The following is a 246572-nucleotide window of genomic DNA, read 5'->3' as shown; positions in this document are numbered from 1 at the left end:
TAACTGACCCAGAATCCTCTGCTATCTTAGCCTTTTTTGGCTATATGAACTTCAAATGCCTTACTGAGCCTCACTTGCAGGAATTCCAAGGACACCTGGACAGCAATTTAAGCTGGCGACACTCTGGGATGCCTAATTATAGGGTCACAAAAGCAGAAGGCAATGGTTGGAGCTTCAGGCTATACTGACACTATAGAGGCACCGTTTTCAGGGGCATATGTAAACACAGCCATATGATAATTGCCCTGACCAACAAGATTCTAACAGAACAAAGGACTACCTAAAGAGTGAGGGTAAATGGGCCCCACCTTGGAGAAATAATCAAGGTAGCTTAGGGCTAATCTTATCATGCTGTTGACATGACAACCTATGTAAATTATTCTCTGGGTAGTCATGTACTTCTAGAATTTCTAACCTAGTATAATGTTGTATTTTACCTATAAAAGAAGGGTCAATTCATGTATACAATGAGATGCTGGTGGTCTGTCAGAGAAATGGCATCCAGCATCTCCCAAGAATACTTATATTGCTCAATAAAAAATTATACTTTCTACAAAATCTAAGTGTTCTTGTATCCCTGGATATAAGCGTCATAAAGAATGGCCTGGCGCTTAACACTACTCATCTAACCTGGAACGATTAGAATCCAACATAAGACCCAGGTCACGAATGGTGGAAGAGACGAATAGTATCAACCAGAATTTGAATAGAATCAGGAATAGTGACTTGAGGGTGGCGGCTCAGAATGAGGATATTGGTTTTACTGAACATTAAAGAGACCTCAGGAGCAGAGATTTCAATATTAAGGACACAAGCTTAAACTGGATCATTTGGTTAATGGGGAGCCAATGGCGTTGCTGGAGCACCGGGATGATGTGATCTCATAATAAACAAGGAACCAATAACCGTGCTGCTGCATGCTGTAGTAAGTAGTAAAGAATGTAACACATACTTTGGCAAGCCTATGTATAATTGATTGCAATAACCCACATTCATTAAGACAGCGCTTCTCAACCGGTGTGTGCGCAACGCACCAATGTGTCGTCAAGCACCAGCTGGTGTGTCGCGGCTCCTGGTGTCCCACAGCCCCACTTATACTTCCCTTTACCTTTTTCCTGTCCCCGCAGGCCAATGGGAAGCCTCCTCCGTTCTTCCTGCCCCCGCGGGCAGAGACTGGGCAGGGAGGTGACTGGGGGTGTGTGTGTGAGACAGAGACTGGTCATAGGGTTTAATTGGTGTGTGTGTGTGTGTGTGTGAGTGATCTGTGGACCCTAAAGAAGAGGACTGTGAGGACAGAGCTTCAGCAGCCGCTGCTGCTGCTCCTGGTCTGTGCTTTCAAGGGAAAGGAGTAGGAGAGTTGCTGGAGAGAGTAAGTAAAGGTGGCTTTTTAAATTTATTTTTCTTGATTGACTGCCATTTTAATTATTGAGTATTATGCAATGTCTGCTGTTTTGAAATATTTTATTGCTATATGGACAATTTTTAATAATTTTAATGAGTTTTTAATTGTTGGATATTATTCTGTTCATCAGCTGTTTTGTAACATTTATTAGTATAGTTTTACATTTATTTCTATGTGGGGATCTATAGCAGCTTGGCTTGTTCTGTTTTCCTAAGAGGAGGTGAATTAGTGTTTAGGACCTGATTTAATATTTGTAGTGTTGCCTTTTCATAGATAAGGTTATCTGTTCCATAATGCAGGTGTAACTTTGTGCAGATTAGTTTGTGTGCATTATTGCAGATCCTGGACCTGTGTTAGGTGCTATATTCCTCTTTCCATTTCTCCAGGTTCGCACTGCATGCAGAGTGGCTTTTTTGGTTTTCCATTCCAGTTTCTGTCTCCATATTTATAATTTGTGGTCTTTCTGTACTTGGTGAAGGTCAGTTCTGGGTGTGTGACCGAGGTGAGGTATTTTACTAGCATGTAGGCATTTGTATCAATCTTATTTGTTGTGTTTTCTCAATAGGACATGCATTAGTGGTAAATTACTGTCTTTTCATAAGGAAGGCTATTGCACCTGGTAGCAGAGGGAGTTTGTTTTGCTTTTACTGAGATGTCATCAGAACCAGAATATCTTATTTTTGCATGGTGAGTTCTATGGGTAATGCCCTAGATCTGCTCTGCATCCATTGTTAGGGGTCAAGGGGGTTCCTGTGGATACAGAGTGCATCTTTACATTTAGCCCCGTGATGGTCACATGTTCAGTGTGTCACGCATGTGAGAACCATCTATCAGGTGTGTCCCGGCCAAAAAAGGTTGAGAACCACTGCATTAAGATAAAGGCTTGAATAACTGTTCTACACTCAGGAGCCAGTAGCAAAAACTTTAAAGAGCGAATCATTTAAAAAATGCCAATTTAACATTAACTAAGGCTTAAGCTCTGGAGTTTGTTGCCAGAGGATGTGGTTAGTGCAGTTAGTGTAGCTGGGTTCAGAAAAGGATTGGATAAGTTCTTGAGGAGAAGTCCATTACCTGCTATTAATCAAGTTTACTTAGGGAATAGCCACTGCTATTAATTGCATCAGTAGCATGGGATCTTCTTAGTTTTTGGGTACTTGCCAGGTTCTTGTGGCCTGGTTTGGCCTCTGTTGGAAACAGGATGCTGGGCTTGATGGACCCTTGGTCTGACCCAGTACCGCAGTTTCTTACTAAAAACCAAGATCTCGCACTACCTTAGAAATGGTGAGCGCTGGCTCTCTGTTCCTAGTGCAGGGAGGGGGCAAGATGGCCACCAAATGAGAAGCACGCCATGAGGCTCTCTGTTCCTAGTGCAGGGAGGGGGCAAGATGGCCACCAAATGAGAAGCACGCCATGAGGCTCTCTGTTCCTAGTGCCTTTTTTCCTCTTTCTCTTGCGTCTGCCATGCCGCATACCAGGCGGAAAGCTAAAGTGCGGGAGAACTTTGTTAGTTCTCCATTACCTGGATTGGAGCGGCCTAAAATCGACGAGTTCTTCAGTGTGACACCAGTACGATTGCCCAGAGCCGGGGCCACTGTGGAGGAGGCCGGCGGGTGGAGCCCCAATCCACTGGCCGATGAAATCTCTTTGAGCCCGGGTGCACCGGAGACGCCATCCCCCCCGGAGGCTGGAAGCGTCTGCTTCAGGAGGGTCCTCGAGTGAATTCCAGGGGGTATCGACTGGTGTCAAACCACAGCAGGAGGCCGCGGGGAGTGTGAAGATTTCAAATACTGCGAGGCAGAGGAACAGGCAGTGGAGAAGCCGTCAACGACACAGGGCCCTGCCCATTCCATTTTCAAGCCTGCAGGAGTGGAACAAAATCTGGCCTCGAAGCAAGACAGGACAGACCCTTGGATGGCTGGAGAGGGAACAAGCGTACAGGTCGGCATTCTAAATATATCTAAACCTAGTACCATTACTGTAGAATCCCTCTGGAATATTTTGGTTAATTTAGATTCTTCTATATCGTTAATAGCTTCTCTTGTTAAGGAAACAAATAATACTGTGAAGCAGAATTCAGCAGCACTACCACAACAAGGAAATAAGATTGGGAAAATAGAGTTCCAAGTGGAAAAAAATGGAAAAGATTCAACATCAGCTTGTCCAATCCGAGTTAGTAAACTCAAAGAAGATAAAAAATATTGAAAATAGTTTACGCTCTCTAATCTGAGGATTATAAACTTTCCCAATACGAAAGAACTTTCTCCGTTAGAACTGTTCAGGAATTATCTATCTTAGGCCTGCATTCACTAATGCCGCTAGGCTTAGTGAATCCCGGCAATAACGGGGGGGGGGGGGGGGGACGGTCCTGCGCTAGCCGCCAGCGATCGCACCTCCGCGGCGCGATCCCTGCTTTCGTCGCGCCAAATAACTACACCATAAAAGGTATAGTTATTTGGGGCAAAATAGGCAACAAAAAGGCTCCTTACCTTTTCGCTGTCTGCGCCGTCTTCGCAGAGTCTGCCCCGGTGACGCCCCGACTCCTCCTCTTCCGGGGCCAACTCTGCCCCCATGTCCCCTTCGCAGGCGTGCACTATGATTTCTAGCTATCGCACGCTTGCGCTGGTAGCACAAGCGTGCGATAGGCTTAGAAAATAAGGCCCTTAGGTTCTGAAGGTTTCTGAAACCGCGATGCTGGTAATACATTATCTTTACACGGACGTCGTACAGATTCTGATGGGCACTGCAGGGTGGAAGATCGTAGCATTTCCAGTATCAGGGATAGGGCACTGCGTGCAGGAAGATCACAACACTCCCGGTATCAGGGATAGGGCACTGCGTGCAGGAAGATCACAACACTCCCGGTATTAGGGTTAGGGCACTGCGTGCAGGAAGATCACAACACTCCCGGTATCAGGGTTAGGGCACTGCGTGCAGGAAGATCACAACACTCCCGGTATCAGGGATAGGGCACTGCATCCAGATATCAGGGATAGGGCACTGTGTGCAGGAAGATCACAACACTCCCGGTATCAGGGTTAGGGCACTGCGTGCAGGAAGATCACAACACTCCCGGTATCAGGGATAGGGCACTGCGTGCAGGAAGATCACAACACTCCCGGTATTAGGGTTAGGGCACTGTGTGCAGGAAGATCACAACACTCCCGGTATCAGGGTTAGGGCACTGCGTGCAGGAAGATCACAACACTCCCGGTATCAGGGATAGGGCACTGCATCCAGGTATCAGGGATAGGGCACTGCGTGCAGGAAGATCACAACACTCCCGGTATTAGGGTTAGGGCACTACGTGCAGGAAGATCACAACACTCCCGGTATCAGGGTTAGGGCACTGCGTGCAGGAAGATCACAACACTCCCGGTATTAGGGTTAGGGCACTACGTGCAGGAAGATCACAACACTCCCGGTATCAGGGTTAGGGCACTACGTGCAGGAAGATCACAACACTCCCGGTATCAGGGTTAGGGCACTGCGTGCAGGAAGATCACAACACTCCCGGTATCAGGGTTAGGGCACTGCGTGCAGGAAGATCACAACACTCCCGGTATTAGGGTTAGGGCACTGCGTGCAGGAAGATCACAACACTCCCGGTATTAGGGTTAGGGCACTATGTGCAGGAAGATCACAACACTCCCGGTATCAGGGATAGGGCACTGCGTGCAGGAAGATCACAACACTCCCGGTATTAGGGTTAGGGCACTGCGTGCAGGAAGATCACAACACTCCCGGTATCAGGGATAGGGCACTGCGTGCAGGAAGATCACAACACTCCCGGTATCAGGGTTAGGGCACTGCGTGCAGGAAGATCACAACACTCCCGGTATCAGGGATAGGGCACTGCGTGCAGGAAGATCACAACATCCCCGGTATCAGGGTTAGGGCACTGCGTGCAGGAAGATCACAACACTCCCGGTATCAGGGATAGGGCACTGCGTGCAGGAAGATCACAACACTCCCGGTATCAGGGATAGGGCACTGCGTGCAGGAAGATCACAACACTCCCGGTATCAGGGATAGGGCACTGCGTGCAGGAAGATCACAACACTCCCGGTATCAGGGATAGGGCACTGCATCCAGGTATCAGGGATAGGGCACTGCGTGCAGGAAGATCACAACACTCCCGGTATCAGGGATAGGGCACTGCGTGCAGGAAGATCACAACACTCCCGGTATCAGGGATAGGGCACTGCATCCAGGTATCAGGGATAGGGCACTGCGTGCAGGAAGATCACAACACTCCAGGTATCAGGGATAGGGCACTGCGCGCAGGAAGATCACAACACTCCCGGTATCAGGGATAGGGCACTGCGTGCAGGAAGATCACAACACTCCCGGTATCAGGATAGGGCACTGCATCCAGGTATCAGGGATAGGGCACTGCGTGCAGGAAGATCACAACACTCCCGGTATCAGGGATAGGGCACTGCGTGCAGAAGATCACAACACTCCCGGTATCAGGGTTAGGGCACTGCGTGCAGGAAGATCACAACACTACCGGTATCAGGGATAGGGCACTGCGTGCAGGAAGATCACAACACTCCCGGTATCAGGGATAGGGCACTGCGTGCAGGAAGATCACAACACTACCGGTATCAGGGATAGGGCACTGCGTGCAGGAAGATCACAACACTCCCGGTATCAGGGATCGGGCACTGCGTGCAGGAAGATCACAACACTCCCGGTATCAGGGTTAGGGCACTGCGTGCAGGAAGATCACAACACTACCGGTATCAGGGATAGGGCACTGCGTGCAGGAAGATCACAACACTCCCGGTATCAGGGATAGGGCACTGCGTGCAGGAGATCACAACACTACCGGTATCAGGGATAGGGCACTGCGTGCAGGAAGATCACAACACTCCCGGTATCAGGGTTAGGGCACTGCGTGCAGGAAGATCACAACACTCCCGGTATCAGGGATAGGGCACTGCGTGCAGGAAGATCACAACACTCCCGGTATCAGGGATAGGGCACTGCGTGCAGGAAGATCACAACACTCCCGGTATCAGGGTTAGGGCACTGCGTGCAGGAAGATCACAACACTCCCGGTATCAGGGATAGGGCACTGCGTGCAGGAAGATCACAACACTCCCGGTATCAGGGATAGGGCACTGCGTGCAGGAAGATCACAACACTCCCGGTATCAGGGATAGGGCACTGCGTGCAGGAAGATCACAACACTCCCGGTATCAGGGTTAGGGCACTGCGTGCAGGAAGATCACAACACTCCCGGTATCAGGGTTAGGGCACTGCGTGCAGGAAGATCACAACACTCCCGGTATCAGGGATAGGGCACTGCGTGCAGGAAGATCACAACACTCCCGGTATCAGGGTTAGGGCACTGCGTGCAGGAAGATCACAACACTCCCGGTATCAGGGATAGGGCACTGCGTGCAGGAAGATCACAACACTCCCGGTATCAGGGATAGGGCACTGCGTGCAGGAAGATCACAACACTACCGGTATCAGGGATAGGGCACTGCGTGCAGGAAGATCACAACACTCCCGGTATCAGGGATAGGGCACTGCGTGCAGGAAGATCACAACACTCCCGGTATCAGGGTTAGGGCACTGCGTGCAGGAAGATCACAACACTCCCGGTATCAGGGATAGGGCACTGCGTGCAGGAAGATCACAACACTCCCGGTATCAGGGATAGGGCACTGCGTGCAGGAAGATCACAACACTCCCGGTATCAGGGATAGGGCACTGCGTGCAGGAAGATCACAACACTCCCGGTATCAGGGATAGGGCACTGCATCCAGGTATCAGGGATAGGGCACTGCGTGCAGGAAGATCACAACACTCCAGGTATCAGGGATAGGGCACTGCGTGCAGGAAGATCACAACACTCCCGGTATCAGGGATAGGGCACTGCGTGCAGGAAGATCACAACACTCCCGGTATCAGGGATAGGGCACTGCATCCAGGTATCAGGGATAGGGCACTGCGTGCAGGAAGATCACAACACTCCCGGTATCAGGGTTAGGGCACTGCGTGCAGGAAGATCACAACACTACCGGTATCAGGGATAGGGCACTTGCTGCAGGAAGATCACAACACTCCCGGTATCAGGGTTAGGGCACTGCGTGCAGGAAGATCACAACACTACTGGTATCAGGGATAGGGCACTGCGTGCAGGAAGATCACAACACTCCCGGTATCAGGGATCGGGCACTGCGTGCAGGAAGATCACAACACTCCCGGTATCAGGGTTAGGGCACTGCGTGCAGGAAGATCACAACACTCCCGGTATCAGGGTTAGGGCACTGCGTGCAGGAAGATCACAACACTACCGGTATCAGGGATAGGGCACTGCGTGCAGGAAGATCACAACACTCCCGGTATCAGGGTTAGGGCACTGCGTGCAGGAAGATCACAACACTACCGGTATCAGGGATAGGGCACTGCGTGCAGGAAGATCACAACACTCCCGGTATCAGGGATAGGGCACTGCGTGCAGGAAGATCACAACACTCCCGGTATCAGGGATAGGGCACTGCGTGCAGGAAGATCACAACACTCCCGGTATCAGGGATAGGGCACTTTGTGCAGGAAGATCACAACACTCCCGGTATCAGGGTAGGGCACTGCGTGCAGGAAGATCACAACACTCCCGGTATCAGGGTTAGGGCACTGCGTGCAGGAAGATCACAACACTCCCGGTATCAGGGATAGGGCACTGCGTGCAGGAAGATCACAACACTCCCGGTATCAGGGTTAGGGCACTGCGTGCAGGAAGATCACAACACTACTGGTATCAGGGATAGGGCACTGCGTGCAGGAAGATCACAACACTCCCGGTATCAGGGATCGGGCACTGCGTGCAGGAAGATCACAACACTCCCGGTATCAGGGTTAGGGCACTGCGTGCAGGAAGATCACAACACTACCGGTATCAGGGATAGGGCACTGCGTGCAGGAAGATCACAACACTCCCGGTATCAGGGATAGGGCACTGCGTGCAGGAAGATCACAACACTCCCGGTATCAGGGTTAGGGCACTGCTTGCAGGAAGATCACAACACTCCCGGTATCAGGGTTAGGGCACTGCGTGCAGGAAGATCACAACACTACTGGTATCAGGGATAGGGCACTGCGTGCAGGAAGATCACAACACTCCCGGTATCAGGGTTAGGGCACTGCGTGCAGGAAGATCACAACACTCCCGGTATCAGGGTTAGGGCACTGCGTGCAGGAAGATCACAACACTCCTGGTATCAGGGATAGGGCACTGCGTGCAGGAAGATCACAACACTCCCGGTATCAGGGTTAGGGCACTGCGTGCAGGAAGATCACAACACTACTGGTATCAGGGATAGGGCACTGCGTGCAGGAAGATCACAACACTCCCGGTATCAGGGTTAGGGCACTGCGTGCAGGAAGATCACAACACTCCCGGTATCAGGGATCGGGCACTGCGTGCAGGAAGATCACAACACTCCCGGTATCAGGGTTAGGGCACTGCGTGCAGGAAGATCACAACACTTCCGGTATCAGGGATAGGGCACTGCGTGCAGGAAGATCACAACACTCCCGGTATCAGGGATAGGGCACTGCGTGCAGGAAGATCACAACACTCCCGGTATCAGGGATAGGGCACTGCGTGCAGGAAGATCACAACACTCCCGGTATCAGGGTTAGGGCACTGCTTGCAGGAAGATCACAACACTCCCGGTATCAGGGATAGGGCACTGCGTGCAGGAAGATCACAACACTCCCGGTATCAGGGATAGGGCACTGCATCCAGGTATCAGGGATAGGGCACTGCGTGCAGGAAGATCACAACACTCCCGGTATCAGGGTTAGGGCACTGCGTGCAGGAAGATCACAACACTACCGGTATCAGGGATAGGGCACTTGCTGCAGGAAGATCACAACACTCCCGGTATCAGGGTTAGGGCACTGCGTGCAGGAAGATCACAACACTACTGGTATCAGGGATAGGGCACTGCGTGCAGGAAGATCACAACACTCCCGGTATCAGGGATCGGGCACTGCGTGCAGGAAGATCACAACACTCCCGGTATCAGGGTTAGGGCACTGCGTGCAGGAAGATCACAACACTCCCGGTATCAGGGTTAGGGCACTGCGTGCAGGAAGATCACAACACTACCGGTATCAGGGATAGGGCACTGCGTGCAGGAAGATCACAACACTCCCGGTATCAGGGTTAGGGCACTGCGTGCAGGAAGATCACAACACTACCGGTATCAGGGATAGGGCACTGCGTGCAGGAAGATCACAACACTACCGGTATCAGGGATAGGGCACTGCGTGCAGGAAGATCACAACACTCCCGGTATCAGGGATAGGGCACTGCGTGCAGGAAGATCACAACACTCCCGGTATCAGGGATAGGGCACTGCGTGCAGGAAGATCACAACACTCCCGGTATCAGGGATAGGGCACTTTGTGCAGGAAGATCACAACACTCCCGGTATCAGGGTAGGGCACTGCGTGCAGGAAGATCACAACACTCCCGGTATCAGGGTTAGGGCACTGCGTGCAGGAAGATCACAACACTCCCGGTATCAGGGATAGGGCACTGCGTGCAGGAAGATCACAACACTCCCGGTATCAGGGTTAGGGCACTGCGTGCAGGAAGATCACAACACTACTGGTATCAGGGATAGGGCACTGCGTGCAGGAAGATCACAACACTCCCGGTATCAGGGATCGGGCACTGCGTGCAGGAAGATCACAACACTCCCGGTATCAGGGTTAGGGCACTGCGTGCAGGAAGATCACAACACTACCGGTATCAGGGATAGGGCACTGCGTGCAGGAAGATCACAACACTCCCGGTATCAGGGATAGGGCACTGCGTGCAGGAAGATCACAACACTCCCGGTATCAGGGTTAGGGCACTGCTTGCAGGAAGATCACAACACTCCCGGTATCAGGGATAGGGCACTGCGTGCAGGAAGATCACAACACTCCCGGTATCAGGGTTAGGGCACTGCGTGCAGGAAGATCACAACACTACTGGTATCAGGGATAGGGCACTGCGTGCAGGAAGATCACAACACTCCCGGTATCAGGGTTAGGGCACTGCGTGCAGGAAGATCACAACACTCCCGGTATCAGGGTTAGGGCACTGCGTGCAGGAAGATCACAACACTACTGGTATCAGGGATAGGGCACTGCGTGCAGGAAGATCACAACACTCCCGGTATCAGGGTTAGGGCACTGCGTGCAGGAAGATCACAACACTACTGGTATCAGGGATAGGGCACTGCGTGCAGGAAGATCACAACACTCCCGGTATCAGGGATAGGGCACTGCGTGCAGGAAGATCACAACACTCCCGGTATCAGGGATAGGGCACTGCGTGCAGGAAGATCACAACACTCCCGGTATCAGGGTTAGGGCACTGCTTGCAGGAAGATCACAACACTCCCGGTATCAGGGATAGGGCACTGCGTGCAGGAAGATCACAACACTCCCGGTATCAGGGTTAGGGCACTGCGTGCAGGAAGATCACAACACTCCCGGTATCAGGGATAGGGCACTGCGTGCAGGAAGATCACAACACTCCCGGTATCAGGGATAGGGCACTGCGTGCAGGAAGATCACAACACTCCCGGTATCAGGGATAGGGCACTGCGTGCAGGAAGATCACAGCTCTGGAGATCCTGCACAGGGCAGTGCAGAGAGGAAGATCACGGCAGCCCCAGCATCAGAACTAAAGGCAGAGGCGTTGCCCCCCCCCCGGAATTCCCTCCTCCTCTCCGTGACTGGCTGGGTGCTGCACATCTGAAGTCAGGAGGGGGCGGGGCGCCGCTGGAGCTCTCCTCCCACTCCTGCTCCGCCTGAGTTTTGTGAAATCTCCACTGGGGGGTGGCGGAGTTCGGACTCAGGAAATCAGCAACTTTCTGTCCAGGTGCCTCGCGGGCGGGAACTCTGTGCCGACCAAACTGCTCCGAGCCCCGCCCTTGCGCAGTAACGTTCCTCATGGCCCCGCTGGAGTTGTACGCGCTTTGGTCTTTACGGGACCCACCCCGGCAGCTCATCAGGTGCGTGCCCTATTCCCGCTACCCTCCAGCTCTGGGGGTCCCTCTAACTCCTGTCCTGTAAATCCCCTGTTTCTGGGGATGTTTCTAATCTCTCCCTCCTGTAACACCCCCTCCCCCCCTAGTTTTGGGAGTCTCTCTAACCTTGCCCTGCCTAATATCTCCCCTCCTGGTTCTCTCCCAGTCCCGGGGGCCCCTCTAACCTCTCCCCTCCTGTATCTCTTCCAGTTCCTGGGGGCCTCTCTAACCTCTCCCCTCCTGGTTCTCTCCCAGTTCCTGGGGGCCTCTCTAACCTCTCCCTTCCTGTACCTCTCCCAGTTTCTGGCGGCCCCTCTAACCTCTCCCCTCCTGTACCTCTCCCAGTTCCTGGGGGCCCCTCTAACCTCTTCCCTCCTGTACCTCTCCCAGTTCCTGGGGGCCCCTCTAACCTCTTCCCTCCTGTACCTCTCCCAGTTCCTGGGGGCCCCTCTAACCTCTTCCCTCCTGTACCTCTCCCAGTTCCTGGGAGCCCCTCTAACCTCTTCCCTCCTGTACCTCTCCCAGTTCCGGGGGGCCCCTCTAACCTCTCCCCTCCTGTACCTCTCCCAGTTCCTGGGGGCCCCTCTAACCTCTCCCCTCCTGTATCTCTCCCAGTTCCTGGGGGCCCCTCTAACCTCTCCCCTCCTGGTTCTCTCCCAGTCCCGGGGGCCCTTCTAACCTCTCCCCTCCTGGTTCTCTCCCAGTTCCTGGGGGCCCCTCTAACCTCTCCCTTCCTGTACCTCTCCCAGTTCCTGGGGGCCCCTCTAACCTCTCCCCTCCTGTGCCTCTCCCAGTTCCTGGGGGCCCCTCTAACCTCTCCCCTCCTGTACCTCTCCCAGTTCCTGGGGGCCTCTCTAACCTCTCCCCTCCTGTACCTCTCCTAGTTCCTGGGGGCCCCTTTAACCTCTCCCCTCCTGTACCTCTCCCAGTTCCTGGGGGCCCCTCTAACCTCTTCCCTCCTGGTTCTCTCCCAGTTCCTGGGGGCCCCTCTAACCTCTCCCCTCCTGTACCTCTCCCAGTTCCTGGGGGCCCCTCTAACCTCTCCCCTCCTGTACCTCTCCCAGTTCCTGGGGGCCCCTCTAACCTCTTCCCTCCTGGTTCTCTCCCAGTTCCTGGGGGCCCCTCTAACCTCTCCCCTCCTGTACCTCTCCCAGTTCCTGGGGGCCCCTCTAACCCCTTCCCTCCTGTACCTCTCCCAGTTCCTGGGGGCCCCTCTAACCCCTTCCCTCCTGTACCTCTCCCAGTTCCTGGGGGCCCCTCTAACCTCTCCCCTCCTGTACCTCTCCCAGTTCCTGGGGGCCCCTCTAACCTCTCCCCTCCTGTACCTCTCCCAGTTCCTGGGGGCCCCTCTAACCTCTCCCCTCCTGTGCCTCTCCCAGTTCCTGGGGGCCCCTCTAACCCCTCCCCTCCTGTATCTCTCCCAGTTCCTGGGGGCCCCTCTAACCCCTCCCCTCCTGTATCTCTCCCAGTTCCTGGGGGCCCCTCTAACCTCTTCTCTTCTGTAACCCCTACCCCTTAGCCAGGAGTGGGGGGGCTCTAACATCTCCTGTAACCCCTTAGTCCTGGGGGTCCCTCTGTGTACGTCTGCTTGGGGGTTACATTATATAAAACTCCCTGTACGGGGGAGCCCACTGCAGCCTCCTGGTCCCAGTGACCACATGCCAGAAGGGCTTCTGGGCCGCGATCCTTCACCTCTAAGCCACAGGGTTTTTTTGATGCCCTATGTGAACAATTACAATGCTGCTCCCCCCCCTGATTCATTCAGTTTCTTTCCCGGCCCAGCCCCCTCCTGCAATCTATATTTTTAAAAACCGTGCACCTCCCCGCCTCACCTCGGTCACACGTGCAGAGCACAGAGAGACCCTGACCAAATACAGAGACCAGAAAGTATAAACAGAAAGGTGCGTAGAAGAACTGGACTGGAACCCACAACAAGCAGAGCAACCATGGGAAAATAGACAGTACCATTCTTCATAAAACATTAAATAATAACATCACGAAATGTACAATCATAGTAGTAAAATCATATTCATAAACAAAATAAAAAAAGTTCATTTCATACCACATGATTCAATAATTCAATAGCCAGTGGCTGTGGTGGTGTTCAATATTCAACAATACTATATTACTGTGGCTGTGGTGTTGTTCAGGGTTCAATAATACTACAGCCAATGGCTTATCCATCTAGAGAAGTTACAAATACTAGATACTCGATTAACTCATTCTAATTGCCTGTCTATAAGATTGTTGTTATTCATTTGTTGTATTATTATGCCTTATTTGTTGGATTATTATCCCTTATTTTAATTCATTTTTTTCCAAGTTCACTCTCCTGTTCTATGTAAGACTCGCATGTTTAGTCATCCTAATGTTATATGTAAACCCAGGTGATTGGTAACACTGTTACCAGAACCTCTGTATATAAAAAATGTTAAATAAATAAATAAATAAAATAAGTATTTCAAGCCAGTTAACAAATAGAATATCCCAAATTTTCCAAACATCAATGAAATATTTCAAAACATCTGATGAATAAAAAAATCCAATAATTAAAAAAAAAGTTCTACTCCACCCCTCCAAAAAAAATAAATTAAATATTTCAAAAGAGCAGAAACATCAAATTATGCCCAATAATTAAAAATGAGGACTTAAAAATCTCCTGCTCTCCATACCTGATATCTGATTTCCAGTCACCCTGAGATCCTCGTGGAGTGGGAGACATAGGGCCCTACAAATTTTTGTCTTCCCTTTCTCTCACACACAATAACACATTCATTCTCTCGCACACAGACACTCTCTCTCTCACATAGGCTCTCACAGGCACACGCAGACGCACATACATAATGTATCTGAGTGGCAGAAGGAGCCTGTGTATATGTGACACACAAGAACACAGGCTTTCATACAGTCGCACACACATGTGCTCACACAGACACACACATACAGGGCCTCCTATTGTCATTGGGCCGTGGTGGGATGAGCTCCACACGGCCCAACGGCCTTCCTGCTAGAGGGGATGGGGAGCGGAAGTTGTACGTGGGCCCAGGGGGAGTTTGCAGGAAAATATCAGCCCGGGGGATTGTTTTCAAAACCAGCCCATGGGAAATATGTCCAACTTCCTTGTGCTTTCCCTGCAGCATGGGTTTCAACAATTCCCAAAAGCAGGCCAAACTGACCCTTCAGAGGAACATCAAGGGATCTGGTGCCTGGCAGAACTCAGCCAAAGAATCTCCAACATAAATGTCACATTTTTCTAAGTTAACTAAGTAGTAGAGCAGACCCCAGACCAGAAGTCAGCAAACACAGCTGCAGGTCCCCCCGCCTCCTCCAAGCATGTTATATATAGCGGGTATATATCCTGGATTCCTGCTCTAGTATGCAGGATTCCTGCTCTAGTGTGCATATTATATATATATAGCATGTATATATCCTGGATTCCTGCTCTAGTGTGCAGGATTCCTGTTCTAGTGTGCATATTATATATAGCATGTATATATCCTGGATTCCTGCTCTAGTGTGCAGGATTCCTGCTCTAGTGTGCATATTATATATATAGCGTGTATATATCCTGGATTCCTGCTCTAGTGTGCAGGATTCCTGTTCTAGTGTGCATATTATATATATAGCGTGTATATATCCTGGATTCCTGCTCTAGTGTGCAGGATTCCTGTTCTAGTGTGCATATTATATATATAGCGTGTATATATCCTGGATTCCTGCTCTAGTGTGCATATTATATGTAGCGTGTATATATCCTGGATTCCTGCTCTAGTGTGCATATTATATATATAGCGGGTAGATGTCCTGGATTTCTGCTCTAGTGTGCATATTATATAGATAGATATAGCGGGTAGATGTCCTGGATTTCTGCTCTAGTGTGCATATTATATAGATAGATATAGCGGGTAGATGTCCTGGATTCCTGCTCTAGTGTGCATATTATATAGATAGATATAGCGGGTAGATGTCCTGGATTCCTGCTCTAGTGTGCATATTATATAGATAGATATAGCGGGTAGATGTCCTGGATTTCTGCTCTAGTGTGCATATTATATAGATAGATATAGCGGGTAGATGTCCTGGATTCCTGCTCTAGTGTGCATATTACATAGATATATATAGCGCACTAGAGCAGGAATCCAGGACATCTACCCGCTATATCTATCTATATAATATGCACACTAGAGCAGGAATCCAGGACATCTACCCGCTATATCTATCTATATAATATGCACACTAGAGCAGGAATCCAGGACATCTACCCGCTATATCTATCTATATAATATGCACACTAGAGCAGAAATCCAGGACATCTACCCGCTATATATATAATATGCACACTAGAGCAGGAATCCAGGATATATACACGCTACATATAATATGCACACTAGAGCAGGATTCCTGCTCTAGTGTGCATATTATATAGCTATATATAGCGGGTAGATGTCCTGGATTCCTGCTCTAGTGTGCATATTATATAGCTATATATAGCGGGTAGATGTCCTGGATCCCTGCTCTAGTGTGCATATTATATAGCTATATATAGCGGGTAGATGTCCTGGATCCCTGCTCTAGTGTGCATATTATATAGCTATATATAGCGGGTAGATGTCCTGGATCCCTGCTCTAGTGTGCATATTATATAGCTATATATAGCGGGTAGATGTCCTGGATCCCTGCTCTAGTGTGCATATTATATAGCTATATATAGCGGGTAGATGTCCTGGATCCCTGCTCTAGTGTGCATATTATATAGCTATATATAGCGGGTAGATGTCCTGGATCCCTGCTCTAGTGTGCATATTATATAGATATATATAGCGGGTAGATGTCCTGGATCCCTGCTCTAGTGTGCATATTATATAGATATATATAGCGGGTAGATGTCCTGGATCCCTGCTCTAGTGATAAAGTCTCTTGCCAGCCAATCAGTTCTTGAACCAATTGCCAAATAATGAGACAATCACACTGCCAGCCAGTGCCAGAAACGCTCACACATACTCTTGTCAGACAGCCACTTTGTCTCTGAAAGTGTATGACATAGAAAGATACCCACACACACACACACATACACACACACACTCACACTCTCTATGTGAAACAGGAAAGAGTGTGAGTGTGGGTGTCTGTCAGAGCGACAGCCACACACACACATTCTGTCACTGTGCTGCTGCTCATGCTCACACATACTCTCAGACAGCCTCTTTGTGCCTGAAAGTGTGTGTGGGGTTATCTTTTTTTCTGACATAGAAAGACACACACACACACACACACACACACACACACACTCTGTCTATGTGAAACAGGAAAGAGTGAGTCTGTCAGAGCGACAGCCACACACACATTCTGTCATTGTGCTGCTGCTCGTGCTCCCACTCCAGTACTGCCTGCCACATCATTACGTAGTGTTTTTCCCTCTCCCTTTCCAGTTCCCATCCCCTCCAGGAGACTCGCTGGTTCCACAGCCAGAAGCCTCCCCAAAACTGCACGGCTCGCCCCATCCTTTTCTGTGACTGTTGCTTGCCTCCACCTCATGGTATGCCCACTGACTGTCTGCTGCTGCTTTTATGGCTCCCTAGGCTCTGCACGTCTCACCTACTCTAGGAGGAGGAGGGACCAGGAGTGATTCATGCTGTTCCTTCAGGGCTTTAAAAAAAGAGAAAAAATGAAGCGCTGGGCCAACACTAGGAATAGCCACAGAGCCCAAAGCAGCGCAGCTCCCGAACCCAGGGCTGGTGCATGGGTATTAGGTGACCCTCCCAGCCCCTGCCTCCCCACACACAATTTAATATTATGCATTTTACATCAAAAAGGACATTCAAAGTGCAGTCTTAGGAGGTAAAACTATCATTTATAACATAACCATTAGATTTACATGCACTGCGGCAGTGCCAACCAGAAAACCCAGCAAAACAAAATCTTCTCCCCTGAAAGAGAGAAGGCGAGCAGAGCACTGCTGATGTGGCCTCTCTCCGGGAGGGGTCACTTACAAATCTTCTGAGGGGTAAAGTCCGTCCTGCCGGGGTGAACAGGCCTGTGCCTAGGGGGGGCAGGGGGCTGTTCTTCCTCCAGCCCTTCCTCTTCCAGGCAGGGACCAGGAGTGGAGGGGGTGAACCTGGAGCAGACAGAGCAAAGGGGGTGATTGTGGGCAGGATGGGAGGGGTTCAGCTGGGGGCAAGGGGGAGGGGGGCAGGAGTTTTGTGCGTCTGCGCCAGGCTGGGTGAGAGGTTAGAGAGGGGATGCAAGGGTGAGGAGTGACAGCTGCTGCCGCCGCAATTCACGTCTTCTCAACCTCCAGTCCTTTCTCTCTCTCCCTTCACCCCAGATTCTGCCTTCTCATTCCTGCTCTCCCCACCTTCCCCCATCTCCAGTCGTCCTCCCTTTCTCTCACCCTGAGATCTCCTCCCTGTACTGATACCCAGTAAAAGATACACGGGCCCAGCAGCAGGGTTTATAATCCAGCGTAGGAGATGGAAATGATTGGCAACGAACTTGAGAAGTTTCACCCGCGAGCTGGCACCGGGAGGCGAGCAGCGGTGCCTTAGGACCGACTCCCTGCTCTCTAACCATGGGGGGGTGACAGCACAGCGAAATCCCGGCCCTGTCGCTGCCGATCAGCTCCTGCCCGTCTCTCCGGGAGCCGAAGTCTCGGGGATCTTGCCCCTCGCTGTGATGTTAGCAAGCATTTTGCAAACTGCCCTGCCATTGGTTAATTGTCCTAAGCACAGGCAAACGTCCGTGCCAGAGCTGGAGAGTGCCGCAGGCATGCTGACGCGTCCGGGCAGCTTTCCACGTTCCTCTGCGATGCAGCAGCAAGGATATGCAGATTCCCGGAGGCGCAGGAGCGGCTGCAGACGTGCGCCGGTCCAGCTCTGAATTCCTCCAGAGCACGGGTTTCTCGCCCTCCCTGAGAGGTCTCCGGAGGACGCGACCTTCCGGAATTCTTGCTTGGTAACTGGGCCCGAGTTCTGAGCCTTCTCTGGTAAATGTGATGGGGAAAGCAAATCTGTAGCCCTCTGTCCTCTTCCCTGTCTTCTTCGCCTTGGGGTTAGTCAAGTTGCTGTTGGCTCTGAAATTCTTCCAAGGCCTGAATACAGCTTAAAGCAGGCGCGGCCACCTCCAGTCCTGGAGAGCCCACAAGCAGGCCGGGTTTTCAGGTGTCCACAATGAATATGCATGAGAGAGATTTGCATGCACCGCCTCCACTGTATGCAGATCTACCTCGTGCATCTTCACTGTGGATATCCTGCAATCCTTTGTTTTCAGGATATCCGAGGACTGGAGTTCGCCATCCCCTGGCTTAAGGTTTTGATAGCGGGGATGTTGAGGAACGCGGCCCCTGCCTGTCTCTATTGCTTCCCCAATTAGAGAGTCAGTGCTGCAGACGGACGCGTGGGTGCGGGCTTCCATTTCCTGATCCTCTCCCACCCTCCGCAGGAGATGCCGTGGCCTGTGTTTCCAGGTCCCCTTGCCCGTGCCGCTGCCGCAGCAGCTGGTGGTCTTCGGCCTGGGGGATTGGGGTTTTTACCCGCGTGAGACGACCATCACGGCCGAGGTGCTGCTGTCTGCCGACTCCAAGCCGCAGAGGATCGGGACGCTGTCGCATGATGCCAGGTGAGTCCTCGGGGGGGGGGGGGGGAGCACGGCCTTCTGGGGGGCACTGCTGGTAAAATACACATCCTGGCTTGGACGCCTCTTGCTGCTCTGCCACTGGTCGGCGTCTCATTACGTACAGGACGTCCCTGGGTGGTCATGCGAGATCAATCGGTGAGCTCGGTGCTGCTCGGCCACGTCCCAAAGCGTGTTAGAAAGTGACCGAGTGAGGAAAGCTGCTGTCCGTCCATGGACCTTTGACCTTTCTTTGTCTGTTGTGCAGGTCCCTGGTGTGGGAAGGGGACTGGAGGCTGGATATGCTCATGACATCTATGAAACAGGCCGACAGCGGGACCCCAGCTAAGCTTCTCCTGACGGTCGACGGGCAGGTAATGTCAGCTCTTCCTGAAGCTCATTGAATCGAGATCTTCATCAGGACGTAAGCTCTGCTTTGTCTGGAGCATCTGGCAGTGCCGAGATTGTACACCGGGGCTTCCCATGCTGTGGGTCCGGGCTCACGCAACCTTCAGTTGGGGTCATAAGTGGCTCAAATGGCAGCCCTCTTCTCACGCCAGCAGCACTGGGGGAGGGGGTGAGAGGGGCTCAGCTGGCAGGGGGGGAGGGGAGAGAATCAGCTGGGCAGATGTGAAAAGGTCGGGCTGGGCAGGGGAGGAGTTGGAGGTCGAGAGAGGGCTCTGCTGAAGGGGAGGAGGTAAAGAGAGGAGATCGGCTGGAGGGTGAGGAGTGATTGGAGGGGGTCGGCATCCCTGGGGGGGGGGTCATGTGACTTGCTGAAACGTGGTGGTATTGGGTAAACGTTTGGGAAGCCCTGTGCAGTCCTCAGATCTGCTGCCGCCCCGCCTCGCTCTCCCCGTGGCCTGGCCCTGCTGCAGGCTCCGCGGGATCCGCGGCCGGCAGCGTTGTGGGAGTTTGTGTGGTGCTGGCTTGGGTTGCTTCTCCCCCTTCTGCGTCACTCGGTGTGGTGTGGTGTGTGTTTAACACAGAAAGTGAGCTGTGCAGACAGCGGGACTGTTTTACAGAAGGACAAGCTGGAGGTCGTAGGCTCCGCTGGAGGCTTTTACCGTTTTCCCCCAGAGGGGAAGCTGAGGGAGCCGAATCGCTCAGCGCCGAGGTGCGGCTGTGCCAGGATTGGGCAGCAGGGCGCTGGCATGTTCCAGGAGAGAGCGGGCGTGCCGCCCGGCGCTGCGGCGGGACGAGGAAGCTGCGTCCTCCGGCTAATGGCAGGAAAGGCGAAGAGCAACCTCCTGCAGGTGGTGCAGCTTGTGCGGCTGACGGTTGGGAGATCTCCTTGGGCAGAGGGTGATGGGTGGGGCAGGGTAGCTGGGCAGATGGGGTGTTTATCTGCCCTCCCTTTGCTCAGCAGGCAGGATGTAGGAGGATTTGTGTTCTCTGCGGGTTTGCTCTTAGTTTCGCTGCTGCCTCTTCCTCCGCGGTGCTTGCTTGCGTTTCTAGCATGTGATTACAGCTGTTGTAATGCTATAACCCCCTTGGGCCTGAGATGGTGCTAGGGGTTGAAGGAAGCTTTCTGGAGGGGAGAGGCTCGCTTGCTCCCTCAGTTTGCCCACATGCATCTCTGCTGGGGTGAATGTGCCTTTTCTTTGACTGAAGGTAGCGCCTTGGTGCAGGGGGAGTGATGGCGCTGCTGCTGCCTGTGTCCTGTGCATGTGTGTTTGGGGGGTGCTGCCTGCTGGCAGGACTGTTGATCTTCCTGAGCACTCTGTCATGGCTGGCTAGGTATTGAAAGGAGGCGGATTCAGCAGCAGCACACCAGCCTGGAAGTGCCTGGACCCCCCGCAATCCCCTCGCCTGTCCGAAAGCAGCATCGCTATCGTCAGACCCGCGGAGCTGCCAGCCCAGGTCAGTATGACAACTCCCAGCCTCGAAGCCTGTGGAGCTGGGGAGAAAGCACTATCCCCAAAACTGGAACACAGAACGGACACTGCACCACGTGGGGAGTGGGAGTCGGGGGCTCAGAGTGAGAGCAGAAGGTGGCCTGGGGGTGGGGAGTGCTGATGAGATGAAGGGGCTGGATTTTGCTCCTGGCTTTCGGTGTGCACATCTCTCTACATATGAGTATATTTACACTTAGGCCTACTTTTTTAATTTTGACTTTTCTGTTTCACCAGGAGAAAGGTCAGAGTTCAGATGTCAGCAGGCAGCCCCATAAACCTCCTTCCCCACCCTTGAAGGACCCTGATGAACCAGAGGCGGGCCAGGCCAGGAGGAAAACCTGGAAGCAGAGCCCCTCCTTGAAGAGAAAACCTCGTAAGCTACAGTTTGACAATCGGGAATCCACGGAGAAGCCACTGGTGGCAGGTACAGTGATGCCACGAAATCCAGAGCAACTGCAGACAAACTGTGAACAGGGTGGGGGGAGGGCTGGAAAAGATACAGAGAACGGTGGCCAAAACGATAACGGGGTTAGAAAGGCTAAAGAGCTTAGAAGTGTTCAGCCTGGAGAAGAGATGGCTGAGAGGGGCTACGATGGCAGTCCTATGACATCGTGAATGGAGGAGAAAGGTTAAATGTGAATCTGTGGTTCACGCTTTCAAAAAATACCAAGACTCAGGAATACTCAAGTTAGTAAGTAGCACATTTAAAACAAATCAGACTATTTTTTCACTTGATGTACAATTAAGCTCTGGAACTCATTGCCGGAGGATATGGTAAAGGCAGTTAGTGTAGCTGGACAAGTTTTTTGGTTTTTTGTTTGTTTTTTTAGGAAAACTCCATGAATCATTTAACTAGGTAGACTTGGAAAAAGCCAATATTTATCCCTGAGTGTTAGCAGCATGGCATCCAACTACTATTTGGGATCCTGCCAGGTACTTGTGACTTGGATTGGCCACTGTTGCAAACAGGATACCGGGCTTGACAACGCTGCCACTTGCATTTTGAGAGAGTTCTAGGCTAACCCCTTTTGCAAATCTTTCTGCAAGAAAGCCAAAATCACCGGAATTGAAGCCTGACTGGGAAGAACCCTGGCTCCTGGCACCAGGATTCGAAAAACTTCCAGACATGCACGTAGCAAGAGAAGTCAGTCTTTGTCTTTCTAGCCTGTAGCAAGGTTGTAATGACCCCTTCCAAATACTCTTCCTTCTCAATCTGCTTCCTTCAAGAGCCTGGCCACAAGATGCACGCAGTCTGCCTGTTCCAAAAAGATAGGACCCTGACGTGACAGACGGGAACCTGACGGAGCTGTAAGAGCCCTACTGCTAGGAGATTCACCAAATCCACAGACCTCGGCCTTTGGGGCCTCTCCAGATGAATCAGAATTACTTTTTCTCAATGCCCCTTCCAATCAGGGGCAAAGGAGGGAAGATGCAAAACAGGACAGGGTGTCCAGACCTTCCCATCCCGGCTCTCTTCTTCAACTCCAAGAGCCTTGGGGCCCTGGCATTCAGCGTCATCACCATCGAATACATCTGAGGAAGCTCCCACGTGACCCTGATGAGAGCAAGTGCTTCCTCCACCAGCTCCCTCTTCTGCCTGCTTAGAAAATCCACCTGCACGTTCTCCACACCTGCCAAGTGAGTCGCCGATAATATCTTCAGATGTCGGCCTGCTCAAATGAACAAAATCCCCCTTCCACAGAGACCTCTGGGCTTTTGGTTCCTCCCTTTCTGCGTAGGCTACTCCTGTCACATTGTCAGGCAATATTCTTACTGCCTTGCCCATGACTGAAGACTTTCCTGACCGCCCTCGTTTCTAACCCATTGATGGACCAAGATGTCTCTGTCCTCATCCACAGGCCCTGTGCCATCTCATTCTAACAAATGCCCCCCCGCACCTCTCAAGCTGGCATCTGAAGTTACCATTTACCAAATCCAGAATTTCCAAGAACCTGGGAGACTTCCTTTGCCACAACTTAAACATGCTATCATTACCCCAATGATAAAAAAATCTAACCTAGATTCATCTGATCCAGCAAACTTTCGACCAGTATCAAACCTACCCTTCCTCTCAAAGATTATGGAAAGAGTCATCAACAAACAACTAACTGATTATTTAGATGATCATCAAATACTCTTCCCATCCCAATATGGGTTCAGAAAGTACCACAGCACGGAAACGCTTTTGATATCACTTTCTGAGGTGCTACTAAAAGCTTTAGATGCTGGCAAATCATACCTCATCGCCCTTCTTGATATATCAGCTGCTTTCGACACGGTAAACCACAACACCCTTATTACCCGTCTATCTGAAATAGGTATCTCGGGATCGGCTTTACTATGGTTTCAGTCATTCCTGAGCAATAGAACATACAGCGTTAGATGTGGACGAAGTGAATCCAAGCCAAGAAACCTCTCTCAAGGAGTCCCCCAAGGATCTTCTCTCTCCTCCACATTGCTCAATGTTTACCTTACACCGCTATGCCGGTTACTCTCTAAATTGGGTCTTCAACACATCATCTATGCAGATGATGTTCAAATACTCATACCTATAACCAGCACAATCACAAATGCACTGAGTACCTGGAAGGTAGCTTTATTAGAAATTAAAACAATCCTCACAGACAACCAATTGGCTATAAATACCAATAAAACTGAACTTATCATAATCTCACCTCCAAAACATACAATTTTGATCAACTCTGATATTTCTCAAAACAACTCCACTATTTCACAACAAGTACGCAGCCTTGGTATCATCATTGACAGCAATCTCACGTTTAAAAAATTCATCGCGGACACGGTAAAAAATGGTTTCTTTAAGCTATACACTCTTAAACGTATTAAATCTCTATTATACCAATATGATTTCTGCACAGTCTTACAAGCAACTATTTTATTAAAAATTGATTACTGCAATGCTCTGTTACTGGGTCTACCTAAAGCCACCATTCAACCTTTGCAAATGCTGCAAAATGCAGCTGCCCGCATTATCACTGACACAAGCCGCCATGATCACATCACTCCAGCTCTTCAGTCTTTGCACTGGCTACCCGTGGCTTACAGGATAATTTATAAATCTATGTCGCTGATACACAAAGCCATTCAAAACAGAGAAATGCTCTGGTTCACAGATCAACTGCAATTCAAAATGTCTTCCCGCCCAACGAGATTCCAGAATTTAGCCAAACTAAATATCCCAGCACCCAATCTGACTAAACTCTCTAGTACAAAAGAACGATCTTTCATCATTGCTGGATCAACAATATGGAACACCATGCCCTCTGAATTACGCCAGGAACTCTGTCACAAAAAATTTAAACAAAACCTTAAAACCTGGCTATTTAAAAAAGCCTACTATCAATGATCTGAATCCTCAACTACTCTTCCTAACTGCCACAATCTCTCATATATTGCTGATATTCTATTAATATAAAGTTATATACTGTATTGTTTTTCGTTTAGTTACCTGGTTATATTGTAAAGCGCAATGCTGAATTACTGTTTGAATGTAAACCGAGGTGATGTTATTTACGTACCCCGGTATAGAAAAATCTATAAATAAATAAATAAATAAACTGATGGACCTGCTCCTGCAGCTTCAACTCCTGTCCGTTGTAAGATTCACCTTGCCTGTATCTGTCTTGAGGTGAGCCCCCAGATATTTCCAGCACAGTCCTTGGAATATCTTGCTCTTGGCAAAATGTACTACCCACCGTAAAGACTGCACCAGCAGAACTACTCTGCCTATGGACCGTGCTGGATTTTGCATGAATTAACCAATTGTTCAAATAGGGATGCACTAGGGATCTCTTCCCTATGCAAAGTTGCTGCCACTACCATCTTCACTTTGGGAAAAATTCAAGGAACCGTTGCCAGCCCAAAGGACAGCACTCGAAACCAGAAGGGCTCACACAATACTGCAAATCGGATAAACCTTTGATGGTCCGACTCCTGCAGAAGAGGAATGTGAAAATAGAGGCCTCTGAAAGGTCCAAGAACACACAGAACTCCCTTTTTCTGCCCACCGGGATCACTGAGGCACCCCAAGGATGCGTTCATTTTCTTGAAATGTATGGGCCTTAGTGTGCCCTCCTGTTTGGAGAGAATGCAGTAAATGGAGTACATGCCCAACCTCTTTCCTTCTCTGACACTGGGGACCTCCATATCCAGAAGAAGCAGGTGCTCCAGCATAGACTGCATAAGTAGTTTCTTCATCCTTGGAGCACAACACAAGGGGACACCATGAAGGCCTCGCCCACCACGTGAGCAAATTCTAACGTGTAGTCCTCTCTGAGCACTGACGGAACCCATTGATCCCTCATTATCTTGATCCAACTCCTCGTAGAAGTGGGCCCACAAAGCCTTCGCCCCCCGTGCACACACATGGGGCGTGAACAAAGGGATCTTTATTGGGAACCGTTAAGTGTCGCAGGATTGGGACATGATAACCTCTGCGGTTCCCTCAAAAGGACTGCGACTTGGATGCAAATTGGCACTGCGAAGAACCTTTTCCCGGCTGTTAATGGCTGGTCTCCCAAGTTGGACCCCCCTTGGGTTTATCCTCTGGCAATTTATGGGATTTCAATTCCCCAAGGTCCTTAACCAACTTGGCTGGTACACAGGTCCGGTCTGCTCTGAAACTGCCACTCCAAACGTCCTTTCTCCAGGTTCACAAAGGTGCAGGATTGGAGTAGAAGGCTATGGTGAGGAGATTTCTCCCAAGGGACTGTAGTGGGTAAATCCATATTTAGTTTTATTGATCATTCCCATCGTTCTGGCTTTTTCACCTCTGCCACACACCGAGCAGAGGATTGTAAAGCTCCGTGCACCAGGACTCGGAGGTCCTTTTCCTGTGTGTGACTCCCAGTGTAGAATCCAGCATTTTGTACCTGTAGTTGGGATTCTTTTTCCCCGTGTGCATCACTTTGTACTTGTCCACATTTAAATTTCATCTGCCATTCGGATGCCCAACCCCCTCAGGCTGCAGCTCTGACCTTTTCCAGGTCATTCATGAATGTTAGAGAACAGGTCCCGGGGTAAATCCCGAGGCACTCTATTTACCTACTTTCATTTGGTACCTGGTTAAAAGGCAGGGAACCACAGTTCTCCCAGCTACAATATGTTTCCTCCTATCCCATGACATTTTAATTTTTTGAGTGAGACTCAACTGCAGGGGAGAACTTGCAGTGGGACGAGGGCAGAGGCAGAAATATAGCAGTGATGCCAAACTCTCTCTTTGTGTTTTGCCTAGGGACGGATGTGCACGTGAAGCAGCTGCATGGTAGGTGACTTTCCATTTCTGTCACATCTGGCGGCACGGGGTTAGTGTACGGTGCAAGAATGGTGTGCACGGGACTAGTACGCAGCAGGGGACAGTTCATATTATACCACCCTGTGTAATCTGGGAGGGCGGCGCGGGCATGTCCTGCTGGGCAGGAGGGAGTCTGTCAAAAAGTTCCTGAATGGCCCTTGTGCTGTTGTACTTCCAGCCTGTCCGAGCCCGCGCTGGTGTCACGCCATGTGCCTGAGCGATCCGGAAACGGCCATCCTGATAGGAGGAGAAGGAGCCAATCAGCAGCCTTGTAAAGATTCTCTGTGGAAATTGGAAATAGGTAGGAAACATCTAGGAGAAATGGGGGTGGGGAGGCAGAAGATGGCATGCGTTGCGGCAGTGAGCTTAATGGGGAGGGATGGGGAAGGCTGAGCTGGTACAGGAGGCACGAAGTAAGCGCTCCAGATCGAGCTCCACTTGTTCAATGCCACCATCCGAGGTGGCACTGATGAGACAATTGTCAAGTAATACCTTGTGCTACTCCTAACTCTCATTCAGGGTTAACCCTGTGACCACTCAGAGGTTCCTGCCAAGCACTGCCTAGGCCCACTTGCACCTGCACTCATGCTCCTGTAATCTCCCACCCGCCAACTGGGTCCTGCTTGCCTCTAGAAAGGCATCTCCAGCTCAAAATTCAGAAAACAGCAGGCAGAGCTAACAAACTAAAATTTACTGCTGTTGAACATTTTTATAGTGCTACACGACAGATGCAGAGCTGTAGAAAAAAAGAAAGTCCCTGCTCAATAGAGCCTACAATCTAATGAGACACACATACAGGACATAAGAAAAAAAATTAACAAAAATAGGAAGAATGAACTGGGGGGGGGGGGGGGGGAAAAGATGTAATCTGTGAACAGGTAAAATGACAAGGATTAAACAACAAAAGCTTTAACTAAACCATTTTCCACTGTACTTAGTAATGCCTGGGGAGGTCAGGAAAAGGCTGTGCACATGAGCTGAGCGGGGCCTGAGCACAGAGCTCTGCTCCCTCTGCACCCCCAGCCCAGACTGGAGAGTTCCAGAACCTTCAGGGCGGGTTCTCTGTCTGCACAGCCAATCAGGGCACATAGTACTAAGCGTAGCTTTCTGACCAGTGGCCTTCTGTCTAGTAATAGTTTTCTGGCCAATGGCACTGCAGGGATGTTTGTCTTACATTTCCCCAGGGATGCTGGGATATGTAGGCTGTCCAAGTCTCATTCTGAGTCAAAGCATCATCCAGTGCAGAACTCAAACACCTGCAGACAGGCACAGAGGAGATGAGCTCTCTGGGTCAACAGGGCAGCCCAGCCGACCATGAAGCATGCAAAACCCCTGTGTGATCTCCCTGAGGCCGGCAGCTCTCAGCTGCTCTGGATCCTGTTGCTCAAGCTGGTGACTTCTGCGCTTTCCTGGTGCGATATGAGCGCTCTGACTCTGCATGTTTCTGTTCGGGAGGCTGCATGGGCTGGTGCTAGGGCCTGACTCATCTGACTTCGTCCACAGATAACGATTTCTGGTTCCCGATGGAGACGGCCTCATCAGGCCCCACACCGCCGTGCTCTCGGGGTCACTCTGCCACCTACGACCCTGAGGCCAAGTGCATCTACATCTTCGGGGGGATGCGTGATGGGAAGCGCTACAACACCACCTACATGCTGGACACGCTAACGTGGAAGTGGACTCTGGTGCCGGTGAGAAACCTCAGCCCCTGCTTCCTTTTTTTTTTCTGACGGAAACCGTCTCCTTTCCAGTCAAAGAGCTGCCAAGAAGCGTCTGAAGAGGCAGCACGGGGGGGGGGGGGGGGGTGCGAGGTGATGGATCCGTAGCTTGGTTTACAGGACTGTGCTGGGCCTTTTTTTTTTTAGCAGGACCTCGCCACCTCCTGCCAGCGTCTTCCCCCCAAGAAAGAGGAGATTTGTGTTTCTTCCGTCCCCAGAAACAGCTGCCTGGAGTGAGACTGGGAGGGGAGGTGGTAGGGAGTTGGCGGCTGACCACGTTGCTCACGTTCTCGCCCTTTCTCTGCAGGCGGTGGGGAAGGTGCCCACGCTGGCCTTCCACAGCGCCACGGTTTACCGGCGGGAGCTGTACATCTTTGGAGGGATCTATCCCCAGCTGGCATCCGAGGCTGCTGCTGCCTGCAGTAACCTGCTCTACATCTTCAATCCTGACTTCAAGATCTGGTACCAGCCCATCGTGGAGGGCAAGAAGCCTCTGCCGCGGTTTGGGTGAGGCCTCTCCCGACTTCCGTGGCTGGAGGGTTTGGGAGCATCTTTTCTAACAACGATGGCTTTCAGGCAGGGATGTGTCCAGGTGCGAGGGTCACTGAGGCATCTTTACATGGTCGCTCGTCTCTTAAGTGCTCTTCTGTCTCTTGCAGACACTCGGCCACTCTGCTGAGGAACCAGCTGGTAATCTTTGGGGGGCAAAGGACCCCGGCGTACCTCGGAGATCTCCACCTCTTAGACCTTGGTGAGCGAGTGCAGAGCGACACATCGGAGGGATCCCGGTTGAGTGTGAGGCCGCTCTCGGCTCATCCCTCTGTGGCCTTGCAAGCAGAGTTGCTTTTTTTTTGGGGGGGGGGGGGGGGGGAGGGGAGAGGGTACCCCGGACGCCAGGCCTGCCCTCTGCTTAGTGCCTGCTCTATGGAGCCATCTAGGTTGTTAGCTTTGAGGAGGAGAGCAGGCGGGGGATGAATGCTGGCTCTCGGGCACCACCTCAGAACAGCATTAAACGACGCTTTTACAGAGCTGCAGCCTGCTCTCAGGTTAGTGAGCGAGAGGTGATGAAATGGAGCCGTCCTCCCCATCTCGCACAAACCTAAGAACTGCCATACTGGGTCACACCAAGGGTCCACCAAGCCCAGCATCCTGTTTCCAACAGTGGCCAATCCAGGTCACACTGGCAGGATCCCAAGGGGTAGATAATTCCATTCTGTGTCCCGGGATGAGCAGGGGATTTCCCCAGTCTACCTGGCTGTGAACGGTTCATTCACTTTTTCCTCCAGGAACTTGTCCAAACCTCTCTTAAACCCAGCTACATTAACTGCCCTTACCCCCTCTTCCAGCAACGAATTCTCAAGCTTAATTGTGCATGGAGTGAAAATATTTTCTCTGATCTTGTTTTGAATGTGCTATTTAGTAACTTCCTGGAGTATTTGTGTTCCCATCTTGCTGTGTGCATAGCTAGGTTGTGGCTCCATCAGCTGATGGGGGGGCAAATCCTCCTCTGGTGCTTGGGTGACATGGAGGAGCCTTACTGGAAATAGTGTGGAGGATGTGGTGAAAGCAGCTAATATAGTTGGGTTCAAAAAGGATCCAGACAAGTTCCTGGAGGAAAAATCTATAAACCACTAGTATCCATGTAGACGTGGGAAAGCCACTGCGTCTCTCTGGTTAAGAGCAAGGTGGATTGGACCTGTTCTTTTTGGGATCCTGGGCTCGATGGGCCTTTAGTCTGACCCAGTACGGCAGTTCTAATGTCCTGGCAGGAGGGAAGAGTATTGGGAGGTCCTGTGGATTAGCGCTGGATGTGGAGGTGGTAGTGTGGTCAGCACCAGCAGATGAGAGGTTAACGGGGCACTTTTCCTTGTGCACCAGGATTCATGGAATACAGACCCATCCCCGTCTCCACTGCCTCTGGGAAGCCTTCGCCTCGCTGGTAAGAGATGAGATGCTTCAGTTAATGCTGAGTACTGAGGGTGCAGAGCATCGGAGGTCCTGCTGCTCCTCTTGCACTCTGCGCGGGATGACCTGGTCATTATCTCCTCTCTTCCTCTGGGACTGGCTGTTGCGGGGCAGTGGTGCCGTGAGCCTTCAGTCTCAGCTTCCTGAGAGATTCCCCCATCTTTAAACCCTCTCCTCCCCCCGCCCAGCCATCACAGTAACTGGCCTTGGCCAGAGGCCACAGGCTGCAGCTCTCTCCAGAACCCCATATGCCTGCACCCCGAATCTGGCAGCTGGGTGTTAACTGTCATTTGGTGGCTGTGATCCCAGCCCGGGATCAGGAAATGTACCCAGATCTCCACTGCCACAGAGTGTCTTGGGATCATTTAATGAAGTCCAACATTAAGGTAGTAATAAGGCAATGTGCAAAAGAGAAGTGGATAGTGTTTGAAATAAAGGCAGTGTCCCCTGTACGTACCGGGATCAGGCCAGACGCCTGGGTTTTGCCTCCCCTCCAGCAGATGGAGACAGAGACGTTTTAACGGACTCTGCCCTATACCCTGAGGTGCCACCCACAGTCCGTCAGCATTTCTCTGTCTCCAGCAGATGGTGGAGGTGCAAAATCCTACAGTCTGTGATAGTTTTTGAAAATAAATAAATAAAACTAAGAATAGAGGTTTCTCAGTGTAGATAGCTGATGGGGATTAGGCAGCTAGTCTTTTTCTTAAAGGGGAAGCTGAAGAGATTTGGCTGTACTCTCCTCCCATGGGGTTGGCAGGTCCAGAGGGGACCATCCCCCCTGCTATTTGAGGCTGCCCGAGTTTTTGTGGTCGAGGACCCTTTCCTAACTCCTGGCCCCGGCGCAGGGGTGATACCGGGGAGTCCGGCTCTCACCCCGGGCAGCTCAGAACCCGCGAGGTAAAAAACAAAACAACGGTAAGCAGGAGGATTGAGGAGCCAGATTAAAGGCAGAGAACCTGTTTTGTTTTGTTTTTTTTCTTTAGAGCGACGTGGGTTTCAGCTCCCTTACCTCTTTTTTTTTCTTTTCCTTGCCGCTAACCGCCTTTTTGGGAGCGGCCTGTCGCGCTTGTGGAGACGCGCGCGCGTCTCTAGAGAGGGGCTCCGTTCCACATACCTCCCTGGGGGGCTCTTCTGAAGCCGCTGGGGGTAGAGTTATCGCACCAGGCCGGGAGTCGGCGAAACGTAGTAGGCCGCGGCGTCCCTCTCTAGACCCGTTCCTGCTAAGCGCAGGAACAGAAGTCATGCTGGACACATTTCGGGCGGCCGCGAGAGCCGCAGAGGAGAAGGGGAAGTCTCCTCCTAACTTATCCCCGCATTGGGCAACCCCCACGGGGGGCGGGCCCTTCTCTGGGGCGACAGGCCATGATGAGGAGGGCTCTGATGGGGCCTCAGACTCGTCATTTTCTTCAGAGTTTGTTTTCTTGCTGCACAAGGCTTGTAAAGCCAGGAGGGCAGCTCAGAGGCTATCGGGGGGGGGTAGCTCTTCGGGCCCTTTGGGAGTCCGGACGCCTGAGAGGACTAAGCTCCCGGATCGGGAGCCGGATCAAGAGCCAGTCTCGCGGGATAAGCGCCCTCTCTTCGCTCCGTGCATCCTAGACGGAGAGAGGGATTCTACCTCACCGGAGTCAGATTTAGAGGACCCGGAGCCGGCTGATAAATCCCTTCAGATTAATTGTTTTATAGTAAAAATGTTGCGGTCTCTACCGCTTTCCCCCTATCTGTTATGCTTGGGGCTCACCTCCGACGGGGGGTACGCCGCGTCCACGGCTTCACTGGGCCTCCAGGGCGCCCGCCATTGTTCAATCAGCTCGCTGCTGCCACGCGCGCGCAAGGACATGCATTTTGGACGCATGGCCGCTGGAAGTCTGGCCCCGCTTGGGTTAATGACGCCACACCCCAAGCCTGATTTAACCAGCGTTCGCCTGCCTTCTCATTGCCTTGCAACGAGGGTCGCTACTGTTAGTAGTTCTTAGTTGCGCTTTTGCTGTCCTGCATTCCGGTTGACCTCAGCTTGTGCCCGACTTCGCTTCTGCCTGCCACCTGCCTTGACCTCAGCTTGTGCCCGACTTTGCTTCTGCCTGCCGCCTGCCTTGACCTCAGCTTGTGCCCGACTTCGCTTCTGCCTGCCGCCTGCCTTGACCTCAGCTTGTGCCCGACTTCGCTTCTGCCTGCCGCCTGCCTTGAACTCAGCTTGTGCCCGACTCCGCTTCTGCCTGCCGCCTGCTTTGAACTCAGCTTGTGCCCGACTCCGCTTCTACCTGCCGCCAGCCTTTGACCTCCGCTATTCCTGAGACTGCTTCTTCAGCTGCCAGCCTGACTTGGGTTCGTCTCCATTCCTGCTCTCCTCCTGTTCCAGCTCCATTGCACACGACAGACTCTAGTCCTGTCTTCTACTGGTCAGCCCACTACACGCTACAGACTCCGATCCCCTCTACTACCTGCTCCGCTCCACGGTTTACTACAGACCCCGGGCCTGTGCTCAAACTGTTTCCTGTCAACAGGCCGGGGACTCTCTCTGACCGCTCTACCTTCACCGGGCCTTCCAGGCTCCTGTTTACTGGACCAGTGATTTAACCCTTGCCCAGGCCATCCTTGCAATAGAGACTGTGCTGTGCTCCTAAGTCCCAAGGTTCCAGGACCCTACGGGCTCCTTCTGGGGGGGTTCCTGGTTCCCGGGTGAAGACCTTTGCCTGTGGCTCCACCTCCCGACCTACTCTGCCTTCAGGGTAGTTCGGCTCAAGGGTTCACACCTGGACTGCAGCTTCCCAGACTGCAACAAAAAAGCCAATCAAAGGTTGATGATGTAACCTAGTTTAGGGATAGAATTGTACAAGTGTCTTATCAGTAAAATCACTTGAGAGAGTTTTATGCTGGTGCTTTGTGTAGCACTCTCTCTCCTCTCCATAGGGTGTACTGCCTTATATTATTTTGTACCAATCCCTATAACAAGCTTTTCTCGACAGCTGTTGGCTCTAAGCATCTGTTTCACTGATCTACATTATGGTGAGTTCAAGTGCATGCAGCAGGTCTTTGCGATGGGAAGGAGTTTAGTCCTGGGTTCTACTCCAGGTTTTTCTGCCCCCTCTGCTTTGAGATTGGGCAGGAAGAGACCAAGAGAGAGTGAAGACATGAGGTTAGAGGACAATTTTAGTTCTGTTTAAGAGAACTTTCTTGAGGGATTCAAGAGGCCTCCAGGTGTCCTTTCTGAAGAGAATTTGGAGGAAGTGGAATATCCTTCAGAAGGGAAGGATGGTTCGGCTGTTCCATAGGAAAGAACTGATCAGTCTCTGAATATTGCCGATGAGTTGGAGGTGGCTTCCAACTTGGCAGAAGATCCTATTTTGGTTTGTATCAGAAGCCTTCTAGATCCTTTCTGCTGAATAAGGCAGTTAAGATCTGATTGATCTGGAATGGGTATCTCATGAAGTGAATTTTAGGTGGTTGGACGTTGGCCCAACTTTATCCTCTAGTTCCTCAGGAGAGGAATAAGATGTGATTTCCCAGGGTTGATGCATTGGTCTGTTCAATAGCCAAGCAGACTAGCATTTTGGTGGAAGGAGAAGCAACTCTATGGATCCTCAAGATGTGAGAATTGAGTCAACCTTAAAGCAGGCTTATGATGCTGTTAGTATGGTCCTTCAGGGGGGCTGTATTAGTAGCTACATCTGACTTGCAACTGGCTCAGTATGCACAGGAGGAAGTAGACAAGACTCTTCAGCTGGAACCTGGAACTGCCTTCCTTGCTGATGCCTCCTTTTATGACATCTGTTGTGGTGGCACGGCATCATCTTTGGTCAGTGGATTCCATTTCTAAGTCTGACTTAAAGTGCCCTTTAAGGGGCAACTGTTTGGCAAAGATTTAGAGAAAATGGGCAAAGTATGGGGGAACTCCAAGGTTCCAAGATTGACAGAGGATCAGTGTTGGCGTTCTTCTCTGTCTCCATCAGGCCACAGTAGGCTCCAAGATTTGTGAAGGTTTTGTCAGGCGCATTCTTCCAGTTCTCAGACGTCTCAGCTGTTTGGCAGGTTTCAGTCTCTTTGTTCTAAGAGGGGACATGAGGATGGGCCCTCATCAGTTGGCTCTTCCAGAGCTTCCCACTGAAGTTTTGGGGGGCCCAGTCCCTGGTAGCAGAGATAGGCACACATCACTTTGGATCCAGGGCTCCTGGAGCTCATTTAGGACAGCTATGCTTTTAGAATTTTCTTGTTTGGTGGCAGATGCTCTTATTGTCACCTCCTGTTCAGTGACAAACTGGGAGGTTGCAAAAGCGACTCTAGAGTGCCTTCTCAAAGTAGTCAGCAGCCTTCATAAGCCCTGGAATATCTGAGAACCCTTTTGAATGTGAAAGAGGGTTGGGTTCATCTGATGGGCCAAAGGATTCTAAAACTGCAGGTTTGGTTGTGTTCAGTCTTATCTGCAGCTTCTCTGTTCCATGGCTGCTGGTGCTGTCCAGATGGACTCCTCAGTCTCATCGACTGATTTTGGAGGTTGTCGGGAACAGTTTTCAGTGTGGATGGTTTCTGAGAATCTGACATTGGGAGTGGACCTAGAGTTTTTCCTGTGTAGCTGATTGTTATGACAGATGCAAACATGTTGAAATGGGAGCCCTACTGTCAGGATCGCATTATCTAGAGATGTTGTTTGGGGATGGAAGCAACTGGGTCATTAATTGGTTGGAGGCAAGAGCAATTTGGGCTCTGCTTTGCTTCCGTGATCTGCAAGGTTTAAGCGATTTAGATAATATCACGGTGGTGGTAGCATAAATGTATGAAGGCAGAACCCAGAAGTGTGCAGGTGACAGAAGGAGTGGAATTGCTGCTCAACTAGGCAGAAAAGAATCTGAAGGAAATCTCAGCCTCACATATTGTAGGAGTGGAGAATGTGCTTGCAGACTTCCTCAGTTGCTATGTAGTGGAACTGGGAGAATGGTCTTTGTCTCAGGTGGTGTTGTTCGATCAGATTGTCACCTGATGAGGCATCCGTTAGATGGATCTGATGGTGACTGCCAAAAATGCAAAGGTGTTGAGGTTTTCAATAGGTGAAAACAGAGGGCGTTGGTCTGGATGCTCCTCTTCAGTATTGATGATTTTAATGGTTCTGAACTGACCCAGACATCCTTGCTATGTGAACCTCGCGTGGCTGTTATAGCAGGAGCTGTTATAGTTTCATCTGCACAGGGATCTTTTGTCACAAGATCTGATTCTGCACTAGGACCCGGATCGACTTTGTCTTAAGACCTGGCCCATCAGAGGAAACGTATTCCTCTGAGGTGGTGAATACCTTGCTTCAACGTCCATTGCTTAAATGTGTGCTTGGAGAGTCTTGAGCAGTGATGTGCTGCATCCTGAGCAGGTGCTGGTTCCCATGGGTTTTTTAATTTTTGTAGGAAGGTGTCTTAAGGGTTTGGCCCTTAACTCTTTGAAGGGTCAGGTGGCTATTGCCTGCTATCAGGGAGTATGATAGTTTCTTCCTTACGGGGAGAGAGACAAATTATGCCTCCTCTGCGAACTTCCTTCTGTTCCTTCGTGGGATCTGTTTAGTTGTTGACCTTTTCGGTTAGAACTCAGATCGAGCCTATCAGAGACATTTTCAGGTGGGCTGCTTATCTTGCTGGTTTTTCTGCTGGCTGTTGTTCAACTGGGCAGGTCTCAGAGTTGCAAGCGCTTTCTTGTAGGGAAGTAATGTGTGTGTTATTTTTAAAGGTAGGGTGGGAATCCGGACAGCAGTGTCCGTTCTTCCCAAGGTGGTTTTGGTGTTTCATGTTAATCAGGGTGCGTGCTTGCCTTCCCTTAGGTGGGATTCAGAGGGAAGGGATTTCAATCCCTGCACTCCTAACTTAGGGTGTGCAGCGGGTGCGGTTACTAATGATTTCCGGAAGGTCTGCATAAGGGCTCTTCAGCTTGGAGAAGAGACGGCTGAGGGGGGGATATGATAGAGGTGTTTAAAATCATGAGAGGTCTTGAACGAGTAGATGTGACTCGGTTATTTCACTTTCGAATGAATAGAAGGACTAGGGGGCATTCCATGAAGTTAGCAAGTAGCACATTTAAGACTAATCGGAGAAAAATTCTTTTCACTCAACGCACAATAAAGCTCTGGAAATTTGTTGCCAGAGGATGTGGTTAGTACAATTAGTGTAGCTGGGTTCAAAAAAGGTTTGGATAAGTTCTTGGAGGAGAAGTCCATTAATGGCTATTAATCAAGTTTACTTAGGGAATAGCCACTGCCAGTAATTGCATCAGTAGCATGGGTTCTTTTTTTTTTTTTTTTTTTAATTTTATTTTTATTAGACTTTTCAAATTTAAAGAAGATATTACACAATTGTATCTACAATATAAAAGGAAAATAATATCTTATATACCTTTTTACATACATTGTGTGATAAACCTCGGTAATGCAATTAAACGAAATTATAGAGGCTTTGAAAATAAAGAAAAGAGCAGTATATAATGGAATTAAATAGTATTATTTCTGTTGAATCTTATACAATATAATACACTATTACCCCCCTGTATTACATTACAGAGAAAGAGAGGGACGGGTAGGTATCAAGATATGCACGAAGTTGATCTGGTTGGTTAAAAATATACCTATTATTTTGAAATATAATTACACAACGACATGGAAATCGCAGAAAAAAATTTGCTCCCTTCTGAGTAACTTTATCTCTCATAGCCAAGAAGTCCTTCCTTCTTTGCTGAGTATCTCGGGAGATATCAGGAAAAATTCTGATTACCTGGCCGTGGAATTTAGTATTTTGATTTTTAAAATATAATCTTAGAACTGAGTCCCTCTCGGACAAACATGCAAATTGCACAATTAAGGTGGCACGATCTTTTATATCCATTTCAGACGATTTTTCTAATAATTCTGATAAGTTTAAATCTTCTCTATGTTCTCCCAATACTTTATCTTTATCTTGTGAGTCTTCCATACTAAAAGGCTGAGAAATATAGTAAATTCTAGAAATTACTGGTATCATTGTTCGATCATATTTCAAAACATTTAACAGGTAACTTTTAAACAGTTCCCTTAGGTGATAATAAATATGTCTGGGGAAATTAAGTACTCTTAAATTATTTTTCCTTGCTTGATATCTAATTGTTCTAATTTATCAGAATGTCTTTTCTCAGATTAATTAAATTACATTGAACTTTCTCTACTTCATCTATTCTAGTTCCCATATTATTCATTAACCTTCCATTTTCTCTGTTTTGGTTTGCAATATTTTATTATTATTAATTGCCTCTTGCATCATCACAGCCAGATTATTAATGGATTTTTGCATGGTAATCATCATGCTCCCTAGTTCTTCTAAGTAAACTTAGTGGGAGTTATCAAGGGTATTTCAACTAGTGCTTTCCCTTGATTACCTGCCATCCCTTCTCTGTAAGGGCCTTCTCAGGTTGCATGTATTGTGTCTTTACTTTTTTCACTTTGATCTCCTAAATTGATCAATTGGGGGAGGTTTTACTTTCCTCTACCCCTCTCTGATCACCCAACAATGGATAAATCCAATTTGTTGGTAAATCTTCAGAGGTATTTCCACTTCCTCTTTTCCCTGATGGTGGCTCAGGGTGTTTGGGGGGCACAGGGCTTAACGATGTATCATAAGTCAGGGGGCTATGACCCTGCTCTGGCCTACTACCCCAGGCGACTTCACTTCCTGGTGTCGAAGATAAGGTTCTCCCAAAAAGATCTTGTATACGTGGTTGGTTCCCAGGAACAGTAGGGGTAGATGAAATTTCCCTAATTTTTAGCTTTTCGTTTGGTATGAGCAATTACCAAACGCTGTTCCCCACGATAATTATAACAAGGAAACACATACCTCAAGAAAAATTTATATAGATCTTTCTGTCTCCCACAATCCAAATCTTAGGCGCGCGGCTTTGGCGACGCGCCGACGGCGACAATGCGCCGTAAGACGCTGCTGTTAAAGGCGTCTGTGGTGGCTCCTCCCTCCGACGTCCGACGTCAGGGATCAGCGGCAGGAACAAGCGAGGCAAATTCAAAATTAGAGCGGTGTCCACCGGCTCTACCAGGCAAAGTCCAGCTGCAATTCTCTCCGCTCCAGACGCCGCTGTTAAAGGCGTCTGTGGTGGCTCCTCCCTCCGACGTCCGACGTCAGGGATCAGCGGCAGGAAACAAGCGAGGCAAATTCAAAAATTAGAGCGGTGTCCACCGGCCTCTACCAGGCAAAGTCAGCTGCAATTCCTCTCCGCTCCAGACGCCGCTGTTAACGGCGTCTGTGGTGGGCTCCCCCCTCCGACGTCAGGGATCAGTGGCAGGAACAAGCGAGGCAAATTCAAAATTAGAGCGGTGTCCAGCCGCTCTACCAGGCAAAGTTCAGCTGCAATTCTCTCCGCTCCAGACACCGCTGTTAAAGGCGTCAGTGGTGGCTCCTCCCTCCGACGTCCGACGTCAGGGATCAGCGGCAGGAACAAGCGAGGCAAATTCAAAATTAGAGCGGTGTCCACCGGCTCTACCAGGCAAAGTCAGCTGCAATTCTCTCCGCTCCAGACGCCGCTGTTAAAGGCGTCTGTGGTGGCTCCTCCCTCCGACGTCAGGGATCAGCGGCAGGAACAAGCGAGGCAAATTCAAAATTAGAGCGGTGTCCACCGGCTCTACCAGGCAAAGTCGCTGCAATTCTCTTCCGCTCCAGACGCCGCTGTAAAGGCGTCTGTGGTGGCTCCTCCCTCCGACGTCAGGGATCAGCGGCAGGAACAAGCGGGCAAAAGTTCAACAATTAGAGCGGTGTCCACCGGCTCTACCAGGCAAAGTCAGCTGCAAATTCTCTTCCCGCTCCAGACCCGCTGTTAAAGGCGTCTGTGGTGGCTCCTCCCTCCGACGTCAGGGATCAGCGGCAGGAACAAGCGAGGCAAATTCAAAATTAGAGCGGTGTCCACCGGCTCTACCAGGCAAAGTCAGCTGCAAGCATGGGTTCTTCTTAGTGTTTGGGTAATTGCCAGGTTTCTTGTGGCCTGGTTTTGCCTCTGTTGGAAACAGGGATGCTGGGCTTGATGGACCTTGGTCTGACCCAGCATGGCAATTCTTATGTTCTTATGCCTCTAAGACTTCGATTGCGCACTGGATTAGTGCAGTCGTTCAGCTGCTGTATGTGGATTGTGGTAGGCCCTTACCTGAACAGGTTTGAGCGTGTTCTACTAGGGCGCAGTCAAGATGTTGGGCAGAACTGCGCTCCATGTTTCCCCTGGGTATGTGCAAGGCAGCAGCTGGTCTTTGATGCATACTTTCTGGAAGCAATACCGTCTAGGCCTGGAGACTCTTTGCCATGGAGGTTCCAAGACCGGGTTTGGCAGAGTCCCATCCTGTTGAGTAGCTTGGGTACATTCTCATTTGTCTGGACTGGTCTGACTGGATGATGAGTGAGGTGAAATTAGCTTTACTTGATTTCCTTTCCTTGAATACAGTCTGACCAGTTCAGGACCCTCCCTGTGCTCCTGCCAAATTCCACTATTTCTTCTGTCATTTTGTACAGAGAACTGTGGTGCTTTTCAAAACCCTGGTTATGAGCGGGTGAGTTTATATTCCTTTTTTTTTTTTTTCTCTCTTCTATCCTATTTTACTGTTGAGTTTCCTTTGTTTTTTTCGTGAGCTTTTTGGTTTAGAACAAAAGCAAAATTAGTTAATGGGGATGAGGGTTGTATTACAAGTTGACATACTGGCAGACTGAGATCAGCAGAAAAGATAAGGGCGTGACATCAGCGAGCCTGTTCTGTCTCCATCTGCTGGTCGGTGGGCATAACCCGTTCGTCTGGACTGGTCTGACTGCATTCAAGGAAAGGACATTTATCAGGTAAGAACTATTTCTCCTTGGACAAGTTTCTGGTCCACTAATTGGCAACAAAAAGGAGATGAATTAGCACCAGTTTGAAACTTGTGAGCAGTAATGCCAGTTGTCAAGGTTTCAGTCCTGGCTACTCTCCTTCTTCACATCTTCCATCTACATTCAGAATTCAGGGCGTATCTCGCACTTACTTACCTCATGCCTGGGTCTGAGAAGGCCGAGCAGCTTTTAAGGCTTTATCTTGGGAAGCGTAAAGATCAGTAAGTGAACGGGTTTTGTCCAGTTTGAAAGCGTAAATTTTAAAAGTAACTTGGATGCTGTCCTGGGGAATGGAGCTAAAATGAGAAAATACATAGCAAGAATCGGACATTCCCGCGCCTCTACCACGGTCTCCTCCTCCTCTTCCTATATACATTTCAAAGCCAGCTTTGTTCATGTCCATTTTACATTGTCCATCATCTGGGAATGAGCCACAGGGAACTGATCCTCTGGCTACTTCCTAGTGACTCCGAGAGGGGGATGCTGGGGGTGGAGGACCATCGGTCCCGCGTGGCATTTCTTGTCTTCTCGCCAGGCGGTGCAGTGATAATCTCTCTCTCTCTCTCCTTTTTGTAGTTTTCATGCTGCTTTGTCTGTTTCGGACCATAAGATGGTGATCAGCGGTGGCGTCTGCACGCTGGGATCTCTCAGGGACGCTTTTATCTTTAACCTCGGTGAGAAGGACGGCCTCACGCCTCCCATTATGCCAGCTCCGTGCAACGTGCTGGCGCCTGCGCTATGCTGCGGGGAGTCGGCAAATTTCTCATTCCTGAACTCCCCGTATGGTCTCCAGAGCACGCTGGGAAGAGAGGTGGTGCCTTTCAGCGGCCTGGTTTTGGGTGTCACTTGGTGTGGAGGGTTGCGGTGCCGGGCGGGCTGGCTGCCTGTCTGTCCATCTGATGTCACGTGGTGGGGCTGAGCCCTGTGTTTGTGTTTCAGACACTTCCTCCTGGAGCAGCGTTCCCCTGAGCAGCCTAAGCTTATTGGCACGGCTGGGCACAGCATGATTAACCTGACCTCCGCTCACCTGACCGATGCGGACAAGGAGAGCCAGGGCGGGCGGCACCTGTGCACGGTGCTGGTCTTCGGCGGCTCCGACTGCAACGGTGACTTCTACAGCAACGTGTGTAAAACCCAGCTGGACCTGACGGATAGAGTCGTACAGGCTGAGTGAAGCCGGCGGTGCCTGGCAGGGACAGAGCCAGAGCCAGAATGAAGGAAACGAGTTATGAATGTTCTCTCTTCTCCTCTCTGTGGTGATTAAGGAATTAAAATGGACCGCGGAGATGTTTCTTCCACGTCCTCCCGGTGGGGGGAGGAATCGGTGTCCCGTGCTGTGCAGATCCATGTGGCAGGGACTGGGACTGCGTGCGGGTTTCTGCCCTTACTCCTAGGGCGGCCACAGCTTGGAAGCAGCCCTAGCATCACAGCCCCCCGATACCTGGGAAGAGAAGTCAGGAGGCCATGGTCGGAGCGACTGTCAGTCACCAGGTGCACGGGGCCACGTTTAGATGAGGTCCTCTCCCACCCACTGCAACCCTGGGGCAGCTGGTGCTGAGGCCAGTGCATGCAGCGGAGCTTGGGACGCACCTTTTCAGCCAATGCTGCCAGAAGACTGAATGGATTTGTTAGGATTTGACTTTCCTAGTAAGCGGCACAAACGTCTTCTGGTTGCTGCCAGCCAAGGGTGTGATGTTCTGAATTAGTAATAAATGTATTAATTTTCTTTTGTTTATGGTCAAGAATAAAGCCTTTGTTAGTAAATTTGGATCTGTCTTCTGCGTTTCTTGTCCATAGGTTGAGGCAGTTTATTATCTGAGTGTGGGATGCTGTCCTGAGCTTTTCACATAAGAACATAAGAACCTGCCATACTGGGTCAGAGCAAGGGTCCATCAAGCCCAGCATCCTGTTTCCAACAGTGGCCAATCCAGGCCATAAGAACCTGGCAAGTACCCAAAACTAAGTCCATTCCATGTTACGATTGCTAATGGCAGTGGCTATTCTCTAAGTGAACTTAATAGCAGGTAATGGACTTCTCCTCCAAGAACTTATCCAATCCTTTTTTAAACACAGCTATACTAACTGCACTAACCACATCCTCTGGCAACAAATCCAGAGTTAATTGCGTTGAGTAAAAAAGAACTTTCTCCGATTAGTTTTAAATGTGCCCCATGCTAACTTCATGGAGTGCCCCCTAGTCTTTCTATTATCCGAAAGAGTAAATAACCGATTCACATCTACCTGTTCTAGACCTCTCATGATTTTAAACATCTCTATCATATCCCCCCTCAGCCGTCTCTTCTCCAAGCTGAAAAGTCCTAACCTCTTTAGTCTTTCCTCATAGGGGAGCTGTTCATTCCCCTTATCATTTTGGTTGCCCTTCTCTGTACCTTCTCCATTGCAATTATATCTTTTTTGAAATGTGGCGACCAGAATTGTACACAGTATTCAAGGTGTGGTCTCACCATGGAGCGATACAGAGGCATTATGACATTTTCCGTTTTATTCACCATTCCCTTTCTAATAATTCCCAACATTGTTTGCTTTTTTGACTGCCGCAGCACACTGAGCCGACGATTTCAATGTATTATCCACTATGATACCTAGATCTCTTTCTTGGGTGATAGCTCCTAATATGGAACCTAACATTGTGTAACTATAGCATGGGTTATTTTTCCCTATATGCATCACCTTGCACTTATCCACATTAAATTTCATCTGCCATTTTGATGCCCAATTTTCCAGTCTCACAAGGTCTTCCTGCAATTTATCACAATCTGCTTTTGATTTAACTACTCTGAACAATTTTGTGTCATCTGCAAATTTGATTATCTCACTCGTGTATTTCTTTCCATATCATTTATAAATATTTGAAAAGTAAGGGTCCCAATACAGATCCCTGAGGCACTCCACTGCTCACTTCTTTCTACTGAGAAAATTCCATTTAACCTACTCTCTGTTTCCTGTCTTTTAGCCAGTTTGCAATCCACGAAAGGACATCGCCACCTATCCCATGACTTTTTACTTTTCCTAGAAGCCTCTCATGAGGAACTTTGTCGAACGCCTTCTGAAAATCCAAGTATACTATATCTACCGGTTCACCTTTATCCACATGTTTATTAACTCCTTCAAAAAAGTGAAGCCGATTTGTGAGGCAAGACTTGCCCTGGGTAAAGCCATGCTGACTTTGTTCCATTCAACCATGTCTTTCTATATCTTCTGTGATTTTGATGTTTAGAATACAAGTACCTGGCAGGATCCCATGGGGTAGATAGATTCCAAACTGCTTATTCCAAGAATAAGAAATGGATTCCTGCAACTCTACCTTAATAATGGTTAATGGACCTTTCCTCCAGGAACTTATGCAAACTTTTTTTAAACGCAGCTACACTAAAAACTTTCACCACGGAGGAAGTGACGTCAGCCACACAGATGGCTGCCTAACTTTCGAGCTCCCGGCACCAACCCGCAACGAAAGCTTTTAAAGCGGAGTAACCGACACCTAAAAATAAATTCTTGCAGCGTTTGCCCATAGGAACACCCCGACATGGCAGCGAAACGGAAAACCGTGGACTTTCAATGCTTTTCATACCAAAAAGGGGGAGACACCGAAATTGAGTCCCAGGAGCCGGGTGCAGCCGCGCCGATGGTAGCACAGCAGGAGCCCGAAGATGAATTTAACATTGCAGAAGAGGGACACCCCTCGAGATCTGAGTTTAGATCTTGGTTTTGCGGCATCCGACAAGACTTAAAAAATTATAAAAAAGAAATCCACGAGATGGAGGATTTTTGGGAGGAGCTACACTCAGTCGGGAGACGAGTGGACGAGCTCGATGGCAAAATGGACGGCCAATCTGTTCTTACAACACAGCTACAAGAGGTCTGTAGTGAATTGCAGGAAGAAAATGCTACCATGCGGGCCAAGATGGCTGACCTCGAAAACCGAGCTAGGCGCGGGAATTTGCGCTTTAGAGGTTTCCTGGAGAATGCAGAGAATACTGATTGTGAGAACCTTGTAGCTCGCTTCTGTGCACATTTACTATCTTTAGGGAGCAGTGACTCTCAAATGATGCCGGCGGACATTAAATAGATAGGGCGCATCGTGCGCTGCGAGCGGCCCGCGCCAACCTGCCTCGAGACGTAATTGTTTGTTTCCACAATTATACTCAGAAGGAGCGAATCGCAGCGGCAGCGAGGCAGCAAAATCAGTGGACATGGGAGGCCCAGGAAATCTCTATTTATGCTGACCTTTCACAGGCAACCATGCAAAGTAGATTTGAATTTCGGGAAGTTACGCAGTTTCTACGGGAGAAGAATATAAAATACCGCTGGCTACACCCATTTGGCCTCATATACACGTGGGAAGGAGCATCTACCCAGTTGCGTACAGTGGAGGAAGCGGCGAGCTTGCTGAAGGAGAAGGGATTTCGCCCCGTAGCGAGAACGGAGCAGAAAAAACGTTCACCTCTACTCAAAGAGCAACTACCCAGATGGCAGAGAGCCACTTCCCGGAACAGCAGGCTCAAAAGAAATTCAGACACTGCCAAGCAAGCGAACGGGAAAACCTGAGGGATGTACATGCCTGGTAGATAAATCCCAGCAACACTAATTCATTAATTCTACACTAAATATGTGTAGGGATGCATTGTTACTGCAGTTGTAATATGGTTGGCCAGGTTTTTTGGCATTCAAGTTTCATGTTGTCCTATGGTTATAGATGGACGGTTACCAATGTCTTTTTCCTAGATGAGGGAAGGTGGGGGAGCGTTGATAGTTATTACTTTCCTCCTCCGGTTGTGGTAAGATGGATCTGCCAGGAGATACAAGCAGATCTGTGCAGAGGGTGGGGAGGTGGGTGGAGAGGGGGGGGGGAAGACTATGGGGGAAGGCAAAATTTGGAAAATCTGTAAATGTCCACAATCACAAATGTGTGAGCGTGTGTGTGTGTCTGATAAGGGAGTCCCGTGGAGGGGAGGAGATGCGGAATGAGTATAGCGAACTCGCCCTGTACCTGTCTGCTGGAGGGTTTGATAAGCTGCTATAATGACGTCTATTCGTATTGTTTCCCTTAATGTGAAGGGACTAAACACCCCACGTAAGCGGCGCCATTTGTACAAGGAATTGGGTCAGTTACGGGCTGACGTCGCCTTCATACAAGAGACTCACTTGAAGGCCAGGTATGAATCTCTCATGTCGTCCGCCACTTATCCCTACCAGTATTATGCAGCATGTACGCGCAACTCCAAATACGCGGGGGTGGGTATACTCCTGGCACGCTCTCTGGTTTTTGAATGTAAGGGCTGTGTGCGAGACCCCCTGGGGAGATACCTTATTCTCACCATTGTTGTTAATGGAGTTCTGTATACTTTAATCAATATCTATGCCCCTAATAGAGATCAGGGTACTTTCTTTGAACAGCTGAATACTCTGCTCACTAACCATAGCAAGGATATGTCCTGATGGGCGGTGATTTTAATCTGGTAAGGAGCCCTACCATGGATGCATCTAGGGGTTATGTTTCTACTTCTGGCTCTGATAGAGCACGCTTAAATGAGCTGATGGAGAACTGGCTGTTATTGGACGTGTGGCGAACGTTTTATCCAAGAACACGCTCTTATACTTTCTACTCTTCACCTCATGCCTTATACAGTAGAATTGATTATTTCCTGTCAGATAAGGGGTTTTTTAATCACATAAAAAAAGCTGAGATTCATCCCGTAGTGTGGTCTGATCACGCTGCTGTACGCATAGAAGTTGAGCTCAGTGGGTATGATGCTGGTCTCAGATTCTGGCGCTTGAATGAGGCCTTACTGGGAGATGAGGATTACAATAAGATTCTTATTTCACAGATTAAGTCCTTTTTTGCACTCAATGATACCGGAGAGGTTCCACCACCAGTGGTGTGGGATGCCTTTAAGGCTTATCTTAGGGGCTTATTGATTTCCCGAGGGGCGTATATTAAAAAAAGGGACTCCAAGGCTGCTCAAGAGCTGCGAGACACTATAACTATATTGACCCGAGCACCAGACCACTGGCGCAGGGAAATATTAACGAGACTTACTAAGGCGAGGGAGGACCTGCTGAGATTGGGAACCCACAAAATCAATCACCATATGCTGTTAACGAAGCAAGAATATTTCGAGGGTGGAAATAAAGCGGGGAAACATTTAGCTAATAAGCTAAAAAAGCTTCAATATCAGAATAATATTGCCAAGATTAAAACTGACAATGATACCATACTTACCACTAACACTGCAATTCGTAAGAGGTTCCTGGAATTCTATTCAAAACTCTATGGGCCAACATGGACATACACCAGACACAAGTAGATGACTATCTGTCGGGTACGCCTTTACCCTGCCTATCTGGCGAGGCACAAAGGGAGTTGGAAGCCGAGATTACACCGGTAGAGATATTGGAAAGTATCCAATCTATGAAATCAGGGAAATCACCTGGCCCGGATGGGCTGACAGCTAAATTTTACAAACAATTTGGCCCCTACCTTGTGGCCCATTTACAGAAATATAAATTCCCTAAGGGGCGGGGAGTCCTTGGGGGCCCAAGCAAACTGGCGGGCATAACTGTACTGCCCAAACCGGGGCGGGATCCCACGAACTGTGGCTCGTACCGCCCAATTTCCTTAATTAATCTGGATCTTAAAATCTAGCGAGAATTTTAGTGGGCGTATGAACAAATTTATCCTCACTATTATACATCAAGATCAAGCGGGATTTATGCCTGGGAGGATGGCTGGCGACAACATTCGCAAACTGGTTAATTTTTATGGTTAGCGCATGAGCGAAAGGACGAATCTCTGCTTCTCTCTATGGACGCGGAGAAAGCGTTTGATATGGTCCACTGGCCTTTTTTATTTGGGGTACTAAGGCGGATGGGATTTGGTCCCTACTTCTGCGGATGGCTTCATAAACTCTATGAGCATCCCAGAGCATGTCTCAAGATAAATGGAGGGTACTCTGACAGCTTTGAAGTAGAACGGGGTACAAGGCAAGGATGCCCACTCTCTCCATTGCTCTTTGCCATTTTTTAGAGCCATGGCGATTCGAATCCGAACAATGTTGACATCCGGGGTTTTGGGGTGGGTGGGCAATGCTATAAACTCTGCCTTTTTGCGGATGATATTATCTTCACTGTCCGTGACCCTCATCACTCTTTATTGACTATTGAACAGGAAATCAGGCTGTTCAGTGAGGCCTCGGGTTACAAAGTAATTGGGACAAGTCAGAAATATTAAATGTTTCCTGTTCCCAGGAGACGGTGCATTCTCTGAAACCTTTACACCCCTTTAGATGGGCCAATCAAAAACTTAAATATTTAGGAGTATACTTAACTTCTCACCCCAAGGACTTATATTCTTCCAATTATTCTCCCTAATCAAAAAGATTTTCTTCGATTTAGATAAATGGCACCGGCTACCGCTTTCTGGCTGGGCAGAATAGCCACCATTAAAATGAACACCCTACCTAAGTTATATTTATTCCAGTCCCTTCCTATTCCTATACCTGAAGCTGCTATCAAGCACTGGCAGCGGCGGTTTTTTGGGTTTATCTGGAATAGACGACCTCCCAGAGTTAGCAAACACGTGCTCTGTACCAATTTAAATTGGAGGGGGGACTCGGTGTACCCAATATCCTTCAATACTATACAGCAGGGCAATTGCGAGCGATAGTTGCCTGGCATGATAGTATGGATCCTAGGCATTGGGTTATGATTGAGCAGCAGCTGGTGGGGAGAATGAGTCTAGCTGCATTACCTTGGCAGCCGGCTGCCACGTGGAGGGATTGTTCGGATATGTTACCCACCACTAGACATACATTGTCACTATGGAAGAAGTGGAAATCTAAAGTGGTGGGCGCTAAATCCTATTATTATCTTACTAGCCTCTATCATAACACATCCTTCCTGATAGGTCTCCCTGAGCCAGCATTCAAGACTTGGAAAACGAGATCCATTCTTCGAATGCAACACCTATGGGGGGACACCGATTTCCTTACCTTTGCACAAATCAGAGAGAGATTTCATCTCCCCGATTCAGAGTTTCTTTCCTATAAGCAGCTCATCCACTTTTGCCAGGTACATGATGTTTCAGTGGATCTGAGGGCGGGGAAACGCTTTTTGAGGGATATTGCTCCGACCCGCATAAGCATAAGGCCTGCTTTCTAAAATATACAAAATTTAAACACTAAAAGGGTGGACATACCCTCCCATATTAAGGCCTGGAATAGCGATCTGGATGCTGAGTGTGATTGGGAGCAGATATATATCAATATAAGCAAAGCATCTGTCTCTTCGATGGTGATAGAAAATGGGTATAAATTGATGTACCGTTGGTATATAACGCCTGATCGTTTGAGGAAAATGCTACCTAACTATGAGGGGTTTGCTGGAGGGGATGTAATACCCGAGGGACCTTTCTTCACATGTGGTGGGAGGGTGCTTGTATAAAAACATTGTGGCTGCAGCTGGAGCACTGGCTCGCGACAGTTCTAAAAGTCTCAGTGCGTCTCTCCATGGCAGGCGCCTTGCTGAACTCTCCCCCGGATGACGATTTATCATCAGGATCGGAGTTCTGTGTTCAAGCGTGTACAGCTGCAAGAATGGAAATTGCGAGGGTATGGAAGGATAAAAAGGGACCTACGTTTGCATCAGTGCTACACAGGCTAGACCACCTCTGCACTATGTATCGCATCACAGCGGACAAGCACAAAAGGACAGGGAAATATCACCAGACCTGGGACTCTTATCTGAGTTGGAGACAGACTTGGGATTCATAGATCCTTGGACCACACAGACAGGAGTTACACAAGTCACACACACTTAAGAACATCTATAAGTACCTCTACTGTTTTCCAAACTTTATTATCCAGGTTTCTGTTATATTGGATTGTTGTTGACATTCTTTGCTTTGTATTTGTTTTTGCATTGCCTGAATAGGAGGGAGGGGGATTCCAATGGGGGAAAGTGTAAAACCAAAAATCATGGTGGTCCATATGTTTATGGAGCCACAGATTGTTTGTTGTATTTTGAATTCTGACCACCAATAAAAATTATAAATACAAAAAAAAAAACTTTCACCACATTCTCCGACAACTAATTCCAGAGCTTATGTGTTGAGTAAAAAAAAAAAAGTGCTGACATTTTTTTTACTTTAAATTTAGAGTACTTTCTTGTTTTTGACACATACATAAATATATCACACATACACAGATTATTTTCAAAATACCTGCTCAGATCGGCTAAAAATAAATTCATATAAACAAAATCACATAAAAGTACATTTTAGTAATCACACACACTATACACATATACACACACCGACAGCATATGAATTAAAGACAGACAGCAAAGAGAATCTTTTTCTCCGGGGAACCTGTAGAGGAGCCTCCCTCCCTCCCTCCAAAGAAAGAACAAAAGCTTCAGGCAAGTAAGGACCCCCACTCCAAACCCACCTCTCTCAGCTGCTCACGATGGCTTTCTTTGGCTTTGGTCAGTTGCCAGGCTCTGAGTCCGTCTTCCTCGATTGCAGTGACCGGCTTGTAGATTGGAGGTAGGCCCGTTCTTGGTTGGTAACTGGGGATGTTACTTGGGTCTCCCTTGGGGAGCAGAGCTGGACTTCCTGCTCTTTACTATTGTGCCGTTGGCTCTGGTTGTGTGATCTACTGAGGTCTGCAGGCTACCAGGTCTTGGTGGAGAGATGTCGAGAGTTGGACACTCCATCAGGGCCAGGGCTCTTCCAGTTCCAGGTTCTCTCTAACCTCATTTTTAGCTTTATTACCTCTGGCCGTTCCATAGTTTCGATGTTTACCTTTTCTGTGTTCTGGTGTAGGCCGGGCAGCTCTTCTATGTCTGTGCTACGGGATCTTCCATAAGTCTCCAGCACACCTCTGCCCTGGCTCTGCTCGTGCTGCTTTCACTGCACTTATCCTTTCCCCGAATTCCTGGTGGATGGCTTTGGATGTTCTCTGGTTTATGTTGATGGCTTTCTCTTGGCTCTGCAGCTGTTGTGATTCTGCTACTTTCGGTAAGTTGTTGGTGGACATGAATTTAAGGTCTCCTGTTAGTGCAGCGTGTTTGCATTTTTCTCTGTCTGTGGCACCCTCACTTTTCTGACATACTCCTCTCTCGGTGACACCTCGGCACAGGCTGATCTTCTTCTTCTCTCTCCTTTTTCTTTGCCCTTATGTCATCTCCATGAAGAGTCTGGGTTATTGCTGTGCTATCACTAGCTGGTCCCTTTATGCAGATTATGGTCTTGTTGGTTGGTTTTATTTCTTCCCTCTGGGTGTCGTCATTGATTTTAGATACCTTTGCTAAGGTTCAAGAGAGGGAGACCACCTGTTTCCACAAAGGCCAGGAGTTCAGCCCCGCACTGCTCCGGCTCCTGCCTTATCTTACATCGACGCAGCACAGGAAACGCATTCTCATTCACTAGCACAGGGAGTCCTGAAAACCTGGCCTGGCTGTGACTCCTCAGGGCCCCTGCTCCTCTCTTCTAAAGCTCTCTCCGCATTTCTTTCCAGATCAGACCTTCATTGCTTTCAAATGTTATCACTTACAGACTTTTATTTGGTTTTTGGGTTTTTTTGGGGGCTGATGCGATACAGTGAGCTCAGCCGAGCGCACTGTTTAATCCGCTGTCGGACGCGGGTTAAGTAGGCGCTAATCCACCCCCTAATGCAGTAGGGGGATCAGCCGCGTGACCGCGGAGGGAGTTAGCGCTCATTGCATGTGAACGAGGCTATTACTCATTCACTCCAAATGCAAAAAGATAAACGTCAAGCCCGCTGACAGCCGCCGCTCCTGTCAAAAAAGAGACGCTAGGGCCGTGCTAGTGTCCCTAGCGTCTCTTTTTACGGCCGGCCCTAATTAAAATACTGACTCACACGCACAGGAGAGTGGCCTGCGCGTGTGCCGGGAGAGCGGGCGTTTGCTGACTCTCCCGGCACACGCACAGGAGAGTGGCCTGCACGTGTGCCGGGAGAGCGGGCGTTTGCTGACTCTCCCGGCACACGCACAGGAGAGTGGCCTGTGCCGGGAGAGCGGGCGTTTGCTGACTCTCCCGGCACACGTGCAGGAGAGTGGCCTGTGCCGGGAGAGCGGGCGTTTGCTGACTCTCCCGGCACACGCGCAGGAGAGTGGCCTGTGCCTGTGCCGGGAGCGGGCTCACACAGGCCTGTGCCGTGCCGAGAGCGGACGTTTGCTGACTCTCCTGGCACACGCGCAGGAGCGTGGCCTGTGCCGGGAGAGCGGGCGTTTGCTGACTCTCCCGGCACACGCGCAGGAGAGTGGCCTGTGCCGGGAGAGCGGGCGTTTGCTGACTCTCCCGGCACACGCGCAGGAGAGTGGCCTGTGCCGGGAGAGCGGGCGTTTGCTGACTCTCCCGGCACACCGCAGGAGAGTGGCCTGCGCTGTGCGGGAGAGCGGGCGTTTGCTGACTCTCCCGGCACAGGCGCAGGAGAGTGGCCTGCGCTGTGCCGGGAGAGCGGGCATTTGCTGACTCTCCCGGCACACGCGCAGGAGAGTGGCCTGTGCCGGGAGAGCGGGCGTTTGCTGACTCTCCCGGCACACGCGCAGGAGAGTGGCCTGTGCCGGGAGAGCGGGCGTTTGCTGACTCTCCCGGCACACGCGCAGAAGAGTGGCCTGTGCCGGGAGAGCGGGCGTTTGCTGACTCTCCCGGCACAGGCGCAGGAGAGTGGCCTGCGCGTGGGCCGGGAGAGCGGGCGTTTGCTGACTCTCCCGGCACAGGCGCAGGAGAGTGGCCTGCGCCTGTGCCGGGAGAGGGGCATTTGCTGACTCTCCCGGCACACGCACAGGAGAGTGGCCTGTGCCGGGAGCGGCGTTTGCTGACTCTCCCGGCACACGCACAGGAGCGTGGCCTGGGCGTTTGCTGACTCTCCCGGCACACGCACAGGAGAGTGGCCTGTGCGTGTGCCGGGAGAGCGGGCGTTTGCTGACTCTCCCGGCACACGCACAGGAGAGTGGCCTGTGCGTGTGCCGGGAGAGCGGGCGTTTTGCTGACTCTCCCGGCACACGCGCAGGAGAGTGGCCTGTGCGTGTGCCGGGAGAGCGGGCGTTTGCTGACTCTCCCGGCACACGCGCAGGAGAGTGGCCTGTGCGTGTGCCGGGAGAGCGGGCGTTTGCTGACTCTCCCGGCACAGGCGCAGGAGAGTGGCCTGCGCCTGTGCCGGGAGAGCGGGCGTTTGCTGACTCTCCCGCGTCTTTACTGTATCGGCCCGGTTTCCAGATTGTAGCCCCTTGTGTTTCTGACAAAGCGTAGACTCGTGTGCATGATCCATGTTGATGTTCCTGCGCTGAGCCTCTCGCTGCTAACGTGTGAGGCACGGGGCTGGGTTTCTCCACGTTTCTGATAGCGAGGCCGGGCTGGCTGAAGCGCAGGGTGGGGGATAGACGGTGACTGCTTTGCCCCATGTAACTCAGGAATCTCCCCCACTTACAGCCCACCCTGGTGCTAGCGGGGCCTGCAAACTCTACAACCCTTGGCTTGAGCCAGCCACCCCCTCTTTTTTTTTGATTTTCAGAAAGGTGCCGCATTTGGTTCGGCCCTAGCATTAAATCAGACCTTCGGCGAGGCCGGGGATAGAAATGAACAATGCAGACCCTGGGGCTTTTTTTCCCTCTTCTATCTTCCTCTGCCGGAGAAGGTGGGTGGATGATGGAGAGAGCTGCTTGGGAAGGGCCACGCTGCCTCCTTCCTCCTCTGGGCTCCCTGACCGCCTCGCTTTTTATTTCCTCTCCTATCCTGCTCCTGGGTGGATCAGCAGCAAAGCTGCGACGGGTGAGTGCAGGAACTCTGATCTTGCCTCTTTTGTGGATTTGGTCCTCAGTCTTGAATTTTGCTGAATAAATTGCCTTTACTTGTACACCTCGGATGCTAAGTTTTTCATTCCTCCTTCCTTACTTGACAATACAGATTATCTGATGTGATCGCTAGAAAATGTAACTACACAAAGGGAGGGAGCGGGATGGGGCAGAGCAGGAGCTCCAGAGGCAGGAAGATGCTACACACCTGCCCTGTCTTTGATCTCGGGGGGCATAATCCCTCTGCGTCAGCCCTCGGAGGGGCAAACCCCAGTTCCCATTCCTGATAAACTCCCTGGTGCTAGGCAGCGCCGTCTCCTTGCACGATTTCATGTCCTGGCCAGTTCTAGGCCACGCGCCTGATCCCCCGCTCTCCTTCCTGGCCTGGATTCATGAGCTGGTGCAGGAGGACTTGACAGCTGCTTCCCACCTGCCTCCAGTCCATTGGTACAGGCTGTGAGAATTATGAAATAATCCAGTATCCAGGCCCACCCCAGGTGCAATGAAAAGGGGAGGTTATAATTCTAGCCCCAGGGGCAGCCGACGACCCCCACCCCACGTATTCTCTGGCAGTGGTGTACGAGGGACAAGGACTGTGGCATCCCCTGCAAGAGGAGGTGAAACTCCCCCTGCACTTATAAAGCATTGCTGCGGGCTAGGACAGGAGCTGGAGCAGGAAGCTGAGACTCACCAGGCCCCATCTCCCCCGCTGCTCATGCAGCTCCCTCCACCTGATCACAGGAAGACCCTGGGAGCCTCCACCCGCCCATCTCCTAACCTGCTCCCCTTATTTCAAAAGGGGTCTTCTATTTTTACCCAAAATTAGCAAAGCCCACCCCAAACCATTTGTCCCTAATAAAAGCAGCAGTACTGGTGTCAGAGGGCAGGGTTTTTATTGTGAATAGCAGTTTGTCAGGGCGGTGGTAGAAGACACGCAGCCTGTCCTCCGTTCTTTGATTGAGACGCTGCTGACCTCCTGCACCGGGGCAGTCGCCTGGGCTCTGCAGGGAGCGGTCACCTGGGCACGCAGGTCAGGCGGTCACCTGGGCTCTGCCGGGAGCGGTCACTGGGCTCGCAGGTCAGCCGGTGTGTCGGGCTGCCGGGAGGGGTGACTGACCTGAAAGGCCTCCAGTTCCATCAGAGCCCGGTTGATCCTGGTGATTGTGGGAAATGGCGTCATGTCCACCTTGAATCTGTAAGAGAGCGAGAGGTGATGTGGGCTGCAGGAAGAGGGAGATCACGCCAACATCTGCTAAAGCCCCCGGCCTCTGTTTTATCATCTGTGTAGAGCGGTTAGCAACAAAGACCGCTGCGTACCTTACGTACGCTGTGACCGTGTAGAACTAAAGGGCACCGGGAGAAGGTACAAATCCATCCAAGTAAGTCTGGTGAATTATTGCGATTACCTATGGAAGTGCAACCCCAGCGTGGGCTTCCTATTACTGAACATCTCCTACCAAGCTGAGCGGAGGGGCAGCCGACCCACTTACAATAACCAAAATCAGCCCCAGTCCAGGCCAGTTTAACACTAAACTGCACCTCCCTCTGAGGGAGCTGGGGTTTGCATTTTAAAGGAGGAAACTCGTTATTACAGCAGGAGTCAGAGGGTCATGGAAAAGTTGTGTGAAGACAAGCTTCCACCTCGGGGTACCTTTGCTATGCAAAATAAAACAATTCCTGAACAAATATAAGGAAAACCCTTGCAAGCCAGGGCCACAGCAGTCCTGACTGGGACCAAGAGGCAGTGGAAGCAGCTCGGCCCCCTCTCTGTACAGCTCTCAACACCCCACAGCTCGTGACTTTCTCACCTCTCCGCATTGTAGAACTGGGGGACCAGGCAGAGATCCGCCATGGAGACCTGAAGGGTGGGGGAAAGGGACGAGCGTTACTGGAACAAGTCCCCAGCGGCAGCAGCAATGCAGCTTTCTAACCCCACACCCACCTGCCACAGACCCCAGCGCCTGTAAGGACCCTGAGCTGCTGCAGTCAGCAAGAACGAACAGAGCGGGCAGGGCTTGTGCTGATCCAAGAGGCAATTAATTCAACCCCCTCACCCTAAGGAGGGGCAGTCCCTGCCTGGGGGCTCAAATCCCATCCTTGTTCCTAAGAGGCAGCAGCCTCCAACCATGGGCTCGATGCCCACTGCAGTCCTGCTCCTGAGATAGGGGTACAGGTTTTCCAGAGCGACCGTCCTATTGCACTTCACCTGACTGCGGTTCAGCACAAACGTCCACACTCACTGTAGCAGCTGAGCAGTGCTCTTGACCGAGTTACCGGGTCGAGCCTGGTGTACGAAAGCCTGGCCCTTTATACCCCCTTCCACCTAACTCCAACCCATCACAAGGAGACAACGCCCCCATCCTGCACCGTGAAGGGGGGCAAAAACCTAGTGTGCCCCTTAAAACAGGACCAACGTTGGCAGAGGAGGAGGAGGAGGAAGCATAGAAGGGCCTGGTCAGGAGCTGCCCCCCCTGTGCTCGTGAGGTCTGCCAGTTACCTCGTCTTGCACGCAGTACCGTCCCGCCGTCTGCTGCAGGATCTGCTCCAGCGCTGTGGGGCCAAGAGAGAGAGAGAGCCAGCATTCAGGGCACCTGGGAGTGGTGGTTAATGTACACAAATCCCCCCGCAGCCCCCCCAGCATCCTCTGGACTCACCCTGGAAGCCCTTGGTGATGTGAGCCTGGGCCCATGCCAGCCTCTCGCCATCCCCCAGCCTCTGCAGCACCATCAGGTTCTGCAGAGAGAAAAAAGCCAGAAATCAGCGCCCGCTCGGGTGAAACATCACATCCGTCAACTTGGCAGCAGTTCCTATCCTAAAAGAGCTAATCTATAGCTGGATGGGTGCTCCCCGGCCCCTGTGCGTCCTTCTCTCTGACGAATCAGTCTAATAAGAAGAAGGAGACGCGCCGGCACCAGGAACAGCCGAAGAGAAACTACCGCCCCCCACCGCTGCAGTCTCTAAGAGAGGGGCGCGGGGTTTCCCTGCCTCTGGCTTGCAGTTTTTGTGTTTATAACTTGCACAAAACCTCCTATCCTCGGGCCTATCCCCTCCCCCCACGGCACGGCAGACAGGGCACCATCTCAAGGGGGGCGTCCCCACCTCTCCAGACCATGCCGGGCTTCACCCCCTCGAGCAGGACTGGACTACGCTGAGGTCTCGGCCTCTGAAAACCAGCTCCTTCCAGGATCCTGCACGGGGCGAGCTCATAGCAGGAAAAGGAAGCCAAGCTTCAAAATGCTTTCAAATGAGAAAGCAGCGTTGCTTACCTGTAACAGGTGTTCTCCCAGGACAGCAGGATGTTAGTCCCTCACCGATGGGTGACATATAGAAACATAGAAATGATGGCAGAAAAAGCCCAATCGGCCCATCCAGTCTGCCCAGCAAGCTCCCACACTTATTTTCCCAGACTTATCTGTTTCACCAACCACCAAGTTCAGGGCCCTTGTTGGTAACTGTTTGATTCAAATTTCCTGCCATCCCCTGTCATTGATGCAGAGAGTAATGTTGGAGTTGCATCAAAGGTGAGCATAAGGCTTATGGTTAAGGGTTGTAACCGCCGCATCAAGCAAGTTACCCCGATGCTTGTTTACCCCGACTGCACAGATCCATGCCTTGTTGGATGTTGTCTGAATGTAAATCCTGATTTCCTCACTTCCCCCTACCGTTGAAGCAGAGAGCAACGCTGTATATGCTTTCAAAGTGATGTATCAGGCTTAATTGGTTTAGGGTAGTAACCGCCGTAATAAGCAAGCTTCCCCACATTTATTTGTTCACTCAGCTTGTGAAGTTCAGTCCTTTTTGGTTATTACCTGAATGCAAATCTTCTTTTCCACATTTCCCTTTGCCGTTGAAGCAGAGAGCAATGTTGGGGTTGCATTAACCGTGCAAGGGATTTTTTGAGTAAGGGTAGTAATCACCAGGTAGTAATCACAGGACTGTTCTTCAATCTCTTATTTTCTCTGGTTTAGACTATTGTAATGCACTCTATCTAGGTCTATCTGATTCATCAATTCACCCACTACAATTAGTTCAAAATAGTGCAGCTCGCTTATTATCTGGTACCTCCATTCGCAATCACATTACACCTATTTTACATTCTCTTCACTGGTTACCCATAAAATACAGGATAAAATACAAAGTAATCTCAATCATCCATAGTTTAATCTACAACTCTACATCCACCTGGCTTTGCACCTTACTCCGCATTTACAAACCCACCCGACGCTTAAGATCACTCACTCAAAATCTCTTAGACATTCCATCACCACGACAGGCCACATTAGACATTACCAGAAAGAGAGCTTTTTCAGTAGCAGGACCATCCCTCTGGAACTGTTTACCCAACTCTCTCCGTTTAATATCAAATCCTTATTTCAAAAAAGCTCTAAAAACATTCTTTTTTCAACAAGCATTTAATACTCCATCTAAGCATTTCCCCGATCAAAAATGAAGCTCTCATCTCCCCAAATCTCACCCATCAGATACATATTACCTCAACTTCCCCCCAATCATCCCATCTGCTTTCTTCTTAGGATATTTCAACCCGATAATTTGCCACCCCTCCCCCCCTTCATCCTTTTTACCTTCCCTATCCTGATTACCTATGGCATGTTACCATTATTATTATTTTTTAATTAATAATTTCTTTTAGTTAGTAAGTATCTAGCGACTTAGCTAAATTTATGTATTTTATGTTTATTTTAGTTATATTTTATTTTTACTTTATTTTAAACCTGTTGTAAACCGTTTTGACAATTTTATTTTAAAAAGCGGTATATAAATACTTTTAAATAAATAAAATAAATAAATAAATAGTTAACATTCCAGCAAGCCACCCCCATGGCTCTACTCTTCATTCCCATCCTTTAGCCTTTATGGATCCACAGTGTTTATCCCACGCCACTTTGAAATCTTTCACAGTTTTAGTCTTCACCACTTCCTCCAGAAGGGCATTCCAGGCATCCACCACCCTCTCCATGAAGAAATATTTCCTGACATTGGTTCTGAGTCTTCCTACCTGGAGCTTCAAAACATGACCCCTAGTTCTATTTATTTTTTTCCATTGTAAAAGGTTTAATGTTGACCATGTATCATTAAAACCTTTCAAGAATCTGAAAGTCTGTATCATATCTCCCCTGCTCCTCCTCTCCTCCAGGGTGTACATATTTAGGTTCTTCAATCTCTCCTCATAAGTCGTTTTATCAAGACCCTCCACCTTTCTGGTCGCCCTTCTCTGGACCGCCTCCATCCTGTCTCTGTCCCTTCGGAGATACGGTCTCCAGAACTGAACACAGTACTCCAGGTGAGGCCTCACCAAGGCCCTGTACAAGGGGATAATCACTTCCCTTTTCTTACTCAATATTCCTCTCTCTATGCAGCCCAGCATTCTTCTGGCTTTAGCTATCGCCTTGTCACATTGTTTCACCGACTTTAGATTAAGACACTATCACCCCTAGGTCTCTCTCCTGCTCCTTGCACATCTGTCCTTCACCTCCCATCAATACAGTTCATTCGGATTTCCACTCCCCATATGCAGGACTCTGCACTTCTTGGCAGTGAATCTCAGCTACCAAATCTTCGACCACTCTTCCAGCTTCCTTAAATCCCGTCTCATTCTCTCCACTCCTTCCAGCGTGTCCACTCTGTTGCAGATCTTAGTATCATCCGCAAAAAGAGAAACCTTAGGACCGGTCCCAACACCGATCCTGTGGCCCTCCGCTTAACACCACTCTCTCTTCAGAGTAGGATCCATTTACCATCACACATTGTCTTCCGTCTGTCAACCAGTTTGCAATCCAGGTCACCACCTTGGCGCTCACTCCTAAGCTTCTCATTTTATTCACCAGCCTCCTGTGTGGGACCGTATCAAAAGCTTTGCTGAAATCCAAGTAGATGACATCGAGCGCTCTTCCTTTATCTAATTCCCTAGTCACCCAATCAAAAAAAAGTCAATCAGATTTGTCTGACAGGATCTTCCCCTGGTGAATCCATGCTGCCTCAGGTCCAGCAACCCACCTGATTATAGATAGATCACTATTCTTTCTTTCAGCAGAGTCTCCATTACCTTTCCCACCACCGACGTGAGGCTAACCAGTCTGTAGTTTCCAGCCTCCTCTCTGCTCTCACATTTGTGAAGCAGGACCACCACTGCTCTTCTCCAATCACTCGGCACCACTCCCGTTTCTAGGGATCTATTGAGCAGGTCACACAGTGGACCTGCCAGCACATCTCTGAGCTCCCTCAGTATCCTTGGATGAATCCCATCAGGTCCCATGGCTTTGTCCACTTTCAGTTTTCCTAGCTCTTCTTCATACATTCTCTACTGTAAATGGAGTTTCATCTACTCCACTCCCCTCCAGTTTCTTGTTAACCAGCGATGGTCCTTCTCCAGGGTCCTCTTTAGTGAACACCGAACTGAAGTATCTGTTTAATATTTCTGCCATTTCTTCATCTCTCTCCACACATTGATCCTTTCCACCTTTCAATTCACTCTACCACTGGGAACTTTTCTCCTTTCTCAGATGGAGCCCCGATGGGGAAACCTTTGTCAAAGTTTCTAGACCTTTGACTGGCACTCTGAGCATGCCCAGCATGCCCTGTACCATGCGTCCACACGGGGTCCCTCTTCAGTCTCATAACATAGCATTTCGAACAAATAAAATAAACAAAGGAGAAACCCAACTTCATGGGGTGGCAGAACACCTACCCCCTCGCCCCCGGTGCCAGATATCCAGGACACCTGCCCCTCGCCCCTGGTGCCAGATATCCAGGACCCCCCACCCCTGGTGCAGATATCCAGGACACCTGCCCCTCACCCCTGGTGCCAGATATCCAGGACACCTGCCCCCTCACCCCTGGTGCCAGATATCCAGGACACCTGCCCCTCGCCCCTGGTGCCAGATATCCAGGACCCCTCACCCCTGGTGCCAGATATCCAGGACACCTGCCCCCTCACCCCTGGTGCCAGATATCCAGGACACCTGCCCCCTCACCCCTGGTGCCAATATCCAGGACCCTGCCCCTCGCCCCTGGTGCCAGATATCCAGGACCCCTCGCCCCTGGTGCCAGATATCCAGGACACCTGCCCCCTCACCCCTGGTGCCAGATATCCAGGACACCTGCCCCCTCACCCCTGGTGCCAGATATCAGGACACCTGCCCCCTCGCCCCCGGTACCAGATATCAGGACACCTGCCCCCTCACCCCCGGTGCCAGATATCCAGGACACCTGCCCCCTCGCCCCCGGTGCCAGATATCCAGGACACCTGCCCCCTCACCCCTGGTACCAGATATCCAGGACACTGCCCCCTCACCCCTGGTACCAGATATCCAGGACACTGCCCCCCTCACCCCTGGTACCAGATATCCAGGACACCTGCCCCCGTCGCCCCTGGTGCCAGATATCCAGGACACCTGCCCCCTCGCCCCTGGTACCAGATATCCAGGACACCTGCCCCTCGCCCCTGGTGCCAGATATCCAGGACACTGCCCCCTCACCCCTGGTACCAGATATCCAGGACACCTGCCCCCGTCGCCCCTGGTGCCAGATATCCAGGACACCTGCCCCCTCGCCCCTGGTGCCAGATATCCAGGACACCTGCCCCCTCACCCCTGGTGCCAGATATCCAGGACACCTGCCCCCTCACCCCTGGTACCAGATATCCAGGACACCTGCCCCCTCGCCCCTGGTGCCAGATATCCAGGACACCTGCCCCTCACCCTGGTGCCAGATATCCAGGACCCCTCACCCCTGGTGCCAGATATCCAGGACACCTGCCCCCTCACCCCTGGTACCAGATATCCAGGACACCTGCCCCCTCACCCCTGGTACCAGATATCCAGGACACCTGCCCCCTCACCCCTGGTGCCAGATATCCAGGACCCCTCACCCCTGGTGCCAGATATCCAGGACACCTGCCCCCTCGCCCCCGGTGCCAGATATCCAGGACACCTGCCCCTCACCCCTGGGTGCCAGATATCCAGGACACCTGCCCCCTCGCCCCTGGTGCCAGATATCCAGGACACCTGCCCCCTCACCCCTGGTGCCAGATATCCAGGACACCTGCCCCTCACCCCTGGTACCAGATATCCAGGACACCTGCCCCCTCACCCCTCTGGGTGGGCAGGTGCCAGATATCCAGGACACCTGCCCCTCACCCCTGGTGCCAGATATCCAGGACACCTGCCCCCTCACCCCTGGTGCCAGATATCCAGGACACCTGCCCCCTCGCCCCTAGTGCCAGATATCCAGGACACCTGCCCCCTCGCCCCTAGTGCCAGATATCCAGGACACCTGCCCCCTCACCCCTGGTGCCAGATATCCAGGACACCTGCCCCTCACCCCTGGTGCCCGATATCCAGGACCCCTGCCCCCTCCCCCCTGGTGCCAGATATCCAGGACCCCTCGCCCCTGGTACCAGATATCCAGGACACCTGCCCCCTCACCCCTGGTGCCAGATATCCAGGACACCTGCCCCTCACCCCTGGTGCCAGATATCCAGGACACCTGCCCCCTCACCCCTGGTGCCAGATATCCAGGACCCCTCACCCCTGGTGCCAGATATCCAGGACACCTGCCCCTCACCCCTGGTACCAGATATCCAGGACACCTGCCCCCTCACCCCTGGTGCCAGATATCCAGGACACCTGCCCCTCACCCCTGGTGCCAGATATCCAGGACACCTGCCCCCCCACCCCTGGTGCCAGATATCCAGGACACCTGCCCCCCTCGCCCCTAGTGCCAGATATCCAGGACACCTGCCCCCTCGCCCCTGGTACCAGATATCCAGGACACCTGCCCCCTCCCCCCTGGTGCCAGATATCCAGGACACCTGCCCCTCACCCCTGGTGCCAGATATCCAGGACACCTGCCCCCTCACCCCTGGTGCCAGATATCCAGGACCCCTCGCCCCTGGTACCAGATATCCAGGACACCTGCCCCCTCACCCCTGGTGCCAGATATCCAGGACACCTGCCCCTCACCCCTGGTGCCAGATATCCAGGACAACCTGCCCCCTCACCCCTGGTGCCAGATATCCAGGACCCCTCACCCCTGGTACCAGATATCCAGGACACCTGCCCCTCACCCCTGGTGCCAGATATCCAGGACACCTGCCCCTCACCCCTGGTGCCAGATATCCAGGACACCTGCCCCCTCACCCCTGGTGCCAGATATCCAGGACACCTGCCCCCTCACCCCTGGTGCCAGATATCAAGGACACCTGCCCCCTCACCCCTGGTGCCAGATATCCAGGACACCTGCCCCCTCGCCCCTGGTGCCAGATATCCAGGACACCTGCCCCCCTCGCCCCTGGTACCAGATATCCAGGACCACCTGCCCCCTCGCCCCTGGTGCCAGATATCCAGGACACCTGCCCCCTCGCCCCTGGTGCCAGATATCCAGGACACCTGCCCCCTCGCCCCTGGTGCCAGATATCCAGGACACCTGCCCCCTCGCCCCTGGTGCCAGATATCCAGGACACCTGCCCCCTCGCCCCTGGTGCCAGATATCCAGGACACCTGCCCCCTCACCCCTGGTGCCAGATATCCAGGACACCTGCCCCCTCACCCCTGGTGCCAGATATCCAGGACACTGCCCCTCACCCCTGGTGCCAGATATCCAGGACACCTGCCCCCTCGCCCCTGGTACCAGATATCCAGGACACCTGCCCCCTCGCCCCTGGTGCCAGATATCCAGGACACCTGCCCCCTCGCCCCTGGTGCCAGAGATCCAGGACACCTACCCCTCACCCCTGGTACCAGATATCCAGGACACCTGCCCCCTCACCCCTGGTACCAGATATCCAGGACACCTGCCCCTCGCCCCTGGTGCCAGATATCCAGGACACCTGCCCCTCGCCCCTGGTGCCAGATATCCAGGACACCTGCCCCTCACCCCTGGTGCCACCTGCCCCCTCACCCCTGGTGCCACCTGCCCCCTCACCCCTGGTACCAGATATCCAGGACACCTGCCCCCCTCGCCCCTGGTACCAGATATCCAGGACACCTGCCCCCTCACCCCCCGGTACCAGATATCCAGGACACCTGCCCCCTCACCCCTGGTGCCAGATATCCAGGACACCTGCCCCTCGCCCCTGGTGCCAGAGATCCAGGACACCTGCCCCCTCGCCCCTGGTACCAGATATCCAGGACACCTGCCCCTCACCCCTGGTGCCAGATATCCAGGACACCTGCCCCCTCACCCCTGGTGCCACCTGCCCCCTCACCCCTGGTGCCACCTGCCCCCTCACCCCTGGTACCAGATATCCAGGACACCTGCCCCCTCGCCCCTGGTACCAGATATCCAGGACACCTGCCCCCTCACCCCCGGTGCCAGATATCCAGGACACCTGCCCCCTCGCCCCTGGTGCCAGATATCCAGGACACCTGCCCCCTCACCCCCGGTGCCAGATATCCAGGACACTGCCCCCCTCGCCCCTAGTGCCAGATATCCAGGACACCTGCCCCCTCGCCCCTGGTACCAGATATCCAGGACACCTGCCCCCTCGCCCCCGGTACCAGATATCCAGGACACCTGCCCCCTCGCCCCCGGTACCAGATATCCAGGACACCTGCCCCCTCACCCATGGTACCAGATATCCAGGACACCTGCCCCTCACCCCTGGTACCAGATATCCAGGACACCTGCCCCTCGCCCCCGGTGCCAGATATCCAGGACACCTGCCCCTCACCCCTGGTGCCAGATATCCAGGACACCTGCCCCTCACCCCTGGTACCAGATATCCAGGACACCTGCCCCCTCACCCCTGGTACCAGATATCCAGGACACCTGCCCCCTCGCCCCTGGTGCCAGATATCCAGGACACCTGCCCCCTCGCCCCTGGTGCCAGAGATCCAGGACACCTACCCCTCACCCCTGGTACCAGATATCCAGGACACCTGCCCCTCGCCCCCGGTGCCAGATATCCAGGACACCTGCCCCTCGCCCCCGGTGCCAGATATCCAGGACACCTGCCCCCTCACCCCTGGTGCCACCTGCCCCCTCACCCCTGGTACCAGATATCCAGGACACCTGCCCCCTCACCCCTGGTGCCACCTGCCCCCTCACCCCTGGTACCAGATATCCAGGACACCTGCCCCCTCACGCCTGGTGCCACCTGCCCCCTCACCCCTGGTACCAGATATCCAGGACACCTGCCCCTCACCCCTGGTGCCAGATATCCAGGACACCTGCCCCTCACCCCTGGTGCCAGATATCCAGGACACTGCCCCCTCACCCCTGGTGCCAGATATCCAGGACACTGCCCCCTCACCCCTGGTGCCAGATATCCAGGACCCCTCACCCCTGGTACCAGATATCCAGGACACCTGCCCCTCACCCCTGGTGCCAGATATCCAGGACACCTGCCCCTCACCCCTGGTGCCAGATATCCAGGACACCTGCCCCCTCACCCCTGGTGCCAGATATCCAGGACACCTGCCCCCTCACCCCTGGTGCCAGATATCCAGGACACTGCCCCCTCACCCCTGGTGCCAGATATCCAGGACACCTGCCCCCTCGCCCCTGGTGCCAGATATCCAGGACACCTGCCCCCTCGCCCCTGGTGCCAGATATCCAGGACACCTGCCCCCTCACCCCTGGTACCAGATATCCAAGACACCTGCCCCTCACCCCTGGTACCAGATATCCAGGACACCTGCCCCCTCACCCCTGGTGCCAGATATCCAGGACACCTGCCCCCTCGCCCCTGGTGCCAGATATCCAGGACACCTGCCCCCTCACCCCTGGTGCCAGATATCCAGGACACCTGCCCCCTCACCCCTGGTGCCAGAGATCCAGGACAGGTACCCGTTACCCCCTCAGCAGCAGGATTTCTGGCTGCTTCTCCCTTCCTACCTGCAGTGGTTGGATCCCTGAGGCTATGAGGTCAGAGATCATTCGCACTTGGGCTCTCTTCTTTAAATCCTCTGGCAGAAGCCTGGGCGTGGGCCGGGTCTCATCCAGGTACTGGATTATTGCTAACTGCAAGAAAGCAGAGCAATCGGCATGAACCAAAATCAACAGCGAACGGAGAGAGTGGGACAGGCACCTGAGTGTATGGGTCAGCGGGTTACAGCAGTGGGGGCACAAGGCCAGGTCCCAATAATGGGAGGGAGAAAGCGTTACGGGACTCTTCAGCTGTCCGTGCTGTGTTCTTGCTTTACCTGTATCAGTGTGACACCTGCATGGGGCTGTGATGAGTATTTTATGTATTTATTTATTTATATACCGTTGTTCTGTTATTTTCAATCACAGCGGTTTTCAACAACCAATTAAATAATAAAATTTTCAACTGGTAAGTATTAAAAACATAAAATATAAGAAAACAAATCAACAACAACAACAACAACAAAATACATGTCAAAAATAAAATGTTTTACAAATTCTCTAACTCCCCTAATTACTTAATTGGTTCACACTCAAATGCTTGAAGGAAAGGCCATGTTTTTATATCTTTTTTTAAAACTTTTAAACTCCTTTTGCACCCTTAGTTCTCTTGGCCTGGTGTTCCACAGTTCTGGACCTCCTATTGACATTGCTCCCTCTCTTACCTCACTTAAATGGGCACTCTGGGGTGAGGGTAGACTCAATAAATCTTTATTCGCAGATCTCAAATTGCGACGTGGGGTATGAAAGCCAATCTGTGTCTTTTTGATTTATAATTTTGGGAGTTAAACATAGTACTTTATGTTAAGAACATAAGAAAATGCCATACTGGGTCAGACCAAGGGTCCATCAAGCCCAGCATCCTGTTTCCAACAGTGGCCAATCCAGGCCATAAGAACCTGGCAAGTAGCCAAACACTAAGTCTATTCCATGTAACCATTGCTAATGGCAGTGGCTATTCTCTAAGTGAACTTAATAGCAGGTAATGGACTTCTCCTCCAAGAACTTATCCAATCCTTTTTAAAACACAGCTACACTAACTGCACTAACCACATCCTCTGGCAACAAATTCCAGAGTTTAATTGTGCGCTGAGTGAAAAAGAACTTTCTCCGATTAGTCTTAAATGTGCCCCATGCTAACTTCATGGAGTGTCCCCTAGTCCTTCTATTATCCGAAAGAGTAAATAACCGATTCACATCTACCCGTTCTAGACCTCTCATGATTTTAAACACCTCTATCATATCCCCCTCAGTCGTCTCTTCTCCAAGCTGAAAAGTCCTAACCTCTTTAGTCTTTCCTCATAGGGGAGCTGTTCCATTCCCCTTATCATTTTGGTAGCCCTTCTCTGTACCTTCTCCATCGCAACTATATCTTTTTTGAGATGCGGCAACCAGAATTGTACACAGTATTCAAGGTACGGTCTCACCATGGAGTGATACAGAGGCATTATGACATTTTCCGTTTTATTCACCATTCCCTTTCTAATAATTCCCAGCAGTCTGTTTGCTTTTTTGACTACTGCAGCACACTGAGCCGACGATTTCAATGTGTTATCCACTATGACACCTAGATCTTTTTCCTGGGTGGTAGCTCCTAATATGGAACCCAACATTGTGTAACTATAGCATGAGTTATTTTTCCCTCTATGCATCACCTTGCACTTATCCACATTAAATTTCATCTGCCATTTTGATGCCCAGTTTTCCAGTCTCACAAGGTCTTCCTGCAATTTATCACAATCTGCTTGTGATTTAACTACTCTGAACAATTTTGTATCATCTGCAAATTTGATTACCTCACTTATCGTATTTCTTTCCAGATCATTTATAAATATATTGAAAAGTAAGGGTCCCAATACAGATCCCTGAGGCACTCCACTGTCCACTCCCTTCCACTGACAAAATTGTCCATTTTATCCTACTTATTCCTCACATTTAGCCAGTTTGCAATCCACGAAAGGACATTGCCTCCTATCCCATGACTTTTTACTTTTCCTAGAAGCCTCTCATGAGGGACTTTGTCAAACGCCTTCTGAAAATCCACCGGTTCACCTTTATCCACATGTTTATTAACTCCTTCAAAAAAGTGAAGCAGATTTGTGAGGCAAGACTTGCCCTGGGTAAAGCCATGCTGACTTTGTTCCATTAAACCATGTCTTTCTATATGTTCTGTGATTTTGATATTTAGAACACTTCCCACTATTTTTCCTGGCACTGAAGTCAGGCTAACTGGTCTGTAGTTTCCCAGATCGCCCCTGGAGCCCTTTTTAAATATTGGGGTTACATTTGCTATCCTCCAGTCTTCAGGTACAAAAGATGATTTTAATGTTAGGTTACACATTTTTACTAATAGGTCTGAAATTTCATTTTTTAGTTCCTTCAGAACTCTGGGGTGTATACCATCCGGTCCAGGTGATTTACTACTCTTCAGTTTGTCAATCAGGCCTACCACATCTTCTAGGTTCACCGTGATTTGATTCAGTCCATCTGAATCATTACCCATGAAAACCTTCTCCATTATGGGTACCTCCCCAACATCCTCTTCAGTAAACACCGAAGAAAGAAATCATTTAATCTTTCTGTGATGGCCTTATCTTCTCTAAGTGCCCCTTTAACCCCTCAATCATCTAACGGTCTAACTGACTCCCTCACAGGCTTTCTGCTTCGGATATATTTAAAAAGGTTTTTGCTGTGAGTTTTTGCTTCTACTTCCAACTTCTTTTCAAATTCTCTCTTAGCCTGTCTTAACAATGTCTTACATTTAACTTGCCAATGTTTATGCTTTATCCTATTTTCTTCTGTTGGATCCTTCTTCCAATTTTTTGAATGAAGATCTTTTGGCTAAAATAGCTTCTTTCACCTCCCCTTTTAACCATGCCGGTAATTGTTTTGCCTTCTTTCCACCTTTCTTAATGTGTGGAATACATCTAGACTGTGCTTCTAGAATGGTATTTTTTAACAATGACCACGCCTCTTGGACATTTTTTACTTTTGTAGCTGCTCCTTTCAGTTTTTTAAAACAATTTTTCTCATTTTATCAAAGTTTCCCTTTTGAAAGTTTAGCACGAGAGCCTTGGATTTGCATATTGTTCCTCTTCCAGTCATTAATTCAAATTTGATTATATTATGATCACTATTGCCAAGCGGCCCCACCACCATTACCTCTCTCACCAAGTCCTGTGCTCTACTGAGAATTAGATCTAAAATTGCTCCCTCTCTCGTCGGTTCCTGAACCAATTGCTCCATAAAGCTATCATTTATTCCATCCAGGAACGTTATCTCTCTAGCGTGACCTGAAGATACATTTACCCAGTCAATAAGCAATCAGTAATTTTATTTTTAAGCAATACCTTCCACCATTTCACCCAGCACCAACACCAAGCACACGAGCCTGTAGTTTTCTGGATCACCCCAGTTAATAATTGGCTTTACATTGGCTATGCTCCAGTCCTCGGGTACAACGAGAGTTTTGAATGATAGATTACAGATTATCAGTGGCAGATCTGTAATTTCATACAGGAGTCCCTTTGGAACTTTAGAGTGAATGCCATCAGGTCCTGGTGATATGCTACTATTTAGTTTGTCAATTTTCTCTACTTCCTCTCCCCAGGTGTGTTCAGACTGCAGAGGAGACCAATGTAGAATTAGTCACGAACAGACAAAAATTGGGGTTCACTCACCGACTGAGATAGTGTGATGCCATCAATGTGAAGGGAGGGTACCTGCTGCATCGGATTCACCTCTGTGAACTCAGTGGAGAGCTGCAGGAAGACACACAGCGCATTTTCTTGTGCAGAAACTCGGCTGCATACATTGAGGAGCTTTCAGCATAGGTTTACTGTAGTGTACAACTTACGCCAGTGAAAGTACTGAGATATTTTACTGAAAAAGTGTAGGACTGTAACCCCTGTGTTTTCCCTCACCTTACTCATTATAGCAGGTTTCAGGCCTGCGTCTTTGGCAGTCACCAGATTTGTTCAAACAGCTACAGTGATCTGGAAATAAGAACCAAGTGCAGCTCAGCTCTGCTAAAACTGAAACTTGCAGTGCAGACAGCAAGACCAGGAGTCTAAGCTAGAGCTTTTCCCTTCAGATTGTTATAAGTCCACAGTATGAGCTGAAGAAAGGTCACGCTCTGGATTCTCGTCACACTGAAGTAAAAGGGAACATTGGCTGAGATTGAGAACCTGTACAAAATGGGGGGAGGGGGTTAACATCCTGGCACCTGATCCCGCAGGGGACACGATGCAGTGACTATGACAAACTGGAAGCTTACATCTGGGTCACAGACCTGTCTAGGTTTTAGGATCATCAGATACATTTGCATACATTTCATCTACACATTGGGTTAAATTTGCATTGCTGGTTACACTGAGCAGCAGACTTAAAGGGATGGAAAACCATCAGCTCAGACAGGGCCTATGCTGCTCCCCTGCTGTCTGTCACGCTACAGGACATGCGGCTTGCTTAGTACAGAAGGACAAGGAGCTTCAGATAGCTCAGGAAATACCTGCAAGTCACAGAGTCTGCCTGCTGGGTGCTCCTGCCTCAGAGGTCGCCGCGCGCTGCTATTACTCACCTGTTGTCCCCCATCCTTAATGAGATTGACAGGAGCTTGCTCATAGTCCACGTCCTTCAGCGCCAGAGCTGCAGGGAGACAGGCGGTGAAACACAGTGAGGGCAGCAGCCTCAGGAGTCGGTCCCTGGTGCACAAACACGCGAGGTGCTGAGCCGAACTCGCTCCATGCCACTCTTGTGCTTTTACCTATACCGAGGAGAAGCCATCGCCCCCTGTACCCACCACTCCCCCACCCCCGACCTGGCATGCATGGCCCTGAAAAACACCTGTCCCCATGTCAGGAGGCCCTGCAGAAGAAGGAGCATCACTTCCCCTTACGCGGCCTTCCTAGGGACGCCACCCATGGGAGCTGCTGCCTCTCCACACCTCCCCACGCAGCCCGCAGGCCTCACGGAGAGGGTGCAGAGCCGCCCGGGAAGGAGGGGACTGGCAATAGAAGTGCACCGGCAGAAGGGAGGGGAGAAACAGGGCGGAGGGGGAGAGGGAGCCTGGCATCAGAGGTACGAGAAAGAGGGTTGGAAGGTGGAGAACATGGACCCAGAGGAAGGCTGGGAAGGAGGGGAGCTGAGAACTGGAGGTCCTGTACCCGAGGGGGAGGATCTGAGGAGGAGAGTAGGGGGTCAAAACCAAAAGCCATTGCTTGCTATAGAATTACAGAGAGGAGGCCACAGATCCCTCTCCCATAACCAAAAGCAGCACCAAAAAAACCAACTCATAGCAGATTTACAAATCAATTTTTTGCAACAAAGAAACCTCTGTGCTTATCCCAGGCTTTACCCCTCACTCCCTCACAGCTAAGGATCCTCTGTGCTTATCCCAGGCTTTACCCCTCACTCCCTCACAGCTAAGGATCCTCTGTGCTTATCCCAGGCTTTACCCCTCACTCCCTCACAGCTAAGGATCCTCTGTGCTTATCCCAGGCTTTACCCCTCACTCCCTCACAGCTAAGGATCCTCTGTGCTTATCCCAGGCTTTACCTCTCACTCCCCCACAGCTAAGGATCCTCTGTGCTTATCCCAGGCTTTACCTCTCACTCCCCCACAGCTAAGGATCCTCTGTGCTTATCCCAGGCTTTACCCCTCACTCCCCCACAGCTAAGGATCCTCTGTGCTTATCCCAGGCTTTACCCCTCACTCCCCCACAGCTAAGGATCCTCTGTGCTTATCCCAGGCTTTACCCCTCACTCCCTCACAGCTAAGGATCCTCTGTGCTTATCCCAGGCTTTACCCCTCACTCCCTCACAGCTAAGGATCCTCTGTGCTTATCCCAGGCTTTACCCCTCACTCCCTCACAGCTAAGGATCCTCTGTGCTTATCCCAGGCTTTACCACTCACTCCCTCACAGCTAAGGATCCTCTGTGCTTATCCCAGGCTTTACCTCTCACTCCCTCACAGCTAAGGATCCTCTGTTCTTATCCCAGGCTTTACCCCTCACAGCTAAGGATCCTCTGTGCTTATCCCAGGCTTTACCCCTCACTCCCTCACAGCTAAGGATCCTCTGTGCTTATCCCAGGCTTTACCTCTCACTCCCTCACAGCTAAGGATCCTCTGTGCTTATCCCAGGCTTTACCCCTCACAGCTAAGGATCCTCTGTGCTTATCCCAGGCTTTACCCCTCACTCCCTCACAGCTAAGGATCCTCTGTGCTTATCCCAGGCTTTACCTCTCACTCCCTCACAGCTAAGGATCCTCTGTGCTTATCCCAGGCTTTACCCCTCACTCCCTCACAGCTAAGGATCCTCTGTGCTTATCCCAGGCTTTACCCCTCACAACTAAGGATCCTCTGTGCTTATCCCAGGCTTTACCCCTCACAGCTAAGGATCCTCTGTGCTTATCCCAGGCTTTACCCCTCACAGCTAAGGATCCTCTGTGCTTATCCCAGGCTTTACCCCTCACTCCCTCACAGCTAAGGATCCTCTGTGCTTATCCCAGGCTTTACCCCTCACTCCCTCACAGCTAAGGATCCTCTGTGCTTATCCCAGGCTTTACCCCTCATTCCCTCACAGCTAAGGATCCTCTGTGCTTATCCCAGGCTTTACCCCTCCCTCCCCCACAGCTAAGGATCCTCTGTGCTTATCCCAGGCTTTACCCCTCATTCCCTCACAGCTAAGGATCCTCTGTGCTTATCCCAGGCTTTACCCCTCACAGCTAAGGATCCTCTGTGCTTATCCCAGGCTTTACCCCTCACTCCGCCACAGCTAAGGATGCTCTGTGCTTATCCCAGGCTTTACCCCTCACTCCCCCACAGCTAAGGATCCTCTGTGCTTATCCCAGGCTTTACCCCTTACTCCCTCACAGCTAAGGATCCTCTGTGCTTATCCCAGGCTTTACCTCTCACTCCCTCACAGCTAAGGATCCTCTGTGCTTATCCCAGGCTTTACCTCTCACTCCCCCACAGCTAAGGATCCTCTGTGCTTATCCCAGGCTTTACCTCTCACTCCCCCACAGCTAAGGATCCTCTGTGCTTATCCCAGGCTTTACCTCTCACTCCCTCACAGCTAAGGATCCTCTGTGCTTATCCCAGGCTTTACCCCTCACTCCCCCACAGCTAAGGATCCTCTGTGCTTATCCCAGGCTTTACCTCTCACTCCCCCACAGCTAAGGATCCTCTGTGCTTATCCCAGGCTTTACCCCTCACTCCCTCACAGCTAAGGATCCTCTGTGCTTATCCCAGGCTTTACCTCTCACTCCCTCACAGCTAAGGATCCTCTGTGCTTATCCCAGGCTTTACCCCTCACTCCCTCCCTCAGCTAAGGATCCTCTGTGCTTATCCCAGGCTTTACCTCTCACTCCCTCACAGCTAAGGATCCTCTGTGCTTATCCCAGGCTTTACCTCTCACTCCCCCACAGCTAAGGATCCTCTGTGCTTATCCCAGGCTTTTACCTCTCACTCCCTCACAGCTAAGGATCCTCTGTGCTTATCCCAGGCTTTACCTCTCACTCCCTCACAGCTAAGGATCCTCTGTGCTTATCCCAGGCTTTACCTCTCACTCCCTCACAGCTAAGGATCCTCTGTGCTTATCCCAGGCTTTACCTCTCACTCCCTCACAGCTAAGGATCCTCTGTGCTTATCCCAGGCTTTACCCCTCACTCCCTCACAGCTAAGGATCCTCTGTGCTTATCCCAGGCTTTACCCCTCACTCCCTCACAGCTAAGGATCCTCTGTGCTTATCCCAGGCTTTACCCCTCACTCCCCCACAGCTAAGGATCCTCTGTGCTTATCCCAGGCTTTACCCTTCACTCCCTCACAGCTAAGGATCCTCTGTGCTTATCCCAGGCTTTACCTCTCACTCCCTCACAGCTAAGGATCCTCTGTGCTTATCCCAGGCTTTACCCCTCACTCCCCCACAGCTAAGGATCCTCTGTTCTTATCCCAGGCTTTACCTCTCACTCCCTCACAGCTAAGGATCCTCTGTGCTTATCCCAGGCTTTACCCCTCACTCCCCCACAGCTAAGGATCCTCTGTGCTTATCCCAGGCTTTACCCCTCACAGCTAAGGATCCTCTGTTCTTATCCCAGGCTTTACCTCTCACTCCCTCACAGCTAAGGATCCTCTGTGCTTATCCCAGGCTTTACCTCTCACTCCCTCACAGCTAAGGATCCTCTGTGCTTATCCCAGGCTTTACCCCTCACTCCCTCACAGCTAAGGATCCTCTGTTCTTATCCCAGGCTTTACCTCTCACTCCCTCACAGCTAAGGATCCTCTGTGCTTATCCCAGGCTTTACCTCTCACTCCCTCACAGCTAAGGATCCTCTGTGCTTATCCCAGGCTTTACCCCTCACTCCCCCTCACAGCTAAGGATCCTCTGTGCTTATCCCAGGCTTTACCCCTCACTCCCTCCCACAGCTAAGGATCCTCTGTGCTTATCCCAGGCTTTACCCCTCACTCCCTCCCACAGCTAAGGATCCTCTGTGCTTATCCCACGCTTTACCCCTCACAGCTAAGGATCCTCTGTGCTTATCCCAGGCTTTACCTCTCACTCCCTCACAGCTAAGGATCCCCTGTGCTTATCCCAGGCTTTACCCCTCACTCCCTCACAGCTAAGGATCCTCTGTGCTTATCCCAGGCTTTACCCCTCACTCCCCCACAGCTAAGGATCCTCTGTGCTTATCCCAGGCTTTACCTCTCACTCCCTCACAGCTAAGGATCCTCTGTGCTTATCCCAGGCTTTACCCCTCACTCCCCCACAGCTAAGGATCCTCTGTTCTTATCCCAGGCTTTACCTCTCACTCCCTCACAGCTAAGGATCCTCTGTGCTTATCCCAGGCTTTACCCCTCACTCCCCCACAGCTAAGGATCCTCTGTTCTTATCCCAGGCTTTACCCCTCACTCCCCCACAGCTAAGGATCCTCTGTTCTTATCCCAGGCTTTACCTCTCACTCCCTCACAGCTAAGGATCCTCTGTGCTTATCCCAGGCTTACCCCTCACTCCCTCACAGCTAAGGATCCTCTGTGCTTATCCCAGGCTTTACCTCTCACTCCCTCACAGCTAAGGATCCTCTGTGCTTATCCCAGGCTTTACCTCTAACTCCCTCACAGCTAAGGATCCTCTGTGCTTATCCCAGGCTTTACCCCTCACAGCTAAGGTGCTTATCCCAGGCTTTACCCCTCACTCCCCCTCACAGCTAAGGATCCTCTGTGCTTATCCCAGGCTTTACCCCTCACTCCCCCTCACAGCTAAGGATCCTCTGTGCTTATCCCAGGCTTTACCCCTCACTCCCTCACAGCTAAGGATCCTCTGGGCTTATCCCAGGCTTTACCTCTAACTCCCTCACAGCTAAGGATCCTCTGTGCTTATCCCAGGCTTTACCCCTCACAGCTAAGGTGCTTATCCCAGGCTTTACCCCTCACTCCCCCTCACAGCTAAGGATCCTCTGTGCTTATCCCAGGCTTTACCTCTCACTCCCTCACAGCTAAGGATCCTCTGTGCTTATCCCAGGCTTTACCCCTCACTCCCTCACAGCTAAGGATCCTCTGTGCTTATCTCAGGCTTTACCCCTCACTCCCCCACAGGTAAGGATCCTCTGTGCTTATCCCAGGCTTTACCCCTCACTCCCCCACAGCTAAGGATCCTCTGTGCTTATCCCAGGCTTTACCCCTCACTCTCCCCCACAGCTAAGGATCCTCTGTGCTTATCCCAGGCTTTACCCCTCACTCCCTCACAGCTAAGGATCCTCTGTGCTTATCTCAGGCTTTACCCCTCACTCCCCCACAGCTAAGGATCCTCTGTGCTTATCCCAGGCTTTACCCCTCACTCCCTCACAGCTAAGGATCCTCTGTGCTTATCCCAGGCTTTACCCCTCACTCCCTCACAGCTAAGGATCCTCTGTGCTTATCCCAGGCTTTACCTTCTCCACTCCCCCACAGCTAAGGATCCTCTGTGCTTATCCCAGGCTTTACCCCTCACTCCCTCACAGCTAAGGATCCTCTGTGCTTATCCCAGGCTTTACCCCTCACTCCCCCACAACTAAGGATCATCTGTGCTTATCCCAGGCTTTACCCCTCACTCCCTCACAGCTAAGGATCCTCTGTGCTTATCCCAGGCTTTACCTCTCACTCCCTCATAGCTAAGGATCCTCTGTGCTTATCCCAGGCTTTACCTCTCACTCCCTCACAGCTAAGGATCCTCTGTGCTTATCCCAGGCTTTACCTCTCACTCCCTCACAGCTAAGGATCCTCTGTGCTTATCCCAGGCTTTACCTCTCACTCCCTCACTAGCTAAGGATCCTCTGTGCTTATCCCAGGCTTTACCTCTCACTCCCTCACAGCTAAGGATCCTCTGTGTTTATCCCAGGCTTTACCTCTCACTCCCTCATAGCTAAGGATCCTCTGTGCTTATCCCAGGCTTTACCTCTCACTCCCTCACAGCTAAGGATCCTCTGTGCTTATCCCAGGCTTTACCTCTCACTCCCTCACAGCTAAGGATCCTCTGTGCTTATCCCAGGCTTTACCTCTCACTCCCTCACAGCTAAGGATCCTCTGTGCTTATCCCAGGCTTTACCCCTCACAGCTAAGGATCCTCTGTGCTTATCCCAGGCTTTACCCCTCACTCCCTCCCACAGCTAAGGATCCTCTATGCTTATCCCAGGCTTTACCCCTCACAGCTAAGGATCCTCTGTGCTTATCCCAGGCTTTACCCCTCACTCCCCCACAGCTAAGGATCCTCTGTGCTTATCCCAGGCTTTACCCCTCACTCCCTCGTAGCTAAGGCTCCTCTGTGGTTATTCCTGGGCTTTTTTTTTAAATCTGTTTTTGTTTATTTGTCATCGTTTTTCCAAGCATTCAACACCCAGTTCATAGTTAGGAGCATCCCCTTCGCTGGAGATAAAGACGAAAACCATTCTCACCAATTCTCACCCTCCAGGAGCAGGAACTTCTGAAGTAAGTGTGGAGCAGTGGCTGGAAGAGAGGGAGAGGAAAGGTGAAATGCCCGTCAGGTCAGCCCCTGCAGAAGGAGCAGCAGGAGCCCTGGGATCCAGGACAGGGAGCTCCTGCGAGTGTGGAGGACAGAGGAGGAGGAGGAGGAGGGCAGTGTAGCAGGCGCCTTACCCGGGGCCGGGCTGGCTGCACGGGATAAGGACCCTGCAGCAAGCCCTGGGCTGGGGAAGGGCCCTACGGCCACTTCTCTGCTCACCTTAACGGACTGCATGCTGCTGGCCGGAGAGCGTTACAGCCGAGCCTCGCGTCTGCCGTCTGTCTGTGGGGGAGGGGAGGAGAGGTGGAATTTGCCCCCAACCAATGACTGCTCAGCTCCAGTCCCTCCTCTCCGGAGCTGCAAACTTCTGCTGCGGAAGAGCCGACTCTGCAGCACGGGAACGGGGCAGCCTGGTGGGGGTTACACTGGGGTCACGTGTATGTGGCGCTGCGAGGCATACACAGCACTGTACAGGCGCCTCGGAGAGGCGGGCCGCCACCTAGAAATGGGGCAGGGGGGAAGGCTGCTGCCAGCCCCCCCGTGCAGTCCTCTCGGGGGAGACGGGGCAGCACCAGGAAAGGGGCAGGGGAGGCCTGGGTGCCCCTTCCTCTGACCCCGCCAGGCGCGGATAAACGAGGGGGAGAGGTACCGCGCAGCCGCAGAGAGAAGGCTCTTGTACAGGAGCCCACGTGGCTCCACGGGTGGAGATGATGGCAGAGGAGTCCATGTGGCTCCTTTCTCCTGTCCTGTCCTCCCTGCTAAGGACACATCTCAGCTCCCAGCCCAGCGGAGCAGGGAAAAGCCCCTATTTATTCATTAGTTCTGACCCAACAGCTCCCTCCCGCTCTTCTCTACTTCCAACTCAACCAGCACCGGGATCTGGCACTAGAAGTCTTCATTCACAAGTATCCCTGGGGTTTCCAGCCTCACAACTTCCTTTAGTCCTCGCTTGGGGCCATTCCTAACCCTGGCCACCAGGTGTCGCCACTGTGCAATGACCGCATCTCCCTCCCCCAAGGGTCTGGGAACGCTACTTCTGCAGCTTCCCCAGCCGTGGGAGACCTGGACCACGAACTGAAACCAGGCCAGTGAGCAAAGCTGCCACAGAGCCCTCGGGCTGACTGACATCCACACTCAGCACCCCTCCCCTCCCATGGCCAACCACGAGGTACCATAATAATCCGAACAAGCACCAGCACAACATCCAGCCAGTGATAAAGGCTCGCAGACCTGCCAGACCCAGCTACGTGAGCGCCTGTATTTCCACTAGGACTTCTAGTTATTACAGAACCTGCAGCCTGCCAGACAGACCCAGCTACGTGAGCGCCTGCGTTTCCACTAGGACTTCTAGTTATTACAGAGCCTGCAGCCTGCCAGACAGACCCGGCTACGTGAGCGCCTGCGTTTCCACCAGGACTTCTAGTTATTACAGAACCTGCAGCCTGCCAGACAGACCCGGCTACGTGAGCGCCTGCGTTTCCACCAGGACTTCTAGTTATTACAGAACCTGCAGCCTGCCAGACAGACCCGACTACGTGAGCGCCTGCGTTTCCACTAGGACTTCTAGTTATTACAGAACCTGCAGCCTGCCAGACAGACCCGGCTACGTGAGCGCCTGCGTTTCCACTAGGACTTCTAGTTATTACAGAGCCTGCAGCCTGCCAGACAGACCTGGCTACGTGAGCGCCTGCGTTTCCACTAGGACTTCTAGTTATTACAGAACCTGCAGCCTGCCAGACAGACCCGACTACGTGAGCGCCTGCGTTTCCACTAGGACTTCTAGTTATTACAGAACCTGCAGCCTGCCAGACAGACCCGGCTACGTGAGCGCCTGCGTTTCCACCAGGACTTCTAGTTATTACAGAACCTGCAGCCTGCCAGACAGACCCGGCTACGTGAGCGCCTGCGTTTCCACCAGGACTTCTAGTTATTACAGAACCTGCAGCCTGCCAGACAGACCCGGCTACGTGAGAGCCTGCGTTTCCACCAGGACTTCTAGTTATTACAGAGCCTGCAGCCTGCCAGACAGACCCGGCTACGTGAGCGCCTGCGTTTCCACTAGGACTTCTAGTTATTACAGAACCTGCAGCCTGCCAGACAGACCCGGCTACGTGAGCGCCTGCGTTTCCACTAGGACTTCTAGTTATTACAGAACCTGCAGCCTGCCAGACAGACCCGGCTACGTGAGCGCCTGCGTTTCCACTAGGACTTCTAGTTATTACAGAACCTGCAGCCTGCCCGACAGACCCGGCTACGTGAGCGCCTGCGTTTCCACTAGGACTTCTAGTTATTACAGAACCTGCAGCCTGCCAGACAGACCCGGCTACGTGAGCGCCTGCGTTTCCACTAGGACTTCTAGTTATTACAGAACCTGCAGCCTGCCAGACAGACCCGGCTACGTGAGCGCCTGCGTTTCCACTAGGACTTCTAGTTATTACAGAACCTGCAGCCTGCCAGACAGACCCGGCTACGTGAGCGCCTGCGTTTCCACTAGGACTTCTAGTTATTACAGAGCCTGCAGCCTGCCAGACAGACCCGGCTATGTGAGCGCCTGCGTTTCCACCAGGACTTCTAGTTATTACAGAGCCTGCAGCCTGCCAGACAGACCTGGCTACGTGAGTGCCTGCGTTTCCACTAGGACTTCTAGTTATTACAGAGCCTGCAGCCTGCCAGACAGACCCGACTACGTGAGCGCCTGCGTTTCCACTAGGACTTCTAGTTATTACAGAGCCTGCAGCCTGCCAGACAGACCCGGCTACGTGAGCGCCTGCGTTTCCACTAGGACTTCTAGTTATTACAGAACCTGCAGCCTGCCAGACAGACCCGGCTATGTGAGCGCCTGCGTTTCCACTAGGACTTCTAGTTATTACAGAACCTGCAGCCTGCCAGACAGACCCGGCTACGTGAGAGCCTGCGTTTCCACTAGGACTTCTAGTTATTACAGAACCTGCAGCCTGCCAGACAGACCCGGCTATGTGAGTGCCTGCGTTTCCACTAGGACTTCTAGTTATTACAGAGCCTGCAGCCTGCCAGACATACCCCAGCTACGTGAGCGCCTGCGTTTCCACTAGGACTTCTAGTTATTACAGAACCTGCAGCCTGCCAGACAGACCCGGCTACGTGAGCGCCTGCGTTTCCACCAGGACTTCTAGTTATTACAGAACCTGCAGCCTGCCAGACAGACCCGGCTACGTGAGCGCCTGCGTTTCCACCAGGACTTCTAGTTATTACAGAACCTGCAGCCTGCCAGACAGACCCAGCTACGTGAGCGCCTGCGTTTCCACCAGGACTTCTAGTTATTACAGAACCTGCAGCCTGCCAGACAGACCCGGCTACGTGAGAGCCTGCGTTTCCACCAGGACTTCTAGTTATTACAGAGCCTGCAGCCTGCCAGACAGACCCGGCTACGTGAGAGCCTGCGTTTCCACCAGGACTTCTAGTTATTACAGAACCTGCAGCCTGCCAGACAGACCCGGCTACGTGAGCGCCTGCGTTTCCACTAGGACTTCTAGTTATTACAGAACCTGCAGCCTGCCAGACAGACCCGGCTACGTGAGCGCCTGCGTTTCCACTAGGACTTCTAGTTATTACAGAGCCTGCAGCCTGCCAGACAGACCCGGCTACGTGAGCGCCTGCGTTTCCACTAGGACTTCTAGTTATTACAGAGCCTGCAGCCTGCCAGACACACCCGGCTACGTGAGCGCCTGCGTTTCCACTAGGACTTCTAGTTATTACAGAGCCTGCAGCCTGCCAGACAGACCCGGCTACGTGAGCGCCTGCGTTTCCACTAGGACTTCTAGTTATTACAGAGCCTGCAGCCTGCCAGACAGACCCGGCTACGTGAGCGCCTGCGTTTCCACTAGGACTTCTAGATATTACAGAACCTGCAGCCTGCCAGACAGACCCGGCTACGTGAGCGCCTGCGTTTCCACTAGGACTTCTAGTTATTACAGAACCTGCAGCCTGCCAGACAGACCCGGCTACGTGAGCGCCTGCGTTTCCACTAGGACTTCTAGTTATTACAGAACCTGCAGCCTGCCAGACATACCCCACTACGTGAGCGCCTGCGTTTCCACTAGGACTTCTAGTTATTACAGAGCCTGCAGCCTGCCAGACAGACCCGGCTACTATTTATTTATTTGGAGAATATTTGTAAATTGCCAATGCAGTGGTTATGGCGATTTACAATTAAAAACCTAAAACAAATATAATTCTGCCATTTCCTCACATTTATTTCCATGGCTTCTTGAATTGTCTCACTATTTTAGCCTCCACCACCTTCTCCAGGAGGGTACTCCAGGCATCCACTGGTTCCTCGGAGACTCAAATCCTGACCCCTGGTTCTAGAACATTCTGTAAGGGCACAAATGCTGTGAATGGCTTTAAATCAGTGGTTGGCTGGAGTTCTGCCCTGGAGCTGCTAGGTGGCTGATAATTTGAAGACGAGCAGTCCAGAAGATGAGGCAAGACCTGCAACCCTCCCCTTGAGAAGCCAGATTGATCCTTAGAAACTACAAAATGGGCCTCTGGGATCAACATTTTATTCCAGCAATGTGAGGGTTCTTGAGCTTTGTGTGTGAGAAACCAGTGAGAGAGCCATAAACTCTTGGTGGTTAAATTAGTTGTCTGTGTGTGTTTGGAAAGATTCTCCATGGATTCTTGACCCTGAACATAAGAAATTGCCATACTGGGTCAGACTGAGTGTTTATCAAGCCCAGCATCCTGTTTCCAACAGTGACCAATCCAGGTCATAATAACCTGGCAAGTACCCAAAAACTAAGAAGATCCCCTGCTACTAATGCTAGAAATAAACAGTGGCTATTCCCTAAGTCAACTTGATTAATAGCAGGTAATGGACTTGTCCTCCAAGAACTTATCCAATCCTTTTTTAAACCCAGCTACACTAACTCCACTAACCACATCCTCTGGCAAAGAATTCCAGAGCTTAATTGTGCGTTGAATGAAAAAGAATTTTCTCTGATTTGTTTTAAATGTCCTACTTGCTAACTTCATGGAATGCCCCTAGTCCTTCTATTATCTGAAAGAGTAAATAACTATCTACAGTCCGGAGCTAGTGAACTATCTACAGTCCGGAGATAGTGAACTATCTACAGTCCGGAGAATTGATGGACCAGAGGCAACATGGATTCACCAGGGGAAGATCCTGTCAGACAAATCTGATTGACTTTTTTGACTGGGTAACCAAGGAATTGGATCGAGGAAGAGCGCTCGATATCATATACTTGGATTTCAGCAAAGCTTTTGACACGGTTCCGCACAGGAGACTGGTGAATAAAACGAGAAGCTTGGGAGTGAGTGCCGAGGTGGTGACCTGGATTGCAAATTGGTTGATGGACAGAAGACAATGTGTGATGGTAAATGGAACCTTCTCTGAAGAGAGAGCGGTTTTAAGTGGTGTACCACAAGGATCGGTGTTGGGACCGGTCCTGTTCAATATCTTTGTGAGCGACATTGCGGACGGGATAGAAGGCAAGGTTTATCTTTTCGCGGATGACACTAAGATCTGCAACAGAGTGGACACGCCGGAAGGAGTGGAGAGAATGAGACGGGATCTAAGGAAACTGGAGGAGTGGTCGAAGATATGGCAGCTGAGATTCAATGCCAAGAAGTGCAAAGTCATGCATATGGGGAGTGGAAACCCGAATGAACTGTATTCGATGGGGGGGAAAGGCTGATGTGCACGGAGCAGGAGAGGGACCTTGGGGTGATAGTGTCTAATGATATGAAGTCTGCGAAACAATGCGACAAGGCGATAGCTAAAACCAGAAGAATGTTGGGCTGCATAGAGAGAGGAATATCGAGTAAGAAAAGGGAAGTGATTATTCCCTTGTACAGGTCCTTGGTGAGGCCTCACCTGGAGTACTGTGCTCAGTTCTGGAGACCGTATCTACAAAAAGACAAAGACAAGATGGAAGCGGTACAGAGAAGGGCAACCAGGAAGGTGGAGGATCTTCATCGGATGACGTACGAGGAGAGATTGAAGAATCTAAATATGTACACCCTGGAGGAAAGGAGGAGCAGAGGTGATATGATACAGACTTTCAGATACTTGAAAGGTTTTAATGATCCAAAGACAATGACAAACCTTTTCCGTAGGAAAAAAATCAGCAGAACCAGGGGTCACGATTTGAAGCTCCAGGGAGGAAGATTCAGAACCAATGTTAGGAAGTATTTCTTCACGGAGAGGGTGGTGGATGCCTGGAATGCCCTTCCGGAGGATGTGGTGAAGACCAGAACTGTGAAGGACTTCAAAGGGGCGTGGGATAAACACTGTGGATCCATAAAGTCAAGAGGCCGCCAATGAAGAGTGGGTGACTCGCCAGAATGATGGCTACTGCCTGGAGACAATACCCTTATTCAATAAACATACACATGCTTACTGTGACTCCAACATCGTTCTAGCTTCAACAGCAAGAGGAAATGTGGAATAAAGGATCTGCACTCACAAAGGGGGGAGTAGCTGGCTTGTTACGGCGGTTACTACCCCAAACCAAATAAGCCTGTTACTTCTATTTCTATGCATATACAGCATAGTTCTCTGCTTCAACGGCAGGGGAGAAGAAAAAACTGATGCTTCACGCATGTCCAGCGTGGCTCCCTGCTTCAACGGCAGGGGAGAAGAAAAAAGGGTTCACACTCACAAAGCGGGGAGTAGCTGGCTTGTTACAGCGGTTACTACCCCAAACCAAATGTGCCTGATGCTTCACTTTCGATGCATATCCAGCATGGCTCTCTGCTTCAACAGCATGGGAGAAGAATAAACTGATACCTCAAGCATATCCAGCATAGCTCCCTGCTTCAACGGCAGGGGAGAAGATAAACAACCAATAAGGGCTGTATAACATAGTCTGGGTAGAGCAAATGGGCATGGGTGTAGCTTGCTTATTGCGGCGGTTACTACCCCTACTACCCCTAACTTATCAGCTGGATATTCACTTGGATGCAGCTCCATCACTGCTTTCTACATTGATGGTGGGGGTGGAAAGGAAATAGAACCAAGAGCTAAGAGAAACAGATAAGTATGAGAGAAAAGGGTGTGTGGGGCTTGCTGGGCAGACTGGATGGGCCATTTGGTCTTCTTCTGCCGTCATTTCTATGTTTCTATAACCTATTCTCATTTACCTGTTCTAGACCTCTCATGATTTTAAACACCTCTATCATATCCCCCCTCAGCCATCTCTTCTCCAAGCTGAAAAGTCCTAACCTCTTTAGTCTTTCCTCCTAGGGGAGCTGTTCCATCCCCTTTATCATTTTGGTTGCCCTTCTCTGTACCTTCTCCATCGCAATTATATCTTTTTTGAGATGCGGCGACCAGAATTGTACACAGTATTCAAGTTGCGGTCTCACCATGGAGTGATACAGAGGCATTATGACATTTTCTGTTTTATTCACCCTTCCCTTTCTAATAATTCCCTAACATCCTGTTTGCTTTTTTGACTGCCGCAGCACACTGAGCCGACGATTTCAATGTGTTATCCACTATGACGCCTAGATCTCTTTCTTGGGTGGTAGCACCTAATATGGAACCTAACATTGTGTAACTATGGCATGGGTTATTTTTCCCTATATGCATCACCTTGCACTTGTCCACATTAAATTTCATCTGCCATTTGGATGCCCAATTTTCCAGTCTCACAAGGTCTTCCTGCAATGTATCACAATCCACTTGTGATTTAACTACTCTGAACAATTTTGTGTCATCCGCAAATTTGACTGAATTGAATTTGATACAAGGACTGGAAAGTGGACTTGTAGACGGGGGGGATTTTCTGCCATCTCTCCAGCCTGGAACCTTTTGGAAGTTTCTTCATTTTCCTTACTGGGAAAAAGGGTAAGGTGAAGGCCACGCTGGACCCCAGCTGGTACCTTTCTGATTTAGAGAGTGACCACAGTGTCGGGAGGAGCCTGGCATGGAAACTCTTGTTATGCCAGTGTCTTGGAAGGAAAGGTCCTGTGTTAATGCAAGCCAGAGAACGATTCGTTTCGTAGCAATCCGAATAAGCGTGGATTACAGAGACTCAAAACCTGGGCCTTCCTTTGCGCTGGAAAAGGTTTCCTTTTTGTGTATGAATAACTTTTAGGTTTCTGAATGCCTCCATCATTTCTCCTCCATGGTGAGGGTACGGCTTTTATCCATGCCGCTCGTTCCGTGAGAGAGCTGCTCCCTCCCTGGAAAAGCCAGCCCCCTCCCCAACCCGGGAGAGAGATGTCCGCCCAGCCAAAGGAAGTGGTGAGGTAGGGGAGGGATAATAATAAAGGCAAAACGGTAAATAAGCCAAACAAAAAATAGCAGCAGTTAGTGAATGGTAAATTAACAAGAAATGCTGGACAGGGTGGGAGCAGATTTGCCAGCTCCTAAAATGTTTGTCTGGCACCTACGTTTTTAACAAATGTTCCATCCCTTACAGTTTCTCTGACTGGGTCTGGAGCGTGTGTGTCTGTGGCCAGTGTGTACTGTCTGCCCGCCTCTCTCTGTGTATCTGTCTGTCTGGGTTTGGGGTATCTGTGTCTGAGGCCAGTGTGCTGTGTCCTGTCTGCCTGAGTCTCTCTGGGTGTCTGTCTATCTGGGTTTGGGGTATCTGTGTCTGGCCGGTGTGCTGTGATCTGTGTTCTGTCTGCCCACCTCTCTCTGTGCGTCTGTCTGTCTGGGTTTGGGGGTATCTGTGTGTGTGACCGGTGTGCTGTGTTCTGTCTGCCCGACTCTCTCTGTGTGTCTGTCTGTCTGGGTTTGGGGTATCTGTGTCTGTGACCGGTGTGCTGTGTTCTGTCTGCCCGACTCTCTCTGTGTTTCTGTCTATCTGGGTTTGGGGTATCTGTGTCTGGCTGTGTATCTGGGTTTGGGGTCTCTGTGTCTCTCTGTCTGACTGTGGAGCGTGTGTGTGTGTCTGTGGCCAGTGTGCTGTGATCTTTTCTATTCGTTATACCCCTCCTTATGCATCCTAGTAACCTTCCAGCTCTGGTTGCTGCCTTGTTGCACTGTTTCCACATCGTGAATCATTCTGCTCTATATAACGAGTGGAAAAGAAGTGGTAACGATGCTGCTGTGCAGGTGGTCGGTGAAATCTCGTCTGGAGGGCTGTATCTAATTCTGGAGGCCCCCCCCCCATAATAATATAGATAGAACGGAGGTGGCTCAGAGGAAGAGCTGCCAGAATGATCTGCGTCAGAGGTCCAATGATACTTATCTAGCCTAGAGCAGAGGGCAGGCAAACCTGTCAAGTCACAGACCCCTTCCATCCACTCGGTTGGCTGGAGCCCCTCGAATCAGGGTTACATCACATATAAAACACACAATCCTGGATTCCTGGAAAAAGGGAGATTATTCAGGTGCTGCGTCGTCTGGGAAGTGATAGATCAGACTGGAGGTCACCTGCCCTCAAAGATGGGGCTGGAGGGGATCCCGAGAGCAAATGACGGGGCTGTCGGCCCCTGCCACCCTCTTCCCGTCTCCTTGAGGTTGGACAACAGGGAGCAGAAGGTGTAAGGGACAGTCCCTTAGGCTCCTGTGGCAGCTCAGGGCAAAATATTCTAAACAAGCTAGCAAACATTTCCGTCTTTTATATTACATTATAACAATTGGTTTACACTTTAATTCTGTGCATAATTTTATTTTTATTGAGTGAAGAAAAGTGATCTCAAGTATCAGTAAAGGGAGGAGATCTCAGGAATGGGGTGAGGAGAAAGGGGGAGCAGCGTGAGAAGGAAAGAGGACTAGGGATGGGGGAAGAGGAGAGAGGGGGAGGAGAGGAGGGGGTAGGCAGGGTTGGGGAGTGGGTTCCAGGATCTGGGGAATAGAATAGAAGATGAAGAGAGAAAGGATTTGAATTGCAGGGGGTGGGATGGGGAGGAGAGGAGGGAGGTGTCCCTACCATGCTCTGTCCTGCTCCTCCTTGCATCTCCCTCTCTAATATCCCACACAGTCCCTTATTTCACACACGAACACTACCCCCTATTCTTGTTTCCCTCTCTCTCACACACATAAGACATGCACCCCCAAGCCGATCCCCCCTCTCATCCCCCAGCCTCTCTTCTCAGGCCCTCCTAATGCCCCAAAGTGATCCCCCTTTCCCATGTGTGCTGCAGGCTCTCCTGCTTCCTGCCTGGAGGGGAGGAGACTGGATAAGGAGGCAGAGGGCTGTTCCCTGTTGAGTAAGATTCAGCCGGCCTGCTGCTCCCCAGGCTTAGGCTGCCTACTGATAAATCCAGGCCTGCCAAGAGCAGTGCAATAGGTGGGGCTGTGTAATGGGATTGCTTGGCCTAAACGGGACAAGCTTGCTTTAAGATCTACGCAGAAGGAAGGCCTCACTGGACGCTGTGTTCTCACACTGACCCTACATCAAGTGACCGCAAAACAACCGAGCAGGCAGCAGCAGCAGAAGGGGAGGCAGCTCTAGTGTCAAGCATCAGTGTTGCTCTTGAAGTGTCCAAGCACTGCCATCCAAGGGCACCTGCAGCCGGTGGGACGGAGAGGCAGGGGCTCGATAGAAAGAAATGGAGGGGATGAAAGAGGAACGAGAGTAGAGAAACCTCTGCAAAATGCAGCAGCGAGACTTCTCTCTGGTGTAAGAAAATACCATCCCATCACTCCTACTTTAGAAGCATTGCACTGGCTACCAATACAACTAGAATAGATTATACAACATTAACGATCAGATTCAATAACATTAACAATAACAACAAGGACTTTCTTGTAATATCACTTAAACACAAACCACAGCCAACTGTGAGATCACCAAATAAATCCTCTCTATGCCAACATTACAAACCTCCCACTTGTCACAAACAAGAGAAAGAGCTGTCTAGAGCGGGTCCTGAACTATGAACCTCTATGGGGCCCATGCAATATAAATCGTGGAAAGCGGGCGCTGAAAAGTCAGCGCCCACAAGGAGGCACCATGCAATATCTAAATTAGGGGGTCGCGGCTGCCGGTTATGAAGACAGACGCTGGTAAACTCTGCGTCGGTTTTCATAATTCGGTCTGCCACGTCATTTATTTACTTAAAAAAAAAGAAGTACAGTTTTTTCTGCTTTTCTGTACTTCTTTTACCAGCGCTCAGCTATTAATGCCTGCATGTGATGAGCGCTATTACATTCACTCCGCGTCCGATGAGGGTTAAATAGGCGCGAATCCCTCTATTGCATTAGGGGGTGGATTAGCGCCTATTTAACCCGCGTCGGAGTGCGGGTCACACACAGGCTGATTCAGTAAAATGTGCAGGAGAGCCGGCGCACCGAGGCGAGCGCCTGCTCTCCCGACACGCACCCAGGCCACTCTCCTGGGCGCGCAATTTTGTATTAAAAGGAGAGCCCGCAATAACGAGGCGGCAGCTGTCAGCGGGTTTGACAGCCGATGCTTAATTTTACCCTATGTCGGGTTCGGAAAACGGACGACGGCAAAATTGAGTGTCTGTCTTCCAACCCACGGGCTGATTTTTTATTTTTTGGGGGGGCCTCCAACTTAATATTGCCATGATATTAAGTCAGAGGGTGTACATACAGAAAAGCAGAAAAAACTGCTTTTCTGTATGCTTTCCTGGTGCCGGCTGAAATTAACGCCTGCCTTTGGGAGGCGTTAATTTCTGAGAGTAAAATGTGCAAGCCGCACATTTTACTCTCAGAAATTAACGCACATTCTACTTTCTGTATGGCGCGGGAATAACTAATAGGCTCATCAACATGCATTTGCATATTGCAGGCTGCTGTTAGTTTTTGGGGGGTTGGACATGTGCTTTCCTCCCGCTATTACCCCTTACTGTATAAGGGGTAATAATAGCGTGTGGAAAACTAACATCCAGCGGGGGCTAATGAGCGCACCGTACTGAATCGGCCTGACAGTGTGCTCAGCTGAGTGCACTGTCTTCCATCTACCCCTATGTCAGAAGCACTAAGAACTACAACAGACAAAAAGAAATTCAAAGACCTGAAAACCTAGCTGTTCCAAAATACATATAGTACAAAATAATAATGTACTCTCACAGGTTAATTCTTAACAAAACAAACAATCGGCCTGACGTTTCAATCCCTAATTATTAACAACCCCCTTTACACCTTATTGGGACATCACTTAAACAGCCCAAACCCCTCTGCCTATCACTAATAACTGTGAATGGTACTGCAGTAATGATAGTGCTGGACTCAATAGTTTGTGATCTATGGTCTATAACTTGTGAATGTCAATGCTATAAAACGTGGTGATCTAGTGATTTTCACATGGAACAACGGTATATAAAACCTATACATAAACAGAGAACGAGAACATGGAGCAATAAAGAATGCAGGGGGAAAATTGTGAGCCTCTCCATGCATACAGCCCTCTCAGTCTCACACACAATACATACATACATACACACCCCGCCAACACTGCCTGGCCAAAGCAGTCCCTCTGCAGCTCTCAGAACACATCCGGAGCTCTGATTTCTACTTCTAGTGAGCAGCCATAAAAGAATTAAAAAAAACAAAACAAAGAAAGAAACTGAGCAGTGTAAGATCGCAGTGTAACCCAAAGCAGAGAAACCCCTTCCCAGCCGCGTCCACGGGATTACCTTCATCAGGGAAGACATCACACACCACGTGCCGAGTCCTTTAAACCTTAACCCCGCCCCCATCGGTCAGGTACCTTACAATGCTTACGAGAGTAGCTATCAATCATATCTTTTTTTGAGACAGGCCTAGACCTCACTTGGGTTCTGGGAAGGGTAGTTTTTAAGAATGTTCCTCTATCTTGGACACGTGGCACGAAGGTAAAAAAACAAACTCCATTTCCCAGCGTACATTTGTCTTCACAATGCGCCCAATCACACTAGAGAGCATGCGTGTCAGGCCTCTGTCTGGTCCCTGACCTCACTGCCTCGCGCTCCATGCGAGGAAGCCGATTGGCTGTTAAGGTGCGCTCCTGGCCCTCTGGCTGCGGCGGGCGCCGGGCAGTTGGACGGGCTCGCGCTGCGCCGTGTTAATGACGTGTGCTCGGCAGGCCAGGAAGGGGCGGAACCAGGAGCGGAGTAACGAGGGGAAAGGGAGGGTCGGGGGAGGGGGGAGAGAGAGGAGGCGGGGTCGCGGGATAATGGGGGCGGGGTCGCATGGAGAAGGGGTTCCCTCGGCCGAGGGGCCCCGCGAGGTGGACGGGGGGCGCATGGCTTTCTGGGTGTCTCTGGTCGCGGTCAGCCTGCTGTCTCTCAGCACCCGCTTATATCACCTGTCCGAGCCGCCGCACGTCTGGTGAGTCCCGGGGAGGTGGGGATGCAGGTCCGAGAGGGAGAGAGGACCCACGCCCACCCGGAGAGAGGGGAGGAGGGCCTCCATGCCCCCGGAGCTCTGCAAGAGAGAGAGGGGAGGGTGCTCACCATCCTGGGATTCCCTGAGAGAGAGAGGAGGGGCCCAGACCTGTGCTCCCAGGATTATCCGAGAGAGAGAGTGAGGGGGCTCCTGAGAGAGAGAGGACCCACGCCCATGCGGAGCCCCAGAGAGAGAGAGCGGGGGATCCTCCGAGAGAGGGAGGGCTTCCAAGCCCCCGGAGCTCTGCAAGAGAGAGAGAGGGGAGGGTGCTCACCATCCTGGGATACCCTGAGAGAGAGGAGGGGCCCAGACCTGTGCTCCCAGGATTATCCGAGCGAGAGTGAGGGGGGTCCTCCCAGAGACAGGATCCCGGGGCTCCTGAGAGAGAGAGGACCCACGCCCATGCGGAGCCCCAGAGAGAGAGAGCGGGGGATCCTCCGAGAGAGGGAGGGCTTCCAAGCCCCCGGAGCGCTGCAAGAGAGAGAGAGGGGAGGGTGCTCACCATCCTGGGATTCCCTGAGAGAGAGGAGGGGCCCAGACCTGTGCTCCCAGGATTATCCGAGAGAGAGGAGGGGCCCAGACCTGTGCTCCCAGGATTATCCGAGAGAGAGTGAGGGGGGTCCTCCCGGAGACAGGGTCCCAGGTTCCTGAGAAAGAGAGGACCCACGCCCATGCGGAGCCCCAGAGAGAGAGAGAGCGGGGGATCCTCCGAGAGAGGGAGGGCTTCCAAGCCCCCGGAGCGCTGCAAGAGAGAGAGAGGGGAGGGTGCTCACCATCCTGGGATACCCTGAGAGAGAGGAGGGGCCCAGACCTGTGCTCCCAGGATTATCCGAGAGAGAGTGAGGGGGGTCCTCCCAGAGACAGGGTCCCAGGGCTCCTGAGAGATACAGAGTGGCCCACACCTTTAGGGTTCCTTATAGGAAGAGAGAGGGCTTGCACCCCCAAAGTCTGTCCGAGTGAGGGGCCTGTGCCCCGAGGGTGCCTCCCAGAGAAGTTGAGATGGGCCCATGCACATTAGGGTGTGTCAGTCAGAAAGTCTCACACCCCCCAGGAAAGTTTCCTGAAGTCCTGGCTTTGTGTTTGGGCAGAACTACCTGAAGGAGTTTCATGTTCCCATATTTCATAGAACCTCTTTGTCTTTTCTGCAGCTGGGATGAAACTCACTTTGGAAAGATGGGGAGCTATTACATCAACAGGACCTTTTTCTTTGATGTTCACCCTCCTCTGGGAAAGGTGAGCAGCAGTTCTGGGGACAGATGCCTGGGAACAACAAATCCTGCTGACTGATTGCTGTGTATCTTGTTACATTTTTGTAGCCCTTACATCTGTCCATGGTGAATGATTTCCTGAGATTGCATTGGCATCTCATGAATCCTTTTGCCTCTTAGCCTTATCTTTGCTAGGAACTTATAAGAGAGACTTCATGTGCAATTTCTGTTCTGGAATATGCTCCCTACAGAGACTCATTGGACTTCTGTTGCCTAGATGACAAATCTTGGAGATTTCACCAAGCTTATATATATTAATTGCCACTTTGGTTGCTGTGCTTTTGTGTATTGCTGATGCTTTCTGGGGGAGAGATGGGCTGAGATCTAATGTAGAATATTTGCTGTGATTGGCTATGACTAATTTTGGAGAATTTGTACTACAAGACTGGGGAGTATTTATTCTGTTTTTAATTGTAGCTCTCAGGTATTTTTCTGTAATAAGCTTTTTGGATTGGTCACTGGGACTGGTAGCATTCCCTATTGCCAAAAAAGAAATTTTTTATTTGCTGTTGTATTTAATGATTGTGATTTAAATTTTTTTTTTTCATTTTTTTGATCATGGTTTATTGTATTTTATTTATTTTATTTATTTCTTTTGTATACCGACATTCGATCGAGATATCACATCGGTTTCCAGATAACTAAAGGAATAGGGTGATAACAGCCCTATTTTACATTATAACATGGTATTAAATAGATATAAGAATATTTTACATTATAACATGGTAATAAATATGACGTAATAAATGGTAATAAATATGGTAATAAATATGACGTAATATGGTAATAAATATGACGTAATTGTAATATGACGTAATTGTAATAAATATGTGACGTAATTGTAGTTTTAATTTCAGTAATTGTAACATTTTTGATTTTTTTTTAAATAAGATGTTTATTGTATTGCTTTTTTAACTGTTGTATCTCACTTTGAATACTTTAGTAGTAAAGCAAGTTATACATTTTTTTTATATGAGTGAAGTATGTACATAACCTTAAGAGTCTTTTTGAATATGGATTTGTCGATGAGGGTTCACATTAAGAAAACAAACAAACTTTTATAAAAACTGGATTCTATAAAGTTTGAATGCTGTGATGATTAAAACCCAGTTAGAGCCTGAGGATTTTCTATCAGTTCTCTGAACTTTAAATGTTTTCAGGAATTGATTATTGTAATTCCTTCCTCACTGATTAGAGCATTGCAGATTCTTAAAAATGCTGCTTCTTGGATTCTTACTAGAGCTCAGAAATAGGATCCTAGTATTCCTATTTGTACTTAGTGCAGCAGTTACCTGTCATTTTGCAGAATCAGATTTAAGGTTGCTACTGTGCTGATCTTTAACTTATTGAATGCTATTTCCACCCCTTGGATTTCTTCTTTATTGTGCATGTCCTTTAGTGGACTCTAAGGTCAGCTAACAAAGGTCTCCTGGAAGCCCCCTTCCCTTGACTGGCACACCTCAGTGATTGAAATGTGGGTGTTTTTGGTGGTTGGTCCCATTTTGTAGAATTTCCTCCCTGAATAACTGGGCATTTAAAAAAGACTTAAAAACAATGCTTTGACAGTTGTTATATGCTTATATCTAGACTGTGGCGTTTTTACAAGGAAAGAACTTTCACAATGTAGAATAATAATGCCATTAACAGCTGAAAATGTCATCACACATACCTACAGGTATACAGAAATGTAGGGCTGTTCAGCTTGGAGAAGAGATGGCTGAGGGGGGATATGATAGAGGTCTTTAAGATCATGAGAGGTCTAGAACGGGTAGATGTGACTCGGTTATTTTCACTTTCGAATAATAGAAGGACTAGGGGGCACTCCATGAAGTTAGCAAGTAGCACATTTAAGACTAATCGGAGAAAAGTCTTTTTCACTCAACGCACAATAAAGCTCTGGAATTTGTTGCCAGATTATGTGGTTAGTGCAGTTAGTGTAGCTGGGTTCAAAAAAGGTTTGGATAAGTTCTTGGAGAAGAAGTCCATTAATGGCTATTAATCAAGTTTACTTAGGGAATAGCCACTGCTATTAATTGCATCAGTAGCAGGGGATCTTCTTAGTGTTTGGGTACTTGCCAGGTTCTTGTGGCCTGGTTTGGCCTCTGTTGGAAACAGGATGCTGGGCTTGATGGACCCTTGGTCTGACCCAGTATGGCAATTTCTTATGTTCTTATACAATTTTAATTTAAAATCCTTTATAGTCTGCATTCCAATATTCATGTAACAAACCAACACCTAAAATGCCACTGGAAGTAGGTTTACTTTCAAACACTACCTATCAACATAAGAAACCCATTCCTCCATTTGATTTTATTGTAGTGGATACAAAACTGCTCAAACCAATGAACTTGTTAAAGTGAATAGTGGTGGTTTCATATAATACTATCAATAGGTACCATCCTGGTTACCCAATAGATACTTGTTTATAATCATAAAGTCACCTCCTTTTATATTTATATGTATAGCAGTGCCACCAACAATGAAAACGTGTCTATACTTTATATAAATAAATATTTTTGTTGTTTTTGATTTGCGTCATTCATTATTGTTTAAAGTAATCCAAAGACGCCAAAGAAATTTTCTTTAAAATACTGAATACTTAGCTACTGTTCGAACCGTTAATGTCCCTTGATTTTATGTTAAAGTTGCTGCTTGACATTCTCACTGCTGCTCTTGAATCCCAACCTGACCAAGTTTCGGAGAACCACCTTCCTCAGGGCTGCAGTGTAGTTTCAATCCACTATTTATCCCCTTCAGCTGCAAACATTTTTTGTATTTCAAATGTCGTGCGTTCCGCAGTGTACTGACTTCATGATGGTGGACCCACTAGAATAAAATCAAACAGAGGAGTGGGTTTCTTATGTTGATAGGTAGTAGTCAAATATTCATGGCAGGATACAATAAAACATACTTATTTTCTCCTGATTTTAAGTTAAACAGTAGATGGAAGCAGAACAGTACAGTGTAGAGAGATGCATTCTTTTACATTCATTTTTGGAGTTTATGAAAGCCAATTTTTCCATGTACATGTAAGGCAGGTAATAGGTAAAACTGAATCTCAGCCAATAACCCAAGCTCTTAGGGACTAGAATTATTTTACACCTTATGGGGTAGATTTTACAAAATTACGCACATGCGTACTTTTGTTCGCACACCAGGCGCAAACAAGAGTATGTGGGATTTTAATAGATATGTGCGTAGCCACGCGAATCTGTTAAAATCCGGGATCGGCGCGCGCAAGGATGAGCAAAATCGGCAGCCTGCACGCGCCAAGCCGCGCAGCCTGCCTCCGTTGTCTCGGAGGGAACTTTCCTTCCGCCTTCCCCTCCCCTCCCCTCACCTCCCTTCCCTAACCTACCCCCCTAACCTTTATTCCAGAAGTTATGCCTGCTCGAGGCAGGCTTAACTCGCGCGGGCAGCTGCCGGCGCGCCATGTTCTGGTCCGGGGGCTGGTCTGGAGGCCGCGGCCCCGCCCACGGCCCCTCCCCCGGATGACATGTTGCCCCAACACGCCCCCCCAGGAAAGCCTCTGGACTTATGCGCGTCCCGGGGCTTGCGCGCGCCGCTGAGCCTATGCAAGATAGGCTCGTTGCACGCGGGGGGGGGGGGGGGGGTTGGGGTAGGTTTTTGGGGGTTACGCACGTAACCCTTTGAAAATCTACCCCTTTCTGTTTATGATGTTTGTGACGTAATAGTTCACAATGAAGGACAGATACATGAGATATTGCTTAGATTTATTTTGCAACACCTAGGTTAATTAAGGAAGAGAATAATTACACCTTCTAGTTCTAATCTCTGCCTTCTGATTGACCGACGCCCTTAGTGTGCTGGTGAATGATTGCAATATTGTGGTTGTAGCATGAACGACTTAGGTATACAGATAGGTTCAATGGCTGAAGGGGTTGAAGTGTATTCAGGGCTCTTTCTTTCATTTATCTCAGATGCTGATAGGACTCGCTGGCCACCTGAGTGGCTATGATGGCTCTTTTCCATTCCTGAAGCCAGGACAACCATATGGAACTCATAATTATGTGGGCATGAGACTGGTACGTGAGCATCTAATTGTATCCCATTACAACTCTTCTATAGCAAACTGGTCTTTTCTTCTTATGCAGCATCAGTTCAAGCAGAAAGGCACATTCACAAACAAGTGCAAGACACAGGTTTTATTTTGGCTGCAGTGGTTTGCTAAGTATTTCTGTTCTGCTTCTCTTTCACAAAATATAGGGCCTGATTTTCAAAAGCATTTACATGCTTCAAACTGGATTTTACACCTGTAAATGTACTTTACCTATATAAGTGGGTGTTTGAAAATTGCTACAATTTATGCTGTTGAATTGACAATAGGATTTACCTGCATAAATGCATTTTAAGCAGGTAAATGGCTTTTGAAAATTGCTATGATAGTATGTTACGTTTACATGCATAATCCCTTTGAAAATTCACCTGATAGTGTTTAAGACCTCTTCAGGTCTAGATCTGAGCCAGCTGCCCAGGCTAAGAGGTCATCTATTTAGGTCCCTGGTGAGACCTCACTGGGAATACTGAGTACAGTTCTGGAGACCCCACCTTCAAAAGGATATAAACAGGATGGAGTCGCTCCAGAGGGAGGCTACTAAAATAGGCAGTGGTCTTTCTTCTAAAGCATAGGGGGATAGACTTATATATCTAAACATGTACACCCTGGGGGAAAGGGGAGATAGGGGAGAAGAGAGATTCAAATATCTCCAAGGTTTCCATGCGCAGGAGCTGAGTCTCTCTCAATGGACAGGAGGATCCAGAACGAGGGTCATGGGATGAGGGTGAAAGGGGGCAGGCTCAGGAGTAATCTTAGGAAATATTTCTTTACAGAGAGGGTGGTGGATGCATGGAACAGACTCCCAGTGGAGGTGGTGGAGAGCATGGGACAACTACAGGGGATCTCTGAGGAAGTGATGAGAATTTTAATGCTAAATTATTTGGACAGATGGGCAGATTAGATGAGCCATCCTGTTTCTTGGTTTCTATTAAGGTCAGAAGGAAGGCAATTTAAGGGTTAACTGATTGTTCCCTGTACGTACCAGGATCAGTCCAGACACCTGGGTTGTGACTCCGCACCAGCAGATGGAGACAGAGCAAGACTTGTCGGGCCCCCTACATATAGTAAGGCACCACCCACAGCTCGTCAGTCTTTCTCTGTCTCCAGCAGATGGGGCAGGTTCACCCACAGGCTCTGTGGATCCCTGGGTAGTTGTGTAGCTAGTCAGGGTTGTTGTCCTGAGTGCCTCCCAGGGGGGTTGTGAGGTCCTGAGGGGACCACCCTCCCCTGGTCGAGGCCGCTGCTGAGGGTTGAGGACCCGGCCTGTCTCTGGCAGCAGCGCCGGGGGTGACACCGGGGAGCCCGGTTCACTCACCCCCGCTAGACCAGACAGTTCAGGACCAAGGTCAGCGACAGGTAGAGAAAAAAAAAAAAAAAAAGAAAAGGGACTTTGTTTTATTTCTTGCCGTTTTTTCGCTGTCCATGCGGTCTGCTTGGCTCTTCGTGGGGGGAGCGTTCCGGGGGCTGCTTGCTGGGTTTTCTCTTTTCTTTCGGCGTTTTCGGTGGTCCGGACCGGTGCGGCGCATGCCAAAGAGGGGTACGTGCCGCAAGTGCACGACGGCCTATGCTCCTCTTGGTTATCGGGCGGTGAAGGGTCGTCCGAGGGCGGTCGGGGGGTTCCCGCTCGACCGCGATCGCCGCCGCGCGCTGCCCCTGCAGGTGCCGGTGAGGCCGACCTGTTCCCGCTTAGCGCGGGAACGGCGGCCATTTTGAGTGCGGCTCCGCGCGCGTGCGCGACGGCCTATGCTCCTCTTGGTTATCGGGCGGTGAAGGGTCGTCCGAGGGCGGTCGGGGGGGTTCCCGCTCGACCGCGATCGCCGCCGCGTGCTGCCCCTGCGGGTGCCGGTGAGGCCGACCTGTTCCCGCTTAGCGCGGGAGCGGCGGCCATTTTGGAGTCCGTAGGGGAGGCCACGCGGCGGGCGGTGGAAAATGGCGGCAGGCCGCCGGTTTGGCTCCTCAGCAGCGGGACCCCGGGGGGAATTCCCTGCGGGGGGGCTGCGTCTACGGCGGATCGGAGTCAGGAGGAGGCCAGCTCGGATTCTGGGGCCTCGTTTTCGCAGACTTCGCGGTTCTTTTAAAGAAAATTTTAAAAGGTAAACGCTCGAAACGGAAACGGTCGTAGGTCAAGGGGGGTTCAGACAATCGGTCCGATCCCCGGAGGAGGCGAGCGGGGGAGGGTTCCCAGAGACCCGTGGACCCGCTTAGAGAGCGGCGCTTGGGCCGCGGGGGCCTCAGGAGACCGACTCCGACTCGGCTTCTTCCGAGGACGTGGACCCTGACTTAGGGGTCCCGCGGGACGACAGTGCGCCCGCGGAAGAGGATTCGTTTCATGCGGGGTACAACAAGGGCACCCCTGCGGTTGAAGGTCGACCCCAAGGTGGTGCGCTTGGTCCGGAAGGTGGAGCTCGCACCGCTTATCCCGGCTATTCTTCTGGAAGTGGGTGTGGATGCTCCACCCATGGAGGCTAGACAGCACGCTAAGATGGACCCAGTGCTGTTGGGCCTGACGGGACCCGCGGTGGTTTTTCCGTTCCATTTTTTCCACTTCTGATATCCAGTTTTCGAGAATGGGACACCCCGGAGTTGGGCCTAAAGGTTAGTAAAGCTATGGATAAGCTGTACCCGTTGCCGGAGGAGGCGTTGGCTCTCCTGCGTCTTCCTCGAGTGGTCGCAGCGGTTTCGGCGGTCACTAACCAGTCGACGATTCCGGTGACGGGGGCCACGGCCCTCAAAGATATCCAAGACAGAAACCTGGAGGTTCAGCTCAAGAAGGCTTTGAGGTTTCGGCTCTGGGGGTACGTGCGGCTTTTTGTAGTAATTTTGCCCTGAGGGCCGGCTTGCGCTGGGCTCAGGTCCTTCAGGCCAATGCGAGCCTCTCGAGTGAGGAGGCGGCGCAAGCGGATGGCTTGGAGGCGGTTATTGCGTACAGCGCTAATGCGATGCATGATCTTCTGCGGACTTCGGCTAGGGCCACGGTCTCGGCAGTGTCGGCCCGACGTCTTCTCTGGCTCCGCAATTGAGTCCTTTGCTGACACCGGGCGTTCAAGTTGCCGGAGGACAGATACGGGGCTCGGACTTCGTTTTCCAATAGGTCCCGCTTTCGGGGGCCCAGGAAGTCGCGACCACAGAGATCGTCGGAGGCCCCGTATAGATCTGGTTCTTCGAGTCAGTCGTCATGGTCCCAGTCCTTTCGTGGAAGGCAGTTTGGACGGCAAGGCGGTTCCTCGTCGGGGACCGGTCCGTAGCCAGCCCATTGAAATGCGGAGGGCCCCTTCCCCGAATGGGCCAGGATAACTACGGACCAGGGGGTCCTCAGTGTGATACACCACGGTTAGAGTTTGCTCGGGTTCCGGGGAACAAATTTCTGGTGTCCCCTTGCGAGGGCGGCATCAAGCGTTTGGCGGTCCGGGATACGCTGTGTCGTAGTTCCCGTGCCTCCAGGACAGCGTCATCTGGGCCGGTATTCCATTTACTTCATAGTGCCGAAGAAAGAGGGCACTTTCCGACCCATCCTGGCCCTCAAAGGAGTCAACAGGTGTCTTCGCGTTCCTCGCTTCGAAATGGAGGCGTTCCGTTCAGTCATAGCTTCGGTTCGACCAGGGGACTTCTTGGCGTCGCTGAACCTGATGGAGGCTTACCTTCTCATCGGAATTCGGCAGTGCCATCAGCGGTATCTGCGGTTCTGTATCCTGGGCAGACACTATCAGTTCAAAGCTCTCCCCTTCGGACTTGCCACGGCTTGGAGGACGTTTCCGAAGGTGATGGTAGTAGTGGCAGCCGAGCTGCGAAAGAGGGGTTCTTGGTTCACCCCTACTTGGACGATTGGCTGATCCGAGCCACATCCGGGATTCCGTGCCGACAGGCAGTCGACAGAGTCCTGCAGCTCTTGCAGTCACTCGGATGGGTGGTCAAGCTCGCCAAAATCCGGCTGGTTCCCACCCAGACCCTGGAATACTTGGGAGCACTGTTCGACACGAAGCAAGGCAGGATGTTTCTGTCCAAGGACCGGTCTGCAAGCTGCGGGGTCAGATACGCCGTCCCTTGTCCCTCCGGATTCCGCAGGGGTGCGATTACCTGATGGTGTTGAGATCGATGGCGGCAACGCTGGCGCTAGTCCCCTGGGCGTTCGCTCATCTACGTCCATTGCAATCCGCATTGCTCTCCCGCTGGCGGCAGGTGTCCGAGGAGTTTTTACCTTCCCCTCCCGCTTACGGATCAGGTGAGGTCCAGTTTGCAGTGGTGGCTCTGCACCGACAATCTGACACGCGGAGTGTCCCTACTCATGCCCACCTGGATGGTAGTCACCACGGATGCCAGCTTCTCCGGCTGGGGAGCGATTTGCATGGGCCGCTCGGTGCAGGGACTGTGGTCCAAAGCTCAATCACAGTGGTCCATCAACTGCTTGGAGACCAGAGTGGTCACGTTGGCGCTCCAGTCGTTCCTCCCATTGCTCCGAGGGACTTCGGTCAGAGTGTTGTCGGACAATGCGACCACAGTGGCGTATATCAATCGCCAGGGAGGTACGAGGAGCCAAGCGGTGGCAGAGCAGGCGCGGCTGCTCATGCTTTGGGCGGAGAGGAACCTCAGCAACATCACGGCGTCCCACATCGCCGGAGTGGACAATGTCCAAGCGGATTTCCTCAGTCGGCATCGATTGGATCCAGGGGAGTGGGAGCTGCCGGAGGTGGCTTACCGCCTAGTTTGCAAACGGTGTAGAACACCACACATGGATTTGATGGCCACCGCTCAGAACACCAAGGCTCCGCGATTCGTCAGTCGACGGAGAGAACGAGGAGCCGAAGGGGTAGATGCTCTGGTACTCCCTTGGCCCACGGACGTTCTCATATATGTGTTCCCTCCATGGCCTCTGATCGGCAAGGTCCTTCGTCGAATAGAGTCGCCTCCAGAGGTGATGATGGTGGCGCCGGAGTGGCCACGACGGCCTAGGTTCACGGACCTCTTGCTCTTGGCAAAGGAGGCTCCTCTCCGTTTTCGAGGGGAAGCGGCTCTCCTGCAGCAGGGTCCGAGGACGCGGCTCACTTCGGTCTCGCGGCGTGGTTTTTGAGAGGAAACGTTTGCAGTCTAAGGGATATTCGGATGCGGTGGTAGCTACCTTGCTGAGTTCTCGATAACGGTCTACCTCGTTTGCATATGTCCGGGTTTGGGCAGTGTTCCAAGATTAGTGTAGATCGCGTGAGGTGAATCCGGTGTTACCATCCGTACTGGATGTTCTCGCTTTTCTTCAGGCGGGGATTGCTAAGGACCTATCATGCAGCACCCTCCGCGTACAGGTAGCGGCGCTTGGCTGTCTCTGAGGTAAGGTGCAAGGTAAGTCACTGGCTCATCATTCAGACGTGGCGCGCTTTCTTCGGGAAGCTAAGCATCTGCGGCCTCCGTTGCGGCATCCTGGTCCTTCCTGGACTCTTAATTGGTGCTCACTGCGCGGTGCACGTCGCCTTTTGAGCCCTTCAGGAGAGCAACTCTAAAAGATCTGACCCTTCAGGCGGTTTTTCTTGTGGCGATTGCTTCGGCGAGACGAGTTTCGGAGTTGCAGGCATTGGCTTGTCGAGAACCGTTCTCACACTTCTCTGCCTCTGTGGTGTCCGCGTTTCATTTGAATCAGACCATTGAATTGCCTGCCTTTCCTGAGGACATGCGGTGTTGCAGAAACTTGAATTGCCTGCCTTTCCTGAGGACATGCGGTGTTGCAGAAACTTGATGTTCGCAGAGTTCTGCTCCGTTATCTGGAGGTAACGAATCCATTTTCGGGTTTTCGGACCCTCCCTTTTTGTATTGTTTTCGGGTCCAAAGCAGAGTGGCGCTGCTTCTCGAGCATCGATTGCTCGGTGGTTGAAGGAAGCTATTTCTTCTGCGTACCTATTGAAAGGTAAGTCTGTCCCAGTGGGCCTCCGCGCCCACTCGATGCAAGCTCAGACCACCTTGTGGGCGGAATCTTCGTATGTGTCGCCGCAGCAGTTTTGCAGGGCGGCAACTTGGAAGTCGTTGCATACCTTTGCGCGACACTATCGGCTGGATGTTCCGGACCTGGATTTATGCGAGCGGGACTCTCTGGTTCCCGCCCTCGGTAGTTCAGCTCTGGTACATCCCAGGTGTCTGGACTGATCCTGGTACGTACAGGGAAAGGAAAATTAGTTTCTTACCTGATAATTTTCGTTCCTGTAGTACCAAGGATCAGTCCAGGCTCCCACCCAAGTCTGTTTTCAGATTTAAGAAGAGTCCGCTCGGTTGGTGTTCCATTGGTGTTTCAGTATCTGTTGTTGGTCCTCTGTTTCTGGAAGTTTTTGATCCAGCTGGGGACTTTGGTTGAATCGGCCCTAGTGTGGGGCGGTATAGTTAGATAAGTTGGTTTCATTGCTGTTTTGCTTTGACATTCGTAAGACTGACGAGCTGTGGGTGGTGCCTTACTATATGTGAGGGTGCCCGACAAGTCTTGCTCTGTCTCCATCTGCTGGTGCGGAGTCACAACCCAGGTGTCTGGACTGATCCTTGGTACTACAGGAACGAAAATTATCAGGTAAGAAACTAATTTTCCTTTACATCAATTTATTCCACTTTGTTTTTACTATTAGAGGATGAGGGGGGCAAAATGTGGAGTCAGATGAATAAAAGACCTCAGTAGAGTTACAGTACAAGGTATCAGTGCAAATGTCTTACAGGCTGGAACCGGTATCCCACATGGGTATGTACCATCGTATAATATTGTATCTCTGTCCCGTATTCAGCTCATTTGCACTAATAGGTCACAGCTTTAGAGCATTAATTCTTGTACTGAGTAAGGCCTCGGCTGGGAGCAAACTATTGGTGTATCTTCTGCTTGCTGGGAGATTGGCTATAATGAGCAATTGAAGGGGAAACCAGCCCATGGAAACGAATGAAACACCAGCAAGAAATTCTTGGAAATGATCCTTGACAGTTGGTGCTACTACTCACAAGTTTCACGTTTACGCTAATCCACAGGAGATGAGTTTGTTATACATAAGTTCGGTTTGTTACAGAAGGAGCTTCTGCCAATTGTTGATCCATACTGGATTCTTGGTTCTGAAACATTCTGTTTTGAGCACTGAGATATTTAGATTGTCCATTCTGGAATAAGTAAAAGGTTTTCTTTTTATTTTATAAAGATTTTTATTATTAGTGGACATTTATAAAGCTCTGTGACAGACCTACGTGCAGTGGAATATAGATCTTGGTGTGAGTTTGTCAAGAGTTCAGCTCAGTGCATCCTAGGGGCACTATTGACGGCTCTTAATCATCATCTGAAACCCTGAAGAGGAATCTGCAGCTTTCAGGGGAAGTTAGCAAAGTTCTGGAAGTTAATGGCAGTGCTGGATGATATTCTAGTAGGTTAAAACTCTTCCAGGAGTTGGTAACCATGGCTTCCTCAGTGTCTGGAAGGATTTTCTTCCCTGGGGAGCATAACAGATTGAAAGCTCTTCAGGTTTTATCTTCCTCTTTCCCTGATTGCTGTGGATGGGCTGATGCCTTCTTTTGGCTGCTACGTGGTTATTCAAACAAGCTTTCACCTGATCCTCTCTCACACAGCCCTTCCTCCCTTTCCACTTGGCCCACCTCCCCATTATCTTTCCCACTACTACCCATTCCTAATTTCTTCTTCTATTTTAACCTCTATTTAATCTCTCAAATGACTAACTTCTTGATCTCCGTGCATCCATCCTCTTGGTAAACTCAGTTTGTGATTATATGTACATTATTTTGCCCCTCGTTTTAGTTATACAGTTCTTCATGAAACTTTAGCATTCCACTACTTCATGTACTGTTTGCATTATGTATTATTGTTATCAGTTCTTTGTAAAGCATTTCTGCTGCATATCCTGTTCTTTGTAAATCGATGTGGTGTTCCCAACAAATGTCGGTATAGAAAAACTTTAAATAAATAAATACATTTGTAGACTGACAATGCCTCTGGAGCTTTTCAGAGGACTCTCACCTATACTAGCACCTGCTGGAGCAGTAATGTGTCTGAGCTTTCTCTCTGATCCTGTCTGTGCTTGGCTCCTCCAGTTCTGTGCGCTCCTGGGCTCCTGCACTGCTCCCTTTGCTTTCCTCACAGTATTGGAGCTCTCCGGGTCTCTGCTGGCTGCTCTGCTCACTGCTGCTATCATCATTTGTGGTAAGTTGAATTGTTAATGGGAAGAATTAATTTAGAAGTTTAAAGCCAGGGTGAAAAACTGCATTTCGGGCTTTTCCTTCTACAGCCTAATGTAGCATGGTTGCCGTTTCCCGTTGATAGCAGGATGAATTAGCCATGCTGTCATGGCAACTGTCCATCAGGGCCCAGGAGGCGGAGCTTCTAGGTAGAATTCAGAACTTTGCTCTGTACGACTGCACGTACCTTCCCGCGCAGAAAGCCAGTCTCTCCTCAGTCTGTGTTTCCCGCGCGCGGGATCGCATGAGGGGCTGCTTCTCCTCAGACAAAACTACTAGAAAATCTTCCAAATGTCTAAAAAAGCTGATCCGAGGCCCTTAGGCTTTAAACCCTGCGATTGTGGCAAGATCATGTCCATTACAGATGAACATGATCACTGCCTCGGACCAGATCACCTACAAGCCACATTGTAAATACTGTGGCAGGATGTTGCCACGAGCCCAACGGCAATGGGCCCAAAAAATTCACTCTTTGAGGGGTACCAGCAGGATCGTATGCCCCACCATCAGAGGCTCATTCGTCCCCGAGGCCGACTAAACAAAAAAACCCCGAAAGTAAGAAGAGCGGCGTCAGTGGAACCCTCCACCTCCAGGACTGGAGGATTCACCAGAGAAGATCAGGCCCAGAGTCTCCGAGACTCTCAGACCCATAAACCGTGCGACTCGGCCGGGCAATTGCTAAACTGCCGACTGCCAGAGTCCGCGACGCATGGTGCAGGTGACTCACAAAGGCCTGCATCGAGTAGCTCCGCAGGGGCGACATCGACGCCATCGAAGCATAAGTCACAAGCAGCACAGAGACACAAATCTCAATCCCATTGAGTGTCAACGACGCATAAGAATGCAAAGTCCCTATTGTAGCCGGGATCAGCGCAGGGAAGTCCATCAACGCATCGGGCATTGAGGAAGGCAGTCTCCATGCAAGAAGCGTCGATAGCGTTGCACGAGGCTTCGACACCGGCACATGGTGTGTCCAAACCGACACACGTCTCGACGCATCATCCAAAAGAAAGGCACAGAGCAAAGTCGAGTCAAAGCAATCCGCAATATTCCTAGTCTCCAGGGGAAAGACAAACTCACCCCTACAAATATCGGGGCATAAGTCTCCCTAGCCCTCATTTATCTGAACATTCTATATCACCCAGAGAAGGAAGCTCCCATATATCTGCAGCACATTCGGAGGAGGAATACGTGAGGGTAACATTGTCTTCCTCACGACTGATATCTTCAGATCGTTCGCCCATCTTGGAACACAGGGCTATTGATACAGGGGTACAGGAGCCATTGCGAAAGAAAAGGAAGGTATCGGAGCACATACAACCCCAACAAATTCCGACTAAAGCACTGGATACCTCTTTATTATTGGGGGCAAGTTCACCGCCACAGTCGGTAAACCCAGCAAGGCCAAGAATGCCACCACAAACTCAATAAGCCTTCTCACAACTCTCGTCAGCCCTCTCGGATTTCTTTGAGACAAACAATCCACATTCACACTCCCTCCATCTCCAACGGGTAGTGCACAGACTTTTCCTCAGCCCCATTCATCGCCGGAATAGCCAAGGAACCCCTCAACGCAGGTTCCTTCCCATCAAACAATAACGCAGCCTGTACGGAGAGAATCGCCACTAATGAGAGATTCAGACTCCCCTCAGTCAACACCTACATCATCCATGGGATACCTATTGGACCCGCCGAAGGAACCCCCTGAGCCATACTCTCCTCCGGAAGATCTATCTTATCCCAAGTTCTTGGACAAGATGGGAGGAGTCCTTAATCTGAATGTCCAAAAAATACCTCTGGCGGAGAAGCTTGGTCTCCTCAAAATATTTGACGTACCGGCCGAACTCACCTCGCTACCATCCCACAAGGTGTTGGATTTGGTCCTAGAAAAATTGTGGGAAACCCCCTTCGCTATCCCACCAGTCTCCAGGAAGACTGATCTCAAATTTAAAATGCAAAAATCAGTTTTATTCCATGCCACAACTCCCACACTCTCTTCCCTGGTCATAGAATCAGCGATGCAGTGGGCCAAAAAATCCAAGTTACACGCCTCTGCACCTCCAGGAAAGGAACATCGATTCCTGGATGAATTTGGGAAGAAGGCGTATCAGTTGGCGAAGCTATCCGCTCGCATAAATCAACACCAGTTCTACCTGGTTCAGTATTTATACGAGTGTTTGCAAACACTAAAGTCGGCACTTCCTACATCAGAATCATCGGCATCACCAATTATCCAACCTATTCAGGACATAGAAGAAGGTATACGGCACCATGAACAAAGCGTTTGATCTGCATCTCGTACGTCAGCATCGGCCATAGCAGCTCGGAGAATGGCCTGGCTCCGCTCCAGCGCCATTCGAGAAGATCTCCATGATAACCTTGCTAACTTACCATGCAAGGGCGATAATATTTTTGGTGATCGCGTCCAAGAGACAGTAGCAAACTTAAAAGACCAAGCAGTTGCCATCCAATCACTGATACAACCATCGTCCTTCGCCACACAGCGCCGATACTATGCCTCAACCCGTAGACAACAATACCATAGTCGTCCTTTCACACAATATCAGCAGTATAGACCTGCCGCTTTCAATCCTCCTCAACCAGCTACACCTCAGCCTCTTCAGAATAGAAGGGGTAGACCCTAGAGCGCAGAGAACGCAAACACAACAACCTCAGATGTCCAAAACCACCCCATATTTTTAATGGAGAGTCCATCATCGCTGCCACTGAACCCACCAGGCTGAATCACATTGTGCCTACAATACTGGGAGACCATAACCACAGATCTATGGGTTCTAGAAATTGTAAGACAGGGATACCAACTCCGCTTCACCAACAAACCCGATCTTCCACATTTACTCGCAAACCAAACTCGAAATCAACATCAGTTGGCACAGGAAATAACGTCCCTACTCCAACAACGAGCGATTCAAATTGTTCCACCACATGCTCACAACAAGGGATTCTATTCACTGTATTTCCTAATTCCCAAGAAGATCGGTGGTCATCGTCTCATTTTGGACCTATGCGAGTTGAACAAACACCTAGTCAAGGAAAAGTTCAAGATGGTATCGCTAAAAACCATCTTGCCATTTCTGCAACCCAAGGACTGGGTGTGCTAGATAGACTTAAAGGATGCTTATACCCATATTCCTATCCACCAATCTTCGTGGCAGTACCTGTCCTTCCATTTTCGGGACCAACATTATCAATACAAGGTCCTGCCGTTTGGCCTCTCAGCAGCTCCCAGGGTTTTCACCAAGTGTGTGGCAGTGGTGGTGGTGCATCTCTGTCAACAGGGCATCAGAATATTTCCATACCTGGGCGACTGGCTCCTAGTAGTGTCGGAACCTCAAATTCGCAACGACTATCTTCACCAGACATTTCGATGCTTGAACAGTTTGGGAATTGTAGTCAATTATCAAAAGTCCATTTTAATCCCGACACAATCTCTTCAATTCATAGGAGCGCGTCTGGACACCATCCAAACCAGAGCCTTCCTACCGACGGATTGGAAGCTGGAAATGCAATGGCTTTTTCGTTCCATCTAATTACTGAAGATGCCTTCAGCGCATCAAGTCCTCACAGTGTAAGGACACATGACAGCAGCCATTCATACTGTTCCCAACACGAGATTGCACATGCGTCATTTGCAATGGGGACTCAAGCGACAGTGAAAACAACATTCACAGCCATTAACGTCAAAAGTGAATTTGACACCCACTATGCTGCAGGATATAGCATGGTAGCTCAAGGAACAGACTCTCACCATAGGAGCTCTGTTCAATACACCCCCTCGCAACGTGGTTCTCACTACCGATGCCTCTCGCAAGGGCTGGGAGGCTCATTTGGACCACCTACAAACCCCAAGGTCTGTGGTCCACACAGGAATGAAATCTACAGATCAATCTCCTGGAACTCAGAGCGATAAAACACGCTCTTCGAACTTTCCTTCCGCACTTAAGAGGTCGACAGGTCATGGTCTATACCGACAATCAGGTAGCGATGTTTTACATCAACAAACAAGGAGGGGTCAGGTTCATGGTCCCTCTGCAAGGAAACACTACAGATTCTGGATCACGCAGCTCGTCACTCAATACACCTTCAAGCAACCTATCTGCTGGGAGCCATCAGCACTCGGGCAGACCACTTGAGTCGCATATTCCTCCCTCACGAGTGGACACTCAACAAGTGGCGGACACTATTTTCAAAGCGTGGGGGTTACCAACGATGGACCTCTTTGCCACGGAGATAAATGTGAAAGTTCCTCTGTTTTGCTCAGTTTGGCCCAGCGAACATCAGACAGCACAAGATGCATTTCTTCTACCATGGATGGAACCCCTCATGCATGCATTCCCTCCAATACCCCTCATAACCAGAACACTACACAAATGCATACTGGACGCAGCTCAGTTAATATTGGTAGTACCGGTGTGGCCCCGATAACCGTGGTACACACACCTTCTACATCTGTCAATTGCAGATCCAATCTCACTGCCAGACCGAGCAGACCTCTTATCATAGGAAGAGGGGACACTGTTGCACCCGATGCACACTTCCCTTCACTTAACAGCATGGAGATTTGAGCAGCTCCTCTTAACGGAGCAAGGAGTCTTTGTCCACACAAAGTATTCTTCTCGAATCTAGGAAACCATCTACCAGCCGAAATTATGGGTTTAAATGGAGAAGATATTCGACCTGGTGCTCATCTAGGGGCATACATCCATTGGACTGTTCATTTGACTGTTTGTTGGATTATCTACACACCTTATGTCACGGGCCTCGCAACCTTATCTATTAGAGTGCAGCTCAATGCAATAGCGGCCTATCACTGACCCCCATCGGGGACAATCTATCTCAGTTCATCCTATCATTTCATGCTTTCTAAGGGCCTTTCCCATCTACGGCCTCCAGTTTCTAAACCTCCGGTTCCGTGGAATCTCAATTTAGGTTTGGAACAACTAATGGTATCACCCTTTGAACCGCTGGAGTCAGCACACATCAAATACCTTACATGGAAGGTAGTGTTCCTCATCGCAGTAACTTCGGCGCGAAGAGTCCGTGAACTCCAAGCTTTGGTGCATTACAGTCCTTATCTGCAATTTTATCATCCTAAAGAAGTGCTTCGAATGCATCCATCTTTTCTTCCGAAAGTGGTAACCCAGTTCCACTTAAACCAATCCATTGAACTGTGACGTTCTTTCCCAAACCTCATCAGAATGATAGAGAACGATTGTTGCATACGTTAGATTGTAAAAGGGCATTAGCTTAGTACAAAAGAAGAACACACTCTGAGGCATGAGCATCACAGTTTGTTTCCTTCAACCCAAACACTCCAGGCCTTCTGGTTGCTAAAAGGACTATATTCAGCTGGATAGCCCAATGTATTCAATTCAATTCTGCTACCAAAAGAATAACTTAACATTATCTTCTCATCCTAACACAATCAAGTGAGAGCAATGGCAGCCTCAGTGGTGCATCTGCGAGATGTGCCTCACATAGACATTTGCAAAGCGGCAACATGGTCTTCTTTGCATACTTTCACGTCCCACTACTGTTTAGATCAACAAACAACTGGCAATGCCAAGCTGGGACGAGTCATATTACAAACTATGGCAACATGATTACATAAGCAACTATCCACTTTCTTTTTGATCACGCAGACAGATGTCACTAGAATATTAAAGCGTGATCGGGAGCTTAGGACTCCCATGACAGCATGGCTAATTCAGCCCTGCTATCAACGGGAAAAGCAAGTTTGCTTACCGTAAATGGTGTTGCCGTAGATAGCAGGATGAATTAGCCATGCTGACCCTCCACCTCCCTGGATAGTCGATATACTATACTTATTTCATGAACTGCTACATCACAGACTGAGGAGAGACTGTTTTTCTGCGCGGGAAGGCTCGCGCAGCCGTACAGAGCAAAGCTCTGAATTCTACTTAGAAGCTCCGCCTCCTGGGCCCTGATGGACAGTTCCCATGACAGCATGACTAATTCATCCTGCTATCTACGGAAACACCGTTTACAATAAGCAAACTTGCTTTTATAGTCCTTCTGAAGGCACAAAAAAAAAAAGGTTAACAATAAATCAGGTGATACCTTTTTATTGGACTATTACTGCCTCAGATCAGAATAGAATGAGAAAACAGAAGCGGTTCCTAAAGGCATTGCAATCATAAGTTGGTGTGAGGTGAGGGAAAAGGTAGAAGGTGACTCGGTATGATTATATAGCTCATCGCGAGTTAAGAAACCTGGGTTTTTGAGTCCTTTCTTTCAGTTCTGAGGCATATCTGTTCTATTAATTTTCCACTGCAGAAATGTTCAAGAGAAAATTGATGGACGTTCTCAGGAGGCTATCCAGTCTCTTTCTGGTTGCATGCCTTTATCATCTTCCTCCATTTAAGAGGACAGGACCTATATCTCAATAACTGGTGATAGCTTGAACATTTTGCAAATTTCTGGCCTCAAGTTCTATTGTTTCTCTACCTGAGTGAGATTGGTTGCTTTAGACGATGTGCTGAACGTTTTCTTCAGTATAAAGTCAGGGTTTTCTCTGATGTGAATAAGGTCACTTAGAAGTCTACTGATGAGACCTAGGGGTACCCAATTTAAAAAAAAATTCCTTGTAAGTGTTATGTTAAATATAAAGAGGTGTCCTCTGTATTTTGAGTCTTCTCAACTAACACATTTTTTTTTCTTGTTCAGCAGAATCGTTTTGTACCTTTGGAACCCATTTCTCTACCTCCTTAGCTATCTGCATTCTATTTAATTTCTAGTGCCACTTCTCTCCGATTTGCCTTTTATATTTATTTATTCTTGGGTTGTGGGATTATGCTGGACTTGATTTATAGTTACATCTGATGAATATTGAACCTGTGTTTTTGTTTTTTTTGTTTTATTTCTTTTTAAATGTATCTTGATAATCTGTTACTTTTTTTTCTCAAGTTTGTCTTGAGATTATATTTTGAAAATTGATTAACAAATTTAAAAAGTTTTACATTTTCCTTTAATTCTCCTGATCATAAAGTCAGAAAGAAGAGACTGGTGCATACCCCTGCAGTGTACCATGCTGCAAGCTCAGCCAGGACATGTTGAGGGGGCAACTGTGAGTTCTTGCAATATCTCAACATAGGGGGTCCTATTCCTGCCCCTCCTCTAATGTAGTGCAGATTATTCAGAGCCAAAGTGTGAAGACAGGCAACCTGATACAGACCCGAGAAAACTAAGGCAACACCTCCCTGGAACCAGACCACTGGATCAATAACCTTAATGATCAGGATCGTTAAAGGAAAATTTAAAACAATCCAGGAATGCGAGACTTTTGCAGTTTAAAATGAGCAAATGCTTCAGAACAGACAAGAGAGAATTCAGTAAAGACCTGGGTTTCTTAACCCATTATAAGCTACAAAATGATACTGTCACCTGATCACCCATCAACCCTTCCCTTTTACACAACCATTGAAAGGCCTTTTACAGTTCACTTTAATTTTTCTGATGATGTCATCCTTTGCTCATTCTGTTCCAACTGAGGATGGGAGTAATAATTCCTGAAAGCTAATTGAGAAATGTATTAGAAATATGGCAGGCCTTATGTTTTTTTTCCTATTTAGTTTGCTTATCTGTCCAACTAATCTGGCTTTACAATTCCCATTGCTCCCTCAGAGATCCCTTGCGTTAATCCCCAGCTTTCTTGAATTCGGATACTGTTTTATTTCCATCTCTACTGGAAGGCATCTACCACCCTCTCTGTAAAGAAATGTTTCCTTAGATTACTTCTGAGTCTTCCCATTTTCACCCTCATCCCATGACCCCTTGTTCCAGAACCTCCTTTCTGTTGAAAGAGGCTCAGCTCCTGTGCATGGAAACCCTGGAGATAGGGAGATATATTTAAATGTTTCTATCTCGCCTTTCCCCCAGGGTGTACATGTTTAGATCTTTAAGTCTATCCCCATATGCTTTAGAACGAGGACCACTGCCCATTTTAGTAGCCTCCCTCTGGACCGGCTCCATCCTGTTTATATCCTTTATAACGAGGACCACTGACCATTTTAGTAGCCTCCCTCTGGAGCGACTCCATCCTGTTTATATCCCTTTGAAGGTGGGGTCTCCAGAATTGAACTCAGTATTCCCAGTGAGGTCTCACCAGGGACTTATACAGGGGCAATATCTCCTCCCTTTTCTGCTGACCCTTCCTCTCCCTGTGCAGCCAAGCATGTTTCTACCTGTTATTGTCACTTTATCCACCTGTTCGGATACAGTTACCCCCAGATCCAGCTCTTCCTTTGTGCTTAGAATTATTTTACCTCTAATACTGTACCTTTTATTGGGTTTTTGCATACTGCATGCATTATGCTGCATTTTTTAGTATTAAATCTTAGCTGCAAGATCTTAGTAACACCCCTCCATTTACCATTCCCTGTCCAGACTCCTGGGTTTTGCCTCCCCTCCAGCAGATGAATACAGCAAAGTTTTCACAAACTTTGCCCTATACCAGTATTCCTCTGTCTCCAGCAGATGGTGGAGGTGCAAAATCCACAGTCTGATCTGATTGAAAAAAAAAAAAAAAGAGTTGAGTTTAAGGAGTTAGGTATTTTGACAGAGAGGAGTTGTTAGTATTAAAGTTAGGTTTAAAAAAAAAAAATAGGAAGAGTTCCATTGTTTCAGCCGCCTGGAGGGTTGTTAGGTCCTGAGGGGACCATCCTCTCTGGTGTTGCCGGCAGCTGCTCTCACCTCATACCCGGTGAGAGCAGCTCTGGGGTTGATACCGGGGAGCCCGGCTCACTCCCCCCAGAAGGACCTGAGGAAGTCTGCTGTATCAGCCCTGTGGTAATTAAAAAAAAATAATAATAATTTTTCTTCTGCGCCGATTTTTCCTTCCCTATTTGCTGCAGCCGGTCGAGTTTTTGGATTTTTTCGCTGCTTTTTTGTGCCGGTCGTTGTGTGAACGTCTGAGATGCCCTGGAACTCGGTTTGTCGCACGTGCACCTCTCTCGCAACAGGCTTTGTTCCGGTTGCATCCCCGGGGGGGAGGGACCCTCCGTTTCAGTTCTGGATACTCTGCAATTGACATGCAAGGCCCCCTTGGGCCCGTCTGCTTCACGGGCTGCTGCAGCTGATCCATTCCCGCTGAGCGCGGGAATGGAGGGCATTTGGGCACTTTTAGGGATGCCACGAGGGCCGTGATGGGGGAGGGGATTTGATCTCCCACTCTATCCCCACAACCGCGGGTTTCCGGGAGAGCAGAAACTGCCGATCAGGATACCACTGACATGGAGGATGGCCATGAGGGGGCTATGGACTCCTCCCTCTTCCTCTTCTTTCTCCTCTGAGTTGGTTTTACTGATGCATAAGGCCTTTAAAGCTAAGAAAGCTGTCTGAGGAGAATGTTCCTGATTTCAATCCCCGAAGGTCGGCTAGAAAAAAGACAAGGTCCAAGGGGGACTCTAAGGACAAGGGGGGCTCTGCTCCGGCAAAGGTTAGGCGGCAATTAAGAGCTAGTGTGCATCAGACTGATACGGATATCTCAGAGGACCACGACTTGCAGCCCAAACCCCCGACGGGGGTGGATGGAGATCCAGTCCAGCAGACAGACTCAGTCCGTGCTACTCAGGTTGTTGAGGGGGACGACCCAAAAGTGGTCCGTCTCTTCAGAAAAGAGGAACTGGGCCCGATTATTCCCTGTATTTTGGGGGAGTTGGTTCTCGAGATGCCGCCGGAGGACGCTAAGCTGGGGACTATGGATCCCGTTTGTTGGACCTGAGGGGCTCCACTACTTCTTTTCAGTTTCATTTCTCCACCACGGATCTACTATTCCGGGAATGGGATACCCCAGACCTGGGTTTGAAGGTGAATAAGGCTATGGACAAGCTATATCCTCTGCCAGAGGAAGCTTTGGAGCTGTTGCGAGTTCCCAAAGTGGATGCAGCGGTATTGGCGGTCACTGGGGCAACTGCCCTTAAAGACCACCTGGATAGAAAATTGGAACTTCAGCTCAAGAAGATATTCGAAGTTTCCGCTTTGGGGGTATGTGCAGCAATTTTGCTTTACATGCGGGCCTTCGCTGGGTTCAACAGCTACAAGCCAATGAAGGTCTTTCAGAGGGTGAGGCTCTCCAAGCAGGACGGCTGGAAGCTGTGCTGGCTTATAGTGCCGATGCACTTCATGATCTATTATGGACCTCGGCCAGGTTCATGGTGTTAGCTGTGTCGGCACGCAGACTTCTATGGTTGAGGAATTGGGTGGTGGATGTTTTGTTGAAAGCTCGGCTCCTTGCCCTTTAAGGGAAGTTGCTGTTTGGAAAGCAATTGGAGGACATGATTCAGTTCTTGGGAGAGAATAAAGTACACAGATTGCCAGAGGATCGCCCCCGGTCACAGGGCTCCTTTTCTGCTTGACCTCATTTTCGGGGAAATTGGAAGTTTTGCCCGTCCAGATCTTCAGGTCCTGCCTTTCGTCCAGGTTCTAACAGATAGCAGTCATGGTCTCAGTCCTTTGGTGGCAGACTGTTCGGTAGGCCTGGTAATTCCCAAACTGCTCCTGGAGTCAAGTCCTCACAATGAGATGTGGCCAGCCCATTCTTCAGGGCCAGTTGTTGGGGGCAGACTATCCCTTTTTTACAAAGAATGGGCCAAGATGATGTTGGACCAGTGGGTCCTAACAGTAATAAGACATGGCTATGCATTACATTTTGTACACCGTCCTCGGGACATGTTTCTAGTTTCTCCATGCACGTACTAGGAAAAACGAAAGGCAGTACATGAGACGTTGCAGTGGGGGCCATTACCCCGGTCCCGTTGGCACAACAGAGAAAAGGCCGCTATTCCATCTATTTCGTGGTTCCCAAGAAGGAGGGGACTTTCCAGCCCATTCTGGATTTAAAAAGAATCAACAGATGCTTTCAGGTGCCTCGTTTCCGCATAGAGACTCTGAGGTCAGTACGGTTTTTCATCATGAGACACCATTACCAATTTCGGGCTCTCCCGTTTGGGCTTGCCACCGCTCCCAGGACTTTCACCAAGATAATGGTGGTGGTGGTGGTGCAACTTCGCCGGGAAGGATTGTTGCTACATCCTTATCTAGACAACTAGTTGATTCAGGCCAAATCCGAGGAGCTTTGTCAGGCGGTGGTCCACAGAATGCTGCAGCTTTTGAGATCGCTCGGCTGGGTGATCAACTTGGCCAAGAGTCACCTAATTCCTTCTCAGTCCTTGGAATTTCTGGGGGCTCTTTTCGACACGCAGCGAGGGAGAGTTTTCCTTACGGTGGACCACATTACCAAGCTGCAGGGTCAGGTTCGAGACCTATTGGCCAAACGCCCTCCCAGAGTTTGGGATTACCTGAGGGTCTTAGGATCCATGACTTCCACTCTGGAGCTGGTGCCGTGGGCTTTTGCGCATATGCGTACTTTACGGTTGGCATTGCTTTCCCAGTGGAATCCGGTCTCCGAACAGTTTCAACTGCCTCTACCACTTCCGGAGTCGACGAGGACCAGTCTCGAGTGGTGGCTCTTCTCAGACAATTTGGAACGGGGAGTTTCGTTGGTAATGCCTGAATGGACAATGGAGACTACGGATGCCAGCCTCTCCGGCTGGGGAGCGGTATGTCTACGGAGTTCGGTGCAGGGGCAGTGGTCTCCACAAGAGTCTCAGTGGTCCATCAACTGGCTGGAGACCAGAACAGTATTTCTGGCCTTTCAAGCGTTCCTTCCTCTGCTTCAGGGCAAATCAGTCCGGGTCCTGTCCGACAATGCGACCACGGTGGCGTATTTCAATCGCCAAGGAGGGACCAGAAGTCAACCAGTGGCGGAGGAAGCTCAGAGGCTGATATGCTGGGCGGAGCAGCATTTATTTATTTATTTATTTTATTTAGAACTTTTATATACCGACATTCATTTGCATATCACATCCGTTTATAATTAACGGAGATAATACAAAATGATTTAGGAAGTGAAAAATATAGTTACGTGAAACAGGGATGCGAAGGAACAAGATGGGGATGTAGAGGAAGAATAAAGGTCCAGATGGCGGAAAGGTAGCCTAATAAAAGAGATAAAAAGAAGCTAGTAACGTGAAATGAAATGCAATGGACCTGCATTTGACTCTCATCGCGGCATCCCACATAGCGGGCATCAAACGTTCAGGCAGACTTTCTCATTCGGAACAGCCTCGACCCCGGAGAGTGGGAATTGGCAGACGAGGCTTTTCGACTCATTTGTGATAAGTGGGGACCCTCCCTGCCTGGATCTGATGGCGACCTTCAAGAATGCCAAGGCCCCACAGTTCTTCAGCAGACGCAGGGAGAGAGGGGCCGAGGGCATGGATGCTCTATTGCTCCCCTGGCCGACCGACATGATGCTCTGTGTTTCCTCTGTGGCCTCTCATCGGAAGGATACTACGTCACTTGAACTTCATCCGATGGAGGTGATTTTCATAGCCCCAGAGTGGCCGAGGTGGCCATGGTTTGCGGACTTGCTCAATCTCGCTGTGATGCACCTTCTAAGTCTGTGGGACGTCCCGGCTCTTCTTCATCAAGGACCCATCTGTTTGGAAGAGGCGGTTCGCTTTTGTCTAGCGGCATGGCTTTTGAGAGGTGCCGTTTGAAAAACAAGGGATATTTGGACTCTGTGGTCACTACCCTTTTAAGGTCTCGCAAGCCGTCCACGTCCTTAGCTTACATCAGGGTGTGGAAGGTTTTTTAAGCCTGATGTGTTGAGCGGAAGGTAGGCCCAATCCGGGCGTCGCTGGCTGACATTTTGTGTTTTCTGCAGGCTGGACTGGCAGAAGGGTTGTTGTGTAGTTCTCTGAAGGTCCAGGTGGCAGCTCTTGGTTGTTTCCGGGGCTCCATTCATGGAGTGACATTGGCGACGCATCCGGATGTGGCTCGTTTTCCTTCGGGGAGCGAAGCACTTGCGACCTCTGATCCGACTGTCTTGTCCTTCGTGGAGTCTGAATTTAGTCCTCACAGCTGTGTGGCCCACCCTTTGAGCCACTGAAGAGGGCAACTCTGAAGGATCTCACATTGAAGGTAGTATTTTTGGTAGCTATTTCGTCAGCTCGGAGAGTGTCTGAGCTTCAAGCGTTGTCTTGTAGGGAGCTCTTCCTGCGAATTTCGGAGTCTGGAGTTTCCTTGTGGACAGTACCGTCACTTCTTCCGAAGGTAGTCTCTTCCTTTCACCTGAATCAGTCGGTGGAACTTCCATCATTTACAGATTTGGACTGCATGGATCCCCTCGCGCGAGACTTGCGGAAATTGGATGTTCATAGGGCTTTACTGCGGTACCTGGAGGTTATGAATGCTTTTCGTTTGTCGGACCATCTTTTTGTGCTGTGGAGTGGTCCGGAGAGATGCAATATGGCTTCTAAGACTACGATAGCTCACTGGCTGAAGGAGGCTATAAGCTCCGCTTATTTGCTGCTTGGAAGGCCCTTGCCGGTGGGTCTTCGAACACATTCTACTTGGGCGCAGGCTGCGTCCTGGGTGGAATGCCAACACATTTCGCCTCGAGATTTGCAGAGCGGCTACGTGGAAGTCCTTACACACTTTTGCGAGGCATTACAGGCTGGATGTCCAGGCTCCGGATTCCGGGGGATTTGGAGAAGGAGTGCTCTGAGCGGGCCTCTCTGGGTCCCACCCTAGGTAAGTTAGTTCTGGTACATACAGGGAAAGAAAAATTGGTTCTTACCTGATAATTTTCATTCCTGTAGTACCATGGATCAGTCCAGAGTTCCGCACATTGTAAGCATCAAGGCAATGGAGAGTCCGCTCGTGCATGTTCCATTTCAATTTTGGCTCTGCAGATCAATTTATTCACAGTGTTTTTTTGGGTTCTGTTCCCTTTTGGGGTTTAGTGAGCTAATTTGGAGTTTGAAGTTATTGTATTTTGTTAGATGGGTTTTGATCCATTCTGCTTTGTTACTGAGAAATACTGACGGACTGTGGGTGGCACCTCATGGTATAGGGCAGAGTTTGTGAAATCATCTGTCTCCATCTGCTGGAGGGGAGCAAAAACCCAGGCGTCTGGATTGATCCGTGGTACTACAAGAACTAAAATTAACAGGTAAGAACCAATTTTCCTCTACCCTTTATTACCTCCCACTCAGCCAGTTTCTAACCCAGTCACTCAGTCTAGGATCCATACCAAACTCTAGACCGTTCCTTGAGCTTCGCTAGATCCCTTCTCATGTTTTGTACACCTTCCTGGCTGTCCACCTTGATATGGCAAAAACACAAACCTTTCCTGACAATCCTGCTACTATTTTGTCACGAAAATATTGAAAAGAACCGGTCTGTCTTCTGTGTTAAAGGCCTTACTGAAATCCAAGTGCACTACATCTAGTCGTCACCCAGTCAAAGACATCAGATTTGAATGACAAGATCATATTATGTTAGTCCAATAAAAAGGTATCATTTTGTTTTATTTGTATTTTTGTTAACATTAATGTTTGTGCCTTCTGTAGCTTGTTAGACTAACACAGTCCTGCCAGAGGCTTCTGTTTGAGAGTGGCATCTCCCCGAGAGGGCACCTTGAGCAGGATTCTGCTCCTGCCACTAGTCTGAGTGGGATCCATCCTGCCCCTTTCCAACCTCTGGGCCCTGGGCTGTGAGTGATATTCAGTCTGCCTGCTTCTCTCCCCCCACCCATCTTCCCATCTTTGGGCACAGACCTGTGAGTAGGATCCTCCTTCTCCCCACCCCATAACCTCAGGACACTGTCTGCAGGCAGGTGCCTACCCTCACCCCCTCCCAGGGTGCTTGATCTGTGAATGGGCTTCCGCCCCTCCCCCCCCCACACACCTTGGGGGGGCTGATGGGATTGTGCCATTTCCCTCACCTGTTCCCACCTCTAGAGCACTGGTTTTCAAGTAGGATCCTGCTCATCACCCCTTGTTAACTCAGGGGCACTGTTCCATGAGTGGGACACCCGTCCAACATCGGGGGAGAGGGGTGGGGGTGTGGGAGACAGGTCTGTGTGTGGGACTCTGCTCAGCACTTTTCCCTCCCCCCCTCATGTCTCGGGGCTGTGGTTTGAGAACGAGAGACTTCCCCTGGATTGTGGTTTGCAGGAGATATTTTCATTTCCCCGGTAGGGTTCTGGTTTATGATTGGTTTCCATCTGAGCTGTCTCTGTCTTGCTTTCCCAGATACTGGCTGCATCACTTTGTCCCAGTACATTCTGCTAGATCCCATCCTCATGTTCTTTATCATGGGGGCCGTGCTGAGTATGGTGAGAGTGAAGTCACACTCGCACAGGTGAGATGGAGCTCAGACTGTATGATACCACACGTTTGCTGTGCAGTGCTATGGATGCGAGCTAGCTTTACCCAATAATGGCCTAATAAGACCAGCTGCTTGTTTCATGTTGTACCTCATAATCCATTTCTTGTTCCAGTTACGTATCCAGGTCAGTCCAGACTCCTGGGCTTTGCCTCCCTGCCAACAGATGGAGATAGAGAATGTTTTACTGACACTGTACATAACCCAGTGTGCCACCTGCAGGCCCTCAGTATTTCCCTGTCTCCAGCACTTCCCTGTACTTCCCCAGATCAGTCCAGACTCCTGGGTTGTGTCTTCCTGCCAGCAGATGGAGACAGAGAGAGTCTCACTGACTTGTACATAACCCAGTGTGCCACCTGCAGTCCCTCAGTATTTCTCTGTCTCCAGCAGTTCCTTGTATATACCCAGATCAGGCCAGACTCCTGGGTTTTGCCTCCCTGCCATCAGATGGAGATAGAGAACATTTTACTGACACTGTACAAAACCCAGTGTGCCACCTGTAGTCCATTTGAGGCAGACCAGCAGGGGGCTGGTGACCCTTCTGTAAACTCGTCTAGGCATTCCATGGGGGTAGACATCTGGTAGTCCAGGTCCCTCATCCCCCATGAGGTAGCAGTAAGATTGGCTGTTAGTTCTGCACTGCAAACAAGCCTGAGGTAAAGGGAAGTATTTTGGGCAGGTGCTGGCCCTTTAAAGTTGTATTAAAGTTAAGAAAGTGGAACCTTTTGCCTGTGTTCCTTGGGTGTATGCTTTGATTCATAGGCAGCCGACGGCTGAGGTGTTTAGGTGTGCAGGAGGGAGGGGGGTCTGTAAGTCTTTACCTGACGTCAGTGTGTCCTTGGGGCAGCTTCACTCCATGTGTGATGGCACGTGGGTGGTCTTGCAATGCTTGTGGGGAATCACGGGCCAGGTTTAACAGAGAGGGTCTCTGTTTGGGGTGCATTTCAGGAGCCCGCCTGCCTCGATCCAAGTCAGCCATGGCTTCCAGGGCTCCTAAGTTGGTAGTGGGTGGTGGTTTTTTTAGGGTGGGAACAGCGGCCATTTTGAGCCCCATGGCAGAGTCTGCAGCGATATTTGGGTGGGACAGGGAGGTCTCATCAAATGCTTTCTCCTGTTCCCGGTGCTGTAGGAGCCCAGGAAGATGCTGAGATTGTGGATTTTCCCCTAGATCAGGGTTTTTGTGATGCTGAGGACTTCCCTCTGGGTTGGGATTCTGAGTCCCAGCCATTTTCTGTGAACTTTGTGCTCCTGATGCATAAGGCATGTTTAGCCAAAAAGGCTGCAGGAAGTTGCAACTCTAGGTCAGTGGGGAAGCCTGGATCACAATCCATGGCAACAAGGCTGGGTCCTCCCAAAACGTTCTGTATGGACTGTGTTTGAAGGGCTTCGGGCCTTTTTTTTTTTTTTTTTTTTGACATCTACCGATGGGGTCCTTGGATACGGCAGCTGTACTGGATGCAGATGATGGGGCGGATATGGATGCCAACCATGAAGAGGTTCCCGTGGCTGAGGGCGATGATCCTAAGGTGGTATGGTATTTCCGCAGAGAGGAGCCTTGCCCTTTGATTCTACAGGTGGTGCTGGCAATCAAGGTATCACAGAAGGACTCTGACTTAGAGGGAGCAGATCCTGCTTTGGACAGCTTGTGTGGTCCAGCCAAGGCCTGGCCTTTTCTTTCCACAAGTCAGTGAAGAAGCTGATTCTTTGGGAGAGTGACTCTGGAGGCTGGATTGAGAGTTGGCAGGGCTTTGGCAAAGCTATACCCTTAACTGAAGAACACGCTGGAGTTTTTTGCCCTTCCTAAGGTTGATGCCTTGGTTTCAGCTGTTAAGACCACCATTCCAGTGACTGGTTCTGCTGCATTGAGAGATGTACAGGATCGTAAGCTTGACTTCACCTCAAGTGCATTTTTGAAGTATCGACCCTAGCTATAAGGGCTGCTGTTTGTAGTAGTCTGATGCAGAGTGCTGTCTGTGTTAGGCTCAGGAGTTCCAGGAAACTCGGGCTACTTTGGGAGCAGCGGCATAGAAGGCAGAGCATCTGGAGGCCGCTGTGTCACATGGGGCAGATACCTTCTATGATCTGATTAGGACATCCTCGAGGATCATGACTTCTGTTTCTGCTCGTAGGTTGTTGTGGTTGCATAACTCATCTGTGGATGTGTGGTCCAAGTCACTACTGGGAACTTTTCCTTTCAAAAGAAAGCTGCTGTTTGGAGAAGACCTAGAGCAGATTATGAAACATCTTGGAGAGTCCAAGGTGCAGAAGCTGCCTTGGACCGAAGGGCAGGAGATTTGTTCCTGCTCGTGCCAGGTTTTGAGATCAAAGAAGATTTCGGACATGTCCTCCGCCTTCAAACTAGTTTGTGTCTGGGTGAAAACTCTGAATCCATACGGCATAACCTCTATATACATCCTCAGCAAAAGTAACAAAAAAAATGACTCCAGCAGGTGCATCTGTACCTGGTCGATTGGCTCATTCAAGCAAAGTCGGGGAACGTCTGTTGACCAGTGGTGCAGAAGGTGCTGCAATGGTTGCAATCTCAAGGCTGGGTGGTGAATTTGGCAAAGAACCATCTCGTTTCTTCCCAGACCCTTGACTGTCTGGGGGTCCAATTTGATATGATGCAGGGGAGATTAATCCTTCCTGAGGGTCAGCTGGGTCACCTATTGGAGCTTTCTGTGCTCAGGGTGTGGGACTATTTACAAGTCCTAGGTTCTACAGCATTGACCTTTTGAGTTAGTACCTTGAGTATTTGCCCATATCCTGCCTCTTCCAACGGGAGAGAAGGGACCTCTGAATCCATTGTCGGAGGAGTTTCATCTTCCGCTTCAAGGGGAAGACAGAAGCAGTCTGTCGTGGTGGCTCCTTTGGGCCAATTTGGAACGGGATGTGGAGTTGGAAGTCCCGGCCTGGGTAGTAGTTACCACCGATGCCAATCTCTCTGGCTGGGGGGGCAGTGTGTGCTGGTGGTCGAAGACCGAGAAGATATCCCGACATGGTTATTACCACCTTGTTGCAGGCCAGGTAAACTTCTACTTCTGTGTCTGAGTTTGGAAAATGTTTGATTCCTGGTGCATTGCTAAAGGAGTAGAGTATCTTCAGGCTTCTGTGTCACATATTTTGACTTTCTTAGGGTGCAGGTAGCAGCTCTGAGCAGTCTCCTTGGAAAGATACAGGGTTATTCTCTGTCTCGACATCCAGATGTCATGCTTTTTTTCTAAGGGGCAAAGAATTTGCGGCCTCTGGTGAGGAAGACATGTCTGTCTTGGAATTTGAATCTGGTGCCTTAAGGGTTTGTGTGAGGCTCCATTTAAACCTCTGAGAAGGGTGACCTTAAAGAATTTGACTCTTAAGGTGGTTTTTCTGGTTGCTATTTGTTTAGCCTGAAGGATTTCGGAGCTCCAGGCTTTGTCGTGTCAGCAGGGGCGGATTGGCTTATCGGGGGATCGGGCATCCCCCGGTGGGCCGGTCGCTCCAGTCACGTGGTCTGCCGTGACAGAGCCATGCTCTGCAGACCACGTGATGTGTCCTGGGCCGGCCTGGGCGGCGAATACCCGGGCCGGTCATCCTCGGGAATCTGCCGCTGTGTGTCAGGATCCATTTTTGCAGATTTCTGAATTGGGAGTCTTGATACACATGGTGCCTTCCTTTTTACCTAAGGTAAAAAAGGTTTCGGCATTCCATGTTAACCAAACTGTGGAACTTCCGGCCTTTCCGGTTTTGAATTCTTCAGTGCCTCATGCAAGGCAGCTTAGGCTTCTGGATGTAAGGAGGGTTCTATTAAGGTATCTGAAGGCATTTAATGAGTTCCGTAAGTCAGTTCAATTCAACTTTTTGTTCTGTGACGCGGTCCAAAGAAAGGGTGTTAAGCTTCTAAAGCTTCGAATGCACGCTGGCTTCAGGAAGTGATTGGTTCCACGTATCTCTCTAAGGGCGATTAGTGCCTGAAGGTTTGAGAGCTAGCTCGACGTGGGCTCAGGTTTCCTCCTGGGCAGAGGCTCAGCAGATTTCTCCACTGGAGATTTACAGGGTGGCGACTTGAAGTCACTGCACACTTTCACCAGACACTATCGTTTGGATATTGGGGCTTTGGTGAAAATGTTATGCGAGTGGGACTTTCCAGGTCCCACCTAGTCTAGGGGTGCTTAGGTACATCCCAGGAGTTTGGACTGATCTGGGTACATACTGGAAAGGAAAATTTGGTTCTTACCTGCTAGTTTTCATTCCTGTAGTACCACAGATCAGTCCAGATGCCTGCCCGTTTAGGGTGGGGAGTCAGTTGCTCATTCTGAAGGTTTTTATATAATGCAGAGTTGTTTGGGGTTTTCTGGCCTATTTGTAGACTTTAATTTTTGGATAGAGTTTTCCAGTTGGATTAAGCATCACCCTCCTCCTATTCATTTAGGGGAGTTTTGGTTGTTGAAGTTGCTTAGGATGCTCATCTTGGCTTGGACAAACAAAGGTCAATACTGAGGGACTGCAGGTGGCACCTTGGGTTATGTATAGTGTCAATGAGACTCTCTCTGTCTCCATCTGCTGGCAGGGAGGAAAAGCCCAGGAGTCTGGCCTGATCTGGGGACGTACAGGGAACTGCTGGAGGCAGAGAAATACTGAGGGACTGCAGGTGGCACCTTGGGTTATCTACAGTGTCAGTGAGACTCTCTGTCTCCATCTGCTGGCAGGGAGGAAAAGCCCAGGAGTCTGGACTGATCTGTGGTACTAGAGGAACGAAAATTAGCAGGCAAGAACCAATTTTCCTTTCCTCTTTCTAATCTTTGTCCATCCACCTTTCATCTGGGAGCCGTCATGCATAGCTTCCAATGTTTTTGCCACATTCCTTCCACATACAGGCCAAATGCTGGAGGGCCTTCCTGTTGGCTACAGAGCAGGATGTGACATCTGAGCCATCAAGCAATGCTCTTTCTATGTGCTGTATGGTCACTCTATGTTCTGGTTCTCCATCCCTTTACAGGCTGTGTGTGCTGCAAAGCTTTGTTTCTGAGCCATCTGTCCCAAGAGCAAGGGCCTGAGGCAACACTGTTTTAGAGCTCTGTGCATCAGATCAGCTCTCCTCTTATTCCTAAGAGGTATAGCTCTCACCTAGAGCCACCAAATCCAGAGCCTAAGACTTTTTTTCTAGACTCTAAACTCACTACAGAAGCCCAAATCCTAGCAGTGACTAGAGCACCTTTCCTCCAACTATGACATTTTTGGCCTCTTCTTGAGGACTCTACCTTTTGTAGCAGTCATCCAGGCCTGCATGGTCTCCCACCTGGATTACTGCAGTTCACTCTGTATTGAGATACCCACCAAACTAAATGGGAGATTGCAAATCATTCAGAATGTTGGTAAATGTGAGTGAATCTGACAAGATCACACCAAGCTTAAAGATCCTCCACTGGCTCTCGTCACTCTACCTTGCCAAATTTATAATTTTGTCTCTACACATCAAGTTTGTCGGAGGCAATGCACCACTCTACCTCAGCAGTCATTTTTGACCCATATACCCCTTCCTGCCCTTTGAATGCATTGTCACAAGCCTGGCTACAGTTCCAGCCCTCAAGGAACACTGCCTCATAAGCACTCGAAGAGGACCTTCTGAGGTTCATTCCCAGTCTTATGCAGTCAAATATCTGAGAAGCCCCAGACTTTCTAACTTTCAGAAAGTGGCTCTTACGAACAGCATTCAGGTCATATCCATGATCTACGTTGCAATCTAAACTTCCTGCCAATGAGTACTGCCCCATTACTGGAGATATTGAATGTGTCTGTTATCCAGTTGTAACACTGAACTTGCACTACTCATTCGCAAGATCACCAAGGTACTGATGCCATTAGAACGACTACTGTTATGTTATGCCTTCACCACTTATTTTGTTTCATTGTAAAATAGTGATGCTTTCTCTCTACCTTTCTTTAGCTAGACTGTTAAGATTGCTACCAATACCTCGTGTAAGACTGTACTGTGCTGTTACCCTAGTTACTTGTCTTTCTAAAATGAAGTGTGACATAAACAAGATGATCATCTCCCTCAAACCCAGCCGTGCTGCTAGCACCAATGAAACTACCCTGTTTCTCCTCTTCAGACCTTTCTCCGTTTCATGGTGGCTGTGGCTGTCTCTGACGGGGGTAAATCTTGCTGGCGCTATGGGGGTGAAGTTTGTTGGCCTTTTTGTTGTCCTTCTGGTGGGACTGAACACAGTTCATGAGCTTTGGGAGCTCCTGGGAGACCTTACTCTATCCTTGGTAAGTGTGTGTGTGTTTGATTTGTTCCATGTTATATCCTCCCTTTTTGTTAGCTTTTAACTCTGATCACTTGATTGCCCTCCAGCTGTACTCGATGGCTTGCCTGAGACAGGTACCATTGGTCTCTAGGATGTCTTATTGAAAGGCAGGTCTCTCTTAAGGAGCACTAGAGAAAATAGTTGGCATTAAGCTGTCTACAGCAGCTAGGTTGTTCCTCCAGTAAATAGAGATGGGGGCATTGTGGAAGTGAAGTTGTTTTGCAGACTGTAATGATTTTGCTTTTTCCCCCGTTCCTCAGGTCCTTTTTTGGAGGCACTTGCTGGCTCGGATCCTGTGTCTGATTGTGCTGCCTCTTGCATTCTATGCTGCGCTGTTTGCTGTGCACTTCTCTGTGCTTAATAAGAGGTACTTCTACATTTATATAGGGATCCTGCCACAAAATAAACTTTGTATTGGTGTGTGAGCAGGCTGAGGGCTGCGCTGCCATCCTTTTTTTACAGCCTGCACACGCTGTACTTAGTTTCCTTCAATCCCATGTCACAGAAACGTTAGGGCAGAAGCAATGCTTCTGCACTGCAAAACTGCCAATTCTTGATGCTTCCAAGGACTCTGTAGATTGTGATCAAATTACCGCTCCACTCCACATCTGCAAGCAAATACTTGCTTTTTATGGACCAGTTTCTATAATTTCCTGTCCCTATGCTGCCCTCTGCAAGTATAGTCTATCAGGTTTGTCTTGTGTGGCAGCAGTGCCCAAACATTTTTATCCAGCATAACCCTATTTTAACACCTGAAAATTCACAGGACCCCCAGGCGATGACTGAAACAAAATAACAGATCTCTACTCACCCGAGCAGGGAAATGGTGACAGCAAAAACAGTCTTCCTCTGCTCGCGTTCCCACTTTCAGTCTGACAGGAAGCTCACACAGGAAGAGGTGGGGCCTGTGAGTGGCCACTGGCTCACAGATACCATGCCGACTATCCCTGCCGGCTGTAGGGTGGAATAAAATCCCGAGGAAGGGGAAGCTGCCCTGTTTCTCAGCTTATGACCCCCTTTTGGGATCATGATCTACAATTTGGGAACTGCTGGTGTGCAGTATTTCTCTTTGCAGAACCAGTGCACATATCAGTGGAAGCTGTTTTTGCATCTGACAAGTGGACTCGGGTCTGCAAAAGCTCATGTTGGTTAGTCTATAAAATGCCACCCACCTCTGTCATTTTTGTAATGTAGCAGATGATGGCAGAAAAAGACCAGTTCAGACATCTGGTCTGCCTAGTTAATCCAGTGGGAAAGAAGCAGGAATAGATGTAAATCTCAGAACTGGGATGGTAAATGGAGTCTGAAGAGAGAGAGCGGTGTTGAGCGGAGTGCCGCAAGGATCGATGTTGGGACAGGTCCTGTTCAATATCTTTGTGAGCGACATTGCGGACGGGATAGAAGGGTAAGGTCTGTATTTTTGCGGATGATACTAAGATCTGTAACAGAGTGGACACGCTGGAAGGAGTGGAGAGAATGAGATGGGATTTAAGGAAGCTGGAAGAGTGGTCGAAGATATGGCAGCTGAGATTCAATGCCAAGAAGTGCAGAGTCATGCATGTGGGATGTGGAAATCTGAATGAACTGTATTTGATGGGGGGTGAAGGGCTGATGTGCACGGAGCAGGAGAGAGACCTAGGGGTGATAGTGTCTAACGATCTGAAGTCGGCGAAGCAATGTGACAAGGCGATAGCTAAAGCCAGAAGAATGCTGGGCTGCATAGAGAGAGGAATATTTAGTAAGAGAAAGGAAGTGATTATCCCCTTGTACAGGGTCTTGGTGAGGCCTCACCTGGAGTACTGTGATCAGTTCTGGAGATCATATCTCCAAAGGGACAGAGACAGGATGGAGGCGGTCCAGAGAAGAGCAACCAAAAAGGTGGAGGGTCTTGATAAAACGACTTATGAGGAGAGATTGAAGAACCTAAATATGTACACCCTGGAGGAGAGAGATGATACAGACGTTCAGATACTTGAAAGGTTTTAATGATCCATGGTCAACAAACCTTTTCCGTTGGGGAAAAAAATCAGTAGAACAAGGGGTCACGATTTGAAGCTCCAGGGAGGAAGACTCAGAACCAATGTCAGGAAATATTTCTTCATGGAGAGGGTGGTGGATGCCTGGAATGCCCTTCTGGAGGAAGTGGTGAAGACCAGAACTGTGAAGGATTTCAAACGGGCATGGGATAAACACTGTGGATCCATAAAGTCTAGAGTATGGGAATGAAGAGAAGAGCCATGGGGGTGGAGTACTGGAGTGGAGGCTACTACCTGATGATTACTACCCTTACTCAATAAGCCTTGGCAACTCCAATATTGCTCTCTGCTTCAACAGCAAGGGGAAATGTGGAAAAGACTATTTGCATTCAGACAACCACCAACAAGGACTGAACTACACAGTCTGGGTAAACAAATAAGCGTGGGGGTAGCTGCTTATTATGGCGGTTACTACCCTAAACCAATTAAGCCTGATACATCACTATAAATGCATATACAGCACTGCTCTTTGCTTCAACGGCAGGGGGAAATGTAGAAAACAGGATTTACATTCAGACAACATCCAACAAGGCATTGATCTGTGCATTCGGGGTAAATAAGATCGGGGTAACTTGCTTGATGCGGCGGTTACTACCCTTAACCATTAAGCCTTATGCTCACCCTTGATGCAACTCCAACATTACTCTCTGCATCAATGACATGAGATGGCAGGAAATTTGAATCAAACAGTTACCAACAAGAGCCCTGATGAAACAGATAAGTATGGGAAAATAATGAAACATAAGTGTGGGAGCTTGCTGGGCAGACTAGTTGGGCTGATTGGTCTTTTTCTGCCATCATTTCTATGTTTCTCTGTATTTACTAATTGGAACCAATGAGTGTGTGTTGACTTGTGGCAGCCCACAGGAGTTTTGGGAGAACCTGTAATTAGAATGTGAACAGTGCTTTCCCAGTAAGGAGTTTAACTGCAGCAGTATGAGCCTTCCTCTCTCTCATGAGACTGAGGGCTGGGTAGTTTTGGAAGCTGCATGGCTTGATATGCAGCAGGTTGCTTCTGTTAGGGTATGGGTGTAACAGTTGGATCTAAGGCGTGGATGGTCACAAATGGAGCATGGAGGCAACCTCTGCTAGTGGAATAGAGCTTGCAGCTGTGGAGAAGCAGTCCCTGAATCTTCTGTGAGCCCCATCCCTCAGATATCAGAGGATGCTCCTCTTCAAAGAATTGCTGTGTTCTTTGTTAGCAAGAGACAGAAAAGTAAAAGCAAAACAGAGAGCTACTCTGAACTACATATCATATATAGGCAAGACAGTGATCTGTTCCCATCTCCTCATTATTATTCTAAGTTTCCATATCCTGTGATGATACTATATTTATCTAACATTGGTTGGAAATCTATATAAACATTTCACAGTTCAGTCTATGGTACCATCCAGCAGATGCAATCAAGCTCACACAAATACAATGTAATTTAAACTTGAAACAAAACAGTGAATTTATTCTATTATTTTGTCCATCTGACCTTTTGCTTAGTTTTCTCATTGTTCCCAATGAAAGGAGTTTGTGTGCCTTATCTCATACCTCAGCAAGCTGTATGCCCTTTGAGTCTGTCTCTGCAGAGCCCTGGCAGTAATCCCTCTGTGGTTAGCAAGAGCCTGAAAATCTGGCCTTAGACTTTACAGGTTCCAACCATTTCTGCATTCCCTGGTCACGGTGATGTTCAGGGGTTGTTCTGATTCTTCTCTTATACTTACTTTACTTCTGCATGTTCTCAGGGGATGATAAAATTATAAATCAAATATATAATTGAGACTTCCTTATCCTGCTCCACGAGTGAAGAACATGTGGGTTTAGTCAGTTGGAGGCAGCAGTGGTGTTTTTTTAATGTTACCTGTATGTATGTCATGCGTGGAACCAGATGTAGCCTGTGTTCTCTGCCTCCAAGGATTGGATGGGTGGTTGTGGACAAAGCTTGACCCGTTTGGTTTTCTTTTAATTAAATAGAATTGTTATGGCTATTCCATAACTATTTTTGATTCAGATTTATCTTACGGGCCAAGCTCCTGCGGACCTGTATACTGTGCAGTGAAGCGACGCAGCTTCCTACCTATCTAATGGGGTTTGTTTTCTCTGGGAGAGCACTAAATGGGTAGTTTGAGCAAAGCCTTTTCTAAAGAAGGACCTTCTGCTTACTCTCTGAGCTGAAATGCTTGTGGAGGCCAAGCTCCTGCAATTGATGAGCCTTGCTGGCAGTGCCTGCCGTTTGACACTTTGAAAGCTCACCACCTCTTGTCAGGACTCAAACCGAGGGAGCCCTTGAGTTAGCAGGCCGGCTACCATCCCTTTAATGTGGTAATAGGCTGAGCAATAAAAAACAGCTCACAAGGAGAAAAGGTAACACACTCTCTCTTATTATTCAAATTGCCTGTAATCTGTTTAAAGGCAAAAAAAAAGTCAGAGCTTTCAGCTGGCTAAGGTAAGTCAGACAGGCTGTGTTTTAAAAATAAAAAGGAAAGATAAAAGAAACTTTGTTTGTATTCTAAGGCTAGGAGAGCTTTTCAGAGGATTACCATGTGCCAGCTCACATGTCTGAGTGCAGTGGTTGTTGTGCTGTCTGACAGGCCAATGTACTATGGTGTGATGGCCGCAGCGCATGGCTCAACGCGCGCTTGGGTGCACATTTTGGACATGTGGCCATAACCCCTGAAGCAAAATAGGGGGTTAGCACGTCCAAAACGCGCACCCACCCACATAGATAATAGTGCTCATCACATGTAAATTCATGTTGATGAGCGCTATTATGTATTCCCCTCAATGCAGAAAAAAAATGTCTACCAAATCCATACAGAGCTGGCATTTAATTTCTGAGCAGCCAAAAAACGTGTACAGAAAAGCAGTAAATACTGCTTTTCTGTACTTCCAGGGCTGTTCCCAATTGGTTCTTTTCACTGACATTTGTCAGTGAAAGGACCAATCGGCAATAAGTAAAGGAGTGAATAAATCAATATTAAAGTGTCGGGCCCTTAATACTAAAGGAACTCAAAAATGAAATTTCAGACCTATTAGTTAAAATGTGTAACCTATCATTAAAATCATCCATTGTACCTGAAGACTGGAGGGTGGTCAATGTAACCCCAATATTTAAAAAAGGCTCCAGGGGCGATCCGGTAACTATAGACCAGTGAGCCTGACTTCAGTGCCGGGAAAAATAGTGGAAACTATTCTCAAGATCAAAATCGTAGAGCATATAGAAAGACATGGTTTAATGGGACACAGTCAACATGGATTTGCCCAAGGGAAGTCTTGCCTAACAAATCTGCTTCATTTTTTTGAAGGGGTTAATAAACATGTGGATAAAGGTGAACCGGTAGATGTAGTGTATTTGGATTTTCAGAAGGCGTTTGACAAAGTTCCTCATGAGAGGCTTCTAAGAAAACTAAAAAGTCATGGGATAGGAGGCGATGTCCTTTCGTGGATTACAAACTGGTTAAAAGACAGGAAACAGGGAGTAGGATTAAATGGTCAATATTCTCAGTGGAAAAGGGTAAACAGTGGAGTGTCTCAGGGATATGTACTTGGACCGGTGCTTTTCAATATATATATATAAATGATCTGGAAAGGAATACAACGAGTGAGGTTATCAAATTTGCAGATGATAGAAAACTATTCAGAGTAGTTAAATCACAAGCAGACTGTGTTCCCTGTACGTACCAGGATCAGTCCAGACTGCTGGGTTATGCCTCCCGTCCAGCAGATGGAGTCAGAGAGAAACTGAAAAGGCACCACTCATATACCCTGGTGCGCCCCCTGCGATCCTTCAGTATATCTCTGACTCCAGCAGATGAGAGAGCATAACCTGCGGTCCTGATCTCCTGTAAATTGGGAGGGGGTTTTCCCTATCAGGTTTGACTTACGATTTTCTGAGGAATCCTGTGACTGGATCAATTTAATTACAGGCCTAGTTTAACACTGTTATTTTCTGAGGAATCCTGTGACTGGATCAATTTAATTACAGGCCTAGTTTAACACTGTTATTTTCTGAGGAATCCTGTGACTGGATCAATTTAATTACAGGCCTAGTTTAACACTGTTAATAGGAGCAGTAGCAGGCAAGGCAGGGCACTGCCCTACAGCCTTTTCCCGGAGTTTCTCTCTGCCCTGCCCAGTGAGAGGAGGGGAGAATTAATCGGTGGGCCGGTCACTCTCCCTCTCCGCCTCCTGAGAAGTTTAATTCCTCGGAGAAGTTAGTCAGATGGGTATGCTACACCCTCTGCAGGCTCCACTGTATAATTGAATTGTGAGGTTTTTCATAGCTGCTGGTAGCAGCGCTATACAGGTTTAAAAAAAACAAAACAAAAAAAAACGAGGTAATTTATTTTTACTCTGCCTGCCTTATCACTGTGGTCTCCGGAAGGGGTGGCTTGTCACCCGGCCCCTTTTCGCGCCGTTTTTTCTTCTTAAAAAAAAAAAAAAAAAATGCCCAGAGGGTCAGTTTGTGCTGCATGTGGGGAGCCGGGCCGCCGGCTCTCCCGCGAGGGCCTTTGCTCCCGGTGCCTTCCCGGGGGTGAGGGCTCCTCGCGGGGGCCAGCCGTGGCCGGGAGCTCTCCCTCACCGCGACTTGGGGCTCGGGCAGCGTCGGGCAAAACGCGGCGGTCCTCGCTGCCGGTATGAGGGAAAATTCGGCGGCCATTTTAGAAGGGCCTGATTGCGATGCTGTTTCGTCGGAGGAGGGAGAGGACTTCCCACCGCTGTCCCCACCGGACCTTAGCCCCCTCAGACCCCGCGGTTTATCGGGGCTTCTAGATTTGCCACCTATGGGAGCCAAGGGAGGTTCTTTAAAAAGACCTCATCCATTTACCTCACAATTTGTTCTTTTGCTCCATAAGGCCTATATGGAGGCCGAAGCTGAATGGGAGCAGGGTGCTCCTGCCCCAGATAAATGTGGCAAAATTTCTACTAACTTGGGAGGGGATCCAAATCCAGACCCTCCTCCTCCTCCTCCTCCTCCTCCTAAACCTTTACGGCATATAGCTCCGGACCCTATTTCACCGGACCCACCCGTTCCGGATTCTGGTACGGAGGTGGGGGGTACGGACCCAGCTGACCCAGTTGAAGGGGACGATCCTCTCATTCTTCGGTTATTTCATAAAGAAGAATTAGATCCCTTGATCATTCATGTTCTTCAAGAACTAAGAATTCCGGTACCCCAGATTGAAACGAATTCCCAGCCAGGGGATTTTGAGTTAGACGGGCTTGCACACCCTCACATGCTTTTCCTTTTCACAATAAACTGTTTCAGCTTGTATCCAAGGAATGGGATAATCCGGAGGCTACTCTGAGTCAGCCGCGCTATGGATAAGCTTTACCCACTCCCTGCTGATTCTTTGGAGCTCCTTAGGGTGCCAAAGATGGATTCGGCGGTCACTGCCATGGCAATACATACCACCATCCCCGTAACTGGGGGTACGGCCCTTAAGGATCTTCAAGATCGGAAGTTGGAGATGTTGCTTAAGCGAATCTTTGAGGTTTCAGCATTGGGAGTACGGGCGGCCGTTTGCAGTTGTATGGTACAAAGGGCTACCCTTCGCTGGGTACAACAGATGTTGACATCTCAGGATCTGCCTCCGGGGGAAGCTGAGCAAGCAAACCGCATAGAATCCGCGGTGGCCTACGCCGCGGATGCCTTCTATGATCTCCTCCGCACTTCGGCACGGTCTATGTCTTCAGCAGTGTCCGCACGGCGGTTACTCTGGCTGCGTCACTGGGCAGCAGACTCTTCCTCCAAGGCCCAACTCGGTTCCTTTCCTTTTCGGGGCAAACTATTATTTGGCACCGAGTTAGAAGACCTTATTCGATCTTTGGGGGAGAATAAGGTGTTCAAGTTGCCAGAGGACAAGCCGAGATTTTTTCGTACTTCGGATAACTTTCGCGGGGGATTTCGCGGGCAGCGCCGTTTTCGATCGGGGAGGGGTTCCTCTTACGCTTCAAGACAGCTGTCTACGCGTTCCCAAGCATGGACTCCTTCCTTTCGTGGTAGAAGGCCAGCCCACGCAGGGGCGTCTCATACCTTCGCCACCTCTAAGGCGGCTCAATGAAGGGACGCAGGTCCATTCCTCCGTCCCGGAGGTCGGAGGACGACTCTCTTACTTTCGGGAGGAATGGGCCGCAATTACCACCGACCAATGGGTCCTCGACATTATAACTCACGGATACGCCTTAGATTTTGCACGGCCCCTGCGCGATTTGTTCCTTATCTCTCCCAGCGGTTCTCTGGTAAAACAACAGCGGATTGCTCAAACCCTGCAGCGGTTGCAGGCGATGGGAGCCATAGTGCCAGTACCGCCCGCCGAACAACGCACAGGCCGTTATTCCATCTATTTCATCGTTCCCAAAAAGGAGGGCACATTCCGCCCTATTCTGGATCTCAAGCGGGTCAACAAGGCATTGCGCATTCCGCGGTTTCGGATGGAAACCCTGCGCTCAGTCATCGCTGTGGTCCACAAAGGAGAGTATTTGGCTTCCTTAGATCGCACAGAGGCTTACTTGCACATAGGAATACAAGAGTTCCATCAACGATTTCTCCGCTTTATGGTCCTGGGATCTCATTTCCAGTTCTGTGCCCTTCCGTTCGGACTGGCGACCGCTCCGAGAGTATTCACCAAGGTAATGGTGGTGGTGGCAGCGAGCCTCCGGAGGGACGGAGTATTGGTCCACCCGTATTTGGACGACTGGCTCATTCGGGCAAAATCGCGTCATCTCTGCGAGGTCGCAATTCAGACAGTACTCCACCGACTACACTCCTTGGGTTGGGTAGTCAATTATCCCAAGAGCCAACTGATTCCCTCCCAGAGTTTGGAATTTCTGGGCGCCTCGTTCGATACAAGAGTGGGAAAAGTTTTCCTGCCGCAGGCAAGGATGGAGCGTCTGATGGCGCACGTTCGTCGTCTCCTAGCCCTTCCCTTGCCCGTGGTATGGGATTATTTACAGGTTCTTGGTTATATGGCGTCCACCCTGGATTTGGTTCCGTGGTCTTTTGCGCATATGCGGCCGCTACAGAGGGCGCTTCTGTCGCGTTGGGATCCCAAATCAGAGGAGTTTCAGATATCTTTGCCACTCCTACACCCAGCAAGGACCAGTCTGCAATGGTGGTTGGATCCGGTCCACTTGCTCCAAGGCATCGATTTGGAACCACCCCAATGGATCATTGTCACGACCGATGCCAGTCTGACGGGGTGGGGAGCAGTCTGTCAGTCTCAATCCGCTCAGGGACGTTGGACGCTTTCTCAGGCCAAGTGGTCTATCAATCGTTTGGAAACCAGGGCGGTTCGCCTAGCGTTACAGCACTTCCTGCCTTTGATTCGGAACAGAGCGGTTCGGGTTTTGTCCGACAATGCAACCACGGTGGCGTATATAAATCGGCAAGGCGGTACAAGGAGTCTTCCGGTAGCAACCGAAGCCAGCCAACTGATGGATTGGGCAGAGGAGCACCTGTCTCGGATTGCTGCGTCGCACATCGCCGGAGTCGACAACATTCAAGCAGACTATCTCAGCCGGCAGCGATTAGATCCGGGAGAATGGGAACTATCTCCCGAGGCACTCAGACTCATCTGTCACCGGTGGGGGACCCCCCGGTTGGACCTCATGGCGACTCGTTCGAATGCCAAGGCGGTTCGCTTCTTCAGTCGCAGAAGGGAACACGGGTCGGAAGGCGTGGACGCGCTAGTTCTTCCCTGGCCCGTGCAAGTTCTTCTGTACGTGTTTCCACCATGGCCATTGGTGGGAAAAATATTGCGTCGGATCGAATCCCACGCAGGACCCGTCGTTCTGGTAGCTCCGGAGTGGCCAAGGAGGCCATGGTTCGCCGACCTCATCAACCTAGCGGTGGATGGCCCCTTGCGTCTCGGTCATCTGCCTCGTCTCCTACGGCAGGGTCCAGTATTTTTCGACCAGGCCGATCGCTTTTGTCTAGCGGCTTGGCTTATGAGAGGCGGCAATTGAGAAAAAGGGGATATTCTGAGTCGGTCATTACTACTCTTCTACAGGCTCGGAAGCCCTCTACCTCGGTTGCTTATGTCAGGGTATGGAAAGTTTTTGACTCTTGGTGCCAGGGTTTGAAAGTGTCGTCACGGCAGGCTACGGTCTCTCATATTCTGGCTTTTTTGCAAGAAGGTCTAAAGAAAGGTTTGTCCTATAATTCTCTTCGTGTGCAGGTGGCAGCCTTAGGCTGTTACCGCGGTAAACTTGACGGACTTTCCATTGCCATGCACCCGGACATTGCACGATTTTTAAAAGGAGTTAAACATTTGCGACCTCCGGTACGCCCTATCTGTCCTTCTTGGAGTTTAAATTTGGTTCTCCGGGGTCTATGTACTTCTCCGTTTGAACCGCTACGAAGGGCTACTCTCAAGGATCTCACTCTCAAAACAGTTTTTCTCGTCGCTATTTGTTCTGCTCGCAGAATCTCTGAACTTCAGGCGTTATCCTGTAGAGAACCTTTTCTCCGTATTTCTGACTCGGGGGTTTCTCTGCGTACCGTTCCTTCCTTTTTGCCTAAGGTAGTTTCCGCCTTTCACGTCAACCAGACTGTGGACCTACCGGCCTTTGCGGTGGATGGTGCTGAGGTGTCTCGGCACCCGGAGCTTCGCAGGTTGGATGTTCGAAGGACACTCTTACGGTACCTGGACATTACCAACCCTTTTCGGTTGTCTGATCATCTTTTTGTCTTGTGGAATGGTCCAAAGAAAGGCAATAAAGCTTCCAAGGCTACTATAGCCCGCTGGTTGAAGGAGGCGATTGTTTCTACTTACATTTCTCAAGGTCGCGCCGTTCCGGACAGTCTTAAGGCTCATTCTCTGCGTTCCCAAGCGGCGTCTTGGGCTGAGAGTGGTTTTATTTCCTCTCAGGAAATTTGCCGGGCGGCTACTTGGAAGTCGTTGCACACTTTTGCTAGACATTACCGATTGGACGTCCGCGCTCCGCCGGTAGACTCGTTTGGCAGTGGTGTGCTTCGTGCGGGACTGTCAGGATCCCACCCCGTTTAGGGCAGCTTGGGTACTTCCCAGCAGTCTGGACTGATCCTGGTACGTACAGGGAAAGGAAAATTATGTTCTTACCTGATAATTTTCGTTCCTGTAGTACCAAGGATCAGTCCAGACGCCCACCCATGTCAGTGCAGAGTCCTGCGTCTGTCGTGTTTCCTTTTCAGATTCCATTGTTTTTTCCGAGCACTTGTTCTATTTTTCATATGGTTATGTTTCATGGCTTTTGCCTGGTTTCCTCGTTTTCCACATGTTCATATTTATCTTGATCTAGTCACAGAGTTTGCCATTGTTCCTAAATTCATACTGCTTTGTTATGGATTATACTGAAGGATCGCAGGGGGCGCACCAGGGTATATGAGTGGTGCCTTTTCAGTTTCTCTCTGACTCCATCTGCTGGACGGGAGGCATAACCCAGCAGTCTGGACTGATCCTTGGTACTACAGGAACGAAAATTATCAGGTAAGAACATAATTTTCCTATACATTGCAGGAGGACCTTGCAAGACTGGAAGATTGGGCATCCAAATGGCAGATGAAATTTAATGTGGACAAGTGCAAGGTGTTGCATATAGGGAAAAATAACCCTTGCTGAAGTTACACGATGTTAGGTTCCATATTATTTATTTATTTATTTATTTTATTTAATTTCTTTTCCTATACCGATGCTCAAGACTAGGTCTTATCGTATCGGTTTACAATGTAACTGAGGGGAAACCAATTAACATCAAGGTAGAAAGTAAAGTTACATTAAACAGGGAGCATAAAACCTGGGCAATGGAAGACAGTACAGAGTTTAAACTAAGAAACAATTAGAGAGAGAAAAATATATAAATCAACAAAAACTGTAAGATACAAAAACATAGGTTTATCCTAGGCAGTTATTAGCCTGGTATGTCCAGAGGGAGAAGGAAAGGGTGAGGTTGGGTGGGGGGAAGGGATTGGGGAGGGGTGGGGGAGTGAGAGTCAGTGATGGTTGAGGAGATCCTTCAGCGGTAGGCTTCTGCGAAAAGCCAGGTTTTCAATTTCTTTCTGAAAGTTGAATGGCATTGTTCTTGGCGTAAGTCTTGTGGAAGTGAATTCCAATGTAGTGGACCTGCTGTTGAAAGAGCTCGCTTGTGAATAGTGTTGTGGACCGATGATTTGTTGGGGGGGGCCTTGAGCGAACCTTTGTAGGCGGTTCTGATCGGTCTTGCGGAAGTATGTAATTCAAGTGGGAAGGTGAGTTGGAGAGTGGATTGCTGGTAGACTGATTTGTGGATGATGGTGAGAGCCTTGAAAAGTATTCTATATTGGATGGGCAGCCAGTGTAGAATTTTTAGTATTGGTGTGATATGGTCCTTGCGACGAGTGTTTGTAAGGATCTTAGATATTAGGAGCTATCACCCAGGAAAAAGCTATCACCCAGGATATGGTCCTTGCGACGAGTGTTTGTAAGGATCTTAGATATTAGGAGCTATCACCCAGGAAAAAGCTATCACCCAGGAAAAAGATCTAGGCATCATAGTGGATAACACATTGAAATCATCGGCTCAGTGTGCTGCAGCAGTCAAAAAGCAAACAGAATGTTAGGAATTATTAGGAAGGGAATGGTGAATAAAACGGAAAATGTCATAATGCCTCTATATCGCTCCATGGTGAGACCACACCTTGAATACTGTGTACAATTCTGGTCGCCGCATCTCAAAAAAGATATAGTTGCAATGGAGAAGGTACAGAGAAGGGCTACCAAAATGATAAGGGGAATGGAACAGCTCCCCTATGAGGAAAGACTAAAGAGGTTAGGGCTTTTCAGCTTGGAGAAGAGACTGATGAGGGGGGATATGATAGAGGTGTTTAAGATCATGAGAGGTATTGAACGAGTAGATGTGAATCTGTTATTTACACTTTCGGATAATAGAAGGACTAGGGGGCATTCCATGAAGTTAGCAAGTAGCACATTTAAGGCTAATCGGAGAAAATTCTTTTTCACTCAACGCACAATAAAGCTCTGGAATTTGTTGCCAGAGGATGTGGTTAGTGCAGTTAGTGTAGCTGGGTTCAAAAAAGGTTTGGATAAGTTCTTGGAGGAGAAATCCATTAATGGCTATTAATTTCACCTAACGCCAAATTTATGCCTTCGAAGCGGAAAGGGAAGATAAGGGTTAAGCCTTCTACTCCCCCACCAGCGCTAGCTATGCAGCAAGAAATTACCCGATATCTCAGTTTACCAGGAACACTTCCAGGAGTCGAGGAATCATTGGCGCAAGGGCTGGAGAGAGAAGCCTCTGCTCCCGAGGAGACAACCCTGAGTCCAGATCTTAGACCAGCCCCGACGCGAACCTCAGAGCCGGTGTTTCAACCCGACTCGATCTGTGAGGGAACACCTTCCGGGACCTATGCAGCGAATATATCTATATCCGCAGCCATACAGGCTTTGACATCCTTGACAGTGGCCCCGGGTACCCAGACTAGCATGGAGCTAGCGACAGTTGGCTTGGGAGAAGGGGCAGCTGGGGTAAGTAACCTTGGAAGTGGCCTGCAGCTATCACAAGAAACAACCCTAGAATTTAAGCCCCTAATGATCCCCGACCGGCCTGAAGTCGTCTCTAACACTGCGATATGGGACTTGTTGGTGGGGGTTGCAACTTCGATGAATACTCTTAGTAAGAAAGTTGAACTTTTAGCTTTACAGAATAATCAAACTTCTATGGAGTTACAAAGGAAAGTTGAAAATATTTCTATCAAAGTTTCAACGCTGGAAGTGAAGGAACGTGAAAATGAAAATTTAAGGCGGCTGTAGTGAAAAATAAAGAGTTTCTGGCCAGAAGAGTAGAAACTCTTGAAAATGCCTCTCGCTCCTTAAATATAAGGATCCTTAATTTTCCTAGAATATTAGGTGAAACTCCTTATCTTTCCTTCAAAAGATTCCTTCGAGAGATCCTATGTTTTGAAGAAGAGAATTTACCTTCGATTAATAAATGTTACTTTTTGCCAAGAACTGCTACAACTTCTAATAGAATTAATCTTCAAGAAAATTTAACAGAAATTTTAGAAAGTTCAACACTTGAGGTTCACACTTGAGGTTTTGGACAGAGCAACTCTACTGGTTTCTTTAATTTCATTGGCAGACGTACAAGTTATTATGAAAAACTACTTTAGGAAATGTCCAACTTCCTTTCTAAATGAAAATATAAAAATTTTCCCAGATCTCTCCTCTTTTACCCAAGAACGCCGTAGAGCTTTTTTAGCCCTGCGACAAGAAGTAATTTCTTTAGGTTTCACCTTTAATTTAAAATTTCCCTGCAAATGTCGGGTAAAGAGGGGGTCTGAGGTATATACTTCAATGTGGAGCAACTTAAATCCTTTATTCAATCAAAAACTCCCACCACTTCTTCTCCCATAAATATAGAATAAATGTACCTGGTCGTGCATATTTTTTTGTTGTTAAAATAATTTGCTAATTTTGAATATCTCTCTTAGTATATTTTTGGATCTCACTGAACTTAAATATATTGATTTATGGACTTTAATGGAAAGTCTTGATTTATAATATATAATTTGTTTAATGTTAATTTCAATGTATGACTTATTATCCTGACTTCCATTTTGATTTCTGTAATTGCAAAATATTACTTTTTTGTAATTTAAAAATTTGACAAAGAATTAAAAAAAAAAAAAGGCTATTAATCACGTTTTTACTTAGGGAATAGCCACTGCTATTAATTGCATCAGTAGCATGGGATCTTCTTAGTGTTTGGGTACTTGCCAGGTTCTTATGGCCTGGATTGGCCTCTGTTGGAGACAGGATGCTGGGCTTGATGGACCCTTGGTCTGACCCAGTATGGCATTTCTTATGTTCTTATGCTGGGACAAAGTAACAGAAAAGGCTTCCTCTGCATTGAGGCAGGCCAGACCACACAAGTGGGTTATTCACTCCAGCCGAGACAGAGATCGAGTGACTCGCTGATGTCACACTCGTATAGCACTGCAGTGACAGCTTGTCTCCAGCAGGTGGTGGGCAAGCTTCCCATATTGGAAGCTCAGGCCTGACTAAGTCAGAGGAATAGAAGCTTCGGGTGGCAGATGAATTCTCCCTCCCTCAGTTGAGCATAGTCCTTGACTGTTTTTATCTTGTAAGAAGGTAAAACTTTGCTGAAAGAAGAGCTGGCTCCTGAGGTGACATACCTGGGCTCTGTCCCTCAATGGAGCAGGTAGGAACAAGGGGCTTCCAGTGGCTTCTGACGCCTTTGGACCTTCTACACTTGTTTGCCCCTTCTTCCACCAGCTCCCCCTCCCCCTCCATTCTTCTTACTGCTTCTGCTCTCTCTTTTGGTTTAGGTTTCTTTTGTGCAATAAAGTTAAAAAAAAAAAAGCCATCACTTGTGCAGTTGTTCCTGCTTAGCAGCTGAGGGTCGTGGCAGGCTGAAGGCTGGGTTTGGTGTGAGGGATGCTAAACAGGGACCGCGCCTGAGAGAGTCTGGGTGAGTCGCAGGAACGTGCATGACTGTAAGGGGGGTTGCCTGGGACAGGTTCAGGTGAGAAGTTTTCAGCCAGTACTGAATGGAGAGTTCGGGAAGCAGCTCCTGGCGGGGAACTTTCTTGCAGGTGCCCAGCGTTATTTGGCAAGATGAGCTCCCCGGTGTCCTCTGATGTGTGTGAGGCAGTGGATTCAGTCTCACTGCTGTTTCCCGTTGCGGGGACAGAAGCCTGGCAAGAACAGCAGCCATCAATGAGTTGCTAGATTTTAATGTCCTGAGGAATGGTGATGGCAGACAGACAGGGAAGCTGCTGTCAAGTGGGTCTAGTATGTCAGTCTGCCCGGGGACTTCTATGAAGTGCATGGCAGCCACTGCGGCAAGTAATGATTCTTGCCTTTCGCTGTGAGTTGAGCTGTGCTCCTGATTGAGAACTGTTAGACCTGCCCTTTTTTGAGTGCAGTAGCCAGCCCTCTTTACCTCCCTACTGCAGATGGTGATGTTTTTAGCCTGAAAGAAGGGTCAGTATGTTTGGTAGGAGATTGTGCTCAGAGATGGGGGGTTGGTCATGTTGTGCTTCCTGCCGACGGTTTGAATGGTTGGGAGTGGTGGCCATGTTTGTGTGTGGGAGAGTGAGAGGCCTCCTCTGTGTCCTGCGGATGTGGTTCGGCCTGGATGATATCCGTTGTTCCAATGGAGGAGAGTCTGGCTTCCCATTTTTTAGAATGGCGTTGGTATTAATTATGCATCTCAGGCACAGGTGTGGGAACTATCTCTGGTCCTGGAAAATGCTCCAGTATTTAGGTTTGGTCCGGAGCTATGAGCAGAGAGCCCTGGTTGGTATTATCCGTTACAGGAAGTTGCCTCAAAATTTTAGTGCTGGTACGAGAGCTGCTTCAAGAGGTGAGATGCACATTCTCTGGAAGAGAATGTTTTTCATGGTAGGCTGCTGACAGGCCTGTTCTGCCTAGAATTTCAGTCCTTCCTGGGAAACGGAAGCTGAGGCTAGTTTACATGAGGGGTGCCTGGTTTTCTTTTAAGCTGCTTTGGTTTCTCTTGGATATCTTCTCTGGCTCCAGCTTAACCAAGTTGCCACTTAAAGGGCAGCTCCTGTTTGGGGACCAGTTGGTGAAGATGGCAAAGGTATAAGGGGACTTGAAAGATCCCAGCTTGCTGGAAGACAGGAATCCTGGTCCAACCATATCTGGGTGATTGATTGATCCATTGAAAGTCCTTCGAAGGAAGCCAGGTGGCTTCCTGAAGGGTGATACAGTTATTGCCGAAGCTGGGTTAGGTTGTCAACCTGGCCAAGAGCGATATGCAACCATCTCAACACCTGGTGTACGATTCGATACATTAATCGGATGGGTATATCTCCCAGAACAGTGGATTCTGACATTACAAGATCAGGTCAGAAAGTTGTGGATTGTTTGGGCTCTGTCAGTATGGCTTTACCTTCAGGCCCTGGGTTCCATGGCGCCAGCATTGGATTTGGTTCCCTGGGCGAGAGCGCACATGCACTCTTTACAGAGAGCCTTGCTGGCTCAGTGGAATCCCCAGAGTCCAGATTACTCAGAAAGGTTGTCTCTTCCTGTGGAAGTCACATAGTCTCTTCAGTAGTGGCTGGATCAAGAGCATTTGATCAGGGAAATAGATTTGATGCCTTCCATTTGGTCAGTAATGACCACGGACATGGGCCTTTTTGGATGGGTAGCTCACTGTCACAGCACAAGGCTGATGGTCCATTGTGGAGGTAATGTGGCCCATCAACCATCTGGAGGCTTGGGCAGTTCATCTGCCACTCCTCGAATTCATGCCCCATTTACTCGGAGGAGTGGTGAGAGTGATGTTGGACAATGTCACAGCAGCAGCATACATAAACCATCAAGGGGGAGCCCGAAGCCTGCAGATCTCCTTAGTGATGGACATTCTTCTTCCTTGGGCAGAAAAGCATCTTCTGGCCTTGTCGGCGTCTTCCCATAGTGGGAGAAAACATGCCAGCTGATTCTCAGTCATTTCATTCTGGATCTGGGAGAGTGGTTTCTCTCCGGGGCTCTCAATATTACTATCAACCGGTGGAGTCAGCACTTTATGGATTTGATGGTGAAAGTTTACCGGTTCTTCCCTCGCAGGAGAGATCCAAAGTCCTCTGAGGTTGATGCCCTAATGCAGGATAAGCTGAGAGCAGAAATCTTGGATATGTTTCCGCCTTGGCCAGGGTGGTTTCAAAGATTTCAGGACATCTGGGCAGAGTCCTCCAGCTGGCTGCAGATTGGCCCCAATAGCCATGGAATGCAGATCTATCACACCTATTGTGAGATGGTCCACTTTGCTACCCACCTCTCAGGAACTTGCTCTGTTCTGGTGGCTGAAGAGAGAACTTCTAACCAAGAGGATGAACTTGGCCATCCCTGACTAGATAATGCTGACCATGGATGCGAGTCTGCAAGGCTGTTGAGCTCACTGTCAGCAACTGGTGGCTCAGTGGCAGTGGTCTCTCAAGGAGATGGGTTAGTCTATCAATCGGTTAGAGGCTTGAGTGATTTGTCTAGCTTTGCTGAGGTTTGTGGAGCAATTGAGTTGGGAGAGCTGTGAGGGTGATGTGGGACAACACCATAGTGGTGGCCTATATAAATCAAGGAGGAACCCAGAATAAACAGATTTCTCGGGAGGTGGATGTCCTGTTGCCATAGGCGAAACAGCATCTCCAGGCAGTGTCTGCATCTCACATTGCAGGAGTTGAACCATTCAGGCAGATTATCTCAGCTGTTGGATCTTAGACCTAGGGGAATGGAAGCTGGCAAACAAGTCCTTTTTAGCACATTGTCTCCCGATGGGGTTGGCCCTTTTTGGATCGGATACCAAGCTGTGAGAATGCACAGTTGCAGGTGGGACCTTCAGGCACGCAGATTTGATGTTCTCATCCCATGTTAGCCATGAGACCAGAGCTTATAGGTGTTTCCCTGTTAACAGATTTGGGTGCTGTTTGCCAGGACTGTTATGCTCGGGGTTGAGCAAAGAGAGAGAGTAAGGAGTCCATAAATCGATAAGTCATATGACTGTCATTGCTCCTCACCTAATTGTCAGTCTGTGACGCCACCTCCTATGTAGCTAAGTTAGGTCAAAAACATTCAATTTGGAAAGATATCCCTGCAAATCTGCACTGTGTGATAATGTACAATGATTTCTAAGAGCCACTGGGCTCAAATTCAGACCCTGACCAGGAGTACAGCTGGCATTTTCTAACCTCTTCATCATTGCACTTCGCTCCTATCTCTGAACCAGGGAATACTGTACCATCTGAAAAATTATAGAGCAGGTGAAAACAAGAGGTCAGGCCATGAGAAGCAGTAGTCTACAGCCAAAAACAAGATGGTGCCAACAGAACAAAATAAATAAATTAAAAATCACAAAGAAAAGTAAATCAAAACATTGAAACAGTTCCAGTGAGGATTTCAGCACACCAACCTGAGCCCTCAAGATAAAAGCCCAGTTTCACTCCCGCTCAAATCCTCTGATCACACAATCAACTCAGGATAAAGGAAAGCGCTAGTCTTGTTCCATATGGTCTTTGCATGTGTCTTGCAAAAATTTCTCCATGGATGGCACATCGTTAAAGAGGACCGGCTTACCATTCACCTGAACCCTTAGCTTAGCTGGGTACAGCATCACATACTGGATATTATAATTCTGCAGCTCTTTTTTAACTCCAACGGTGAAGACCATCCATTTCCTCTGCAAATCTGCCAAGAAGTCTTGAAATAACAGCACTCGACTTCCAGCTCCTTTGCCTCTCGCACTCCAGTCGGGATCAGCCACTTGTCAGTGAAATTATTCAATTTGATAACTGCACGTGGGCATCATCCTGGTTCCGGGGTTGGAGCAGATGCATGATGAGCTTGGTTAATCTTTGACACCCATTTTGGCTGGTATAGGCAGCAGTTCAGGTAGCCATTTTGAAAATAATTTGTTTTTTTATCGAGTTTTCTCCTTTGGTTCGTGCACAGGAGGGATTCCAGTGTTTGCACACTTCTTTAGATATCAACATTTTGCTCTTACAAGTCAGTGATCCGCTAAAGGTAGAGGATTAAGTCTGATGATACCGGGATCTTTACTGGGCTGCTGTCACTTCTCTCAGAAAATAACCAGAAGTCAACTATTGTATTCTCAAATCATAGGGGGTCTCTTTCACCAGGAACGGGCATGGCTCTTGAGAGAGTAAGATTAGACAATAAGGGATACAAACCATCGATTGTTAAGCTCTTTGTGGAAACTTGCTCTATGTGAAAGTTTGGCGAATTTTCACAACATATTGTAGACAAATAGGAGATATTCTATCATTCTTAGAGAAGGGTCTTGACAAAGGCTTAGCCTTGAATTCTTTAAAGGTACAGGTTGCAGCGATTTGCTTGCATTAAGGAAAAGATTAAGGGGACATCTATATCGTCTCATAAGGAGTTTTCATGTTTGTTGGCAAGGAGTTAAACACCTTAACCCTACATTGAGGCTTATGATAATGTTATGGATTTTGAATGTGGTAGTGAGCGCATAAGTAGACCTTCCTTATGAGCCATTAGAACAAGCGACTAAAGGACTTGACACTGAAAACTGCGATTTTAATGTCTCTTACCTTAGCAAGATATATTTTGGAGTTGCAGCCTTTGTCTTGCATGGCTGCCTTTCTAAAATTTTTAGGATTCTTTAATGCTGAGACCTAATCCATCCTTCTTCCATTTAAATCTGCCCATTATATGTACATCTTTGGGCCTGCGATCTTTACAATTCTTAGATGTCAGGAGATGTGTAAGAGAATATTTAAAGCTGACAAGTGAATTTCATACTTCTGATAGATTGTTTGTTAGTCCAGTGGTGCATCTAAGGGGAGACCACCTCAAAGCTAGATAGTCTCATGAATAGCAGGGTCTAGTGTCAATATCTAGTCAGGTATATCCTGTTCAGCAGGCTCGCAAAAGCTAAGTATACATTTTTGCTTTAAATATCTGAAATTAGGTAAAAAAAAAAAAGTTCTATATTTTGCGTTGTTGGTGAGCCTTTGAGAGGTTGCTCAGATTTAAGCACTGAATAGTATAATGTGTGGATTATTAGATATTGATTAACAGTGCAAAATGAGAGGATAAAAAAAAAAAACTTCACCTAACAGAAATCTGCTTTTTCTTGGGGTGAGGTTATCACAAAAACACCTCTGCCTCCAACTGCTAGATGAGGGGATTAAACCCACAGGTTCTTGACTGGTGGAGCAGAATAAAGGAGAGGAAATTATCAGGTAAGTCTTAACTTCTTCTTTCTCTACCACATGTACTTTGGCTCGTCCAGTTGGGTCCCTGAGAAATTTCTTGTGGGTATATTTGCATGATATGCTGAAACTTTGAGACTGTTTTTAGCAGACATATTGGGCCTAACCAGGAAGTTACATGGCTAGATCCCCATACCCCTACATAGTGGCCAAATCTGGACATCTAGATGGACTCTTTGTGGGTGTTAACTGTTATTGGGGAAAAAAAGTTAGCTGGCTGTCCCGTGTTTCCCAAAAAAGCTTGGCCTGAATTTAGTCAGCTATCTTAGGAGCTCTGAGCGCTGTTGAAAATTGGTCCCCTAATGCCTTAGAGCCTGCTAAAGTTTATAAGACAGCTGAATGTGTAAATACTATACAGCTCTATTAGCTGCAAAGTATGCTTGTGATAATCAGGGCATTACTTCAGCCTGGTCTTGCTGTGGGTCCCTCAGCACCGTTGTTTCTCTCCCTAGTGGTCCTGGCGATGGATTTTTCAGCTCTGCCTTCCAGTCTCGACTGATCGGAAACAACCTGCACAATGCCTCCATGCCAGAGTGTAAGTACTGCTGTCCACGCCCATAAAATATCCTGCCTGCTTTGGCCTGAACCACTGTTCCTTAAAGGAAGCCCTTGCCATGGTGACTTTGGGTTGTGTCACTGCTTGATGCAGTGGGGCCCTGTGAACGTGTGTGCTGAGCTTTTAGACGTGGGAGGAGAAGAGCAGCTTCCCTGTAACCCGGAAGGATGCGAGTGGCTGGGACTGAGATCCGTACAGGACGCGTTTCAGAATGGCTACAAGGCCTGGAAGCTCATTTTGAAAAGCCCCCTGCGGGTTTTCTCTTTGAAAACTGGGTGGGCGATGCAGCGCGGGCTTTCCTACCCACATTTCCACCCTTTCCCCCAGCTGATCCTGGGTGCTGTGAGCAGCGGGGGCACTCTGCCCCTTGCCCCCCCACAGGTACTTTTCAGCGGCTTTGGTTCCGGTTGAGCTGGAAACCCAATGGAGCAGGAAGAGACTACCAGTGCCCAAAAAAATAGGAAAGGAAGGAAAGCCTCTGCCCTCCTTGATTACGGGATGTGGGGATAGAACGCACTCCAAATTTGGAGCAGATTAAGGGAGCAGCGTTCAGACTCAGCGTACTTTTTACCCGCAGGTATGCGTGGGCTTTCATGCTGAAACCTGCTGCAGGTACCCAGTGCTTGTGTTTCTTTGCACCTGCTTTTTCCGGGGGTAGGTTCTGCTGGAAAAATACAAACTGCCTACTCGCGCACTTATGTTCCCCTGCCTGTCCCTGCACTCTGGCTCAGTGCATCTGCTCATTATCTTACCTCCTCTCGTCCATCCGTTGCAGACTTTCAGCTGCACTGAGGGAGGGTAACTTTCACTCAATTGAATGTGCTGCTTTTTACCTGCAGAAACGGCTTTGGACATTGTCCTCTAAAATATTCAAATCTCAAAACACTTGGCCACTGAGAGGGGGCAGCCCACATTGCTCCTTGTAGTATATAGGAGGTAATGGGGCGCTGTTCCTGCCACTCTGTGCTGCCTGAAGGGTCTCTTTTTTTGCAATCCTAGACTGGTCATCGAAACAGTAAATAAATTCACTAAATCTGGGGTTCAGGGATGCAGTGCGTGGAGCAGGACGTGAGGCATCTCTGCTCTGGAGACAGTCTCTCTTCATCAACCTCTATAATCAGGCCTTAAAATTGCAATGAAAAACACACATTTTTTATTTATTTATTTATTAGTGGTTTTTTATATACCGCTCATCGTTTGGAACATCTGATCAGTTTACAGTATAACAGCAAAATTGAGCAACAGGCTTTACATTTAACTTAGTGATTAACAATGTAGGCAGAAGGAAGAAGGTGGTTGAGTAACAAGAGCGAGGTGGGAGATAACTAACTCCAAACTATATACAGATATTTACAGCTGGAATATGGGTAAGCGTGAGTAGCTGTATCAGTTAGGGGGGGGGGGGGGGAAAGGGAGTTAGGTGAAGGCTTGCCTGAAGAGCCAGGTTTTGAGGTTTTGTTTAAATTTTGTTCAGGTAAAGGCCCTGGCTTCATTGAACTGTAACTTGGGCAAAATATCACCTCGAACAGTGAAGAAAGAAGAAGAGAAAGTGAAGCCAGTGGAAATCAAGATGGGGGAGAAGAATGTGGGGGCCGGAATCAGGCCTTTGAGTGCAGTGGTTGTGATAAATTATATAATTCAAGCTGGAATAGGTATCTGAAGTTCATAAGAACATAAGAAAATGCCATACTGGGTCAGACCAAGGGTCCATCAAGCCCAGCATCCTGTTTCCAACAGTGGCCAATCCAGGCCATAAGAACCTGGCAAGTACCCAAACACTAAGAAGATCCCATGCTACTGATGCAATTAATAGCAGTGGATATTCCCTAATTAAACTTGATTAATAGCAGTTAATGGACTTCTCCTCCAAGAACTTATCCAATCCTTTTTTAAACCCAGCTAAACTAACTGCACTAACCACATCCTCTGGCAACAAATTCCAGAGTTTAATTGTGCGTTGAGTAAAAAAGAACTTTCTCCGATTAGTTTTAAATGTGCCCCATGCTAACTTCATGGAGTGCCCCCTAGTCTTTCTATTATCCGAAAGAGTAAATAACCGATTCACATCTACCCGTTCTAGACCTCTCATGTACTCTGCAGCCCTAGACCTTGCGTCTGTAAAAGAATCTGTACACAGGTATGAAAAGAAGACCTTAAAAAGAGGTCCAGGAGAGAGAAGATTTGTGAATATCCCCAAAACTGGGATAGAGACACAGTTTCCTGGAAATATAGCTCCCAGGTGATGAACTGAAAATTCACTGCGTGCTGCCAGTGACCTACGGATGAGAGTGAATTTGGCTTAAGTCGGTGACCCAGGCTGTCACAGGAGACATGAGGTATTGTGGACTTGGATTTTCTGCAGTGAGATATGAATAGTTTGTGGGCTTGTAAAAATTCAAATAAATTATATGGCAGCTTTTGTAATATTCTTTAAACTGTGACTATCCAACACGCTGGCAACTGTGATGTGTTACTACAGCATGTGAATCAGGATACAGCCAAGAAATATCTACGTCTGCATTGTTGCAGTGAATGCTTAAGTGGAGTCCCGTTGGAACTCTCTTATGCTGGACAATGTTTTCTGCAAGCAAGTTGGGCCTCATGCAGAAGATTGCTCTGAGGACAAAAACCAGCTTGGATAATGGTGTGCAGAGAAGGAAATCTTGGTGATGGGAGTTATTTTGTGGCATTGACTTGGAAAGGAAAGACATTTTGTTGTGGCGGCTCTGCAGGGTTTCTCTTTATGTATCTATGGCTTCTTAAAGGTTGTAGAAGTAGAGAATGGATCAGGGTGGAAAGTGGGTGGTGACTTACCTTCCCTCTTTCTAAAATCAGGAACCAATTTGGTTGTCAGAGTTGGTAGGATGGGGAAAAGAGGGGTGAGTGAAGTAGGAGAGGGAGAATGAGGGGGTGGGTAACGGGTGCAAGTGTTGATGGAACAGGGGACTAAGTGAAGATATATATGGAGGATGCAATATAAGGTGACACAAGGTAAGGACCTTAAAAGAGGGGAGATCAAGGCTGTTTCTTGCCTTTTATCCTGGAGGAAGAGATTTCCACATTGATGGGACTGATCCCAAGAGAGTCCTTTCTCTGGTACTAGCGAGGTGGTGGTCCTTAAGTGGCAAGATTATCAAATGGGCGAGAAGGGATGTAGGGGTCAGATGTTGCTCAGGTAGAGGGCAGCACAGCTGTTTTCGGCCAGAGCCGAGATTTGAAATGTAAGCCAGTGTAGGGATTTTAAAATGGGTATGATCCTGTCAAACCTTTTTTCTTCAGTAGCATGCAAGCTGCTGCATTCTGTAGGAGCTGCAGGTGCTGGGTGAGGTGATGATGTGTTTTTCTTTTTTGGGGGGGATCCTGTCAAACCTTTTTTCTTCAGTAGCATGCAAGCTGCTGCATTCTGTAGGAGCTGCAGGTGCTGGGTGAGGTGATGATGTGTTTTTCTTTTTTGGGGGGGATCCTGTCAAACCTTTTTTCTTCAGTAGCATGCAAGCTGCTGCATTCTGTAGGAGCTGCAGGTGCTGGGTGAGGTGTTGATGTGTTTTTTCTTTTTGGGGGGGGATCCTGTCAAACCTTTTTTCTTCAGTAGCATGCAAGCTGCTGCATTCTGTAGGAGCTGCAGGTGCTGGGTGAGGTGATGATGTGTTTTTCTTTTTTGGGGGGGATCCTGTCAAACCTTTTTTCTTCAGTAGCATGCAAGCTGCTGCATTCTGTAGGAGCTGCAGGTGCTGGGTGAGGTGATGATGTGTTTTTCTTTTTTGGGGGGGATCCTGTCAAACCTTTTTTCTTCAGTAGCATGCAAGCTGCTGCATTCTGTAGGAGCTGCAGGTGCTGGGTGAGGTGATGATGTGTTTTTCTTTTTTGGGGGGGATCCTGTCAAACCTTTTTTCTTCAGTAGCATGCAAGCTGCTGCATTCTGTAGGAGCTGCAGGTGCTGGGTGAGGTGATGATGTGTTTTTCTTTTTTGGGGGGGATCCTGTCAAACCTTTTTTCTTCAGTAGCATGCAAGCTGCTGCATTCTGTAGGAGCTGCAGGTGCTGGGTGAGGTGATGATGTGTTTTTCTTTTTTGGGGGGGATCCTGTCAAACCTTTTTTCTTCAGTAGCATGCAAGCTGCTGCATTCTGTAGGAGCTGCAGGTGCTGGGTGAGGTGATGATGTGTTTTTTCTTTTTTGGGGGGGATCCTGTCAAACCTTTTTTCTTCAGTAGCATGCAAGCTGCTGCATTCTGTAGGAGCTGCAGGTGCTGGGTGAGGTGATGTGTTTTTCTTTTTTGGGGGGGATCCTGTCAAACCTTTTTTCTTCAGTAGCATGCAAGCTGCTGCATTCTGTAGGAGCTGCAGGTGCTGGGTGAGGTGATGATGTGTTTTTCTTTTTTGGGGGGGATCCTTTCAAACCTTTTTTCTTCAGTAGCATGCAAGCTGCTGCATTCTGTAGGAGCTGCAGGTGCTGGGTGAGGTGATGATGTGTTTTTCTTTTTTGGGGGGGATCCTGTCAAACCTTTTTCTTCAGTAGCATGCAAGCTGCTGCATTCTGTAGGAGCTGCAGGTGCTGGGTGAGGTGATGATGTGTTTTTCTTTTTTGGGGGGGATCCTGTCAAACCTTTTTTCTTCAGTAGCATGCAAGCTGCTGCATTCTGTAGGAGCTGCAGGTGCTGGGTGAGGTGATGATGTGTTTTTCTTTTTTGGGGGGGATCCTGTCAAACCTTTTTTCTTCAGTAGCATGCAAGCTGCTGCATTCTGTAGGAGCTGCAGGTGCTGGGTGAGGTGATGATGTGTTTTTCTTTTTTGGGGGGGATCCTGTCAAACCTTTTTTCTTCAGTAGCATGCAAGCTGCTGCATTCTGTAGGAGCTGCAGGTGCTGGGTGAGGTGATGATGTGTTTTTCTTTTTTGGGGGGGATCCTGTCAAACCTTTTTTCTTCAGTAGCATGCAAGCTGCTGCATTCTGTAGGAGCTGCAGGTGCTGGGTGAGGTGATGATGTGTTTTTCTTTTTTGGGGGGGATCCTGTCAAACCTTTTTTCTTCAGTAGCATGCAAGCTGCTGCATTCTGTAGGAGCTGCAGGTGCTGGGTGAGGTGATGATGTGTTTTTCTTTTTTGGGGGGGATCCTGTCAAACCTTTTTTCTTCAGTAGCATGCAAGCTGCTGCATTCTGTAGGAGCTGCAGGTGCTGGGTGAGGTGATGATGTGTTTTTCTTTTTTGGGGGGGATCCTGTCAAACCTTTTTTCTTCAGTAGCATGCAAGCTGCTGCATTCTGTAGGAGCTGCAGGTGCTGGGTGAGGTGATGATGTGTTTTTCTTTTTTGGGGGGGATCCTGTCAAACCTTTTTTCTTCAGTAGCATGCAAGCTGCTGCATTCTGTAGGAGCTGCAGGTGCTGGGTGAGGTGATGATGTGTTTTTCTTTTTTGGGGGGGATCCTTTCAAACCTTTTTTCTTCAGTAGCATGCAAGCTGCTGCATTCTGTAGGAGCTGCAGGTGCTGGGTGAGGTGATGATGTGTTTTTCTTTTTTGGGGGGGATCCTGTCAAACCTTTTTTCTTCAGTAGCATGCAAGCTGCTGCATTCTGTAGGAGCTGCAGGTGCTGGGTGAGGTGATGATGTGTTTTTCTTTTTTGGGGGGGATCCTGTCAAACCTTTTTTCTTCAGTAGCATGCAAGCTGCTGCATTCTGTAGGAGCTGCAGGTGCTGGGTGAGGTGATGATGTGTTTTTCTTTTTTGGGGGGGATCCTGTCAAACCTTTTTTTCTTCAGTAGCATGCAAGCTGCTGCATTCTGTAGGAGCTGCAGGTGCTGGGTGAGGTGATGATGTGTTTTTCTTTTTTGGGGGGGATCCTGTCAAACCTTTTTCTTCAGTAGCATGCAAGCTGCTGCATTCTGTAGGAGCTGCAGGTGCTGGGTGAGGTGATGATGTGTTTTTCTTTTTTGGGGGGGATCCTGTCAAACCTTTTTTCTTCAGTAGCATGCAAGCTGCTGCATTCTGTAGGAGCTGCAGGTGCTGGGTGAGGTGATGATGTGTTTTTCTTTTTTGGGGGGGATCCTGTCAAACCTTTTTTCTTCAGTAGCATGCAAGCTGCTGCATTCTGTAGGAGCTGCAGGTGCTGGGTGAGGTGATGATGTGTTTTTCTTTTTTGGGGGGGATCCTGTCAAACCTTTTTTCTTCAGTAGCATGCAAGCTGCTGCATTCTGTAGGAGCTGCAGGTGCTGGGTGAGGTGATGATGTGTTTTTCTTTTTTGGGGGGGATCCTGTCAAACCTTTTTTCTTCAGTAGCATGCAAGCTGCTGCATTCTGTAGGAGCTGCAGGTGCTGGGTGAGGTGATGATGTGTTTTTCTTTTTTGGGGGGGATCCTGTCAAACCTTTTTTCTTCAGTAGCATGCAAGCTGCTGCATTCTGTAGGAGCTGCAGGTGCTGGGTGAGGTGATGATGTGTTTTTCTTTTTTGGGGGGGATCCTGTCAAACCTTTTTTCTTCAGTAGCATGCAAGCTGCTGCATTCTGTAGGAGCTGCAGGTGCTGGGTGAGGTGATGATGTGTTTTTCTTTTTTGGGGGGGATCCTGTCAAACCTTTTTTCTTCAGTAGCATGCAAGCTGCTGCATTCTGTAGGAGCTGCAGGTGCTGGGTGAGGTGATGATGTGTTTTTCTTTTTTGGGGGGGGATCCTGTCAAACCTTTTTCTTCAGTAGCATGCAAGCTGCTGCATTCTGTAGGAGCTGCAGGTGCTGGGTGAGGTGATGATGTGTTTTTCTTTTTTGGGGGGGATCCTGTCAAACCTTTTTTCTTCAGTAGCATGCAAGCTGCTGCATTCTGTAGGAGCTGCAGGTGCTGGGTGAGGTGATGATGTGTTTTTCTTTTTTGGGGGGGATCCTGTCAAACCTTTTTTCTTCAGTAGCATGCAAGCTGCTGCATTCTGTAGGAGCTGCAGGTGCTGGGTGAGGTGATGATGTGTTTTTCTTTTTTGGGGGGGATCCTGTCAAACCTTTTTTCTTCAGTAGCATGCAAGCTGCTGCATTCTGTAGGAGCTGCAGGTGCTGGGTGAGGTGATGATGTGTTTTTCTTTTTTGGGGGGGATCCTGTCAAACCTTTTTTCTTCAGTAGCATGCAAGCTGCTGCATTCTGTAGGAGCTGCAGGTGCTGGGTGAGGTGATGATGTGTTTTTCTTTTTTGGGGGGGATCCTTTCAAACCTTTTTTCTTCAGTAGCATGCAAGCTGCTGCATTCTGTAGGAGCTGCAGGTGCTGGGTGAGGTGATGATGTGTTTTTCTTTTTTGGGGGGGGATCCTGTCAAACCTTTTTTCTTCAGTAGCATGCAAGCTGCTGCATTCTGTAGGAGCTGCAGGTGCTGGGTGAGGTGATGATGTGTTTTTCTTTTTTGGGGGGGATCCTGTCAAACCTTTTTTCTTCAGTAGCATGCAAGCTGCTGCATTCTGTAGGAGCTGCAGGTGCTGGGTGAGGTGATGAGGTGTTTTTCTTTTTTGGGGGGGATCCTGTCAAACCTTTTTTCTTCAGTAGCATGCAAGCTGCTGCATTCTGTAGGAGCTGCAGGTGCTGGGTGAGGTGATGTGTTTTTCTTTTTTGGGGGGGATCCTGTCAAACCTTTTTTCTTCAGTAGCATGCAAGCTGCTGCATTCTGTAGGAGCTGCAGGTGCTGGGTGAGGTGATGATGTGTTTTTCTTTTTTGGGGGGGATCCTTTCAAACCTTTTTTCTTCAGTAGCATGCAAGCTGCTGCATTCTGTAGGAGCTGCAGGTGCTGGGTGAGGTGATGATGTGTTTTTCTTTTTTGGGGGGGATCCTGTCAAACCTTTTTTCTTCAGTAGCATGCAAGCTGCTGCATTCTGTAGGAGCTGCAGGTGCTGGGTGAGGTGATGATGTGTTTTTTCTTTTTTGGGGGGGATCCTGTCAAACCTTTTTTCTTCAGTAGCATGCAAGCTGCTGCATTCTGTAGGAGCTGCAGGTGCTGGGTGAGGTGATGATGTGTTTTTCTTTTTTTGGGGGGGATCCTGTCAAACCTTTTTTCTTCAGTAGCATGCAAGCTGCTGCATTCTGTAGGAGCTGCAGGTGCTGGGTGAGGTGATGATGTGTTTTTCTTTTTTGGGGGGGATCCTGTCAAACCTTTTTTCTTCAGTAGCATGCAAGCTGCTGCATTCTGTAGGAGCTGCAGGTGCTGGGTGAGGTGATGATGTGTTTTTTCTTTTTTGGGGGGGATCCTGTCAAACCTTTTTTCTTCAGTAGCATGCAAGCTGCTGCATTCTGTAGGAGCTGCAGGTGCTGGGTGAGGTGATGATGTGTTTTTCTTTTTTGGGGGGGGATCCTGTCAAACCTTTTTTCTTCAGTAGCATGCAAGCTGCTGCATTCTGTAGGAGCTGCAGGTGCTGGGTGAGGTGATGATGTGTTTTTCTTTTTTGGGGGGGATCCTGTCAAAACCTTTTTTCTTCAGTAGCATGCAAGCTGCTGCATTCTGTAGGAGCTGCAGGTGCTGGGTGAGGTGATGATGTGTTTTTCTTTTTTGGGGGGGATCCTGTCAAACCTTTTTTCTTCAGTAGCATGCAAGCTGCTGCATTCTGTAGGAGCTGCAGGTGCTGGGTGAGGTGATGATGTGTTTTTCTTTTTTGGGGGGGATCCTGTCAAACCTTTTTTTCTTCAGTAGCATGCAAGCTGCTGCATTCTGTAGGAGCTGCAGGTGCTGGGTGAGGTGATGATGTGTTTTTTCTTTTTGGGGGGGATCCTGTCAAACCTTTTTTCTTCAGTAGCATGCAAGCTGCTGCATTCTGTAGGAGCTGCAGGTGCTGGGTGAGGTGATGATGTGTTTTTCTTTTTTGGGGGGGATCCTGTCAAACCTTTTTTCTTCAGTAGCATGCAAGCTGCTGCATTCTGTAGGAGCTGCAGGTGCTGGGTGAGGTGATGATGTGTTTTTCTTTTTTGGGGGGGATCCTGTCAAACCTTTTTTTCTTCAGTAGCATGCAAGCTGCTGCATTCTGTAGGAGCTGCAGGTGCTGGGTGAGGTGATGTGTTTTTTCTTTTTTGGGGGGGATCCTGTCAAACCTTTTTTCTTCAGTAGCATGCAAGCTGCTGCATTCTGTAGGAGCTGCAGGTGCTGGGTGAGGTGATGATGTGTTTTTTCTTTTTTGGGGGGGGATCCTTTCAAACCTTTTTTCTTCAGTAGCATGCAAGCTGCTGCATTCTGTAGGAGCTGCAGGTGCTGGGTGAGGTGATGATGTGTTTTTCTTTTTTGGGGGGGATCCTGTCAAACCTTTTTTCTTCAGTAGCATGCAAGCTGCTGCATTCTGTAGGAGCTGCAGGTGCTGGGTGAGGTGATGATGTGTTTTTCTTTTTTGGGGGGGATCCTGTCAAACCTTTTTTCTTCAGTAGCATGCAAGCTGCTGCATTCTGTAGGAGCTGCAGGTGCTGGGTGAGGTGATGATGTGTTTTTCTTTTTTTGGGGGGGATCCTGTCAAACCTTTTTTCTTCAGTAGCATGCAAGCTGCTGCATTCTGTAGGAGCTGCAGGTGCTGGGTGAGGTGATGATGTGTTTTTCTTTTTTGGGGGGGGATCCTGTCAAACCTTTTTTCTTCAGTAGCATGCAAGCTGCTGCATTCTGTAGGAGCTGCAGGTGCTGGGTGAGGTGATGATGTGTTTTTCTTTTTTGGGGGGGGGGGGGGGGGGGATCCTGATGTACAGTGAATTACAGTAGTTGAGAAGGGAGGTTGTACAGCCCTAGATGACCGTGGCAAAAGCTGAGCAATCTAAGAAGGGGTGGAGATAGCAAAGTTGGAAGAATGCTGCCTTGACCTGAGGCTGAAAGGTGGGCTTGGAGTCTAGCGGATACAAAGAAATTCAAGGCAGAATTAAAAACCTGGCTTTTTAAGCGTGCTTTTATGGAAAGCAAATAGATTTTAGAACTGTTTTTAGGAAAGTGCTGCTATTTATATTGACTTTAGTATAGAGTAACATGAGTAGTATTTTATTAATTATTGTATGTATTTAGTATTGTTCTTAGCATTAGAATTTTAGTACTTATTTATTGTTTTATTATGCCGATTTGTTTCTAGTTTAATTAACGTATGTGTGTTTATTGTAAACCGATATGATGGAACCCCGATATGTCGGCATATAAAGAATAATAAACTATAAACTCAGTAATGGGAATTCTGTAGATTGTTGTTCATAAGGAAATCAATGGCAGTTTGTCTTAGGTTTGTCACCTTCTTTTCTAGACTTGGCTTATGGGTCTGTCATTACTTTGAAGAATCTTCGAACAGCAGGAGGGTATCTGCACTCTCACTGGCACCTGTACCCAGAGGGTGTGGGGGCACACCAACAACAGGTCAGTGTCTGTACCCAGAGCGTGCGATGCTCTTCCAGACTGCAGAAAGACATAGCTGGTAGCAATCAATGAGTGCCTCTCAATGCTGTGCTTGGGGGACTTTGCAGGCTGGCATGCTTTCTAGTGAAGTTTGTTCCTGCTGGCAGTCACCTCTACCATGTCAAAGCCGACAGGGTGGGTGCCAGATGCAGCCTTCTGCCTTTCTTTATCTTGTGAAGCTGAGAGTGTTAGCCTGGAAGTGCAGTGATTACATCTGTCTGGGCACTTACTACAGTTTCCTTTCTAATATTCTGTAGGAATTAAGGGTGAGTTACTTTGTTTTGTTTATATTTTTATAATTTATATTAAGCCTAAATCTACATAATATAGGATGCACATAAATAAAACCATCTTAAGAGGAAAAATTTAATGTACAGCCTAGTGTAAGTCTTTATATTTATTTATTTATTTAAGATTTTTATATACCGGCATTCATGATACAATCACATCTTGCCGGTTTACATATAACAGGGGTGTACAATGAACAACAGTGTAACCTGTGGAAGTGAGCAGTTACAAATAACAAGGGAATTAAAACTTGGGAGAAGAGAAGAAAAAAGGAGAGGATAACTTTAGATAAAGATATTTACATTAGATAAATATATTTACAATATCTATAATATAAGCTATAGATATTACATGGAGAAGGGGTACAAGATGGTACAAGAGTCATAAATTTTAGAACCAAAAAAAGAACAGTGAATGATCCAAAGGTCCATAAAGAAAATGCATTACACAGAACCAGATGTTGGGGAAGAATAAACTGGCAATGATAGAACTAAATTTTGCATGGACCATATCTATTCTCTTGTGAAAGGGATTCTACAGTTTTGGATTACCTGACATTAAAATCAGATAACATACATCACCAGTTTAGATAAAGGGAGCAGACTGCACTCTTCTTGAAGTGACTAATGATATTTTTCAAATATACAATGGTTCTATAGATGTTATATTTTAGTTTTAAGTTTATGGTTCAACAGAGTAAATTACTCTTGTTACAAGGGTAGCGTTCAGGGCCAGTGCGACAGGTGTGCAAACCATGCATTTGCACAGGGCGGCAACTCCATGGGGGTGGCGTCTCATACCAGAGTTGGGTTAGTGCAGCGCGTGGTGATGGAAGAATGACAGACCTGCTTATCCTCCTCCTCGCGTGCTCCTCTGTACAAGAAGCAGGACGAACCACATACCACGTGGAAATGCAGTCTAGATCCTCCCTCCCCAGAATTCCCTATAAGACATGCTCAGCCTCTGCTTAGCGGCACAGTTCTTAAACAGAAAGTACACATGGGGATGACCTGTGAGTCAGAGCACTCGGCTCTGTGGCAACGCCGCCCCTCACATGGATTTCCTAGGTAACAGGAAACCCATGTGTAAGAAGAGGACTGAGTGCTCCCGCTTACAGATCCAGATCAGCCTCGTGGTCACTTTGTTTTCTTGCTGCTACCTTTTTGGCAGTGCAGCCTTTGTGCAAAACCCTTCCGGCCGTCTAGTCCCAGGTCTTCCTGGATCAGGTGACTGGGAGAAGTCAGGATTCGGGGCCTTGGGGAGATGCTGGGTGGGGGAAGGGAATTGTTGAGAGAGTGGCGGGAGTTGGGGGGGTGGGGGGGAAAGGGTTGTGAGGAGAGGAAAAATACCAGATGGGAATAGTGAAGGAGCGAATGTGGAAGATGCTGGAAAGAGGGGAAAGGGGGTTGTTGAAAGAGGAGAGATGCTGGGTGGGGGCTGTGGAGGAGAGGGGAGATGCTGGAAAAGGGGTTTTGGAAGAGGGGAGAGTGGGGGTTGTTGAGGAAAGATGGGAGGTTCTGGGTGTGGTTGTGGATGGGAAGGGGGAGAATGATGGGAGATAGTGGGGAGAGAGAGGGGAATGGGAGATGCTGGGAAAGGGGACGAGAGGAGGATTCTGAGTAGGGGGTGGGGAGAGAGATTCAGGGCAGCAGGAAGTTCTTTGTCAGATGTAGGGATGGCATGAAAAACACAGGAGGAAAGAGGAGAGACAGAAAATGGACAGAAAAACCCGAAGAAAACTGATGCGAGAGAAGCAGAGAAGACCAGGAATAACACGATTAAAGAAAATGTCTAGACAACAAACGGGCTGATACAGTAAAAACGCGGGAGAGCGGGCGCGCACAAGCCACTCTCCTGTGCACGCGATTCAGTATTTTAATTTATTTTAATTAGGGCTGGCGGTAAAAAGAGGGCCCAGTTTAAAATTTTTTTAAAAATTTTTTTTACTTTTTTAAACTTTCGAGACCTCCGACTTAATATCGCCATGATATTAAGTCAGAGGCTGCACAGAAAAGCAGTTTTTACCTTTGGGTCGGCGCTAATTTCTGAAAGTAAAATGTGCGGCTTGGCTGCACATTTTACTTTCTGTATCATGTGGGAATAACTAATAGCGCCCGCAACATGCATTTGCATGTTGCGGGCGCTATTAGGTTCGGGGGGGTTGGATGTGCGTCCAATCGTGGGGTAACAGTGAGCTCCACCGGAGCGCAATGTACTGTATTGGCCCGAAAGAGAGAAAAAATTGTATTTCACTTTTGTGATTGAAATAAGTAGGTCTTATATTTTTGTTTAATATAAGAGAATATGTATTTCTGTTTGTATTTCTCCAGGTTGCCCTGCGTATAGAGTTGGGCTTCTTGGGGGGAGGGGGTCCCATTTCATTTTTGTCTTAATATTTCAAACTTGTAGTCACTTATTCTGTATTTGGTGAGGTGCTGTGCATGTGTGACTGAGGCGAGGGATTCTGCTAGTGAACGCCAGTCCTCAAGTGCCACAAATGGGCCAGGTTTTCAGGATTTTCACTATGAATATGTATGATTATAGATTTGCATACAATGGAGGCAGTGCATGTAAATATTACTCATGCATATCATTGTAGATATCCTGAACCTGGCCCGTTTGTGGCACTCGAGGACTGGAGACTGGAGTTCGCCATCTAAGGGAGTAATTGGCCAGGTTTCAGTTGACCTCCCCTTCCTTGAAACATCCCTCATCTGTCACCCATCTCCCACAGCGGTTACAGAATGGTTTACAGTGGGCTCTGGCAGAACCAGACATGTGACAAGCAGGCACCCACCTTCTCCAAGCTTACAGCGACTTGTACCTCAACCCCCATTGCCACAGAGTGGTCAGATATCCAGGATTCAAAAACTCAGAATCAGTTGGATGACAGTAGGCTCTGGCAGGATGAGACCGGTGAAGAGCAGTCACCCACTTTCCACAATGTTACCCCTACATAATGCTTTTTCTACATTGGAGATAGAAGAAACCTCAGCAATAGATTTTGTTGTGGTTTCTAAAAGAGAAGTCACCCATTGCACCCTAATGCCCTGCAACACACCCAAATATCATAAAAGAAAGCTGCTTCTGCTGGCAGACTCAGTAATCAGAGGAACCAAATTGGGAGCACGTTTTGATGGTGACACAATACTTAAATGCATTCCAGGATCCGCAGCCAGTGGACATGCAGACCGGATAGTCCAAGTCATTGAAGAAGAAAATAGGAACTGTGATATCAGTGGTATCATCCATCTGGAGATCAATGACTTCAATAGAAATGGTATCCATGAAATTCAAAAAGATTTCCATAATCTAGGCATGAAGATAAGAAACTCCGCAAAGGCTATTTGCATTTTCAGAAGTATTACCTGTTCATGGAGCAGGAGATAAGAGGCTTTGCCATATAAATAATTCAATACCTGGCTCAAATCTTGGTGTACAGGAAATGGTTTTGGATACATTGGAGGCTGGGATTGTGTATGGAGCAATAAAAGGCTTTATGGTAAGGATGGCCTACATTTATCTGCAGCAGGAAGAAGGATGCTAAGTGAGAAATTCAGATCTTATATTAATAGATGCTTAAAGTATGGGGATGGTAGGAGATGGCCCTTGAAATTGTCTTGTCACCCCCCAAACAATACAAACACTACAGGACATGCGAAGTGACAATAACAAAAATCATTCAGCTCAAAAAAACAGAAACATAGCAAGGGAGAAAAATTAGAAAGCTGTGACTACAAATGCTCGTAGTTTTGGGCAATAAAGTCCCAGACCTGCAGGCCTTAATGGTGGAGGTAGACTGGGAAGCTGTTGCCGTCACGGAGACCTGGTTCACAGATTCTCATGACTGGGATGCGGCCATAGTGGGCTATAACTTGTTAAGGAATGACAGAAAGGACAAAAAAGGGGGAGGAGTAGCAATTTATGTCAAAAATAAGGCTATTCCATAAGGAGGAGATGGCAGCACTGATAACTCTGGTAATTTTAGCTTTAACCCTTTGAGCCAGTTGTACCTGAATTCCGGGACAGCCTAATATCAATATCACCCGTTATCCCGGTAAACCGCTTCATTATACAAAACTGCATGAATAACCAGTACTAAAATTAAAAATAGCACATTTGACAAATTATTGGTTTTCCCGAGGAGCTTAGGGTTGACGGGTTTATCGCCATAGGAACCTAAGATTCAAAGGGTTAAGACTTACAGAAAGTAAGATTGAGGAGCCTCCAGAATGGGTCCCCATTTTGAAGGGTATGCAAGGGCCTTCCCATTGTACCCAGAGATAGAGACAATGGTGACATCTGATGGAAGATGCTAAAGGCAGGATATGACACTTGGGAATTTTTAGTAAGTTATTTCCCTTGCTGATGGAGTCACAAGAATACATCCACCTATGGTTGTTAGAAGAGGCGATGGTTACCGCCGTCTCTAGGAAGACTACTATTCCAATGGAAGGCGGCAGTGCTTTAAAGCATCCTCAGGGTAGAAAAATTGAATTGATTTTAAAGCATGTATTTTTGGCAGATTCCTTCACACTACAAGTGCCATTTGTGTAAGCTCTGTAGTTAGAGCCTTACTGTGCTGTATTGCGCAGCTCATGGGAAATGAGGGCTCTGCAAGTCTAGTCAACATTGGTCTATTTGTCAGATAGTTTGTATGATCTGATAAGTGTTTGCAAGGTCGTTAGCTTACTCAGTGTGTGCACAAAAACTGCTTTGGCTCTGTAACTGGGCAGCAGATACTTGGTCTAAATCCCATCTGAGTGGCCTAACCTTCAAGGGTAAATAATTCTTTGAGGAAGAGCTAGAACATTTGATGAATCTAGGTCTCAGCATCTTCCTGAGAATACATTCAGATTAAATTGCCAAGCCTTTAGAGGACAGAATCAATTTTCTGAATCCAGAAGGTATCTGCCTGACAAACAATATACACCCCAAGCTACAAGAGTGAAAGGAAGAATGCAGTCCCTTTGGGGAACTAGAAACCACGCTCCAAATCAACTAAGCCATCAAATGCCACATGGGCTTCTCAAAGAGGCCCTGCCGATTCACTCTTCGGTTATGCCTATAGGGAGCAGGCTTCAAACATATTACAAAGAGTGGATTCAAATTATAACAGACTAATAAGTCTAAGGTATAATTCAGAATGGATATGCCCCGGAGTTTGTGGTACCAGGAAAGGAATGCTTTGCGATATCACCTGTCCATTCTCCAAGCAAAGTGCCTGCAAGTCACTCAACATTAAACAAGTTAATGCTGCAAGTGTTATGCTCTGTACCAATCCGGGAACAGCGAAGAGGTGGTTGTTCGATATATTTTGTCATCCCAAAGAAGAATGATTGATTCAGACCAATATTGGATCTAAAATGGGTAAATATAAGCTCACTTATGCAACATCAGATTTAATGGCAACCCACAAAAACACAAAGGTGAAGAACTTTTACATTTGTCACAGAGCATTTGGCAGCGAGGTGATAGATGCGCTAGTACAAAGGTAGCCAGGGGAGAAGCTGTTGTATGTGCCCCCACCATGGCCACTGATACGATGTATAATAAAGAAGATAGAGAAGGAAGGAGCATATGTAGTCTTAGTGGTGCTGGATTAGCCTAGGAGACCTCAACTCAAGGGTCTACTACATCAGGGACCAATAGAATTGGAGGATCCGTCTCCATTCTTGCTCACGCCTTGGCTCTTGAGAGGGCAAAGTACGTTACCAGAGCAGAGTTCCACTTCTTTGGTATATGTGAGGGTGTGGTGTGCCCTCAAGAGCTATTGTAGACAGAATAATTTATTTCTAGGGTGTTCACAAATAGGCGACATCCTGGCATTTTTACCTCAAAGGTACAGTGGCAATTTCATGTTTTAGGGAGAATCAAGGGTTCATGTATTTCTTCCCATAAGGACATTGCACATTTTCTCAGTGGAATTTACTGTTAGTGTTACAGACCTTAACTAGGACTCCTTTTGAGCTGTTATCAATTCAGTGAAAAATGTAATGTTGAAAACTGCTTTTCTTGCATCAATCACTTCATCAAGAAGCATTTCAGAGTTAGAATCTGTCATGTCCTAATCCTTTTCTGAGGTTCACTAGAGATTCGGTGATACTAAGGCCTGTACCTTCCTTTTTACTAAAGGTGATATATGCATTCCACGTGAACCAAGTGATAGAACTCCGTGCTGAGCAAAGGGACTGTAGAGGTGGTACGGAGTCTCTGCAATGTTTATATGGAAAGGCATGTCCTCTTTTTTTTTTTTTGAGAGCACTAAAGATTTTCACAAGTCGGAGAGGCTTTTTGTTTTGTTTAGGCTGCCTCTAAGGCTTCTTCTGCTAGGTGGATAAAGAAAACGATTTCTTTTGCCTATTTGTTGCAAGGAGAGCAAGCACCTAGAATTAAGGCAGATTCAACAATAGCTACTCCTGGAGCAATTCTGCGCACAAAAACTTAAAATTCTGCAACTTTATATTGGTCAAAATAACACAATTTACATGACAGTCTGTAAGTAATTACATTTTAAATTAATACAGAAAAAGTTATTGCTTAGAGATGCAGAATTTCCCTAGAAATTCACTGTAAGAGTGTCCCTTCTACTCGCTCTTCCTGTTCATGTTCACTGTGTCTTGAACTAAATAGTGGACCCTTGGGTTGAAGCGAGTGAAGACTCCGCCCACAGGGAGGAGCCCTATGGGCCCTTACTCCATCAGGCAAGGTCTCAGCAGAGATGCATCAGAGGGAGACAACTTTATTGTTCAGCAACAATCTTGTAGAGCAAGCAAACGAGGCTGGAATCGGTGATCAGTCCCGCAGAACTCCGCAGCGCGGAGAGTCCCGGTGTATACCTTATCTAGGCTGGCTTGTGCTGGCTGCCCCGGTAGTGGTCCGCGGCATGGGGTAGGCCGGAAGCCGTTGGTAGAATGCACAAGACACGATGGATCCGGTAGTGGTCCACAAGCGGGGTAACCCGAGAATCCGTGCCACGAAGGTAGAGCACTCACACCGAGAAGGTCGAGGCAGAGGTGGCAAAGCCCCGAGGATGACTGGAGCAGGGTCAGCAGGAGTCGATGAGAACGATGCAGGAACTCACTGAAATGAGATGGCTCTCCGAGGAGCGGATAGCCCTGAGTGCAGCAAGGCCCCCGAGGAGCTGAGTACCTAGGTCACCCAGTAGTCAGTGAGGAAGTCCCAAGGTAGTGGAACTAACTCGTAGCTCAGATGGTCAGCTGAGTTTAAGTATCGTGAGCGGATGACGTCATGCGGTGGGGACGCCCCCGAGGTTCCCGCCATGACGTAGTTAAAAGGATGACACTTTTATTGTAATAAACTGCAAATATGATGTAACCGCTTAATACTGTATCAAAAACAACAGCATATATCTATGGAAACTTAAGCTGAAATATATGTTTTTCTTTTTTTAGTGAGTAGAGCCCTCATATATAATAAAGGAGAGTTATAATGTAATACACTCTTGGTTCCTGCTGATTTCACTGGTACATGAAGTTAGCACACTTTCATTTTATAATCACTGGTCTCAAATTCTCACTGTTGTATGACATTTTTTCTCCTTTCTTTTTTCTTGGATTAGCAAGCACTGGTTTTCTTCTCTCTAAACTTGGTGCACTCCGTTCACGGCATGCCAGCGTCTCCTCTGCCATTTTCTGCGCGGGGGGGGGGGGATTCTGCCATCCGCAGTAGCGCAGAATTCCCCCAGGACTAAATAGCTCAGTCATCATCTTGGGCTGATAGAGGCGGTGTTAGGCGGCCACACGGGCATCACTAGGCCCATTTGTAAGGTATTATGGGCTGAATTTTCTTGCCACTTTTGGCACCGCCCACCCTGTGTAAATGGACCTTGGTACTTCCCATATATCCTGGACTGAGGCCGGTGAGATTGTGAGTTGCCTGATAATTTCCTTTCTTTTACTTCTGGTACACCACGGGGAGAAGAATCAGATTAATGCTTACAGTCTGTTTCATGTATTGCACGCAGACTACGTAGAAGAAGATATCCAAGGAAAGAAAATAGGACTTCTTTAAAGAACAAGTGGTTATTGCTTTTAAATTAAGAAAGCAGCGTCTATGCACGAGTGCTTCTGCTTTCCGGAAAGCTTTAGTAACTTGTTTGCTTTTTATATTTCTCTAATGAGCTAGCAGTTTAGTTTCTGAAATTGTTAGGGTTGATGCTGCTTTTGGTGTTTATGAATTTAGCTGTGGCTGTTCTAGGCATGACTTACTTACAGGTGATGCCTCCATCTGCTGGTGACTGGAACAGAAGGAAAGGAAATGATGATTAGGGAAGAGCCACAGAACAGATCGTAGTGGGAGAAAACAGAAGCTCAGTCAAAGAAGTAGCAGCAGAAATTGCCAAGCATAGCTCACCAGCTTAGGTTTCCTACTTTAACACTGATTTTTCTCTCATTTCCTTAGAGCAACACTAATAATTTCTGCAGATTTATGTTCTTTCTTATTTCTTAAGCTGAGCTCTCTGGCTTTTATAATGGAAGAAGCTGTTGCATTCTGACATGACTGTTCGGCATTGCTTCTCATGCTGATGCACTTGGTCTGTCACCATGTTTTGGGGAATGGGAGGATGGTGGAAGTGTAGAAATGCCTTGTGAGAAGAGATCCATGCAGATTCCCTCATCTCCAGCTATTTAGCAAATCTGTACGCTCTTCTTACGTAAACCCTGGAGATGCTGGGAGCAGCTGGGACTGAGGTCTGCACCTAGTTGGTGGGTAGCTTCTGGCAGGGGTCAGCAGTGTTTGCTGGCAGAGCACCGGGAACCTGCCTTTAGCTCTGGGGGTTGCCCGGGTGTCTGGCACACTGCCCTGACTGCAGAATATCAGCTTGTGGACTGGCTGTGCTGAACCCATGACGCACAAGATAAGCACAGCCAGCACATGAAATAAAAACTGCTTGTGATGTTGGCATTGCAGACTCAGAACTGTATGCCAGCGCAAACGTGTTGGCACCAGTGGTCAAATTGTTTCAGTAAATCTCTTAAGTGAACGGTTGCTGATACAATCTCTACATGGTGTAAAGTTAAACCCCTCACTTTACCAATGTTTTTCACGGAGTCTAGTATTGTTAATGGGAATTTGTTTTAGAGAGTAAAAAGGCTTCCGAGGGCCTCAGATGGAAAATGTCCAGCCACAGCGGTTTCCAATAATTATGTCAACAAAGCTCTATGTCCTTATTTCTCTGTCCAAAGGCTTATCAGTAAAATCCTCTTGCAAATCTGTATATTCTCATACATCTTTCACTATAGCTTTTGGATGTTTGTATTCCATTTTCTGGCACGTCAAGGTGGATTGCCCTCGGGTGGTGCAGGTATTTCCCCATCCCCAGAGGGCTCACAGTCCTGGGTTTTGTACCTGAGGCAATGCAGGGTAAAGTGACTTGCCCAGGGTCACAAGGAGCAGCAGTGGGATTTGAACCCTGGTTTCCCTGCTCTAACCCCCCAGACTACTCCTCCAAAATATTGTCAAGGTGAATGAATGTACCACATTTTCCATTGTGCTATTATATTGATCACTGATAGAGACTCAACTGCTGTCCATTTGTACCAAAATAAATATCTTATCTTAAAGACGCATATGTAGACAGAGAGTTTTGCAATGTGTTCACACTGTTTTTGGTGTATAATTTGGAAAACCCTTTATGGACAGACAGTGATGGTGGTTTTTGCAAGTTAAACCCCCCCTTTTTTTGATGCATGGTTAGCTTCATGTACAGATACGCTGATAGGACACTCCAGCGAGAAATTCTGGCACCACTTTGGTTAAGAGCAAGCATTTTTTCCTTTTGTTTTATTCCCACTTCGTTTTTTGTACCTTGATAAGTGTGGGTATTGTTTGCGTGTTCACTTACAGATTCACTGAAACGCTGACTTTTAGCGAAACGTTGGTCTCCTGTCTCCAGGGAGAGATCCTTGTGTGTGCTGCAAAATGACCCCATGCCCCTGAGACTGTAGAACCCTAAAAAAGAGACGTCTTCATTCCCAGTACCCCTCCGCTTATCTGTAGTGAGCTGTGGCATCTTGTATTTCAGACCACTACCTACTCGCACAAGGATGGCAACAACCTGTGGATTGTTAAAAAGCAGAGCGCACCGCACGGTAAGCAGAGCCCTTAGAAGCTGATGCACATTTGTTCTATCCAACAAATTCAGTGCTGCTTTTATAGCAAAGGGTCACACGCCTTCAAGCTTCCTCCCAACCGGAATTAACTTTCAGGTCAGTAAGCCCCCAACACACACCAAGATTTGGATAATGGAACTCAACAATTGTACCACCACTCCCACCCATCCCAAAATAATCCTGTAAAAAAGTATAACTGGACATCATGTGTGTGTGTGTGTGTGTGTGTTTCAGAAATCATGTTACAGGATCTTTATGAATGTGTCATCTGTGAGTTTTGGGGGTAAAGTGCAAAACAATATATATTTATAAATTAAAAGAAATCAATACTGCATTACAAAAGAACATAAGAACTGCCATAGTGGGTCAGACCAAGGGTCCATCCAGCCCGGTATTCCGTTTGCAGCAGTGGCCAATCCAGGTCATAAGTACTTGGCAGGATCCCAAATGGTAGGTAGATTCTGTGCCTCTTACACCCAGGGGTAAGCAGTGGCTTTCCTTAACTCTACCTACTTAATAATGGTTTATGGGCTTTTCCTTCAGGAACTTGTTCAAACTTTGTTTAAACCCAGCCACGTTAACTGTCTTTACCACATTTATTTATTTATTTATTTAACAACTTTTAATATACCGACGTTCGTATGGCACATCACGCCGGTTTCCCTGTACGTACCAGGATCAGTCCAGGACACCTGGGTTGTGACTCCGCACCAGTAGATGGAGACAGACTAAAACTTGTGGGCGGAGCCATATATGCCCCTGTGCCAGTCACAGCCCCTCAGTCTTACTCTGTCTCCAGTAGATGGTGCAGGTGCGGTCACAGCCCTGCCTGCCCTGGTTCTGGTACTCCGTCAGGGTTGGTTTTTCTTTCCTTTGGGTTAGGCCAGGTTAGGCTTTTGGTGTTGTAATTGGAATTTTTTTGCCAAATTGTCACTGACGTCCGTTTGCCCTGCCTCCCAGGGGGGTTGAGAGGTCCTGAGGGGACTACCCCCCCCCGGTTGAGGCCACTGCTAGGGTCGAGGACCCGGTTTGCCATTTAGCAGTGTCAGGGGTGACACCGGGGAGCCCGGTTCACTCACCCCTGCTGGACTAGGGCTCCAGGACCGCGGACAGCGACAGGCCTTGTTTTTTGTAAAAAAAAAAAAAAAAAAAAAAGTTTGTCTGTTTTTTTTTTCCGGCTCTCTGTTCCTTGTGTCGCCGCTCTCGGGGGGGGGCGCCGCTGACAGGGGGGAAGCTGCTCCTTGCGTCGCCGCTCTCGGGGGGGGGGCGCCGCTGACAGGGGGGAGGCCGTTCGCGCGACTTTGTTTTCTTCAATTTGATTTCTGTTGCGGCCCTCTTCGCGCCGTTTTCGCCGGCATGCCTCGTGGCTCCGCTTGCCGAGCCTGCGGCTCGGCGCGCGCGCGTCTCTCTCGCGACGGTCTTTGCGCTTCCTGCATCCCGGGCGATGAAGGGTCGTCCGGGACGTCTCGGGGGGCTCGTGTGCGGCGCGCGCGACCACCGCCGAGCGGGGGGGGAGCGTTGGAGAAGCCCCAGGATTTGTTCCCGCTCAGCGCGGGAGTGGCGGCCATTTTAGCCACGGGCCGCGAAATGGCGCGGGAAGCGGCAGGGCCTGCGGCCTTGCCTCCGGCGCTGTCTCCTCAGCGGAACCCGGCCGGGGGGGGTCCCTCGGGGGACCCGGGGTCCCCGGGGAGCCCAGCGGAGGCTGATTCGGGTTCCAGCTCTTTTTCAGAGGACTTTGCGCTTTTGCTGCGCAAAGTCCTGAAATGCAGGAAAAGTAAGGGCAAGCGCGGCCGGAGGGAGTCCCGCAGGGCTCCGCCGCTGAAGAAGTCCAACAGTGGGGCCCCGAGTGCTTCCAGGGGGAAACGTCCTCCGCGTGGCGTCCCACAGGAGGCGGACCTGGATTCCTCCACGGGGGCAGACACTGATGCCTCTGAAGAGCCACAAAAAGGGACCGATGACGTGGCAGGGGACGGATCCGCTCCAGCTGCAGCAGGAAAGGCGTCACAGGCAGCGGAGGGCGACGATCCCAAGGTGGTACGACTATTCCGTAGGGAAGAATTGCCACCTCTAATTCCAGCCATTCTCCAGGAACTGGGAATAGACCCCCCTCCTCCGGCGGTGGTTCGGCAAGAAGCGAACATGGATCCGGTCCTGTTGGGCCTCACGGGTCCGGCAGTGGCTTTTCCGTTCCATTTTTCTTCGACGGACATCATGTTCCGGGAATGGGACACTCCGGAGTTAGGTTTGAAGGTCAGCAAGGCCATGGACAAGCTTTACCCTCTCCCGGAGGATGCGCTGGACCTTCTCAAGTTCCCCAAGGTGGATTCAGCGGTTTCGGCGGTAACCAAGAGATCTACTATTCCAGTTACGGGAGCGACAGCCCTTCGGGATCTTCAGGACAGGAAGCTGGAAGTACAGCTCAAGAAGATTTTTGAGGTTTCAGCGCTAGGAATTCGGGCCGCCATGTGTACGAATTTCGCTTTGAGAGCTAGCTTGCGCTGGGCTCAAGTCCTCCAAGCCAATGCGGATCTTTCGGCAGAGGAGGCAGCACAAGCGGATAAGTTAGAAGCGGCAATAGCATATGGTGCAGATGCACTCCACGATCTACTGCGCACTTCGTCTAGATCCCTGGTGGCGGCTGTCTCGGCGCGCCGCCTCCTGTGGCTCCGCAACTGGGCGGCGGATGGCTCTTCTAAGGCTCACCTCGGGGCGCTGCCTTTCAAGGGTAAGTTACTGTTTGGCAAGGAATTAGATGATTTAATGGCTTCCCTGGGGGAAAATAGGGCTTTCAGGTTGCCTGAAGATAGATCCAGGTCGCGGTCTTCCTTTGCATCCAGGTCCCGTTTCCGTGGGCCCAGGAAGGCGCGCCCTCAAAGGTCGTCGGGGCAATCGTACAGGTCTTCCTCCTCTCGTACCCCACAGTGGCGGCAGCAGCAGCAGTCTTTTCACCAGCAGTCCTTTCGTGGGAGGCGCTATGGTAGACCAGGGGGTGCCCTGGCCATCATGGCGCCCAAATCTTCACAATGAAAGGAGGTCGGCCCTTCTCCCGCCGCAGCCTCAGCACGCCGTTCCCAACGTCGGGGCGCGGTTGCTGTCGTTCTACGAGAGATGGGCCGGAATAACGTCGGACCAATGGGTCCTCACCGTGATAAGACACGGCTACGCGTTAGATTTTGCTCGCACTCCAGTGGACAAGTTCCTTGTGTCACCCTGCAAGGCTCCCGAGAAGAAGGCGGCGGTGCTAGACACCATCCGCCGCCTAGAGGACTTGGGAGCCATCTCCCCCGTTCCGGTCGGCCAGCACGGCGAAGGCCGTTACTCCATTTACTTCATCGTACCAAAGAAGGACGGCACGTTCCGACCAATTCTGGATCTCAAAGGGGTGAACCGATGCCTTCGCGTTCCTCGCTTCAAAATGGAGACGATCCGGTCAGTCATCGCTGCGGTCCGGCCAGGCGAGTTCCTGGCCTCCCTGGACCTCACGGAGGCGTATCTTCACATAGGCATTCAGCCGTCGTTCCAACGCTTCCTCAGATTCTGCATTCTGGGCCGGCATTACCAGTTTCGGGCGCTCCCGTTTGGGCTCGCAACGGCCCCTCGTACATTCACGAAGGTGATGGTCGTGGTGGCGGCGCAACTGCGCCGAGAAGGTCTTCTGGTCCATCCTTATCTGGACGATTGGTTGATTCGGGCGAAGTCCGAGGATCAGTGTCGGATGGCGGTGGCCAGGGTCCTCCATCTGTTGCAGTCCCTGGGATGGGTGGTCAACTTCAGCAAGAGTCATCTGACACCCACACAGTCCTTGGAATATCTGGGAGCTCTTTTCGACACGAAGCAGGGCAAGGTGTTTCTGTCGCTCGAAAGGAGGGGCAAACTGCTAACTCAGGTGCACCGCTTGTTGTCTCTTCGCCAGCCGCGGGTCTGCGACTACCTTACGGTCCTGGGGTCTATGGCTTCCACGCTGGCGCTGGTTCCCTGGGCGTTCGCTCACCTGCGACCCTTACAGTCATCCTTGCTTTCCCGTTGGAAGCCGGTCTCGGAGGATTTCCATTTACCGCTTCCTCTACTGGGACACGCGAGGTCCAGCCTGCGGTGGTGGCTGGATCCAAGTCACCTTTCCGCCGGAGTCTCTCTCCTGGTGCCCAGTTGGACAGTGGTGACCACGGATGCCAGCCTCTCCGGTTGGGGAGCGGTCTGCCTAGGGAGCTCAGTTCAAGGCCTGTGGTCAGTGTCGCAAGCCCAGTGGTCTATCAATCGCCTAGAGACCAGGGCGGTCCGTCTGGCTCTGCAGGCTTTTCTACCATTGCTGCGGGGAAAGGCAGTCCGAGTGTTGTCGGACAATGCGACCACCGTGGCATACATCAACCGGCAGGGGGGGACACGGAGCCCCCAGGTGGCAGAAGAAGCCCAGCGCTTGATGGCCTGGTCGGAGCTACATCTCAGCAACCTCGCAGCGTCTCACATAGCGGGAGTCGACAACGTGCAGGCGGACTATCTCAGCCGTCATCGTCTGGATCCCGGAGAGTGGGAGCTGGGGGACGAAGCATTTCTTCTCATTTGCGAAACGTGGGGGGTGCCCCACATGGATCTGATGGCCACGTGGCACAACGCGAAGGCCCCGCGATTTTACAGTCGACGTCGAGAGCGGGGGGCAGAAGGCGTCGATGCGTTGGTGCTTCCCTGGCCTACGGATGTGCTGCTTTACGTGTTTCCCCCGTGGCCGATGATCGGCAAGATTCTACGGCGCATAGAGTTGCATCCGGCCAACGTGATCTTGGTGGCACCGGAGTGGCCTCGCCGGCCGTGGTTCGCAGACCTCATACAACTGGCAGTAGCGGCACCCCTTCGGTTCCAGGGAATGGCGGCCCTACTCCATCAGGGCCCCGTCTGTTTGGAGGATCCGGATCACTTCTGTCTCGCGGCATGGCTTTTGAGAGGAATCGTCTGAAGAGAAAAGGTTATTCAGATGCGGTGGTGGCCACGCTGCTGCGTTCCAGGAAGCAGTCGACGTCTTTGGCTTATGTCCGTGTCTGGGTAGTCTTTGAGGACTGGTGCGTGCAGCGCGGGGTGGTCCCCACTTCGGCTTCCGTCTCTGATGTTCTGGCGTTCCTCCAGGCGGGTCTGGCCAAAGGTCTGGCGTGCAGTTCCCTACGGGTCCAAGTGGCGGCGCTTGGGTGTTTGCGAGGTAAGTCTCTGGCGCTTCACCCGGATATTGCTCGTTTCCTTCGGGGTGCTAAGCACCTTCGCCCCCCGTTACGTCTTCCTTGTCCGGCTTGGAACCTCAATTGGGTTCTTTCCGCTCTATGCACGGCGCCGTTTGAGCCCTTGAAACGCGCAACTCTTAAGGATCTCACTTTAAAGACGGCATTCTTGGTGGCGATTGCCTCGGCACGGCGGGTTTCCGAGTTACAGGCCCTGTCTTGTAGGGAACCTTTCTTGCGTATCTCCGATTCAGGGGTTTCCTTACGGACGGTTCCTTCCTTTCTTCCGAAAGTGGTCTCGTCGTTTCATGTGAATCAATCGGTGGAGTTGCCCGCTTTTGCGTGCGGAGGCTCCTCTGTTACAGAAGAGAGGGAGTTACGGAAGCTTGACGTGCGGAGATCCCTTCTCCGATATCTGGAGGTCACTAATCCGTTTCGGGTCACAGATCATCTGTTTGTCCTCTTCTCTGGTCCAAAGAAAGGAGCGGCAGCGTCCCGCACAACGATCGCTCGTTGGCTCAAGGAGGCCATTGGTTCAGCGTACTTGGTGAGGGGAAAACCTCTTCCTGTGGGGCTGCGGGCTCACTCGACTCGATCTCAAGCAGCGTCCTGGGCGGAAGCTTCTCAGGTGTCGCCTCAAGAGATTTGTAGGGCGGCCACCTGGAAGTCGTTGCATACTTTTATCCGGCATTACCGGCTGGATGTCCGGGCTACCGATTCCGGGGGTTTTGGAGAGAGGGTTCTCCGAGCGGGACTCTCTGCTTCCCACCCTCAGTAGGTTGCTCTGGTACATCCCAGGTGTCCTGGACTGATCCTGGTACGTACAGGGAAAGGAAAATTAGTTTCTTACCTGATAATTTTCGTTCCTGTAGTACCAAGGATCAGTCCAGGATCCCGCCCGCAGTGCTGCGCTGAAGTAACGGAGAGTCCGCTCTGTGTTTTTGATTTGCTCTGTTTCGCTTGTTCGCTCTCTCGGTTGGAGAGCCCGGTTCCAGAAGGGGTGTTTCTTCCCCGTTAGTTAGCGGTATCTAGTTTTGTTCACTTCTCTGGTTGTGTTCTACTTTGACATTCCGTAAGACTGAGGGGCTGTGACTGGCACAGGGGCATATATGGCTCCGCCCACAAGTTTTAGTCTGTCTCCATCTACTGGTGCGGAGTCACAACCCAGGTGTCCTGGACTGATCCTTGGTACTACAGGAACGAAAATTATCAGGTAAGAAACTAATTTTCCTTTACAAGTAACTCAAAATAAGGAGGAAATTACAATGAACAGGGGAAGGGGGGTGGGAGCAGGCGAGAAAGAGGAGAGGGGTGAGGGAGACAGGAGAGGAGGGAAAAGATAGGTAGCATGGAATGGAGAATAAAAGAACAACCGTTAAAATAGAAGGAACTTATTTACAGAAGGATCTATTTACAGTAGTTGCAACTAAAGTAAGAGAATTCCAGGGCTTAATTGTGCATTGAGTGAAAAAGTATTTTCTTCAATTTGTTTTAAATGTGCTACTTAGTAACTTTATGGAATGTCCCCTAGTCTTTTTATTTTTTGAAAGAGTAAACAGCTGATTTGTATTTATCTGTTTCATTCCACTCACAGTTCTATAGACCTCTATCATATCCCACCTCAGCTATCTTTTCTCCAAGCTGAAAATCTTAACCTCTTTAGCCTTTCCTTATAGGGGAGCCATTCCATTCCCTTTATCATTTTGGTAACCATTCTCTGAACCTTTTCCTATTTCACTATATTTTTCTTTGAGATGTAGTGATCAGAATTTCGCACAGTCTAGATAGTGGCTGGCTGGCCTGAACCAGGATGTTTCCCCTTACCACTCATCCACCATACAACAAAAATTAGAATTTTGTTGTTTCTTCAGAAACAGTGACTTCGTCGAGGACATGTTTTATCCCCACTTCCAGCATCTGGAGGCAGAGTTAGCTTTTTTAAAAAAATTTTTTTGTATGACTTCACTAGAACTTATGTCATGAACAGAACCAGGGTAGCAAGTACTCTCTGCCTCCAGCTAGTGGAAGGATGGCTGTTGGCTCGAGCATATCCTCCGACAAAAGATTTTAGGTTTCTTTGATTTGATTTACTACAGAACTAGTTTAGCTGTTATAATCTGTTTGAGAGCTGAGAACCTTCATCTGCTTATGAAGTGGTCATGCTCCTGTATTACCTCATATGGTGAAGCGAGCCTTCTCCTGGTCCCAATGTACGTGGGATCAGGTAGAGTATCTCTAAAATGTTCTGCCTTCGGAATGCTTCTTAAAGAAATCACTTATTTAATCAATAGTTTAAAAAACCTTTATCAGGGCAGTAAGGCTGTACAAGCTCATATTCCCAGCAGACAGCAGGGTTTTTAATTTTTTTAAGACTCGTTTTAAAGCACATGTTCAGCTAGATTAATGATGGCAGAGAAAACCCACCATTGTAAGACTTGTGGTACTAAGCGTTCTACAGCAGAGCACGGCACCTCTGATCTGGTCGAATTGCTAAGATTGAAAAGACTGCTAAGAAACATGAGCCTGCTACTTCGGCAAAATTGCAGGCAAAGACTTTTTTTTTTTTATTGCAGGAGCCCAATGAAGCCCAGAATTCAGCTGCTGCTGGTGATGTGGCAGCTTCCTTGGTGGTATTGGCTCCGGCACAGCAACACCAGTATAACAGGGTCATTTTCAAGCAAATTCAAGACTTCTCAAATTCCCTGTCTCAGCAATTTCAAGAACAGCTACAAACCCTAGTCAACAAGGGTTTTGAAGCAGGCAAGCATGAGATCAGAACATCTTATGACATCTTTGACACCTCTACTAGAGTATCTGCAGCTGCTATTTCAGCAAGAAGGTGGACCTGGCTCAAATCTTCTGACCTTCGCCCTGAAGTACAAGACAGGTTATCTGACCTGCCTTGTGTTGGAGATAATCTGTTTGGTGATCAGATTCAACGGACGGTGGCAGAACTAAAGGACCATCATGAGACACTGAGACAGCTCTCTCTGATGCCGTCCGACTATTCTTCTAAACAACCCTTCAGGAAGGACTCTAAGAAGTCCTTCTTCCGCCCGAAGAAGTCCTATCCGCCACCAACCAGATCCCATGCCACGAGACCTTATCAAAAACCGCAGTCTTGTCAAACACGTAAACAAAAGCCACAAGCAGCTCCTCAACCAGGGCCTGCTTCAGGTTTTTGACCTGAAGCCGGATTCCACTGCCACACATACCAGTTGGAGGTCATTTATGCCACTTCAACAACATATGGCACTGAATCACCTCAGACCAATGGGTATTGGCAGTAATTGCTCAGGGTACCATCTGAACTTTCTCTCCGAGCCTCCGGACTCCCCACCTCTGCCGAAGTGGAGAACATCCAATCACTCCATTCTTCTGGATCAAGAGATCTCCCTCCTTCTCCAGTCCAACGCAATAGAACCCGTTCCATCCTCTCAGCATGGCCTAGGGTTCTATTCCCGGTACTTCCTAATCCCCAAAAAATTGGGAGGTGTTTGTCCTATTCTGGACCTACGGGCCCTAAACAAGTACCTCCAGCGAGAGAAGTTAAAGATGGTCACCTTGGGCTCGCTTCTTCCTCTTCTACAAAGAGGAGACTGGCTCTGCTCTCTGGACCTCCAGGACGCATACACTCATATTGCAATAACTCCTTCTCATCGCAAATACCTGAGGTTTCTAGTAGGCCCCAAGCACTATCAATACAGAGTGCTCCCATTCGGCCTAGCATCTGCGCCACGAGTCTGCACAAAATGCCTCGTAGTCGTTGCAGCCTTCCACAGGACTCAAGGTGTTCATGTCTACCCCTATCTGGACGACTGGTTAGTCAGGGCTCCCACTCAGCAAGCTGCTCTGTTGTCCCTCAATCTAACCTTACATACTTTAATTTCATTTCATTAGGATTTCTCGTCAGTTATGACAAATCCTATTTAGTCCCATCTCAAACCTTGTCGTTCATTGGGGCAGACCTGGACACCTTACAGGCAAAGGCTTTCCTACCTCGACAGCGAGCACAAACTCTCGTGTCTCTTGCTCACCAGCTGCAGTCTCAGCACTCTGCGACCACACACCATTTTCTCATCCTTCTGGGACACATGGCGTCCTCAGTCCATGTCACACCAATGGCCCGCTTGGCCATGAGAGTCATGCAGTGGACTTTAAGGTCTCAATGGACCCAAAGCACTCAGCCCCTGTCGACCTTTGTCCACGTCACTGACTCACTCCGTCTGTATCTCGCCTGTTGGAACAATCGGCACAATCTCCTCCAGGGTTTGCCCTTCCAGACTCCAGGCCCTCAAGTAACGCTCACCATTGACACTTCCAACCTAGGATGGGGAGCCCACGTGGCCAATCTGCAGACACAAGGCTCTTGGTCTCCAGAGGAAGCCAAACACCAAATACATTTCCTGGAGCTTCGAGCAATCAGATATGCTCTCAGGGCTTTTCAGGATTGCCTCTCAAATCAAGTCATCCTGATTCAGACGGACAACCAGGTGGCCATGTGGTACATCAACAAGCAGGGAGGCACGAGCTCCTTCCTTCTGTGTCAGGAAGCTGTGCAGATTTGGGCGGATGCTTTCTCCATTCGATGTACCTCAGGGCCACCTACTTGCCAGGAGTGGACAATGTGCTGGCAGACAAGATGAGTCACGTCTTTCAACCGCACGAGTGGTCTCTGAACCCCTCGGTAGCGATCTCCATCTTCCAACAATGGGGATATCCTCAGATAGACCTCTTTGCGTCTCCTCAAAATCGCAAAGTGGAGAACTACTGCTCTCTCATTCGCAGCAAACACTCTCAGCCCAGAGACGCATTCTCCCTCTCATGGGCAACCAGTCTGCTCTATGCATTCCCTCCACTTCCTCTTCTCTCGAAGACTCTCGTGAAGTTACGTCAGGACAAGTGAACCATGTTCCTGATAGCACCTCACTGGCCACGCCAAGTGTGGTTTCCAATACTTCAGGATCTCTCCATCCGCAGGCACATTCCCTTGGGAAAGGACCCGCTTCTGATCACTCAAAACGACGGGTGCCTATGCCATCCCAATCTTCAGGCCTTGTCCCTGACGGCATGGATGTTGAAAGGTTAATCCTTCAGCCACATAACTTTTCGGAACCAGTTTCCCGTGTCTTGATTGCTTCACGGAAGCCTTCCACGAGAAAATCTTGTTCTTACAAATTGAACAGGTTTCAGTCATGGTGCTCTTCTCAATCCCTTGACCCCTTTACCTGTCCAATCATGAAGTTTCTGGACTATCTCTGGCACTTGTCTGAGTCAGGTCTAAAAACTTCCTCCATCAGAATGGTGGTGACCGCCTTCCATAAAAGTGTCGGGGATGTTCCCATATCAGTACAATCCCTTGTAACACGTTTTCTGAAGGGCTTGCTTCACCTCAAGCCTCCACTGTGGCCTCTGGCCCCTTCTTGGGACCTCAACCTGGTTTTGGGTCGGCTCATGAAACCACCATTCGAGCCTCTCCAATCCTGTGAATTTCGCTATCTCACATGGAAAGTGATTTTTCTTTTGGCAATCACTTCAGCTCGCAGAGTTTAGTGAGTTACAGGCCCTAATTACCTATCCGCCTTTCACTAAACTTCTGCAGGACCGGGCAGTACTCCGCATTCACCCTAAGTTCTTGCCTAAGGTAGTATCAGAGTTTCATCTCAATTAATCCATTATACTTCCTACCTTCTTTCCAGGCCCCATTCCAATCCAGGAGAGCAGGCTCTGCATACCCTTGACTGTAAATGGGCTCTAGACCTAGACCGTACAGCTGCCCACAGGAAAAGCACTCAATTGTTTGTCTCTTTCCATTCCATCAAATTAGGGCAGCCTGTGGGTAAGCAGACTCTCTCCTCTTGGTTAGCGGACTGCATATCCTTTTGCTATCAGCAAGCGGGCATTTCACTTCAAGACCGTGTTAAAGCACACTCTGTGAGGGCCATGGCGACTTCAGTAGCACACCTAAGATCGGTGCTGCTTCCTGACATTTGCAGGGCTGCCACCTGGAGTTCTCTCCACACCTTCGCAGCCCACTATTGCTTGGACAAGGCCGGAAGACAAGATTCCATCTTCGGCCAGTCTGTCTTGCACAACCTATTTACAACGTGACGTACCTACACACTTCCGCCTGCCCGGTAGGGTTCAGGATGCCCTTGGCCAAATTACACCCCAGTCCTAGTGCCTTGCACACTTGGGTACATTTGGTGCATACTCGGACATCCTCAGCTCGGTACTCACCCATATGTGAGGACAACCATCCTGCTTGTCCTGTGAGAAAGCAAATGTTGCTTACCTATAACAGGTGTTCTCACAGGACAGCAGGATGTTAGTCCTCACGAAACCCGCCCGCCGCCCCGCGGTGTTGGGTTCGTTACGTTTCTTATTTTATTTTTCAGCACTTCCTGTAGCTTTGTAACCAGACTGAAGGGGGGGGGACCCCTGCTGGCTGCAGGGTTAGTGCCATGCTGGGCATGCCCAGTAGAGGCCAGTCAAAGTTCTAGAAAGTTTGACAAAAGTGTTCCGTAATTGGGCTCCATCCTGTGATGTCACCCATATGTGAGGACTAACATCCTGCTGTCCTGTGAGAACACCTGTTACAGGTAAGCAACATTTGCTTTTTCACTCAACGCACAATAAAGCTCTGGAATTTGTTGCCAGAGGATGTGGTTAGTGCAGTTAGTGTAGCTGGGTTCAAAAAAGATTTGGATAAGTTCTTGGAGAAGTCCATTAACTGCTATTAATCAAGTTTACTTAGGGAATAGCCACTGCTATTAATTGCATCAGTAGCATGGGATCTTCTTAGTGTTTGGGTAGTTGTCAGGTTCTTGTGGCCTGGTTTGGCCTCTGTTGGAAACAGGATGCTGGGCTTGATGGATCCTTGGTCTGACCCAGCATGGCAATTTCTTATGTTCTTATGGATTTATAATAGCCTGGCTTGTTCTTTTTTCCAAATAGGAGGTGTATTGGTGTGTTAGGGCCTGTGTAATATTTGCAGTGTTGTCTTTACTTAGGGATATCATTGTTTGAATTCTGGCATTTAGTGCCTTTTTTGTATTGGAGATTTATTATATTGTAATTGTAATTAAATTTACCCAAGAATGTGTGCAAGCCAAGTCACACCCAACATGTTACAATAGGCCTAATGTAAGTTTTATTATTTTTGTTTTGCTGGGTTTTCTGGTTGGCACTGCCGCAGTGCATGTAAATATAATGGTTATGTTATAAATGATAGTTTTACCTCCTAAGACTGTACTTTGAATGTCCTTTTTGATGTAAAATGCATAATATTAAATTGTGTGTGGGGAGGCAGGGGCTGGGAGGGTCACCTAATACCCATGCACCAGCCCTGGGTTCGGGAGCTGCGCTGCTTTGGGCTCTGTGGCTATTCCTAGTGTTGGCCCAGCACTTCATTTTTTCTCTTTTTTTAAAGCCCTGGAGGAACAGCATGAATCACTCCTGGTCCCTCCTCCTCCTCCTCGAGTAGGTGAGACGTGCAGAGCCTAGGGAGCCATAAAAGCAGCAGCAGACAGTCAGTGGGCATACCATGAGGTGGAGGCAAGCAACAGTCACAGAAAAGGATGGGGCGAGCCATGCGGAAATGCCTGTGCAGTTTTGGGGAGGCTTCTGGCTGTGGAACCAGCGAGTCTCCTGGAGGGGATGGGAACTGGAAAGGGAGAGGGAAAAACACTACGTAATGATGTGGCAGGCAGTACTGGAGTGGGAGCACGAGCAGCAGCACAATGACAGAATGTGTGTGTGGCTGTCGCTCTGACACAGACACTCACTCTTTCCTGTTTCACATAGAGAGAGAGAGTATGTGTGTGTGTGTTTGGGTGTCTTTCTATGTCAGAGAAAAAGATTTCTTTAATTATTTATTTGGTATTTTTATATACCGACAGTTGTTGGGAACATCCCATTGGTTTACATTTGAACATAATATCGCAACAGGCTTGAGAGAGAGTTGCAAATAATGGTGGTAGTGCATGCATATTCATTGTGGATATCCTGAAAACCTGGCCTCTTAGTGGCTGTCGAGGACTGGTGTTTGCCACCCCTGCCCTGGGTGTTATGCTTCTTCCTGAGGGCCTGTGCACCTCCTCCTTGTGGTGTGTTTATATTGGCATGGCAGGGTCATGCAGTGTCTTTAGGCATTGCTCTTTAGCAAGCTTTTAATTGTATGGATTTTTAACCAGACCTTACAACATGATTTTTGTTTTACTGTTTTATTATTGCTTTTATAACTTATCTGTAGTGAGATGATCTTTGTTGATTTATATATATTATTAGTATTTATTGAAAGGCAGCATATCAGATTTTATTAAACTAGATTAAGCTGTTTATAATCACTGAACACTTTAATATCGTAATGAAAACCATTTTTTGATTTTCTTTTCTTTGACTCAGATCCTTCCGCTTCATCTGAGTTAGTGAGACATGGGGATGTTATCCGGCTGGAGCACAGAGTGTAAGAACTTTCTGGAAATAAAATTCCGCTGGTACTATTTTTTTGATGATGCTCTGTACCAGACTGCTGTTTCCTTTCTGCTTGTCATGTTGTTTGATGGGATGGGAGAAAGGCAGTGACTCAAAGCCCAGCCATGCTCTGGAGAATGGCCTCTGCCGACAGACATAGCTTCTTAACATCGCCTGGTCTCAGGGTACAGCTCTGAGCCCTGCAGGGCCCTTTGCCTGCCTCCATATTGTATCTAGGTATAAAATCTGAGCTCTGTCCTTGAAATTTCAGGACCCGTCGGAATCTGCACAGTCACCAGCATGAAGCTCCTCTGACAAAGAAGCACCTCCAGGTCACCGCCTATGGGGCAGTAAGTGATGGATTTGTGCATGTTCCCAGGGGGTTAAAGATGCAGGATAGTGCTAGTGATTGGTGAATGTGTGGATAACTTAGGAAACAGTTACTTCCCTCTTGATAAGCTGTCCCAAAAGGACTATTGAAGTAGAATGTGACTTTGGGACTCCTCACCTGCTGAGTCATTCCAGAGATGCTCTCGTTTCCTCGCATGAGCTCCCCTCTTCTTAGTTTTTCCTTTCTTGGCTGATAATAAGCTCCCTTATAGTAAAGGTAGTACTAAGAAACTAGAAAAGGACTTATCCACACAGGCAAAGTCACCAGATAACATATATGCGTTCTTTACCTTTATTTTTATCACACTTAAGTTTTAAATTAAGGAATTACAGTATATCGCATATATGGATAGCCCATAAAGGGAATTTCAATACACACTACGTCTAGCTTATAATATTTTGAATCATGTATCTGAACAACTTCGGCACCCTCTGTTTAAAGTAAAATCTATTTCAAATTTATTCATGTGCCTATTTGTAAACCGTTGTGATGGTATAGAAAAGTTTTTAAATAAATAAATAAAAAATAAAGAAATATCGAGTTCCACCACAAGAGGAGTGTTAATGAGTTGGGTTTCATAAAAGCATGCAGTTTATCCACAAATTAGAACCAGTGTATACCAATGAATCTTATGAATTTTCTTTATGAAAATCAAACCTGTTTGTGGCCATTGAGGACTGGAGTTACCATCCCTGCTGTGGGAGTCGAATAGCAGATGAAGTTGTCCCCTTATCACTTAAAACTATGCTGTACTTATTTTGGCCATCAGAGGGCACTGGACGTGATGAAGATTGCACAGTCAATTCTCCTAAGACACCAGGATGTTAGTCCTCACCCATGGGGTGACATCATTGGACAGAGCCCGGCACGGAAAACTTATGTCAAAGTTTCTAGAACTTTGACTAGGTACACTGAGCATGCCCAGCATCTCCTATACCATGCGTCCACGCGGGGTTCCTCTTCAGTATCTTTTTTCCGCAGAGCTTTCACCTCGTGGTTTCTTGAGCTTGTGGTTTTTTTCTTAAAACTTGCTTGGAAAACTTTTCCACCAATAGACGCGAAAAAACCCGAAACCTTTTTTTTGGTGTGGGTCCCTCTCCGGTTCTCTTTAATGTCTGTGTCCGTTGCCGATCCAAGGAAGACCTGGCCACCCTTTCTGCCTCCAAGTCCGTTTTGGCATCGAGCCTGTGGCACCAACTGTATTGGTGCCCTTGCTTTCCCTGTTGGAACTGCCACTGGAGCGTTTCAATGTGCTCATCGGTGTGTTACCAACCCAACTGGCACTGGTTCCTGGGAATCCATTGATGCCCGGCAGGGCACCAATGCTTCAGCCGATCATGGCGCTGCTTGCCGCCAGTTCCGAGGAGGAGGAAGCTTCATTGAGGCCGGCGGTGTCACCCGGCCTGCAGCCCCCTCGTCCAGCTTTGCCGGGGCCAGCACCAGTGCCGCTGGTGCCTAGGCCTCTAGATGAAGGCTGAGCACCCAGGGCCTCATCTTCTGGATTTCAGTGAGGATGAGGCCCTTTATGACCCTTGGGAAGAGGACACTGCGGAATCCTCCTTAGAGGACTCAGGGTTTCCCCTCAGAACAGTCTCCACCAGAGGAACGAAGGAGGTCTCCGCCTGAGGACCTAACCTTCGCAGGGTTCGTATGGGCAATGGCGGAAGCCATCCCATTTCAGTTGATAACGGAGGAGGATGCCAGGCATAAAATGTTGGAAATCCTCCAGTTTAGGCTCCTAAAGAGATTGTGGAAGTCCTGGTACCCGAGATCTTTAAGGAGTTGCTGTTGAGGATTTGGGAGCATACTCTTAGTTCCTCCTATGAAAAGGAAGACATCAGCTGGCACACCAATTGGAGGTGGTCAAATCCACTCTCAAGACGGCCAAGCGCTTTTGGACCCCCCGGGGAAGGATCATAGAATGCTGGATGCTCTTGAGAGGAAGGTTTTTTAGGGGGCTATGCTCATTACCAGCATTGCCTCCTACCAGCTCTATATGAGCCAATCCTCTCGCAACCTCTGGAAGCAGGTGCATGAGGCCTCAACAGCAGCAAGACACCTTCCTGTTGCTGGTGTGTCGGGCCTGAAATGCGGAAAATACGAGGTTGCTCCACCTACAGTTGTTTCCTAAATGACAGTGAGAATCTCTGCAGCGGGAGTTGGTGCCCGCAGAATGGCCTGGCTGCGGATCTTGCATCTCTGACTGGAGGTGCAGGAAAGACTCTCTGACCTGTTGTGCACAGGAGAGAATCTCTTCGGAGGCAAGTTGAGGGACTCAGTGGCCTATTTGCGGGATCACTATGAGACCCTCCAGCATCTCTGTGCCAGCACTTCGGACCCACCCTCCTCAGCCAGTAGGTCTGTGAGGCTGGGTCAGAGGAGGTCTTTCTACCACCAGATCCTCTGGCCCCTCGCTCCTGTTGGCAAAGGATGAGCTCTCACAGCCGTCCCAGGAAGCAGCGAGCCCTAAGCCCCAACCAGCCGGCACCCCAGCCAAATCCCGGGACAAGGTTTTGACTGGATCTTAGGGCGCATAAGCCAGTTACCCGTACCCGAGATGCTGGGAACCCCCTTCCCCGGCTATGGTTCTTTGCCTATCGGTGGCCCAGTATAACCTTAGACCAGTGGGATCTATCCATCATCCATCAAGGTACAGATTGAATCTTTTGGGTGTCCTGCCAAATTGCCCTCCATACCCATTTTGGGGACTGGCAGCACATCAGGAGGTACAACAAATGGAGCTCTCCTCCCTTTTATGGCCAGAGCGGTCAAGCCCGTACCACCAGGGCAAAGAGGGCGGGGATTCTACTCCAGGTACTTCCTGATTCCAAGGAGAACAAGGGGACTCTGTCCCATCCTAGACCTGAGGGCCTTAAACAGGTTTCTAAAAAAAAAAGAAAAGTTCAAGATGGTTTCCCCGGGCACCCTGATTCCCCTCCTGCAAAATGGGGACTGGCTATGCTTCCTCGATTTATAGGACGCATACACACACATCAAGATCGTCCCAGGCCACAGGAAGTATCTCAGATTTGAGGTGGGAAAACAGCACTTCCAGTACAGAGAGTTGCTGATCAGGCTAGCGTCAGCCCCATGTGTCTTTACAAAGTGGCTGGCCGTGGTGGGGGCGCATCTCCGCAGGCTGGGACTGCATGTTTTCCCCTATCTGGACGATTGGCTGGTCAAGAGTGCCTCTCAGGCAGAGGAAGAACGGTCCCTGCGCTTAACCATCCGGGTGCTGGAGTCAATAGGGTTCACCAGTTATTCGAAATCCCATCTCAATCTGTCAACTCAATTGGACTTCATAGGAGCCCTGCTAGACACAGCTCTAGCAAAAGCCTTTCTGCCTCACTCCAGGGCACTCACCTTGGTGACCATAGCAGAGGTGATTCAACAGAGCCAGCAGGTGTTAGCTCGGCACATGTTGAGGCTGTGGGCCACATGGCTGCAACCATCCATGTTACTTCCTTGGCACATTTACACATGCACAGAGTCCAGTGGACCTTGAGGTCGCAGTAGCGCCAGGCCATGCAGGACCTTCAGGCTTGCAACCGCATCTCTCCAGGACTCCTTGTCCTGGTGGCAGGTTCTCTCAAATTTGGAGCAGAGAGTACTTTTCCAAATTCTCACCACCCAAATTGTCCCTACCACGGATGCGTCCAACCTGGGGTGGGGTGCTCATGTAGACGGGCTCTGCACCCAGGGTCTGTGGTCCACCAAGGAAGCACAATATCAAATCAACTTCCTGGAGCTCCAGGCAATCAGGTATGCTCAATGGGCTTTCAGAAATCAGCTGGCCAACAAAATCACCCTGATTCATACAAACAACCAAGTAGCATTGAGGTATGTCAACAAGCTGGGAGGCACAGGTTCATACCTCCTGCGTCAGGAAGTGGTCCAGATCTGGTCCTGGGCCCTGTCCCACAGGATGGAACTCAGGGCCACGTGTCTGGCCAAAACAGAGAACGTGATAGAGGACAGGCTGAGTCAAACTTTCAGGCCCCACGAGTGGTCCCTGGACCAGGGGGTGGCAAATCCGATCTTCCTTCTCTGGGGAAGTCCAGACAAGGATTTGTTCGCATCCCCCTTCAACAGGAAGGTGACTCAATTTTGCTCCCTGTACAGGTCAGACAGCAAGCCAGCCTTGGACACTTTTGCCCAACATTGGAGCCAAGGACCTTGTGTACACACATCCTCCAATTCCTCTGGTAACAAAGACTCTCCTAAAGCTTCGAAAGGACCAAGGGACCTTGATTCTCATAGCCCCTCATTGGTTGAGACTGTTCTGGATTCCATTCCTTTGGGAGTTGTCCTTCTGGAAACCAATCAGTCTGCGATGTGGAGTTTCCTCCACACATTTGAATTGCACTACTGTCTGGATAGGGATGACTGACGTGATAGTAGGTTCAGTCAGTCTGTCCTCCGGAATCTCTTTGAGGTTTAGAACCCAACTCTTCCTGTCTAGGGCCCATTGTTTGGGTTCAGGCTGTCTCTCCCTCTGTTACCAACAGCACTGTGGTTGTTGTGTCCGTTGGTACCTGGTTGGTCCCCTTTTGTGTTGGGGAGCAGCTTGTAGCTAGGGATTCATCCGTATGAGGACTATTATCTTGCTTGTCCTAGGAGAAAGCAGAGTTACTTACCTGTAACAGGTGTTCTCCTAGGAAAGCAGGATGTTAGTCCTCTCGAAACCCATCCGCCACCCGCATGGAGTTGGGTTTCTCCTATTTTTTTATTTTATTTATTTATTATTTTTATATACTGACATTTGATCTGAGATATCACATCGGTTTACATTCAGGTACTGTAGGTATTTCCCTATCCCCAGAGGGCTTACAATCTAAGTTTGTACCTGAGGCAATGGAGGGTAAAGTGACCTGCCCAAGGTCACAAGGAGTGACAGCAGGACTTGAACCCTGGTCTCCTGTTCATAGCCCTCTGCTCTAACCACTAGACTATTCCCCCTCCCTTTTTTATTTTGTTTTATTTTTATGGTAACTCTATGTTATGAGACTGAAGAGGTACCTCGCGTGGACATGGCATGCTCAGTGTCCCTAGTCAAAGTTCTAGAAACTTTGACATAGGTTTTCCATGCCGGGCTCCATCCGATGATGTCACCCATGTGTGAGGACTAACATCCTGCCGTCTTAGGAGAAACACCTGTTGCAGGTAAGCAACGGTGCTGTACCTCATTCAGCTGGCAATGCTGATGGCCTGAGTCCCGAGGTCCTTCATGGACATCAGTACATTTCTAACGTCCAGGATATGTCTGCTTGCTCAAACACTGAACTGACTGATTTGAACTGAGCTGTGAAGGTAAGGGATGGTTTGTTTTTATCCTGTTTCTTGCTTTTCCCTCCTCCATTGCAGAACGGTACCGGAGACTGGAATGATTTCTGGCGCATAGAGGTGGTGAACAGGAAGGCTGAAAATCTGGTCAAAGTACTGCGCAGTAAAATCCGTCTAATTCATCTGGCCACGGGCTGTGTGCTGGGTTCCTCTGGGAAGACACTACCAAAATGGTGACTGTTTTAGAGTGAATGTCTGTACTGTTCTCCCTAGAAGCTCTCTGACCACCCTGTCCCTGATATGAGGAACTGACTGATTTGGGGGGTGCACACCCTGGCTAATCCCCTGCAGGTGCTATGTACCCCTGGACCTTGGGCTGTTCTCTCACATGTGCTGACTAATGTTCCTGTTCTCTGCAGGGGCTGGGAACAGGGAGAAGTCACCTGTAGTCCGTACCTGAAGGAGGTTCCTAACACCCTCTGGAACATTGAAGATCACAGCAATCCAAACTGTAAGCTGAGAGAGCACTGAAAAGAAGGAAGTAGAAATTCACATTTCAGCCTGAAAGTATGTGGTTTTCTTTGATTTTTGCCTGAAAGCAGAGTCTGGGACCTCTTAGGAAGTAGCTGCAGAGGCGAGGTCCTGTGTGGGAAGGTTTGGGCTGCCATGTGACCTGTCTAAGACACGGAGCGATGCATGTGTTGTTTCTGGTGGATGTGCACAGTGTGGTGCGCTCAGCTTCTCCAGCTCACAGGAATATCTCAGTATGCCTGTGGGCCCTACTATCAGATCCTTTTTGGTCTCTATTACTGGTAGTCTGTGTTTCAGACATGGGCTGTCTCCAAGAGTTTCAGGGCTTCTGTGTTAAAATAGAGTGGTTGCCATGTTAGTCCACTGGAATGCACAAAAATAACAAGCAAACACAAAAAACGTATCTATACTTTTTTATTGGACTAGTTTAATACACTTCTTGATGCTCCTTTTCTCGGCTCCCATTTCAGGGCTTCAATATGTAACTCTTCCTTTCCTCTCACCAGTACCTAACATCAGTTTGTCTGTGCTGAAGCCAACCTTCCTGGAGATCCTCTTGGAATCTCACATTGTTATGATCCGGGTAAGCTCTCCCCCCTGGCTATGAGAATCTGACATCCCCTGTGGATCACCCTTTGGTCAGGGCAGATGTATTTAAAGGCCCTTCTTGGCGTCTGTACTAAAGGAATTTACTGATTTTGTGTGTATGGGGGGGAAAAAGGCTTTGTAAAAAGTTCCTTTAATCTATGAACATAACATAGGAAATGTAAGAAAAGAGCAATTCTTATGCACATGTAACTCTGACAGCATCTTTTCCTGCTTTTTATTTATTCGTCTAGCCATTCATTTGTTCTTATTTTCTCAGAGGACAAGTGGGATGTTAGTCCTCACACATGGGTGACATCATCAGATGGAGCCCCGATGCAGAAAACTTATGTCAAAGTATTGTGAACTTTATCTAGGCACACTGAGCATGCCCAGTATGCCCTATACCAGAGGTCTATGTGGGGTCCGTCTCCAGCCTTTTTTTTTCCGCAGAGCTGTAAGCCTTAAGAACATAAGAAAATGCCATACTGGGTCAGACCAAGGGTCCATCAAGCCCAGCATCCTGTTTCCAACAGTGGCCAATCCAGGCCATAAGAACCTGGCAAGTACCCACACCTTGTGGTGTGAGTGATCTCACTTTGGCTGTTTTTTGGCCTTGTGGAAAACTTTTGTTTTTCTCGCGTTTTTCACAGATTTTTCCTCGTTGTTCCGTTGCCGAGTCCCTATCGGTGCCCTCCTGTAGTGCCTCCTAGTCAGGATTTTCAGTGATTCTGGTAAGTTATCTTTCGAGGTCGAATCCCCATGGTGGCGGTGCATCAGTGCCCGCCTGCCATAGACGACGCACCACCATCATTTTCGGTTCGTGCCCCTTTAGTTTCATCCATCATGGCTTTCTCTGGTTTTTGGCGATCCTTGGTGCCCAAGGACCATGACCATCACGGATCCGTGTGAGATATGTGTCCTTTGCTTGTGGGGATCGCATGATGTCCAAGGTTGCCATTTGTGCGCCCATATAACCCCAAAGGGGCATCGGCTTCGACTTGACAAGATGGAGCAGCTCTTCAGGTCGAAGAAATCTGAGCCATTGGCATCGAAGGACCAAGGAGCCACACCAATGGACACAGAACCATCGACATTGGTGAGACAGTCTGTTCAGTTGATGCCATTGGCAGACAGGGGTGCTGGAAACTGACCATTGTCAATCTCCTCAAGGCCAAGGACATCTGCTTTCTCATTATAGGCCTCGGCACTGGGAAAGGACAGGGCCGAGCACCAAGGGAAGCCGAAGAAGCATCAGCACCGGTCTTCGTCAATGCATGGTGCCGAGCACGGGGATGCACCAGCTTTTGTTGTGAGGCCCCATGGCAAGGAGTGCCAATCCACCATCGATGCTTGTGGTCCGCAACAGTCTCCACCTGTCCTAGTGCTAGTCACTGATTCAGCTCGAGGGTCCGAAGAGGATCTGGCCGTCCCTCCTTCATCCCAGTTGGCATTGGCAACATTCAAGGAGGAGCTGGAATGCCAAGTCCAGCTAGCGGTGGCTGGGTGCTACAGGGCTTTGGGCCTGTGGCACTGACTGCACTGGACCCAGTGCTCCCGCCTCGTACAGCTTCTGGAGAAGCTCATCCTGCTTATCAGTGCGTTACTGACCCAGCTGGTGTTGATTCCCTGGACAGCATTGGTGCCCGATGGGGCATTGAGGCTTCACCCTACCAATACGGAGGTTGTTGCCGGTTCATCTGAGGAGGAAGCTCCACCGAGGCCGGCAGAGACACAGAGGCCTGCCACCCCCTTGTCCAGTTCTACCGGTGCTTGCACCTCTAGACGAAGGCTGAGCACCTAGGGACCCATCCCCTGTCACTTATATTGAGGATGAGAAACCCTGTGACCCCTGGGAGGATGACTTTTCCGAGTCCTGTAGATGCAGTTCCAACACTGCTCTCTACAGTAATGGTGGGGGTGGAAGGGAAATAGAATCAAAAGGTTACTAAGAGCCAAGAGTAACAGATAAGTATGAGAAAAAAAAAAGTGCGAAACTTGCTGGGCAGACTGGATGGGCCGTTTGGTCTTCTTCTGCCGTCATTTCTATATAAATTTTATGTTTAAGGTTCTCCCTTCGGACCTTTCTCCTCCAGAGGAGCAAAGGAAGTCTCTGCTTGAGGACGTAACCTTCGCAGGTTTTGTGATGATGGCAGAAGCTATCCCTTTACAGTTATTGCCAGAGGAGGATGCCAGGCACAAAATGCTTGAGATCCTCTAGTTCATGGAGCCTCCTAAGGAGATCATGGCGTTCCCAGTACACAGAATACTTAAGGAGGTGTTGCTGAGGATATGGGAGCACCCTCTCACAGTGCCTACCATTAATAAGAAAGCAGTCTGAGTTTACCTGTCCAGAAGGCTGCCAAATTGGATAAACATCATCTGCCCCACCAGTCAATGGGTGGTTGAATCCACCCTCAAGAGGGCCAAGCGCTGTTGGACTCATTCCTCTGCGCCCCTGGGGAAGGACCATAGAGCGATGGGTGCTCTTGGGAGGAAGGTATTTCAAGGTGCCATGCTCATTCCCTGCATTGCTGCCTATCAGCTCTACATGAGCCAATACTTGTGGGACATTTGGAAGCAGGTGCAGGAGGTGGCTGAGCAGCTGCCTGAACAGCAGTAGGACACCCTCATGTCGCTGCATAAGGGTATAAGGGCCTGGAGTGCAGAAAACACGAGGTCCATGTGACCTACGATGTTTTCAAGATGGCATTGAGAATCTCTGCAGTGGGAATTGGTGCCCGCAGAATGGCATGACTGCGGGCCTCCCATCTCCAACCAAAGGTACAGGAATGACTCACTGACATACTGTGTTACTTGAGAGAATCTCTTCAGAGAGAGGGTGAGGGCTGCTGTGGCCCAACCCTGGGATCACCATGGCACTCTCCAACAACTCTCCATCAGTATTCTGGACCATCATCCCCTTCTAGGAGACTGGTGAGACAGGCTGAGTCTTTCTTTTGCCAGAAAACGTACGATCATCAACCTCCTCATTCCCGTCACTATCAGGGCTCCCATGGCCATCCAAGGCAGTAGAGAGCCCACAAGCCCCAGCCGGCTCCTCAGTCAACTCCGGGGACGGGGTTTTGACTGGGTTGTAGGGAGCATAGGCCAGTTGCCCATACCTGGGACGATGGATCTTCAAGTCGGGGGCAGGCTGTAGTTCTTCGCAAACCAGAGGCCCAGTATAACCTCAGACCAGTGGGTTCTGTCCATCGTTCGTCAAGGTTACCAATTGAATCTATTGGGTGTCCTGCTAAGTTGCCCTCCATGCCCATCTTGGGGGCCGGTAGCACATTAGGAGATATTACTAGCGGAGCATTCCTCCCTCTTAGCGGTCAGAGCAGTCGAGCCTGTACCACCAGGGCAAAGAGGGCAGGGATTCTACTCCAGGTACTTCCTGATTCCAAAGAGAACAGAGGAGGACTCTGTCCCATCCTAGACCTAAGGGCCTTGAGCAAGTTTCTAAGAAAAGAAACATTCAAGCTGGTTTCCCTTTGATCCCCCGCCCCCTTTGCATAAAGGGGACTGGGTATGCTCCTTCGACCTAAAGGACGTATATGCTCATAACTAGATCTTCCCCGGTCACTGGAAGTATCTCTGATTTGTGATGGGAAAACGCATTTTCAGTATCGGGTATTGTCATTCGGGCATGGGGTGGGGAGCTCATGTAGATGGGCTCAGCATCCAGAATCTCTGGTCTGCTCAGGAACGCTCTTGTCAAATCAACTTCCTGGAGCTACAGGCGATCAGGTACGCGCTATTGGCTTTCAAAGATCAACTGTCCAATAAAGTTGTCCTGTTCCAAACCAACAACCAGGTAACCATGTGGTATGTCAATAAGCAGGGAGGCATGGGATCGTACCTTCTGTGTCAGGAAGCAGTCCAGATCTAGCAGTGGGCTCTGTCCCATGGGATAGTGCTCAGGTCCATGTAACTGGCCTGGATGGAGAACATGTTAACGGACAGACTGAGTCTAGCCTTCAGACCCTATGAGTGGTCCCTGGACCAACAGGTAGCGAATTGGATATTCTTCCTCTGGGGGAGCCTGGACATAGATGTGTTCATGTCCCCTTGCAACAGGAAGGCGCTTTGATACTGCTCCCTGTACAGGTCAGATGGCAAACCAGCCTCGAATGCCCTTACCCATCACTGGGGGCAAGGGTCTTTTGTATGCTAATCCTCTTCTCTTAGTGGCAAAGACTCTTGAAGCTTCGTGAGGTCAGGGGGACTATGATCCTCAGAGCCCCTCATTGGCTGAGACAAGTCTGGGTTCCACTCCTACGGGAGTTGTCCATCTAGAGACCGATCAGTCCCCATATCTCATCACACAAGATCAAGGTAGGCTGCAGCATCCCAACCTCCAGGCCCTGTCACTCACAGCCTGGATTTTGAGAGGTTAAACCTGAAGCCTCTTGATCTTTCAGAGGATATATTTTGGGTTCTGGTGGCTTCCTGAAAGCCTTCCACTAAAAGGTCTTATGGGATGAAGTGGCGGAGGTTTTCTGTGTGGTTAGAGCAGAAGGCCCTAGATCTGCTCTCCTGTCCCACACAAAACCTGCTTTATTACCTTCTAGACCTTTTGGACGATGGCTTAAAGACAAACTCCATTAGAGTTCATCTAAGTGCAGTTAGTGCATTACCACCAAGGTGTAGATGGTACGCCCATCTCTGTACAGCCTAGAGTTTGTATGTTTCATGCACGGCCTGCTTCAGTTGAAGCCTCCCCTAAGGCCTCCTGCTGTGTCTTGGGACATTAAAATGGTGTTGGATAAGCTGATAAAAGCTCCTTTTGAGCCTCTGTGCACCTGTGACCTGAAGTACCTGATCTGGAAGGTTATATTTTTGGTGGCGGTCACTTCAGTGTGCAGGGTCAGCGATCTCCAGGCCTTAGCGACTTATCCACCTTATCATGACAAGGTGGTCTTGCATACACATCCTAAGTTCCTGCCGAAGGTGGTGATGGATTTCCATCTTAACCAGTCAATCGTCTTGCCAATATTCTTTCCCAGGCCCCATTCGCACCAAGGTGAATGACCACTGTACAGTTTGGACTGCAAGCGAGCCTTAGCCTTCTTTCTGGAGCGGACAGAAGCCTATAGACAGTCCACCCAAATTTTTGTTTCTTTTGATAAGACTAGGTGGGGCGTTGCCATTGCCAAACGCCACTATCCAGTTGGCTAGCAGATTGCATCTTCTGTTATGCCCAGGTGGGACTGTATCTTGGGGATCATGTTGAGGCTTATTCTGTCAGAGCCATGGCAGCGTCAGTGGCCTACTTGCGAGCAGTTCCCATGAAGGAGATCTACAAGGTTGCAACGTGGAGTTCTCTCCACACATTCACTTCTCACTACTGTTGGCCAACACGACAGTAGGTTCGGCCAGTCTGTCCCTTGGAGCCTGTTTGTGGTGTAGAACCCAATTCTCTCGCCTAGGACCCATTGTTTGGGTTCAGGCAGTGCCCCCCCCCCCTCTGTTACCAACAGCACCAGTGTTATTGTTCCCGTTGGCACCTGGTTAGGTGACTGTTGTTCTCCTTTTTTGTTGGGGAGTAATCTGTAGCTAGGGATTCACCCATGTGTGACGACTACCAACTTGCTCGTCCTCTGAGAAAGTTTCTTACCTGTAATAAGTGTTCTCCAAGAACAGCAGGATGTTATTTCTCACGAAACCTGCCCGCCACCTCACGGAGTTGGGTTTATCCTATTTTTAAAATTTTAATTAGTATTCTATGTTACAAGATAGGAGAGGGACCCCCACGTGGATGCATGATATAGGGCATACTGGGCATGCTCAGTGTACCTAGTCATAGTTCTAGAAACTTTGACATAAGTTTTCCGCATCAGGGCTCCATCTGATGATGTCACTCGTGGGAGGACTAACAGCCTGCTGTCCTCGGAGAATACCTGTTACAGATAAGCAACTCTGCTTTATCTTGGCCCCTGCTAGAGAGAGAGATCTCATTGGCATAGAGTCGTTTTTCCATATCTAGAGGATATGAGTTCAAGTAGCACATTTGGCCCCGTGTCTGTCTGATGTGGATTTCTTAGCTGTAATAGTTTTTCTCCTCTTCCAGGCAAACAGTGGCCTGAAACCCAAGAATAATGAAGTGACTTCCAAACCTTGGCACTGGCCAATCAATTACCAGGTAAACTGCTTTGGCTTTATGTGGCAGGAGCTGGGGCAGAATTATGGGGGTGGGGGTGGAGGGGAGCACAGCCGTTCTTTTCCAGATAGCAGCTGGGTAGTATGAGGCGTGGTGAGAGTCTGGGCCTGCTGACTCTGCAGAAGAGCTGAGGAGAGAGGACTAATATTTATATATGCTTTGTGGGTCAATACCGACGGAAGCTGCATGCAGGGAGAGTAGGTTTCATTGAAGCCCTCTTTCTTCAGCCTAGTGCATAGAAAGGATCATTTCACGTGTATGGGGAATATTGCTGATTGATGTAATGCAGCTGTGTGCAAAGGTTTGGGCACCCTGGTCAGATTGCATGACACAACCGCTATAACGTACAAAATAATGCAGAATTACCATTTATTTGCAGTTTTTTACAGATATGATATAAGGAAACAGCGAATATGGCACAGGCAAAAGTCTGTGCACCCTTTCCGTCAGCACTTTAACAGCTTCCAAGCATTTCCTGTAGCAGCTAAGGGTCTTTCTCTTCTTGCATTTGGAATTTTTCCCCTTCTTCCTTGCAGGTCTCTTCTAACTCAGAAATGTTCTTAGGTCTCCCTGCATGCACTGTATATTTACATCTCCCCACAGATTTTCAATAATATTGAAGGCTGGGGACTGTGAAAGTCATTCCAAATCCTTCATCTTCCATTTCGCCTGACCAGTCCAGGTCTGTCTGTACCAGTGGATTTTGTCCCTCTGGTGGCAGAGCACACTGAATTCTTCTGGGACATCATCACCACTACTTTATAGGTGGCATAGCCCAGAGAAGATGGTAGGACTGACTGGTGGTGCAGCAGGATTTGGAAGGCACTATTGCAGACTGAGCCCACTTAAGAGAGTCCCAGTACCAGAGGGGACTTGGTGGGGGAGAAGCCTCTTAAAATTTAAGGGCCTAGGAAGATTCAGGGAGTAGTTCTGCAGGCATGCCTTAGACTTCCAGCATTGAGTGAGTTTTCTCTCTGGCCCCCCACTCCAATACCTGCTCAGAGGCTGCGTATGTCTTTAAAAAAAAAAAAAAAAAAAGACAGCTCCATTGTGAGAGGCACTGAGCAAGGCTTGTCACAGCATTGGCCTGGGCAGAGGAATCACTCTGGGCTGAATTTGAATGGTAAGAGGGGCTTGAGCATGCACTGCTTCTCAGGGGGGTGGGGGTGGTCGAGCCGCTTGTTCGTTCATTGCCGCTTTTCTTTGCAATGGAGTGGTCAGAGCGCACTGCGTGTGTGGATGCTGATGCTCTGCCTCGTTCTCAGAACCTTTCTGCTCTGTATGTGTTTGAGCGGGCGAGGTCCTGGGAGAGTACTCTAAGTTAGTGGGGGTGGTGGCAGCAGCAACTTTGGCGGAGCAAGGTTATCCTGGGCCTGATTGGTGATTAGGCCCAATCATGTGGCCCATTTTAGCAGGAACGACCACCATCTTGCTTTCACTTCCTACAGAGATTCAAGAATCCCCACAGCAGCCTGTCGACTCCAATTCAGACATACTCCTGACTCTAGTCCCAGTTGCAAGTCTTGCTTCTCAGGGTCCTGGGGGTCAGACTAATGAATTTGAAGATTTTAGCCACAAATCTTTCATCACTGGACTTTCTGTGCTATTCAGAAGCCTGGCAATAAGCTTATGTCTCCTACGGGAGCAGCTACAGCTTCTTCAGCCCAGGAAGCATCTGACAGGAACTGCAGAGCCCCCTCCGGAGGACTGGGAGGAGCTCCCGGAGCATCCAGAGGACCTGGACTCTCTGTTGTGCATCCCTGGAGTAGGATGAACTGCCTGAAAAAGAGGACGACTCGGTTATTCATCTCTTCAGGAGGAAAGGAATGGCTACTTCCAAAACAATTGGGTTATTTCCTGCTACCAGCAAATGGAGGCAGACAGCACTGTTTTCATGTGAGACATCACAGCAACTACTTAGGAGGTGGTGCCAGCAGCAGGAATCCAGCAGATGGTTCAGCAGCTCGACTGTGGCTCGGCGGTCAGACCCCTGGGCCAAGCCACTGGTTATAACCAGGAGTGCGAGCCCCTGTTTGCTCCCAAACCCCTCTAAGGGGGTCCCTGGTTGAACTGTGGCCATGGAAGTGTGAGAGAGAAAAAGAAACTGAAACAAATTTATTTTTAGAGTAAAGGAGGAAGTCGTCTTCCCCTTTCCGAAAAGCTTTCCCTGCTCCTGGCACTGTGGGAAGTGGGTTGCCTCCCTCCCAGGTTTTTTTCTCAGCTTTCCTCCTTCTCCCTTCCTCTGGAGCTCCTCTTAGTAAAAACAAAAACACAAAAGTTGACGCAGGAGTTGGAGGGGATAGGGAGCGCGTTGAGACTTGGTACCCACATCATCAGAGGGGTTCATAAGTCCACCAAGGCTCTTCCTTATGGAGTGGGAGAGACTGACTTTCAGGGAGCTAAAAATGTACGGTTGTACCCCCTTTGCCCTGATGCTGTGCATCGTTTGTTTTGACTTCCTGTTGGTTCCTGTGGTGACCAGCCACATTACTATTCTCGTAGAAGAAAGTACTTCCCTCAAGGAATCCACAGCATAAGAAAATTGAGCTCCCTTTAAAGCATACTTGTAATAGGTCTGAAATTTCATTTTTGAGTTCCTTCAGAACTCTGGTGTGTATAACATCCGGTCCAGGTGAATTGCTACTCTTCAGTTTATCAGTCTGGCCTACTACATCTTCCAGGTTCATTGTGATTTGGGTCCGTTCATCTGCATTGTCACCTTTGAAAACCTTCTCCAGAACGGGTATCTCCCCAACATCCTCCTCAGTAAACACCGAAGCAAAGAATTTGTTTAGTCTTTCCGCGATGGCCTTATCTTCTCTAAGTGCCCCTTTAACCCCTTGATCACCTAATGGTCCAACCGACTCCCTCACAGGCTTTCTGCTTCGGATATATTTAAAAAAGTTTTTGTTATGAGTTTTTCCCTCTATGGCCAACTTCATTTCAAATTCTCTCTTAGCCTGTACGTACCAGGATCAGTCCAGGACACCTGGGTTGTGACTCCGCACCAGTAGATGGAGACAGACTAAAACTTGTGGGCGGAGCCATATATGCTCCTGTGCCAGTCACAGCCCCTCAGTCTTACTCTGTCTCCAGTAGGTGGTGCAGGTGCGGTCACAGCTCCTTCCTGCCCTGGTTTTGGTACTCCGTCAGGGTCGGTTCTTTTTTCTTGGGTTTTAGGCCAGTTTCGCTAGGGTGCTTTAATTTTGAATTTTGAATTTTTCTGTTTACCAAATTGTCACTGACGTTCCGTCCGCCCTGCCTCCCAAGGGGGTTGTGAGGTCCTGAGGGGACTACCCCCCCTGGTTGAGGCCGCTGCTAGGGTCGAGGACCCGGCTTTCTTAGTAGCAGCGTCAGGGGTGACACCGGGGAGCCCGGTTCACTCCCCCTGTTGGATTAGGGCTCCAGGACTGTGGACAGCGACAGGTTTGTTTGTTGTAAAAAAAAAAAAAAAAAAAAGGGGTTTGTTTTATTTGTGCCGGCTCTCTCTCTCTCTCTCTCGTAGCGTCGCCGCTCTCCGGTGGGGGCGCTGCTGGGGGGGGGGGGGGGTCGGCCGTTCGCTGCATTTTATTGGAGGTGTCTCTTCCCTACGGCGGTCCTTGGTCCCCGTTTTGCGCCTTTTCTTTCGCCGGCTTGACTTGTGGCTCGGTTGCCGGGCCGGCGGTTCGGCGCGCGCGCTGCTTCCCAGACGGTGAGGGATCGTCCGTGGCGCCTCGGGGGGGGGGGGGGGGCTCATTCGTAACCCGCGCGATCGCCGCCGCGCGGGGGAGGGGGCGCGAAAGAAAGGCCTCGAGCTCTTCCCGCTCCGTGCGGCAGTGGCGGCCATTTTGGCCGCGGCTGGCGCCTGAGAAGCGGGGGGCCCTCTTCGGCGGCCGCGAAATGGCGCGGGACACGGCGGGCGCCTGAGCGGCGGGTGGCCCCTCCTTCGGCGGTCGGCTCGGCGGGTCATTCGCCTGGTACTGTGGAACTGGGACGGCTTGACCGGCATTTGTTGCTGCTGCAGTTGGCAGCGGTCCCGATCGCGACACGCAGGGACCCTGAGGCGGTAAGGGTAGCCATTTTGCCGCTGCAGTCGGCAGCGGTCCCAATCGCGGCTCGGGCAGCCATTTTGCCGCCACGGTCTACAGCGGTCCCAATCGCGGCGGCAGCGTCCCGATCGCGGCAGGGGCAGTCGTTTTGCCGCCCTGGTCGGCAGCGGTCCCGATAGCGGCGGGAACCTTCGGGGGGGGGGGCAGAAATCGTCGCCTCCACTTCTCCTCAACGGTTCCCTCTGCGTCCCTCAGTTCCCGCGGGTCCCTCGGGAAAGGGGGCAGGAGTCGTTGGGCATGCGCGGGGTCTTTGGGGCCCATAGGGCGCGCAAACGTTCAGCGGTTTAACGGCTGGGGGTCTCGTAGCACCGTTTTCTAGGCCTCAGGAACGGCAATCGGTGGGCCCCGGCCGGAGAGCCGCGAGTTAAAAGGTTTTGAGGACCATTCCACCTCGGGACGTTTGGGAGTCCTCGGTCTCGTCCTCGGCTCAGGAGGGCTCGGAGAACTCGTCCCCGCCCCCGAGGGGGGCAGAGAGTGACAGGCACCCTTCGCCCAGAGCCAGGCATTAGCACCGGACGTCCGAAGGGGCAGTTACCAGTTCCCAGGGTTGTCCAGCTGTTCTCCTCCCCGTCATTCTAGAAAAGTTAGGGATCTCGCGCCTCCGGGGGAGGCTAGAGGAGGCTCCGTGGATTCAGGGTGGGTCAGGTCTGCGTGGCCCTCTACCACCTTCCCGGTCCCGCTCTTGACTATGGACCTGCGGCATTGGGACAGGGACATCCTGGACTTGGGGCTGAAGGTTCCCCCGGCAATGGACAAGTTTCACCCTCTGCACGAGGAGGCCTTGGAGGTGTTGCGGGTCCCTAAGGTGGACTCTTCCACGTCAGCAGTCCCGAAGCGCACTCCCATCCCGATGCGGGATACCGCGGACTTATGGGATCTCTAGGATTGACATTTGGAGGTGCAATTGAAGAAGGCCTTCGGGGCTTCCGCCCGGGGCTTGGGCCGCAGTCTGGAGTGATTTTGCACTTCGGGCTGGCTTGGGATGAGCCCATCAGCTTCTGGCCACTGAGGGGAGCCCTGGCGATCACAGGGGCCAAGGCTTCGCAGCGAAATGTGGTCGGTCCATCTCTTGCCGCAGCCTCAACACGCCGTTCCTAACGTCAGGGCGCTGTTGTTGTCATTTTTCGAGGACTGGGCCGGCATAACGTCAGACCAGTCGGTCCTCAACGTGATAGGACACGGCTACGCGTTAGATTGTGCTCGTACTTCAGCGGACAAGTTCCTTATCTCGCCCTGCAAGGCCCCGAGAAGACTGCTGCTGTGCTCGACACCATCCGACGCTTAGACGGCTTGGGAGGTTTTTTCCCCAGTCCCGGTCAGCCGACATGGCAAGGGCCGTTACTCCATCTACTTCATCGTCCCGAAGAAAGACGGCACGTCCACACTGATTCTGGATCTCAAAGGGATAAGTCGATGCCTTCGCATTCCTCACTTCAAAATGGAGACGATTCGTTCAGTCATCGCTGCGGTAAGGCCCGGCGAGTTCCTGGCCTCCAAGTTCCTGGCCTCCCTGGATCTCACGGAGGCATATCTTCACATCGGCATTCATCCGTCATTCCAACGCGTCCTCAGGTTCTGCATACTAGGGCGGCAGTACCAGTTCCGAGCGCTCCCCTTCGGGCTCGCGACGGCCCCACGTACATGCACGAAGCTGATGGTAGTGGTGGCGGCGTAGCTGCGCCGAGAAGGTCTCTTGGTCCATTCTTACCTGGACGATTGGTTGATTCGGGCGACGTCCGAGGCTCGGGTCGGATGGCGGTAGCCAGGGTCCTCCACCTTCTGCAGTCCCTAGGATGGGTGATCAACTGCAGCAAGAGTCATCTGACACCCGCGCAGACCTTGGAATATCTGGGAGCTCTTTTCGACACAAAGCTGGGCAAGGTGTTCCTGTCGCATGAACGGGTGTGCAAACTGCAAGCTCAAGTACGACGCCTATTGTCTCTCCGCCAACCGCGGGTCTGCGATTACTTTATGGTCCTAGGGCCTATGGCTTCAACGCTGGCGCTGATTCCCTGGGCATTCGCTCATCTGCGACCATTACAGTCCTACTTTCTATCCTGCTGGAAGCCGGTCTCGGAGGAATTCCATCTACCGCTTCCGCTCACGGAACACGCGAGGTCCAGCCTGCTCTGGTGGCTGGATCCCAAGCATCTGTCGTCTGGGGTCTCTTTTCGGGTGCCCAACTAGACAGTGGTGACCACGGATGCCAGCCTTTCCGGTTGGGGAGCGGTCTGCGTGGGGAGCGCAGTCCAAGGCCTATGGTCCGTGTCGCCAGCCCAGGGGTCTGGCCATCGCCTAGAGACCGGAGCGGTCCGTCTGGCCCTGCCTGCAAGCCTTCCTGCCGTTGCTGCGGGGGAAGGCAGTTCGAGTGTTGTCGGACACTGTGACCACTGTGGCATACATCAACCGCCAGGGCGGGACAAGGAGCCCCCAGGTGGCGGAGGAAGCTCAGTGCTTGATGGCCTGGTCGGAGCTACATCTCAGCAACATAGCAGCGTCTCACATTGCGGGAGTTGACAACGTGCAGGCGGATTTTTCTCGGCCGTCATCGCCTGGATTCCGGAGAGTGGGAGTTGTGGCCGAAGCATTTCTGCTCATTTGCAAAACGTGGGAGGGTGCCCCACATGGATCTCATGGCCACGTGGCACGACGCGAAGGCCCCGCGATTTTACAGTCGACTTCGAGGACGGGGGGCAGAAGGCGTCGATGCGTTGGTGCTTCCCTGGCCGACGGATGTGCTGCTCTACGTGTTTCCCCCGTGGCCGATGTTCGGCAAGATTCTACGGCACATAGAATTGCACCCAGCCAAGGTGATCTTGGTGGCACCGGAGTGGCCGCGCCGGCCGTGGTTCGCAGGCCTCGCCCAGCTGGCGGTATCGGCGCCCTTTCGGCTCCAAGGAAATGGCGGGCCTGCTCCATCAGGGCCCCGTCTGTTTGGAGGATACGGATCACTTCTATCTCGCGGCATGGCTTGAGGAGTCGGCTGAAGTGGAAAGGTTACTCAGATGCGGTGGTAGCCATGCTGCTGCATTCCAGGAAGCAGTCAACGTCTCTGGCGTATGTCCGTGTCTGGGTGGTCTTTGAGGAATGGTGCGTGCAGCGTGGGGTGGACCCCACTTCGGCTTCCGTCTCCGACATTCTGGCGTTCCTCCAGGCAGGTTTGGCCAAGGGTCTGGCGTGCAGTTCGCTACGGGTCCAAGTGGCGGCGCTTGGTTGTTTGCGAGGTAAGGTCCGTGGTACGTCCCTGGCACTTCATCCGGACATTTCTCGTTTCCTTCGGGGTGCTAAGCACCTTCGTCCTCCATTGCGTCTCCCTTGTCCGGCTTGGAACCTCAATTGGGTTCTCTCCGCTCTCTGCACGGCGCCGTTTGAGCCCTTGAAACGCGCAACTCTTAAGGATCTCACTTTAAAAACGGCGTTCTTGGTGGCGATTGCCTCGGCACGGCGTGTTTCAGAGTTACAGGCCCTGTCCTGTAGAGAACCTTTCTTGCGTATTTCGGATTCCGGAGTTTCTTTGCGGACGGTTCCCTCCTTTCTTCCGAAAGTTGTGTCGTCTTTTCACGTGAATCAATCGGTGGAGTTGCCAGCTTTTGTGGGAAGGGAGTCCTCCGTTCCAGAAGAAAGGGAATTACGGAAGCTTGACGTGCGGAGATCCCTCCTTCCCTATCTGGAGGTTACTAATCCTTTTCGGGTCACAGATCATCTGTTTGTCCTGTTCTCTGGTCCAAAGACAGGGGCAGCAGCGTCACGCACAACGATCGCCCGTTGGCTCAAGGAGGCCATTGGTTCGGCTTACTTGATGCGGGGAAAACCACTTCCCGTGGGCCTGAAGGCTCACTCGACTCGTTCTCGACTCGTTCTCAATCGGCGTCCTGGGCGGAAGCTTCGCAGGTGTCGCCTCAGGAAATTTGCAGGGCGGCTACCTGGCAGACGTTGCATACCTTTATCAGGCATTACTCCCCTACACATGTTAAAGGTCAGATTCTAGATTTAGCTTTTATTAACACTAACATCATTAGTAACATTTCAGAAAAAACTAAGGTTATCCCAATACCATGGTCGGATCATCATCTTATTAATTTTTCCCTCAACATATCCTATCCAAAAAATGTTAATAAAACTGCAACACAATCTATAATAAAACGCAAATTCATCACTACAGATTTATTCCTTGATACAGTAGTACCTAACTTACCAAATACTATAGCCCCCAGCACTCAAGAAACCATTGACAAATGGAATTCAGCTATTTCCACGTCACTAGATACAATCGCTCCAAAAAAAACAATAAATATGCATTTAAACAAAACCAAACCCAATGCCCCTTGGTACACAAAAGCATTACACTCACTAAAATCTTCACTTAGAAAACTCGAACGCAAATGGAGAAAGAAAAAAACCCCTGAAACAAAAAATGCTTACTACTCCACCTTACGTCAGTATAATAAAAAAATAAATCTAGCAAAAAAATCTTACTATGCAAACCAAATATCCAAAGCAAATGGAAATCCCAATATACTATTCAACATAGTAAAAACATTGACAACCACTCAGAAAGAACATCCCATCAAATTCGATACTGTCTTATGTAATAAAATGGCTAATTATTTTAAAACAAAAGTTACAGATATATCAAATCAACTTTCCAAATTCCCACTACCTGCATATAAAGATGTTGAACCCATCTTTACATGGTCAGAATTTACCCTGGTCACAGAAAATACTATACAAATTATCATCAGAAAACAAAATCCTTCCAACTCACCTGACAACCCCTGCTCAGGCGCTTTTTTCAAAGCATTGGGCCCACACGCTAGCAATTTCTTAGCACAGTTAGTAAACCAATCCTTAGAAACCGGTTTCTTTCCATCCTCTCTCAAAAAAACCTCAATTCTACCTATCTTAAAAAACAAATCCAAAGAAGAATTCGATCTCAGTAACTTTAGACCCATTGCCACATTAACATCCTTAGCCAAGTTAATTGAATCAGCAGTACTATCTCAACTATCAGACTACCTATCAGAAAATGACATATTACATACAAACCAACATGGATTTCGCAAAGGTCACTCCACTGAAACCCTTCTCCTAACTTCCTTTGATTCTATATTTCGGGCTTTTGACTCTTACACGGACCACATTATTGTTTTCTTGGATATATCAGCAGCTTTCGATACCATTGATCACCAAATACTTATTTCCATTCTTAAATCTATAGGCATTACAGGTACTGTACTACAATGGTTCATTTCATTCTTATCAGACCGCATCCAACAAGTCAACATAAACAATTACTCCTCCGATCCATATTCCATTGCATCAGGTGTTCCACAAGGTTCTTCTCTATCTCCTATTCTTTTCAATATCTATCTGCTACCTCTTTGCCGCATATTAGCCTCTTTAAATATAAACTTCAAAATCTATGCTGACGATATACAGTTTATGGTACCATATAATATCTCCTGGACCCATACACTATCATTAGTATCACTATATCTTACAACCATCGATACATGGTTATCTCATAATCGTCTGAAACTAAATCCAAAAAAAACAGAAATAGTTCACCTCTCATCAATCACTGACTCATCTATAGGCCCCCCTTCTCAACTTATATTCAACGGAACAACCATCCCCATTTCAAAATCTGCAAAAAATCTAGGCATAACTATCAATACAGATCTTTCACTAAAACAACACATATCCATGTTAACTAGGAACTCCTTCTATAAACTTCAACTCTTAAAACGGCTACGTCCTCTACTTTTTTTTCATGACTTCCGGACTATTCTTCAATCACTCATTTTCTCTGGACTGGATTACTGTAATTCTCTATATATAGGCCTCCCAGAAAACACACTTCACTCACTCCAACTAATCCAAAATGCAGCAGCACGTATCCTAACAAATTCATCAAAAAAACCCCACATTACTCCAATACTTCAGTCTTTACATTGGTTACCAGTTAAACATAGAATACAATTCAAAATTTTGTCCATTATACATTCTCTTATCTACACTCCCAACTCGGTTACTTTATGCTCCATCCTCCGAATTTACAAACCAACTAGACACCTAAGATCATTGGAAAAAAATCTTCTTGACATTCCCTCACCTCGACAAGCCCGTCTTGATATCACCAGAAAAAGAGCTTTCTCAGTCATAGGTCCCATTCTATGGAATGCTCTACCAGATCCTATCAGATCCATATCCAATCCTAAGCATTTCAAAAAATCTTTAAAAACTCACCTATTTCGAACCGCATTTCAGATACCACCCACTAAATAATCATCTCACACTTCCAGAATACATATCTCCAATTAGGCACCCAACATTCTCTTGTTCTGTGTATTGATTTCTTTTTGCTACCTATTTAATTTTAAACAATTTGTTATTTTATATTAATGAAAATTTTTGTAATTTATATTTTTATATGTCAACCCACTTTCAATCATTATTATTCTTACTTTTAACTTTTACTTTAATTTTAATTTGTTTTTATTTTTCATTTTATTATTTTTGATATATGTAAACCGTTTTGACTAAACACTGTTTGTAAAGACGGTATAAAAATACTTTTAAATAAAATAAATGTCCGGGCTACCGGTTCCGGGGGTTTGGAGAGAGGGTACTCCGAGCGGGACTCTCTGCTTCCCACCCTCGGTAGGTTTGCTCTGGTACATCCCAGGTGTCCTGGACTGATCCTGGTACGTACAGGGAAAGGAAAATTAGTTTCTTACCTGATAATTTTCGTTCCTGTAGTACCAAGGATCAGTCCAGGATCCCGCCCGCAGTGCTGCGCTGAAGTAATGGAGAGTCCGCTCTTTGTTCTGAATTATTCTGTTCCGCTTGTTTAGCTCTCTCGGTTGGAGAGTCCGTTTCCAGGAGGGGTGTTTTTTCTTTCCCCGGTTTTTAAGCGGTTTATAGCGAGTTTAGTTCTCTGGTTGTGTTTCTACTTTGACATTACGTATGACTGAGGGGCTGTGACTGGCACAGGGGCATATATGGCTCCGCCCACAAGTTTTAGTCTGTCTCCATCTACTGGTGCGGAGTCACAACCCAGGTGTCCTGGACTGATCCTTGGTACTACAGGAACGAAAATTATCAAGTAAGAAACTAATTTTCCTTTGCCTGTCTTATCAATGTTTTTACACTTAACTTGACAATGCTTGTGTTTTATCCTATTTTCTTCAGATGGATCCTTCTTTCATCTTGACCTGCTACGCCGGTCCAGCCATTATGAGCACGTGCCTTCTTTTTTTATTTATTTATTTAAAGTTTTTTATATACCGATACTCGTTAAGAAAACATCACATCAGTTTCCATACAACGTGAAGTCAGCCAACAGGGCTTTACAGTGTAACTGATAATATTTTGGGGGGTTTTTGGTTCATCCCCCTATCTCGAGTCCCCTTATTTCTTTTTCTCACTCCCTTCCCTTCCTAATTATTTTTGCTGCCGAAAGTAAAAAAAAAATAAAATAAAAAAAATAAGTAAGCTTTGCTGGAGCGGCGGTAAAGGACACGAGGAGGTGCACCAGCGTTGTAGAGGGAGCGCCATCGATTTTCTGTGATCGTGGACGAAGGGGTTAGAGTGCTTAGCCGCCTTCCTTTTTCGCAGTAGTGCAATGGTCCTCATGGACATTTGGGCCATGCCTTCCAGTGCTGCAAATTTTTCGTAGGGTGGATCTGGCCATGGGGGAGAGAGGCCCTGTGTGCTTGGCATGCCTCCACTCGGGTGAAGACCCCAGTCCCTGCTTGCAGAAGAGTTTGCTGGCTTCTTCCTCTCCGATTGGTTTAATTGGTATGTCGGCTCTGGAAGCCCCTGACACGAGTTCAACTATGAGGGCTACAGAGGCGGTGGCCATTTTGAGTGGGACCGCATGTTTGGGCCTAGAAGGCCCTGCAGCTGCAGGACCTGAGGGGGGAGTTTGGCCTACTTTCAGTTTTGTTGCTGGCAGTTGCTATAGTGGGAACTGCATGAGAAATCTTCTCTGGTTCAGTCCCAGGAACCGAGGGAAACTTTCCTCCGGAATTTTTTTCACTTTCTGCACATGCTGTTTGCGTGCTTTCCAAGCCTGGCTTGCTGCCTTTTGGGACCACAGCTAAGGCTTCCAGCAAGTTCTTGTTGGTTCTCTCTTCCCAGATTCCTGTCAAGAGGACACGGCCAACCTTGAAAACCCCAGGGTCCACTTGGGAGGACTTGGGGCACCGTGATGACCCCAGAGATGGGGGACAGTGTCACCTTTGAGGAGGAGAAACATGCTCCAATCCCTGAGGCTGAGTCTGTGATCCATCTGTTTTACCGCAAAGAGATTGGTTATTTGATCAGGTGATTACGTGTCTTCGCCTGGAAGAGATAAAGAATGGAGATTTTCTTTGGCCTTCCAGATCTTGCCTTAACTTCAACAGTTCCATGTAACTTCTATTTTCTATACTATATACAGATCGCCTTATATGATATGTTGCTGACACATACAGTACTCTGTCCCTCCCGATGGAGCCTGTTTGTAAAACATATACATGTCGGGACACTGCTTACAAAAAGTTGCCTTTCTTAAGGATATTTTGCAATAAATATTGCTGGATATTTGGAAATAAATTCGCTGCTTCCTTCACTGGCTTCATTCTTGATACTTTTGGATTATAAAAAGTGTCTTTAACTTTGATTGCTGCAACTTATGTTTCTCAATATATGTGAAAGAGTCTAGCGCAAATGTGAGTGAGGATTGTGTGAAAGCATCTGGGGAAAACCTCATATAGTGCCTTGAATGGGCTACTGATGCCTATAGGGCTACTGATGCTCCAACCACACAAATGTGGATGTTGGATATGTTATAATCATTGGTTACCCCAGAGCATATGATGCTTTCATGATTTGTAAAGCTATCACTGAAGTCAGGTATGAATCCACCAACGTGGATGTGCTGGTATACAATATCTTGTTTTACCAGACTGCTGTGCTGTGCTCATTGCTGTGGCGCCAAGATCATAGTTGAAATATCTTCATGCTGTCTGTGTATCAGTCCTGACATTGCAATGTTTTGAAAATCAATTCTTCGTTAGGGAATCACTTATGAGCATGATGTCGGCACATAAATCTCGGCAGTCATAAAAGTTAGTTTATAGTGGTCAATGATGCGTCTACGATAGAGACTCTGCTCTGTGTGCGGTCTGGGTCTGCAACATCTGGCCGTTCTGACATTGAGGTTTTTTAAAGTGTCTAGCATTTTTGGATTTTTTTCTTGTGTACTTATGTTTCTCTGCATATTTCTGTTTTTTTAACAATGTTTCTGAAAGTTGACATTGCTAGCTGGAAGCATTTAGAGAGCGTTTTAGAGCCCTATCCTGCTTCGTAAGAGTGAATTATCCTCATTTTCAAATGCTCAAGATTTCTTCTGCTTAGAGGAACCATGGTTGTTGAAAGTAGACAGGACAACAGAGTATTTATTTACTTATTTTATTATTTTTATATACCGACATTCGATCTCAATAAACCATGGCATTGTCTTTACCTGACTGACAGACGGCCTAACGAGTCAATCAGCATTTTAGGCCTTATTAACGTTTTTTGTTTTTTTTTTTTAAATACTAACGAATGAACTGAAGGGTGTCCAAATGTTTGCACATTCCATAGTCACTTGTTTATTTTCAATCTGTCAAAATCGGAAAATAAATAGTAATTTACACTAAATATTGCAGAAAGACGTAGTGTTTAACTCTGTAAAAGAAAAGATGTGGATAAATCCCCAAAATCATATTCAAAGAAACACAAAGGGGCTCATTCAGTAAGACGCGCACTCGTACTGAGTGCCCATTCTCCTAATGCACGTGCAGCCACATCCCCTGGGCACCCCGTGCACTATTTGAATGAGGGGTTGCATAAAAACAGGGCGTGCTAGGGGAGAATTGCATCGGGCGCCCACAGTTGCAATGGATGCTGAATATGAGCGTCCGTTTTTTATCCCACTTTTTCTGTTAATTTGCTGAAGTGTCTTGTATTAAGCGCCCCTTGCGATGGGCATCTAAATTGTGCGGCCAGAAGACTTTTTTTTTTTTTTTTTTATAATCAAGTCAATATACGTTTATTTTTCTCCACTGTAAGCAGTAAATAAATGTCAGAATGATACTAAGCAGGAGGGCACACTCACGGTAACACAGAGGACTGTATTTTGTTTTCTATTTCTCATGAGGCCCTGTCTTGCTAATTGACTTTACTCTGCTTCTGGGGCTGGAGTTAAATTTGCCACGTTAAAAAAAAAAAAAGTGCTAGTGGAAAAGAGATCTCCCCAAGTGTATGCCTAATAACACCTGGTGTGTATAACGTTTTTAGGTACACTCTGTCAGCTCACTCAAAACTAATGTGCCTTCGGCACACCAAAAACCGTTTTAAGAGGGAAGAGGATGGTTTCATACATAAGAACATAAGAACATAAGAAATTGCCATGCTGGGTCAAACCAAGGGTCCATCAAGCCCAGCATCCTGTTTCCAACAGAGGCCAAACCAGGCCACAAGAACCTGGCAATTACCCAAACACCTAGAAGATCCCATGCTACTGATGCAATTAATAGCAGTGACTATTCCCTAAGTAAACTTGATTAATAGCAGTTAATGGACTTCTCTTCCAAGAACTTATCCAAACCTTTTTTGAACCCAGCTACACTAACTGCACTAACCACATCCTCTGGCAACAAATTCCAGAGATTTATTGTGCGTTGAGTGAAAAAGAATTTTCTCCGATTAGTCTTAAATGTGCTACTTGCTAACTTCATGGAATGCCCCCTAGTCCTTCTATTATTCGAAAGTGTAAATAACCGAGTCACATCTACTCGTTCAAGACCTCTCATGATCTTAAAGACCTCTATGATATCCCCCCTCAGCCGTCTCTTCTCCAAGCTGAACAGCCCTAACCTCTTCAGCCTTTCCTCATAGGGGAGCTGTTCCATCCCCTTTATCATTTTGGTTGCCCTTCTCTGTACCTTCTCCATTGCAACTATATCTTTTTTGAGATACGGCGACCAGAATTGTACACAGTATTCAAGGTGTGGTCTCACCATGGAGCGATATAGAGGCATTATGACATTTTCCGTTTTATTAACCATTCCCTTCCTAATAATTCCTAACATTTTATTTGCTTTTTTGACTGCTGCAGCACACTGAGCTGACGATTTCAATGTATTATCTACTATGACGCCTAGATCTCTTTCTTGGGTGGTAGTTCCTAATATGGAACCTAACATCGTGTAACTACAGCTAGGGTTATTTTTCCCTATATGCAACACCTTGCACTTGTCCACATTAAATTTCATCTGCCATTTGGATGCCCAATCTTCCAGTCTTGCAAGGTCCTCCTGTAATGTATCACAGTCTGCTTGTGATTTAACTACTCTGAATAATTTTGTATCATCTGCAAATTTGATAACGTCACTCATTGTATTCCTTTCCAGATCATTGATATATATATTGAAAAGCACCGGTCCAAGTACAGATCCCTGAGGCACTCCACTGTTTACCCTTTTCCACTGAGAAAATTGACCATTTAGTCCTACTCTCTGTTTCCTGTCTTTTAACCAGTTTGTAATCCACGAAAGGACATCGCCTCCTATCCCATGACTTTTTAGTTTTCGTAGAAGCCTCTCATGAGGGACTTTGTCAAACGCCTTCTGAAAATCCAAATACACTACATCTACCGGTTCACCTTTATCCACATGTTTATTAACCCCTTCAAAAAAATGAAGCAGGTTTGTTAGGCAAGACTTCCCTTGGGTAAATCCATGTTGACTGTGTCCCATTAAATCATGTCTTTCTATATGCTCTACAATTTTGATCTTGAGGATAGTTTCCACTATTTTTCCCGGCACTGAAGTTAGGCTCACTGGTCTATAGTTACCCGGATCACCCCTGGAGCCTTTTTTAAATATTGGGGTTACATTGGCCAACGTTTGTTAATAGGCAACTCCCCTCGGTGCCTTCCTTTTTTTTTAATCATTAACTCGCTCTCCGTTCTCCCTTTCTTTTATTGAAAATGTATATTTAAAAATTTCAAGAGGTAGGCAACAGATCGCCTGTATTCTTTTTATTATATTTTGCTGCTTATTTTAACTTATATCCATGTTATATCTTCGTGTGATACCACACTTCTTCCTTGTTTGTTAACCCGTCAGACAAATAACTGGATTTTACTTAGCTTTGAAATGTCCCAATGTCCATCCTTGCTTCCATTTAAAGGATCCCGTTTAAACAAGTAAGAAGTGTGGTATCACACGAAGATATAACATGGATATAAGTTAAAATAAAAGGCAAAAAAACATTAAAAATTGTGCATTGGGCACCCATTGGGGGTAATAGCTAATAGCCCCAACTACATGAAATTTACATGTGATGAGCGCTATCGGCTACACATTTGTTTGGGTGTGGATTTTGGACGTGTTAATCTTCTTATTGCATCGGGTGCTAGTCTAGCGCATCCCAAACATGTAAACTTGTGCGTTAGGCTGGGCGCACTTTATTGCATCAACCCCCCAAAGTGTATGGGGGAAAACTAGAAACGCTCAGCACAATTCAACAAAACATATACATCTCTTAAAACCATCTTCATAAAAGCATTGCTGGAAACTCGGGATTTTCAATCTGTACTACAGGCTCTAATTCTACACGTGTTGGATTACTGCAATTCCTTATATCTGGGTCAGCCCATTACAAATCATACAAAATTGCTGCGTGATTACTAAGGGGAACAAAAATCCGGGAACGTATGACACAGATTCTCATGAAGTCACAATAAATCTCCTGAATGATGAATCGTCCACCTGCATTACTTCAGCTCTTTGCCTTTCATCCCATCAGCTGCGTGCCGCAGAAAAAAATCTTTTGGAGGTCTCGGCACCAAAATAGCACGACTGGACGTTACCAGAAACAGAGTGTTCTCAGTAGCTGGTCCACGACCTGAGTCTATTTGGACAGCCTCGTCGCACAAATCCTTCAGGACAGCCTTAAAACCTCATCTCTTCATACTGGCGTTTCAAAAAGTAACAGGGGTCCGACTTGATTTCTTACCTATCATCATTTTTTGTTCTTTTTGTGTGTCTATATGTAAAACAGTGATTATGCATGTGACAGATGTGAACCACCTTGTACTGTAATGGAATGTGTGGTTCTAAATTTAAATAAATCATAACCAATAATTTTATTTGAAACCAATCTCATGTAATGCTTCATATCCCAAGGCAATTAGTCCTCCAACACAGACCATGTTTCACCATCCAGCTACATTGGGAGGGACAATTCTACAAAATAAATGAAACAAATCAATAGAAACAAATTTTTAAAAGGAATCAAACAATAAACCATTCCTAGGTACCAAGATTTACTGTTGCATACATTAGTCAAGACACCCACTGAACATATGAAAGACGACAAACATCTCTTAGTTTGGGGCACACTTCCCTCGCTGGTACATGTAATATTCAGGTCAAAAGATGGAAGCCGACCGCCAAGTTTAATCCCCAGAAAGAAATGGCACAAAAAGGTCACATGATGTGCAATACCCAATCCACAATCAGTTACAAAAAGTAAGGTAATAAGTAAAAAAATATAAAAAGTTTATTTAAAAGTTAGAAAAAAGGTGAGCACTCAATATCAAGGTTAAGACGAATAAATTGTCATAACCATTGCATCTAAAATGTCGAGTGAGGTTCTCCTGTTTGGAGGTTTAGGTCGTTAACCATGTGGAGGTTGCAGACTTGCTCCTTTTCACTATTTCTTATGGAATTCATTCATCCTGTTACTCATAGAAAATATATTTTGAACTTTTCTTCTAATTGTGATTCTGCTGGGATTATTTACGTTGTGTTGATGTGGTTAAGACTATTTGTAGAATTCAGTTGGAATTTACGAGCACTATCGTTACTTCTCATTGTGAACCAAAGCTCCCCTTGTGGTGCACTGGCAGGAAGCACAATACTCTGTCTGATCTTTGCTTTTTTGTGATTGCCATAATCCCTGCCCCTGTTAATCTGTTGTTCCAACGTGAACAGCGATGGATTTATAACTTTCAGTCCCTGCACCCTGATGGTCTTTAATCTTAAGGAGTGGTCAGATTTTTTCTGATTGTTTTTTTTTAATATATTTTTTACATATTATTTCATTGCCTTTTTGTTACTGATTGGGTATTGCATGCCATTTGTTTCTGGGGATTTAACATGGTGGTCTGAATATTACAAGTGGCCAGCAGGAGGAGTGTGCTACCATCCTAAGAGATGTTTATTCAGTGTGTGCCTCGACTAAGCTATGTAACAATCAGTATCATTATCTAGGTACAGTTTCTTTTATTCCTTTTAAACATTTGTTTTCTATTTCTTTATTTTGTATTTATTTAGAGGAATTCTCTCCCAATGCAGCCAGACTGCAAAACAAGGTCCATGTCAGGGGACCGGCTGCAGTGGGATATTGAAGCATTACATAATATTGGTTTCACATAAGAAAAGCTTCAGAGCTAATTCTTTTAAGAGATGTATATTTTGTTGAACTGTGCTTTGGGACAGTTTTTCTCACACACTTTTTGTATATTTAACCTTATACCATGTAGAGATTGTGTCAGCTTCTGTTCACTTAGATGAACTGAAATATACCATTCGACCAGGGGTACATAAACTTTTGCACACAACTGTATATTGGACTTGTTCCATAGACAAAATGCATGTGACAATATAACATTATATCACTGTTCCTGTAGGGCCTGCGCTTCTCGGGTGTCAACGAGACTGATTATCGGGTTTATTTGCTGGGGAATCCGGTAGGTAGATGTATTTTTCTTACAAATGTACGCACAGCCCTATTCTCCCCCACACCGAGTGCATGGACAATAAAAGTGTCCCTCTGACCAAGTGCTGGAGGGAATTCCTTCTGTGTAGTTGTGCCAACAGTAGCAGCCCCTCTCGCAGCCTGCTTGAGCCCTGCGGGTGACAGCCAAGGAAAGCAGATATTTTATATAACCTGTGAAGTACCTACAGTACCTGAATGTAATCCGCTATGAAGTGCCGAAAAGCGGAATATAAAACAAAGCAAATCAGTAACCCAGTGGGAGTTTAGTTGGGAACAAAAAGGGAAATTTTTTTTAAATGAGGTTGAACCCTCTTGATCTGTGAATGGTCATTCCAGCTTCTTCTGCTGCACCAGTCCAGGTCTTCAGTGGGTTATTTCCCCCTGCCAGCAGATGGAGGCAGAGAGCCCTGATTTCCCTCTGTGACATCACAGCCTCTGAACGCCAGGATTTTCTGCTTCCAGCAGATGGTAGGCATGGCCTGTCACTGCACCTGGGCCAGGCCACTGAGCCAGCCTGACTAGCCACTCCTGGTCCCACAGGGCTATCTGATTAAGCTTGCAGCCAACCGGGGGGAAGGGGGAAACACTTCCTGCTGAGAGGAAATTTGCCATTTGGCTCTCCTTCTCCCCACTCCCTTCTTCTCCCTCCCTCTCCCTTCCTTCCTTAGGCTTTTGCTTCTTGGATGCTTCTTTCTCTTAATACATTTTACCAAAGGAGAAAAAAAAAAAAGAGAGAATTAAGAGAGCAAGAAGCAAGAGGATTTCTGGAAGGCTTGGAGGAGAGGAGAGGGGAGAGTTACACAAGCCACTTATAGGTGCACCAGTGCCGAGAGGGTTGTGTTGTAGTGATTGTGCTGCGGCAGGGGGGATGGACAGGGCTACAAGAGGCACATATGGGGTGTTTTGGGCCTCTGTAGAGAGAGGCCCCATGTGTTTGGTGTGCTTGATGCCTGGAGATGATTTGGGTGCAGCTTTTTTTTCGAACTCTCCTCCACATGGTTCCTTAACACCACCGCTGAGTTTAGAGAGTCCAGACGTGTGGTTAGCAGCGAGTCCTTCAGAGCCGGCAGCCATTTTGCATGAGTTTCCTGCATAGGTAGGCCCCGGGGATGGCTGGGGGTTGTGGGGGATCTGATGCACCGCTCTTATGCTATTGGGAGTCTCGATTGCGATGGCTCTGGGTGTCTGTGGAGATTTCTTCCTGGATTTTTGTTTGCTTGAGGCTTTGTGTGCTTTGTTACGGCCTGAGGAGGCCTCATATGGAGCTAGGGGAAGGTGTCTGAGGTTTTGCCACCGGTCTTGACCTCCCAGGTGTCTCCAAATAAAGTGTTACTGAGACAGTGATAGGCAGTCCGGGCTGTGTTTTAAGTAATCAGGGCCTGCTGCCGTGGGGCGTTTCCCATCATTGGCTCTTTAAGTGCTGATGAGCGATGCAGGATACCCCAAGGAGGCGCAGGAACATGGTGGCATTGGAGCCACGTTGGGAGCTGGAGCCCACTGGATCGTAGAAGCATTGCTGCAGCATTGGGAGGGCAATGAAGCTGCTGGAGTGTGTCGGAGAGAGCAGCTGGTCACGGGCCTACCCCATGGCCGGCCAAACGTAACATGAAATGGATCTACTGTTTGGAATTGCTGGGTACTTCCTAATGGCCTGGATTGGCCACGGATTCTGAAAACACAAAAGGATTAGATGCCCAAGTCTTTTTTTCAATCTTTATTGCAGTGAAGACGTGTTTTTATTAAAATTGTTGCCAGACTCAGGCCAAGTTTCGCCGTCCTTTTGACAGCTGCCTCAGGGGCTTAGACTCTCATTGAAACTTGGGAGCATTTAAGGAAGCATCAAGCTTAGAGATCAACCTCATTTAAACCAATCCGTAATGTGAGCCACTCTTCAATGCCCTGCAGAAATCATACACTCGTGGGCTCTATCCAAATGACAGTGCAGTCTCCAATATTAACTGTAAGTTATAACTAAATAAATGTTTACTGCCCTATACGAGCATATCGGGGGGAATAGCAGCAATTTCACGTTGGATGATTTCCTTCAAATCTTCCACAGTGCGCGACACAAGAACATAAGAAAAGCTTATTCCGATAGACTTTTCCTTTGAGCATATCCCAAAGGAAGAAGTCTGGTGGTGTCTGATCCTTTCCTTGGCTCCATAGTCTGTCCATATATTTGTTTATAAAAACTGCCGTGTGATAAAACGTCTTGCTCCTACTGTTCAAATGTGCAGATCTGCTGGTTCCTAAGCCCCCATTCTCTTTCTCTCTCAGGTTATTTGGTGGCTGAATCTGGGCTGCATTGGCCTATATCTTCTCATGGTGAGTGTTGCAATGATATCCATGCAGAGGGGCGTACTCATGACAGAAGCAGTCAGAGGTAAGTGTCTGCAGTGCTCTCTCCCTTGCAGTGGTTCTCAACCCTGTCCTGGGGACCCCCCCAGCCAGTCGGGTTTTCAGGATCTCCACAATGAATATGCATGAGAGAAAATTTGCATACATTGCCTCCATAACTTGCAAAATTTCTCTCATGCATATATTCCTTGTGGATATCCTGAAAACCCGACTGGCTGGAGGGGTCCCCAGGACAGGGTTGAGAACCACTGTTTTAGAAAGTACATCAGCTGGATCAGTCTGACCAAAATTTACCTTTTTAACAGCTAGCACCTTCCACTCTTCCCTTCAGTGGCTCCCCCCAAAAGCCAGTGCTTCTGCACCATTCCCTGGCCCATAGTGGCTCCTCGGGCCCACCGCTCGTGCCTTTGCACTCTTCCGTAGAGGGTGGAGTAGCCTAGTGATTAGAGCAGTGGCTGTGAACCAGGGAAACCAGGGTTCAATTCCCACTGTCGCTCCTTGTGACCTTGGGCAAGTCACCTTACCCTCCGTGGCTTGTGGGGACAGGGAAATACCTCCAGTACCTGAATGTAATCCGCTTTGAAGTGCAGTATAAAAATCTAAAATAAACACGTCCACCTGCTTGGAGAGCATGTGAGTGCAGAAGCTGTCTGCATGGGAGTAGCAAAGGTCTTGGGATTCTGGGCATTTGGATAGTGTTGAAGGTTTGTGAGATTCTTAGAAACTGGCCCCTTTCAGAAATGTTTCTAATTGGAAAAAGTTCTGGGCCAGCCTGGCCCCCTCCGACAGCTGCTGTTTGTGTTTCAGAGCGCTGCCGGGTGCTATGTCAGGGCGGCGGGCAGCTGATGCTTGGCTGGGTGCTGCACTATTGTCCGTTCTTCCTGATGGGACGTGTCTTGTACTTTCACCACTACTTCCCAGCCCTGCTCTTCTCCTGCATGCTGACAGGTAAGGCTGGCACCTGTGAAAGCTAGGCCTCCTGCCTGGACTCTGCATGACTGGTTTTCTTCCCGTAGGGATCACGTGTGACACCTTGCTGAAGGATTGTGCAGGGTGCTTCTCCCCTCCCGTGGCTCGCCAGGTCTACACCGCTGCAGTATGGGCCCTGATCCTAGCCATTGCCTACAGGTGAGACGGAAGCAGCCTATTCCATCCCTCCATAGCTTGCATTTTGTTAGGGTGGGTGGTTCCGTTTGTCTTCTGCTTCTCCATCATCTGCACGTTATATGACTGAGCGCCTTCAGCTGGCAGCCACCTAACCCTGTCTTTCCTTACCTACCAGCCAGATGCTCTCCGGAGGCTTAACCTCCTCACCCTGGGTGACCTGTTCTCTGAACTGGACGACCAGTTTTATTCTGAGAATGGGGAAAGTAATTTCAGACTGCCTTAGCATACAGCAGCTGAAGAACCAAGAGGCAGGGGAGGAGTAGGTGGTCCTCCCCCCCCCCCCTCTGTCTTCCAGGCACCCTTACCTTGCTGTTTCTTCTCAGCCCCCAATGGTTGGGTGTCCATTCACCTTTTAGCTTTGAGTGGGCCAAGGCCCGGTTTCTCAGGACAGTAGTACCCATGGAGGCGCAGTGCCAGCGAAGGAGCAGGTACTGAAATTGTCTGTATGGGTTCAGACAGGAGAACCATGCCGGTGCCGCAGGGATAGGAGAAGCAGTGTTCACACGCTCTTTCACAGCGTCCACTATCCTTGGGCCTCTGTAGATACTGCTGCTCTGGAAGACTGGATAGTGAATCCAGGGCGGAGGCCAGACAGCGCAGGCGTCTCTGAGGATTGCAAAGTTTGGCCTGTCTGTGCAAGACTGTAGGCTGATCTACCTCATGAAAACACGTAGGTAACTGGAGCACTGCTTCCAGGGTATGGTCTGTTCTGGACTGGTACTGAATGCTAAATAATGGTCTCTGAACTGGCTGAGGAAGGAATAGGAAGCTTTATTTGTTACGCTTCTGTACTATCCATTTGTAGCTGTGACGAGAGAAGTACTAGATGGAAAAGTGAACTCTTTTGAGATCACAGAGTCGGTGACAGAGCAGGAATTGGAAATGAGACAGAGGGCGCTTATAACTTACTGAAGGTCACACAGAGCAGGGATTAGAAGCAGCATAATACTGTACTGTAATAACTATTTCCTGAATAACGGCAGGTTTCTCGTTTTCTCCCTTGCCATGGTGTACAGCTTCTACCTCTTCCATCCTCTGGCCTATGGAATGGTGGGACCTCTGGCTCCTAACCCCCGTAGCCCTATGACTGGCCTTCGATGGATGCACTCCTGGGACTTCTGAAGGCTCTGGAACTGCTGAGAGACCAGCTGCTATATCATCCTCTTCCCCATGGGAAAAAGTCACCAGAGTGATAGTCACTCCAAGCTCAGACTCAGCCAGGAAGTGGCGCCACCTACAGGATTATTGTGGGAGACAGTTAGAGGTCCTCGGCCAGTCTCCTGCTCCCCTGGCTATCTGGATCCACAACTCTGGCACCTCTGTGCCTTAATACCCTTAGGACACAATAACATGTCAGCATTTCTAAGTATGAATCACAGCAGCCTTCTCCAAGTTTGAATGTAGGATGTGAGGACTCCGAAATTCCTTGTGGAAATGAACACTAATTTTTCTAATCACTAATGTTAGCATTTAGCAGGTATTTGTTTAGAATGCTGAATTTAAAATCATGCTCATTGTCTATTGAGATAAATGGCCTGCCCATTACTGGCAGTCAAGAGGCAGCATGGGGTTGAACGGAAATGTGTAGGAGGTACGGGGTGCTTTCTGCCCCTAAGGCTGCTATTGGAGAAGCTTAGGGGGCAACATGCTGGGTCTGCATGGTGTGAGGATACCCTGCCTGTCTGTCCCAGTGAGATGGAGGTCAGTATGCCCCCGTGCCACGATAGTTAAACGGAAAATACTTCATCCCCAGACCGTTCTGAACATTGAATAAAAGGGCTCAATATGTAACATCTGTTTTTCTCCTTTCTTCCCATGCAGCATCTTTGTGTCCTGACCCAGGTCACAAGTGAGGCCTTCTCTAGTAAGCAAGAGTTAGGAACCATTCCCAAATCAGATTTACCAAGAGCCACAGGAGGTCACTGTAAAGTCAGCATTTGACTCCACCTGGCTTTCAAGGGCTGAGTGTGCCGTTTCAGGAGCTCCTCGTTTTCTCAGCCTGAAATCCCACAAAGGAGAGAGTGTAAATGTCATGTTGCTGGAGCCCAGCGCCAACACTAAACAGACCATAAATTATCTGCACCAGCAAAGATGTTCACAAGATTATGAATTACTGCAAAACAGTGGATCCATGTTAGAGAAAGTGGATTAACACTGGAGAGTTTCCAGATAGGAAAAGGGTTTACCATAAATAATGTTCTGTATCCCAAGAGCATCGTGCAGATCATATGCTGCGTGCATGGCAGCCTGACCTGGGAACGAGCCCAGTTTTATACAGTCCTAGCTAACTAACTGGGACTCCTGTATTAACATAGGCCTCTGCTTGCTCTGGTTGCTGTTTCTGTGCATGCTAAGAGTGACTCGCTGGTAGGATGTGGGCTTGGCTCCCGGCTCAGCTCTTCTGCTCCCCAGACCAGCTGGCACTGGGCATGCTGTGGAGGGAGAGGGAGTCTGTCATTGCACAATGGGGATAGCTCGGGACCAGATTACAGGGCTCCTGAGTGAGGTGCAGGACTCTTGCTGCAGTGTCTGGGCTTGAGTGATTTGAAAGGGGGTATAAAATAGAAGAAAAATCGCCAAGGATTCAAGCCTTGCTTCTGATTGAGCAGTCTGACGTTTCTGGATCAAAAAAATAAAGGAAATGCAAGAAGAGAGCACTTTTAAATAAATAAAACAAGAGGGGAGAGGGGCTGGATGCCTGGAATTGCCACCGGCAGAGTTGGTAGCAATGAAACAGAATTCAAGCAGGCTTAGGACAGGTCTAGCGAGCAGTAGAAATCTGGGGTAACAGGTCAGGGTAGATACACCAAAAAGTCCTTTATCTGTGGCTAATTGTTTCTTGCAAAATAATTTTTCTTGGCAAGGCAATTTGTTCACATTGCTAAAGTAATACAAAGGGAGGGTAATTTTATAACTCCTCGTACAGAGGTAAAATCATGGGACACGCAGACTTAACTGAGAGTTTTCAAAGCTAACTTGCATGCATAATTTTGATGCAAAAACTCTGAGTACATGCAGCAATAACCTCACCTAAAGTTTCATCTCCTCTTCAAAGGGTGCACCTTATGTGTGTTTGATTTTAAAAAGAATGTGCATAAGCAGAGAGTATATTTGTAATTTGCAGCAGTTCATCTAAAATAAACGCCCAGAACCCTAGCTTATTTTATGCGCGAAAATGACTTTGAAAATTACCCCCATAGTGATAAAAGGAAAGAAGTGCAAAGTACAGAAGAGGAGTAAACGGTTCCCAGGTTCTTGTTTCTGCTCAGGTTTCATTTCTGGCCTGCTGGCAGGGTCCCACAGATTTTCTTGCCCTCGCTGCTGTTTCTCCTCTTTCCCCCAGAATTATGCAGAGTTTTTTCCCTGCTCATTCTTTTGTGGGACGTCTTAGATTTTCTTTCTGGACAAACAAACAAAATAAGCTCAGCCACACACGTGATTGCTGGCACAGAGACTGATGCGTTCCAGAGCTCAGAAAGATCCAGAAGTTCTTCCTGAGCATGCAGGGCCCTTCCCATCAGTCGCCTTTATTTATTTATTTATTTATTTATTTATTTATTTATTTATTTATTTAGTTTTCTGAACGGATGGGAAATTGCTCTCTTGTACATTTTTCCAGCCAGTCGTCATGAAGTTTTTTCCTTTTCTTCTTTTTTCTGACATTATTCTTTATTATTTGGTGAGTCTAAAAAAAAAATAGAAAATAGAATTACCATCTTTCTTGGCATTTACCAAAAATCCCTTTATTCAAAATTGTTCAACATCACTACATTAATTTTTCAACATGACTGCATCAAAATGTCCTGCATGCACTAAGAAGATGCCTTTAGACAGACTTCAATGACTGCCGTGTCAGATGTTTTAGTCCTTATTTATTTAAAATCTTTTAATATACCGATACTCAAGATAAATATCTCATCGTACCGGTTTACGGCAAAACAAGGATAACCAGTTATATAGTAGAAAGTAGAAAGTTACAAAAAAAACAGGGTGGTGCATTCGGGACAACTAAGAGAGAGAGAGAGTTAGCTAAACAGCGCTACTATAGAGTAAAGTAGATTAGGAAACAAGCAATGTATACTAGTAACCAGGCGAAAGACCTAGGAGGTACTCAGACAGAGTAGTTCTCAGACAAAACAGTTTTTCAGGTTAGGTGGCTTCTGTCCGGGGTGGTGAAATAAAGGAGAAGAGACTGGGTGGAGGGGGAGGAGAGAGACCGCAGAATATGAGAGGAAAACCTGTGACCGGTCCATTACTGAGAAGTGGCTGATCAAGGGAAGGCTTGTATGAGAAGCCAGGCTTTCAGTTTCTTTCTGAAGATGAAAGGGCATTGTTCCTGGCGGAGCTCTGCTGGTAATGAATTCCACTGAGAGGGTCCTGCGGTGGACAGAGGGGGGAGCGCACATCCTTCTCATGATGTGCGCTCGCCTGGCCACCCCCCACTCTGTGACTCTTTAGATTTGCCTTGCTGCTCCTCCTCGGAAAAGGGGAGACAGTCTGCATTTGCAGAGGAAGCTTCACCCATGCTCAGAGTCTTGTCTTGGTGCAGTCTTGGTGCAAGCACTGTTTCCCCTCCAGTAACGAGGGAGGTAAGTCATGCTCTTTGGCACGGAAGGATATTAGTGTGAAGAAAAAGAGAGGTAAACATTTATTCTGGGGCCAAGGATTGCCAGTGCAATAAGATGGCAAGTCCTCCATGGTGCAGAATGAAAGATTGGCGCAGGAGTTCCTGCCATCCATTGAGTCTGTCCAACGCAGATAGTACATAAGAATAGCCATGGGTCAGACCAGGGTATGTGTAGCCCGGCATCCAGGGATAGCAAGAGCTTTCTTTCCTCTTCCTGCCTAATAATGTGTTAGGGACTTCTCCTCCAAACCTCTCTAGTCACCTTGACCACATCCTCTGGCAACAGATTTCACAACTTGAAGGTATGCTGAATGGAAAAGTACCTTCTGTGATTTGCTTTGAATCTGCTGGTTGTTAGTTTCATGGATGTCCCCTTTAGTATTATTTGAAGGGGTAAATAACCGTCCTTTATTTACCATTTCCACCTCACTCAAGATTGTATAAACTTCTATCCTGTCCCCTCTCAGCCGTCTCTCTTCCAAGCTGAAGAGCCCGCGCCTGCGTAGTCTCTCTCCTAGGAGACATGTTCCAGCCCCTTTAGCATTTTTGTCACCTGGCTCTGCACCTTTTCTTGTTTCGTTATGTCTTTCTTGAGATGGGGCAACCAGAATTGCACCTTGAGTACTGTTTGGATCATCCCTAACATCGTTTGATTGCCATTGCGCACTGAACAGAGGATTTAAACGTACTGTCCACAAGGCTTCCATGATTCTTTTCCTGCATGGTCATTTCCAATACAGGACCTGGCATCCTGTACCTGTACTTGGGATTATTTTTGCCTGTGCGCATCATTTTGCACTTTTCCACATTAAATTTTATCTGCCATTCAGTTGCCCAGTCTCAGGGTCTCACAGGGATCTTTTGTAGTTCCTCATAAACTGCTGCTTTTTTAACAAATTGGAATCATTTTGTCATCTGCAAATTTGATCAGCTCACTCGTTTCCTTTTCCAAATCATTTATGAATGTTAAATATCACAAATTCCATTCCCTGTACATACCTAGATCAGTCCAGACTCCTGGGTTTTGCCTCCCTTCCAGCAGTTGGAGACAGAGGAAGTTTCGCAGGCACTGCCTCGTAACCCTGTGTGCCACCTGCCATCCTTCACTATTTCTCTGTCTCCAGCAGATGGAGGTGGTGCAAAACCTACTGTTCTGTACCTGAATTAAAAAAAAAAAAAGAAGGAATTTTTGGATAGTACAAGATTTCCTCCCAGGAGGTTGGCAGGTCCTGGTGGGACCATCCCTCCTGGTAGTAGGATGAGTAGGGGTCGGGGACCCTAATTTGCTCTCCGAGTCACCCTGAGGGTGAAAGCTGGTGGTCCAGTTCCCACCCCTATAGAAGGATTGATGGAAGCCTCTGCCACCCTTCTTTCAGGGAAGTGAGCTTTTTGTGTACTCGTAAAGTTTAAAAAAAAAAAAAAAAAAAAAAAGAGAGAGAGAGAGAAAGGGGCTTCAGTTTTGTTTGGCTCTCCTTGTCTGTGGTGGCAGTCGGAGGTAAGCTGTTTGGGGGTATCTGCACAATCAGGGTCGCGCCAAGCCATGCCACGCAGGAGCCGCTGCACTGCGTGTGGGGAACACTACTCGCAGCTCTCTAAGGATGGCCAATGTTCCAGATGCCTCTCTGGCAGGGAAGGCACATCACAGGGAACTGCTGCGATATTAAGGCAGTGTAGACCTGGGAGATTGCTGGCTGCATCAGAGGAGGCTGCTGACCTGTTCCCACTAAGCGCAGGAGCAGTGGCCATTTTGAAGTCATTCGCATCTACTGAAGAGAAGACAGCAGGGAGAGGGGGTCTCCAACCAGCACTGTCCCCAGCAGACTCTAGCCCTGATGAAGCCTGGAGAGCTTTGAGAAGGACCCTCGCTAGTTGACAAGACTGTGGATTGGGATGGAGTAGACGAAACTCCGTTTACAGAAAAGAATGTATGGGAAGAGCTAGGAAAACTGAAACTGGACTAGGCCATGGGGCCAAATGAGGAACATCCCAGGATACTGAAGGAGCTCAGAGATGTGCTGGAGGGTCCGCTGAAGGACCTGTTCAATTGATCCCTGGAAACAGGAGTGGTGCCACAAGATTGGAGAAGAGTGGTGATGGTCCCACTTCACAAGAGTGGGAGCAGAGAGGAAGCTGGAAATTACAGCCTGGTTAGCCTCACCTCGGTGGTGGGAAAATTAATGGAGACTCTGTTGGGTCGAGCAACCCACCGGATTGTAGATAAATCCGGTGGGTTGCTCGACCCAAGGCAGCGTGCATTCACCAGGGGAAGGTCCTGTCAGACAAATTTGATTTTTGTTTTTGATTGGGTGACTAGAGAATTGGATCAGGGAAGAGCTCTCGATGTGATTTACTTGGATTTTAGTAAAGCTTTTGATACAATCCCACATAGGAGACTCATGAACAAAATGAGAAACCTGGGAGTGGGTGTCAAGGTAGTAGCGTGGATTGCAAACTGCTTGACTGACAGGAGACAGCGGGTAATGGTAAATGGAGCCTGCTCTGAAGAGAGAACGGTGTTAAGTGAAGTGCCACAGGGATCAGTTTTGGGACCGATTCTGTTCAATATCTTTGTGTGCGACCTGGCAGAAGGGAAAATTTGTCTATTTTCGGATGATCATACGAAGATCTGCAAGAGTGGACATGTCTGAAGGAGTAGAGAGAATGAAAAGTGAATTTAGAAAACTTGGAATGGAGGAAGATTTGGCAGCTGGGATTCAAGGCCAAGAAGTGCAGAATCATCCATCTGGGGTGTGGCAATCCAAAAGAGCTTTATGTGATGGGCAGTGAAAGACTAATATGCACAGAGTGGGAGAGGGACCTTGGTATGATAGTGTCTGATCTGGAGGTGGCAAAGCAATGTGACAAGGCGATAGCTAAAACCAGCAGAATGCTGGGATGCATAGAGAGAGGAATAACCAGTGAGAAAAAGGAGATGATAATCTCCTTGTACAAGTCCTTGGTGAGGCCTCAACTAGAGTAGTGAGTTCACTACTGGTGCCCGTATCTCAAAAAAGGATAAAGTCAGGATGGAGGTGGTCCAAAGAAGAGCAACCAAAATGGTATGAGGTCAGCTTTGGAAGACTTATGAGGAGAGGCTGAAGGATCTGAATATCTAAACCCTGGAAGAGAGGAGGTGCAGGGGAGATAGGATACAGACCTTCAGATACCTGAAAGGGTTTAATGATGCACAATCGTCAAATCTTTTCCATCAGAGAAGAAATCAGTAAAACTAGGGGTTACAAAATGAAACTCCAGGGGGAATGACTCAGAACCAACATCAGGAAATATTTCTTCATGGAGAGGGTGGTGGATGCCTGGAATGCCCTTCTGGAGGAGGTGGTGAAGACAAAAACGGTGAAGGAATTCAAAGAGGCAGGGGATAAACACTGCTGATCCCTAAAGACTAGAGGACGGAAATAAAGATAAGAGTGCATGGGGGTAACTGGGGGTAACTTGCTGCTGTGGCATTTGCTACCCTTAAATAAGTCTTGATACTGTTAATGCAGCTCCATCGTTGCTCTCTACTTCAATGGCAGAGGGAAAAGGGGATTGGATTCAGAGAGCAAGCAACGAGGCCCCCGACTTTTACGGTTTGGGGAACAAAAAAATATTGGAGGTAACTTGCTGATGCGGCACTTACTACCCTTAATCACTAAGGGGCCGATGCAATACAGTGTGCTCACATGCTGTCGGGCGCAGGTTAAATAGGCACTAATCCACCCCTAATACAATAGGGGGATTAGCCCTATTTAATGCGCATCCGACACGGAGTGAATGAGTTAGCGCTCATCACATGCAAATGCTGTTATTCATTCACTCATTCACTGCATTCAAAAAAATAAATGTGCGTCTGAGACGCACATTTATCGCTCAGATATTAACGCCTGCCTGGAGCAGGCGTTAACAGCTCAGCGCATGTAGAAGAAGTACAGAACAGCAGAAAAAACTGCTTTTCGGTACTTCTTCAATAAAAATAAAAAAACCTCGGCAGACCGCCGAGTTATGAAGACAGACGCCGGTAAACTCTGCATCGGTTTTCATAACCGGCCGTCTGCCAGTAATGAAAACGCCAAGTAATTTATTTATTTATTTTATTTATTTATTTATTTAAATTCTTTTAATATACCGATGCTCAAGACCAGGTCTTATCGTACCGGTTTACAATGAACAAGGGGGGGGGGGGGAACCAGTTAAAAACCAGTTAACAATGAAAGCAAGAAATTACATTATAACAGGGAATGTGGAACTTGGCTGTTAGAGAAAAAGAGGATAGGTTAAACAATTTCTAACTGGAGAACAGAGCAAATAAGCAGAAACGTAAGTGCTTACATGGTAAGCATTATATACAAATTTACATCGTGTGTAATATTAGGCAAGTTATATTAAAGTGCAGTTAGCCGAAAAACAGTTCCTTTTGAGTTGCTGAAAGAGGACGCAACCGCAGGGTATGTGACTGTGTGGGTGACCCTGAGGCTTGTTCAGGGATATGCTTGGGCGAACAGCCAAGTTTTTAATTTTTTTCTGAAAGTGATATGGCAATGTTCCTGGCGGAGATCTGGCGGGAGAGAGTTCCAGTGATGCGGACCGGCAATTGATAGTGCACGTTTTTCAATGGTGTTGTGGAGAACGGATTTTTTGGGGGGGAACCTGGAGGGAATAATTTATCAGCATCCATTTGCATTACTGGCAGTAATGCTCCAGGCAGGCATTAATATCTGAGCGATAAATGTTCGCCTCCTTGCTAGCATGACCCCCTAATTTGCATATTGCATGGCGCCCCCCCCTTGTAGGCACCATGCATGTGCTAAGAAAGCGGGCACTGAATAGTCAGTGCTCGCTTTCTGCATCGGCTCCTATGCCTAATACTTTTGATGCAAGTTCAACATTGCTCTCTGCTTTCACAGCAATGATTAAGGGAAATTGGATTCAAACAGCATCCGAGGGTCCTGATTTTTATCTTCTAGGTCGGAAACTGATAAGCATGGGGGTAACCTGCACAGTGCAGCAGATACTGGGATAAGCTTGTTGGGAAGACTGGGAGGATCATTTGGTCCTTTTCTGCCGTCATCTCTATGTTTCTATGAAAAAGATGTAGGAGGACTTTCCAAGTTGATGTCTCCATTAGAGGAATGACTCCTGTTTTGGATTGCATGGTTTTGAAGTTGATGCCCAATCCATTATTCCAGCTTATCAGTGCAGGCATGATCTGGTTCATACTTCTGCAGAATCTCACTTCTTCTCCCAAGGATAAAATGCTCCTTGTAGGACAAATCATTTAACTCTCCATTGCCTCAGGTACAAACTTAGGGGCTCATACAAACTGCATTAGGCAGTTACCACGTGGTAAATGCCTAATGCAGTGATAATGCATGGTATTTAAAATACTTGTGTTAATCTGCTCCTGGCACTGTGAGTATGCTAATGAGCTGTCTAGCTTTGGTTGGTGCCTCGTGGGACCTACAGTTCATGTGTGGCCTGAGTAGGCCTCTAGCCTGGGGACTTGCCTGAGTTCCCATCCAAGCAGGAGTTTCATGAAGTTTTGTCCAACCACTGGGCATTGATGGAAAATCACAATGAAAGAATCCAGCACTCATATTTTCCTGTGGAGAGGAGAGCTTATTGTCCCCATGCTCCTGGGAATTAGTCTCCATGGGCTCAAGTTAATCTTCACCTCTGGTGCCCTGGATAACATAGCCTTTCCTCCTGCTTGTCACTTGGCTTTGGCAGAGCAGTCTTCTTTTAAGAAAGCATGAGCCTGGGCAATCAGTTCTGCTGCTGCACCTAAAGTGCCATGCCCGACAGTTGTCCATGCCTGTTTGCGTGCCACATCACCGATGGTCAGACCCTGGGCTGCTCAGCATTGGTGTCATTGACACATTGTTGAGCCACAAGGACACTGGTGCCAAAGGCACAACCGATTCCATCAAGCACCGAGGTCGCCATTGAGCACCCTGGATGCCATCAATGGCACCAAGGATGTTGTGGATGCCATTGAATGCTGAAGGGGTGCAGATGATGTAAGGCACCATTTTGTGCTGTGGGTACTAATGGCAAAACGTGGTGAGTGCTGTCGACACCATAGGGCACACTCACTTATAAATACCAACTTGCCCTGTCTCTTACCAAACAAGCAACAAACTAAGACAAGGTCCCTTAATTCTGCTCACCCAATTATAAATATTTAAAAATATCTTAATGTTTCTAATATTTCAAACATTTTTTCGTTTCAAAAAAATTTTGTTTTATATTGCACATCTTATATGAATCTATAAAAACTATCCAATCCACACACACTCTCAGCCATACCTCACATGCCTCACATAAAAATACAACCCTTCCCTGTAAACCATATATCTTCACATTTCATATTATATATCTATCTCCCAAATTCAAAAATTGTTAAATGTTCCAACAAACTCTTCTTCATTTAAGATACTGTTCTATTTAAAAAATATATATATATACAGTCTCACCGCTACGGCCTGAGTGAATCCTTCTTGTATAGATTCCGACTGAATCTGATGCCTCTCACCGGTGTCACCGTGAACAGCAAACTTTCTCATTTCTCAACTGTTCTCGTTTCTCCGACTGTCCGTGCTGTGAATAGACGAGCCCTGTTAACAGACAAGCCCGACGCCGTGGCGTTTCAGCAGCTCCTCCGCCGCCTGCATCAGGGGAAACTTTGTATCCATTCAATTGTATATATCCAGGGCAACTGTGTGTCCACTTCTTCGAAAATGCGATACTTTTAATGGCTCTCCACTATCGACCAGTTTCACCAGTCTCGATATCTTTCACATCAAAGCCAAGCCTTTACATACTTCTTCACTGCAACTTGGTTCCAACAACATCTAAAATCAAACAATATTCATATAACCTCCTGCATCAAACCATAGGGTGTCAAGGCAATGGAGCACTGCAGGCGCTGTTGAGGCCATCAGGTGCTGTTGGCACCATGGGCACCAGTGGGGAGTCTTCCATGCCAGTGATCACTGTGAGCACTGACAGACATTGCTTAGGCTTTCAGCACACCGGAGTACCTGGGTGGCCATGGATGTTGGCATTTGATGCTGGGAGTGCCGTCAGCACTATTGTGGTGAGTGCCTGGGCGCATTTTCAATGTTAACATCGAGCATTGTCCGTGCATATTTGGCCACCCAGGCCAAGTGAACCAGTACAGAGGCTGCTGATCACCATCAGGGGCCATCACCAGGTGGTGCCATTAGGTGTCAAGTACCATTGCATGCCTGGCACCAATGGGATTGGTGCCACTGCACACTTCATGGCAGTCAGCTCCTTCACCGTACACTGCCACAGATTCTAGCATCTTAGTTGCCGGTTCACACCATGGCATAGGCTACAATATGAACGTACCTGAGTTGTGCACAATTTACCCTAGCCATGGCTGTATGCATCAGGGGGTTTATAATCTCTAAAAATGAGGCTCCACACCCAAATTGAATCATTTAGGAGTTATCTCCTCTCTCAGATATAACCCTGACAGTGTGAGCATTTGTTGGCTGACAAAGCGGTCCTTATCTATGCTGATGTTTTGCCAACTCGTATACTCAAGACGTTATTCTTTTGGAGAACAAGTTATCTTTTAGCAGTCGGTCTTGAAGCCCTATGTCAAGTGGGTGAGCCTGCTCTGGGCCCTTCAGGATTCCTGGGTCAGAGAAGTCCTGTCTTCCACAAGGACTGGCTCTTGTAACATTCCTGTTTCTGTCTCTTAGCGGAGAGGCTTCTAAACTCCTTCCTCAGGATGTTCTCACCCTCAACTGGAATCTAGGGTTAGTACTGCCTTTTATTTGACTCTGTTTGTTACCAGTCGTCTGCTGAGTTGGACTCCGTCGAAGCTCCCTGACTGGACGTTCAGCGGGGGGGATGGTACGGTCGGGGTATCAGAGTCTGCCTCCTTGCTGCCTCCTTGTCTGTCTTGGCTTCTCCGGACTTCCGCTTGGAATGTCAGAGGAGAAAGGGAGTGGTTTAAATGTGTGGCTTCAAGGAGAAGTACATGTTCTTTCCCCTACTTTTGGCCAGAATGCCTCTGGCTTTTCATGCATCGATTGGTTGGCCACTGTGCTTCCTCTTCTCCTGGGCGTATCCTGCCAGGAGGGAGGATGTGCCTGTCATAGGAGTGCTTAGTCGCAGCTCACGCTGTGCTCTGGGTCTTTGCGTGCTGCTCCCACTGGAGGTATTAGCTCTTTTGTGCATTGGCACTCTTATTTCCACTCTGTCTGACCTAGTAGATCAGATCTTTTGTTGTAGTAATTTGGCAGGTGGGGTCTGCCACAAGTCTCAATGCTTTTTTCCACTTCTTTGAAGCAAGTACTTGAGTCCTCTGCCTCTTGCTTTTCACGCTATAGGTAAGAAATCTCATCTTGCCCTTCAGATGCTATTGATCCACAGTTTTCTTTCTGGAGTGCTCTTTAGCCCAGATTGCCTATTCAGCTGTCTTTCCAAAACTGAAGAAAATAGTGCAGTCTTGGTCCAGAGGTTTCTTGTCTCTTGGTTTATGGTTTGGGTCCTAATGGGGCATATCAGGGCTTGCTGGGTGGAAGATCTGACTGCATAGGTTTTTGTGTGGTGAAGTGGGATTCTCGCCATGAGTTCACATCGGACCATTGCCACAGACTGGGGGTTTTGTCACTCTGTCCTACAAGTCTCTTTGAGATGTAGAACTCATCTGCTTTCCCTCTTAAGAGCCTATTATGGGTCTGGTTACCTCCAAAACAAAATTTTTATAAAAATCATGCTTTAAGATAGGGGATAGTGGTTTCTTCTGCCACTTCTTCAGGTGGTGCCTTTCACACTTTGGTGGTGTTTTTTTTTGGGCAGCCTGTAGCTTGGGGTAGTACCCCTGTGTCAGGATTGCCATCCTGCTTGTCCTCTGAGAAAATGAGGTTGATTATATATATATATATAGGTGTTCTGCAATGTACAGCAGGAAACCTCCATGGTGAGACTGCACTTAGAGTACTGTATGCAATTCTGATTTCTGCATCTCAAAAAAGATATAGTTGCACTGGAGAAGGTACAGAGAAGAGTGACAAAATGAGAGAGAGCATGGAACGACTCCCTTATCATGAAAGGCTAAAGAGGTTAGGGATGTTCAGTTTGAAAGAGATGGCTGAAGTGGGTATATAAGAGAGGCCTATAAAATCATGAGAGGACTAGAATGGGTAAATGTGAATTCCTTATTTACTCTTTCAGATAATAAGACTAGGGGGCACTGAATGAAGTTAGCAATTAGCACATTTAAAACAAACCATAGAAAATTATTTTTCATTCAACACACAATTAAGCTCTGGACTTTGTTGCCAGAAGATATGGTTAGTGCAGTTAGTGTAGCTGGGTTTAAAAAAGATTTGGATGAGTCCCTGGAGGAGTCCATAAACTACTATTAATCAAGTTGACTTAGGGAATAGCCTCTGCTATTACTGGCATCAGAAGCAGGGGATCTTCTTAGTGTTTGGGTAATTGCCAGGTTCTTATGGCCTGGATTGGCCTCTGTTGGAAACAGGATGCTGGGCTTGGTGGACCCTCTGTCTGACCCAGTTTGGCAATTTATGTTCTTAGTCCTCGGGTCTCCTTTTCATGCAGATGTTAGATCACATGGCAGCAACAGTTCATCACATTTTGTACCCTTTCACATAAGGCAGGCTCAGTGGGAACTAACATATCCTCCCCAACCATTGTCAGATAACATAATAATATCCACTGCTTTCACAAACATATCACATGAGGCAGGCTCAGTGGGAACTAACATATCCTCCCCAACCATTGTCAGATAACATAATAATATCCACTGCTTTCACAAACATATCACATGAGGCAGGCTCAGTGGGAAATAACATATCCTCCCCAACCATTGTCAGATAACATAATAATATCCACTGCTTTCACAAACACATCACATGAGGCAGGCTCAGTGGGAACTAACATATCCTCCCCAACCATTGTCAGATAACATAATGATATCCACTGCTTTCACAAACATATCACATGAGGCAGTCTCAGTGGGAACTAACATATCCTCCCCAACCATTGTCAGATAACATAATAATATCCACTGCTTTCACAAACACATCACATGAGGCAGGCTCAATGGGAACTAACATATCCTCCCCAACCATTGTCAGATAACATAATGATATCCACTGCTTTCACAAAGCCCTCTGACATGGTGCAAGCCTTATAAAAGTAAATTCTTTCACCAACCCCAGCTTCAAGAAATTCTGACTTCAGATGCCTCCAGTCAAGGTTGTGGGAGCTCATCTGAGAGGTTTCTCCTCTCAAGGACCATGGTCCCTAGAAGAGAGAAGTCCCTTCGTGCTCAGAGCACCCGTCAGTGCTGTGAACGTCTTCATGCCATGGTGGTATTGCTGCAGACAGACAACCAGGTGACAAACAAGGGAGAGCAGGTTTTTATAAACTTTGCCTAGAAATGAGCAATTTCGCAGGGAATGGGAAGCAAAATCCGATAGACATTAAATCGCCAACTCCAACTGCCTGAATGGTGGTTACAAGAACGCTCCCAGTTTTGGAGCACTGCTTTCAGCCAACAAGGAGCAGAGTGGCAGCAAATGTTTGCTGGATTGAGTGGAACCTACCTAGGGCTTGTCCATGTGTTTCCCCTACTTCCTCTCATTTCAAGAGCTGGGAGGGAGCCTCCCTTTGGCTGAGCTTATTCTGCTTGTGCAAGGAGAAAGCTGCGTTACTTACCTATAACAGGTGTTCTCTATAGACAGCCATACAGTCCTTCCCCTTGGTGTTGGATTAGCTTGCAGTTGAGACTGAGGAGGCTCATGTCATGGGTATCTGTGCAGGAAACTGGATCTTGGCACCATCGGCAGACGTCGCCCGCTTGTCTGGCTGATTTTTGGCCTGCCTACATGGAACACCTATTACAGGTAAGCAGCTTAGCTTTCTCTGTTCTGTCTGCACAGGTCAGGAGGAAATGCATTTGTTTTCTTTCTCTGCATGCAGCGTTTTCTGCACCTTTCTGTTTCTAGTTTGTGGTTATTTGGTGAGGGTCCGTACGTGTTGTGTATGTGTGGCTGAGATGAGATATTGTGCCACGGTGTGGTTTAGAGCTCCCATATTTCCCAGAGGAGGTGTATTGGTATTCTAAGGCCTGTTGTAATATTCACACTGCTGCCTTTTCATGGCAGTCCTGGGCCTGAGTGCAGAGACAGACAGTGTTAGGAGCTCAGGGCCGCACACCTCGGAGAAGCTTCTAAAACCATTGCTTCTTACATTGCAAACCATTGAGCCTCTGTGTGCTCGCCCCTGCGCAGGAGGAGGTCACATTATGGTGTGTAACGTGCAGGCCTGTTGCCATGGCGATCCCTGCATGGCGCTGTCTCTGCAGAGGAAGGAGACGGCAGTCAGGACTCAGCTTTGTAATTACATATTCCCATTAGTGTGGCAGGAGCCACTTTGCACAGGGAGGGACGGATTGAAGACCTGGGGCTATTAGAAAAGAGGGTTGTGTTTTTTTTTCTTTTTTTAAGCAAGAGGTTTAAGCCTCCTGTTTTGGCCATGGTTGTTATATTGTATCTCCCAGTCACGGGGGAGGGGGAGGGGGGGCAGCTGGGCATTAAACACCCCCCCTCTCCCAATCAAAAGGGCAAGCAGGGATAGTCCTCAGCTCATTTTATCCTAAAGACGGCTGTGAAGCTGTTGCAGAAAGATCTGCTGTTCTGCTCTTTATATGGGGACAGAGTTAATGCACTGTGTAACCAGGTGAAGGTAAGACGAGGGACTGATGCAGTCTTAGTGCAGTAAAATATGACCTATTACTAGGTACAGACAGGGGTCAGCATCAGCAATGCCAGCAAACACAACAGCCCCTAGCATCCCACTTCCACATTAATTATTGTAACCACTTGTGCCACACATGCACAGAATTGTCCCTACGGGGTTGCATGGCCCCCATCCCCATGAGATCAAAGAAACTGGTCTATACCATCCGCCACTGTAGCTCCTGCCCCTATCCAATCTCTGGATCTCCAAACCTCGCCCAACCAGAGCTTGCTCCTTTCTCCCCTCCCCTCTTTGATTCAGTGATCAGTAGTTTGAACGGCGGCGCAGACTTTCTAGGGAGGAGGAGGAACAGCATCAGAGCTGCAAAGTTAGATAGGAGGACTGTCAGCACCTGGGACTAGATGAGCGAGAGAGAGAGAGAAGCAGGAAGTGGAGGCAGTGCTATGGCCTCAACAATTGCCTTGATTGCACCGCCTTGCCTTCCTCTCCTCCACTTATACAAATTGTCATGCCAATAAAGTTTCCTTCTACTCAGGCTGCTAGCAGGGGGCTAGGTAGGGAGATATTCTTATTTTAAGAGGAGGCCACCTGCAGTTCAATACAGAGGAGGATCCTGCTAAAATGACTTTACAAATTGCTTTGATGGAGGGAGATCATAGAAACATAGAAAGTGAAGGCAGGGAAGGAACTAATGGCTCATCCAGTCTGCCCACCAACCTCTCCATACGGGCCAATACAGAAAAGCCTGCGGGAGAGCCGGCGAGCGCCCAGGCCACTCTCCTGAGCATGCAATTCAGTATCGGCCCGTATGCAAATGAGGGCCCGTGGGAAAAGGAGGCGCTAGGGACACTAGCGTCTCCTTTTTGACAGAATCAGCGGCTGTCAGCGGCTTTGACAGCCGATGCTCAATTTTACCGGCATCTGTTCTCGAACCCGCTGACAGCCACAGGTTCGGAAAACGGACGCCAGCTAAATTGAGCGTCCATCTTCTGACCCGCGGGCTGTGGGCAGATTAAAAAAATTTTTTTTTATTTAAAATTTTTTTTTGGGGGGGCCTCAGGCTTAATATCGCCATGATATTAAGTCGGAGGGTGTACAGAAAAGCAGCTTTTTCTGCTTTTCTGTATACTTTCCTGGTGCCTGCCGAAATTAACTCCTGCCTTTAGCAGGCATAATTTCTGAAAGTAAAATGTGCGGCTTGGCTGCACATTTTACTTTCTGTATCACGCGGGAATGACTAATAGGGCCATCAACATGCATTTGCATGTTGCGGGGGTGGTGTTTGGCCACGCATTTTCCACGCGCTATTACCCCTTACAATATAAGGGGTAAAAATAGCGCGTCGAAAACGCGCGGCCAAATGGGGGCTAACTGCGCTCAGCCTGAGCGCACTTTACTGCATCGGCCTGATAGTTATCAGTTTCCCATAGTTATCAGTGTCCCATACTTACCAGTTAAGGTCAGGGCTCTTGTTGGTTACTGTTTGAGTCCAATTTCCTTTCACCCTTGCTGTTGACGCAGAGAGCAATATTGGAGTTGCATCAGAAGTGTAGTATCAGGCTTATTGGTTAAGGGTAGTAACCGTTGCATCAAGCAAGTTGCCCCCATGCTTATTTGTTTTCCCAGACTGTATATTTCAATGTTCTTGTTGGTCGTTGTCTGAATCCAATTCCTCTTTTCCTCCTGCTGTTGAAGCAGCGAGCAATGATGCAGTTGTATCAACAATATGAAGGCTTATTTGGTAAGGGTGGTATCCACCACACCAGCAAGTTACCCCCATGCCTCTTACTACATTTCCCTCTCCCTTGCCTTTAGGGATCCACAATGTTAATCCCATGCCCTTTTGAAATCTTCCACTGTTTTTGTCTTCACCACATCCTCTGGAAGGGCATTCCAGGCATCCACCACCCTCTCCATGAAGAAATATTTCCTGACATTGATTCTGAGTCGTCCTCCCCGGAGTTTCATTTCGTGATCCCTAGTTCTATTGGTTTCTTTCCAGCAGAAAAGGTTTGTTGTTGTTCGTGCATCATTAAAACCTTTCAAGTATCTGAAGATCTGTATCCTATCTCCTCTGCTCCTCCTCTCTTCCAGGGTGTACATATTTAGGTTCTTCAGTCTCTCCTCAAGTCATTTGATGGAGATCCCCCATCATTTTGGTCGCCCTTCTCTGGACGGCCTCCATCTTGTCTCTGTCCCTTCTGAGATATGGGTCTCCAGAACTGAACACTGCTCCAGTTGAGGCCTCACCAAGGACCTGTATAAGGGGATAATCACTTCCTGGAGATGTCCTCCGACTTCTTTTTTTTTTCTTTTTTTTACAAAAGATATTGGAAGGGTTCCCTTTCACCTAGAGGAAAATACTCAAGAATCGGAAGAATTACTGGGGCCACGGAAGTTCATTCAGTCACCCAAACAAACAAAGGCCGTCCCCTTAATAAAACATTACCTGTAGCTAGAGTGTGGAAGGCTCCTTCATCAGGCCTTCCAGTAGCAAAGAATATTGATATGAAAAACAAACTTCAGTCGTGTCCGAGGGACACCAGGCTTCAGCTTCCACACAGCTCTCTGGTAGTAGAACAGCATTAAAAAAAAAAAAAAAAAAAAAAAGGGGGTGAGAGGGCAAAAAAGTAAAAAAAAAAAAAAATTTTCCTTGGCTCCACCAGGAAAAGCAACCAAGATTGCTGGATAGCACAGGAAACGCGAAGTTTCAATCAGGAATTCTTCAGCCAAGAAGAGCAGCTCAATCTGTACAACTCTTTGCAGAAAATAAAGGAAACCTCTCACATTTTGCATCAGGAAGCGCAGAATAAGTTTGCATCTCTTAAATGAGTATTGCAAGCACTTGTAAAGACCTTTTTATGTCTCGTGTGATGTAGTCTCTACGTCTTCAGCCATAGAAATAGCAACTACATAGACTTGCGTGGATCTGCAGGACAAAATTGCAGATGCTCCAAGTTCAGGAAATAATTTGTTCAGCAAAAAGGTAAAGGGTGCATGGACGTCACCGAGGAACCTTGGTCTGTTCTGCATGCTTTAACAACGGCTATGTCAGAGCAACCCCCTTCTTATTCTCAGCAGCACGATCCCTCTTCTCCCAGGACAAGCAGGATGTCAGTCCTCACATACGGGTGACATCATCAGGTGGAGCCCTGTGTCGGAACACTTTTGTCAAAGTTTCTAGAACTTTGACTGGCACGCTGAGCATGCCCAGCATGGCACTGACCCTGCAGCCACCAGGGGTCCCCCTTCAATCTCTTTTTTTTTTTCTGCGCAGGCTCTGTGAGAAATTTTTCACAATTTTCCTCACGGAACTATTTGAAGTTTATCTTCTCAAAAAATCCCTCAGTGGGGTCCACCATCACGCTCCATTCCCTCCGACGCTCGGTAAGTGTTTTTTTCCGGTACTTGCCGACTGTTCCTGGCGGCTTACTGTTTCGGTGCCCAACTGTTACCGACCGCTACCGACCGCGCGCCCACCAAATTTTAACATGGCGACTGGATTTAGAAAATGCCCCGAGTGTCCGAGGACCATGTCCATAACGGACCCGCATGGTCTATGTTTTGTGCTTAGGCCCCTCGCACGACGTTCGTTGATGGCCCTAGTTGCGCACAAATGACCCCCAAAGGCTGTCGTGCTCGCCTGGACAAAATGGAGCAGTTGTTTGCTTCAAAACAGACTGTTCCATCGACGCCAGTTCAAGCGCCGCCGACCGTGGAAGGTCCATCGATCTCGGAGATGATTCGTCAGGAGCACCGTGTTTCCCTCTGTGCCGGGGAAAGACCAGACCGAACAACGAGGGAAACATCGACACCAGCACCGACGGGCATCCCCAACCGGTGCTGGCACCAATACCACAGCGGCATCGACTTCCATCGAGCTACCTGCGAAGAGGGCCCGGGGAGAGGAGCCCTCATACTCCTCTGGACCCGGGATCCCTAGGCGTTCCCCACTGCTACCGGTCCTGGGCTCCGAGCATCCACGGGCCCCTGTGGAGGCTCCGGTGCCGCCTAGCCTGCTTCCTACCCCGATCGCCGTGCCACCCATGCCGGCTTCCCAGGAGGAATTGGACTACATGGTCCAAGAGGCAGTGCTGAAAGCCTTACGAGGCTTCCAGTCGCCACCGGTGCCGGCTCCCATACCGGCCCCAGAACCGGCTCCCTCGATGGTGGCACTGCTCCTCGAGCACCTCGATATGCTCATTGGTGCCTTATCGATTCCTCTGCCACTGGACATACTAGCATCGAGTCATCCATCGAAGGCTCCGCAGGTCCCAATTCCAGTACCGGGTTCCTCTGAGGAGGAAGGATCGATTCCCGGCACATCCCTCCACGGGAACTGTCGATGCTGGAACACATGCCAGGGCCGTTGGGGCTACCGGTACCCAAGCGCACCTCATCTGCCCCGATGCCCTCGATGCCAGCACCAATTCCATCGATGCCAATTTCATCGATGCCAAGGCTGCATCCATCGATGCCTTCCCGCCCTCTTGTCTTTGGCATGCTTCCTCTATCGGGAGCTCCACCACGAGAAGGAGAAAGTCCCTATAATCCATGGGACGATGCATCCTTATATGATTCATCACGGACATCTGAGGACTTACTCTCAGAGCCTTCACCGCCGGAGGCGAAGACTTCCTCCAGAAGACCTCTCCTTTGCCAGTTTTGTCAAAGAGATGTCTGAGACTATACCTTTTACAATGGTCACGGACGAAGATGCTCGCCATAAAATGTTGAAGGTCTTACAATTTGGGGATGCTGTAAAAGAAATAATGGCAATACTGGTACATGAAGTTCTTTTGGACCTCATGCACTGCCTGTGGGAACATCCAGGTACGGTAACCCTAGTCAATAAAAAGACAGATTTATTTATTTATTTATTTAAAATTTTTATAGACCGACATTCATCAGGGATATCACATCGGTTCACATTGTAACGCAAACAGACGCCTGGGGAGGCGTTTTACATCGAACAGAGTTATATCAACAATTTATAACAAATTAACAAAAGAACAGTTGAGGGGGGGGGGGGTAAGTGGGGGAAAATAAGGAGGGGAAAGTAACATTGAATGTTAAATGTTAAGAATAGGCTTTACTAATATATATAAAATAAAATAATATTATAACAGTATATACATATCCAATATGAGGCGATGATATATTAAATAAATTTGAGTATAGTTTGAGAGGAGAAGGGGGCAGAGGAACCTGGGGGGGGGGGGGGGAGAGGGAAGGAGGGTAGAATGTGTAGGGATTGAATGAGACGTGGGTAGAGAGATGGGGGGGAGGGGAAAGAAGCGAGGGTGGAGTGTAGTGGAAGGTGGGGAAAGAAGGAATTGAGGAAAAAGGGAAAATAAGCGAACTGAACAGTAAGGAGAGAGAGGAGAGGGTGGGAAAAGAGAATGGAGAGAAAGATTGAGAAATTAGGTGTAGGCTTTAGTAAAGAGCCAAGTCTTCAGCTTCCGTTTAAAGGTTTTTGAGCATTCTTCTTGCCGTAATTCAACTGGCATATGCCGTAATTCAACTGACAGATGCTACCTACCTGGTTCAAACAACCCCAGGTTTTCAAAAGAGTCAGCTGCCCCACTACTCTGTAGTTGTGGAATCAGCTCAGAAAAAGGCTAAACGATCACATCCACATTCCCGGTAAGGAACAGAAAGCATTGGATGCGTTGGGATGAAGAATTTTCCAAAGGTCCATGTTGATATCGCGAATTGCAGCATATAAACTATACATGACCCAATATAATAGAAATCTCTGGAAACAAGTCCAGGAGATTGCGGAGACATTACCACAGCAACAACAAGAAGCCTTGTTCTCCATCCTACAAAAAGGAATGGAAGCAGGTAAACATGAAGTCTTGGCAGCGAGCATCAGTGTTAGACGCTGGGCCTGGCTTAAGGCCTCAGACCTACGCCCGGAAGTGCAGGACAAACTGGCAGATCTACCCTGTACCAGAGACAACCTGTTCAGGGATAAGATCCAGGATGCAGTGGCCCAGTTAAAGGACCATCATGAGACCCTGTGCCAGTGTTATTATTTAGGAGAGTTATGAGGGGATCCTTGGGCTGGTGGCAGATGACCACGCCCCAGGGGAAGATCCCGAGAGGGACCACCGGTCAGGCTCAGAGGTAGAAGACAGACACACACTAGTTCTTTTATTAGACAGTATACTGAACCACCAGAGGTGGCAGTAATGATCTGGAATGCCCGGTTGGGCTGTAGTGCCTCAGATACTGGAACAGCGATCCCTGGAGGCTGAGCTGTAGAGAACTGAAATATAGTGAGTAGGCAGGGTATGCAGAGTTCATGGACAGAACCTGATGGTAACACTCACACAATGTCTCATAGAAGCCCAGGAGCTGGAATGTATAGGCCCTCGAGTAGCGAGTACCTGGTTCCAGGGAAAGCTCTGAGAGCGATGGTAACTCACTGATGAGTTACTCACAGCGATGACTTCCAGGCAGAAGTGAATTCCGAAGGAGTCCGGGAAAGAGGGCCCTCGAGGAGCGAGTACCGGTTCCAGACTGCAACCTACAAACTAAGAGAGAATGAGGCCCCCGAGGAGCGGGTACCCCTGGTTAGTCCGAGGAGGCAGAATAGTGTAGATAGAACGAATCCTTATCCATATCCTTATCCTTGCTAACTCGAGTTGTTAGCAATTCAGAGACCTTTAAATATCTGAAGTGGATGACGTCATCTCAGGGGGACGCCCCTGAGGTTCGCACCACTTCTGGTACTTGAGGTGGGGCCGCGCGCACGCCCCTAGGCATCAGGTCAACATGGCAGATTGCAGCGTCAGGCCGGTCCGTGGATGCTGGACGAGGATGGCCGAAAGATGCCGCGGCAGCCAGCCTTCCATCAACCCCGGAGGGAGTCACCAATGCATAAGGTGAGCAGAGTGGAGACGTCGGACAGCGACAGTCGCAACAGCCAGTTGTCAACTGTCTCCCCAGATGTTCCCTCTGTAGCCCGCAGGGCCACACGTAGAGAACCCAAGAAACAATTCTACAGGCCACGCAGATATTACCCTCCTGCGTCCCATGCATGACCGGCTCGGGCACCTCAGAGGGGACATGTGCGCCAAACTAGAACATCTAGACCACAGCCAGCTCCACAAGCTGGCTCTGCATCTGGATTTTGACTCTTTCCCAGAGAGCAGCAGCCATATTCCAGTGGGGGGCCGCCTGTGCCACTTTGCAACAAATTGGCATCCAGTCACCACGGACCAGTGGGTATTGTCCATCGTATCCATGGTTACCATCTAAATTTTTCAAAAATACCTCTGGACTTCCCACCCAATCCATCCTGGAGTTGGGACGACTACACAGGAAAACTCGAGTCAGAGCTCTCAACCCTTCTGTTGGTCAGAGCCGTGGAACCGGTTCCACCGAATCAGCAGGGACAAGGGTTCTACTCCAGATATTTCCTAATTTCCAAAAAAGACCTGCAGCCTCCGGCCTATTCTATACAAGGTACTACCATTTGGCCTAGCCTCGGCGCCTTGAGTCTTGGCCTGGCAGTTGTGGCTGTGCAGTTACACAGCAGAAGCATATACTTTTTTCCATACCTGGACGACTAGCTCATAAAAAGCTAGTCAAAACAAGGAGCCATTGACTTGGTTTCACCATAAGGCTTCTAACCTTGTTGGGATTTCTAATAAATTACCCAAATCCCAATTGACACAGTCTTATCTTTTCTCCTTTATAGAGCAGACCTAGATATGACACTGTCCAGAGCATTCGTACCTATTGACCGTGCGATTACGCTGTCCAATCTTGCCAGCTTTATCCGCCGTCGAAAAAGAGCTTCAGCTGGCCAGCTACTAAGGTAGCTCAGCCACATGGCATTAACAGTCCATGTCACCCATATGGCACGTCTTGCCATGAGAGTGACCCAATGGACTCTGAAATCCCAGTGGCGACAAGCTACTCAGCCGCTGTCGTTCATGGTACACATAACCAGCCAGCTTCATCTGTCCCTTGCCTGGTGGACACACAAAGCCAACTTACAAGGCTGTCTTCCTTTCCAGCAATTGGCTCCTCAGGTGACCTTAACTACGGATGCTTCCAACCTAGGTTGGGGAGCCCACATCCAAGGCCTTCAAACTCAAGGGACTTGGTCAAAAGCCAAAGCGACCCATCAAATCAACTTTCTGGAGCTTCGAGCGATGGGGTTCGCCCTTTATGCATTTCAGGAATACCTCTCCAAAAAGGTTGTCCTGATTCAAACAGGCAACCAAGTTGCAATGTTGTACCTGAACAAACAGGGGGGCAAGGGCTCTTATCTGCTTTGCCAGGAGGCGGCACAGATTTGGGCCTGGGCCCTGTCTCATTCCATTCTTCTGCGAGCCACTTATCTAGTGGGCATACAGAATGCACTGGCGGACCACCTCAGCCGACAATTCCAGCCTCACGAATGGTCTCTAGATCCCTCAGTTGCGAGCAGAATCTTCCACCGGTGGAATCATCCGACCATCGACCTCTTTGCGTCCAGTCAGAACCACAAAGTGGAAAACTGCTTCTTGCACAGGGACTTGCATGCACCAGCCAGGGATGCCTTTGCTCATCCCTGGAACAAAGGCCTGCTTTATGCGTATCCTCCGATTCCGCTCATAAGCAAGACTCTCGTGAAGCTACAACAGGACAGGGCTTAATGATTCTCATAGCCCCGTACTGGCTGCGCCAAATTTGGTTTCCCTTACTTCGCGTACTTTTGCTACAAACGAGACTGAAGGGGGACCCCTGGGGGCTGCAGGGTTAGTGGCATGCTTTGACAAAAGTGTTCCGTGATTGGGCTCCATCTGATGATATCACCCGTATGTGAGGACTAACATCCTGCTGTCCTGTGAGAACATCTGTTACAGGTAAGCAACTCTGCCTTCTCAACAAGGTGAACAAAGGCGAAGGCGAGATCTCAGCAGAGGCAGGGTTTCTGGCTGACTCAATCCCTTCCAATGGGGGCAAGGCTTCAATTTTTCTTTCTTCAATATTCTCTCATCACATCAGACCAGAGGGTTTCAAAAGTTATCAAGGAAGGTTCTTGTCTGAATTTCCAATCTCTCCTACCCTCAGTAATTCCTGCTCTGTCTCATCACTCCAAGGGTCAGCAACTGACACTCAAAGTCCTTATTGCTAATACGAGCAATAGTACAGGTTCCCCAATCTGAGAATACGTCCTCATCCCCAAAAAGTTAAGTGGACTTTGCCCAGGTTTAGATCTCAGAATGTTAAAGACGCATCTCACAAGCGAAACATTCAGACGGTTTTCAGTAGGCACTTTCCTACCCCATCTAGACAGGGAAGACTGGATCTGAAAGATGCAAAGCCGCTTACCTGTAATGGGTGTTCTCCATGGTCTGCAGAACTCCCAAGCACGCTCAGAAGAATTTCTTTTATTCCTTCTGGGCTATGAGAGAACTTTTTTTCCACATCCCTGCATTCAGCTGCCATCACTCACTTGTGGGGCTGGTTTCTTCTGCTGTCCACGGAGGACACCTGTTCTAGATAAGCAGGTTCGCTTTGTCATGTGCCTGCATCTTGACTGGTTTGTAAGCTCTGTGAAGCAAGGGCTGTCTCTTTATGTGTGTGTACGGTACTGTGTATATATCCTGTAGTGCTATATAAGTCACTATACGAGGGAGATCCAGATAGATGTAGGTGGCGATAGTGCAGTTTCATTTGAACTGGAAGCTCTCATGAGGAGGAGGAGATCTCTCATCCCTCTTTTGCCCACTTCCCTGCTTAGCGGGAAACCTATTGATTCTGTGTCCCCAGGTCTTGGGTCTGAGGAGATGAGGAGTTGTTAGCCCCTCTGCACAAGGGGTCTTAGAGCAGTGGTGGGTAGGTAGGGCAGTAAGGAAGAGATGGCGTCCTTTGCTGTTGGCATTCATTGTCTGAACGAGTGCTTGCCAGGCATTAACTCTCTTTGTTTTAACTTATCATGTTGCTTGGAATCAAAACAATGTTTAATTCAGAATAAATAATATTCAACAGGAAGAGCATTCCTGCTGATGAGTGCCTGACCCCGGAGATCTTTATACCATTACAGTCCTCAGTGGGCTGCTAAACGAATCAATCCCAGACTAACCTTCCGTTTCCTTCCCCATGAAATGAGGAGGTTGAATTGTTTCAACATTCTCCGTCACAGGCAAGATCATTTTCTGGGTCAGTCCCCTACCGCTGAGCTTGAGAGAGAGGAGGGAGATATTTTAAAATTTAGAAAAGCTTTAAAAAGTAGTCTGAGGAGTGAAACGGCTCAGTAATTAGAAGGTGTTTAGCAGTGGAACTGAAGAAAAAATTGTTCAGAAGGTCTGATAATGTTATTATGGACCTTATTTTATGTGTCCTGTAATCTTGTATTCTTAAGTTTTGAATTTATGTTGTAAATTGCTTAGGAAGATATTTTCTGTTAGACGATAAATAGGTGACTTTAAAACAAACAAATAAATAAATAAATGTTAGGCCGGGGGCCCCGTCCTCCTGGCCTGGCCTGGGTGGGGTAGTGGAGCCAGCAAAGGAGACCGGCCACTCTCACATTAAAGCGTTCCTGGCAGGGGGGCCTCCTAGACGACAGAAAATAATGTCGCGTTCTTTTGGAGTATTTACATGTAAGCCGCATGACCGTGCGGGCCGCAGCAGAGCCAGGTCCCGTTGCCACATATAGCTCTATCTCCGGGCGCCAGAGCCTGATCTGCATCTGAGCTTCAGCTCCTGCTGCTGGGAGTTCCCCAGAGGAGGGAGACAGGCAGGGCCTTGCCTCCTTACCATGTATGTACAGGAAGATCAGAGGCTGCAGCTCCTGTCTATTTTCTATTATCCAGACACAGCTACGAAGGTGCAGCTGGTGAGCATGGGCAGATTGCAAGCCAGAGAGCTGGCCTGAAGTGGGGCTTCCTTACTCCCCTCAGTACACACTGCTCTGGGCCTTTTGCCCTGCATCGCATCCGCATAGCTAAAGGCAAAAGGATTGGCAGCTGGAAGGCAGAAGACATCGTAGTGGGAAGGAGGAGCACCAGGGAAGGATAACCTGGAATCCAGCGCTTATCCCCGGGAGTGAGGCACAAGGAAGAGATCAAGGAGCGAGCGGGGATGATGCCGGGTACTGAGACCCAGACTGGGCCACGCTCGCAGACAGGATGCTGGGCTCCATGGACCTTGCTCTGACCCAGCAGGCTCAGATGGAGGCAGAAGCAGCGGAGGAAGGCAGCTTTCTGTAGCTAGGGTCACTGACAGGAGGAAGCCATCAGTGACAGAGAAAAATGCAAATTCAGTAATAACAGTCCCAGTAAATAGCAGCAGATACCACACAATGAATCTATGCCAAGAGGTGTCGGCGCCCTCCAGCAGCCACATTTACCTGCTAGCAGTCACTTAGGGAGGGAATAGCCAGCGTTTCACTTGATCTGATGTCAGGAGCGTGTCCTAGAGCAGCGGTGCTGGCACCAAAGCTTGCTGGTGAGAGATCCAGACTGACAGGGCGGCGCCCTGAGAAGAGTACAAGGTTATTGGGGGTGTTCACCTTTTAAATACAAGGGGCCATTACCATGCAAAAGTCAGCATTGAGATCTTAAACTGCAGCCCACACCAGCAGGGAATGGAAGAACGTGGAGGATGTGCCTGGCTGAGCAAGGGGATTCTCTGTGTAGTAATGGGGTAAGCGCTGCAGCAGGGGCAGCTTCAGTGCAGGCCGATGGGAGCGTTTCTGCAGGCTGTGCCCTGACGACAGAGGCGTCCAGGCTCTCACCTAAGCATTCAGCGCAGCAGCAGCAGCATTAAGAAAGTGTCATTTGCTTCAATAACTAACTCCTCTTTTTTTTTCCATAGCCCAGTGCTCCTGCTCCCTCTACAACTCTTGACAGAGGTCAGGTTTCAGTGAACTGCCAGACGTGAAGCAAAAACATCACAATATCATCAAAGCAGCACATCAAGCATTTCCCGGGCTGCTTCTGCATCCATCAATATTTGCAGGCAGCTCTCGGAGCCAAAAAGACTGATTTAAATGTCCAGCAGCAGGAACGGGTGATGTGGCTAATCCTAGTAAGCAGCTCATCACTCTAAGCGAGGATTAACTCTTCCCAGAGTATCAGACAGCAAAGGAAGAGGCAAAATGAGAAGCAACCTAAGACACTCCCAGAGTAGTCTAGTGCTTGGCAGTTAAGATTAAATGGAAAAAAAAAGCGCAGAGTTGTACATTTGGGCTACATAAATCCATGGGAAGAGAGAGAGAGAGAGAGTGTGTGTGTGTCAGAGAGAGAGTGTGTGTGAGAGTGTGTGTGTGAGAGAGAGAGTGTGTATGTATGTGTGTGTGTCTGTGTGTGTGTGAGAGAGAGAGTGTGTGTGTGTGTGTGTCTGTGTGAGTGTGTGTGTGTGTGTGTGAGAGAGAGAGAGTGTGTGTGAGAGTGTGTGTGTGAGATAGAGTGTGTATGTATGTGTGTGTGTCTGTGGTGGATTCTAGGGTACTTTGGGAGAGGAATAATTAGTAGAAAAAAGGAGGTAATTAATAGCTCTGTACAGGTCATTGGTGAGACCGCATCTGTACCATTGTGTCCAATTCTGCAGACATTATGTCCTGGAGGTGGGCCGGAAGCTATATAAGATGAGACTTGTTGATCTAATTATGTAAACCCTAGAGCAGGACCTTCTCAACCTTTCTTATTTCATGGCACACTTTCAAGTTTGCTCAGTCCTCGTGGCACACCCAACCAAATTCTGCACAATTGTCTCTTGCCCCCTAAAGCTTGAGCAGAGTAGCACTTCTCACCCATGTGTACCTCATTGTGCCGGCTTCAGTCTGACGTCTGAGCATGCAGAGCCAGAGCCAGCTAATCCCCCCACATTCAGACATCAGCCTGCAGCTGGCATAGGAGATGTGGGAAGGAGGGTGATGACCTGAGCTCTGCTGGGTCCCTGCTGTGCCACTAGTGAGTGAGAAGTTCGTTTTGGTGGGAGGGAGGGAGGGAGTCTGGTGGACTGTACTATGGAAAATTCTAGTAATCTGCTCTCAAAATATGCCTAAAAGCGCATTCTTTAAGTTTGTCAGCACAAAATATTTTTGGGCCCAGTACAAAAGCCTCCATGCTGGTGAATATGTCCTGCATACAAGAGAATTCATTATACACCAGAAAAAGTCAAAATTAGCAGCACACAAAATTCAGCTCTTCCCAACATGTAAGTTCGATGTGGGAGAGACGCGCAGCTCAGAGACGTTGATCGGTGTCCCGGGATATTTTATACTGATCAGGTATTAATATTCTCGGTCGGGCAATAAACGTTTCCATCCCGTGGTGTCTCTGGCTTGCTTCTCTGCTGATTTATTTATTTATTTATTTATAGATTCTTTTATACCGCGGTACGTATAGACATACATCACCTCGGTTTACAGTGAAACAATAAATTAGCAACAGGCTTTACATGTAACAGTTACTCTCTCAGATTGTGACTCTCTCAGATTCTCAAGTCTTCTCGCTTTTGTTTCCCCTCTCTCTCTCTCTCTCTGGTGTCATCCTTCCTCCTTCGATGTCTCTTTCCTCGAGAGGATATTTTAATACCTTCTCCTCCCTTCCTCATTCTCCTATTCTCTCTCCTCCGTTCCTTATTCCCTTTCTCCTCAATTATCTCCCAAAATTCCCTCACCTTCAAATACAGAATTCTCTCTCTCTCTCTCACTTCCTTCCTCTATTTCTGAGCCATTTCCTCATCTCTGCCTTCCCAGTCCCTGGGCCTCTCTCTCTTTATATCTCCTGGATCCTTCTTCCCTCTCCATCACCCTGCTCCTTATCCAGGGCCCTTTCCTCCTCTCCCTCAGTCCCTGGTCGTCTCTCCTCCTTCATACCAGATCCAATCTCTCTCTCTCTCTCCTCTGCTTTCCCCCTCCCCTTGTTCTTCTAATCCTCTCCTTGCTCTCCCTCCCGCCACCCAGCAGGAGCAGCTGATACTGTGTCGGCATCCTCTGCCGCCGACACCTCTTGGGTCCCTCCTCCCCTTTCCTTCCCACCTGGCTGCACCCCTGGGTGACTCTCCAAGCGAGCAGAGCAGAGCCCTGTACTCCGCTGGGGGAGGGGCTTGAGCAGAGGCTCTTCCCTAGGATTCCCTTCTGCTGTGCGGGCTCCCTGCTCCCGCCCCTCTCCACGGGAGAGATTTAGGGCCTGAGCCCAGGAGGAGGAGGATCGGGATGGGCACTGCAGCACGGGAAGAACCTTCTCAAGGCGCAGCAGTGTGTCCCAGCCCACTGCCCGAGAAGCACTGCTCTGCAGGAGGAGAGGTGGAACAGAGGGGACGTGATGGAGACGTTCAGATATCTCACGTCCCAGCGCACTGCCCGAGAAGCACTGCTCTGCAGGAGGAGAGGTGGAACAGAGGGGACGTGATGGAGACGTTCAGATATCTCACGTTCCGGCCCACTGCTCGAGAAGCACTGCTCTGCAGGAGAGGTGGAACAGAGGGGACGTGATGGAGACGTTCAGATATCTCACGTCCCAGCCCACTGCCCGAGAGGCACTGCTCTGCAGGAGAGGTAGAACAGAGGGGACGTGAAAGAGACGTTCAGATATCTCACGTCCCGGCCCACTGCCCAAGAAGCACTGGTCTGCAGGAGGAGAGGTGGAACAGAGGGTACATGATGGAGACGTTCAGATATCTCAAGTCCCGGCCCACTGCCCGAGAAGCACTGCTCTGCAGGAGAGGTGGAACAGAGGGGACGTGATAGAGACGTTCAGATATCTCACGTCCCAGCGCACTGCTCGAGAAGCAACTCAAAGAACTCAAAGAACTCAAAAGAACTCAAAGAACTCAAAGCCCTAAAACAAAAACTACGAAACAAAGAACAAAGCTGGAGAAACAACCCCTCACCCACATCCAGACTGGACTACAAAGCCACCCTCAACACCTACAGAAACGCCATACACAAAACAAAAAAGGACTTCTATGCAAAAAGAATTCATAACTTCATCTTCGACTCTAAAGCTTTATTCTCTTACATTTCATCCCTCACCAAACCAACGCCACCTTCCATTCCAGACCAACTAGCACTCAGCAAAGCCAACGAATTAGCCACTTACTT

At 48.8% G+C, this 246572-nt stretch overlaps 3 protein-coding genes across 15 annotated transcripts; 2 read left to right on the top strand and 1 right to left on the bottom strand.

The window, feature by feature from the left end:
- The first annotated feature begins 11216 nt into the window (after positions 1–11216).
- Positions 11217–48501, top strand: LOC115089600 (protein GLUTELIN PRECURSOR ACCUMULATION 3-like). Of its 4 annotated transcripts, XM_029597648.1 has the most exons (13): positions 11222–11436; positions 18889–19065; positions 19328–19433; positions 20800–20922; positions 21192–21381; positions 26212–26241; positions 26450–26572; positions 27775–27962; positions 28297–28496; positions 28649–28740; positions 29868–29928; positions 40379–40476; positions 40742–41570. In XM_029597648.1, the coding sequence occupies exons 1-13, from the start codon at positions 11375–11377 to the stop codon at positions 40807–40809; spliced, it is 1518 nt and encodes a 505-aa protein (XP_029453508.1). In that variant the 5' UTR covers positions 11222–11374; the 3' UTR covers positions 40810–41570. The 4 variants fall into 4 exon arrangements, 3 of the variants coding, with proteins under 3 accessions (XP_029453509.1, XP_029453510.1, XP_029453508.1); XM_029597649.1 differs by lacking the exon at positions 20800–20922 and having other exon boundaries at positions 11217–11436; XR_003856187.1 differs by lacking the exon at positions 29868–29928 and having other exon boundaries at positions 11220–11436.
- A 5014-nt stretch (positions 48502–53515) lies between these two features.
- On the bottom strand, positions 53516–117777 carry GSTZ1 (glutathione S-transferase zeta 1). Of its 5 annotated transcripts, none has more exons than XM_029597644.1 (9): positions 117713–117777; positions 75451–75502; positions 69105–69172; positions 68206–68286; positions 64496–64621; positions 55294–55372; positions 55137–55189; positions 54448–54497; positions 53516–53832 (listed from the first exon to the last, which is right to left on the bottom strand). In XM_029597644.1, the coding sequence occupies exons 1-9, from the start codon at positions 117722–117724 to the stop codon at positions 53703–53705; spliced, it is 651 nt and encodes a 216-aa protein (XP_029453504.1). In that variant the 5' UTR covers positions 117725–117777; the 3' UTR covers positions 53516–53702. The 5 variants fall into 5 exon arrangements, with proteins under 5 accessions (XP_029453504.1, XP_029453502.1, XP_029453503.1 ...); XM_029597642.1 differs by lacking the exon at positions 117713–117777 and adding an exon at positions 88083–88219; XM_029597643.1 differs by lacking the exon at positions 117713–117777 and adding an exon at positions 75738–76196.
- POMT2 (protein O-mannosyltransferase 2) lies at positions 88604–216906 on the top strand. Of its 6 annotated transcripts, none has more exons than XM_029597639.1 (21): positions 88604–88755; positions 89961–90045; positions 94022–94126; positions 102202–102310; positions 117489–117597; positions 123711–123870; positions 124169–124275; positions 145164–145246; positions 155475–155584; positions 165960–166026; positions 179655–179715; positions 179995–180073; positions 185479–185630; positions 185817–185908; positions 186435–186511; positions 192590–192661; positions 211502–211561; positions 213868–213973; positions 214756–214896; positions 214965–215076; positions 216132–216906. In XM_029597639.1, the coding sequence occupies exons 1-21, from the start codon at positions 88670–88672 to the stop codon at positions 216235–216237; spliced, it is 2079 nt and encodes a 692-aa protein (XP_029453499.1). In that variant the 5' UTR covers positions 88604–88669; the 3' UTR covers positions 216238–216906. The 6 variants fall into 6 exon arrangements, with proteins under 6 accessions (XP_029453499.1, XP_029453498.1, XP_029453501.1 ...); XM_029597638.1 differs by having other exon boundaries at positions 214738–214896; XM_029597636.1 differs by lacking the exon at positions 88604–88755 and adding an exon at positions 88823–88950.
- Positions 216907–246572: the final 29666 nt, after the last annotated feature.

This window comes from Rhinatrema bivittatum, chromosome 4 (genome assembly GCF_901001135.1).
Source record: "Rhinatrema bivittatum chromosome 4, aRhiBiv1.1, whole genome shotgun sequence".
NCBI classification, from domain to species: domain Eukaryota; kingdom Metazoa; phylum Chordata; class Amphibia; order Gymnophiona; family Rhinatrematidae; genus Rhinatrema; species Rhinatrema bivittatum.
This window is presented reverse-complemented; position numbering and strand designations above follow the sequence as displayed.

Bases quoted from the DNA above. Each gene is read 5' to 3' on its own strand.
- LOC115089600 (XM_029597648.1), top strand. From the start codon at position 11,375: ATGGCCCCGCTGGAGTTGTACGCGCTTTGGTCTTTACGGGACCCACCC. The intron at 11,437-18,888 runs GTGCGTGCCCTA...CACCCTCCGCAG, and splicing joins CCACCCCGGCAGCTCATCAG to GAGATGCCGTGGCCTGTGTT. The intron at 21,382-26,211 runs GTACAGTGATGC...TGTTTTGCCTAG, and splicing joins GGAGAAGCCACTGGTGGCAG to GGACGGATGTGCACGTGAAG.
- GSTZ1 (XM_029597642.1), bottom strand. From the start codon at position 88,145: ATGGGGGCGGGGTTAAGGTTTAAAGGACTCGGCACGTGGTGTGTGATG. The intron at 75,503-88,082 runs GTAATCCCGTGG...CCTCTCTTCCAG, and splicing joins TGATGTCTTCCCTGATGAAG to CCACTGCTCCACACTTACTT. The intron at 54,498-55,136 runs GTAACTGGCAGA...CCCACCCTTCAG, and splicing joins GGTACTGCGTGCAAGACGAG to GTCTCCATGGCGGATCTCTG.
- POMT2 (XM_029597635.1), top strand. From the start codon at position 88,838: ATGCCCCCGGAGCTCTGCAAGAGAGAGAGGGGAGGGTGCTCACCATCC. The intron at 180,074-185,478 runs GTAAGTGATGGA...CCTCCATTGCAG, and splicing joins AGGTCACCGCCTATGGGGCA to AACGGTACCGGAGACTGGAA. The intron at 215,077-216,131 runs GTGAGACGGAAG...CATGGTGTACAG, and splicing joins ATCCTAGCCATTGCCTACAG to CTTCTACCTCTTCCATCCTC.